The 288,358-nt window shown below is 41.0% G+C and overlaps 2 protein-coding genes and 1 non-coding gene across 3 annotated transcripts; all 3 read left to right on the forward strand.

Annotated features, from left to right (window-relative positions):
* The first annotated feature begins 25,877 nt into the window (after nt 1-25,877).
* Nucleotides 25,878-25,970, forward strand: trnai-uau (transfer RNA isoleucine (anticodon UAU)). The gene is given in 2 exon segments: nt 25,878-25,915; nt 25,935-25,970. It is a non-coding gene; the product is annotated as a tRNA-Ile (tRNA).
* A 13,824-nt stretch (nt 25,971-39,794) lies between these two features.
* Nucleotides 39,795-228,171, forward strand: lingo2 (leucine rich repeat and Ig domain containing 2). Its single transcript, XM_062393069.1, has 5 exons — nt 39,795-40,283; nt 72,775-72,847; nt 97,394-97,501; nt 146,875-146,961; nt 223,732-228,171. Exon 5 carries the CDS (start codon nt 223,744-223,746, stop codon nt 225,583-225,585), a length of 1,842 nt encoding a protein of 613 aa, XP_062249053.1. The 5' UTR covers nt 39,795-40,283; nt 72,775-72,847; nt 97,394-97,501; nt 146,875-146,961; nt 223,732-223,743; the 3' UTR covers nt 225,586-228,171.
* On the forward strand, nt 172,619-174,167 carry LOC133959151 (zinc finger BED domain-containing protein 5-like). The gene is made up of 2 exons (XM_062394247.1): nt 172,619-173,901; nt 174,152-174,167. The coding sequence occupies exons 1-2, from the start codon at nt 172,619-172,621 to the stop codon at nt 174,165-174,167; spliced, it is 1,299 nt and encodes a 432-aa protein (XP_062250231.1).
* Nucleotides 228,172-288,358: the final 60,187 nt, after the last annotated feature.

Here is a 288,358-nt window from a genome sequence, read left to right on the forward strand (position 1 = left end):
GTAACAGAGTCCGAAAACACATTTGTAGTATTTTAATGTCAAAATCTCTCTAAATAGTTATAACATGACACGTTGAGTCATCTGGAGTCAATATGTGGAGCTTTTGAGAAAGTTTCTGTTCCACTTTATGAACTTCACCTGTGTCCTTTAGCTGTCGTACTCAAAAGGGGAAGTACGCAACAACTTTGTCTTAATAATCTCCTTATTGTATTACATTTGTATGTTTTCTCACTAGCTTCAAGTTGTAAACTAATTTCAGACATGCACTGAACTCCTATGTGAGAAATCAAATGTCCAAGTCATTTTAAAGGATACGGAGGAGTCATGGAGGATGACAAGGAAAATTTATGCTACCTTTTTTTATGTCTGAAAATTTAGATTGTGTAGAATACTAACATATGTCGTTTCTTGAATTTGCCTCTCAGGATATCTGAACAGTGTGTGATGCTGGGGGTTTTCTTTGTGGGAAAGAATTGAATCCTTGAGAGGATGAGAAATCAACCAGTTGGACGCTCTGCACAAACGTCCGGGTCCTCTCTGAGCCTAATCGCATCATTTAAAACATCTTCAGAGAAGAGTGGCAATAAACTTCCCCGACTCACTTCGGAAAGCCCTGTTGGCCTCGTTTTGTGCTGAGTCTAGTGTCTCTGAAGCTCCACCGGGTGAAACAGACGAGAACACTGTCAAGGGCGCCAGAAAAGACTTTGTTGTCATCAGAAAAGAAAACAGGGAGCACAGACGACAGTGTACAACCTTTTTCAATCAGTGTGTGATCATAACACACCTACTCAGGCACTGAGATGGGCATTTTCTGATGGACTCAGAGAAGTATGCAGGTTATCTCTGACTCCAGAGCTGCAGGATCTGACACCACTCATCTATAATGTATTATAGGGTCAGGGCGACAATCAACTGGTGCTGGGATAACAACCAGTTAAATATAACGTTTGAACAACTGTTCCCGGTCTCGCTCTTCTCTCCCTCCTTTCCACTCTTCCCCCATTTCTCTCCTCTCACCCCAACAGGTCAAGTCAGATGGGAGCTCCTGTCCTGCTCGAGGTTTCTCCCCAAAGAAAAGAGAGGTTTACTTTCTCCAGTCGTTGCTTTGCTCGTTGTGGGAACTGTTGTGTTTCTCTATGGGTCTGGACCTTACTATATATAGTGCTTTGAAGTAATGCATGTTGTGATTTGGCACTATACACATGAAACTGATTTGGACGTGGACAGCAGTGATCTTAAACTGCTCAGAGTGCCCCGGGGTCACGGAGCAGCTTTAAGAAAGAAGTGATTCAGCTTTAAGAAAAACACTTTGGTGCAGAAGCACGGAATCGTTGATGGGGAAACGGCCCCATGTGATGCAGCATGGATGCAGCTGGCTTTGCATTTGTTTTCCCTCTGGGAGAAGCTCTCACATCCTCAGACAGGATAAGATCCACTCAGCAGTGAACAGACCGAGCCGAGTGTTGAGTGATCTTATCCAAACCCTGTATGAAGGAGTGGACTGGGAAGCCGTCCAGCCAAAATGGAAAGAGAAAGAGAAACTAATTCCACCTTGGATCCTACTTGATGTTTCTCAAATATTTGGATATATATCGCTTTTGAAAAAGTGCTGCATTACTAATCCTTATGCAAAACACGGAAGAGGGCGAATTCAAAATGAATGGTTTGAATAATAAATGCCCACAGCTGGAGAATGAAAAAAATTAAGGAAGAGGACGGCATCAGCATATCTGGGACAAACAAGTAGGACAGGGGGGGGGGGGGGGGGGGGGGGGGGGGCGGCGCGAGGTTGGCACGGGCTGCAAATTTTGACTAGTCACCCTGTTTCCCTACAGCTATATGAGCAACTGGAAAACAAAGAACTCAGCACTTGACTTGTACCGCTTAAGACCCCCCACCGACCCAAAACTCATTTGCACACTGCTTACTGCATCATAATAATGTGCTCCCGCCCCCTCCCTCTAATTTCTCTTCCTGTGTCTTTGCATCCGTCTCCATCTCAGTCCCTCAGAGGCAGCTCCGGGTCTGCTTGCACCAGCCCCGTCCCGGTTGTCACGGATGAACCTGATTGCGCCTCATAAATCTCTGCCTGCTTGTCGCCTTTTGTTCACAAGCAGAGGAGCAGACGTGTCGTTGTTTGCCATTGCCTCCGACGCTGCTTCCCCCCCCCCCCGCACAATGCAAGAGGATGTGTGAAACATCTGCAAATCCAAAAAGCTTCACTCTGCTCAGATCAGCTTTGTTTTTTAGGGGGATTTATCGTTAAACAAGAGGAATTAGGAGAGAAAGAAAAAGAATCATCACGTCGAGCCGTGTTTGTTATTTTTAGAAACACTGTGTGACGACTGCAAAGTGAGGCACCAGTGGGGGTCTCATGGTGTTCAATGGTAAAATGTCAATAGGCTTGAAGGTTTATCGGTGCCTGTTTAACTGGTCCGGCCAAAGCTTATCACTCCTGTTTCCTGTTACTTCCCACAAGTCAACAAATTAACAATAAACCACTGTATCGGATGGAATAAGATCTGAACAGAAAGATGGCACCAAATGAAAGATTCACAAAAATGATTACAACGGATCCTTGGAGGCAATCATCAGTGGGGACATGGTCCTTCCCATATCAAGCTGTTTCCAAAATGTTTAATCAAAAGACATTTTCATCTTAAATCTACGTCACTGAAGAGATCTATCCAAGTTTGCTAGGATTGTGCTTTTATAGCAAATTGTTGGTTGTAATAACGTAGATTAAAAAACACTGGGGTGAGAGGGGGGGGGGGGATCTGTAATCTGTCAACCTGCGAATTTAAAACTTTCAGAAAACTCTTGAAATGTGTTTCCTCAATAAACAAACCAGAGAGAAGAGCACACTGTCACCCTTGAAGCCACATCACTTGCGTGGTTAAAAAAAAAAAAAACAGATAACAATTATACAGAACAGTGTGTTTGTGTAACGTGTGAAGTGACAGCTTCAACAATCAGTGACTGAGCGAGTGCAACTTTCCCTCGACTACTCCAAAACACCATGCAGCCTGAACTGACACGTTTGTCACAGATTACAATCAGTTTGAGAGTTTGAGGCAATTTGAGCACTTTTCTACCAAATGACGCCAAGCAGACGTTGAGAGTGACAGGCCACTTGCATTTAGTGAAAACACTCAGCCGAAACTTATGTCATACGTAAAGGCAAATGCACTCTTTCCTGATGAGTGGCCCCGCAAAGCCTCTTCGATTCTGTTGAAAGGCAAAGTGCTTATCCTGCTGACCGTTGTTTTCAAAGTGGATTCGGGCCTTTAAAGTTCTTCAAAAGTCCTTAGTGTCCCGGCTCTCTGTTGAGTCCTAAGCTCCCCAATATCTGGCTGCACCAGCGCTCAATCATATGCTTTAAACAAATGTGCAGATAATTGTCTCATGAATGGTTCAATTTGACGATTTTCATTAAAATCATCATTTTGTCCCTCTTCTCTGGGCCACACTTAGCTAATAGTCATTTGATGGGCGTCATTAATTATGTCTTTCCTGCCCGACTGAAAACCATTTGCAGCTGCTGGGTTTCATGCCAGTGCTTCACAGAGCTTCCTCCGGTCGGAATGAAACTGTTAGAATAATGGAAACGACTGTGATGGTCCAAAGTCCAATTCTTGTCGACAGCAATCCCTTCTTTATCTTCTAATCACTCTGGTACTTCCCGTTGTCCATCTGCATAGGCCAGAGGATATTTGCGGATTAAATACAAGGCCACCGAGCCACCGGATGAGTATAATAAAGAAATCATAACCACGGTCCTTCAGGGATTGTAAAAACCTCACACAACTCGTTTGAATCAGTCTCGAGTTCCTTCTCCGGCGATTTCCATGATGACGGCAAGTGGCCCTAGTGTATGTCGTGAGTCACACACAGCCGGTCTATGCAGTCAATGTTGGTGAGTTACTGTAATATAATTGTGTGTACATAACATCATCTTGAGCAAACAGCTGTTAAGCACAGCAAAAATCTCTCTTCCAATGAAATATATCAAATCGAAATATGTGTAAAGACACAGTGGAGACGTCTCTCTGATGGATGAGTACAGAGCTTCTATCATCAATGCATTGACCTTGTGGCTGAAGGTCAGAAGAGAAATTCACCAGTGAAATTAAAAGTGAATGTTAAAACAAGATGATCGGTGATTGGCTGCCTCGCCAGCTGCCACCTGTGTGTCTGCACCACCTTTACACTGAACTGTCTCTGCAGGGTTCTCTCATCATTCACAACTGAATCGAAAAATGTCTGGTGGGAAACTGAGCAAGGGCATGAGAGAGAGAGAGAGAGAGAGAGAGAGAGAGAGTTGTTTGCTTTGTTTTTACAGTGTACTGTCTTCTCTGATTTATTTTGGAATTTCAGTGGACTCACTGCTGTCCCCAGTGGCTTGGCTGCAGAACGAATTGTAATTTGTGTTGTTTGTTTGTCTGTGTGTTTCACGAGCCACCGGGAGCAGCAGTGCACCCGTTACACAGTCGAAAGACAAACTTAGATATTGTCCCCCGTTTGAAATGTTCAAGTGTCTTTTAGTTGAGTCTAATAGAAACAGAAGTATGTTTTAAACTATTTGGATTAGAACGGTTGAGAAAGGCAGAGGTTACATTTCCCTACCTGCATGAGTGTGCCTGTGCATGTCTGTGCATGTGTTTGGGACAAATAAATGCATCTTAATCTTAATCTTCTCGATTCCTTGATACGTGGTGACATTCTCTTCCTTTTCATCATTTTGTTTGTGGTACTTATTTGCTGATTTTCACATTTCTCTAAAAGGGCTGAGGACAGGATGTATTTTACTGCTTTTATGACAGATCTTCCCATCTGAATTTTCCTCAAACCGTTTAAGGGTTTGTCCTAAAGTGTGTGTTTGTCTTCATTAATATCAAAGTGCCTTTGTTCCTCTTCGCTGACACACAAGGTAGATTGGATTCTGAGTATCTTTTTCACAGCAGTTGTCGATCCTGCTCCGCGAAATCTGCATTTTATTCAGTTCTGGTAAATTTTAAATGGCAACTCACCACTTAACTTTAAAAACCGAGCGTGTTTCTCTCCACAAGCTGATTAGCAGTGAGAGAAGACTCTCAGCTCCACAGAATAATGGATGAAATGTTTTTTTTAGCTGACTTTACAGTGACTCTTGACTTTACCCAGTGGCCTTGTGATGTTTGATCCTTCACTCGCTCATGAGAAAGCGATGAGAGCACAAATAAAAAAGAGAATGATCGAGACTGAACTTGTAGAGCAGCAGACTCTACAAATGCTAGGTTTTTGATTTTAACCGGTCACCGGTTCAAATCCCAAGATTTGATATTAAAACCTGGCAGGGTTCCCCGAACATGGCAGTGAAATCAAAGCTGCTGGGTGGTTCAACAGCACAGTGAATGACAGCAGTTCCCTGCACTCAGGTTAATGTTTCATGTGAGAAAATGTTCTCAAGTAGAAGTAAAATGTTAAAAAATGACTAATATACTAATATTACAATACAAAGCTTAAGGTGCAAAATTGTTTATGTTGATAGTAATGGTAATACGATAGATCCAACGAATTAAAAAACAGTTTAGGGTCCTAGGAGATGGAAAAATGTCTATACATTGGGATTTCAGTGCATTTACATGATTTGTATAGCCCATATTTACAAAACACAATTTGTCTCATAGGACTCAACAATTCTCTGCTCATAACCCACAGCGAGAGTGATGACACACATTATCAAACATTGGTGAGAAAACACAGCATCTAACATGGAGAGGTGTATCATGTTTAAAGTATTTATACAAAAGTAAACGTCCAACTGAGGTGAAGGAGTAAAGACAATTGTTAAGATGGAGGCATTGCCAATAATAGAAGTTTACGAGAGTAGGCATATTGTTTATTTAGGATTATTGAATTGTAATCATAATCTTTGATCAGATGCTATCACAATCCACCATTATGATTCACAATCTAAGATCAACCATCATGATCCACCATCCCCGTCTATAATCAAGTTATGGACCAAATCATTCCAGTCCCATTTCCATTGTGTAACGTTGCTTGTATGAAAAGTGCTGAACAAATAAAGTCTGATGAATTTGTGGATACAACTGATAACTGAATAAAACATCCTGACACTTCTTGTAGAATTAACAGCGGAATAAAGCAGCAGAAAATCCTCATATCCCCTCACAGCGGCTGGAGAGGACAAACGACAACAAAGTGCTTCTGCTGAGGAACGCACACACGGTCGATACGCTCCTCTTTACACTAACTTACTACGATCAGTCATGTGTTGCACAAAAATGACTGAACGCACAAAAGAGTCGTCCACAATCTGCTCTGGATCCATCCAAAGGATTCAGGATCAATATTTTAGCATTCAGCTTTCGGCCGGAAGCAGTAATAACCCTGGTTGTGTAACCTGGCAGGTGTGTTTAGTTTTGGGAAGTGGTCACCGGGGCTGGCGGTGCATTAAACCGGCGGCCCCCTCCCTTCTGCAGCTGCTGATTTGGCTCTTTGCATCTGTAGCTCAGGAGGTTATTCAAGACGTCATCTTTGTTTCACTCCATAACAATTTAAGACCTGGGTTGAGGAATATTTAAATAAGAGTGAAAGTGTTTTGTTTTCTAAATCACCTTTATTCTGTTTGTTTGAAACTTTTTAAACTGAGACTGAACTTCGAAAGCGGTGCATGTTTTTCTAAATGTATTACTGTCATTACACGAGCAGCAGCGCGCTACGATAAGGCTTGATTGAGTGACCGAGAAACGCTGATAAAGGGAGAATGAGGTGGATTCATTCTCTCTCTCTCACCATGCAAATCAATGATACCCAGCTGCGAGACGCAGGAACCCCACAACAAAGAGAAGCTGCAAAATAAAAGCGGTTCCCTGTGTAATATTTCACCGGGAGCACAGCAAACAACACAACACTCGAATGTCGCTTTGCATTGCAGATGAAATTGAATCTTTAAAACTAAAACGTAATGATTCAATCAGAAATGATACCGCTGTGCATATTGTTGGGGGTTTGAGGATAAGTGGATTACAATTAGGAAGACATTTGAGGAGAGAGGCACAATGAAAAACACCCGATGAGTGATAACGTGCGCAAATGTTTCGATAAATATGAATCATATGAAAACAGGCTGACCTCACGTTCTAAAGCTGATGCGAGCAGGGGAAACGTGACATCTTTTCATTTGATCCAAAAGGGTCCAGACGATTTGAAAGCAGAAGATTAATCTGACAATGTTATATTTGGTCGCTTTGATGTGTCGGCTGCAATTTATGAAAGTGTTTCCAAGCCAATTGCTGAAAGGTGTTAAATTTGAGAAGTGAAGAAGATTTTATTTTTAGCTTTGTTTTTCCATCACCTTGAATCTAACTCTGAAGTTCTATTTATTTCATCGACCGAATCTCCCGAGTCGTTGTCACTTTATTACGCTGTCGTGAAGTGACGACTCTTGATGTGATGACATTTTAATATTTAACTAAACCAATAATGCTTCTCTAATTCAAAATGAAACTTTTAATAACCTGAATGCAGCAACAGGAGGGATCAAAGATACAAACTCTGAACCCCTGTTGTCAACTTTCAGTTTGAAACCCAAATTAACCGAGCCTGACCGAACCAGATGTGAACCACACATGAGCCCAGTGACCTCTCTGAGTACAGTGTGCACACTGGTGACTTTTAAAAAGCCCACCAACCATTTTGTGAGAGAACATATTTGACGTTGCTGACAAACTACAACGCAAAATCATCAATCATAGCCCAGCCGACATGACCGTACCCGACCAGGACCAACATATCATTTCAAATTTTTAACAATCCAACCTGATCTTCAACTTGTGAGTGTTAGGTGGGAAGCAAATAATATTCTATGCTTTTACTTTCACACATTTTGGAGAGTTTATTAACAGTCAAGTCATATTTATTTAAAAAGCACATTAAAAACGACCATTGAGACAAAGCGCTTTACCTTCACTGCAAAAGAAAAGCAGCGAAGGCATGAAAATAAAGATAAACACAACGATAGAAACTAAATGTGAAGAAAAATACAGTAAACAAAGCAAATAAAGATAAATGTAGGATATTTAATGACGATAAACCTATTTGACAAACCATCATGTGCAATATAGACAAAGCGTTTAAAAGAATTGAAAAAAACACATATAATATAATAGACCTTAAAATCAAAACTAGCCAACACAAAACCCCGAAATCGTTCAGAAGCACGGACACTGTAGTTGTTGTTCTTTCTTCTCCCTTCACCGGTACATGTCACTTCCTGGATCTTGTTTGTCTTCACCGTCTCTCTCCAGAACATAATTGACTGTCACTTCACAGCTTGCTCAGTTCGACTGGAAGGCTCCTCCTGCAGCTCGACCTGTTCAGAGCCTCCTGTGCCAGGTCGAGCGGGGCTGGTGGCGTGTTAGTCGGGGTCTCCGCTGCAGAGACGGTCAACTGATGTGTGGAAACTGACATTTTGCAAAGACCCATTTAAATCCTATCCGTTCCCACTTGTTGGGGCGGTCACCTGCTGGTAGCCGTGATTTGATGACTTGTCAGCGGCGGCTCCGTTCATTATGGCAGACTGATTTACTGCAGAGGAGGTGATGCATGGAAATCCAGCTGCTGTTGAACCAGAGCATTAATGAAAATGATAAACTGAGGTAACAGGTCTCTTAAATCTGGCCAAGTTTGAAATACAGTGTGCGAGAGGCTCAATAAACAGCAATCAGCCCTGAATGAGATGAATATTTCTCATAGCATGTCTGTTCTATAGAAATTAAGCTTTGATTTGTGGTTTTTCACTATACTCGTTCTTTTAATGTGGTTTACAAAGCTTATTATAGTGCTGACAAAATGCCTAATTTTCCTCCTCAGTGATTAATGATGTTTGCATCTAATGAATATAATGAATCTGTGTAACAAATTGGCCTTTTTTCCTCCCTTTCTTCTTCACACAAGAATTATTCTGGGAGCGAAAGAAATAGAAGGTATTTCAAGTTAAAGTTAAATCAATCAGAGGAGGAGCCCTCACAGAATTGGTAGTTATAGCATATTTAAAAATAGCAAATGCCCTTGGAAACACAGCAGTTAAGCGCAGAGGGGAACTCAGACTACATCCAGTGTTAAGGTCTGCCAGTGTTTGTTTGTGCAAGCTGCAGGTACACTGACAACACCAGTCAGGTGGAAATAGGGAAAGTAAGAAAATAAAACGTAGGTAAGTAGGCACACAGACAGAACTGTGTGTCACACATTTTTCTATAAGAGTTTAAAGTACTTGGCAGAGCACCCAGTCAGGTTACAGTACAATGAGCCAAGCCTGCTTTAGCCCTCAGTCTTCACAACGCTTACTGCTCAGTTAGCTCTTTGTATGTTTGTGTGAGTGTGTGTGTATGGGGGGGTGGCACACTCTGGAATGGGCAGAGGTAACATTGTGCATTTTCCCAGGCATTTGGTGAGACACATGAAGAGCAAACAACAGGAGCTGAACAGATTTGCGATTCTATTGGATGTTGACGCTCCTGATAACCTACAACGCATAATCATTGAGCTGCAAAGTAACAACTGGCTCAAAGCTGTGTTGGTACAACCTAGATCTCCACAGCATGTACTACAGCTTGAGGATTGTTCCATTCTGAGGAGACATGGACTGAAGTTAGCGTCATGAGTTTGGCTAAAAGTACTTCAACCAGCTTGGCATCAGCATCACTCCTATCTGACTTCAGAGGCTTTCACCAAAGGATCCACTTCAACCCATCATACAAGAGGGGTTTGAGTTACATGAAGCCAAGAAAGAGTTGAATCAGGAAGTCTTGCACAAGTCACATGCAAAGTTCCATTATCTCTGATCCACCAGCTCTTTTTATCCAATCACAACCCTTCACCTTGAGCCAATCACGTGTAAAATTTTCTCTCTCCCTTCTGTCACTCAGCTGTCGGTTCAGCACATCACTGAGTGACCCACCTCCACCCCTGCACCACCTTAACCCCCGGTCCTCTCCCTTCAAATCGTCCAACCAGACGCCTTCGTCGTATCCAGGGCACCTGATTCATACGACTGCTTCTGTGGAGTTTTACTTCCAGCTGGCGTCTAAGCACCAGTCTATCACTGTTCTTCATTTAATCTCACTCTAATCTACTCATGCTCATTCATTTCTCTCACGATTGATATATGACTTCAGTAATTAGGTACGGACTTTGAAGGGTGTGATAAAGACTGGATCGGCCCTTCACAGGAAAATGGGTTCAGCTCCACCAGTCTACAGGCTCGGAGCTGAAAGCGAGTTTGCCCACATTCAAATTCTCACAATGGAAAAAAAACATGCTGATAATTCCAAAAGTCGTGGAGAGATTTCACTTAAACCACTTTAAGGTCATTAGCCCGCATCAGCTTGGAACCGTGAATATCAAATCATGTGCCAGAGAAAAACAGAAAGAAGTTTGAAATGTCAATCCTTGAGAAGCAGGTGTGGGTGGGATTGATCTGCCGGGAGGTAGATATTACTTACTCTATGTATCAGGAGTGATATTTCATCTCATCGCTTGCAGAAAGAAACTATTACATGCACAACTCCGAAATGATCTGATCTGTCAGCTCTTAATGTGTCATTACGAAAAACCTCCATTTGCAGACCGCCTCAGCTGCAGGGCATGTAAAGTATGGGTTTTCATGAAGACTGGTTATTTCAAGGGACTTTTAAAAACACATATACTGTAGTAGCTCTCCACGGGGGGATATGCAAATGAGATTACATGAGTTTTAACTAAATCAACTGGATATTTACTCGCTTTCCCTGAAGGTGTTTGCAAGTGTTGGAGCTAACATGTGTAATCAGGCCTGATCACTGGACTGCTAAATATGCATCTTAGAAACTGTTACATGCTCCTTCTATGTCTGAGATGGACGGTATTTTAAAATCCAAAATTACAATCAAACATACATTTAACATCATGGAATGTCAATGAAAATGGCTTTTTAGATATATGTGGTGTTCCTTTTCATAATGTCCATTTCTTACCAGGATCTGAAACTGGAAACACAATCTCTTATGAGGTTAGAGACGTTGTTGCTGGAGCCAAACAGGGGCCGAACTAATCCAATGACTTAGCTCGGAGGACAACGATGCCTCTCTGCTTCAGACATCTTGGTGCCACAAAACTCCCTAATTTAAAAGTCAGCGTTCTGCTCGTCAAATCCCTCCATGGTTTGAATATGCAGCTCCAAACATGCTAGATATACGTCTGCACTTTTCAAATCCGAATAGCATTCCTGGTTCTGGGAAATGCATCGACTCATTTCAAAAGCTTCTGTAATTCACGCTCAGAGACGTTCTTCAGGTTGCTTTCAAAAACAAAAACAAAGCAACAGCCACTGAAGTAGAACAAACAGAAGCAGCAGTTTCTTATTAAATAAATTGTCTCATTCTACAAAGGAAACAAGCTCCTCTTTATCTTTATCTACCAAAGAAATGCGTGATTACCACAAACTCACATTCATCCACACAAAAACACAAAATGGGCTTGAATACTAAATCGGTCCCCGTGTTGGTGGATGAGACATGGGCCAAAGTGCACGTACAATATTTTCAGTTTCTGTCATTTTGCGTAGTTCTTATGAGACTTATGTTAGTTCCAGTGTTCCTTCTTTCCTGGTAAGCTTGGGTTAAATAGTTATTTTATGCTATAAAGATGGGATCAAAGGTCATGATTGAAAAGCATCACTGCACAGACTCAGGCTCCTAATGTGCAGTATGTCCACTTTCATGTCCAGGATATTTTAGCTTCCTTTCTGGATAGCGAGAGGAAGTTGAGGAGCGTCATCCAACTTTATTGACAGTCTCTGGTTTACAAACAAAAAGCAAATGCCTGGTTCTTTAGCTCTTTAGATGTTTGACAGAAGCAAAACAATTCTACTGAAAGATGCTGGGGAGGTGTGCAAGGTTGAGTCTCCTTCCGTGTTTCATCACTATAAGTGAGACGTGACCCTTTTATAATGTATTTGCTCGATTGGTAAGATGAAAATATGAATTAAAGCAGCTTTAATATACATGTCAAACTGCAATCAGTGGATTGAAATGTATTTTTTCATGGTAGTTCTTGTTTTCTTACTTAATCTGTTTTCAATCCTTTGACCTTTCAGCAGTGCACCACAGTGTCACTTGAGTTTCAGACTGACAGCTCACTGAAGCTTCTTTTTTTTTCTCATTTTCATTAAGATGGCAGGAAGCTTCACAGAGCTCAACAGAGTAAACAAGGCCCAGGACATTGTGAGGTAAAAAAGTAAATACAAAGCCAGCAGCACCGGCAGAATGATAATTTGGAGCTGGCCTGATAAAGCTGACGTTTATTTGCCCTCTCACAATTACCTCCGCTGTGTACCCCGCTCTGCCTGTCAGTAATTTAAAAAGCACTAACAACTAAACACACCAGGTAGAAAAGCTGAAAGTTCATCTGCCAGTGGGACTAGAAGGCTTTAATTAAATCTGTGTGTTTCAGACGTCTAAGAGATATTTTACATATAACAATTAGCTGAGTATTTTATTATACCACACAAATACTTGATGGTGGTTTTGACTTTGAACATGAAGACATGTCTCGCTCATGAATGCGTTGGGAACATCTATTTATCCGATAATAAGAGGCTTTCAATGAACCTTTATATCAAAACCAGTCAAGGAACAACATTCTATCCTGACACATGTTAGGCCAAAAAAACGCAACCAATAAATTTGAGAAGAAGAGGAAAAGGCATTTTGTGTGTACTTCTTTTAATTCACGATTTCTGGTACTCAAGGAACATCCAATTCGAAACCCCCACTGAGAATTTCATCCATTGTGCACAGCAGCAAATCTCTGCCCCACTTGTCTGGAAGTGATTCAGCTTGCAAAGATTTTTCAGAGCGGTAGGTTTTTCCTGTGGGTAGTGCTCCTTACATGTAGATAGAGCTGAATAGGAGCCTGGGAAACATAGCCAAAGATTCTTACATTTTTTTTGTCTTCGAGCCCATTTACAGTGTCTGTGTGGTGGCCGGAACACATTGCAAATATATTATAATTTAAAAAAAGATTTTCAGAGACATTTAAGCCAACGATTATTGTGGATTATTCCTGGAGGAAGCTCTTTTTTCAATACCTTCCAACACGGTCCTCAGAGGGATATATATATAACGGCAATGAAAGCAGAATTTTCACTCCAAGGAAAATATATTGTTCGTTTTTCAAAAGGAGCAATTATACTTCCCATCAGCTCGAGACATGGGAAACGAAATACACACATGTAACAGCTAACACATCATGTAACCGTCGTGCAAAACGGCAAGAACAAGAGTCTCAGAGACATATGCATTGACTCAGATGCAGACTTGTCGATGTCCTTGATCCACGTCACCTCTTTCCAAAACCGTGGGGGGGAATACTTTCTCCCAGCATGAAGCGCTGATGGCAGACTCAGTGATCAGCCAAAGCCACATTCTTCCGTGTATTATGATCAGACAATAGTTTGAGAAAAGCTATTTCATGTGGGGAGACTTCAGCCTTGGATCAAAGCTGCGAAAGAAAAAAAAAGGCATTATTATTTTATATATGTCATGAGAAAAAGAAGAGAAATTCAGATGTCTTTGACTTTCTTGGATGTGCACATAAGAAGCTTTCATCTTTTGCCTGTCTATCTATTTATCTATCTTTATATCTATCTATCTATATATCTATCATCCATCCATCCATCTTTCTAATCATCTATACCTCCTACCTCTCCATATATCCTTCCTTCGCTATGCTTCCTATTTCCGCCACCATATAAAAATTGGGTACGTGTTCCCCTTTGTATCAGGTTTTTATATCTAACTAATTGACCACCCACCCCCTTTCCCCCATATCTAATGTCAGTTTGAAAACGGAAGTATTAGATTAATCATCATTTTTAATGATAACGCAAAATACCCTGCAGGGAATTCTTTTCTTTTTTCTGAGATGACCATCAACCGGAGCTGAATTAATGAGGAGAGGTTGCAGGAGAACTTGGCACAGCAGCTGTCAGCAGCAGCGTGCAGCACTGCTACGTTTATCCCCGTCAGAGCAGGTCACTGTTTTCAAGACATGCATGTGAAGAAAATTGTCAAAATATCTGCAGCAGGGATGTTTAGGGCCTTATTCGTATTCATGAAATATTTGGTGTGACTTGCCTTCAAACACAGAGAGCAGAATATACAGTACGAGGTGTTTTAATGGCAGGTTACACTAAAAGTAAGAGTCAATTTAAATAGAAGGTTCAGTTAAAATCAGAACTATGGACAATAACATAGTGTTGTATAGATGCAATGGGTGAGACCTTTATATCCATCAGTCTTGGCTCATCCTCATTCCCAGCACAAGTTGCTTTGTGTAAGGAGTGGGTGTTTCCTCCTGGATACGACTTAATCTGAGGCTTATAGGAGAATCTCTGCCAGACAAGTAGTTCACCTCCTCGAACATCTGAAGCTTCTGAGGGCATGTTTGGTGAAAGGCAAGAAATAGAAACAGCATAAAAACACTGGTGCACTAATCCAAAATATCTGATCCGGTTAATAAATAATGACTTCAGTAAAATGAAATGGTGCCATGTGATCAATTGTTCATTATTTTGAGTGCTCCCAGAAAAAGAAAAGAAATACAAAACTGATTGCCTCTGTTGAGTCTGATTATATAGTTAAAGGGCCAAAGTGACACAAACTGTGGCCAAACAGTGGTGGAATAATAATGATATACTTACTTATTGAATACTTCTTGAGATTTAATTATTACAATCTAAAACTACTTTTATGTTATAACTGTAAATTACGGGTACGATTGAAATGTACGACTTTCCGACACTCTATGAACGTAACAGTATGATATTCGGTTTCACTGTGACTGGGCAGATTTTTCTACACTGCAATCAATAAGTTAGTGAACCCCTTGTAATTATAATCCATCAGAACAAACATGTTGTTAAAGGTTAAAATAAAGATCTGAGCTAATGAAGCTGAAGGTTTGTCCCTTAAGAAGAACACTAACCATTATACACGGGAACGTTGAAGCATCATAAGGTAACGCAGGTTGGAAGGAGATTTTCTGCCTCTGGGTCTGAACAGCTTGTATCGTCCTGAGGAAAAATAATATCCATCTTTATCAAGGCTTATGATGCCAAGGTGGCTGTCGGCCAGGGATGCAGCAGGGCAGTGACCCCAAAAAGTCAGAGTAAATGTATTGAGTATAAAACGGAGAAGAATGGGCCAAAGGTCCCCAGGGAAGGTCGTCTGACTCACAGCCACAGGTTTATTACAAGGTTATTAAATCATTCATCTGAGAGTTTGTGTTTTTTAAGTGGTTTGCAAGCCTAAAATCTAGTCTTGAATAAATGTAATCTTTGCTCTTTGGCTCGGTACCCGACCATCTTTTCAATATTCCAATGCAAACGACAGCTGCCAGTCTCTGCTCAGTAGAGCTCCCTGCACAGCGTGACGTCATCATGTTTTATCTGTGGATCCGACCTTGTTAGGCGGCAGAAAATAGAAAAACATGACGAGAATATCTGCAGCGTAAATGTCAAGTTGGTGAATTTTTTTCAAGAACATCTCGCTTTGAATCTGCTTAAATAAATATTGACTTCGTCTCGACTGCGACGGATTGAAAAAGCCACGGCGGAGACACGTCCAAACTTAAAAGTTCGCTCACCATTAGTCAACTATACGTGAGATGCCTTTTTCCATTCTGTCAAGGAGCGGGTGACCTTTTCGGCGGGCAGACACTGAAAGACAGCTTACAAATGAAGATGCCCCGCACAAAGGTCATGTGCTTCTTTAAAAAAGGACATCAGAGGAAAACATCTGAGTGCAGCCACGGACAGAGTGGTCGGGGGGTTTAGTTGTCGGGGGACTGAGTTGTGAGAAAACAGGGTCTTTCTTCGGGGAACCACTTGCACGAGCACGATAAATATGATTTCGAGATGAAAGCCACAGAAATACTGAGAGAGAAATTGTGAAGCCCGCGTCTGTTTTTATTATTTTTTTTAAGGTTTTTGTCATAGAGGGGGACTCAGCATGTGCGTCTTGCGTGTGCAGTCCTGATGTTATTTACTCTGACAACTGACAGTGATGCTTTACTACAGTGCTCGAATACTAAAACTCCAAGCGGTTTTGTGGGAAATTGCAAAAGACAAACATGTTTAGCACCAGTTTGTCGATCATGTGATCGTGCCATCTGGCTGCTGAAATCCCGACACACAGTAGTTTGGGAAGCAGCCGACTGTCTTCAAGTCAAAAAGCTGCTGTTATCTAAAGTGATGAGAGTGCATCCAGCCTGGAGGGACGGCCGGGGGGGGGGCTCTCATGAGGAGCCATCTTGTTGATCTGTTGAATTGGAGCGACGCTGAGTGACAGGGGTGTGCCTTCTTAGTGCAGGCAGAACGCGGAGGTCTTCACACCCAACTTAGCTGGAGACCAAAGGGGGGCCACGGAGAGCAGCGACATGTCATGTTTGATTTAAATTCGCTCGGCGCAGGTACTGTTTGTCTTTGACGCACTGCACATAGAGAGAGAGAGAGAGAGAGAGAGAGAGAGAGAGAGAGGAAGCCTTCGTACAGGGATGTAAAGCAATCCCTCTGCAACCACAAATCCTGATTCTAGACAAATCTATTACCGAGAAGCTTGTTGATCCATAAGAATAGAGGGCAAGGAATTCAAGTGAAGACGGGGGGAAATATTTCCCTGTCTTTGCATTCAGCTCTTCAGCTCGTCTTGTTCTCTGCGCAGCTCAATCAGAACGTCATCACGTGAACTCGACGTAAACCTGGCTCGTCATTAGGGAAGATTTTCATGCAGAGAGATTGACAAGCAAAGTCAAGACTGCACCCTTAAATTAGTCTTCTACAACTGCTGTTTAAGAGCTGCTATGTCCAATTTCATCAGTAAGTGTGGGAATATGGCCAAATCAAATTTACAACAAGCTGCGATAAGTGATTATGTAAATGCGATTTCTGAATGTCGGACAAAATGCTATCCTCTTACTAATTAGAGTTTATGTCGTGTGTATTGTGGATGAGCAACAATATTTTTTCTGCTAATATTTCATAGAAAATAAATGGTTTTATAAACCAAGGCTTTAGTTTGATATTTACAGAGAGTTACAGCAAAGTGGAAAATAACAACGAATACAAATACTGGTTGGGAAACATATATAACCCACAAATTCTAAAAAACAAATAATGTTTTCAGGAAAGCTTCCACCTTGGCTCCATTTCAGCTGAGAGAGCCCAATTTCACCGTGAGCTCTTGCCAAGAGTCCTCCTGTACAGGTCTGCCTTTCACCACATTTCACACAAGTGCGGCGCTCAGCAGCCACACTCGCCTCCGAGGCTCCGCTAACCTTGGCCTGGATTTGCATGAAATCCGTGATCCCTATTTGCACCTCGCACAACATCAGACTGACCTCCTCCAGACTGTCAGTCCAACGAGGCCTCATTAAAATAGGCCGTGCACAGAGATGAGATGTAAAGCCCCCCCGCCTCTCCTCCGTGTTATCTGAACATCAAATCATTTCATCTCGTTGTGCATGAGACAGCTCATGGATGTGATGTGATGCATGTGATTTTATCCACGATCTTCTGTAAACACTGGAGATTTAACGTCTGGAAGCGTCAAGCTCTGTTGTGCGTCTAAGTTTGATGTGTGCGGCTCTTTGGATGAAAACGCCCAAAGCAATTACATGATATCTATAGTGGAACCGTATGTGTTTGTATTATTCATTACTTATCTATCCAGACAGTAACACTATATTTGTACGAGCACATAAACTTGACCTCAGTCTTTATTGTACAATGTGAACAATAAGTAACTTTGGCAGCTTGGGATCAAGGGAGTTGTTGTGCAAACTAGAATCTATCTGTTTTATTCACGTTAAGCAGCAAACAGCAATGAAAAAAATCATCATGCATTTCAAGTGACTGATACAAACAGTAGAAGGAAAAAACAGCTGACTGGAAACTGAGTGTTTTTTCTTCACCATACATTGTCTGCCCCGAAGTTACGGCAGTGATGGAAAAAGCCATGAGTAAAGTGAATATGAAGCAATTTAAAAGCGACCAAAATAAAATTTATCGATATTTTTAATAAAAATGTCTCTGGGTTTAGATACTGTTGGACACATTTTGGATAATGTAAGAACACAAGTGAACAAAATGTATAAAATATGTCTGGTCAATTAATGTAGAATGGATACATATTATATAATTAATACAAAATTGCATTAACATTAGTCTTCACACTTCACTGCAGGTAAACACAACCAGGCTTCATAGGCCACGTATGTTTATGAACCAACAAATCCATTAATTCTAATGAAGATCTAATTATTCAAACAATGATGCTATTTAATTTGAACCCTCTAATCTAGTGATATTATTTAGCATCAAGGCAAATTAAGTTATTTCACACCACGTTTCCCCGTTCATCACTAAGCCCTTTATCGGAGGAGCGAGCTCGGCCAGTAAATCATGAGCGAGCAAAGCAGCGACAACTGAACCGATGAGGGCGATTACATGAAGTTCAATCCAAAGCTTTTTTGCAATAAATTCAAATGATATGAAGTTTTGTTGTATAAGTCTGATACCTAAGACACCAGGAAAGAAGTTATTCTATAAGAACACATTTTACTCTTAACTAAATTATATTTTCAAGCCTAAGAACAAGTTTAAATGTCCCAAATCACTATAGGCACAGTTTACAGTATCTGCAGGGATTTGATGAAGTTGTCAAAATATCAGTTCTCAACTTCCTCTGCTCGATGTCTGGGATTTCTGACTTTCAAAGGGCTTGTTTTAAGTGCATAGGATTAGAGTCAGTGTTCCTACATACACTGTGGAGGGAGCGCCATCTGAACACGTCCTCTGAACACCATGTCTTCCAGGCTGCTATTGTGAACGCAGAGATGTGTTTGGATTTCATATACGTGGCAGCACTTACCCAAACTTGGTATCGGTATCAAAACTTTTTTGCGATATCAAAGGTGTGCGGTGTAATCCGTGCTTTTATGTTCCACTCCACCAGCCCGTTCCAATCCATTTCCCCAACTTTATAAATAAGCCCCTCTCATTGGAGTAGGAGCGCCAGTGATTGGCTGCGTGCTGTGTTTGTTTGTTGTTTGCTTTGACCGGAGAGACACTTTTTGAGTACCTTTGATGTGAGGCCTGTCTATGATTTGAAATGGGAGCGTAAGCGCTGGTGAATGTCCCAGCAGACTGATGCCTGCTACAGTGTTATTGGAGGCTCATCCTATCAAACAGTAGGAAACAAAATCATAATTAAGGACGTTTGTAGTGGGGATTCAACTTTCATTATAGCAGAAGCCGGCATAAAGCCCCCAAGCCTTGTACATGCCTGGCCAACAATGTCATAAAGGACAATATGGCCGCTGTAAGGGCCGCAGTGACAGGCCCAAATGACTCTCCAGCCAGAGATAATCAGCTTTGTATGTCATGTTGACATGAACGGAGCGTTAAGGCATATTCCACTTTGATGCTGGCAACACTGGCGCAAAGCTGATTTCGAAAAATGCAATTGGAGAGCACAATAGGGGACATTCCCGCAGTGACTAACTGGCATCTGCATTAAACAACAATCAGGCAGCATAAACTGGTTAGCAACGGCTCGGTGCATTAGGACTTAAGTGAGTGAGGGCACTTTATGTCCGTCCTGCAAAGCCCCGGGCTAATGCCGAATCAATTGGAGGAGCTCTGCCTTCTGGCTCGTCTCCCTCCCAGAAAGGTAGACAGTTGGGCTGGCACGATAACCAAGGAACGAGCGGCACTGATGCACTCCTCCACAGCAGTCACCAAGTGAACTGCAGCCAATGCTGAGAACAGCCAGTGCTCAGGCACAAGTTGTCCAATCTTAGACGTGTTTAACAGGCAGTATTCAGGGCATTTCTGCTCCATGACGAGTGAGTGGAAATACTCAGGCGATGGCTCACAGCGAGGAATGGAAGTCACATTTAGTAAAGGTGTTTATCCACCTCGTCGTGAGCACATCATGTCCTGTGCACGCAGGTCTGATGAGCTGCAGGAACCCGAGCAGCCTTTGAGATATGTTGTGGTGGCGATGATAATGAGACAGAAAAGTGAACATCTACAGCAGTTTTTTTTATGTTTTAAGGAAAAATGACAAAGCCACCTCACATAGCCCTAGTGGCTAATATATTCCACCCACAGACTGGTGAGGAATGTGTTATACAACCTCTACTTAATGCTCTGGGTTCAAAGCAGTGTTTCAAAAAAAATTGCCTGAACCCACCTTGACTGTCTTCTCTAGTCTAGAACTGCATGGGAAACCAAGACAACACATGTGTTTTTCATATATCACATTCATATATATATCATAACTGTTATCTCCAAACACCTGAAAGGGTCAATTGGTCATTAAATAACAAAATGGGATTTCCTGTGGGAGGACTTGGAAATTCTGATAACCATCCTTTGTTTGTCTCATACTTACATTTCCCTCGGCAGAAGATGAATCAACTTCACAGCTGGGGACAGAGAAATGAAAAATGCTCTTTTATTCAACATGTGGTGGAAGTATTTTCTTTACGAGGCTGGAAAGTCTCATCGCCCAAATGTAACCAAACCTGGGCATCGTTTTTTAAAATCTAGCATAAGTCTCTCTTTGTATTAGAATGAGCTCATACCCTTTATGAAATCCATAATTTAAAACAAACTCTTAATAAAAGTTCCACCTCCACTCCCCCACCTCAGGAGGCACAAACCAAAGGGTGCAGTAATTCCTGATAGGTGGCGTTTAATCCAAATGCATTATTAACAGTCGGCATGTATATGATCCTGCAGCACAGCAGCCCACACTTTGTATTCAAAAGTGTTTTCTGGTCCCATGCAGTTGTATTACTTTCAGTTACAGCTCATGAATAACATCAAACAGACCATGAAGTGCATAGAAATAGAAAATGTGATAACTACGAGGGTGTATCCAGCCTCTGTTTGAAGTACCTTCGAGCCTCCAGGATCTCCAAAATGTGGGTTCATGGAAATGCACATTGCTGTAGTCCCGTGTAATAAAAATCACTGGGTAAATTGGTTGATTAGGAGATTATGGACGTAGTGTGAGAGGAGAAATAGCCGAGGGCGTCATAATAATAAAATCAGAGGGTGCAGCTTTCTAATGTTGGCTTTAAACCAATATTTATTGGATCAGCTTTCCCTATTGGGAAAGAATATTTGACATTCAATATATTTCATTATCTATCCGACACTTACACGGGGTGCACATGCTTAAAAGTGTGATTTGGACTTGGTTTATTTTTCGCAGATTATCATTTGTGCACTCGCCACGGAAGCGTGCTAAACAGTTGTTGAAACTTAAACGGGTGTTTCCTAAAAAAAACATATTCTGCGTTTGCAGCTAAGAAGCCATCGAGCGGTGGGCGTGCTCATCAATTTCTTTGAGCTCCGTGAGGTTAAATTCATCACATATTCAAGGATAACAAGGCACTTAGCAATAAGGGCTTTGCTAACTATTCCCTGGCAAACACGGATTGGGAAGGCTTAATGGAAGGAGGGAAACAGGACGGCCGCATAAAGCTCCGCGTTCACAGTGACAGATGTAATTCTATTAAGTAAAACACTATTTCGACCCCCTGAGTGACAGCACCTGGGGGGGGAGACGTGCACTCAGAGGGGACACACTTAATTCACAAATCAACCCCTTGGTATTTGAAACGGTGCACACGCTTATTACAGAACCACTTGTGGTAATTCAGGAGTTAATCCACCCACTTTAGCCCTCGGGGGCGACCTCCACTACCTACACATGAGCCAATTAGGAAGCTCCGGCAGATTACGGCAAGGCAGAAGAAAACAGATGTGGGCTCGTCCTGCTGTTTCCTGTATTTCATATCTTTTGTTTTTTTTTGGTGATGCAGTTTCAGTTTCAGATTGCAGCAGCAATGTAATTTCATAATTATTTATGGTTTGAAAAAACAACTTTTTAATCCTTTGAAATAAGTTTTAACAGGATTAGAGGGAGAAGCCGTGCATGTAACCCGAATGTTTTCAGTGCTGCTCAAATTAACATTTTCGCATGAGCAATGAATCATTGTGTTTGTGTGTGAAAAACACTCAGGTAATTAGTTCAGGTCCCCACAGACGGGCTCTTTCAGCTCATTGTCTCAGTGGTTCAACGTGTACAGAGCCCTCCTGAAATTATCTGGAAGGAATGTTTCTGACAGCGCAAATGTCCACATCAGCTGCTCCAGGTTTTCAGCCATAGTATTTCCTGCCAGCCCCCTCCAGACACAAACTAAAATCATGCAAATATCCTAGAATGAAACGGAGGTGCAACACAGGAAGAAGATGTCGAGAGCTTTGGGTGATAAGGGCCGAAGTGGGTGCTGTAAAAACACATCATTCCAACAGTAGGATTTAAACGTTATGTCCTGCTTCCTGCTCATCTGACTTGGACAACTTCATGTCTGGAAACAGATGATGTTATCGCCCAAGCTTTATCTTTAGCCTCGTTGTTTGTAGTTGAAAACTGGACGGTACTTTTCCAGCATCACATGACAGAGGTCCGGGCTTGTTGAAGCATGAGACATCTAACAGTGAAAGTAAATAAAGGGCTTTGCATTCATCAGGTGCGATGATCCAAGACGTGATTCAGTCGATACCTGATCTATAACTTAAAGTGGTCACTGGTCACGTCATACTGGTCACGTGAGGGGAAAGTCCATGAAGCCTGTAGTAAGCCTGTAGAAAGATCCCAGAAGCCGACAGGGGACATATGAACCAAGACACGGGACATATGAGCCAGTTCTGTCTGCTGCAATAGGCTGAGTAGCTAATGGACAAAGCACAGGGATGAGCTGTATTCATACATAAACCGTTATTGATCATATTAACATTACTGCAGTGTATCCAGTATTAAATAATTCAGTTTGTTTGTCTGTGTATTGTTTTGGTCCCCGTTTCTAAGTGTGTGACAAGCAAGGTTAAAGTCCGTGTCCAGTCTGTTTTTGAATCCTCGGTGCTGCAGATCAGTTACTCAGGTCCCATCATTCATCCCTACAGGCTCGTAAAGGAATATATTTTTTTCTCTAATACAGAAGTGTGATATTATATTTGTTCTTCCCTTTCCATGTTTAACACCCGCTATCCGAAAGCAGTTCAAGAGTACACACTGTGAGGGGGCATGAAAGTGTTATTCCAACACTTCAGCAAATATTTAAGCGACTAAAAACAACAGCAGAGCAGAACTTGCAGGCTATACTTCTTCAAATTGTTTATTTATTAAAATGCAGCTTTTATGTTTATCTCTCCTGAGCGAAGACGGAACTCCTATCAGCCTTGCAGGTCTTCACTCTGTCAGCTCTGATCCAAACAAAAGCATTCTTTGACTAATCACTACATTCCAGCGCGAGTACAGATCAAATAAGGGCTGAAGGTGAACCTGATTCAGATGCATCTCTCTCTCTCTCTCTCTCTCTCGCTCTCTCCCTCCGCTTCACAGAGGGGCGACGCACACGCTCTGTATTCAACAAACACCGACACATTTAATATGAAACGCTTTCGCTGCCACTTTTTCTTATCGACCACTTTCCGACTTGGCAGGTTGGCAGTTATTAGCACATAATAAATAATGGCAGGGGTCTCCCGTAGGCCGTCCTGAGTGCCACCGGTGATGAGAATGCAGTGCAAAGAGAGAGAGAGAGCTTGTGGGAAATAATTCAACATTACACGCAAAGAAACCCCATCATATAGTCTTATTTCTTTTTATGTCCCTGGCACATACTGTATGATAATGCTCTTGTGACGGATAAAGCCAAACACGAAGGTAAAGGGCCGACCACAAGGCCTCAGATCTGCAGATACATGTCATTTTTCATTGTATAAGCTCACTTTGACAAACGAGCCTGGATGATAGCTGGGACTTTGTGCGCAGCAATTGATCATCCCACCGAGCCGTGCTGAACCTGCATGAAAACCTGGATCTATTAGCTCAAGTGGTGTGGGGAGGGCGGTTAATGTTTGAGGCCCTAATTGATGATCTAAATCTTCATTATTCAGTTGTTTAGCAGACTACAGTGCATGGCGCCATTTGATCTTGTTTGGCACCAACGCCAAAAGCAAAATGGCTGCTAATTCATTTAGCTGCTCAGACTAAATAAAAAGAAATGAGCAGCGGCTGCACCTTTGCAAACACGGACCACTTTACCTTCCGTAACTGTGGTTATGTCTTGTTTCAGGCGTTTCAGGAACCTATACCACAGTTGTACGACACGTTTACTCTTGTATTCACATGCAGATGCTAGCTGAGCTCCAAGGTGCTGCATGTATAATATATATTGTATTTATATGCATTGTTGCCAGTGCCCTGTACCTTGCTCTGTCATCTTGTGCTGTACATAATGTTGGCTGTAATGTCCCTGCTCTATATGAGAGTTCTGTGTTGCAGAGTAATATGTGGACCTGTCTCCTCGTGTACTGTAAATATCAAATGACATTTTCCTGCAGCCGTGACTCTTATTCAGATTACATTCTCTAATGGAATGAAGACCAGGATGTAAACAGCACCTTAAAGTAGCAAGTTACCACTGTCCTGCTCCACAGTTTGAGTAATTTAATACACTTTTTCCTTTCTGTGTGGCTTAGTTTCACTACATGATGCGGGGGGGGGGGGGGGGGGACACATGTTGACCTTGTAAATCTCTCTGTAACGAGTTGTTCTGCATTAACAGCTTCGTTTGCTTGTGCGGATCCAAATGAGCAACGTGCACAATCTGCAGCGACACCCATGTGAGCGACATAAAGATTCCTCCACAGTGTTTTTGTTGTGCGACCCTGTTGCAGTTTGGGTTATCACAGCGAGCCGTGGATTGCTGTTGTTATTCCGGTTGATGTTGTTGATTTCCTCAGGATCCAGGGATGATTAATATCTGCGTCAGCTCCAGCAGCAAGTGGCGAACAAAACAACAACAGGTAAGCAGTGGGAGGTGTGAGCTCCTGGAAAACAGACACTCGCCTTTTCTACTCTCTCGTGACGACGTGGTATTCGGGAAGCTACCGGGCATCTCTCTGTCCCTGTGGAGACACGGAGCTACTGGGAATGCTTCATGTTTCCATTGAGATTCTTTATGAGCATATTAGTCCGGTAGAAGGGGACCAACCTGCCACTTCACTATCACCTGGATAATGTTGTATCTCATTAGCCGCATTCCAACAACCAATGTAGTGTTTTTTCAGGGACAGTTACACAGTTATACCTCACAACATTGACCTTTTGTCGAGTCACACAGACAAATACAGACAACAATAACACTTTATGATAAGGTCACAAATTACTGTGGAATTATAAATCTAATTAAAACTGTCTGGATGTGATAACAGAGAGCTCTTGCCAAGATCAACCATCTTTGTCATAAAGTTTCAACTGCCTATTTAAAAGGAGCAGAATGAAAATGAATCTGGATATTTTATACCCCCCATGCTTTTTCTTTTTTTTTTACCTGCTGCAATATGCTGATCACCAGAATTTATAGTGAACGAGATACTTCTGCTGTGTTGACAGCTCAGGAAATGCATCTGGTAATAGAAAGTGAGGAGGAAAAACGAGTAAATGAGCAAATGAGCCCAACACAGTCTAAAGGAAAAGGTTCACATTAAAGAAGTGGAGAAAGTAAAATGGGATGTGATCCAATGGTACAACTGAGGTTAAACTGGTACGAGGCTGACCAGGGTAGTTAACAGGGATTCCTGATTACAGCACAGAGACTGTACATGAACATGGAGGAGGCTTTTCCACTCTCTCCAGCTGTCCGGATATGAAGCCAAAATATATTGGATTTGCAGAGGTTACCGTGCTCCAGTGGCGCAATCGGTTAGCGCGCGGTACTTATAGACAGTGATCTGCGCAGTAATGCCGAGTTTGTGAGTTCGATCCTCACCTGGAGCATAAGGTTTACTTTAAGCTACTAACAAATATTGTAAAAGTTTAAAGATCGTCCAAGGTGGTTTGATTCCCGTCTTCCTCCATTCAGTGTATTGAGATGTTTGCATACAGTATGTGTGTGATAGAGAACACTGAAACCAGCCACCAGGGGGCAATTTTACAGATTTAATGAAACAAGCGAAAGATGAATAGAAATGCAATGATAGCGAGAACATATGTTAAACCTGTGACAATGATATTAATTTACATACAAAATTGGACTATAATTATAATCTTGTATTTTCCACTCCTCACTCATTACAATAACAATAATGCATCTGTGTTATATATTTAATCTTCCATGAAAAAAATTCGAAGGGAGTGACAGAAGAAGAGTCTTAGGCTGCTTTCAGAAAAGCACTGAACTACTGAGTGGGAAATGTCCGAGTGAGACCATCCAGACCTTCTCTGGACTCTCACCGGGAAAAAAAGTCTGCAAAAACTCAGGAGGAGCTGATGTGGGCATGAGATCCTCCGCAGGATCCTCCACGAGTGAGTGGGCACGGTGATGATGTTTCTAACACGTGACGAACGACAAAATGAAAAAGAAAATGGAAAAGAAAGAAAATATAGGATGAAAAGGTGGAGCCACACACACATACAAGACGCTGACGAAGATGTCAAGAGAGCTCTGGGTGATAAGAGCCGACCGTGGTGTCAATGCGCTGAAAACAAAAACATGTTGTTAAGTTACGGTCCGCCCCCGCCTGCTGCTGCACCTCTCAACTGAACTGTGTCTCTGTGCTTCTGTGCCAAGAATCTCCTCTTGGCTTGTGCTGAAAGTCCGGACTTAATTGTGAACTGAAATCGGCTTTTGTCTTTTGCTCCCACTCGCAACTGACGTCTGGTTGTTGCATCGCATGCCTTAAAGAAAAATTCACCTTCCTACCATTTAATACAAAGCGTTTGTAAATGAAGATTCTATCTGCACAAAGAGACGCTATACTGTCAGCGTGAGTGTGAATGTATTAGATGAATTGAAAAGTTGAGATGACCTTGTTCCCATTTACAACCAAAGGTCATGTTGTATTGACTCCAGACTTAGAATCTCATTCATTCACGACTATTTAGCTGTGATGTTGAATGGCTGAGCTCAGTGTCAGTGTGGTACGAAGGTTTTTCTTTCAACCAGAGCTGTGAAAAGACAGCAGTCAAGTCAAAGCAATGAATAGGTATATGCTGCTTTACCTTCAGCATTTGTCCTCACGTCTGTAATGAATGTTGATGGTTGATATTTTTCATGCTCGAACATGAGTGTGTCTATCCAAAACAATTTCGTTAGAGTCCTGTATAACTTCCACACCTGCATATTAAACGATATCCAGATGCAGACCTGTGGGAAGGCCAAACCACATCTAAATTCAGTAGATCCATTTTATGTGGATATTCTCGTAATTGCACTCTCATGAATATAAATCCTATAAATATGCTGGATTTTTTTCATCAAAATCCATGAATTATTCTCTGAGAAATCAAAGATTGGATCTACCCCCTTATTCAGATCCACGCCAAAATTATACGTGTTCTTCCCTCAACCAGACTGCATCATTAAACCAAGTTCAATGGTAATATGTCCAGAAGATTTTTGCATAATCCTGCTTACAAATAAAACAAACAACACACAATAGAAGGGGTTGCAAACCTGACCTACTGGGTGGAGGTTATGAATAATTTGCAAATCAGAGTTCAACAATCTCCAATTTCTTCTTATAAACTGAATATAAGGCTAAGAAAATGGATAAAACGTGATGAATTATGATTATTAAATTATTATAATTAATCCAGAAGAATTAACCCTGCTTTTAATTTAATCTTGTGCCTCTGTGCTTCCTAAATCCAATCAGGAAAAAGGTTCTGTTGGGTTGAGGAGGGACAACATCCACGGAATTGGTGATGTTCACTTTAAACTATCATCCTAATAACTCCGGTATGACCACAAGCAACTGCCCCCGAAGAGATACTTAAATTAGGTGAAGGATGGATTAGCACATTTTTTGTCTCAGCCCCAATTTTCTTTAAAAACTGTGCGTTATCACTAATAAACCCAATCCAGAATTTGAAAGAAGGTTAAAGTCCTAATTCTATCCGTAAAGGGACTTTGCTATCACAATTTTGAGGTGAATTTACGCATACTGCTAATACACTCTACGTATTAAATGGCAAAAAGTCAGAGGATTATTGCAGTATTAATGTGTGCCTGAGAGCGGACAGCAGGGAGTTACGAAGGACAGGACAGTCTTCAGGGCTTACTTGTCCATTCACTTGTAATTTTAAATGTTTAATCCTTAATGACCACGACACTATTTTCTTTTTATTATCTATGAAGCTATTATCTCCTCAGATAAGTCTTGATTAAAGAAACATACTTACGACATCAAAGCACCCAGAGCCTCAGTACACGTTTATTCAGCGATTGTTGACGGTCTAACACAGCACTTCAGGCAGAATCTCACACACGGGAGAGTTGGACAACCTCTTTCTAGGTTCGAGAGATAATTATACATTATTATACAGTAAGTCAGGGAGCTGGGTGGGACCCAGCCAGAGCCAGGTGGTTAATACGAGGGCCACAGGGGGGTCATGTTGACTGAGGGCCAAGGCAACGCGAGCAGGATGACTTTTAAATACTACACTCTTTGAATATTCATTACACGGCGTAACTGATGGCTAAGGGGTTTGGATGCACTTTAGCCATAGAGCACAGGAACAAGTGATGTCTTGAAACGGTTGTTCTACAGTGTTGGAATGCTAATTTGGGTAAGTACAGTAACACACATCATGGACAGGTCGTGTCAGGAGACAGCTTAATAACAAAACAAAAAACATTTGCTAGTGCAGTGTGTTTTTGCTATTTATGGAAAATAGTTCAGTTCCCAAGAGAGTATACAGCACCAGCTTCTCCGGGAATTAAGGTATCAAGCATCTGCTGAAAAGATTATTTTTAAGCGTCCCTGTTTTGTTTAAGTATGATCCTATAAAGAGGCATTGGTAATAAATGTTACGTGTTGAAAAAGATGAGTTGACAATATGTTTATTATCCCAGCTTTTGTGTAATAAGCACATTATCTCTCGTAACCCTGTCTAACTTAGCTTTAGTAAAAAAAAAAAAAAAAAAGACTTCCTCAAATTGAATGTGAAATCCCCTTGTGAGTAGCTGGGCTATTTAAAAAAATGCTCTTGATGAGTGGTAATCCCAGACGACATTCTCGTGTGAGGACAGAGCCTCGTCTGACTCACTGCTGCACACCTTGAAGTCGTCTTTTGCTGCCTACGCACTTCCCTCTCTGACCTTTGCCTAGAGGAATGTAGAGATATGACTAGGAATGGAAATCTTGTTTTTGAGGGGCCAACGTAAGTTGCTGTCACCTGGGCAGCACACACATGCATGCACGTGGGCCCACTCAAATATTTATACCTTGCCAAAGGTGAAGCGTCCTAACTGAGTGTGGACCCCAATTTCCATTTGTCCTGAAAAAACTTATAATAAAGAAAAACTGATTTTATTTTGATACTAGGTACCAAAATAAGATTAAGATTAAGATGCACTTATTGTCCCAAACACATGCAAAGGCACACTCATGCAGGTAGGGAAATTTAACCTCTGCTTTTGACCCATCTGGTGCAGGACACACAGAGCAGTGAGCAGCCATGTACGGCGCCCGGGGAGCAGATGTTGGGGGAGTCAGGTGCCTTGCTCAGGGGCACTAGACAGGGTAGGGAGACTCTTGCATTTTTGGACAGATCAATCCAGGTTTGTCTTTTTGTTGTTTCTCCGTGGAGTCAAACCAGACACCTTTTCTGCCCATAGCCCAAGTTTCTGCCACTAGTCCAACTCCTCTCCCTCTATGACGGAGTTCTAACCAGACTCTGCCCCCCCACAGGCCACTCACAGTTTCCAGATCCACAAAAGCTCCAAGTATTTCCCTTGACCCACTGCACCACTTCATACTAACTACAACCCGCAGAATTCAGAGAGGATTGAGCCCTCATCCTCCAAGCTTCAAAGCTGCCTCCAACACATTTGACCCGACACTTCAATGTTGTATGTCTGAGAGAATCCGAGTGTGACTGAGTTGAACCCAAACCTTAACAACACTCCTCAAACACACAGAGCCAGTCATAAAAAAAGACACTTGACTGATATTTGTTCGCACTTTTGATTATTTACCTCAGGTGTTTGCTCTTCAGAAATCCGATACAGTGCCTGGAAATTTAACCTAAGACATAAAAATATGTGAGTGAGTCTCTTCAAACCTGAGCTTTGGAGAATGGACTTCAAATTCACCTGAAGAAGCTGCCTGAAGATTGGTCTCTAGTTGTTTAGTTAAAGTGTGTTTCTTCCCTTTTTTCTGGCTCTTTCTTTTGGGTTCTGTCCAAAGGAAAAGTTGTTGCCATCGGCACGTTATGGTGAGCGAGTCAATAGACCCCTGAGTAACCAGGCCCCGCAGAAAGCTTTGAGGTTGTAGGTTTGATCCTCTGGCAAGCCCGGTGAGGCGGCACAGGGGATTAAGGGGACGGCTGGGTAGGTTTGGGTTTCTGGGTTTGATCCGTAGGAGCTGCATTAAGTTCAAAGGAGATCAAGAGATAAATGTGTTCAAATGTCAGGGAGTTTGAAATCTGCTTAGTAGGTTTGAGGTTTTTGGCTTCAAGCCTCATCAACTCCAGTGTATACTGAGTTTTCACCCCTAAGTAAACATTCAGATGCCCATTTCTGACCTAATGGCTCATGGTGTAAGAGTTTGATCTATGACAATCTGTACATTTGGAGCTTAAACACCCAAAATAAACTCTTACAGTGAGTAGGAAATAAGACTGTACTGTCCCACCAAATCGCTCATGGTGTTAGAAGACAGGTTGGATCCCTCAGGAGTAATCAAATGCTATAATTATTATCCAAATTCTCTGTGCAGCCGAGTGTTTCACAGATGTGCAGAAAGGTTGTTGTTATTAACGCTCAGACACTGCAGGCGGGAAACTCCACTCGAGAGCTAAAGTTAAAATCCACATGATTGCATAACCTAAGGTCAGAGCTTATGCTCACTCTGATTGAGATGATACTTGAATTACATCAGAGTCCAAATCTGTTGAGGACTGGACACTTGACAGCACAGTCCCTCTTATCTAATCTCTCATTATTATAGATACAGAGGAGCAATATTCAGCTTCGTTTAATATCTCCCAGTGCAACCCGGACGTCACATATATTACAGGCCTGGACTAGTGAGGCTCTTCACGTCAGCTTAACCAATTATGATTTACGACATCTACTATTATATTATAGCCTATCAGCTGAGATAAACACACACCACAGCATGTTCTCAGGTACATTACAGAGCATGTATGTGTCCCTGAAAATAGACAAATAACTAGGATATGGATCCTTTGTCTCTTTTGATCACACGCATACATCTTTCTGGTATACAGAGGAAGTGCTTCTCCTGCAATTGACTCGTTAATCATTCTGTGCAAGAAAGGTGTTAAAATCTCATGAAACGCTTGGTAGAACTCAGCTCCAAACCAGGGCATTTAATTGTGGGGAATGCCTTAATTGCCTCTGCAGCCCTGATTTCACTCGTTTAACTGCGGCAGTGTTGAGGACCCAGAGAACTCTGAGCCACCTCTTCTGATGTGGAAGTGGAGGTTAAGAGATCAGCGTTAAATTCTTCAAAATGATTGTTGGTATCTTGATCTCTTAAGATTGTGTTGATCCGTTTTGTCTGGGTTTGAACTGTATTGAAGAGCAGTGTTTGCCTGCTTGTCTCACTAAAGTTGTCGTATTTAGTCAAAAGCTTCTAATTCTCCTTTGTATCTTTTAACTATATGAAGAATGCTTGTGAAAGGGAAATCAAAGGTGTGTTACATGATACCATATGGAGGATTGTACTTCACCATATGCATGCACGTGTTTAATCCAGTTTAAAGAGATTCACTGTAATTGTAATTATTTGGATCTATTGGAACTCATTTCTAAATTACAGCAGTTCTCTTGATGGACATGGGACTGGATCCATATGGATTGGAAGACACTAACTTCACTGCTCTTCAGAAACCACTTGCATGACCTGATTTGATTATGCATAGGGAGCAACATTTGGCTAATATTTAAAGATGGCAACATTAAATCTTTTGGTCAGCATTTGAGTGCTTTTGTTTGTAAACACTTATTGGGTCCAAGTTTGGTTCAACCCCGCCCCCTAACAGAGGATTCCCCCCTGGAGGCAGGGTAAGGTTAGGTCATATTATCTACCTCAGAATCTATTACACTGGGGATTTATTATCATATTATGGGGCAGATTAAACGTCTGGATCACAAGAATGTGCTTGGTGTCTTTCCGATCTTTATTCTAATGAGGCTTAAGGAGAACTGCCCCACACACCACACACACACGAATAGACACACACACATTCCTCCAATCCCACACCCAATTAGTTCTCCCTTAACATGTCAGAGTTTCAATTCCACTGTTGATCAATGGGGTGGAGACCAGCCATTTCATTTACCTCAAGGCAAAAGGTGTCAGGCAACATTGTTTAGGAATCCCAAACTTTGATGATTCCAAATGCCAGGGCTGGCTCTGCAGCAGGAGCCTCTCTAGAGTCATACGCTAAATGATTAACAAAGAGCTGGAGAACTAAGAACAGATAAACCAGGAGGGATGACTAGTGCCACTGACACATGAACCAGAGGAGTCAGTCAGTGTCATGGTCAACCCCATACAAGCCTTTTTACAAATAGAGATGTGTGGCTAAGGGTATGAGTGAGAGCAGATGATAGGAAATGTCATCTGCACCAAGATCTCCTGATCACAGCGTGAGAGCTGGACAGATCTCTTTCATCTGACATGTTATACTGCAGCAGATGAAGCAGTCCCAGGGGCGTCATGGACCAGCACATTGACATCGGCGGGGCTACCAGGAACAGACTGGGAGAGGCTGGATCATCTGAGGACCGCAAACACAAATGATGATGACAAGGGATCTGCAGACTTGACTTCAGCACAGTTTTGAAGAGAATGTCTGTCCGTCCGTCCGTCCATCTATCTATAAGTGGAGACTGAATAAGAGTACTTCATGAACTCTGATAGAGTAGAGTAAACAATGTTCAAGTCAATGTTCTGTCAGGTCCTGGGACAGGGACTCACGGTTCAAACTGTATCCTTCTCTAATGAGTACAATGATCATCATCAAAACATTTTTTTTTATTATCACAATAATCATTAACTTTATTTGCATGGCACCTTTCAATACATAAAATATGGATACAAATTCAAATGTATTAAATTTCATAAATATATATATATATGTGTAAATATTCAAAACATTTCTCTGGCTCTGGATGAGCTGTTGAAGCTATTATATGAATTGAAAAGGAAACAGGAGATGTAGGAACAGCTAAAATATTATTCCTTTAACCCAGGGGTGTCCAAACTTTTTGCAAAGAGGGCCAGATTTGATGTGAAGATGCCCGGGGCCCAATAGTTCCTTCTGATATGTTTTAACCACCAAAGTTGCATGCAAATATTCACTGCTATGATAAATAAATAAATAAATACAAATTAATTGTCACAATTATCTTTATTTTTCAAATGGTAATGTTATTCTGTATGCTATACAGACTCACTCTGCTGTACCTTGTGTTCCTTTAATGACAGAAAGGACACGACATGACAGGTACTGCAGACAATGGCTGCAGCTCGCTTTATTGCCCACAACATTTATAACTGGAGAGTCAGATAACATTGAACTATATACATTGCATTTCCATGAGTTAGATCAAAATCTTTGCCTCATGGTCATTTTAAACAAAGTTCAAAACACTCAATTTCAGATTGATCAAGAAACCTATAACTTGCTGACACTAATGTGAAGGGTGATGTTGAGATGTGAATTTCACTTATGAGGGCAGTACTGGTTTGAGGGCAGTGGTTGAGATGCGCAAAATGTCACATAAGTGGGAGTCACTCAGTCTTGACCTCAATCAGTTCTTGTTTAAGTATATGACAGAGAATGTCTGCTCACACAAATATGTTGAACCGAATAAGCTCAGCGTTTTCTTAGCAAATGTTCGCAGGATCGGACAATTCTTCCATCAGCTTCCCCTTTTCTACCAAAGAAATTCAAATTTCCTCTCTGACAGAGAAAACCTCTGCAGTGCGGACCCCAAACTTAGCCACCATCACATGTCAAGCAAGGACTGCTGAAATTGTCGTTTGGCACAGACAGGTAAATTATACAGTGGAGTTCTGTAACGTTACCAACTTCTTTGCTGACTTGATTGCGGATCAGTGTGGACAATCCACGTTGCTCACCAGCCATGGCAGGCGCACCACAGGAATTTTTTCTGTGAAAAAGTACTGTAATTTCCATCTCTCTTGAGAGCGGCGGCCCTCTGTGTCAACTTTCCTCTTTTTCTGTGCGATCGCCATGGTAGAAATGAGCGGAGAAGGGGGCGCGGCTAGGAAGAATAGCCTCAGCCTGATCGCAGAGCCTGCAATAATGTGATGCTGCCCCAATGTGGTGAAAAGAGGAATTGTACTTAAAAAATGTATGATTTATGTATCATACAGCGAGCCACATTCCATTATATTTTTTAAATATGCTGCGTGCCAATACAAAATGGTTCCCGGGCCACATTTGGCCCTCGGGGCCGGACTTTGGACACCCCTGCTTTAATCTATAGAGGTAAATAGCTATTTGTATTTAAATGTGTTTCTACCTGTTTCTCCTGAAGGGGTCTTGGCTGTGGGCGTGTCCTGCTCCTCCCGCCATTTTCTCCATGCACTTGTTTTCTGTTCAGCAATCAGCGATCTGGACCAATCAGCTGACCACCTGATGCTCTTACCAGTCAGCGCCTCCCTGCCAGAAAGTTCTGTTTCTATATAGACTCCTTCCCCACAGCAACATGTCTCAGTGTCTCCTGGACACACAGACTCTGGACCACCTTACCAGACTCTGGACCACCTTACCAGACTCTGGACCAGCTTACCAGACTCTGGACCATCTCACCAGACTCTGGACCATCTCACCAGACTCTGGACCATCTCACCAGACTCTGGACCATCTCACCCAGACCCTGGACGATCTTACCCAGACTCTGGAGAGACATGAAGATGAACTTTCACAAAAGCTGTTGAGGCAAAACCTGAAGTCTTGAGGGTTGTGGCTGTCACTGAAACATCAGGAAGTCTGAGATGTTTTCTGTCTCTACTGTCTGGTGAGTTAATTTATTTATTTTAAGTCATCAAGCTAATGTCTATGAAATGTTGACTCGTGGCACATTTGTAAATATTGATTAATGTGGTTGTGTGTTGTAGAGAATTATCCCTAAGTAACCCATTATTGAGATTCTCTGCATGTTTACACAATGATATGCTAATTCATGTAGACAAGCTGTATATGTCCTGAAGACACTTACTTAATGGGCATACACAATTTGGATCTGTATTTATAGCGGCTACACAGGATGTGTTTCATCTGCATTTTTCAGTCGTCCAACTCACGCGTGCTTGTCGGAACAAATACACTTCTACCTTAGTCACTCTTACGCCGGGTTCACACCGGACGCGGAAGCGACGCAGAAGCGAGGCGGTAGCTCTAATCCCTGAAGCGCCGGCGCTTGGCGGTTCACACCCGGTAAAAAATCGTGGGTCGGGGGTAAAGTACGTAGTCTGCACTCAAGCCTATGTGGAGAATACGTAGCCCCCCCCCCCCCCTCTCTCTCTTTTTATCTGTATCACTGCTTGTGTGGCTGTAGTGCATCGGCAGAGGGGGACATTTAATAATGTGGTCGGTAAAAGTGGTAAAATCAAAAGTCCAGTACAACAGAGGGTGAATACAAAGTATGGGATGCATATTTGATCTTTTATATCATATAAAATATGTCGTCAATATCGTTTAAAATCATTTTTCAGTGTGTTTCCTGTCGCGATACGCTCGCGTCAAGCAGAAAAATAGACTCGACGCCGAAACGATCGCTTCACGGCGCTAGGCCGCCGCGGCACAACGCTACGCTTCAGCCTCCGGTGTGTTCAGCGCTGCGGCTTAACATGGGAGTGGATGGGAGCCAGAGGATTGGCGCTGCGCTTTCCGCCTCGCTTTGGAGTCGCTTCCGTGTCGCTTCCGCGTCCGGTGTGAACCCGGTGTTACTGTGCACACGCAGGCTGCATACTGGGTTGTTTGTCACTTGTGCTTTAATGCATGAACGCAATCTGACGTGTAATTATTCTTTTATTCCTTTTGTGTCTCACTTTACACGAGCAACGGTGGTGATTGCGTGCTGGACTGTTGTGTGCTGCTAAATTGCAGGTGATCTATAATCAATGGTGTCCCTGAACGCATCCTAGACAGAGAATTCAGGTTGGGGTTTTAATGTCATGTGCAGGAAGTATAATTCGTTTTTTAGTAAATTACGCCATAGTTTATTTTTCTTCATCCACTATTCTTACCAACCACATCTAGTTAACAGTAAGAATAGATGGTCCCAGATGGCTTTTCTAAACTTATTGTAAATCAATTAGAATAAACGTTCCAGCCAATTACTTCAGTGACACTGAAAGAAGCAAAGTATTTCACATGTTCGTGGCGGGGGGGCTGCACATCTCTAATTTTTTATTTCAGTAATATGAAGGCCGTTACATGAGTAAGTGATTCTGCCAAAGCCCTGGATTTAATTCAGTGATGCTGATTTGAATTGCGATTTACAATATTTTATTGAAAATGTTTGGCAGCTAGTCTGAGACACACTATGGTTAAGAATATTTTATGGTTATTGATATAAAAAAAATCAGTTAGTCAGTTTTTGGTTTGTCAAAGATCATCTTACTACTTTATCCATATTTGTTTAAATTTGCACTCAGGGCAAAAAAGGGGAAACTGATGGTCACGTTAGTCAGATACGTTTAGCAGCCCCTTAAAGAAGTTGCAGTGACCATGGGAGAACATGTGTTGTAGCCAGTGATGCCGGTAACGCGTTACTGGGGGCCTCCAGCGGTTTCTAATAAAGCGAGTGTTGGCTTAACCGGTTGTCATTTTTATGTTGAGGCAGCGGGGTGTTGTCGGCAGCTGCTGAATGTAACTAATAAAGTAACTTTTAATCTAACTTAGTTACTTTTAAAATCAAGTAACTTGTAATCTAACTTAGTTACTTTTAAAATCAAGTAAATTGTAAAGTAACTAAGTTACTTTTTCAAAGTAACTATGGCAACACTGGTTGTAGCTACTGGCTGTTTAGAACGTGGGCCCATGAACTGTGGACAGTTGGTAGTTGGTTGGAAACTGTGATACCCTCGGTAATGGGATTCAGGACTGGCTGTGCTGGTGCCTCAGCCAGAGGGCTTACCCGGGCTTATCTGCAAGCTATACCACAGAGAGAGAAAGATCCTAGTAAAGACACTTATTTTATACAGTAAACACATACTCAAAGGTCTCAACAGTTATACAACATTCATGACATTTTTAGATTGAGCATTTTTTTGTCAAATTCAGCAACACAGTGCGGGACTGCACAGCATGAAGTCAATATTTAAGCATGAAACTCCGACCATCAACTTTAAACGTCTCATGATCATGTTCCTCTTTGTTCCTTATTCCATTATGTAATAGGAATGTGCATCCATTTCCCTCTGTGTTTCAATATCACCATTTCCCCACTGGTCTACGTGTGGACATAACAGTAGTTAATTGTCTTTAACATAGGCACAATTATTATTATTTTTACTATTATTATTATTATTAGTTATGGTTGGAGTGACTGGATATCTGTGCTTTGAGCTCTGCCCTCAGCATTCAAATCACTTGTTAGGTCATTCGAGAAATATTAATACTTTGAATGAAAATTAGCTATGAAGTAAAACTCTTCTGTGGTTGGAACATGAACAACTTAACAACACAGACTTTAAATACATTTCAACTTTAAAAATCACCTTTAAACTAACTTACATTTTAACATAGTTTGATTAGTGTATGATAAAGATGCAGAGTAAACTTTGGCATAACAATATTGTCCTGGCGAAGATTGGCAGTGATTCAAAGGCAAAAAACTGGCAACATTTTCAAAGATGGAACCAATGCCAGACCACAAAGAGATGATGATAGACCTCAGAATTAAATGATAGTGCTTATTAATGCCAGAGTAGCCTTGGTCATACACACAGCATGTGCATATTTTACAGGTAAAGCTTAGTGCAGCTGCCATCTTGTAACTTAAGCGGCTCGTTACCTCTGGAACAGCCATCCGCTGCCTAAGTCACAAAGAAGAGATATCAATCGATGCCTGTTCAGCAGAAGTATTTATGATAACGTAGCTGAGATGTGTCATTCTAGCTGTGAAAGTGATACAAAATGCTGCCTTCCTGGAGAGCTGACATGTTGACGTTGGGACAATGGCTTCATCTGACTTGATGACAACAGATGATGAAGATGATGATGCAGATCTTGTGCTGTTGGTGTGAACTGAGTTTCTTTAGGCAGCAGTTTTGTAGAAGAGGGTGTTAGAAGGTTTCAAAACTCTCCATTTGCCTGGTGAAAAGTAGGATGACGTTGTGGACCTGACTCCCCAGGGTAGATGTGCCTGACGGATGGATTACAGTAGGCAAGTGACCCTGCCAAAGACACTTTAACATTTGCCCCAGAGCTTCTGTGACAAGGTGCTGATGAGATGTGACCTTGCCCTGATGATATCAAGGTCAGAATCTGCTCAAGTGATAAGAGAACTATTATTTTTTTTCTCTACATACTGCGTGTGAAGTGCTTGTTATGCACGACTGCCAGGCTGAATTATCATGCTAAAAAATACTAGGGGGATGGGGGGGGGGGGGGGGGGGGGGGGGGGGGGGGGGGGAATCAACCTTTCTTGGACTGTGAAGCCCAGGCTATAGGAATGTTATTTATTCACAGTCGGTGTGTTTTCAAACAACATGTATTATCGTCACGCAGCTCTGACATGAATATGCCATGAATGGTCTCGAAGCAAATGCATGTGGGGAGGTGAGATGCTGTGTGTGTGGGAGGCTTGAAACAGAAGCGTTTCAGAATCATTTTTTTGTTTCTAATTGTTCTTTTCATTGTTTGTTATTGAGCGTTACCTCTGGGCAAGTAATCACCCGGTATGTACACACAATGATAAAAGAGTTTTTGGCAATTTGTGGAGGTGGGTAATGATGTTATTATACGACTGCTACTGCACATGTTTTTGTCCTTGTTTCTATGCAGTGTGCTGTTCTCTTGCTTGCTATTATCGTCTTCCTCTTCAGTCACACTTGACAGCTGGTCAGCATAAACTACTGAATCGACTCCCCTGAACACACAAATATGACACAGGAGCGACGCAACACAATGTTAAATCTAGACATATTAAGTAATCATGCAGCGAGGACACAGGGAAGGAGATTAGAGTGCCCCTTGGCTCTGTGCTTGTTGACATGCTGCTGCTTCTGCTCCTTTTATTCATATCTATTTAATGTTCCATATTTATCAAGCATTATTTGTTTCGCTGAGGAATATGGGCGGTGAACCTTTCTGTCTGACATGGCTGGAAATGGCACAGCGGTAATTGTCAAAAGCCAGAGCTACAGAAGTGCATATCTGTGTGTGTGTGTGTTTGTATGAGAGGGAAGGACAGGAGGAGAGAGAAAACGAAAGGGTGGGGAGGTGCAGTGAGAAGCAGGGGAGGGAGCATGTACGAGTGAGGGTGAGCGGTAGAGGGAGAGAGAGAGAGAGAGAGAGAGACGCGGAGCGGGAGAACAAGCGGTTCGCCTCATTCCGCTGCTTTCTCAGCATCCATTCTGTGGGTCCCTGTTTTGGAGAGGAAAGAGCTACCTAACAGGCAAATTGGAGACGGAAAAGGGGGGAAATCCATTGAGGAGGAAGGATATCGAGGAAAGTAACACATCATCAGGGCTTACTGGCATCCATCATCACCCAATATAGCTTTCGCAGAGGTGCCGGAAAGTTTCCACCTAGGGGGGGACACCCTCCCCTTGTTGTGGGGGATGAACAGCGTATGCTGAATTTCATTCCTGAAGGCAGGAGGAGAGCTGTGAAGACCGGCTGGATTCACTCGCACTGGAGCTGGTAGTGCGCACCAGAAGAGATCCTACAGTGCCTCTTTCTCTCTCTAGCTCAGCCTCTCTCACACGCATTTTCCAGCAGAACGCACATTAGTTCACTGTGCCAAGGTGGAATATCTGGGGAAACGACCCAAAACTATTTCTCCTGAAGCAAGGAAGTAAAGGGGGACCTGATTATGCACAGAATCAATGGACATCCTCATCACATAAAGTAAGTTCCTACAGGAAAAGGCTTTGAATTGAGTTCTGATTCTGTGAGATTTGGAGGATTCCCCCCCTCCCTTTTCTGTCGTTGGGGAGCAGCACTGAGGTTTAGACGGCTTATCTTCTTGACGATAGGGTTCTGGGTGGTATTTTAAGGCAAGGACGCATCCATGGGTTCTTGTACGATAATAGGACACTCCAGGTTTTGGAGAAAATGGCAGATTCGGGAGCAGAAAAGCTCTGCATATAGATGCGGTGAGGGGGGAAAGACGGAAGGGAAATGGATTCTGTAAGTGCCAGAGACTGCATTTATCCATTTTTACAGAGGGAGCAAAGTTGTGATTAATGTCAAAAAAATATAATAACACGTCCTAATTCCTGCGGGGAACATGCCTTTGAATGTATCAAGGTCTATCTGCATACTTGTGCGTGTGTGTTTGCTGAGAGGGGAGATGCCTGTCTGCAAAGCAATTCATCTCTTTGCATCCCTGCTATATAACGGTTATCACCAGGGGAGGCTGCTCGTGGAAGTAGCATAATTGCAGCGGCTGTTTGTCCTTGTCTTTTGCAAGAGCTTGTATCTGTGAATTACTTCTGTACAGTATCCACAATGGGTTTCTAATGGTGAGTGGCTCTGTGCAGTTAAAAAGGCTGCACTTTCCCTTTCGTCTTTGCTCACAGGGAACTGATGGTGTCCACTATTGCACTATCCCAGATTCCCTGTTATACCTTCACACCATGCACATGTTAGTTTGTCAGTACGATTCTGGCCGAGCGATGCATCTGTCTCCATGTCTCCTTTATCCCTGTTTTTCCTAGTGATGAATACCTGTCTCTCGCTGGTCAAGTTCCTTTCTCAGATGGAATTTAAGTCTGTTTAATGATACTGACTAATAGACGGAAAGATTGTTCCCTTTTTGGGAGGAGTGGATCTGCCCTCTTGATCAATACCAGTGCAAGGCTCCCTCCTTTTTGTAAGGCGATGGTTGAAATATTCATGATTGCATGAGCATCCTGTCGGTCCCCTGAAATATTTACAATAATTGAATAATAAACATCCTGTCGGGAACCACCTTGTCTGCACAAATGATGAGAATACCACCTCCTCACGTCACATGTAGAACAGTGACCATTAAATGTCTTTGCCTCTGGATATAAAAATTGTCAAACAAAGTGTCTCCTCTTGCAGAACATCCACTGGGGGGAAGTGGAGCCTGATGGGAAGTTGATGACAGCTCCTGCGTGTCGGCTGTGTGGCTATAGGTGGCTCAAATTGCCAATTGTTCCACTGCATATATAGCTTGATTGCGAGACGATGCCGTGCACCAATGTGCTATTGAAATCATGTTTAGCATTCGGGGGACGTAGCGTGTGTGTGGGTTTGCTACCTCTGAGAGACAAACCTCTCATCTACTCTACCTGCTCCATTCATTTAATCTAATGAGCTGCATCCACAGTATGTGGGTGCAAAAACAGTGTTTCCTTCTTTTTTTTTTTTTTGCACAAACATACATGTGCTAAGCGAGCGTATGAGAGTGAAAGGGAGTTTGTATCTGGTGTCTGCGTGGGTGTGTATTTGTCCAGAGCTCTGAGCTTCATCCCTTTTGATGTTTTATTTGAGTGTTAACCATGGTAGGACTGACGCATTGCCTCTGATATGGGGTAGCATGGGTAAAGGAAAGCACTAAGACTGACTTTGCTCTTCCTTGTATTTCTTTCAACTCTGAATTAGCAATGCTGTGTCGGCCCCTTTCAGCCCTTTGGATTTGGTTAATGATTTGGTTCAGGCGCTGTTCGTATGTGCGCTGCTAGGAGGCTGTGTGTGTGGCTGTGTGTGTGTCTGTGTGTGTGTGTGCTCATACAGGTATCATCTCTGGTTGTCATCCCATTCTCGCTGTATGAAGGATTTACAATATCTAGTCAGGTTTTGTCAAATTTCCTATGTTTGCAAAGAAGTCAAAGACAAGGCCCCTTCGTTTGCAGACATGTTATGCATCCACTGAGTCACAGTATGGACGGAGCAGAGGGAAGGAGCCCTCATGATTATTCAGGGCTGTTGACAGCATGTTCACATGGGGCAGAAATCAGAGGGAACGACTCAAAAGGCAAAAATGCTGTTTTTGATTTATTACTCCCAGAAACAGTTTGAATCCGTATGCACACAAGCCAGTGGGCAGCTGAAACCTGACACACCTGCTTTCAGGTATCATAAATCATTTGCAATCATGTGTGTCATTTGGGTTTGGTATCAGCAAAATATCAAGTCAATTATAGAAGTTTCACATCAGACGTGCCATTTTAATTTCCGGTTTATGTATTGCCAGTTGTCCAATGAGACTTCATTGTTATAGTATCTCATCGTGTGGTCAGCTTCAAGGAAGTGGCTGCTACAAAATGGAGAGTGTAGCCATGATATCTGCTGAGTGAGATCCAGTGCAATCTTTGGTGTAAAGCTCAATGTAAACAAATGAAAATATCTCTTAGAGGGATATTGAATTGTGACTGAAACAAATGTGATAGACCAGATCATTTAATTTAAATTTTAAGAAAAACAAGATGTTTGCGAGAGCTCCCCTGTTGTTGAAGTAAAGGTTTATCTAGATTAGATATCAGCTTTTCTTTTCATTTAACAAAAAATACGCAACATATCTGCTCACAAAATGGCAAAAATCGATATACATTATATTCTTCTATAATCATTTCAAACTGTGAAAAATCCAGCTGAGATTGGAAATGAATTGAATTTGTTCCAGTGTTTCAACGATCAGTTCCAGCAGAGTGGCATCTTTGCTTCTTTCAGGTTCAGTTTATAAAATGCTTTGTAATATATAGTACAATATTTCGCTTAAATATTTTGACAACAACCGCATGTCATATAAATACTTTTCATTCAGTATTGCAGTCCTTTTAAAAATACATGCATATGTTCGCTGTTGTTAGGAGACGGATGTAAAAAGAGCCCTGTCAAAAACAAGACCTGTACCCAGATGTAGAACAGTATATTTTTAGCCTTTAGTCCATTAAGGACATGGAAGAAAAATCAATGATCACAGACTGAAACACTGGGTTTCAAATTTAAGTTTCTTTTTCCATCTATGACCTTTGGATGCTGTTGGGAATATGTACTTTGCAAATATCAGATTCAAACGTGGTCAATAAAAGGGACTTGCAGATATAAATGTAACTTAGCTTTTGCTTTGTGTGTTAATGTAATGTATGTAGTTAATGTATTAGGTTATGTGTACATTGCAGGGTTTCTGTTCTGTCTCTGGGTAATATCAAGAGTGGGAGTACTTTCGTCACATTTACATCATACAGTAATGTGTATATGGCTTCAACAAATACTTTCAGATGATTTTTGCTGCCACTAAACACGGGTAGCTATCATGAGACTCACATCTGTAGCGTGCATACACCACCAGCTGGCCGAGACACAAAAGACCTCTTTCAAATGGAGGTCTGGTCAGCTGGAGACCAAACCGGTGAACGGATGTGACTGATCTGTCGTCAGGCCCTTTGAATTCCTGATGAGGCGAAACACAATATGCCCAAACAGCTGGGTCATTTATGGAATATGCTTACTCATCATGGCTGAATGCTGCTAAAAGGAAACAGAAATAACTCTGGTTTAATAAGGTTATGCTTCATCTACTTAAAATGTTATTGAATTAATCTCACTATTAAGTTTACAGACAATGGGAGGGATGTGGGGGAGAAATGCAGGACAACTACTGCAATTATCAAAATCTGATTAAACTCACATAACGAAAGCAAGTGAATTGAATTATTGACAATAACAGGATGTGGTTTCTCTTTGGCCTTTTGCTTTTTTTTTCTCCACATTAGAGGAAGTTGATTAACGGCGTCCCTAAAAGGCTGAAATGAACCCAAAGAACAGCTTCAGTTTATTTCCTTCACTTAAGACAGATTCTTACTTAAAGAGATAAGGAACAAGGACACAAAGGATTTCTGTCTGGCGACTGTTGGAGATGTGTTGTGCTAAGTGGCTGCTGGTGGCAGTGGAAGCCCTTTGGGATACAGTAATCAGGAAGGGTCTGTCTGGGGCATGGGGACCGAGCCACGCACAGCCTCCGTTGACAGTGACCTTGCTGTCGGTGTCACTCTGAAGTGTGACCTTCTTGAGCGAGCTGCCGGGGGCAATGAGTGTTGTATCACCTTTGGAAAAGTCACTTTTCATGTGTGTCGACAAGTGGCATTAGTGAGGGTCAGGGCTGACGTAGCCGGGTAAGAATAACCGGCAGAAGATGTCACACCACGTGGCAGCTGAGGCCTAAAAAAAAAAAAAAAAAAAAGATCAAACGTCCTTGGGCAGCGCCCCCTGTGTATATGAAGAGACCTTGTACTGTAACTTTGATCCGACCCATGTAAACCCTTGATACATCTATGTACACAAGTCAACTGCACAGTGCAGAGTATACAACTTGCAACATGGACAATTTCACTCATTTCTTGGAGACAGAACGTGTTTTATTCTGTGTAATCAGAATAAAATCTCATTTTAGATATGGAACCTGTTGGATTTACCGATTTTAAAATTGCCTCTCTCTCTGCACTGGCCAATAAACCATCAAAAAAAATAAAAATTGAATGAGTGCAAAAGGACATATGAAGTATGAATGAATTATTTATTTCAAACTTCTTAAATCCAGTATCAAGCAAGAAGAAGTTAACAGTCACCAAGTGTTACATTAAAAGTAATTTGAAGGCACAATTTTGTTGTATTCCAACATCATACATGAGAACTTTAACTAGAACATTATGTAAATGTTTTCAAACACACAATATATCATAGAAAATTCCTTGTGCTGTGGATGGTTCCATACTTCATAATCTGGCCTTTGTTTACTACCCAGTATTTGAGCCCCAAGCTTGCACACACAGCAGCCAAACCACTTACGTGCCATTACTGACCAGTTCTGTATTTTTTTAAAGGTAATTAGGGCTCATTAAATATTCAGGCAGTAGAATAACCTGCCTATATCCTAACGACAACAAAAGATTGATAATGGTTCCTTTGTTAACGAGGCCAATGTTGGAACAATCCATTTTGTGTTTTGCCTCCATCAGCCACTGTAGGATGTCCTTACATCATCCTTCCCCCCCGCACCTTTAGCTTTCTGCTGTGGAGCCGGGTATTCAGAGTATTCAGCGCTTTGCCATTTAGATGGTAACAGAAACGCTGTGTCTCTCGTATCAAGGTGAGGAGCTGCTTACATATTCATCTCTTTGTCCCGTGCATTGTTTTGCTAAGCTTGATCTATAGTCTCATTAAACGATGGGTATTAGCAGAGCAGATCAAGGGCTGAATATCAAGGTAAGTGCAAGACCACAAACCAAAGTCTGGTTCAGTGGCTATTTTCTCTTGTTTATGGCTGTGTCACGCAAACCTTCAGGAGTAAAGTGCTCCAGCTATTTCAACACTGATCACCGGTTGAGTTATGAACAATCACGTGTCCCACATCTATCAATCCATATACAGTCGAGGTTGGGCTGCACTTCACTATAAAAACTTGCAGAGTTTAAAAAAACTTGCTAGCTGTGATCTCCACCCTCCTCTAGAGCCCGCCAGTACTTGCCGGGCCTGTAGTCCCCCCGGCTGGTTCACTCCACCGGCTCCTACCTTGAAAGATATCAAACTTGTTTTCTTCAGGCCTTTGAGGATTTGCCAGGCAGGATGCCCTTTCCTCTTCACCACTCTGTGCTCACCTATGACTAAATGTACTATTCACTCGTTTCTCGCCCCACAGCAAAAAGATCTTATAAAATATCATTAGACGGTAGTTTAGAAAAAAGTATCCTTCAACTGTGAGGTGCCAGATTGGTTGCCAGAGAGGTTGGGTCATTACAAGCACTACAGATTTCTCACTAATGCTTCACAGGTAGATCTGGAGTCTTTTCAATGCAACAATAGCTGAAATGGCAGTAAATGGATACTTCTTTTACCTCTCAGGGGACTTTAGACTCTCCAACATTCCTAGTGTTTTTTACACTGGACAACCTCCCATCACTCGGCTTCTGCCAGAATATGAAAGGCTCCCAGCAGGACACTGGGACTGCACTTGTTAGTGCAGGTCACTGATCCTCGCCTCCTTTGGGCTTACAGCTGATATAGACCAAAGTGCAGCTCTGGTGTTGGTTAGTTGCTTATACTTTAAGGAATCTGTGGGGAGGAGTCCAACGCCTACACACCTTCCAATCCCCCAAAGACTAGAAGACATGTTTTAGGGAGATTGGAATGGCTCGTCTCCCCAGATGTTCAGACAGAAATACAGGAACTTCTCCAGTCGGATCATAGATCAATTTTCAACTTTCTAAATATTAGAGCTTCAAAGAAATATTTGGAGTACTTTAATATATAGAAATAAGTTGCGGTTTAAAGATTACGATGGGAGGAAACACCTTTACATTACATGTCATTTAGCTGATGCTTTTATCCAAAGCGACTTACATTTTTAGAACACATCATTTTATTAGGGGCCATCTAGGGGTTCAGTATCTTGCCAAGGACACTTAGGCATGCAGATGGGATAGAGTGGGATTTGAACTGGCGACCTTCTTTTTGCAGAGCACGCACTCTATCCCCTAGGCCTCGCTCTCCCCAACCTTCTTGTTGATGTCAAACCGTTTATAGTTTTGAGTGGAATTGATGAGGACTGCAGACGAGAGACCGTTGGTGACATTAAAACAAGCATATGGAAGGAATGGATGTTTTTATGGGGAGATAATGGTCGTAGCACAATATTTAAATAGCACATTTCACTTAAACATTTGGAGAACTCGGTTCTTCTTCTTCTCGGTTGGATGGTGGGTCCTGATGGGCTGTTGTGGGGGTCAGTGTTATTCCTATTTAAGGCACATACTCTGACTTTGGGCCGTGTCCATGCTCTGTGGATCGAGTGTTTTTGTTATTATTTCTTACAGTATTTATATCGTATTTATATTAACACCGAGACCTGATTTACAATTGAATAAGACTTTTACCTTCAACAATACAGGACCTTTAATATAGTAAAGGTTGGCTGCTATCCAGTGAGCACAACTCACCCAATTTCATAACAGCCGTGTTGTCCTGAGCGCCCATATACTGAGGTCACCCTCTGCTCTATTTCGGGCTGCTGCATAAAATGCCAATAAATTTAGATGAAGGGCGATGATTCACTGTTGCCCTTTTTAATTTATTGCGTGCCACTTTATTCTCAGATAGCTGTCAGTTTGGCGAGAGACTCATTAGAACCTTTGTCATGCCTTTGCTTCTGGGCTCTGGGAACAGAGTGAATAGATAAGAGCTCCTTCTCTTACTCTCTCGTTATCTCTCCGGCGCTCTCTTCTCCTCTTACAGACCTGCTCAGTGCGTCAGCAGAGGTTTGACCGTCAAGTGCAGGCTCTAGATATATATATTTTTTTTTTTCCGGGAAGCGATGGAGGTTCTGAAGGCAGCACACAATCATCTGCCTGCTGCGGTCTCGCTCTTTTGGTTACAAAGGGATGCTGTGTGATGATTCAACTGCTTGTCTGGAGTGAATGTGGGCTATTGTGTGGGCGTATGAGACCATGCGTTTGGCTGGTTTATGCAGAACATGCTGGGGGAAGCTAGAGAGAAATAGGTTTGTGCCTAATAGCAGTGTAAAACTAATTAATTGCAGGTATTCTTAGGATGTTATGTTTTCTTTAATCAGTTGTGAATCATTAATTCATGTAATTCATCGTTACATTATTTCTTGTAATTGTATGGCTTGTGTTAAGGTGATACAGACTGATAGTGAAGATTTTTACAGCTGCATTACTGAATGTATTTGCAAAGTTTAAGTACTTTATTACATTATCAAGAGGTTTTACTTTCCATTTTTCTTATTAACATTTAAAGTTTATCATATTATTAAAAAGATTTTAATATAGTCTTAGTCGCTACAGATTTGCTGCATGCATTTTTGTTTGTAAAGAATTGGGTTTCAACAAGCACCAATGGGTTAAAGCTAAAGAGTGTTTATTCTCACTTTCATTTTGTCACTACATCGGTCACTACATGACCATCTTTTTGCAAAGTACCTGACTATTATTGGCGTTATTTAGATTCACCCAATGTGTATATAAATACTCTCATTTAATGTACAAGGGAAATATGGTAAATTACATCACATGCCTTTTAGAATAAAACTGGGGTGACTGCATTCTAAACTTCTAAATTCAAACACTGACCTTTACTTCCCTGTATATACGGAAGACACTGCTATCATCAACATGCGTGAGGCGCTCAATGCCGTCGGTCCCTGAGTGAATTATAAATCAACGAGTATGTATTAGTGCTAAATCCTCAAGCACTTGGGGCTGGTAATGTATGAATGAGTAGTGAGGGGAAACAGGGGCACCTCAGGGGATGTCAGGCTGTCCAGCTCTGGCTCTGCTGGTCCCAGCATGGAGCTCATCAGATACAGAGACCGAGGGCTTCTATTGCAGTGATTCAGAAAAAAGTGCAGGTCTTTGAGTCTGTCTGTGTGAGTGTGCTTTGATTGGCTTCAGGGAGTTTCAGAAACGGTTGCAGCCTACATATTACACAAACTGAGAGGTATTGCTCCATGATACATTCTGCTGAACTTAAACACCACACAGATTGATATATGTTTATGTAACGTTCACTTTCTCTGCTGAAAACTATTAAACCACTAATATGTTTGTTTGGCAGCAGCTACTATGGTTCGGAGTCAATTAGGGAGAGGGAAAGCTAGTGCAGCAGTGAACCATAGACCTAAGACTTGATCTGAGAAGGGATTTATGTGATGTGCAATGCAGACACAATGCAGAAATGGGTGCTTAGCAACAAAGATTCTGCCCCCGCCAAGAAAATGGAACAAGTTCTGTCTCTGATGGACCAGTTAATCAGAGAGCATGAGGAAAGCTCTTTGGTGTACAAATGACCCTCACATGTTGTATCCAGGCAGTTCATGGTCCTCAACGGTTCATGGTCCTTGAGCCGCCTGTTATGTTTGAAACATGTTTGTCTTCAGTACAACAGAGAGGAGGATGAAGGATTTGCAGTAAGTAAGAGGCGATGAATGGCAACCTTAAGATTTACCTCTGACGTATGAAGAGGAAAACATGAAACAGTGGCAGTGTTTCATGTTCAAAGTAAACATTTGGAAAGGAAAGTATTTAGAAATATTACAAAAAAAATTGTTTAAGCCCATATTGTATAATACTGTAATGGTATGTAGCACACTGTATCATGGTAAATGATGTGTTCCTCTTATTTAAGGCATATGTGGCCCCTAAAGGCACGCACGCATGCACACGCGTATGAATAATTTGAATAATTTAGATGCTATGAACATGTTAAGATGCATTATGCTTTTAGATATAATGTATCTTAAGATGCATTATATCTAAAAGCACTCAACAGAAAAGCATGGGATTATTGTACGTTGTTGCATCAGGCAGCCTGCTTTTATTACTTAAGAGAGGGATAATGTTTAGCTTATTTCAGCTAATTGGCAACTTAATGACCTGCAACACTGAAAACGCTTGCACAAGATCACCCAGTTAGTGTTTTATCAGTTTAGATGGATGCGCAGTAAAAACACGACAACATAAATGTTCATGAGGTGAAATCGGAGGCAGACTGAACAGTTGATCAGCTATTTGCCCTGTAGGAAGAAAAAGATATGGCTCTAATAGGAAAGGGTTTCCTGTAGGATCTACTCATGGAGGTTTGTAAGGTTGCTGAAAGAACTTTCCGTGCCCATACCCAGAGGAATGGCTGTGCATCTTGTGTACAGTCAGATTGACGAGTGCATTATCTTGACAATTTCTGTTCTATTAAGAGATAAAAGCCTTCTACTCCAATATTTTGAGGCCACTGTCTTTGGTCCTTAGGGTTGCCCATCTACTCCGCGGCACTGGTTCATATCTTCCGGTGCGACACCCATCTAATCCCATTACTGCTTGTGAGTCACTACTTTCAACTGTGGGGTGAGAGAAAAAAATAATGTATTCCTCGGGTGTTTCCACCCCCGGATCAATGGAGATACAAGACCATCTACAAAGACGGTTGGCTCAAGGCCATATTTGATCACTTTCACTGCGCACGATCACTGCTCCTTCTTTTTGTCAGCATGCTGAGACTCAATTATTTCCAAGTGTTTGTAAGGTACCGCTGAAAGAACTCGAAGTGAATATTTAAACTTGGTGAGGGGAAGAAAATCTTTGATGAGACATGAAAACGGCAGACGGATGGTAATGCTGAACTGTTAAAGAGAGAGGATGACAATGAGCGAGGATGAAGCAAAACGATGTGATGCAGCATCCATTCCTCAATCGGGATCCTGGGAAAGTAGCTGTGTGACCGACAGCGAACCGGGAAAAGACAGATAACGAATCACCTGATCATTTGAAAGGAGCTGATAAAGCAGATCATGGCATCTAATGGATCAGAAGGAGCGAGAATAAAACCAGACTGTCCTGCCTAGCAAGGTCCAATACAGTTTAACTTGAGCTAATCTGCTGGAGGATGTGTTGTATTTTGCCCCTAAGGGGAAAGGAAAGCTAAAACTTTGTCAAAGTTTTTAGGAATGAAGTCATACACATCTAAACAATCTCCAAGGTGTCCAGGCTCAGTAATGAATACACTGCAGACGTTGATGTGTAGCTTTGTGTTCCAAAAAATGACAGCAGAACCACAGAAGTGCAGATTTATTTCTCCTGTCATACCCCTCACTGGGCTTGTTCCTCCCTTACCCAGATGGCTGGGCTCTAAGCCCAAGAGTTTCTCTGTGGAAAAATCAATTTTTCAGATTTTTTTTTCTTTCATATCCGACGGTGCAAAGTCGCTCCTTCAGCTAGAATTGATGGTTCATCCGATTGGCGCCGTACCACCTCTCTCACTGCGCCACAGATAATGAGTATTTGTGTGAAGGGCAAAGCACACACTAAAATAAGATCAAAAGGTCTGCTCGCTGTAGGCATCAAACGGTTAGCAAAAGTCCTGCTCCAGTATGGGTAGTGCCATGCCTATTCAATAACTGAGGGAAACATCTTTGATGTGCGGTTCCTGAGCGAGCGTATCTCGGTTTCATCAGCCTGATTTACATTCCAGATTATATTTGAGAGATTAAAATTGTAGCTAATCAGCAAACTGTTGCAGTGTGACTCTGCAATCATTGATCAGTGTTCTTTTGTGCAGCGGAACAGAACAACAACTCCAACTGCTACACAAATCGTTTTCATGCTCAGGTTTTTTTTAAGTTTACAGGATTTCCACCTGCTACATGCTGACAGAGCTGTATCTGCTTTTATATCTCACAGGGTTTCATTTAAAAAATATCCATGGGAATATTATTGTTGGTTATATCATGCTTTCATATCTTCCTTCATAGTTTTCGTCTGGTCCTCTAGTGAGAACTGGGCTCTCTCTGAAAACTTAGTCGGCCTCTGTGATGATTGGCTCTTTGCATTAACTGGTGACTTTTACCAAGCTACGGCTTACCTGTAGTTGGCCTGGTTTTTTGTCACTCAGGAAACAATCAGCCAATCAGAAGAGAGGCTCCAGACCCATCTCAGCCGAACAGACAGTCCAATTTTAGGTAAATTAGTCTGTTTCCTGTGCAAACCCTTGAATTACCTCACGGCTTTGTGGTGGTCGCCCTTGGTGTCACTATGTTCAGGTACAACACATGAGTGGTGGAGCCTGCTGCACCTGCCTCCAGCTCACTTTCGAAGGACCACTCTCCTCAGTTTCTAGACACCTCCAGGCGGAGAGTTACAGTGCCAATTTGTGCTGAGGCCAGCCAGGAGAGTGTGTGGCCACAAAATCCGCAACCATGTGGGACATCCTGGAGGTGGGTGATCAGGCAGCAGGGACAGCAAGAGTGGAAGCCTGCATAAACAAAATATGCTCTTCCTGGGCAGCAGCCACAGAGACGAAGCCGTGAAGCAGCTTATCCTTTTTTTCTTGGAGCTCTGACTCCAGGCTGTGGATTTCATCCCTCAACTGTTAGTAAGTAAGTTTCCAGTCCACACACACACACACAAACACAACCAACCGTAATAATAGCTGGTGGAACTCATAAAACACCGTGATTGATAATAAAGGAAACTCAAACAAGCAACATACGTAATTTCAACAATTTCCAAAGACAGAACAAAACATAGAGATGAAAAAGCTAAATTACGAACAAATACAATTTCAAGTGGTGGTTCATGGGGGGGGGGGGGTGGCACAGCTTCTGAATTTGTATTGGTTTGGTCCACGGTTCGGCATTTTGATACTTTCAGAATATTTTATAGATCTGATTTATAATCTAGAAAGACTTAAACTCAAAACTAGATTTGTCCCATATTGTCCACTTAATGTTGAGCTGTTAAGAGTTTTAAAGCAATATGTTTTTCATTTAGGTCAGACCTTTTCTCAAGCAGCATGGCCTGAATTACATAAATACATGTTCCCAAAAGGATTCGTGAATAATTACGCATCAATATGGTTTGGTTTATTGGATCATTCACACTTTAAGGTTAAGGACATATCAGATTTCAGCTTTGGTTTCCAGTTTAATCGAAGCACCTGTCATCTGACTGTGATCTATGACAAAGTGAGTGGGAGAAAATCCTTTTTTTTCTTCTGGAGTTGGACAAGGGACGACTTTATGGTATATATCGAATTAGTTTTTCTCACCCTCTCAACATGCACCTCGCTGTCACCCGCTGACAAAACAATCTGTACAATCATTGACGATGTGGCAGAGATCGTCAGATGATAAGCAGCAGTTTGGCTTTCTATCATTGGGGATTTAATTAGAAAAGTTGGATGTTGACAGGAGCATCTCCTCCTGTCACTGCTGCCTGATTAAGTTGAGTAAACACCTAAGCAGTGGAGTTAACCTTTCAGTTTGTTGAATAGGCCGTTTGTCATGTGATACACACTCCCCTCCTACTGTATACCAGCGGATCATTGTCTGTTAATCCCTCTAGAATGGAAAACGAGCATTGAGTGTTATTAAGAGGTGATGAATTGATTTACCATCTGCTCATACTCGTCAAATAAAGTACATTTTCCCGCCAACGTCGTACATTGGGGAAAACTGATAAGTGCACCAAACGGTTCACTTTGTTTTCATCTTGTATTTTCTTGACGAGCCTCGATGGAAAGCCACTAATCTGATTGTTCCAGTAAACTTCACTGCAAATCCGGTGTGTCACAAGTTAACTTATCTGTTTTGGAGGAAGTTCAAAATTACTTCTGTTCTCACTGAACTCAGGTAACCTTGTGATTGGGGGGGGGGGCACTTTCATTAGATTTTAAGTAGGTCACTGCACAGTGACAAGATACAGTACATTATATGGAGGAAGTGCACCTGAGAGACAGCCCTTGTTCCTGGATGTGGAACACGAGCTTAATGTTCTGTCACATCAGTCTTAGGTCAGTGTTATTATCTTAACTTGATTAAGTAGAGACATTATGTTAGCTGTTATGGGACTTTGCTGTTCGTTGCCATATGAGTAAGATACAATCTTCAGAACAATTAACATTTCAGGTTTGCTTACATGGCTTAACTTGGGGTGGCTGTGGCTGAGGGGTAGAGTGGTCCACCTCCAACCTGAAGGTCGGCAGTTCGACTCCCAGTATGACCCATCTGCATGCCGAAGTATCCATGGGCAAGATGCTGAACCCTGTGCTGGGAACAAAGTGCTGGAAAATGGTGCACTGTATGAATGTGTGTGTGAATGGGTGAATGTAAAGCTGTACTGTAAAGAACTTTGAGTGGCCATCAAGACTAGAAAAGCTCTATATAAATACAAAACCATTTACCAAACCAATTACCATTTAACTATTTCTATGTGCAGCTAAGACAGTTTTTGGTTAAAAAAATTCAGGCAGAATTTTTTCTCCTATAGAATTATATTGTGCAGTACTCGTTCTAAAGCTGGTTGTTTGGAATGGGCAGTTTGCTTAGTCTGTGGTGGAGCTGGCTGCAGCTCTCCTCATGAAACTGTCAAGTGACCTGCAGTAATTAAGGAGCGGCTGCTGGACTCAGTCTTCAGAACCCTGAGGCCGCCACGCTGCTGCTGCTGCTGCTCACCTCTTTATCCCAAGTTCAGTGGAGATCGACTCAGTATGCAGAACCAGTTGTCAGTTCAGTGAACGCACTGATGTTGTGATCTACAATGTCACTTGTGTTGATGAGTCCCAGCTGCCACTGCAACAGATTCCTCCATGCCTGTATATTCTAATTTTACTACGATTTAACAAAGTGTTGCACCAAATAAGACAGTACACTTCCTTGGGCCTTGAACAGTACACATGTCAAGTGTGAAGCGGATGAGACGCTCAGTTCTCGAGACATGCAGACGAGAGGTTTCTGGAATAATTAGATTAATGGGAGCCGTTGATGTATGTTTTGAAACTGAGTAAATACTCTATTTTCTTTGTTGAGATTTGTATGGCCCTGTTTGTGTATATATGGTTCATAAAACATTGCAGTGTCTGCAATATGCACATTTAGTTTTGAGTGCTCATGTTTCATCTTCTGTTCTGCTGTCATCTGCAGTATACTGCATCTTATTCCACTCAACTTCATGACTTAGTCTTATCTTTTCTCTCTGCAATACTACGTTGACTATAAGATTTTGCATTTACTGCATTATTGAGGCAAAACAAATCCATCCCAAATATCATTATCCTTATGAATTTGCATGTCTGATCCTATAAACCCAGACTTCTGACGTCTGCATTCAGTTTTACGTTATCACTGATGTTGACTTTTATGATGCAGATCTGTGTTTTGAAGTCAGATTTGTATTGTTTACGAATGGTAGCAAAATAATTAGAAATTTGTGTCTACCCGCTGTTATTTATTTATAAAACAAAAATATATATAAACAATGTGGAAGAGCACATACTACTTTCACTGCTGCAGATTTAGCACATTATTTTAAAAACACAATTTGTAGATTCTAGCAACATCAAATTCACTCGACAATTTCTCCCTGAAAAGAAGTTTGAAATGTCAGTAAAATAAACAATATACCTGAGTTAAGTTTTGAGAGACCAAAAAAAACAGACATGAGTCAGTCGCAGTCCTTTGTCCTACTCCCTCTGCTGCCGGTGTGATTCACCGCCTGCAGGTAGTACCGGTGGAGAAAAGAAGGGTTTGTAACAGACAGAGGCCAAGTTTGCCAATTTTTGTGATTTCCTGGCAAAGGTAATCAGTGCGACTGCAGACAGCTTCTGTTTTAGATACTTTTCCTTATTTTCACTTTTTTATTGCACTGACAGTAACGAGGGTAGTTGTCACCTCAAGTTATTCTCACTTCACCTGGTTCCCTGTGTCTACCACACACTCAGCCCTATGCTCGCTCCATGTGTGCAGGCGCGCGGGTGGGTGTGTGGATTATGCACCGCAGCCCCGCCTCAGGCAGAGAGCAGAGGGCAAAGGAGGCTGCGTTCTAAAATATGACCAATTATATTTAACAAACGAAGAGAATTAGAAGTAAAGGCAGTTCTGTCCGTGAACTTCTGCAGCTGAGGTAAATAAAGGCCTTGGCCACTATTTAGAGATTATAAATTAATAAGGAAGTCGGAGCAGTCGGTCATTTGGCCCACAGTTTCCACTTAGGGAGAGCTCTGCATTAGACTGTGGGAGGATATTGGAGCATCAAGGTTCCAACTACAGATGTGGATAAGTGAAAATTTCCCCCCTTATACTCGGAGCTTGTGACACCCATCTTTACTGATGACACTGGACATTTAAAAGAAAGGCATAGACCCAAAATCCTTCTGTTACTTTGAACGCTGGGTTTCACTGTGAACAGCCTCACTCTCGTGCTGCGTTTGAAGGTTTGTGTGTATTGGAACTGTTACCTCCACCTTCTACACTCAAAGATTGCAGTTTGCCTCATTAATATTTTCTGGTTCCCTCTTGGCATCGCTTTTCCAAATGTTGTCATTAGGTTAATTTGCCTTGACGCCAAATCCTCCCGTCTTCTCACTCTTCTCTCGTGTGACACAGGCAACCAAGGCAAACCCACTCCAGCATGGGGGGAGAACATGCAAGCAGAAAGACCCAAAATGGAGCACAGGGCGTTCTTGCTCTCAGTTCGAGTACGTGGGCTTCGAAGCAGAGACCCTGATTGGATACCCTTGGGTTTCAGGGGCTCACTCCAAGAGATCCTTTGTGGGTTGTATCGGTCTGTCTGTCTGACCCTTTAAAGCTGGAACTTTGATCTCTGGGCCGCTTTGGGAGGCGGTGACATTAAGCGAGCTTTGACCTTTTGATGCAGGATTCTTTTTTTCCCCCGGGAATATGGTAACTTCCACTGTAACTTTAAGGTAGTATTAATTGCATAAAATGTGAATAATCCTTTAAAATAAGTATACAGTAATATGGTGGATGCTTTTATGTATTTGTTGGCAGGGAATTTATACAGTGAATAATGTAGACTGCTGTCTTACAGGATAGGAAATATATATTTTTTAATTTTGAAATTAGAAGTTCAACAACAATAATGAAATAAAGCATCAAATTTACTAAACATACACATTCATGGCTGAAATAATAGATATTGGTTATTGCGATCAGAGTTAATTATCTAGACTGTGGCGGCCGGCCGTATTCTAATTTGTCCCGCCACAGTTTCATTATCCACCAATCCATTTTTACACTTCTCATAATTGCACAAGTGATCTCTAACTCGGCGTGTGTGGCGGTATTTGCTAAACGTTCACTCGTGCTGCCGCCCTACCGCCTGCCACCATATGCTCCGGCTATGGTCCATAACGTTTTTACTGTCCACGCAGGCTGTCAGACCTCATAGATCCAGCTGCAGCTGTGACATAGGGTGTACTTCTCTCTCTCTCATGCGAAAAAGTTGTTTTCACTTTTTTAGTCTGCGTACCTGAATCTGTTGAGTGTCCTTTGTGGGTTGTATGGTCACCGCCATACATCAAGTTTATTCTGCGGGGAACAATGGACAGCAATGACGTTCAGTGTTGTCACTCATCTTTGACTTGGCTCAGTCATTGCATATTTTTTCCTCTACCATTGTGCATTATAGACCAAATGCAATTGGCAAAAGGAGGTAGTAAGCATACTATATCAATGCAGCTGGTAATTTCCTTTCATACAGTCAGAGATAGTCTTTGTACTGTCAAACCTGCAGTATTCCTCACATCCAATTAGCCAAAGTATTTCTTACATTGTTTACAGAAATCATCAGGAAGTAGATAATTAGATTTTTCTTGATTAAAGGGCAGTATGTAAAATGGAGTTGGTGGAGAGTGCCTGTCTTGTCTTCCTATGACTGGTCATCTGATCCGAGTTCTTGCGGCCATTTTTTCCAGAAGTGGATTAGCTAATGTAACCATTTCCTTTTCCTGTACAAATGACTTGACATTAAGGAACTGCTGAGTGCCTGTGGAGGCTATCATGATCGGAGAGATATCATTGATAGTACACGTATTACATGAAAGAATCCAAGGCAGTGTATGTGTCACTAGTAGAAACATTTAAACAATTCATTTCAAGTAAAATCTTCTCCCAACATTTGGAAACAGAAGTAAAATAAGGCTCCCTTTACCACATCTGCACATAAATAAATCTGTATTGCACGAGGAAACATGCAAAAGAACACAGTGTTTCCAGGCAAACAGAACAGCACGCAAATAGGCTGCTGTCTAAATAATAGCCAGCAGTTTTAATGAAGATGTTCCCGATGAGGTTGAGCTCTAATGAGAGAGGTGAACCGAGGAACGTTCTGTGAAAACCCCTCCTGATTGGGCTGGTGTGCTGTTCTGTTGAGCTGCTGCTGCTGCTGGTGTTTTTTTTAAATGCAGCATATAACTTCAGTATTTGGTTCATGGCAGGGATGAAAAATAGGCTGTCCATATTTTGTGCAAACCTCGGTCCCTCACTGACACTTGAGTTGTATTCAAAGCACAAAACACTACACTGGACCAAAAAAGGTGCGGTGGGGAATGATTAGGCTTTACAAGGAAGCCCCCCAACTAACTTTTATCATATTCTTTGGCTTGAGCCACCGCCGCAGTTAGTGACGCACCAGTGAGAGCTTCCTTCTGCAGCGAGTGCTGAGGTCTACATACCTGCCAAGCACGAGAAATGATAACAGGGAATTACTGCTCAGTCCAGGTGAAAGTAGTTTAGCCAGCACACAGGCAGCGATGGAGAGCGGGTCTATTCGTTGACTTATGGATTTTGGACATTTGCCCTCGCTATGTCTTCTTTTTTTTCTCTTCCTAGAATTTCAGCTATAGACTCTTATTCCTAGACTACAATCCTAACCTGCTTTTTTCTCTCTGTGGAGATTGAAGTGGCCTTAAGAACTTCAAATAGTGTTTAATCACTTTCTCTGGTGATTGGATTTCCAAATACTCCCACTCGGTGCCTACTTCCTGGAGGCGCAATTCCATCTGAGCCGTATCTGAAGCTCGCTAATTTTATTGGACTTTTGAAAGAAACACACAGGAACATTTAAAAAGAGACACTCAGTGGAAATAACATTTACATTTCCTTCACTCAGTGAATGCAGCTCAGCAATTCAGGCTAATTCCCTGGCACTCTTATGGTTGTTTCTAATCAATTACTTGAAGGTGAACAAATAATGTACCTGCATTGCTCCACAGCTCAGAGACTCGGGTTTAAAAATCCCTGCCTTTCACGTTTCAATTCCCTTGAAATGCTACTCAAAGGCTTCATGTGAAGCTAATGTCTTTGTTTAAGCAATAATGCAGCAGTAACATACATATTACAGTCTTTCCCTTCGGATTTATTTTCGCAACTGCAGTGTTGTGCGATTCCACAATCGCTGCAGCTCTGGACTGTTGCCGTAGAGAGGATCGCTATAGATGAGACTTTTCACGTGTGTTTATTTACCAGGAAGTCTTCCCATTTGGAGAACTAATGAAACGCTTCAACACACAAAATGACTTCCACAATTTAAAATTAACAAATAATAACGGATACGTACGAGTCTCTCAGACTGGGATTATTTCCAGCCAGCAAAATAAGAATTTGTTCACACATTGTTGTTGTAAAAAATGTTATGGAATAGCCTGCACAGTGCAGGTGAGTGAATAAATGATAGAAAGACTATAAATATAAGATTACTGTATAGATGTGTGAATGTGACTGTGATGGGTGGTTACGGCTGACGAACCACAGTAAACATGCAGCCACTTTACAATTTAGTGTTGGCATTTAGAAAAGGTCCCTGTTTGATTCGATTCTGAAGCTTATATATGTTTATCTATTGCCTTGTGATTTGGCTGCGGCTGCATGGTGACTTATCTGTGCAGGCTTGTGTATGTTTGTGGGTCTGTGAGAGGGTCCTTGTCATTTCATACTTGCCCCAGCCAGCTGCAGGCGGTATAGTACGTGGTCGGAGTCTGCCTTAAATAACCATGACACCATGTGGATATTCTGCAGCAGCACGATGCAGTAAGGGGAAACACTGCATTTTTGGATTTCAAATGTCGACACAGAAACGGATTTCATCATGACACTGCGTGGGTCAGTTAAGCTCAGTGTAATTGTGGGTTTTGGCTTCTTTCTACTGTGGATCACACAGCATTCTAATGGTATATTTTGAACATATCATTTATATATGCTTTGGGACTGAAGATTACAATTAACTGTGGAATAGTTTCAGCCAAATACAATATGTGGAAGAAATATAATTCACTGCAAAACCAAATTTAACCAGATATAAGATGATATAGAGGTATAGCAGTATTCTACTTTTTTTATATAGACATGAATCATATCTTGACTTGTATAACTGCCATAGCCACATGCTCAATGTATTCATTAGAGAGGCGGGGAGGCCACAGTAATTTGCAGCCAGGTAAATGCTGCCCCTCCACATGCCCACTTGGACACACTGGCCTGTTCGGAGGTAACTAATTAAAGATCTGTGAGTAGGCGCTGGTTTGCCAGCAGAGCCACATTGACGGAGTCAAATTATAATTACATACAGAGCATTTTTTTGTCTTGCTCATCTCATTTCATGATTTATTGCTGTACCACAGCTGTCAGAACTCAGGCATCAATGATTGGGTCATGAATGGGAATGTTATTGAAATGCAAGTGGAACGGCACTGAGCAGCCTGAATGGTTGAACCAAGGCTCCCAGTGGTAAGCTGTAACCAGTGTTGAGACGGGCAGCTGTTTCTCATGGAAAAACATGGTGTTAATGAGCGGGATAGATTGCAGATGAGAATCACTGCACTGTGACATGCTATCTCTTCACCTGAGACTGCCGTGCATCATCTCCAGATTTGATTGCTCAATTTAAATCTGTTCTCGTAGAGTAAGCCAGGAATGCAATGTTACGCAATGCCTAAAGGGACTTGTCCTCTTGGATCAACATATGATCATTGATGGATATTGCTCACGGCTGCACAGTCTCAGTGTCACGCACAGGGGTGCCTCTTGTTTTACTTGAGTAAATCAGGAGGCTTCTCTAAAGCTGAGTACAAATTTAGGTTTCACACGGCCGTGCATACAACGAGTATACATCCCACTAGCCTGCTCTTCTCCTCAGAGCGAACCAGCCTGTTCCATTTTTGTGTTGTACAAAGATAACTGCTCACTGGTGTAACATAACAGTATTTTACACTCCTCATTGTATAACACAATAATTTATCAACCCATTCGAAGTTACTAAACAAAAGCAGGAGGTTTATGCCAAGTCAGACACCCGGATGTTTAACTGATCTGTTTTCCAGTTTAATGGCAGAAAAAACTGTTGAATTTCCAGACCCATGGTTTCAATGGGTTTAAACAATTATTAATATGAACTAAGCCGCATTTATTAGTTCTACAAATGATTCATCATTATCCTTTTTTTCGAAAATTAACTTGCATCACAAAGGTTTATTATCAACAGAGTCATATTATTAGTTTGAGTTTAGTGATATGTTCAGTGACATATTAATTAACATTTCCATGGTTTCCTCTCCAGATATATGCGGCTTGTTTGTCTCTGTGAGGGAGACGGTGAGTTTTATTTGAGACTGACAGCCTTTGCAGGTCACAGTGGCCCTTGAGCACAGTGAGGCTTCTTTCAAGGAAGAAGAAAACAACTGATGCATGAGGAATACCTAATATCTATGTGTCAAGATGGATCTTTCAAATGTTGTTTATTTCACAAATACTTATTCCTTGTGTCTTCCTGTTGAATGGAATATTTTGCCGTCATGTTGGTCTGCGTTACTCATTTGAAGGTGGACTGTTTTCCCTGTGGTGAACTTTATTCCCGAATATGTGACCAACATTGGCATGATTAATTGCCAAATAATGGCAAAAAAAAGAGCAGCTCTCTCTTTTCCTCTTGTTGAAAAAAAAAAAAAAAAAAAAAAAAAAAAAAAAATATATATATATATATATCAGCAGCAGCAGAGTAACACTGCTGTTGGGTGCATGTAGAGGTAACACTGCACAGAATAAGGATGATTAAGCAGTGAAGCAACTGCATAACACATCAAAGGTGACTCACAATTTTACATTGATCTAAAAAGAACTCGGTGACACTGCAAGTTCAAAAAGCACCAAATCTCTGGCTAATGGCTGAATCCTGCTGGAGATCGTTAAAAGCTCTCACACATTTTTCATCGTATATACTCTTCAATCACAAAGCACAACACTGTCGACGAGGTGCGATAACAAACATGGCAGGACGAGACCTCTCCAACCACACTCTTCTTGAATGTGTGTGCATACAAGAGGGCAAGAATAAGATGTAAATCTGCATCTTAAGTGTATTGTTGTGATTCAGACATTGAAAATAGCCCTTAATCGCTGCATTTAATGGTTTATGATGTGTAGCCAACAATTCCTTCGAGATGAAAATAAAGATGAGTAAGAAAGTTCAATAATGTCGGAACTTTGCAAGTTGATGAGAAACTATAGGGCGTACACCCTCGACTCTGTGCTGCCCTCTTGTGGACGTATTGCTTGACAACCATTACAATGAAAAGTATTATGAAATGACGGTTACGCAGTTTGAAACTTGCATATATTATTTATTTAATATAAGCAGCAAAAATGAGCCCTAAGCAACATTAACTGAAATTGTCAGTGCTGCAGTATTGCAAGCAGGTTCTGTTATCTATATTCAGCCTGCACATTAGCATCTTAGGGGTCGTTTCTCAGTTCCTTGGTTTTACACTAATGCCTGAAAGCAGTGACCATTTAAAACGGTGCCTGGCGTCCATTCAGTCATACAAACAAGCTAATACATGTCAAGAGTACAGAAAACACAGAGCTTGTCTAATTAGCTTTGGAACAGAGCAGCAGCTCAATAAATGCCTCTGTTAAACTGGACAGCCGTTACAGCCAGAAACCTAATGGTTCGCTGAGAATAAGCGATTATTGGACCTGGAGTCTTTGGCTGTTGGGACTTGTTGAGGCTTCTCAGAAACGCACAGAAAATGGCAAAGCACGTGAGTTACGATTAGTGACCACATTGAAGATCCACTCCAGCCTCCAAAGGTTTAATTTAGCAAGATAACAGTACCTTGATCTATGTATGGAACGAGTTAAAACATTCATTATAGTCTAACACAATCTCTTAGTTCACTCGTAGCTATCTGGGCATTTTAAAAAGCTTTGGAAAGTAAAAGGAACATTGCATTTTGGATAAAATCTTATCTTTTCCCTTATTTTGTTAATGGTGGCTCTTGAGATGTTGCTCCTGAAAGCGCCCTCTCTCATATCTTCATCTCTTGCTAAATCTTAATAAGACTAAAAGACACTGAACACATATTAGGGAGATTCAGTGGTTTTCAAAAGGCTCTTTAGTCATCCGGCTCCAGTGGCCTCTGCTTTGTATGCAGGGGCATGTGTTCCCAGCCTGTATTTGGAACCCATGAGGTGGTAATTTTTATGGTAATTGGTTTTATGGTTAACCAAGCCTTGCAGTAGAGTTGGAAGGGGTTTTCTGGTTCCTCGGGTTTACACCAGGCATGGGGGGGTGTGACATCCTGGTTTTTATCTCTGCTCCTAACCTTGGTGGAAGGGCTACTCTCTCCTTAAATTTTACAACAAAGTCATACAGCACCTGGAGTATAACAATAGTGGGGAGTGAGCACTGCCTGTGGGGTGTCATTGTACCCTTGTTGCAATAGATTGGGACTGGGCTGGTTGACAGCTAGACAGCTACTTTAGCACTGGAGTCAACTTTGGATTTATTTTTCAACCAATCCTTGAAATAATGTTGTCTATTGTAAAATGTAATTTAATAACATAAGTGTCATGGAACTCTAGTAAATGTTAGCATTTTAATTGGTGATTCTGTAAATACAGACGTTCACATGGATTAAAATGTTTCTCACTAACTAATGTGCCTTCGTACGGCTTGTGCATGACGGAACTTCTAACTTTCTCCAGGATGAGATGCACATGTTGGTGTATGAGCCAAAGTCTTTCATAGCATGGAAAAGTGTTAATTATCCTGGGTGAGTGGGCAGGATATTGTTCAGGACCGTAGGTGGCGTGGCAGAGGTGACAGAAGGCTTCCTGTTTCTGACAAGGTCTTTCCATAATCTCTTGGCAGTTATTGGGTTGGTATAGAACAGCTCCAGGCTACTTCTCTGTACCCCTGCAGTTCTGCGTTCCATAAATAACAAGGGGCCAGACGGAGCCACAGACAATGAGCATGCGAGGACAATGTGGCAAGGAGGCTGAGAGCCTGAAGAAGAAACAGACAGTAGGTTGTCCCGAAGACAAAAAAGAGCCAAACGGTGATTTGTTGTTGAAAACAGAGGCAGATGGGGATGAATAGTAGCATGACAATGGGAGAACAAAAAGGGAAAACACTGCAGTTGAGAGATAAGGCTGGCTGTGTGAAGGTATGGGGAAAAATGACAAGATGCTCTTTTTCACTCTGAAAAAGGGTTTAAGCAAATGTACTTGCATCATTCTTGCCTATGTATGTGGTAACTGTGCAGGGAAAGGTAGCAACATCCCCAAGCAGTAAACAGAGCACCTTTATAAAATTATATAAAGCACCCGTGAGGAAATTCAAGAATGAAAACATGGTCCAGAATAGTCGAAGGTACAAATCAACCATCTTAATAAATTTCTCTATTAACGGCTTTATTGGGGACTCCTGTTAGAGTTATCATATATGGGGCAATGTCCCACCAGGGTAGATTATCTTTAATGAAGTTGCACTCAGTCCTGTAGAGAGTTGAGGTGTGCTAATGTTTAGCATCTTATGTATTCTCTTCACATTTAAATTATAAATGACCTGTGGAGTTAAATAAAGCCAAGAACCAACTTGATTGTAGCAGCTGGGTTAAAGTAACATAGATTTGAATAAACGAGCATTAAAAGCACTAAGTATAGTTCATACTAAGTATGTGCCTTATAAGTGACTTTGGTCCCTGCAACTTAGGTGTTTTTTCTGCGTTGAGTGTTTTAGCTTAAATTTTTTATTATACTTTAATTTGTGTACATTGTTCATGTCCATTGAGATCTCATCAGCTTCTTTACATAATAGTTTCTTCACATCTACTTCTTCTTCTTTATACCAAGCAGTAATACTACAGTATTTTCATTAACAAGAGAGTGGTCACTTTGAGCTATAAGAGGAAATGGCACCATAGGGATTTAATGGGGGGAAAGGGAAGTTGCAGAGTTTGCACGGTGGAATGGGTCCTTTTGGCTATAATGTTATATTCATTCAAATATGTACATAGGGAGCATTAAGAGCATGCATGCGTGCATAGCTCTGCTACCTCTGTACAGCACCACAAGGACATTGCTAGTTTTCTTTGGGTCAGTGAGCAAACTTGTTGGGCATGATAGCTCCAGCAGGTACATTGTGCACACATAGCTGTGCTTGTAAAAAGACATTCAACCACGGTACCAGACCAAGAAAGCACAGAACAATAATCCATTATTTCTATTTTTAGGAAACCTAACTTCTCCTTCATGATATGGAGTTGTGTAGTTGGCACTTCTCCTTAATAGATAGGGTTTTATAGCAAATTGTATGAACTGATAATGTTGTACAAATGTCATACCAGATCTTCTTCCATGTATTCTATGTTTCAGCAGTTTTGTTTTAGATCGGTTCTTGGAGGAAGTGACATTTAAACAGTCTTCTGTAATGTTGTGAAAGAATGTCACTGCAGACAAGGTACAGAATGATAATGTTTTTTTGTTTAACACTAGTTCCAGTGCTGCAGAGAATGAAAACAAAAATAAAAACATGGAACAAGGTAGAAACAACAAATACATAAAACTATTATTTTATTAAGTGATGACACTAACTTCAACTTGTTTCTGTTCCAAACTGTTGAACAATATCAGTGATAAGCTTCAGGATAACTGTTTAGATACAATATTAATGGTAAATGCTAACCCTTACCCTATTACGAAAGATAAATACAATATAATGTTTGATTCTAAAAGGTTGTCTTTCAGTCTTAAATTAAATTAAGCATTACAGACTCAAAGAAACAGATACAAAAAATGTAATTTTCTTTAACCCACAAGGTTGTTTTCCCTTATTAAGACATTGAGGAGCGTCCTTTCAGGCAGCAGCAGTCGTATTAGTTAAATATAGTTTTCATTTGTGCATAGTAAAGACTTGTGGAAATAAATTATAATTCTAGTTATAGTTTATTGTATTTGTGTATTTTTAAACTGTATTGTTACTGGCTGTCACTAACACAGGAAATATGCCATTTCTTCCAGTTCTGTTGTTTCCGTTCAGTGTTACATCCTGTGCTGTCACACGGAAATACTCGTATAGTTTAACACTGGCACCAGCCGAAGTGGCGGAATACACATGAGAATCAAATTGTGTTTGCAACCTTGAAGCGTAAAATAATAAAAGGGTGTTCTCATAGTCAGGGATAGTTAGCACAAAGCCCAGTTTATATAGAAACTCCAAAAACATGGTCACTTGCATCAAATTAAATAAAAAAGATGCTGTGATTTTATCGAACTCATCCAAATGAATGTAATAAGAAGGTCTGGCCAAATCATGGAGGTGTCTATTGTTTGTGTCTCCCCTCGCGTCCCCTCCTTTGTTTCTACAATGATGCGACACAAAGGTGTAATTTTGGTGTGAAACGTGTTGATCATTGTTTATTTTTAGATAAATACAGAGAGCAAATTCCCTGCCCAATCTAAAAGCCATCTCTCACAGAACAGGGCAAAATGAGAAACCTCCAGGAGAAATGCCGGGAACAGAACCAGGGCTTCTCACTGCTGTTCACTGTAAGGCACCTTCTCAAACAAGAGGAAAGTAAGTTTATAATTGGGGCAAATAACTCATCCTTCCTTTTCAAAGAGGTGCACAATTATCAGCATAGACTTTCTATTCATTTGGCTCCGCACTTAATGGAGAGGGAAACAGCTTGCACGGTATGAAAAGAGATTTTTATAAGCGTAAAAAGCATATGTAATGATGGTTAATGACCAGAATCTATGTTTACTTTTCTTATTTAGCTTCATTCTCTTCCCTAGTTTGTATGGAGCTTCTCGCTCAGTAGGCCTCTCTTGTTCAGTAAGATTCGTCACAAAAGGCAAGGTCTCAATGAGGCTACCAAGGTCCACTACTTATCTCCGGTGAGGGATAGGGCCTTTTTATCATCAGCAGAAGCCATAGCAACCTAGGTTGGCCTAGGGATCTGTTTAGATAACAACTGAAGGAACTTCCAAACATTCTTAGAAATATGCACGATGACGCTGTGGGAGACAAACAGGGAGAGCGAGGAGTCAAGGGATGTCATAGCGTGGATTGGGTTAGACAGGAGACAGGATAACTCTCCTATAGAATAGTTCCACGTACTAATACAACATATAGAACCACCTTATGTAAGTTAGTCACGTAGGACTTTATGGGTATATATACTACTTTCCTTCAAGGACTCTCTCAGGTTTTTTTCCTCTATAAATCATCCTTTTAGGGTATCGTTCATTCCTTGAACACCTTGTTCTTCCTGCTCACAAAATGTACACCAGAGTGGAAATAGTATTTGGTACAGGACAGAATATTTGTATAAGGAAATCCTGACATTTCTTCCTGTGCAGCATTACTGTATTCTGCATTAGATGAGAGACTTTTTGGATACTTGAATTTTAGTAAATTTCAGTAAGGTTAGTTCTTTAGGAGACAGTTTTGTGGTAGGAAATGAATCTATAAATTGATGCACAAGGTAATATAACTCCTGGTCATTGTCAGAGTTACCAAGATATAGAGAAACGGTCTCTACACTTGTAAAAGACTTTTAACACCTAACTTATAATAAAAGTTAGGTGTCATGTATACGTTTGATACATAACTGTCTGAATCAATTAAAACTCAAGTGCTGTTTATGGCTTATGTCTTAGACTTCCACTATATTAGAGGGGTTGACACTTTCCCACTGTTATTTCCATAAGCGACAGATGTGGTCGATGCGTCCAATGCACATCTGGGACTTTGCAGTTTTCATTTGAGATACAGTCCAGAAAATCTCATTACAACTAATTGATGTTCACTACAGAAAATGGGAAATCTATGTGGTGCTTTTCGTCACACCGCGTGATGATTCCGATTAGACTTTTTGCTCTGACAGTTATGCAGATTTGTGCTAACGCAATGATGGTATTTGCCATTTCTATACAGCCTCTTCGCAGACATTACTTGGCTAATGTGTTGGCTGAATGATCATCCTCCACGATACATCCAATTCATGGACTGTAAGAAGTCCATTTCAAATGCAAACATTACAGTATTCCCCAGATCTCGTCTTAGTCGGTAGAGCATCAGAGTGTTAAAACAAATCATGTATATAACCACTGAAGTAGAAGCCAACAGCCATTCTACGGCCGATGGTTGTAAATTGAAGCAGCACTATTTCTCCCATATTTCCTTGTGATAAAGGGAAACAGAATTAACCCTTTTAAATATTTTAAATTTGTACTTCTTCCATTACTGCCAAAATAACTGGAAGCCATTATCGGCCCATATGTTACGAGTTTTTTTTATAATGAAACCTTACTGTTGTACCATTTAAGGTGAATCACTGGAGAATTGGTGTGGTCTAAAACTTTTGGCCGACAGTGTACTTTACTAGATACAACAATGATCCATCCGCTGTGTGAGAATCTCTCCCCGCACTGTGTGTGATGTGGCATTTAAAAAGCTTCACTGTGTTTTTAAAGCTGCTGTACTGTGGCCTACATTCTGATTCTTGAGATGTAAAGCTTCCAAAATTAAAGCTGCCGTGGTCCCACTGGGAAATGTGACACTGTTTACAAGGCTGCTCCAGATATTTTATTGTCAGTCAACTATCGCCTCAATCATGCCTCTTCCCATTCACATAAAGGGACTATATATATTTTTTTATCAGAGTAAGATCCTTTGGAATAGATGTGGTCAACTTCAATTTGTATGATTTTTGGCAGTTAAGTACAATTTTCTGAACATTTTGAACTAATACACCTCTTTATAATGCAGTTGTTAGCATGTTGCATTTAACGGAAATACCTAAATCTCATTGTAAAATGAGAATGTATTCACAAATCTGACATGTTTTGGAGTGGATGTCCTTAAATCACATTCTAGTTCCCCTGTTCCTTTTCAAAAGAGTTGTTCCTTTTTGCAAGCAATTCAATTATTTAGGAAGAATAATACAAAACATGGCTTCCATTTAGGAGAGTTTTGTGACTTGAGGTGAAAACTTAACTGTTCTATTTTCACAGTTTCATAATTGAAGTCTCAGTAGTTCTTTTTGAAATTAGTCTCAACTTTACATCCGTTTCTTCATTGTCTCAGTAAAGTGAGGCAGAGAGAAAAAACTGGACCTTTGATGTCTCTGCCCAGGAGGCTCCGGCGATGTAATGAAACTGCATTGCATTGTCTCGGCACCGAATGTTTGGCATGACGGAAAACAATACTAATTCTAACCGAGGCCCGCCTGCTTCCGCCGGTTTCAGAGCTGCCGGTGCTTTTTGCGTCCCGAGAGAGTTGCAGGCACTCCCTAACAGAGCCAAACTGCATTCATGCCCATAAATTATTTAGTGCCTGTTGCCTTCAGGGAACTTAGAGAAATTATGATGATGAATGCATGGGAGAGCCAAGAAAATAAGTATTTATAAATCTTTATTTTTCATACTAGTTTTGGTGATTTCTCTATCAGGAGTTGAAGGCAAAAGGTTGATTGAAATGAGGTGATGAAATATGAATGTTTTGCAGAACTCCCTATCCATATCCACACCCCCCCCCCCCCCCCCCAAAAAAAATGCACTATCACAAAAAGCACTTTGGTAGTTAAGGGAAGCCTTTGAAGGGATTACAAAAGGCACTCTGTTTATCGTGGGTAAATGCCCATGTGGTGTTGAAATGTTTCCCCTATTCTCCCCCGTCTGCTCTCCGTCTCTGATGATGAATAAACATGAATGTTTTAAGACTGATAACTAGTTCAACAAATAGCCAAACAAGAACATTGGTTTAGTCTCATTTAACATCGTACAAGGATGTGTATTCAATGGATTTAAAGGTTATTTAGTGTTTTGAACATAATCCATATAGAGTACTGTTAAGTATCCTCCTGGTGGGTTATGACGGCTACGTGCATTATGTGAGTCTAGCGACGGTTTACGACCTAATAAAGTAAACTAGATCTGAAACAGCATCTCTGAACAGCAACATGAGGGTTGTGAGTGTGCATCATATCACACCGCTTGTTTTCCTGCTGAAGGGTGTGTTCCGACTTCAGAGCCGTCCTTCCCAACACGTTGTTTTACTGCTGTCAAAATCTGTCATGGAGTGAGAATTAATGTAATTGTGTGATTGAGCAAGATGCACAGTTTCGGTGAACATATACTTAATGATGCACGTTTTGGCAATGAATGTTTAATATTGTGTGTGTCCCCTGGATGCATTGGATCCTAACTACTCAGTTTTGTCCTTGAGGAATGCAAGAATCTACAATATTACAAAAACATGGACACATTTATGTATTTATGCATTTAGTGATACGCATTACTTGACACAGAAGCCTAGATTATTTTTTTAAACTCACTTGATAAAATGGCTCAGTACAAAACCAGTGCAATGTAATATTGCAGATATAATAATAATAGACAACCAATGAGGTATTTTCTGACTGAAGTGGTCATTGCTATGTTGCATTACATTGTAAATTACAATTACAAATATTTTTGTGCTTGGCATTTTAACCGATTGATGGCTAGAAATTGTTGTTGCACTGTTCCAACTGTCATTTAACTATTTTTCCAAAATGCCTACTAAATTCAGCAAGTACAACAAACATAAGATGCCAGATGCGAGTGGGAGGGATAGAATGAGATTTCCTCTGACATACAGTAAACAGTTTGATTTGAGTTAAATGATGCCAACATATTCGGTTGGCAAAAGAAATGGGAAGATGTCAGTGTGATGAAACGTGGAGTTGAGCATTAATAGCCGCATATTAACACCTTAAGTCTAGAATATTTTACTCAAATGAGTGAACACATCGTAGTCTGCATCATATGAATATCCTGGTACTTGCAGAGAAGACTGACAGAAAAAAAAAAGGTGAAGATCTCGAAATGACTAGAGACTGAAGCGATGACACTAACGAGAAAACGTGTTTGTGTGCGTGGGCGTACAGGCGGATAGCAGAGTGTGAGCCCAGTGGTTATTTAGCCGTTCTCAGCAGGTTGTCTTGAGGGAAGAGCTCATACAGGCAGTGTGTTGCTACGTGTAAGTGTGTGTGTGTAAGTCGATTGAGAGTGTGTGTGTGCGTGTGTACCTTTTTCAGTGTGTAGGTGTCTGTGTTTGGCAGCGTTTCATTTCATAGAGTTCCTCTGACCTTGGCATACTCAAGATTTGATCCCAGTGGTGTCTCGTCCCTATCTTCTCTTTTCCTCGTCCTCTCACCCAACTGCTCCCAAACCCTCTCCCAGGACACTGCTATTCTTCTCCCTTTTGTGAGGAAAAAAAACACACAATGATACCGTAGATCCAGAAAAAAAGCTGCAGACATCTGTATCCTTCACCTGACTAATTCCACACAAGGCTGTGATTAAATCAGAAAGAATAGCAGTTAGCCCTGTAGAGTGGGACCACTACAGCCCAGATCTAATCGTTAGGATGGCTCCATGTTCAAATGTAGTCAGAATGGAGGAGAAGTGGTGACTGGCAGGTAGAGTTTTTTTTTTTTTATGCATTTTTCCCTTCACTTCAAACAGACTCATCAAATACAAAATGCACGTTAAAGTGAAAATTTAATTTGTATGTAAAGTGTTGAGCGACGAGCACACAAACCAGGTGCTGCATCGTTGTTAGATTTACAAAACGTTTCTTCCCTATCAACACTTTTATTCATTCCTCCGTGTACATGAATTGTTTTGTCATTGAAAATGACAGAGGCAGGTTTTTTCAATGCTGCTACACGGAGGCATATTTCCTGTGTATGAAGTGCTTCAGGTTGACAGCAGCAGGAGCCACCAAGTGCTGCTGCAAGTCTACCAAGTGGGAACAACTGGCAAAGCAATTCAACCTTAAATGACAACAAGTGTTGTGTGTTGTTTGTGGAACGCCTTGCAGTCTTTTGACACGTGTAGACGCAACGTGTACAAAATATGACTTAGACTCACTTCTTTCATGGAGGGGATTGATGATGTAATTCATGTCAAAGGTGGGACGTATGGATTTAGCATTTTAATCAAGGTATATGTCATTTTATGACAATTTCTCTCTTCAGTGAATAGAATGAATTAAAATACTCGACAAATCAAGATATTTTATCACATTGGTAATAATTTGCATGGAATAGCAGACTTCCTCATTAATTTCCGACATTGTCTCCAGTGTTCTAATTCAACCAGAGATATCAAAATTATTACAAATTTTTAATAACCTGAGCCTAAGGCTGAAATCATAACCAATTCTTTATTGTCTTGTGGAATAAATCATCATATCACCTCACCCTGGCTTCAGTGGGAGGCCATTATCATTTAATAATATCATATACTGTATAAAAGCAGCACCGATCACAAATCATTAGGGTGATCAGGCTGATGGGGTCACAAATGATTTTAAAGCCAGGGGGGGGGGTGTATTGTGCTACTCGGTATCAACAGTAGATCTACAGTGTCTTTGAAATCTTTAACCCAGCATGTATTGAATGATACGTTCATGTTTTTGTACCGCTCTTTACTGAACCTTGAGGGATAATTCAGGAATTGACAGGAAATTGAGGAGTAAAAGATTGTTATACAGTCATAATGTTTTCTACTTCTTAATATACAAGGAGGAATGGATGGGAGCCATTGAAAGGGTCCAGGATTTACATTCATCCAGCTGATGATCCTATTCAATGTGACACAGAATAGATGAGTGGATGATGCAAGCGTCCTGCATGCTGACATCCCTAATGTGTCTGATGCATCTCTCTTGTGGAATATCACAAGTCATGCCTATTGTGTGTCCTTACTGGAGTCTCTCTTTATTTCACTTTCCAGGCTGAATCTGTGTAGGCACCTATCCGCTCTCCTGGCAGAAAGCAGACATGCTCTTCGCCTCTGTTCCAGTATGGTAAGTTAATCCTTTGTGTCTCTATTAGCATGAATAAATGTGTTCCTCAGGGAACAAACAGCCGGCCTTCATGCATGACTTGTTATAGATTTTGTTTACCACGTGTTAGCTTTGAATATTCTTGGAGCTATGAATAGACACGGGTCAAGGAGTACCGAACACAACCTGCGTGAAAGAGAGGCTATTGTGAAAATAAGAATTTCTTTCATTTAGAGGACTGGATATGGGAACTAAGCCGATAGCAGGACTCCTTCCTTATTGGCTTCATCTAGTTATATTTTGACAGGAAGAAAGCAAGCGTGGACACTGCTCACTTTGTGGCGTGAATAGTACAAGCCTCCGGAACCCGTGTGCTGTGTGAGTTTCCCTCTCGGAGATGGTAGTTTATATACAAAGGCACCCGCAGGTACATTTAAAGCGGGTAAATCCATGGGGGGGCTCTTCTAAATAGGCCAGCAGAACACACTGTTCTTTTCACATACAGCTTTTGGGGATCCGCTGACAGTAGGAACAGATTGCTTGTGACATCGCTTTGTCAACTCAGCATTATAGGGAGATGTGATAAAGATTTAATGAATGTAACCATTAAGTCTCTGATGTGCGACTGTACAACCCCTTGTGAAGGTTTTGAATCTGTAGTATTTAGGGCAGACCTGCTTGATGTATTCATTCAGTAGCAGTGGAAATATGGTGGTAGAAGTAATTCTGTACTTTCTTAACATTGTACGATTGTAATTGCATAATTAAACATGTCAGTATACTTGCCAGATAGGGGTAGTTTCCGTCTCATTTCTGTAGCATTGGACATTTCAGTGATGCAAACACTGATGAGAGAACTCTGTATCTGCTGTTGAAAAGCAGCCTCAAAATGGAGGCACCAACACTTCCCTCAGGGCTAAACATGGCTACACGAGGGTCGGTTGGTCAGGATGATTGCAGCCCAGGGGCAAAACTACAGAATCATTAAAGCAGCTCTCTTGCAGCAGCTCCTGACATTGTGCTTTTCATGATAAGAGCAGGTCTCAGTTCCATGCCAACAACTGTGCCCATTCAGCGGTCCCCGATTGCACTGGCAGGTTAGAGAAGAGGACATGGCACAGTGGAATGGGAGGCAATGAAGCATGATGTAGCCAATTATTGCAGAATCCTTTGGTAATTATAGTTTCCCCCCCCCCCCTTTTTATTTTAAACTGTGTAAGTGGTAACTGCATTGATACAGTTTTTACTAACATCATGAGCAGGTTGTTTTATTTTAATTGGCAATACAACTAATCAAAGACGGGGGCAGAAATGTTGCTCGGGTTTATGGGGAACCAGTAAAAGCCTGATAGCTCTGGGGAGAGTGACGGAATGGAAGCAGACGTTGCTGTTACTAGCCTGCAGTTACAGTAAAAATGATCTATACCAACTGTAGCTTTTCAGACAGCTTGTGAGTCTTCAAAGACATGAAATGCTGAGTGTAGAACACTGAGCGGAGGTGCAGACTGCAATTTATCTTCCACTTTTTCAAAGGAAATGAAATATGAAATCCCATCTGTGCTGTTGCCACTATGTTGGGTGTGGCCAGGTCAGAATAGTTCTCCACTGAAAGAAGGGGAGAGCGTTCACGCTAAAATGGTTTTGATGTATTGCACAGAGGGATTCTCATACATATTGATACGAATAGACCAGTTCAAGTCACTTTGCATCTTGTTACAGACTCATGAGGGATATTCTGGGAATGGGATATTTATTAAATTAGAGATCTAACCAATTTAAAATAAAGGTAAGTTTGCTGAAAAAGATTCTTCTCACAGTAGCTCAATTATGTGACCTGATAATATAATAAGAATGAAGCTTTGTTACTTTTTGTAGAAGAATATCAAATTTGCCTGATTTCCAATATTTAGATGCAAAAGGGATGTGAATACAGATTAATTATATTTCTTGCATAAACTCAATATGTAAAAAACTGTTTTATTTGATAAGCAATCATTCAGTATTTGACGTTTCCTAAAGCCAGAACAACTTCTCTGGTGCCAAGATGCCAATGCTGAGTATAGATGAAAAAAGACACACATTTAATTTTTACACTGCACCTCAAGTCAAGAAAGGTTTTTAATTGAGAAGTAAATGTTATCCCCCCTTAAATAACCCCTACTCCACCAGAGAAGAGGCAAAACATGAGATTTTCAACATGCTTTGTTTACTTTGGTTGTGCAGTGGGTACCAGACATTTAATCCCTGAATTGTATCTGTTTTTAGAAGATGTAATGAGTCATATTCAAGATGGCTTGTCACAGCTTATAGAAACTGGAACATGACTCATCAAATTGGTGCATCGATAGATCAGCGTGTGCAGATCCTAGACTGGATTCACCAACCCCAAAAGTCCCTTTGTGTGCAACATGCTGAATGAGATCTGATTTCTAAGCAGCCATTAAGATTTTGATAGTTTGGTTCCAGACCCTTTGGATCACAGCATACATCATCATTCTATTTGTTCAGGGCTTTTAAAAAGGAGCTTTGTAGGTGGGAATGCGAATGGAGATGTCATCTACCTACATTGCTTGGTATCTACATCCATTACAAAAATAACAACTGAAAGGGCAACCATGGATGAGATCAGCAGCGGCTGATGTTCATCGCTCCATCCTGTGACGAGTGATGAGACGGTTAAACAAATGGGTCATGGGTCAACATATATAAACATTGGTTGAATATCACCTCTCCCACTGCAGTTATCATGGCAGCTTGTTTTCAGGAGCTAAAACACAAGATCCTTTTGGACTTCCTGTTGGTCAGCTCACCATAAAAAGCCATGTAGACCAACTTCTCTGCTCCCAGACCAAATCATACAAAAACCTTCTGAAAGATACTACTTGACGACAGTCTCAATGAGACTTTCATGCTCTCACAGGCCATTAAACTAATTCTCTTCCACCTGCTATCAACTATCAGCCATCCATCTGCTTTCATCCATATGTCCACACCTCTTCTCGCCTCACCTTGCTTCTTGCCTGACAGTTTTCCCAGAATAGAGACCACCACCCAGTGACACCTCACTCCCAGTTCCCCCAGTCAAACTTTAACATCGTCAGACACTTTTTTTCTTCAATTAATTTCATGGTTAATTTGTTTCAATCATAGCAGGAAGCATATCACTCTCTGTAATAGAACATTTTGTGCCGTCATTTCACTTTGGGGGGGATTGCTGTGGTGCACATCCACATCTGAGGCCCTTTATTAATGGTGTAGAAAGGATAACAGATGACTATAACCCCTTTGATGCCATCATTAAAATGCAGATTCCTTACAACTGAGTTGAGATTGAGCAAAAATGTGAAAGTAAAGAGAAGAGATGAATATTCCCGTATCCTCTCAAAGTGAATTATGTCTGACAGAAGGTGTTGTGTTTTCAATGCACTATATAAGTTGTTTCTTTCTCATTAAGATTAGGTTAAACAAATTCAGGTCGGCTGATTAGGTTCAAGTAGTGTTTTCAAGAGGAGGTGAGGAAATCAATAGTGACGGGTTCTTAATGGTTTTTGATTCACATTGCAAAATGATCAAAGACCTCACACAGTGCGTGGCCTGTCCCTGTCTGAGAAGCACTTGTTTTACATTTCCCACAGCTTTTCACTTAAGTGTCCCCATTGTTCTGTGATGCATGATGCAATTTGTTTTTCTCTCTCTGGATTGGTTACACCGACTTTGCGTGCTCAATGAAGATCTTACATTTTCCTTTGAGGTAGGTTTAATGATGCCCTTGGCAGTGAGACACAGACAGGCCGGGCTGGTGTTATAATCATGTATCGATGTGAATTCACCAAATCTGCACTGCGGTGAAGACGAAACAAGAAGAGACTTCATGGCAACTTTCATCGTTCAGTTTTTGTCGAAAGATCACAGTAAGCAAAAGGTAATACTAAGTTTAGCAATATGCACATTCCCACAGGAACAACTAGGAATAAAGGAATATAAATATTTGATGTTACCTTTAACATTTAATACATGTTAATCCTGGAGCCCACCTGGAACCCAGCAGTGACATTAAATCTGTTTGATGCCACCTCCTGCATATACCTGCTCATGCAAAACTGTGTTGCATTAGTGTCTCTCTCTCTCTCTCTCTCTCTCTCTCTCTCTCTCTCTCTCTCTCTCTCTCTCTCGATCTCTCTCTGTCTCTCTCTCTCTCTCTCTCTCTCGATCTCTCTCTCTCTCTCTCTCTCTCTCTCTCTCTCTCTCTCTCTCTCTCTCTCTCTCTCTCTCTCTCTCTCTCTCTCTCTCTCTCTACACATCATCATCACTTTCCAACCTCGGTCCCACCAGGGGCCCAGCAGCAGCTGCAGGGAATAAGTTGCCACATCAGAGGCTCTTCCCATGAGCTGACAGTCGGCACCATCATGCCATGGGGTGAGGAGGTGGCAGAGCATAAAGAGGATGCATTAGATGTAGGGATGACAATTTATAAGACTTTATGATTCTAGGGCTGTGAAACGTGTTGAAAATTAAGCTGCCTAAATTTATTGCATATACCAACATTTTAGAGAAGCAAGTAAAATTGTGAAACGTACAATGTATGAAATGTAGAGTTACTTGCTGCTGCAATTCCGTTAGTCTGTATTGGATCCTGTGAAGTTTATGCCTCATGCTGCTCTGGGCCTTAGAACTATTTCATGTTTAATGTTTTCAGTCAAGTCAGCAATCTCCGCTGCAAATGTTGTGCCACACAGAGATAAGTACATAGGCTACAACACACAGTGTTATTTTCTATGCAACAGCTCCACATATAGCCACATTAACTGCTTGCATCATTCCTGCCACCAACTTTAGGTCTTTGCCTTTTTTATTCCATCTCCAAGTCACTGTTTATTTTTGATTATTTATATATACCCAATAGTTTATAATCTATATATAATATTTCTATAATAGGCTATAGATGGTAATATCCAGAATGAATCGCGAAAGAATATATTCAAGAACAAAAATGTTTACACTTTTCTTTCAATAATTATTTTCTGTCCCTGTGCAACAAGCGGGATGGCTGGAGCCTGAGAGGTAGCTGCAGCCAAAGTCTGTCTGTTATCATCTAAAATGAATGTAATGTCATATTTTATTTTTATTTTCATTAAGGGTTCCTTAGTCAACGGCGAAATCTGCTAAGCTTGTCTAATGCTATTATAACATAGGGTTTTTACCCTTGGTATCAGACGTGCTGCTCGGTTGGGAAGCAGCGATACTCCAGCATAGTGTCAAGTAAAAGGCATTCTTAGAATTAAAGTCCATGATGGTTCAGCATATTGCTGGTGTTTCCAGCCTCATGTGAAATTATAATTTTACAGAGATTGGAACTAGCACATTTGAAGAAATAGAGCAGCTTTAAGTTGCTTGGCTGCCTGAATCATTCTGACATTGAAAAAGGGCTTGATGAGCGGGGGGATATGGTTCAGATGGCCCAGACAATGCAGAACTGTTTCTCACCTGTAACTGCTTATCAGTTCCCATCCCTAATTAGATGGTACGCAGACCAAAAGGAAAGATGGACACGGTTAAACTATTCCTCGCCACCTGGCCCTAAGTAGCACATCAGACCATTTTGGAACGAAATAAAGAGAGGGAGAGGAGCCACTGGGCAGAAAATGAGGATGTCAAAATAGCTTAAACTCAGAAATATCATAGTTAATGTCCTCACCTTTAGAAAGTGGTTTACTTGTAGTGGTGAAAGTGCCTATATAATCTTTTTCTGATCAGTTTGGTGCCTCATATGCCATGTGTAACAGTGTTTGCTAGAATGGATTTTACAAATGAAAGTGTGAGATGATTGTTCAGAGCAAGGAGGAGCCATTGACAGATGTTATCAGCTGTAACTTGAGAGTGAACATGCAAAGGGAAGTGATAATCAACCTCATTGATGTGACGCAGAAAGAAAAATGTATCGCTGAAACTTTGCAGATTTTATTATTTCCTCAGATGTTAGAGCTCCACATACCTGCTGCTTCAGCAGGGATTAGCTTTGCCAATGGCAGAGTGTGGCAGTCGGGCTGGAAGTGAGTTTGTAGATAACAAATAACATATAAATTTGAGCTCAAGTGATAACTGAGCGGAACCGCAACAAACAACACAACCAATCGTGGCAAACCGGTGCAGCGGAGACAGGTGATGCTTTTTTTTTTGTTGGAACTTTTTAAATCACATTTCAGCTTTATGTCTGTTAACACTATCACTTATCTGTGGAAAATATAACATCTACTCATCAGATTGTCTTAACCTTCACATACTGGCTATTTCATGCTGCATCAAGTTTTGTCAGGGTTGGAAATGTATATCTGTTGTGTATTTGTCTGGAGTAATCTGTGATACTTTTATTGCTGACTCGTTCAGATGTCTTTTTTCCAACTCAATAAAGTTGAGCTTGACAGCAAAGACTCAATGGCTGGCATTTGATTGGCAGCAACAGTATTCTAGAAGAGAGGTAGGGAAACGATGTAAACATTCAAAAGGAGGATTAATCTTTTTCCTTGTGCGCTCTGAAGTCCTTCAAGCTGCGGGTGAGGGAAGGAAGAGGTGTTTAAACGATTATGTTGGAGGTTTAAGTGATTGAAACACATTGTGTTCTCACAATTGTCTGAACCCGAAGCGACCTCTTTTTCTTTCTTTTTTCTGACACTGTCGTCGATGTTAATGTGAAACACTCAAATATCTTTAAAGTTCCAGTTACTTTTCACATAGTTGTTGACTGTAATCTCAAATGTACCGTTCACTTCATTATGCCAGAGCAGCTCACCTGCCGGCCTCATGCCCAGTCGCTGCCTTCTGGCTGTACATCCTGTGCAGTTTGATGTTTTAACAAGAAAGGAGGCAGTTCACTCGATGAACACTATTGCGTTGAACTGCAACATCTTAAATAAGATGTAAGGGTACCTCAATCAGCCGTCTACTTTCTCAGCCTCTGAAGCCATTGCTCTGTGTCTCATTTCCAGAGTATTGATGTCTTTAAGTGAGCTTCCCAAGTGCTTGAAGGGAGTGGATGCTTTATAGATTGCTTTCAGGGTGTTGAGACACAGCCGACTGGCGTAGCTCGAAGGTGAATGCTTGGTCGTTCTTTCAAAGAGAACGTAAGACTTTCAGAGGACATGATATTGATATTTTTGTCAGAATTGTGTTCATCAAGTTCCACTGAAATTACAGATTGTTTATAATTTACTCTCACTGAAATCTTTATGAGAAACACCTGAACTCCTAAGACTTTGGCACATTGGATAATTGCATAATCAGCAATGCATAACATCTGAAAAGGCACAGGCCATGAGCTTCAGTTGATGTTAGAATCAGTTATCTCAATGAGTTTCACTGTGGCATGACTGCTGCTTCCAGGCTGGTTGAGTATTTCTGAAACTCATGATCTTCTGGGATTTTCATGCTCAACAGGCTCTAGAGTTTACTCAGAATTTAATAAGAGAAAATCTTCAGTGAACAACAGTTTAGTAGATAGAAAAAATGCCTCATAGATGATAGAGATGAGAGGAGAATAACCATACTGGACAGTTGCAGACTGTAAAATGTGGCTTTATCTGATTAATCTCCATTTGTGTGATGTCGCCCAGATGGTCGGGTCAGAATTTGGCATCAAGAGTATGAATCCATGGACCCAGTCTGCCTTGTGTCAACAATCTCGGTTGGTGGTGGTGGTGGTGGTGGTGTAATGGTGTGAGGAATGTTTGCTTTGCCGAACTTGGTCCCCTCCATACTAATCACTCATTGTTTATTTGCTGCAGCCTATTTGAGTATTGTTGCTGACGATGTGCATCCCTTTATGCTCATAATTTAGCCATCTGCTAATGGATACATCCAGCTTGATGGTGCAGTGATACACAGCTAAAGGCATCTTAGATTGGTTTCACGAACACATCAACGCATTCACTGTGTTTCAATGGCCTTCCCCGTCACCAGATCTATAGATATCTACGGATAATTATATAGAACATCTAGTGGGATGTGTTAGAGAAAGAGACTTGCAGCATCAATGCCCTGCTGAGAAATCTGCAGAGAATGATGTGATGCAGTCATAGAGACTGACAGTGATTAGAGAGGAGAGTAGAAAAAGAAGTGCTCGGATAGATAAGCAGGGAGAGTGCTCTGAAGAGTGTAGGCAGCTGGACTGCAGTAATTAGCCAGAGACGCCATTCATGGTTAAGGGGAGGCTGACCCCTGGCCTCGCTTGTTTAGAAGAATGGCTGAGGTTCTTCCCTCTCTTAAATATGACTGTGATTAACATCAGCAATTACCTGCAGAAATTGCATCCCACCTTTTTACTGTTAGACAGAGAGTGTGGAATGGCCTGTGAGGTCTGGAGCCTCAACCGCAATGTGCTTTCTCTGATTTACAGTTCACTCTGGCCACAGTCCAAACAATCATTATGGACACTCATTACTAACTCCTGGATAACACATTTAAAATATATGCACAAGTGAGTTAGCAGGAAAAGATGGGCTTTACAATAAATCCTGGGGTTATTTCGATTTGTTAAACCCATAACAGTGACACGACTGTTGCTTATTTCTCCTAAGCTTTTCTAAAACTATATTGAACAGAGGGAAACCCATTAAGATATTAAAATACAATGCAGTTTTATGTAGGGCAGCCCTTGTCTTCCACTAATCCAATTTCAGGATAACAGGCTAAAAGTGTCAGAAAATGTTCTGAAAAATCGTTAAGAACTTTTAATGTTTAAAAATAAGAACCATGCATGAAGCAATACCTCATTACTTAAAGAAATATTCTCTCTAAAGAAAAAAGTGTATCTATATTCAACCCTAGCAATTGTGAAAAAAATTGCTTAAAAAACGAGCGCTCTGATCTTAGTATCTATGTCTTCTGTCATTTATGGTTGAGCTAATGAGCTAACCCCTTGACACCCTGCGCATTTGTTGATGTTTTACCTCCTCAGAAGTTGTAGAGGTGAGCGAGCCGGGTGAACTATGCACATTAATGATGTTACTTGGACAGCAGCTAATTACACTGACGCATTTGGGTCCTCATTTGGCGACAGTGTCAGCCGCCTCCCAGCCATTTGAGTGCCCATGCTAGACTGAATTACCGTAGAGGTCCCCCTGAAAGTCCCTCTGGTCTGTCAGTGTCAGTGTCAGTGAACAGAGGCAGGAAAGCTTTACATTTGTTTTTCCTTTAACTTTATACCGGGGAGATTTACACGAGTATCTTCCCTTTTGAGGTGAGATAGAAATGCTTTTATCAGCTCCTGTGTGGGCTCACCCGAGATTCTTAAGATCAAGCTGGTGTGCTTGGAGAGCTGGGAGAAATGTCATCGTTACCCAGGGTTTTGTTGTTCCGTCAGTGGTCTACCGGGGAATATGCTTGCTGATTACAAGGACCCCTGTGGCTTCATTCAGAGCAAAAAGTACAAAACTGGAATGAAGCAGCGATATCACAACTGCTCATATTCAAGTACAGCAGGGTTGTTTTTTTAGTTTCTTTAAGGTGAACAAAAAATCTTCTTCTCACCTCCACTGTGTTCAAATTTCGATGTTATGCGGAAATCCATCGGTAAACAACGTCTGATTCAAATAGTACTTTGCAAATGTAAGTGAGGAATAAAAGCTGTAATTCCTTTCACATTTATGCAGCATAAAACCCAATTATTAGTACAACAGTAGTTATTTTATCATTGTCAATTTTCTACATATTTCCTGTACGGGGATTTTATTAACCTTACTGCCTAACTTTGAGCAAGTGGTGGAGACATGATTTGTATTTGCACCTTTGGGAATAAGGGGTTGGCAGAGATTGAGAGACAAGTGTCGTCTACTGAGGGCAGTGAATCTGAAAAAAGAGACAGAATGTGAAAGGAGCTGCAGTGGCAATTATTATTATGTTAAAAAAAAGAAAGAAAAAGGAAAGATATATATCACAAACGTATCGGGGGGGGGGGGGGGGGGGGGCACATAGACGCCTGCAGCTTTTCGTCTATGATTCACACCCAACGTTCTCTGAATCAATTCAACTACACCATGAACATCAGGGTTGGTTTGGAAAACTGGAAACGAGCCAATCAGGCCATTTATCTAAAAAGAGGCGAGTTTGATGTGAGGACAGACAGAGGAGAGCACAACTGTTGCTGAATCATTTTGATTAACCACCAAAATAGCTGCCACTGATGTGAAGCGTTCTGATGCATCCTCTATTGATGCTATAATAGATTGACTGTATGTGAATCTATATATAGTATATATATCACACATGGCTGTGACTGGTTTTCAGGATTTTTCCTGTATGAAAATTGGGAGTGGTTGGTACTGGGGGACTGCAGTAGTTTGTATATTCAACAAACTACTTGTGTCACTTCATGTTGTACACATTAAAACACAAATAACTTAATTTTGAACATATTGCAGTTTTTCTAATACAAGGAAAACTGCTCACATTGGTCACGGCCAAATTAATCACTACAAGCGGTTGATTACTATAACTGAATATAGCATCTACTGCATGATAGTCCCCTTTAGGGAAAGGTAATGGTAGTTTTAAGATTAGAACAATGAATCAACACACCGCTTTACCAGGATGCCTGAGATATTTTTTTTTTGTACAGGTCATCCAAACTCTTAAGTTAATTATTAAAATGAGAAAAGTTCAGTTAGTTTTTTAGAGCAACATATCCTCAAAGCAGCTGTAACATTAGTCATGTTCTCCAACCGAGCAGGGTCGGAAATGATTATACTTCGTGGCTGGATAATGAGTTGAAAGGAATGAATGGCAGCGCCAGCTAGCATGCTGAGATGCAAATACCTAGATAGATGATGCTAAGTGCTGGATCCCTTCCAAAATGTACATGTAGAAATGAAAAGCTCTTTTAGTGTTTTGTTGGTTTTGGTCTTTGATCAGCATACTTACCAATGCATACAATGCATTGTCTTAGCGATAAACCATAATATCTTTAAAAGTAGTTAAGTCGATATGCGAAAACCAAACATTGTGTAAAGAGGAAGAATGGTTTCCTCGATATTATGAGGAGAACTGGAGCAGAGCCCCATTGGCTTTCAGTCATGCTTACTATTGATTGTTAGGACCATAATTTACTTTTGTCCCAAAGCTAGCTTTTCACCCCATTACACTCAGCTCATGGATCTTTGGCCAGAGTCGTTCTCGGTCTCCATCATCATTAACACCTGTCTGGTCATTAAAGCGAGCAGCCAGATAAAAGGTGCAGAGATTATAGATTCCTTCGTTGCTCTTCTCGTGGACTTGGCTAATGATTTGTGTAAAGGTCTAATGCCTCACATGGCAAAAGGCCAATCGGTACCCAAACAGTCACAAGCTAGGACACTGGAACAAGTGTCAATGTGTCTGATTGTTCTCTACTTTCACCTCTGCCATTAATTACAAAGCAGGGTCCTTACTGGTCAGTGAGGCCTGACGTTGAGGAGGCAGCTAATTCTTTAAATGATGTTGCTGTGATGCAGGATGTGTTTACTCACCCGAAGTACATCAGGATTTCCTAAATGACACAACACATTTGATGGCCCTTGATGGTACCGCTGGGCCTTCAGCCACCATCTCTGCTTTCGATGAGTTTCTCTGGAAACAAAATCTATTAGATGCAAATTTTTGGTGACTTCCCTTCATGCATTCAGTTCTTCTAAATACAAATAATGCATTAGACTTAATATAATTTCCAAGCGATCTGAAATAATGTTATGTGATTGTAATACAATGCCCTGCAACCATTGCTTTCTTTCTCCAGGAAGGGACTCATGGATTGAAAGGTAGTTAACGCTTAAAGTTATCCACGGTCTCAATCAATACCTTCCATTTGCAAAGCAGTTCGGCCAAAATGGTAACCGATAGCCTTAAGAGTATAGAGCACTGACGCATCAGAAAATAAATCAGCGTCCTCATCTAGACGGACTTAGCCCCATGTATCATTCAGCAGTTTGATTGCACACGTAGTAGCTTGAGAATACAGGGAAAAAAGGTCAAGTTTAAGGGATTACCATTTCTCTCAGCCAAATCCCCTGCTAAACAAATGGAACCCTGTGTCAGCATGAATCAAGTGGAGAGAAAATATTTCTGTTTTCAAGAAGATTAAGGAACAGACGCAACATGATTCCGACAAACAAAATAATACAATAACAGAAAAAGGGGCTAGGGAATATGGGAGTTATTTATGGCAGTGGTGTTGTTAAACTGCATAGATTCAGTAAAATGTCTCACCACCATATGAATCAAGCGTTTGTACATTAAGTGAAGAATTTTCCTGAATGCACCTCCTTATCATTAAAGAAAAAAAGGGTCTAGAGAAGAACTCAAAGTAAAATGAAAGGATCTGTTTTCAGTCAGCAGTTGCCAGTCATCGAATTAAAAGGAACCTTGAGTTTTGGTGCAGTGAAGATTCAATCCCCTATTGATCCTGAAAGTGTCGGGTTCTTGTTAAGGAGGCCTACACCACTTCCTGCTGCAGTGTCTTAGCAGAGCCTCAGCAAAACGCAGAGAGAGACAAGGGAGGAAGTGAGAGGAAGACTGAAGCTACTGTATGAACATGTGTGGGCATGAGTAAAGCAAGAGGGAAGCAGTGGCACTAATACACCAGAAAAGAAGAGCATTGATTGTGAGGAGATCTTAGAGGCCATTCATGCATATGGACACAAATTCCAGGGTTTGCTCTTGTAATTCAACCTTTGGAATCCTGCACAAATAAATCAGTATTAGAAATTCAAGTTTGAGCATTATATCAGTGCTTTTCAAAAAGATGATTAAAACAATAACTTAATTTTAACATCTGTGTACCGAAACAAAGCAGAAGAAGTTCCCCCATTGTTACAATGTACAGTACAAATGTTTAACTTGTTTTTTAAAACCTGAATCTGACGGGGCATTCACACCCAGAGCTTCCAAAGATTACCTTCTCATTTGTATTTACATGTGTGAAGAAAAACATAGAGGATATTTTGGACTAAGTCCTTAATCTTAAGTAAGTAGTTTTAGTTGTGTTCTTTACCCTAGGCTTATAATGGAAGTGAGGGATCAGGTTTTGCTCCTGCGTTGTCTTTGGTACATGTTGCTTTGAAAAGGGTCTACTCTCTCCATCAAGAAAACAACTTTAAGGGAGGAGAGTAAAAAAGTATACTTATCCCCGGCTGCTGACGTTTTCTTCCAAATCAAAACCCATCATCTAAATAAAACCGATGCTTTAAAGTCCCTCATCCTTCCTGATGCACCCAGTCACCGCCACAATATTTACACCCACACTTAAATTCTCCTTTTTCACTTTCCTCTTCGACGACATTGAGTTTTATGCCACTTCAGCTGTTTAGCTTGGGAGCTGTGCTCTTCCACTTTCAGGCTCGTGGTCAGACCACTTTTTCCATTTTTTGCATCAGCACAAAATACTTTACAGCCAAGGTCTCCAGCATTTGCTCTTTCCATCCTCTACATAATATGGGGAATATTCCCACATTTGGAGTTTTTTCTTTCTCTTGCAGCTCAAGAATTTTTTAATAAATTGACATTATACTTTATTTTTGCCATTTTGCTGCCATTACTCCTCATAAAACGTAATTTACTTTTAACATAGACCACTTTGAATATACACAAGCTAGTGTTATTGGCAAGTGGCCTGTTGATGCTGCGTTATCTGATGTTCTGTAAATGTGAACTGCCAGCTGCAATATCCACTGGTGTCAACTTTACCAGTGCAAACTGCAAGTAACATATGTTGGGGTTGTTGATGTCCCCCCAACTGGCATCACAAATTACCTGGGTGTGTTCACAAAAGCGGTAAACACGACATGTGAAACGTTTCCATAGCTTTTTGGCTTCACTAGCTGGGAGGCACCATTGACTTTTTGCGTGACAATACAACAGCAGCACTTTCTATGATCAGGTTTTTAAATGATATCATTTAATTTTTTAAACAATGACATCAATCGTTGAGATAGGTTCCTGTAACCCCCCAAATAGAAACACTTTTTAAAACTTTATTCCCTCAACCACACTTCCTGTCACAGCATTCCTCTGCTGCATTATAATTCTGTGGAGTATGTTTTTTGTTTTATAAAATAGGTCGAGGAACCAGACTGAATTAATGATCTGATAATTCATGTATATGTATGGTTTTAATTATTAATATCTATGTACATACTTTACACTAATTAACTGAAGGTTTTACAATCAGCACACTCATTCAAATATGCAATAATTATGATCAGATTGATTAGTGACGTTGGAGGCAATTAAATATGGTTCTTTGCCACCGATATGTTTCTCCTGGAGCCCGAGGCTGGCCACTTATGGAAAGCTCTGTGTGACATGGTTTTCTTTTTGTGCTGCGCTGTCTGATTGAATACTTTGTATTTTAGTCTGTGTCATTGTATGGTATTGTCTGTTGGTGTTATTCTATTTATTTCACCCCAGTTTCCTTTAGCACAAAAGCTTTTCAAATTGTATTCTCTGGGAACTTTTGTGTAAAATGGCAATGTGCACACAACAAAAAAATTGACAAGCAGAATAAATATAATAATATACCACATATCAACGGGGCAATTTAAAGGCTCAGTCAGCCATCTAACCAACAAATTACAAAATAAGCAACAGAAAGAAATGTCCACCCACTAAGCATATTAGCAGCTAAATTAATCAAATTGGCAGGTGAATCCCTTTGGCTCTGTGGCTCGTTTCACAAATTGCAGTGGAACCGTGGAGAGGGTGCAGTATAACTACAGTAACAGTCACAGGAACCAAAACACTTATGAACACCTTCCTTTTTTTATATCTGCTCAGTTCTTAAACTTCTCCAAAATAACACCATCAAACTCTGTAAATCCTTTTAACGTCACTTATACGGTCAGAAACGAGACCAGTTGACACAAATGGTCCATTTCATCCAACGCCATTCAAAATCATGCGTTTCTGATGAGACTGGGACAGAGAGGACACAGATACCTGCTGATGAATACGCAGTTGTGCAATTGTAATGTATAGTATTTAGTTATGAGAGAATTATACCACAATGTGAATTAAAGTAGAAATTAGATGTTGTTTTGGCGGAAAAAACATAAAAAGTTCTACAACCAACTTCCACCACATCCTTTGTTTGATTTTCTATCATTGATGAAAACTAAAACATACAACATGTCATATCAATACAGTCAAATACAAAATTCAACTTCACTAATGTATCTAACACAAAATTCACTTGTGATTCTACTAATTTCTAAAATAGAAATGCGGTCAAATATTAGTTTATCGATTGTTAATTCCACTTTCTTAATTTAATCAAACATAAACTGATAACCCACAAGAAATGAGACAGTTGCAAATCATTATTTTGTAAAAATGCCATTTTAAATGTTTTACTGATAAAACCACTGTCTATGTGTAATGCTTGATTCCATCCATTAACTCAAGAACTTTCCTTAATGGGTTTTAAGTTTTTAGTTTTGAAATCTAGCATCGTTATTCCTCCACGTTGTTTAGCTCCATTAAACACATCAGGTCTGTTTTTATCCATTATTCGACCATATGAACAGAGAGCACTCTCTTGTTCGATATGAAAGGAATAACAGAAGGCAAAAAAAAAGCTGCGAGTCACAATTCCACAGTCGAGCATTTCTCTTATCACATCAGCCGACAGCAATCCATATTGCTCTTGGAGATAAACCAATTGATTTCCATCCAGGACGGGGAAAATTTAATAGCTCCAAACTTGTGTGTTTAACAAAAGTAATGTCCCCAGTTTAAAAGTGACATTACTGTAAGTGTATTTACCAGACATGAACCAATGGACTGTATCCTGTTGACAAATGCACAACCTCGAGTCCCATAGGCAGCAGCCGGCGATGGCACCAAGCAGAGTGGACCGAGAGTTCAGCAGAGAAATACCTGCATGAGGGGGGGGAATGAGAGGATGCAGATAATGTCTGAAATATCTGCTGAAGCTAAAGTGATTTTTATCTAAGAGATGAGTGCTTCAGCTGCAGAGCTTTAATTGGGCTGTCCTCTTTGACAGCTGTGGCTGCTGAGTGCAGGTTATACTGAGTTGTTATAAAAAAACACATGTTCCCCTTAATATTCCATTTTTCTCCATCAAATTTAATTCCACATTCATGCAATATTTTGTTTGTTCATATAGTAACACAACATATCTGGTAATAACCATTAACACACATTGATGCAATCAGCTAACTGGCAACCCACCGTGAATTCACCCATCGGTCCTGTGAAGTGACATTTTGAAGCCTCGAGCTGGGATTCTTGTCCAGCACCATTTTGGTTTGGCATTCTCACTTTCACCTGAGATCTGAGCACATCTGGACTATAATTAACGAAAGCGAACATCATGCTGCAGAGAAGTCTTGAGAGATTGAGATCATAAACTCTTAGGAACATGTGCAATGATGTTATTAATCAAGTAAAAGGTTCAGGCACTTCTGCAATGGCTTTACTTTTCAGACCCAGAGTCCGAACATATATATAGTCTATGGTATTAACAAATAGGCAAAGTAGTGATTTTGTAGCTTTGACATTTAAATATATGTTTTGTATGTATTTAAAAAAATTCTATATTCATTGCTAAAATAAAATCAATTAATTGCATTTCCTTTGCACGAGTCAAGCTGTTCCACTCGATTTCTGTTGAGGTAAAAGTACAAATATTCAAATCGCAGACTTGAGACTTCATTTTGTCAAATGAAAGAAACATTCATCAGCTTGAATATAATAAAATAACTGTGTAGTCCTGAGGGGGCCGTGCTGCACAAATGCTCGGGATTTGCATGAATGTGATGAAATATGATAATGGTAGATATGTTTAATTGTTCATGGGTCACACAGATGGGCATAAGTGAAGCAGACACTCAGATCGAGAATAACTCTCTGCAGTTCCATGCTCATGCTGAAAAGAGGCTGTTATTTGGGCAAACCCAACTTTAAGTCATAAAGAAGCATTTGCTCGAAGTGAAACACTATTATAAAGTGCTCGGGGACAAATTGGTGTGTCACTTAGAGACAAATTTATTTGAGAAATAATCCAATCCTAATTGTCCGGAAACCAGTATCCCATCTGCATCATTGTCAGCCATGAAATTAAATTTTCACAAGACTAGTTCTGAGTTGATAGTAAATGCTTCAGGTACAAAATAAAAGGGGGGGGGGGGGGGGGGTGGGGGAATAAATTATTTTCACAATGGTCAGCCATAACGTGTTGGGACATTGCAGTGCTCAAGTGATATTATACTTTTAATGTGTATTTAAGTGCCGTGGTTATCAATTTCAACCTGCGTTGTCTGCGAAGGTGGTTGTCTTGGTGTGGATCACATTGCCTTTATACCCCAGCCTCAATGTGAATATAGGGGCAATGGAGCGCTGGGTGAAGCTAATGTACTGTGTGGGTTGTGCTATGCAAATTTAGAGATAACAAAAATTGAGCCGTTTAGATGCAGACTGTCTAGTAAACATGCTTTCTCCCTTTTTTATTTCCAGCACAAACACAATAGTGATTGCATTGCATCAGCCGCCTGGAAGCAGTCCAGTGTTGTGCCCTCACTTCTTGAAATGCTGATATTACACTGACTGTCAGTTCTGTACATGTAATTCTGCAAATATTGACATTCAGTGGATCAATGTCAAAGTCACTGTGTGATTCAATCCATACGTAACGACAAGGTTTTGAACCGTGCATTCGAAGCTCATCATGCAACAGACTGGGTTGTGGGTTTTTCTCTCTATACTGGAGAGGACAGCTAGTTCTACTGGGCAGTTGACAAACTCAGTCCAGCTCAAAACCCTTTTAAGCAGTACTTTCTTTACAATAAATGGCTTTTATATTGATTAATCTGCAGACTATTTGATATCCTCACCCACATTAACCACAATTCCTACATACTTTCTAAGAAGTAGGCCTCCAAATGAGCATATCATCTTTTATTAACGTTTCTTTGTCCTTACACAACAGTTTCAGTCATGAACAGTTTTCCCAGTGAATCTGTTTGTGTTGTTTCTGAAGTTTGCAGATGTGAGAGCTAGAGCTAGTGGTACAACAGAAACTGACAAGCAGCAGTTTCGCTGCATCTCCTGCACTGCGAGGCAGGTGTTGGGTAAAGAAATCCCAGGCTCCTACGGGGCTTTCCACAAAAGTATGGAGCTGCAGCCAGTGGGAAAAAGAAACCAGGCTCGTTCACTGGTTTCGGGTCACGGCCAATGGAGAGAAAATGTGGTCCTGAAAGTCAAATTCTAATACTACTACTCCATCATATACACTGATCCTAATTCTTCCATATTTCAGTGAGTTTAAACCTGGTTGTGAAAATGTGTTGCATAATCTGGCCTCTTCCCAAATGTACATGCATGACAATTCACTTAATCAATATAATTTTATAAGAATAAATAGTAAAGTAAACTTTGGACTTTATTGTCACCTTGGGGAACTTTATATTCACAGCCAGTTCCGTGCATTACAAAAATAAATAGACACATATCATCAGAGGCAACCCAGGTAGGACAGTACAAACTAAACATAAACCATAAACCCTTCTGTACATACATGTCTCCTTCACTGTTGCAGTTTACTTAGTGCTGCATTGGCAGAGGGAACTAAGCTTTGTAGTCAGATTTAATTGGGCAGTCGGCTGTTTAGCCAGTGGCCAGCACTCATGGAAAAGTCTGTCTAGCCAAGAAATCATATTTAAGTTTGTGAACAAAAACATATCCCAGTATGTGGCTTTCTGCTTTGAGCTTTTTAATACATTATTTAATCTTACCGGGCCAAATATTACAGCAGCTATTCAAGTGTAACACAAAAGAAATTTGCAGTTCGAATGAAATGTAATTGCACTAGACTAGACAAACAGAGTCAAATATCATTGGACTTGTAGAAAAGGACAAAAAGCTGATGGCAAAATATGGAGGAAAAGTGCAGCAGAAATAAAAACAAAATGATTGTATTAAAATTTAAAAAACTCAGGTAACCAGGTCGACTTTTATGAGAGGTTCGATTTTTGAGATAATGTTCATCCTTGTGTTTGGGGTGAAGCACTGAATTCAAGTAAATAAAATCAAACATGACAATAGAGACCCTATATAAAATGTGTCAGCATAACAATTACACCCGCCCACCGGAGTTCAGCTACACCATCAGTCAACAGTTCACATGTTCACATTGTTTACTTCAGCAGGACTGAAGTGTTTCTGGTGAGCTGGGTAGCTTTCTAAACCCTCTCATCTTCCTGCCGTTAAACAACCTCATGTGGACGGGGCTCACGGAAATTGAGACACCCAGCACAATGCAGCGCTATATTTCCATAAGTCTCTCTTTCTTTCAATCTGCTTCCATGAAATCCTTTCTGATCGTGTGCAATCCCTCCTCAGTACCTGGCTGCTGACCATGTTCTTCTCACAAACGTCCATTTGGCACGAAGAATGCCGCAGACATGATTCTGCTTAACATTTCCAAGCTGGACAAATTGGGCTAAGATACCAGCTGCTAAGCACTGGAAGGCTAATCAGTTTAGTAGAATGCTGAGGATTATGCAGTCAAAGAAGAGTTGTTGCTCCGAACACAATAAACTGCAGAGGACAGCACATCTGCTGTTGTTTTTTGTTTTTTTTAACCGAGCTATTTCCTCCTGTTCATTTCGGGAGCTCGTCTAAGCCTTGTTATTCGCCTGCTGCTGTTTACCACGGGCCCTGTTGTGAAGTAGGTGTCCAATTAACTGTGGGTTTGGTGGCATGTGCTATCACATCAGGTTTCCCAGAGACTCACATCATCTGTGAGCTGGTTTGGCAGGGTGCGAGGGCTTTAGGTCAGCAGTTTGAAATCCCTGCACTGAACGTACTGCATAAAACATTGCATGTCTGCATTTGATAAATGGAGGGAGACAGTTTTTTTGAGGAAGCGTTTCCATGACTTTTTAGATAGTGGACGCACTACCGCTTTTGTCCAGAGGTGCACCAACAGTCAACGCAAATTTTAAGTTCACCAGATTCTTTATAAAATGGCTGTATCATCAGATAAAATAATAATTCAGGTTTTTATGTGGTTCAAATTCATGATGTCAATATCTCAAGTTCAGCTTTTGACTCTGTACTTCGACCTTGTGGTGCGATGATGAGGAGGGGCTGCTTTGGTCGTCTTTCTGCAAATGGTTCAAGAGTGCTGTCATAAAACAAGCTCCCAAGGTTGAGACGCTGTTGGAGTGGGACTCGGGCTCCGTGTGCTAAAAGCAAAGATGCAATAAACCTTTGTTTAGAGGGAGTACTCAAGCAGCATTACATTGTGGTCGTCACAGAGCTCTCAGCAGGGGGCCGGAGGCACAAGTATTTACCTGTCCCCATCCTTTTAAATTATTTTCCAAAAGAGATTTTTCCTCTTTGTAAACTGTCCTTGTCTATTACGCAGGTAAATGTATAGACCCTGTTCCTTTTATCTCTAAATGTTTATTTGCTTATTTGGGTTTCTGCTGTTAATGCAGTCTGGCAGGTGGATGTACCTTCATCTCTTCATCGCCGTCACTTTGCGTTTTAGGCACTGACACCTTCCTGATGCCGCCTCCTTTCATGTTTCATGAGAGTGGAGTGCGCGCACTGTAGATCTGCCTGAACTAACTCTGACCCAAAAGCTGCTGCAATGTCTTGTGACATTTTATTGAACTTTTGAACCAATAATCTCCACGTTTCTGTGTTCGTTTTTTTCATATTCACTTTTCCTTTGTGTGTAAAAAAAAAGGAATAAGAAGAAGAATAGAAAATAAAAAGGATGTAAGACGGCTTAATTTGCTTTTTGTCTATTCTGTTTTATTCTCTTTGAAGAGAGACGTATGAAAAGGAGAAAATGAAGGGAGGGGGGGTGTAGCTTTCATAAGCAACTCCAGGCAATATGGATTGGAGGCTGGCAGCGTCTCTATATGCACCTGAGCTACTCCGTTGAATCCAGCTCCACAATTTGTATTATATCCCATATCCCCTCTAACAGTCATTTGAGAATAGCCTCTTCTTCCATTTGTTATTTTAATTTGTTTCACTGAAACGCATAATGATCATACTCTAAAGTAATTTACCATAAAATGATCTGCAACACTGGGAGTTTGAATGGAGGAATACTGAATATTAAAGGCCTTAAATTTACGGATGATACCTTCTCCATCCAGACGCATAAAAAAACTGAACTGAAGCTCTTAGTTCTGACCATAGTAGTCAGGTTATGGCTCCACATTTCAGACACTGTGGAGAACATCTCATTATATCCAACAAATCAATATCCCACTCTGTAATTTTCAATTGATCACTCTGTGGCTCACTAATGCAGTCCAAAAGTTGACATTTTGAGGGAGAGCTGCCTATATTTGACAATAAATCATTGGCACAGTTGTGAGCGAGCAGAATTAGCTTGAAATCTGATATAATAATCTATAGTTAAACCAGCAGGATTAAGTTTTACGACTACTAAAAATGCAAAAAAAAAAAAAAAGACAATCTGACCAAAGCTAATGCGAGACTCGTCGGAACGTATTGGAGGCAAGAAATTATTGTAACTTGTGCTCATTATCGTGCATGTAATTTAATTGAGCTTTGGATCAATGCAGCCGGGCCCTAATAGCCTCCTTTGGCATGTTTGTGTCATCAGTTGAATCAAAGGCTGCAACTTCAACTTTTCCCTCTGTGCCGTTCTACATAATAAAAGCGCTGCCTCGGGTGAGGGCTGACTAATGCTGTTGTAGATGACTCCAGCCGTGTCTTCAGTCTGGCTCAGAGATCAGACCGCAAAACCCAGAGAATTGAAATGGGGGAAATAATTCATGATAGAGGATGTAAAGTCGGGTCATAAATACAACGGGGGTTGTGGTGGATGCATTGCGCAGCCTGGAGGAAAGCTGGAAATTTAAAGAGGTTTCGCTGCATATGAAAAACTGTGAGACTACTAACGAGACATGCATGCAGAACAGGAAAAAATGAGCTGCTTCGAAGTTTGCCAATGCTATCTTTTCAACCTAATTCAAAAGTAGGATATTTGTGCTTCCTGTCATTTACGTAACAAGGACAAAAAGACAGTGAATAAGCAGTAAAGTGAGTTGAGCCTTGTTGACAGAGTGGCCTTTCGCTCCTGCCGAGGACAGTTCCTAGATTGAATTGATCTGACTTTAGAGCCTTACCATTTATCTTGGTCAGTCATATCTGATCTTTGGCTGTCAAGTGAAGATGAAGGTAGAGGGGCCCTCGGAGAGATAAAGTGCTCGGGACCCAGTGAAGGGTCCACTTTACCCTGCTCTGCCCTGGCAGCAGGGCTTCAATCACTCTGTATGTTTCTCCACAGGAGCTGTGGTTTGTCTGTTAATAAATATTGAATTGATGACTATTTTAATAAACAGTATTTTGTCATTCCCCCCCCCCGAAAATGGTAAAACAATCAGTTTTCATGTCATATTTTATTATACATTTAATAATATCAGGTGTTTTATGATTGGTCAAACAATCCAAGTAATTTGATGAAATGACTTTACACTTTTAACATTTTCTGACGCACAATAGACCAAACAATACATATTTTTTTTAAAGACAATAGATAGCTGTTTTATTGCTAATGAATCTATTGAAAAGTAGCACTGATTTGTCACTTTATCTCAATCAAACATCATAATGAAGAAAAGTTATTACCTGACATAATATAACATTATATAACTTTTTAATTATAACATATTTGTTTGAAAATGTAGTCATAAAGTTTAAGTTGAACCAGGTTAAATTCAGCAGAACTGAAGTCTACACGATAAACCGTCTGGAAAAAACTGCTTTGTCACTTTCCTGTGGCCGACACAGACTGCGGTTGGTCCTGCAGTCGTATTTTTCCACGGAGATTTCCGCTTTAGTTCACCTCTCTCCAAGGACCCTCTGCAAAAGAGAAATAAATAATAAATAATCTAAAGAAAAATGTAAAGGTTTTATAGGCAGTCGCGGCTCAGCACTGTCAGTCCAATTTGGGAGGCTGTGAACTGATCCTTTTGACCGCGTCTCCCGTTACCTGGGCCATTCCTAAGCCACAGATGATAATCCTCACGGGGCCCTCATTAAGTCTTTGCTCCAATTAAGCCACGCTCATTTTGCTGCAGCACAATTGCTCTGCACCGCAGTGCACAAATCCTCCAGCAGTGGATTAGGCTGATCAGTGGGTGGGATGGAAATAGCAGCAAGAGGTGAGCATCTTTTTTAGGTGTCAGCAGCCACCACTCGCACGTCTTAGTGGTGTGCATCAAGCCGAGTGAGTTCAAGGAAAACTGTATCAGATGTGAAATTATATAAATTGTGATGCTGCAGTAGATGTGGCCTATTTGAATGAGTCAACTGTGGCTTAGAAAGTGGAATCAGTGAGCAAGTTGATACCACTGAACTTTAGTGAATAACTTCCATCTGGTAATAAGACTTTACCGTTTCATAACCTTAAGAATCCTGTTACTTCACCTTTTAGCAAAATTATTTCTTCGATGAGGGAAAAAACAGGTGCGACACATATATATACAAAATTTTTGCAGGGTTTACTAGTGTTATTTCAACCCAGTACTACAGCATCTCTCTTCATTGTGGCTTCAGAAATACTCTAGTCCAGACTCCTACCAGTCGAAAGGGATTGTTTATATTGGTAATCTTTGAAAATCCAGTGAGCCCATGAGCAATTCCAGCTTCCTGATGAGGTGATGACCAGTGGGTCTGACGCCCAACGCTTCTGCTGACAGCTGAGTCCACGCTCATTGAAACCTCACTGATTACGATGTGTTGAAAGCATTCTCGATCCGCCCACTATCTTGCAACCTGTAATTTGGCACAATCACTGCCTCCAATAGATTATTGTCCTCTAAAGGCACGGCTGTGGATCATCCTCTTACCAAAAGGTCAACGGTTCGATCCCAGTCTACATCATTCCACATGACAAAGTGTCCTTGGGCAAGATGCTGAACCCCAAAATTCTCATAGACAATATAAATAGACATCTTATATTTAAGTATACACCTTTATGATTTTGCTATATGATGCAATGGATTTGATTGAACACTAAATGTCAGCCTTCTTCTAATGAGCAGAAAATGGTCCTGCACACAGAAATAGCCTGTCACTTTAAGGTATTGCATTGACGTGGTTATACTCACACTGGGTTAACACAGAGAACCAGAGCCGCAGTTGGCACCAGCTGCCCATGTGCATTTTAACAATGTGTCAGTCAGTCGGGCGGACACCAAGCTGCATTCATTGCCCGTCTGCAAATGCTGCTCACCTGTCTCCCCAACCTGATATGGGGGGTGTAATGAGCCGTCCTCTGGCAGCTGTTTAAGCAGAGAACTGATCAGGTTGACCAGACGGGGAGGAAGCGACTGTGCATATGTCATGTGCATCTTTCTCTTGGCTGCTGCAGCCCTGGTGTGGTTTACCTAATGTTCCTTCTTGGACTTACATTTCTTCAAGGATGTTTACCCCGGATCGCCGGGCATTTGTGGTGGCTGAGTCAGTTAAAGTTGTGAGCTCACTCTCCGTGTCGGTTCTTATTTGTGTTTCTTTTTGTTTTTCTCTCAGACCCTGGAGTAAGTGACCTGTGAAGGGAGTCACACAGGGATTTTTCTAAAGGACTTCTCTGCTTCTGTACGAGTGTGTGTGGCCGTCTGACATCGGGAAGCCCAGCAGGTATGTCAACATGAATCCATTCCTTCCTGTAATCGTGGGTGCTGTTGTATTTTTATTTCAGTTCTTGGGTCTGTTTTGGAAGTAAGATTTGGATTAAAAGGTCAGTTTTGAATATAAAAAAGACTAAGCTAAATACATGTGTCCAATTGTATTTAGGTTTAAATCCTAAACACCGACATACACACTGATCTGAGCACCAATTGTAGAGATTCTTTCAAAAAAGAACTCATCTCACATTATTTAAAAGCTCAAACAAACATAGAACATATTTTAAATTATATTATTTATGTTTAAATTGCAGAAATACAAACAAAACAGTGGATGAGTCATGTAAGAATTAATTTTGAGCAAGTAAACCAGATTTCACTGCCAACTGCTCCTACAGCGTCAGCCTAATTACACCGAGTGTATAACGAATCACAGATCCAGCATTGCTCCGCCTGGAATTGATCACATGAGCACATTTATGGTGAATAGCTAAATTGAGATATTAGACGCCATGAGCACTGTGGACAAATGGATGTAACATGTCAAGTTTCTCCTTAACGATCGAACACTGCACCAACATGTTTCTGGAGAAATCACTGCAGCAAGTCGGAGGATTTTCTTTTTTTGGTGGTGCTGCTTTCAGAAATTATATATGGAGGATGGTGTCATGATGACAATTGATTTTAATATTAAGCAATTATAAGTGGAATCAAACCAATTATTTTGACTTAATGTTCTTTTGGGGATTCGCCCTTTATTAAACATTACATTTTTATAGATTTTCTCTCAAGCTTTCTTTTAGCAAGTGGCTTGCTAAAAGAAGTTTGTGTTTGTTACTGCGATCAAAACATGACATTAGGATCCCTGCCTTTTTTGACAGGTGTGTCTTATTTGAATCTGACATCAGTAATAATATTTTGTCAAGAGAAAAGGGGACAGAAATAGTAGAAAATAGTTAATATATTCTCCGTGGCTCACCGATGCTTCCTCCCCAAAGGGCAGCGATGACACAGGATGACTTAGAGGATGTCACACACATCCAGACCACATGCTCAAATGCCTGCACTCAAATGCCAGTGCTGCATGTTTCTGGTCATATTTAATGGGTCTGGTTAAGTTTTCCAGCATTAGCCCTTCATGTCACTTTGTATGCCAGCGACAGCCGTGTTGTGAGGTTGTCTGTCCCTCCTCGTGTGCTCAGGAGCACCTAATGGTATTTCTTCAGATTGAGAACGTTCACTTGGACACAAAGACGGACTGATTCGATTTTTGGAACGAGGTCACAGTTGCATCGACCTCACAGAACGCCCACAGGTAATGTCATTACATTTGGCACAAACATTCCCTTGGACTCAAGGATGAATTAACTCGATGTGGAGGTTAAAGGGCAAAAGTCACATGTCGAGATCCTAAAAAAACAAACAGTTTTTGACCTTGTGAACACAAAATATCCTGTAGTGCTTCGACTCAATGATAAACTGATTTAAATGTTGTGTTTAAAGGTTCGAAATCAAAGGTCTACATCCTCAAAAAACTGTTTTCTGACCTTGACACCACAATATCTAAGTTCCTTGGGGGAATTTCTCAACATTTCGCAAAAACTTTCATTAGGACTTAAAAATGAACTGATTAAAAGTTGATGGTGATACATGTCAATGTAATGATTGGTTCCATTCCATCAAAAAAAGACAGTTGATGTCTTTTCCGCACCACGTATATTAAAGTCTGGACGAACATGGATTGCAATTGAAGCAGGTGGGGGGGGGGACACCTGCAAGGCAGTTTGTCTTGTTCAATAAATGCACCGGGGGAGTGCGTGGCAAGGAAGACTGGGACCCGGTTGGAAATTAATGTGATCACGTCGAGGAAGGGACTGTGCTGAACGACGTGTGGAAAGAAAATGTGTCTCCCAGAACCCCCTTGCTGCCGTGAGGCATAACACAATTAGACTTTAGATTGTTTTTTTCCTCTCCCTCTGCCCATCTGATTTCTGCTCTTGCCAGGCTATTCCCTTTCATCTGCTTTATTCCTCTGTATTGTCATAATGTAGCAGACCCTGAGTGCTCTCACAGATCACTGGTACAGCTTATCAGTGAAGTGGTGCCGCTGCAAATTGGGTCCCTTAATTTAGACTCCCTACATTCATTCTCAGGATTACACTTTCAGGGGAAAAGGGTGTAGTGGCAGAGAGGAAAGATAAACATACTCTAGGTAGGACAATCTAGAGCGGCACATGGAAATCTCATGCAGGGTTTAAGAAGTGTGAAATTTGTTATTCTCCATTAAGGTACATTTTCCACACTATCTGCTCTTAACACAACCCAAAAAGATAATTTACAAATATAATAGAACTTTAAATAACTTCCCTTCGTTATATTTATACAACCTCTATATATATATTTATATATGTTGTGATTTACATGAAACATTTTTTTATCACTCATTAATGTCTATTAAAGAGCTTGTCTTAACTTAAATATTTTATATAACAACAGATCCTATGTTTACATATATGATGCAACTGTAACACCTAGTCAACCTCCAAATCTTTACAAAGGCTCCAAACGAATCGACATGTGCACTGGAGCACATGTCGAGAATAAAACACAAGAATATTCATGAGACTCATAGTAATATTGGTGATTTATTATACGTAGTCATTAAAAAGTAGTTCATTATACCGTCCTTGAAAGAGAAATGGCAACACATTGTGCATTCTCATTAAAATGCCTCGTATCCAATATGATAAACATATTGTTAGATGATACAGTTAATTAAATACCCACTTGCAGGTTTTTGTATAACAACCAAGGAATGAGTGACAGTAAAATCCATCGGTGAACGGCTCTGCAACCTTGGTGATGCTGCTGTATAATATGATAATACAGCATATGGGCAGTGGGGATTTGAAGGACAAGTTAGGTCAGTGTGAGGTCTTAAGAAAAGAAAAATAGATCAGATTATGATTAATCAGACACAAAAAATTAGAAAATATCTGCTCTAGGTGTTTCTGTTGCTTTAATATTGTGAGTTCTCAAAAACTGAAAATGCTCTGTAGGCATCTATAGAGGATTGTCAGTCTGTAAGCCGCTTTACACAGTCTGCGCTAATTTCAGTCAATATATTGAAAAGGCTCTTCTCTGTTACACATTTTATTCAGTCGGACTTATAGGAGTATTACCTTTACTACATTGAATCATAATAAAAGACAAGTACTTCAGGTGCGGCAACACACTGAATATTTCAACGAAGTAGAATCACACACAGTGGTTGCAGCTGTGCAGTGACTCCAGCAGAGGGATGAACCAGTGTGTCTGGTCAGTTTGCAGGATTTAATGAGTGTTTACCTACTGACCGGCTGCTACATCACAGGATACACTCCATTTTTTGACTTGTCAGCATCTGATGTTTAATGTGCCGGTTAAAACTTTAATCTCAAAGCAGCGGCCTCCGAATATACATTTCTAAAATGTTTGCAGGCATTACTCATGGATGTGAGAGTTGAAACAATATTCATCTGTGGCCACACTTTAAAGGAACAAAGGGGATCATGATTAAGTCATTAAGGCCACATCTGCCAGCCTAATTCCTTTTTAATTTGCAGAGAACTCTGCTGTATATTGGCTGTAGTGGATGTGACATTTTAATTAAGCAAGGGCTGTAAAAAATGATTACTGTGAGGTTGCAGAGGGCTACCCCTCATATCACTGTGGAGAATAGCAACCACTGGTTACCGCTGCCGAACCAGCACATCCCAGCAATCACACCGACCTCCCCTGCTATCATCAGGGATCTGCTTCGTGCATTAGACACAGAGAAAGATGGAGCCAAGTGAAATCTGTTTACCTCTGAAGACAAATGTACAGTGGTGCTTTCCTATCAGAAACTAGAATTATTTAATTTACTACTTTTCTGCTGAGCTTATTACATCAGTATATTTAAATCTATTTAAAGTCTTTTTTCCACGGTAAGTCCCTCTTGATATTTTCTTTTTTTGTAATTCTGCCGTTGGCATAAACACTAGGAATGGAAATAGAACTCTCAGATTAATTTGACACAGAGGATGCCAACTTGAAATGCTAAAGCAAAGACAGAAGCCATGAATGCTGACGGTCTATAAAGTATATATATATAGAATATAGCTAAACATATATATATATATATATATATATATATATATATATATATATATATATATATATATATATATGTTTAGCTAAATGATTCTTGCTTAGCATGGATAATATCTTATTTATTGCATGAGCAAAGCGTGTCTGCTCGTGGAGGCGTCACAGACGTGAAGATGTTATAAGATGTGGACAAACCACTTAAAAGCCAAAGATGGAAGTTCCCCCCCCTCCCAATTAAGACAATAGTTGTCTTTACAACAGACAAACAGGGCAACGTGTAACTTGCATGTGTGTAGGAGAAAATTAACATTTATAGAAAACAAAAAAATCAACCTCATCTTAAGGCTTTTAAAAACCTTTGGATTTGACTGTTGATTATGTTCATGCAATTTTCATTTCCTGGTGGACATTGAACATGTCTCCCTATCTATTAATTTGGAATCACTCAATATTGAATAAAATTGTCTTAAACAACAGTATGCATTTTTTACAGCAGCTTAAAAATGTGCTTGAAGGTGCCCTGACTTGGAATAGGGAGAACTGTGCTTCTTTCATTCCAGCCCCTCAAACTAAATGCCTGTCCTAGCTCTATGTAACTCTGGTGAGTGGGAACGATTTCCTGCGAGAATTGTGGAAGTGACTGAAAGTTGTACCTTAAATTGTCAGATGAAATAAAGATCGGTGTATTTGTCACATCGGCTGCTCTTCTGCTTCAGGAAGCCGGGGATAATGGGTAATACCCACCTTTCAGATCAGTTTCACTTCAGAGATTTAAAGGCTTTCTTCTTATATGAGAAACCACTGGATCTTGGTTAAAGTGGCATCGTGTCACTTTAATATCTCTAAGGTTAAAATCCCAAAGACCAGATCATGTTGAGTATGAATACTTTTATGTTTTAAGACTTATAGCTCGATAAACACAGGAATATCTTGACCATATCATATCTGTTATCATAGACAACGTCTTTTAAAAATCAAATGATTGTCAAAACTCATTTAATATGGCCAGAAAATGAGGGCCCTCCTCACAGAGTTGCGAGTTTGAATTTCCAGGTTCGCTGGTAGGCAATGCACGAGCTGCTGAGGTGAATGATTTCCACTCTCCCCTCAGCATCTTGTGTCTGCAGTGAGGCTGTTGAATAATACAGGGAGGAGGAGTGGGACTGTGCCGAGCTACTCCCCACCACATCTACCACTGTACTGTAATCGTGTGACAGAAGTACTTTGAATCATTGCAACACATTTTAATAAATAAATCCTTGTCCTGATGTAATGTTTACAGTCAGCGTTTGTATCTACACAAAACCCTGAAGCCTCAGAACTTTCAAGATCTTCAGAAAAACTAGGATATTTGTAATTTACTCGCGGAAGTTAAGTGAACGCGATTGTTCATGACAGCAGGCTTCATGAATATGTATGTGCAGCTGAGGAACTGCTGCGTTTATCCTTGTGCTCCGCAGCTTTCCACGCACACACCCCCCCCCCCCCCCCCCCCGTCCTAAGCACATGACTTGACATCATAATGACACATTATGTCATTGTAATGATAGAAATTTTCTCGTGATATTAAACAAAAAGTCTCGGGAATGCATGCAATTATAACTGACTGGGGGGATTTTAGGATTTTTTCAAAACATGCCGCGCACATCCGTGTCAAAGCAGTGTTACACTGCTGATGTGAGTGGGATGTGGCAGACAAACACAAGAGGGTGAGGACTGTCTGAAAGTGGGCGATGTGTTAGCGGGGGTTGTCTGTTCGGACTAATGTTGCAGAGCCGAAGTGGCGAGGATCAGTCAGCACCTTGGACAGCGCCGCTCCCCATTACGTTCTCCTCTGGACTGTGGGCAGCTCCCCCGAGGATCTGTCCACAGCCGCAGACGGTTCATCTGCAGTGTGTCTGCGCGTTTCCTCTCCTCCTTTGTTTATTTCCCTTCACTTCACACATTTTCACAGAGCATCAGCATTTGCGGTTTCGACCAGAAATCGGTGTAAATCCGCAGGCCCGGCTTACAAGCCCGGATTAATGGGTCAGTGAGCTAACTTTGTGCTTAACTGGTTTAGCTGGCTTTTTTGGACTGGTGAACTCCCTTTCATGTGTGGTAACCATGGTAACCTATTACTGGGCTGGCTGCTGGCCAATCGCTGGTCTGTCCAGTTCCCCTCTGGAACATATGTTCTGAGTTTAAAATGGCTGCCCCCAGGCTACACTGAACCATTAACATTGGACAGAAGCCTTTTTTTACTTTTCATTCACACAAACACACAATTCCAGATATTAGTGAATTAGGAAATGCATGTAAAGATACACCAGTTACATTTAACACCTGTCAAAAAACATATCAGGGTTATTATTATCGTGATTTTGAGTCAAATGTAAGTGGTGCTCAAAGAGACGTCGCTCCCCGTGTCAGAGCTGACACGACTGCAATAACACGACACTTTATTATTATTATTATTATGGATTTTTCAAGCCCCTGCCTAGACGGGGTCTCTAACAAAAGGAGACCAGTTGATGGATGTAATTTACAGCTGCAGTTTAACTGCACCCAGGAAAATAGAAATCAGGTATGCCAACAGTGACTGGTTCAATGTAAACCAATGCTTTCATATTTCATTACTGCAGCCCTGATGAGCAGCGGGTCGACATCATGAATAGAAAACCTTTTTATAGCCTCCTGTGTGACAGCACAATATTTCATCCCATGCTGAAGTGCCTCAGCTGGAGCTGTCCATGTTGCATGTGACTGCCTATTTATTACAAATTACATCCCTGCTATGTGAACACAATCAAAGCTTTATTGGAACATTCATGGAGTTGAAGGAGCACGTAACAGCCAGCGGGAGACTGGTGATCCGGGATAACCTGCGCTAGGTTTAATTAAGCTTTGTGTGACAGTTTTCTCCATTAATTTCGATCCTTGTTGAATTTCCTTTTCAAACTTAATACACACAATGAAAAAAAATGTCACCTTTCTTATTTCAGTATTGTAGCTATTGTGGAATCGTATAATTTAAGTAATGGCATAAGTACTCAGGTGCACTGTAATTTTAGTTTCACAAAGAGGTTTTGCACGTTTTTTCTTCCAGTCTGCAAGTCAACTTGATTTACTTTGCAGTTAGAACCCGACCTCAGAGTCCTGCTGGGTCCAGTGCAGAAGGATTTTGTAGAATCTCCTTGCATTACATGGACATTTTCTCACCACAGTGCTATGGGACAAAAGTTCAAAAAGGAAGATCTGTATTTCCTGTTTTTTTCAAAGCTGGAAAATACACACCCCGGGGGAAGAGGTTATGAGGTTTGAAAAGTAAATGCATTTCAGATTCTCTCCAGTATTTGCAAAGATTTTTTTTAAAGGGAATGTAGCTTGAATGTTCTGCTTTTATTTGAGAGTAAAAATAGAATTCGCTATCTTAATGCAATGCAGTGTTTCTCTGCCCCTGCGCTGGAGACGGCCGTGACTCTTCACTTTGACACCTTTAAAACATGTTCTGGCCATATCTCAAGAATTCATACTACGAGTACCTTGACTGGTTGGTAGAGGTGTTCAAGAACAGAGCAGTTATTAGATTTTTTTTTTTCTTTTAATTAGATGTTATGGCGAAATAATGGTTATATCATTGCTCATAAATGATGACACAATTTCACTGGTGTATTTTTTACCTTCAGATGATGTAGTTTCGGGGAAAAAAACAGTTTTCACCAAATGATTTTGAAGTCAGTGAATAGATCCTAAATATCAGGATTATTTACCAGTTGATTTCAAACTTATTTTCCCGTATTTTCATCTGCAATGTTTTTCATTTCACTGTGAAACAATAAAGAATCTGAAAAATGGCATTTATTCTGTTACAATCAATATAAACACAAAATTATCATTTATACAATATTCTGTACATTCTTTTGTCAATTCTGTAGTATGAATAGATCTGCCAGCTGTTGTGAAAAAGTACAAATTTAGGTTTATTTTAGGATAAAGCTGAATCCGTTAACCTAAACAAAATTTAAATTATATTCTTTCTGGAATTATATACTTATAAAGATGTTCTCACTTTTTCAGGATTGTAGATATCTTTGTCTGACATGTATTTTTTTGTTGTATTGTCACCTCGATGATAAAGTGACACTAATGTATTTTGCCCAATAGTCCCACGACAACCTGTTAGCAAAAACAATATTCCCGTTCTGACATAGATGCCAAACTAAGCTATGACAAGTTTGCTAATGCTTTTGCAGGAATGGTTGACAGTACTTAACTTTTTCATCTGCATGACTCATCCATTCAGAAGAGCTCAGCTTTACCAAGTGAGTCCAGCTGTTTTTACTTTTTATTCAAGGTGTATATGAGTACATATAGCGTACAGGGCTTAAGAAACACATTCATTATGAGTAAACTTGATTAAACATTCAGATTACGGAAACCTCCAAAGCGCTGAGCGAGTGCCTTCCTGTCTAATGATGTTAAAGCAAACTGTGGATGTGGGAGTGAAGAGTCATGTCAAGCTGAGATATGCGCCGCTGTGATATCCTCTCTTCACATTCATGTTTATGGATGCTGAAGATGGTGGATGTGCGTCTCCATCACGTTTTGACTGCAGCACTCGAAGCAATAGAGCGACTAGTAGAGCCAGCATCACCCTGTGCTCTTCATCTTCACTGCAGAAGGACATTTTCACACCTGCCAGGCCTTTTTTCTTCTCTCTTGGCTAAATGTGATGCCGCACACATTTTTGCCTTCGCTCTCCATTGTTGGATCGCTCTGTGAATTTCAGATGCGCTCTCAACCTGCCTTTTCAGTGGGAAGTAAGTGCATTCAGGCCTCTATCACTTTGTGCCGGTGTGTGACTGGAGTACCTCAGAGACCTTTAGCAGCCCGGCTCTTGATTAGAAGTATGTTTTTAAATCTCCTGTAATTGTTATGTCAGTTGATAGCTCCACATGGTCTACAGTGGTTTCCTAATTGAAGAGGACATTTCCACTGGAGATTGATCTTAAAAGCAATGATTAAATCTGCCTGGCACACTTTTGTTCAGAGAGTATAGTACACTGGTAAAGTGAGGTTGTATTATTTGCTGTGCTGGTGTTCGTGCATACTGTGGATACATTAAATAAACAGTAACGCTAATGATGAACTAATCATGAGTTGCAGTTGGAGCGTTGTGCAGTAGTGATTGACACTTCGTCAGACACCCCTCCTGGCTCGGATTGGTAGTTAAGCAAGTGTTGGATTATTCCAAATTGCCTTATCTGCTGAAGGTGTATTATAGGAAGCAGACTTGCATCTGCTTCATGTGCTTCTGTCAGAGCAAAGTGACACAACTTGTTTTGATTATTATTTTCTAAAGGTTCCCGACTGAACCTTCTAACCAGCATTTTGTGTGCATGTCATTGTGTGCATGTTCTGGGAGTGAGCTCACTCTAGTATCTTGCCTCACCAACCCACTCTAATTTGACAAAGAAGTTCCTTGATGGAATATAAAACACTTTCCTAAATATTATTTTTGTAGATTTCTGACTTGAACCCTTTTCAACAGTGTGTGATGATTCCTGAGATTGGCCCCTTGGACTTACCTGCAGCATGTGGGTGTTGCTGATGTCTGCTTATAAATCACACATGCGTTAATAATGATTATCTAACAAGCTCTGCTAATTAGCATGCAGCAAAACATGACTCACCTTTAGAGCAGTGTTTGTAATCGTGATTAAGGTCATCAAATTCCCTATAAAGGTGTTTACATTATCTACTGGGCCTCTTGCGCACATGCAATAGTTCACTGTAGCTAATGGAGGTGTGCGCCGCTTCATTACAGTGGGATTTAGCTCGCAAAGTACAGGCAGCAGGCCTCCATCCCCTGCTGTGGCCTTTTCACCGCGGGGTTAATCAGGGCATGGCCGTGGACAAATGGTGAAGATGAGACGGCCTCCTCTGTTAGGAAAAACCATTCAATCTCTTCTTATGGGGACTCTTTTGAGGGCCGCTTTAGCGAGAGCTTATATCTTAAACTGTCTGCTCGATAACTCAATTCTGCTCTTATCTCGGGCACAAGGCGGAGATTTAGAGTGAGGTGGGAGAGAGCTCTCTCTAATTTGCTGTAGGAAGTATCCCACAGGGCACACTGTAAAGAAATACAGAGGACCCCCATCAGTGATGTCTTTGAGGGATTACCATGAAGACGGGCATTAATAACGTGGCACTGCATGTTTCAATGGGTGGTTTATTGATAGGCGTTCCCAGCACAAGGTGGTGGTGACAAATTGTCCACAGATGGACGGCATGGTGAGCTTTTAAATGGAAAAGATGAGTCTGTTTGTTACATTGATTTCCTCTATACTTTTTGCTATAAATACAAGTCTGCTCTGGTTTCGACAATTACTGGAATAGAGGAAAGCAGGGACATGAGTATAGATTACCGCTATGGCTGGACTATTTTTTTTATTTGTACATTGTTAAATCTTGTGGACATGTTAGTAATATGTATGGATTGCCAATCATTTAGAAATAACTGGAGATATTTTCGGGGGGGCCAAAGTCATGTAGGATAATTTCTCAGGATCGGATCTCAGTGACAGCCCGACACCCCTGGTACTTATTTTGAATTGAAATGTGTTGAAAGCCATCTGTGCAGTGACTGTGGTGAGGTAGATGGTGTGACTTTACATCAAGCACAGCTCCTGGCTCCAGGGAGGAGGAGTGGGAACTGTCCTATAGGTGCTTCATGTAAGAGTTTGCCAGGGTTGATGGTTAAATATATGCAATGCTGCGAGATGTTCATCGCATAGTGTCTTTGCTTGTTTTTTGCCTTGTGCACAAGCATGTAGACTCTGCAGAACGTAATACTATACATTCCCCAAGCAGCGACTTTTACAAGCACAGTGAATCCCGTGAGATTATCTGGATACTTGGTCTCTATTAACTATGCCGGTGCAACCTTTATATCTTGTGACACCTTAAAAATGAAGGAAATGTATATTCATCACTTATTGCTGACGGCAGTGCGCAGCCCCCCCCCCACACACACCCCCAGTTTCAGATTTGTTTAATGAGACAAACCTGATGAGACCAGTGGAAGTAAAACAATACTCGAGAAAATGCTGTAGTATATTTTTGTGTTTCCTTATCCTCTAAACTAGTATTCTCTTCACCCCTTCACTTCCTATGTTCCCACGGAGCCCAAGGTTTAAGGCTGTCACAATGTCTTCCCTCTACGTCTGTTGTTGTAAGATTGTGTTATGTTATGTGATATAAAACAGTTAAAGAACAATTCTGCAATAAGCTAATCTTCACTTGTCATTCTGACATCATTAAAGAGGGAGCTTTTGCATATTGATCCACCCTCTTAGCTCAAAAGACGTTTATTTTTCTTGTGAAACAAACAGAGCATCACTTCAGCTACAGAACACGTAGATGTGATTTGTCATTCTTGGATAAATAAAAAAACCTGACATGTTTATACTTATCCATTCCGTCACCAGGAATTTGTGCTCCCATTTTGCCTCCGTTCATCCTTCATTTGAAGTTTTTCCCTGCCTCTCGCTCTTCACAATTTATTTCCCCTATTTATTTATCTACCTCTTATTTATATGCCTGGAATTTATATGAGCCACATTATTTGCATTAGGGAGGCTGTGCATAATACAATCTGAATTTTTCATTTCCTGGCTGGTCTGGGTCACCCTTGTTTGTCCCCTGCCCTTTATTTCTGTGGCTCCCTATTTGACATTATTTGGCCAACTTGTTTGTTGTCATACCCAGTTTGTTCCACTCTGTGTTTGTCTGCTTTTATGTTTGTCTTAATGTTTACACAGAGTAAAGATGTGTTTGTTCTCTGCTCTTTGCTTCTGCTGTAGCAGTGGGGAGGTGTTTGCTGGTGCGGTTGTCAACAGTAAACCAGAGTGAGGCGCTGAGCAACATGTCCTCCTCCTTATTTCATCTTACTCCTTGTGTTTTCGTAACCCATGTCTGTTTGTGGGTTTGTTTGCTTACTCGTCGGCAGGATAACATAAAAACAACTGAACCGATTTGCACGAAGTTTTGTGAGGGGAAGTGATGCGGGCCAGGGAAGAGCCCATTAAATATTTGTTTGGATCTGGTGAAAGGAGCAGATCCAGGATATTCTTTTATATCACTCTTCTTAACAATAAGAAATGCACATTGCTCTGCAGTTTCTCTGGAAATCATGCATTTTTGACATTTCTATACATGAAATGATGACGTGCATGAGTTTGTACAATTTGGTGAAGATTATTTTCCTGTCATTCTTCTATTGTAGCAGCTAGACAGACATGGGTTGTTTGCCCTTGTTGGAAGTTTGTGCTATGGTGCTATTGGAACTCTGTATAAAAGCTATAAGGGTAATTACGATGCTTTTAGTAGATGCTGGTAGCTGCCGCAAATATTAAGTCCAACACAAGAGTTCTGAATAATTACTGTTGAGAGTTTTCTGTATGTGTTGAACTGCAGTATACAGACGTAGCCCTGTAGGAAACGTTAAACTTTTAGTAATGTCTCATAAATTTATTGCAAGGCATTGCTTGCTGTTGTTTTGCTTTTATTTATATCGTCCATTTTAAACCTGTTTATGTTTTAACCTTTCAACATTTCAGAATACGGTGAATAAATATCCATCACAATTTATCTGAACCAAAAGGTGACATTTTCATATTGTTTTTCTTAATTCAACAAACAGCCAAGACCCCCGAAGACTTAGTATTCAGTTTGCAGTGATACAAAACACAGGAAGCAGAAAATCTAATTATTCCATCAGTAGCTGTCTTTTTAGGCATCTTTATTTTTTATTAAAACTGTCATGAAATACAGTAGAAAGGTTTCCAAATAGAATAGGATACTTTTGTACATTTTGGCTATTTTGTTGTTTTTACTGCTCTGACTCGAAATTAATAAAGTATTGCAGCTCTTAAATTATGCATTCTGTATTTACAGATATATTAAATGAACATGTCAGCACATGTGCACTGTCCAAAAATATATGTTTATATCGCACACTTTAATAACTGAATGCAGTTATCCAATCTCAAACTGTATTAAAGCCGTGTGCTTGCTCAGTGAGTCGGTCTCCGTGTCCCGGCCCCCTGTGGAGCCACAAAGGTTGAATGCATACTAAGCAAAATGTTGGTGTGCAAGCAATAAAACCAGCGAGGGCTTATCCTCTGCTGAACCAACGAAGAGGTCATGTTTGTATGGCGGCGGTGAGGACGGTGGGGGCGGGGGCGGGGGCGTCTCATCGCCGTCACATAGAGACAGAAATGCCAGGCCTCTATGGTAATAAGAGAGAGCTCCGAGGTGGCAATGACCAGTCTGACATCCAGCCCGCTTCCTCAACCTTTGACTTTATGCAGACTTTCTATCGCGGAAATACAAATCGGTTAAAAATACAAATGTCAAGTGTGTCCGCTTGACAATAGCTGTGATTTGGACCCTGGGGACAAACATTGCAGCTCTGTCTGTCCCGCAGCATTCCCTCACTTCCCCTCTTTGATCTCTCGTTCTCTTTGTCTTTCTCGTGACATTCTCTTCCCCTCCGTCTCTCTCTCTCTCTCCCTCCCGCCCATGTGTCTGCACCGTGGCACACACACGACCTGTCCACTTGTTTGCAGAGAGTGTTGTGGTAATGTTGTGTGGCAGTTGCTGAGGACAATGGCCGCTGGGTGTTTTGTGATGTAATGATCCCTGCCATCGCCTCTCAGCCCCCCCTCCATTCACTTAAGGGGAGAAAGGGATGCAAGGTAGCAGCCCGAGTGGAAACATGCAGGAGGAGTGGTGCTGGGGAGCAGTATGCTACCGGAGCCAAGTTCGTGACTGGACAGACTCAGAAGTTTATTGTAAAGGAGAATTATCTGGTCGAGTGCACCGGCTCTCTCCCTCTCCCAACTGCCAATGCTAAGGTGCACTTGTGCAAAGAGCTCGGCCCCCAGATGCTCCAGTGAAGCTGCTCAGTGCTGAGCTGTAAAAGATGGAGGCTGCCGCGTGAAGCTCTCATGTGTGAATGTGTTTAACCATAAGACTGTGAAGCAAGGCTGCACGGGAAAAGGGCACCCACACTCCCCAAACGTTTTCTTGTTAATTAAATGTCACATTGGCTTTTAAATGTTAAACAGCGTGTCAGAAAGAATGAAGTTAATGGAACAATATATTTGCTTTGCTTTTGCCTGTAGAGTCTTTTAAAGTTTCCCCAAAGCAAACTGGCACAACACTGCTCGACTAATTGAGATCCCAACAGTCTGATAGCACGCATGGATGCTCACTCTTGATCTTTGAAACAGAACAACTACTGTAACCAAATTAATTTATAACTCTGTTATCAGACTTTAAACAAAATATTTTGCACCTGCTTTGACAGTTTGGTCAAAGCAATTTTTTTTTTAAGCCTGGGAGTGAAGCAAGAAACTTGATCCATGTGAATCCCAGATTGCAGAGAAACAATAAGTTGATTATTTGAGAAGAATAACAACTTTGTTTATTGACACTCGTCCTTTATCAACCTTTTATTTAAAAACAATCCTTGATTTACATACTTTAAAGACAAAATGTTTATTATTTGATAGAACTTAATGATAAGATAATAGTGAAAATAATAATTTATTGTGAAATTTAGACCCCAGTTGTAATGCAAGCCTAACTTCATTCCAAACTTCATGTATACAACAACTTTTTCTCCCCTCAGTCGTGCTCATCTACACAAGCCTGTCAATCCGATTTCATGCAGAGGACATTGTGGTGAACACACACATTTTGAAGAGAAAATCACTCCACTAACATACCATGACCTGGCACAGCAGTGACCAGCGTGCGAGCAGACCAGTGGGGTCAGAGGGTTGCAGTTGACCTCAGGATCGGACACAAACAAACAAACCCAGTGTGAAAACAGTCCGAGAAGCTGTGGCTGGGTTGTTTATTGCGGTCAAGGATTCTGCCGAGTCTCCCTAACCTGCCGTCGCCTGGTAGCATTTTGCTTTATTGTGTCTGTAATGCAGCATGTCGGCCATCAGCGGCTGCACATTTAGCAGATGGTGAAGGTGGAAGAGGGCTCTGGTTTCTGACCAGTACAGAGTGCATTCTAAGTACAGCAACAGGTTATTTTCAAGTGACAACTCAAATAAACCTATGCAAATACACGACTGGGATAACAAAAGCCAAACAAGGACATATTTAAAACTGATATTTGAAAGCTGTTATACCAATGCAGTGATTGTCATTCATATCTAACATATTCTCCGAAATCTGGACTTAAATGTCACTCCAACAACTATTTATATAATAAATGGTATAAAGAGCACAGCATAATTCTGCTGCATGCAGTGACTGTCAATCAGGTTCCTGTGTTCAACTGGGTGTTCTGAACATTAGAGCATGTGACATTTTTAAACTGTAAACCAGATTAGAACTAAGAACCTGCATGTGAGCATACATGTCTCCTTCAAAGTGTAATATGTCGTTTTTGATTCTCCTTATGATCAATTACTACTTCTTCAAAACAGATTGGATGCTACAATTTCTCGCTTTCATTGATGAGACCGGCAAGAAGGAACTTGTTAGCATGCTAACTTTAGTAGAAGCAACAGTTTATAGAAAGAGTTAACATTGGCGTCGCTCAACCAATACTTTTGGCAAGTAAAGGATCTTAGGCTGAACTTGCAACATTTCTAAGTGTACAGCTGTTAATCCTAAATTTGTCTATACAGTAACAGCAAACATTTACATATTGGCCATTTTAAGACAGTGGAAAGTGGTAATAACTAAAATACAGAGCTTTATACAAATTCCCTTGGTTTAAAGGTTCCCATGTTTTTAAAACCAGGATATTATACAGAACAATTATTTAAGCTTTTTGTAAGGAAGACAGTTAATGCAACAGTTGACCTACAGTATATTTACAGTTGAGTGTATTGAGTGACTGTTCTGAAAAACCTCTGAACTGAAAGAGCACAAATTCATTGTTCGATTAACTGACTGAGAACACTAATAGGGGGGGGGAAATCGTCAGTAATTAAAATGTACATTAGAACTTCTTGACGAAAATACACCACAGGCTGCTTTTCCATCTGTTCATTACTCTGAGTGGCTTGTTAAGTGAGTTCCTTGGTGTAATATGCTCATTTCAAATGCATTCGGCTGATGAACATGACGTCAATGACCGGGGTTAAAATTCATATTCATAATTGTTTGGACAAATTTCATACATTTCAATGTTTAATACAATAGAATAATATATGGTAGATGTGCTTGTTTGTTTTCTTTGTTCTGTAGTGATGTTAATTACTTTTTTATACAGAAATTATGAATTATTTAAAAAAAAAATCTGTTACATTATCTTATATTTCAAAAAAAGCTCTACTAGAAATAATCTTCAGTCTGCTTTGTTTAATAAGGGATAAGAAGATTCCTCACATCACTACTAAATGTGGCCTCAGCACAATTCCTTTTTTTTTGTAATTGAATGTGTCCGGATAAAATAATATATTATTGTTTTCATTACAAACATCTTCCTGAGTTTGGATTGATGATTCAGTGTTTTCTATAATAATTATCTGATCTTTGCAACTATTATCTTCATGCTCTGTCTTCACGTTCACTAAGGCAGATTTCTTCATCCATCATTCTGTCAGCATCTTGCTGAGTCACAGCTTCCAGTACAACGTGTCACTGTCCCTGTTGTGTTCACAGTCCTGTGTCGGGAAAATATAATTTCAAACTATCAAAATCAAAACTTTTTAATTCAAAGCCTTCAGCCAATGGCCACAAAAGCTGGTTCTTAATTTACATTATTTAAAAATCTGTAAAATAATGTTACAACAAAATAGTTTTTAACTGTGGAAATAGTAACTTTCATCCTTCAACGTCTGGATCTTATTTTTTTTATATTGTTGCAGGATAACGCTAACAAATATAAAGGGTTTTTTTTATAACTGGAAGTATATTGCTTTTACATCACAATAACATGCATGGGCTCCTAAGATATTTTCCACCTATATTTAATAATTACATTTTTCTTCAATGCTGAGTCAATTACTCATTAAATAACGTAAACTGTTTCAACACTTAACAACTTCTTCAGGTATTTTTGGTTTGATCAACAAAGTTTGTGATGAAACAAATCTCCGAAAGAGTAGAAGACGACAACATGAAAAGCTCATAAAAACTTAGCTAACACTAACTTCATTATAACATTCAGCCCTATGACGTTGAAGCAGAAGCTAATGGTGTGTTTTCCCTCGGTGACGCCATCACCGTGAATTCTAATAGCGGTGATTCACGCTCAAAATTACAGTTTTTTTTAATCGCTCCTTTTGAAGAGGGACATGCTTCCAGCTACATACGCATGTTTGCACACTTTCAAGTGGGATCGCCCACACATTCCCCTCGTCGCTGAAAAAAACGATTTGATCACCGCAGCCGAGCGGAGTCAAATGTAATGCAAGGAGTGGGAGAGATCTGTGAGTCTTTCTTGTGATGTCTTTATCAGGCTTATACAAATAGAGGATTTCTACGTTCCAGCAATGAGTAAAATACATTGTGGTAGCGTTACGATGCAATACAAGGACCTTGAATAAAAGTGTTTTGTTCCTGTAGCTTCCGAGCATTAGTCACCACTGTTTTGATGTAGTTTGCCATCAGGAGACCAGGATGTCCGCACACCAGTTAATGCTCCAGTACACCTATTTATTCAACCCACCAGGTGGTTTTGGGACTTTTCTTCAGACAGGGCCTGAGCACCAAATGTTACCAGGGAGGGTAAACAAACAAGTAGATCCTCTTCTTCTGATTTCAGTCACGCAGGTGTTTATCTACCTTGGATGTGCGTTAGGGATGTGCACATTGTAACTCATGGTTCATCTGCAGGTCGGATGGGTATTGGTCGTACAATTGAATTTTTGGGGTTTGGGTCGGTGAACTGAGCCAATTTGAGACGTCCGAGTACAATTCGTTTTTTTCCTTTTGTGAGAAACAGGGCTGCTCATTCCCACGGCTGCAGCACCTTGCATAGAGGATCTTGTGCTTTCCTGCAACGAGTGCTGTGAGTAATCGTTCATTCAGCTTAGCCGTCATTGAGGATGAGGCGGAGTCGCGTGAATCCTGGCACTGTGGATGCTATTTTGTTTATTTTACTGTTCATGCTGGTCTCTAGATTAAAGAAAATAATTCCATCGATGGGTGATGTGTGGATGAATCAAGCATACGTGTGGATTAGGATTCACGTCAGAGATGTAGTGCGCATTTCTAATGTGCATCCTTTTGTGTAGTCTCTGAATGTTACAGATTATAGCTACTGAATACTATGTACTGTACTACATCTGACGGAGCGTTAGAAAATACGATTTCTTTACTCTGGGGCTTTCACCATACAACATTTACTGTACATTAACCCTGAAAGTTGGCTGGGGGATGTTTTTTCAGGTTTTAGGCCATACAATTAATGTTACTGTGACAATTGTGATTCTAATGATTAAAGGTCTTGGAAGAATAGAAAAGGTAAAAACACTAAAGGGCTCTGGCAGCATGAGAGAGGCGAAACATAAATATAATTTCTTTTCTTTTCTGTCCAGATTCAGTTTGAGGTCAGTCGAGTTCACCCCCCCCTCTCCTGATACCTTCCTCAAGACTCAGAGCTGTTGAGAATAGCACTTTTCTGTGAAAGGTTTCTTCTTTATTTTGGTGTATTTAAATAATTAAAGGAGGTAGGAGATAGAAAGAAAATAATGCATTGTGAAAATCTAACTTTCTTAACACCTTAGCTCTAGCTTTTCACACAACTCCAGCAATCCTTTCAACAGAGGCAGGGATAACGATTTTGTACAAAATCTTGAAAAAAGCATTGTGGCACCTATACCTTTTAAATTTTGTTTTTTTTTTACCCTTCCTATCTTACAGTCTTGTGTCTGTTCCACTGTCGGAGACCCCATGAGGCACTGACTCATACACCACCCAGACCTCACCTTCCCAGGAACCTGCTTCATTAATAATGTGCCTCCCCCCCGGGAGGCACATTATAAAGTGGACTCTAGTAGAGAGACCCCCAAACACTATTACACACCTATGCTTCCACATTTACACAATCCACCGCTTGCAGGGAGGAGGTGCTTTGCATGTCAGTATAAAAACATTACTGGACCACAGTTTTACATCAAGTCCTGCAGAATCAACATGCAGAACACTAAACCTGGTCTGTCTGTGTAATTTGAGATCTGTCATTTGTGTACTACACAAGAAAAAAAACAAATGATTCTCAAAGGCCTCATGTGTGAGCTCTCAGTAACTCAACATGCTGCATTTGTATTGAGGGTGTTACAAAATTACATAAAATCAATGTGTGTTTATAAAGTGACCTCTTCTCCCCCGTGTTGACTCTTTAACTTGTATCGTATATTCCTCCTGTTTGATTTGGACGTCGGCCAAAACTTTGTATTTCTGCAGAAAATTGCAAATTTAAAAATGCAGCTATAAAGAAATGAGTGTGTTGTTGAAGTCTGCTGTTCAGTAATTATTGACACGATCCACATAGTTCCTGAGGTTGCTAGGTTCAAACTTCCTCAAGCTGTTGCTCTTTAAACCAAAGTCAGCACTACTTGACTCCGCTGAAGCTACTACTGAAGGACACCATTGACATGTACCATAAAACACATAAGCATCGCAGGGACCCATGGGGTTGCTGTCATGAGTTATACGTGTGAGAGACATGAAATATCTCCTCCGTCACGCGCAGAGGTCCCTCAGGGGAACCAGGGAAATCAACCTACATGCTCAAATCTGCTATGAACCGGCCTATCAATGCCTATTTATTTGATCTATATACTGTATCTACTACATCTATAATGACTCCTTATCTCCTTTCTTTCTCTCTTTTCCTAGTACTTATCTCCCACATGCACACATTGGCATGTAACATGAAACATGCAGTGCGGTGATAATGAGCCGGGGCTTCCTGGTGCATTTGGGGCAGAACGTACAGAGCACTTGTTAACAGACAGTTTTAATCTGTTGCCTTCTGGAGATTAATGGGATCCAGTGCAGTTAACCAGATGTAATTGTCATTTAGTTGATTACTGCTGGAATCAGCAACAATGGGTGTGAACACAGCCGACGCCACCCTTCAACTGTACGAGTTTGCGGCCTTGTAATGTACGACACCGTGCATTGGCAGTGTAGTGAATTAAAGCTCTGCAGCATAGTGGGATGTAAAGCCACATCAAGGTTGATAATGTACTATTAGTACTTTAAGATATAATCTATTCTGCTGCTGTGAGAGAAAAGTTAGTAAATTGAGCCGGGAAACTTTCACTGTATCGTGTTTTAACTTATAATAGAGCATTCCCTCTCTTTTCAGTGTAAATCCAGGGCATCCATCCTCTAGTTCATCACATTGTACGTTCATGATGTCATTATGTCTCATAACATGTGGTGAAAAACGTTTTGGTAACTCACAGTGACACGAGAGGGGAGCTGAGACACATCTCTATAAGAAATGTAGAGTTTAAAATGTTAAAACAGTGGGACGGCTTTACAATGTTCAATTCTTTACGGTTTGCTTATACCAGACAGTAATCCCATCATATAAACATTTATTTAATTGTATCTCGAAGGGTATTGATTCCCAAATATAATAAGTAAATTATGATTAAGCAGCTTTGTGACTAATGCCAGTTGTTTACAGTATATTGTATTACTTAATTTAAGAGATAATACTCATAAAGCTTTGTAGATGTTGAGGCATCAAAACTGCCGCAGCTTCGATGAAATGTATTTAGTCATTTACGTTAGTCATTATAATATTCTAATTGTTAATCAGGGATTTATTTTGCCGTACTTTAGTCGTTGCTTTTAACATCACTTCACAAAGAGACCGAGGGAAAGACTCTGACGATGTTCATTCACATGACATTGTTGTACATCAGAGACCTGTTCCCCTCCACTGTCAAATTCAACCACCTACATTCCCCCTTTGACAAGAATGACTAATAGTCATACACAGCTGCAGCTTGTCCGCCCGAGATGTTAAATAACTGGATAATTAGGGATTTGAGATTTGATAACCTCGGTGTACGAGCTACAATTACAGTTGTAAAAGGAAACATGGTTGTTTTTAATAGGGTTTTAAGTTTGGGGCTTCTGAGGGGGGCCATGAGGTTGCATGCTGTTCGTCTGATGTGATTTCCTAATTACCCTCATTGAATTCATTATTTATTTGCCCTGCTGAACCTGCTTAACCTTGCTGCCCTTCAGCAAAAAACTGTTTCAGGAGGCAGTGGGGAGTCCGACAGCAGAGACCTGCACCTGAGGGAGGATGTCCAAGTTCACGTCACCTCTCTGGAAAGTCATCCAGCTGAATTAATCAAACTTCTCATATATGAACCAAGATATAAATTATATTGTCAACGTTATGTAAATGCATTGGCAGGTGGCTCATCCCTCAGATTAATCATTAACACATTTGCTGGAGGTAATATTTATTTAATCAGAGATTTTAACGTAATTTTACCGGGTTAAATATTCAATATTCTTCGGTCTGATATGAATCATAACAAGTCACGATCCCTGACAGGCGTGTTATCGTTTCCTCGTTGAGATCCTGTCTTGACATTGCTGTCACACACTATGCCGGTGCATGTCAAAACAACTTATCACACAATTCCTACACGGAAGACACATGGTTTCAGCAAACTCCCATTAAAAATTTGATGGATCTTATAAAGGTGATGACATATATGATGAAATATATTATGTAGTCATCAGTTCAAGGTCTGCAATAACTCAGTACAGTAAAGACTATATTGTTTTTGACCTCACCTGTAATAATCATCTTAATTAAAATCATGATTCATCCATTTTGCTGTGAGCTGAACACATGATCCTTCACGGAGGCTGTCGGAGGTTTGAAACTACATTTTTACTAAAATATGAAGATAACAAGAGAAGTGAAAAACTTGTTATCTACTATCAACGTCATAACCGGATTATTCATTTTTTACGTAACGGTGCTTTCATACAAGTTATCTATTCACCTTCAGGTGTTTTGTTTTGCGTCATTTTTTCTGTGTCGCCATTTCTGTTGGATTCAACACAACTGCTATTGTTTCGTTTCCACACGCCACAGGACATCTGTATAAAGTAACTTTTCTCTTCCACTTTGCGCAGCTTGTTTCCACTTTGCATCTTTCTGCCTCTGATGCCACTTTCTCCTGGTGAAACAGGTTTTCATCACAAATAACTGATACCCCACTGCTTCTTGTCTCTGGCTGCATCTCTGTACGCACCCTAATGTTTGCCAGAAAATTGCTAGTCTCCTTTGCAAAGGGTCTTTTTTAAAAGATAGAACTACTTAACGACAAAGTCAGCGGGTTCATTTCGACGAGGCTCTCGGGTTGAATTGAATGCAAATCTGTGTCAGTCGGTGGGTAAACCAGACATTCACTAATTGTATGCAGTCTTGACTCTGTAAAAATGTCCTCCATCAGTCTTGCAGGCTCCTAATATCAAAGAAAGTTCTTTCTTAATTATGTCTGATGGGAGTTTTTGCTCAGAGAACTCTCCAGACTCATTTTACACAAAGTGGGGACTGTGGAAGGGCATTGAACATGGAAAACCTATCAGCTCAACTCCATCGGACAAATGTGTCTGTTTACTCCAAGTCCTGAAAGGGCTGTATCTCCAAGTTGGCCAGATCCTGGAACAATTCTCATGGTCACATTTGCCTTCCCTTGCCATGGCACTGCAGGCAGAGAACTTGCTCGATAAGTGATGATCACTTCGGCACACCTCTTGCATCCAGCTCACTCTCGGCGAAATGCATTGAGACAGAGCGAGAGAACCAGCATGCAGCAATTTGTCTGTCTGTCTGTCTGTCTCAAGGGGTGGAGGCGCCCTGCAGTTTCATGATTCCGTAGAAAAACAAGAAGAGGAGAAAAAACAAAACACAATTTGATCCCCTTATACCCGCCGGCCTGGCATAGTGAGATTATTTATTTATTGTGTTGATTCTGCTTCTTCATAGATACTTTGTGAATGATTCATGAGTTAATTCATACAGTAAATAACAAAAGGTGAAACAGTTTGTGCATACGTCAGGAGCTTATCCAAATATTCCACGGCCACTGCTTCAAACCTCCGCCTCGTATATTGCTCATCAATTTTAATGAAGCCTTTGAAAATACGTTCATCACGCTTCGAATGCTGAAAAGTTTTTGTTTTTTTAAGTCATCATCTAATTTTGAAGGTACATCCGAGGAATTGACCTGCAGAAAAACATCCCACTAAAACCAGGCTTTATGTTTGGTGGTGGGTTCAGTCTACCACTTCTCATAAATCCTGATTAGTTCTGTCTCCAAAAAATCTGACAAGTCTTAAGATCAAACTGAAATAGAGTTGTGATGGATCCTTTTGTGTTTCTTTTGTTTTAGCAGCTGTGTCTATAAAACTATATGAGTCTGATTTGAAATACAAATTCAGCGAAAGCAGTGTAGCACAAAACATCAGGGTCATTTGTGGAAAAGAAACACAACACACAGTTTTTCTAATGAATGGGGCTATTGTCTCAATAAAGATGAAGCTTTTTCACGTTTACTGGAAGGAGACGTTGTGCAGGTGTCTAGCTCGTCAGATGATCACAATCTGCTGGAGAATCTTAAAATCTGGAGTTTATACCACAAAATATTCTTCTCTCTGTGTTTGACAGTGTTGGGAGGTGACAGGTGGTGTTTCAATGTGCTGTATACACAGACTGCATTCAGGTTAGCATCTGCAAGTATTTAAATTACTAAATAATTTGCCACGAATTAATAACTACAACACTTGAAGGCGAGCATTGGAGTTAAAGAATTAGCATTAACGTTATCCACACGCACAAGCGGGCGATATTGACAGTTAGGCCAGCTGTCGTCTCTGTGAGGAAAAGCTAACAGTGATCAGAGCGTGCACAGCGAAGTGAGGCACTGCAGTCTGTTGCCAACGTGTGTGAATGAAAAAGACACAAAAAGAGAGAGACACAGCAACACAATGTCATTATATCTGACCCATTTCAAGTCGTAAGGAAAGAAGATAGAAAATCAACATGGTGGTCAACAATGATGTAGTGACAGGGCCACCACAGATAAATCAATGAATGGAAAACACTGCTAAGTCAATTACCTACTGACAATAAACACATTACTATACCAGCTATGGAAATAGATATCTAGAAAAGGTCACAGTTCGAATGTGCCATTCTGCATGAGCGTGTTCTTCCTCATATATTCCCTGTGGCAACATGATTCAGTGTCTTATGATCATGCGCTTTTTCAAAAATCTATTTCTTTTAACCAGATATTAAATGAGAAATGCATTAAATTGCTCATTAAATACATCACATTTTATTGAAAATGCACGGCCACATTGAAAACACTGTTATTACACAGCACGAGGTGTGTGTGTGTGTGTGGGGGGGGGGGGGGGTAGATTTTGCACATATGTAACATCACACTGTTGAAAAGGAAATAAAGAGCGAATTGTTTGTCCGTCAGTGTCAAAGTAACTGAGATAATTGTAGATGCGGACGACTGTAATTGAGCTGAAACCCTCAGTGGCTGGGTGTATAGTTAGAGGATGGGCAGTTCCATCACCTGGTTATTTTCTCCTGCGAGCACTCTGTGCGAGGGACGTCATGCGGTGCCAAGCGGGAGGTCTGGAACAATCAGGGCCTTGTGACCTCACCACAAAGAAAAACAAGCAGCACATCCATAACAACTCGTTCAGCATCCCAGTGTGTAAAAAACGACAACATTACCCAACCTCCAGTCATCGGCCTGCCGGGTGCCCGTACCTCGATGTAAACCCCTTTTATAAAAGGAAAAGAAGAGGTTATAATGGCTCCCACTTATAGATCCAATTACCTGGGAGGCGACGTGTCACTATTCATTTGCAATCATTACGTGCATTTACATGAGTAATGAGACGGAGATACAACAGGTGAGTCACTCCCTCACTGTTGCGGATGATAAAGTTGCAGCTCGGCATCTTTGATTACAAACCATTAGATGGCAATGGAGGCGGTTCGCAGTCTGTTGCATCCATCATTACAAAGGAGCAGGCTGAAGCCATGGGAGAGCGGGAGAGACCCTGGCTCTTCAATCAAGATTAGAACACATTACACGAAACAAGCATTATTAAACACTCGTCACCATATCATCTTATATTTGTTTTAATTAAAATATAAACAGGCAGAGGTTAAATAGCTGATTAAATCCAGATCTTTATTTTCCCTGTTGATGCTGCCTCAAGATTTATTCTACTGTTATTCTGGACTCTCTGTGACGCAGCGGTGGAGGAATTTAACAAGCAGAAGCCAATTTGAAATCAGGACAAAGCCTCGAGACATAAAGACGAGGCCAGAACCGGGAAGAGGAGATGAAATCAGCTGCAGTTTTCTTCTTCTTCTGTGAAAATGCTTATGAATTTTGAATATTGCACGACAATGGAAAAATGAGGAGATGTAGGGTTCCATCTGAACCATTATGAGTTCACAACAAACATATATCACATCAACATATTACTTGTATATTTGTAATAGTCAAGAATCTGATCAAAATGAATAAGATCCTTATGATAGTTGGGACTCTATCAGCCGGTTGATGGATTAGTCTTTGATATATATTTGGTTCTTAGCCTTTTAAATGACCAATTTTTATCCCCCAAAAAATTATTTTAAATGTCATTAGTCATATTTGATGATACTTGTGGAACAGGGTTACAAAATTACCTTAATAAAAATATGTATGATCTCATTATGCCATCATTGTAATAAACATGTTTGAGTGGCAGTTTTACCTTGAATACAAAAAAATTTTGAGGACATTAGCCGCATCAAAATCCATTCTTAAAGTGTCGGACTAAAAAGTGTTCATGTTTTTGCAAAGTGCTCAAACAAAAGTCTTCATTGAAATAAATGGAGAGGTTCTGCTACCCAGTGATGCCATGAATTGGGAAACAAATTGTACCTCAATAGGTGTGAATTAAGGGCTGTCGTGCTGCAGAGGTCAACCATGTACCAAAGATTTGCACGTGAGGGGCTGAAGGGTTCTTTAAACTGAAGCATCCATCAAACACCATATGCTTCTTTTTGGGGGGGGGGGTTAATGCCGGTCCACGAGCGCAGAAGCCGTTTGCTCATCCGACGTGCAGAGCGCAGTCGCCACCTCACGCTTTTACGACCACTAAACGGATCACTTTATGATAATTCACGTGAAAACATTTAGCGTTTGTTGCCCGATTTCAGCAGAATCGTGTCCAGATGTTGGAGCCCAGATGCACTGGTGTACGCTTCAGCAGCAGACGTCCCATTTAAAGGCATTTCCATGCATTTCTACTAAGAGATGTTCTTAACAGTACAATGGCAAATGTAATGGCAAAACCAATGCTGTGCTTCCTTAGTATGTGTTGCGTTATCCCAGATACTATGCAGCCATTAAATATTCATTCAAATCTCTGCTTAGAAGAGCCAGCTGCTGTGCTGCCCTATTTAGCTGCACTTCTGGCTGCCTCTGAATCCTTGAAGCAAGAACTTTTCTGCCCTCAGGGTCTTACCAAAATGTCCTTCTGCCCACTGGCATAAGGGATAATTGAATAACCTGTACGTGTCAAATAGTTTTTGATTAATCACACGGGGGCAGCGGGTATGTATAGCGGGGTGCTTAGCCGAACCATCTCCTGATTGGACTGTCACTGATTTGATCCAAAGTATGGCCGCCTTGTGTGAAACGCCCTTGAGCAAAAATAATAAAACGAATGATGACCGATGCCCGGCTTTCAGCACATTCTAACTCATACTGAAAAAATGCACGGATTCATGTCTTGAAAAGTAAAAGGACATTTTAATTACACTGTTTTGTTGTGTGATTGAAGTGTGCTATTATACTTATAAAAAACAATCATAGCTTTTCTATTCATGAAATGTTGGAGCTGTACACGTCAACATAGCGGCAAAAAAATAATTGATTTATTCCCTGTAGGACGTTCTGTGAATATGCTTTGGGCTCACGGCACAAAGTGTAACTCCTGTAAAATCAGGGCCACTGACAAAAAAAACAATATTCGCATTCAACCGTTTATGTGAAATGTCAATTTGAAGTGACAGCTGAAAAGGAGAATCATTTTTTGAAATGGGCAACCGGAGCGGGAATTATTACAAGGTCGAATGCTGTTGTCATGGTATGAATAGTCAATGTGTCGTATCCATTCAAAGCAATGTGTATGGATGTGTCATGAATGTCAAAATGACATTTCACATGTGTGTGTCCCAATCTCATTTCCGTGCTCTTCTTGTTGAGGTCAGAGGTCAAACAGTGAATCTCCTGCTCGTCACATGTAAAAGGACATTTGACAACACCGTGTTCCAGCTGACGTGTTCGGTGATTGCTTTCTCTGTGCGCTCACATTTAAATATCATCAGGGTCTTTATGGTCAGAATAGCGTACCTGCAGTTTGCTGTGAACCTCAGACTACATATGTGTGTGTTTTAAAAACAATATCTGCCTGGCACATATGAAGCTATGGTCAAATTAGTTATTAATTCTAGTTTTTATTAAAAGCTGCGTTCACACATCTACTGCAACCTTGAACTTTTCTGGAGTGATGAGGTCTCTGTTCTGCCTCCTGCGGGCTCGACCTGGGCATTTTCCGGTAGGTGAGAATTAATCTTTCACAGAATCTCCAGGTGTGTGCTGCATGGGTGAGAGGCCAATTTCCTGAGTTAGTACGTGCACAAAGCTGGAGCTGCTGTCTCTCTTCCTCTGACATACACCAAGGACTGAAAATCAACAGCTTGATCAGAATAAAAAAGGGACAAACTCTTAAATGTGGAGAGAAGTGAAGGAAGAGCGACACAGCATCGTCCAAAACCTCAGTCTCCTTGCTTGTTTGGATTGGTTGCCAAAAGAGGAGCTGGCATCATTTCCAAGGTGCGTCATTCTCTTACCTGAAGTTATGGCTCTTTAATGAAATAACGACAACACTTTCACAACTTCAGCATTTTAAATACCTCCCCATCAGAGACAAATTAGGTGATGCTTTGACAATTAACACTGAGATGAGCCTGATGGAATGATGAGCATGACCCCCCCCCCCCCCCCCCCCCCCTCCCCGTGAAGTGTAAAGCCTCCAACCTGCCATCTGGTGGGAAATCGAAATGAGAGCTTAAAGGCGTGTGACCATTTATTTGTGGAAAGACAGAAAAAAAGAGGAGAGACGACAAATGAGCCCTGTGAGAGGAGGAGGCCAGATAGAAAGATGGAGAAAATATAATTCAGTCAAGAAGACGTAACCTGTGAACAAGATGGAAATCACACATTGAAAACATAAACGGGGATGAGGATTTGTATCTCGGAAAAGAAGTTTAAACTCTAAAGCCGTTTTCAGACATGTCCGCTGGAGGAGCTCTGGAGAATCGGGTCCTGGACCATATCTAGAGGTTTTCCTTCTAACACAAGAACAGTGCAGCCTCTGGTGGTGGGGGCTGGGGGGTGGGTGGGGGAGGAGCAGAGGCAGAGGCAGGATGTAACGTAACAATCCTGCGGCGGAGATCACGTGTTTTTGTTTACAGCACAATGACACCGACGGTGGCTCATATTTACAAAAGCTCTCTTGACATCTGTGTCGTTGTGTCTCCTATGTATGGCACCGCTTTCTTATCTGGAGATATCTGTTTTCCTTCTTTTTTGCTCTTGGTGAATCTGACGCTCCCCTGCTGTGTAGTCACATCAGCTGCTCTGGACTTTGTACCAGGGGGCCAGGCGCAGAGAGAAAGTCAGCAGTAACTCCGGAGGCTCTCACTGAGACATATGTGCTGGCACATGCAGCCCCTGAAGAGAGAGTCTGGAGGATCTCCAGAGTCCAGTGCATGTCTGAAAGCAGCTTCAGTTCACATGTTTGACTTATTTCAAACCCGCATTGTTTTTTCGTTGTTGTTGTTTTTCCACTGAGGAGTGGCAAGGGAATCTCTTCTCATCTAGCCTCGTCTCTATTAGTGTTCTTCTTCCCCACATTGTCAGAGGCTGCACAAGCTATGACCCCCTGGAGCTACATCCGGGGGGTCAGATACAAGGAGCTGGGAGGGAGGAGGGGGGGGGGGGGGGGGGGGTGCTAATCTTAGCCATGCAGGCTTCGATTACACAGAGAGAGAAGAGGGTTTATTTTCAAACCGGTAAAGAGACAAAGAAGGCTTGACATAAAGAAAATCCGCTGACAGATTCTGTTCTGTTTATTCCATCTCAGGTTGTGAAGCAGAAATGACAAATCACTAAGGCCTGCAAGAGGATGAGGTTTGTGTTTCTGAAAGTCTCATGGTCGAGTCGTGATTTCTGATACTGCTGCTAACACATACAGGAAATTTATAATACACTTCTTACTATGCCATTGTAAGTGACTGGTAGAAGTTTCACTTTTTACACTGACGCAGGAACATATATCATATTTGTGATTTATTTTTCATCTTCAAATGTGTTTACTGTGCATTCAAAGTTTAGAGTCTGTGATTCAACCTTCTATAATAACATATTTATCAGTTAATCATACATATTCTGCAAAGTATGGATAAAACAGTGCTTCTGTGCTCAAGGCAGCGAGTACACCAATGTTAACAGTTTAAATAAGATATTTTTGAAACGTAACCAAATAGATGTGTAAAGTCAACTTGACTAGATGAGGTGATTATGGAAACAATTTTCAATAAGAAATATAAATTAGAATTAAATGACTATTTATTCATTGCCTTTAGTCATCACCTCTGCAGGAGAAGCATAGAAGGACACAAAATAGTACACATTTCAAAAGGTAACCTCAGTTGATTTTTAATAACCTGAGATTTCTTTATCATTAGTATCACAAAGAAGTCAAAACGATGATACCTTTAATGTGTAAAGAAGCACTAAAGCTCTAGAAGAATAATGATCTACAACAGCTTACAAATGTGATAAGGAAAAGAGGAAAGAGGATTTTCGGAGTGATCAGTAGCAGAAGTGGAAATCAGGGGCGAGGGTGCGAATCAGGAGCAACTAGGAGGTTGAGAACATCAAGTGTCTCTTTCCCTCTGAAAAGGAGAGATGAGTTTCAGACGAGACATTTTCTATTCATGTGTATCTAAGCTGAGTGAGCTGAAACCGATCTGACATTATCGCCCTGCTAAATTATTGGCAATTTGATGTTCTCCAATATTTTCCTGAGCCATTAACTTTTAGTCCCTCTCATTAATTTATGGTGAAAGTCCTATTTATTTGAAGTCTTTTAAGGCTCCTCTTCTCTCTGAGAATTTTACATGTCAAATTTTTAAGCCTAACTTTATAATGTGTTGATTTCTAATTTAGGAAATACTCTAAAGTAAAATCACAGTCATTGCATTTTTCCACCAATAATTTACAGAATATCTGTGATGACTCTGTTGCACTCAACCTAAATTCTTTATAATGTAGAATGGCCATAACAACAAGGTATTTTCCCAGAATCACCAGGTTCACGTTTGCCTTTTCATACTCTTGCTTTTCTTTTCCCGGGGTCAAGTACGGGCTTTTATGCTCTTGAACCCACACCATTTAATTTTATCTGCCTGCTCACCGATTTTACAGAGGGACTGTATCTGCCGGGAGCAGTGGATGGTTTCCTGTTGCGCTCCAGTCACTCGAGTGTTTGTGCATTATGATTCACCAAAGCACATGGATGAAAGCCTGTTCGCTGGGTGTGAGTGCATGTGAGCCTCAGTAGATGTGAGTGATGGCTAATAGCTGCATGATAATGAGGTGGAGAGGCGATATGGACATGGCATTCCTGTGAGTGAATCTCAGCCATTAGGAGATGCATCTCTACCTGAGCACTAGTCCACTGCTTAATTAGTTCATTTTATCAAATTGCCCTAATTGGGGGATGCACTGACAAAAGGATGCATCCGTTGATCTAAAAAAATTAAGTAAAGGTGCTATGGGAGGAGTCAAAAGTGAAGCCAAACAATCGTTATCGCCCTCTTGCGGCTGGTTGTAATAAAGGTCATAAACCCTGCCTCCTCCATGTTAGCAGATGGGACACTGACCAAACTAAAAAGTGAAATTACAATGGGATGTGAAGAGCACAAGATGGAGACACTTGTATCCAGGATAATTTAGCTGAAGTGGAGACTCATCTCACACCTTTATGTGCAGTCTTTGCTTTCAATACTTCAGAAAGCGTCTGTCTTTGTAAAACTACTAGAGCCTTAGAATACAAACCCCTTTTTGGCGTAAATGCAGGATGTGGGTTGTGAGCGTTCAGTGAGACAGATGCAGAGCAGGAGCCCACACACGTTATAGTGATGGGAGCGAACCAGCTAATGGAAATTCTCAGTTGCATATTAGAACCCTAAGTGTATCGAGTGTGCCAAGTAGTTCTCTTTATCAGCATCTCCAAGGAAAGTGATGAGTTGCAAATGTATTCTCGGCATCAAAGTATCACCTTTGTTCAATTGTGAAGCGGCGCTGCTTTTAGAAACCCTATAACCAGAATGAATGTTCCAGTTGCTACTACTGGGAATCTCACATGATAGATATCACTGTGTGTTGTCATTTAAGGTCAGTAGGAATACAGGTACTTCTATCCCACAGGACATCCAGGCAATGGAGCTATTGTTACACTCTTTAATTGTTGAAGCTCATTTTGATTTGACAATGAATATTAAGAACGTATTCTCTAGTCAGTTGAAGTGGGGATATACCACATACTGTTTATTAATTGAGTTCTATTTAAATAAGTGAGGCCATTATCAGGGGGAAAAGGTTGAGAATTAGTGTTAAACCTTTTTCACACGTCACCTGTGTCTCCCTCAGTGACACTGGCCGATCTATTTTTAATCTGTTCACACTTAACCCTGCAGCCAGATGCAAAATTTAAATGACAGAAACAAGTTAAGGCTGGAATTTGAATGGTTAGTCACAAAAATCTACCCATTTGCTTTTACAAGGGTTCAGCAGGACAGATTTGTAATAAAATTGTTTTGCGTGCACAGTTCTGTGGAGTCAGTGTGAACAAATACAAATATGATGGTAATCACAATCTGACCCCAATCATGAGTTAATTCTATTAAATCACAATTATTTGTGTTCAAAGGAAGATAAATTGACAAAAAGTAATGTGAGTGCTGTGCATCTTGCAGTCAGTTCTTGTTATTCTCTGCTTGGTAATGTTGTTCCTTGGGGCTTGTTATACTTTGTTGTTGACAAAAGTACACAACGCAGAACAAGAGGGACCTCGTAACCTTGCACACAACTCAGCAGTGTATCACGTTGGGTCTGTAGGTATCTCAGCCCATCTGTTTATTGTCTTGATGTAGAATATGACTTGCCTGAGGCTCCTGGAACATCAAATCTGCCTTTTCTTTGAATATGACGACAAGCTGCGTTTTGTGAGACAATACCCAGTGCAGGAATTTAGACTCACTGTCATACAGTCTGTGAGGGACTATGTGGAAATTAGTGGCCACAAGAATAACCATTCCTGTGAAAAACAAAAGTACCATTTAAAAATAACGGATTTCTCATATTATAAAAAGTAATATTTCCATATCTTACCTCACATGAGTACTGAAGCCAAACAGAGAAATGCAGCCAAAGTCTGTATTCAAAAACTGTACCTTCAGGACGTGTGTAACTATGTGATGTCACAACTTTACAACAATGAAGTTGTGTAAAATCAAAGCTAAAAGCTACTAAAACCCAACATTGAGCTAAAAGAGCTCCAGAGCCGGGAGATAATCATTTGTGGTTTTGTTTTTTACGGGTGACAGCTTTCACATTTCTCTAAATCGACTGTATATATAGAGCTTTTCCATTATTACCAACCACTCAAAGCCCTTTGCGAGACAAGTCACATTCACCCATTCACACACAGCACTTCAATACGCTGCACTTTTTCTATTACACACCATTCATACAGCGTCTGCACAGCTGTCAGGGGTTCAGTATTTTTTCCCCCAAGGACACTTGGAAGAAGCTGGGGATCGAGCCGCCAACCTTCTGGTTAGTGGCCAACCCTCCCCAGTGAGATATTACAATTATTGAACTATATATTGAAGTAAACTCTGAAAACATTTATACGCAATGAAAAACAATGTTAGTTGTGTAATAGGTTTGTGTCTTTGAAGATGGCATTAACACTTTGCAGTGTGAGATTTCATTTCACGATACAGAGGGAATCAAACAGACACCTGCTCTGCTCAGTTTGTCAGAAAGGGAAAGAGACGCCCAGGTGCTCAAAGTCTCTCTTCCTCTGTCTCCTCCTTCTGTTTCTGCATCAACCCGTGTGTTTGCACGAGTGTCTGTCTGTCTGTGAGTGTTCATGCGTAGGCAACAGCATGTGAGCGTGTGTGTGCGTGTGTGTGTGTGTGTTTGTGCATTTCTTTGTGCTCTCGCTATCCCAGTAGCGCCTTGCACCGGTTTTTGCCTACGAGCTCGAACCTATTTTTCTTCTGCGCTGAATGAAACAGACATCCGAAACAAAGAGAGAGGCAGAGGCAGACGAGGAAGGGCGGGGGTGCAGATCAGTTCCTCTGCTTTTATTCAGGCCTATGGATTAATTACCCTGTACCTAAACCCGATCCAGTGCTGTGAGCGAGACACTTGGGCAGTACCCTGATCAATAATGCATTTTTCTGTCTCTCCATTTAATTTGCACGCAGGCCCCACACACTGGCATCGCTGTCTGCCCAGAAAAGTGCAGGAGACACCTGATACCCAGAGTGCAACACTCTACCGTCATGTCACGCTCCGTGACCCCCCCCCCCCCCCCTCTCTCTGCTGCTCGCCGACAAATCGATTCTCTCTAAATGTCCTGTATGGAAAAATATATATAAATATCTCCCACTTACTCTGGAGCAGCGTTTTTAAGATACATGGCAACTTGGATATTACCTCATGGGTTTGTATGAATTTGTTCCTGTTTCAGTTTCAATTGTGATGCTCTCCATTTCTAGGGACGTTTATTAAGCCATTTAGAGCCAGATGGTGTAAAGTGGTGGCTACAGGTCCCGAGTGGGAGCATTTAGTTAGCGCGGTGCCACTTTGAAGACGTCAAACAAAAGTAGCCGAGGTCGATCCAGCGGGGGGGAGACAGGTAGGTCATCTGATCTTGTGTGGTTCCTCTGCTGTGTGCTTTGGACCTGCGTTGAAAGGAGAGCCGCATGTCAAGACCTTAGACTCCTGCTTCGTAAAGCTTGTGGTTTTGCCGTGCAGCTAATTGAGGCGCCACTCTCTAATGCTGACCGGTCGTCTCCAGATGTCGTGACCTGGATGGAGCAGATCTGCACTTTCATTGTGTGTCCGGCGTTTTTACCTGCGGCAGCCTGAGGGCACATTAGTTGTTATAGAGGGAATTGGTGCTTGGCAGAATGTAGCATATATACAGGTGAATTAAAACAGGTAGTTATCATGTGATATGTGGCACTGTTTTATTAGTTTATGTCCCACTGGGCTTATACCTGTTCACCAAATATATACTTGTTGATTACACGTTATCAACAAGTATATGTTGATAACGTGTAATCTGGAATTGGTGTCTGATGGTTTCTTGTAAAACATAGTAAGTCACCTTCCGCGTTGTTGTCTTGTTTGTAACCTTGAACTCGAACAGTTTTGAACACATTCTCTCACTTACAATATATTTGCAAAATCTATAATAGAAGTAAAGTCAGTTCCTGATTTATTTATGTCCATGTTTGCTCACTCGCAAAGTGCATTGTCATGTTCTTTTGTACATTACTGCAACAAGTGTTAATCATTTACTTATAGAGTTTAAGGCAACCTAATGCAATTATTTTTTGCAATTATAATGTAAAAGGTTTTAGTTATATTGCGCCTTAGCAGCCATATTTATATTGTTATATCGAAACCCTTCCCAGAGTATATCAGTCCGCGGTGGAGATAATGATACAAGCTGTCATTTGAACAACCCTCTTCAGACATAATGAGGATGAACAATGAAGTAAATACACTGATAAAATAAAAAGAAGAAATTAATTAAATAATTAAATTGCATTTTTAGCAAGTAAGCATCACGATTGGATTTCCTTTCCAATGCATTTTAAGCTTTCATATTTTTCCTGATCCTAAAATGGTCTGGTACTTTATGTCAAAGAGTCAGACTGGAATAAATCTCCCTGCATGCAGAGCTCTAATGGATTCGGTGTTGGTCCCTCTCTGCATCGACAGGTGTTGGAATAGAGATGTTGTGGGTCAAGTGCAGGACTTGCCTGAAATGTAGAATCTCTTGACTAAGTGGTGCCGGCTGGGAGATCTGTCTCCGGCGGGCGATATTAGAACGATGCTGTCCATTACAGATGGGACTTTTCTGCCACTGCACCGTCTTGTGAAAAGTGTAAACAGCCAAACAATGGATTTCCAACGGCAGCACCACAAACCTCCCGTTCCTACAGCTCCACTCGACGAGAGTTGACATGTTTACAAGGCGGCGTGTGCTGTGCTTTGATTTTATACGTAGCATGAGGTCCGTCCATGTTGGTTCAGTGCGTGTTGTGTAAGTTGTGACATGGCCGCCCCGCCGCCACACAGACAAACTGCTGAGCGGCACAATTATCGCACCTGTTAAGTGACTCTTATTTGTCGGTGAACCCATGTACCTTTGGAGAGATCCAGACTGACATCATTACTGCTCTTAGCACTTTGGAGAACGCTGAGCCAATTAACCAGCTGCCTGACTCCTGGCAACGCGGTGAACAAATGGACTCGTCTCTCCGCTGCCTTGCCTCCACGCACTTCGGCATCTCATCTCCGTTAAGTGCGACGGAATATGATTTTAACAGTTTGTGTATTGCTCTTGAATTCGCAGACAGGAGGTTACGATTGATAGCAAATTAAATCCACATTAACCTCCCGACACAGTTTGATGCCAAATAATACCTCTGTGGCAGAAGTGGGAATTTACAGAGCAGCATTTTCATTTCCCGCTGACTTCCACCTCCATGTTTTCTTTATCACCGAGAGGAGGTGGGTGTAAAGACAACATTGGAGGCATATCTGTGTATTTACCCTTTGACTAATTGTACAACACAGTGACTGCGTCCAATGAAAAAAACATTAGTTCCACACTGTTTTGTCTGATTATCAGAAAATATTTAGATTTCCACTTGACAGACTTGTATTTAACATGTATGTGTCCTGAGGCGGTAACAATGATCTCTCATGGCTCCTTTTGTTGTGTTGTGGGCTCGTTATATGTTTCATAGTGTTGTGATCATCACTGGGACTTCTTGCTGTCACATCTGATAAACATTATTGTGAACTTTTTCACATTATTTCTGCATTTAGCGAGATTCTTGTTGGCAATTCCAGAACATCTGTGTTACATACATGCTGCAATCTTCTGCAGTAGGTGGTAATAATGATATAAAAGATGGCATACACTGGGCCATACATTTTAAATTAACGCAATGTGATATATAATTCACACTAATGAGCTGATCAGCTGGATTCACCTCTTGTACCTTCATCTTTCTGCTGTTTGCTATGAACTAATTCCCTCATTGGTGAATACAGCAGATGGTGACAGGAGGTTTCAGTGTATTGCAGCAATCCAAGAAAAAGCTAATGAAGGTAATGTCATTCAGGTCATAGGCCAGAAAGAAAAAAATACAATAATGAAAAAAAAGGTTCAGAGAGAGATTTAACATCCTGTTCATAAAAATTAATGTAGCATTTTTAATCAGCATTTCCACACACCAGTGTTTTCATAGTCACACGAGTCTCGTTATTATCTGTTAGCTTGCAAAATAATAAGAGGTAATGGCGTATAGATGCGGGAACTGAGGTATTTAAATAGACCCCTCTGTCATGTGAACCGGGTGTTAGAGAGCACTGGGGGGAATCGGCTGATCACCAGTTGATGTCTGCGGCCAAATGACTTTCTTTTAAGTTGAAAATCACACGTGGGGAAGATAGAATGTTGTTCTTTCCAATTGTTGTTTCGATGAGGAGCTCGTAACTTTAACTTGTAACCCGCACACGTACTGACCAAAACACCTCTCTAGATAAAAAGCCATCAAGTACTTAAAGTTCCCAGCTAACCAGTGCTGCTACTGAGTCTCCATTAGTGGGCTGACAGCAGAGAAGCCATTTAAGTGTCTTATTTAATGCAGGCTAATAAAAACACAGAGGTTCAATCACAGTACAGCTGTGAGATGGCTGTGTACTGCGGACATGAATGTTTCCGGTTCACACCTGACTCGTTGTACTTGTCTCCAGTGCAGAACTAGAGCCATAACATCCAGATTTAGTTTTAAACTCACCATATTCCTATAAATAAATCCTATTCATGTGTGTGGTTGAGAGTTGGGTTCTCTGAGACAAAGCCGGATTGTCCTTGCTGCTTGGCTGGAACATAACAGAAGAAGCCATTTTCAGCCAGATGTGCGACCAGGGTAGCTCTGGGACACGGTAATGAAAACGTGTAACTCAACCTCTTAGCAGAGCGCAGAGCAGAGAAATGTAGCTTCTTTGACTCTCACTGTTCTCTCATCCCCCCGTTGTGACCTTTTTCAGTTCTCTCCTGCTTAGGGACTGCACTGATCCTGCCGCAGTCATCTGAGCACGAGGAGAACAGTGAAGAGATAGCGGTGTCATGTTTTGCTTTCATTTACGGTCATACCATAGCGGCAGAAGATCTCATACACACGTTATACTACACTAAAGTAGGCAAACTGATACACTGCAGCGGTTGCAACATTAGTTAAATGACGGTTTATGACTTTTATTTTCCCTCTCCAAGCAAGATAATTGCCTTTAAACGACTTAAAGCGGCAGCAGACCAATCGGCTTTCTTAAAGGTCACTCCTCGTCACCAAGTGGTTAGTCTTGCCAAAGCATTTTATCTTGTTGTGTTGTAGCTGCTTCTGTGAACAAGAGCCAATTCAATCCTCTGGCCTTGATTACGAGGCCTGGTTATGCAGATTTGGACACAACTGAGCAATGTGAACCTTTCAGAGACGGAGCCTTCTGTGCCGCATCCCCCCCCCCCCCCCGGAGCTCTCTCCCCTAAAAAAAAACCCTCCTCAGACACCACCTGTTCACAAAGGACTTTGGCCTCAGTTAATGTTCCACTCTAACATTTAGTGCTGTTTATTTATTTCTGTCCGGCTTTATGTGGAGTTTATTTTTTCTCTTGGTCCCTAGTAAAATGAATAAAGCACCGTTTGGTCTTATGAAAGGTGCTATATATATATTCAAGTTATTATTATTTTTTTTGCTTCAAATGCTGGAACAAATAATTTGAAGGATCAACACGTGATGTAACACCGAGGCTCGTAAATACTGCAGTCCCACTAAAATCACTTAAGGGCCCAGAACACAAATACCTCCAGCTTTGATGCATTGCGCATACGGAATGAAGGACTTCTGTTTCCAGTCGTCTGAGCTGCAATGGCACCACTCAAAAAGCGCCAAGTGCTACAATAGCTTCCTTTCCCTGAGGGATAATTGTTCCAGACGTATTCTTTGAGCTACCCCATTTCTTAACCAGCATAACAGTGGAGAGCGATCTCTTCAGAGATCATAAGTGGATGGTTTGGTTATATTCCACACACTCTGATGCTTGAATAATCTCCATATAAACACATGCTGTATGCACAACGCACAGAGATTTCCAAAATTACCATGGAGCTTCCTTTTTTTTCGAAAGCAGCCATTTTGAGATGAAATAGTAGGTGTTGACATAATGGAAGGTTCTGTTCTAGGTACAGAGCCTCAACTATATGTAACAATAAATGATGATGTAGTCCATATAACAAAGGTTATTTACTGTGCTGGACTAATTTATTGACTTTGAATGCTGATTAAATATTTAATTTCAAATGTTTGTTAGTGTACTGGGAAATTAAAAACCCTAACCCATCAAATATTCAAATCAAATCAAATCAAAGTTATAAATAGTTTCTATGTAGTTGCCTGATGCAGCTATAAAATATATGATAGTGTTGCTATCTGTGATCTTCAGGTTCGCTGCTTGAATATGTCCTTAGAGGAGATGTGTGATATTCAGCCATTAAATTATTAATATTCTCTAGATTTTGTGTTTTCAAAAATGTCTTGTTAATGTTAAAATGTACTTATCTTAAGAGTCGGTTAGAAAACGGTTTATATTGTTTGTTTGTACCTCATTATGTTGTGTTAGGGTCTGTTATTCTTCGAGCAACAGATGCAGCAAACTGATTTTAACAAGGGAGGATTGTGGTGGGAGAACTGAAGTGTGACTGTGGCAGTGAAACATGGTTAACATGGCACTGGGGTCAGGTAAGAAGGCCCCTCCGTTGAGTTTTGTCCTGTCCCCCAGAGACATCAGGCCCAGGGACAATCTCCACTCAGGGCTAGTGTGTTCAATGGAACACCAGCAGCCCATTCAGTTAAAGATACCAAGCAAAATCAGGCATGTTTCTGTATCTTACTTTTTATTATACATCTGTCGATAGAATCACTTCCTTCCCATATTTTTTTTAGCCTTTATGTCATAACATATTTCAGCGATGCCTGATCGACACTTTGATGGAATGATGAGTGACAGAGTGCCAGGTGTTGTTATGAGATTGGACGCAGCACAACTTTCTCTGACTCTGATAAGAACCTTTGTCATTTGTTAAAATGAGCCAATGGTGGAAAAAACGATTTAACGTTCCTCTTTTGACTTGACTAACGCACCACAATTAAACTTTTTTGTGAATTTGAAACACGACATCTATACACGTTTATTGTTTATTTGTTCTCAGTATAAATTGTTGAAATATGCAAATCAATACGCGTTTCATACTTTGTGTTAATCGTTTGGAACCAGCCTGTAGAGACGATAAGTGTCTCTGGATGGAAAATGTGCTAAAACAATAGGTAGAGAGAAAAAAACAATTTCTTTCTGCTGTGGTGTCTTCATTGGTACACATAAACCAAATGAAGCATTCATATTGATTGTCACTTCCCTGGGTTCCCCATTTTGGGAATGAGGAGGGGGGGGCGGGGGGTCTCCCTCTATCAGCTGACACGGCTCATTGTTCACCATGGAATAATAAAGAGCTTTACTGGTGCCATTATGAATCCTGTGTTTCCACTGACAGAGTGATGACAAGCCTTAAAGATGGAAGCCATTTTACATTTAAACAATAACAGATGGGCGGCCGCAGCCACTGAATTGCCTCAGCAGACATAAACCTGCATGTAATATCATTCCTAATAGCGTGGATTCCATTATGTATGTTTTGGCTCATTTATATTTCTAACAGGCTTGACATCAGTATATTTCTTTCTTGGTTCAGTGCATGCACATTAAGAAAGGAGAATATTGTTTCAGTTTCGGTCCTATGTTCGCTCGTAGAATTGATTTTATCCTAATATTTGCACATCGGAGGTTAAACTGGTATTTCGGATGATGCATCTTTATCGAATGTATTTGACATCCTGTATATAGAGGTAAGAGGTTGTGGGTATATACGGGGCAACCCATTGAACCCGACTTCTTCCTCCTGAAGTGCTTTCTCTGTTGACCCCTTTCAAATCTATAACCATAACATAGAAAATAGCTGTTTTTGATGAGGGGGAAGTCAGTTGCCGTTTGTCGAGTCAAGCACTTAAGATCAACGGATGAGCACAACAGCTTCCACCACCCTTCAAGTGAATCACCCCAACGCGGTGTTTGTGGATTAAAGGGAGCCCCGGTGGTCCTCAGCCGAAAAGCCGCAGGTGTAATCTCATGTCGGCGTCCTTGTGGGAGACGGAGCTCCACTTGCCCGGCTGCTGACAGATCCGCCTGTAATGAGAATTCTTAGCTTCCTCTGACCCACTTCACAGAGAGCAGACACCAACTCTGCAGATCAAACCTTGACCTTCTCTGTTTCTTCCCTCTGTAGATAATTAGCCAATTGCTGCCTCTTAATCATAAACTCTTGTGAGCATGAAGAAAAGGAATATTGAGTGCGCCAGTCGCCATAGGACCGAGGATTTCATGCTCCTGTCTACGCGGTCGCACCATCGACGTGTTCTCATTGTCACATGGAATAGAAAATAATTGGTTTGGATTGGTGGATATTTGTGTGACAGTATGAAGAGGAACTTGTTAATTGATGTTATTCCAGTGAGTAAAAATGGAGAAATGTGATTAAACCGTACACACTGTATAACTTGCCCAGCAACACTACAAGCACTTCAGCTGAGCTTGTATTCACCGATTTCTCTTCATACTGAGGCTGCCAATGGTAACAAAGCCTCTTTAAACTAATGATCACAGACGGATGCTCTGATTATTTCACTAAATAATGAAGGGTTTCTCTGGTGTTGGCTGAGAAATTGCTGTTTGAACTGGGTTCATGAATAGAAAACGTTTATTCGATTTGTAATAAACAAATACCGACAGTGCAGTAAAATATATATTTTTCTGTGAAGTTACTCGCAGAAGGAAGAGAGACAGAGTGGCAGGCCGATTCACTGAAAGAGCCTTTTGCCACTGTGTACAATTTCTGAACACTTAAGTGATTCTCAATCCCAGCATGCCTTAGCCTGCCACTGCCATGACAGATGCTCCAAAATGGAATATAGATTTCAGTGAGCAAGGCAGGCGAGCCTGATGAATCTCAATTTGCTGCTGTCCATATTTCATAGTCACCACTATGGATAGCTCGAGGGGAGGCAGTGAGCGCATTATGGCTGCACCTGCCAAACTGTCAGTTGGCTAGTGTGGAATGATGATGTGTACTTCATATAAGCCCATATTTACCCCACACTAATTCATATCCCACATCCTTTTTTCACTGGAATGTACACCTCTGAGAAAAGTAGAAAGAGAGACATTAGAATTACATGGGGGGCGGGGGGGCAAATGTATAGACTTTCCCCAAGGGGGGTGGAAGTACCTGCTACTCTATTTATGGCTTATAGATGTACTTATAAAATGACACTGGATGCTGTTGTTTGGCAACTCAGTGCTCTTGTGGAGAGTTTCTGCGACAGTGATGATGTTGGAACAGTTCAAACAAGTTGTGCATAATTACTGCAGTTGACAAGTGCAATGTATATAGAGCTTTTCGCACTAGACACAGAATGTATTTTCATACCTTAATTCAATTCAATTGTGAAAATCATATAAGCTCTACTATGACAGCTTTATTATCATAACTTTTTTGTGTTTTCTATTCAATCACATTTTTTCAGCTCATCTTTTGAAGCCACGCTTAACTTCTCTGCCTGTATTTACATTTATAAGACCAGTTGGACCTTTCCTGCCGCTCTCTCTCATCTCGTCTATCTGTCGGAAAGCAATGCATGATGGTACATATTGCTTGGTTAGTGACCATCGGTTGTAGAATTTTTATCATAAGGCAGAATGGGAAACAATGAGTGCACTAAATAGGTGATGACAACTTAATTAACATTCGGACACCACAACAAAATGGTGAAATCACTTCGTAGCGATTAGCGAGTGATTACGGACACACACATGATTAAACAAGAGACCAGGTTAAAACTTAAACAACAACCTGTTTATGTGCCCTTTAAACCAGCAAAAGGGTTTTGTACGTGTCCTGAATGCACTTACATCATGAACTTCAGACCAAGCACTTAAATTGTTGACATAGAGTATGTATTTATGTTTGCAATTTGAAGAGCTGGTGAACCAGACCGTTGTCTAGCCACAGGAAAACAACCACCTCACTTGTCACCAGGTTGAAGCAACAAAGGCAACAAAGTGCTGAAAAAATATAAAAGCAAGTCAAGTGTTAATCTCTGTTCAGTAGTTAGTGTTTTGTGAAATACATGAATAAAATAAAATATTAAAAACATTTAAGATTCACAAATTATTTGAACAAAATTGATATGTTTGTAATTTATTCACAACACTCACAGAATAATAAAATAAAACATTTAATTACTGCTCTAATTACATTTCAATAATTGTTTTATTAACAATTTAATTGTGCTATTACGTGTAAATGTGTTAAATTACTGTGCTAATTATTTTTATGCACCTTTAATTAAATCAAGAGTTAAACCCTGAATCAATCTGTAAAGATCACAGTGGATTGATGGAAGCTCCATACAGCAAAAGCTTACCTATCTCAGCAGCTGCATCTGGAATGTTTATACATACATGACGTAAAGTGAAGGCAAACTTTAACTCATCTACTGCACCAACATTTGCAATGTTCTTTTGATAAATTAGAGGTGACAACGGGTAACAAAACTAACAATTAACTATCATTCAAGAAGAGAAATGCATTATGCTACATGTAAAATACTATATAACTACATAAGGCAAACACAGAGATTTTTTTTCCATTTAATGTCTGAGCTATATACTGTAGATTTAATACATTACCCCTCATGATTCCTCGCCTTCTTGTAAAATCAAATAATGCAAAGTGTCGCACAAGGTTTGTTGATTGAAATATTAAGATAGAACCACAATCTATACAAAACATCAATACCTAAGCAGTATCTCTGTGGTGCTGTTAGCTTACTTTCTGCTACGACTGCCATCACTGGTGCCAGACTCCAAACAACCTTGCGGAGTCAATTGCATGATGCCACCAGGGGGTGCAGGAGATGGCTGAGCCTTCTTGTTTAATTAGAGTAGACGGGCTACATGTGTCTGTGTGTGTTGCCACATTTCATTAAGGCGAGGTACGGGCCACTGAGTCGGCTAAGAGGAACGGATAGGCAGCATGCGGTGGTGCAGTTCCCTTTTCCACAAACCCAGCCACTCGGCTCGCTCTCTTCCTCTCCGGAGTCATGCTGAGGCCCCCGAGCCGAGGCCAGTCAAAATGGTTCCACTTGATGCGAAGGGCCTCAAGGAGCTGCCTGTCAAACTTAAGTTACACTGGAAACAAGATACAGTCTGTGTGTAAATGTACATAGTGTATCACATAGGACAAATACACACATGTGGACGATGGACAAATACACAAGCAGCATTGTCTAACAATAAACTGTGGAAAAATATGAAACAGGCCGATTTGTCCGATGAAAAATGAGAATGTACATGAGCACACATGAATGTACGCAAACAGATAGTTCAGTGATGTACTGATGACAAATATCTTAACAACTGCAGCGAGGAGTTTTTCTTTATTTTTGCTATTATCACTGGCTTTTGTTACTTTACTTCACTGATGCTTCTCTCTAGGATCACTGCATGGTGATGAAAACCTTGCTTAGATGAGAAAGATTTGGTTGCTTCAGCCTTGAGGTGTCTCCACTTTATATTTTATGATTCCCAAAGCTTCAAAGTCAAAATTGTTTTCTAAAAGAGCCGCAGCAGCTCTTTCTCGCTTCTGAAGCAGAGCTGGTTGTGTTAGTGCTAAGGCTCCTTTAGGTTTGGTTCACCTGGAGTCGCTGCTGCTGTCGACACATCTCTGCAATTTCTGATACCAGGTGGATAAGTGACCTGTGAAGATCCAAAATCCTTTAAACCACCCATCAAAGATTGATGTGAAGAGGTTTCTTTTTTCAATGCTAACAAAATGCTAACCTTGTTAGCTCAATCCCCAACAACTGTAAAGAATATTTCTTCTCACCCTCCGACATGACCCATAGGCACAGCTCCTGAAATAGGGCCATGACGGCCTCAGGGGTATCAAACCTGCGTCATCATGCTAACAACAACAAGTTGAAGGGTTTCGTCACAAGGGATACTTCGGATTAAGGTCAAGACTGGTTCAAATCTGTGCTTCTTTAAGGTTTATTATTGTTACAATGATAAATATATGGTTATGGACAACCAATTAAATGACAATGGGATAAACAAATATGTATGTAATAAGTGAATACACAATCACCAACACAAAAATTTAAATGATTCCGGAAAGGAAGGTGGGAAACTCTGAGAAGTTGTGGTATTGCCAACTTTTGCACAATCCTCTCGTCAATTGTACTTTTGGTTTTTAAATTAAAAAGTTTATTAATAAATTACTATATGTATAATCCAACTACTATCAGCAATCAGCGAAGGTAACCCATGTCAACACTTTTAGAGGCAACAGCAATGCCAGTCCTCCTTCCATCACTGGGACATGACTCGTTTTAGACATTGCTGATTGGTTATTGATTGAGCAAAACAACACTAAGAATACCAGATCTTGTATGCAAAGATCCCCACAGTGCATTGACTGTGTTGACGCTCCATTGATTTTATGTTCGGTGAGATACTTAGCACCTTGTTAGCTTACAGCAAGACTCGAAAGTCCATCTTTCTCCGTACGTCCTTAAGGCAAAGAGGGTGGATGCGGAAAGTTGGTAGTTTCTTAACTCCAGAGAAAAGTTGTGCTGGTTAGCTTACATCCAAATCATGGTCCAAAAGAAAAGCCGTGAACATCTTCCACTTCCACGCTGCCCATGACTACACTTGTTTTTGAATCCAGGATACTTTCTCTCAGTTTAAATCATTAGCAATTCATATTTTTCACCTTTGGGCTCGGAGAATACATCACGTTATTCCAAATTAACCTGACTGACCTCCAAGGGAAGTCATGGGTTAGTGTTGGGGTTATGACAAGGTTTCAAAGTTTTAGTCAAGGTTGATCAAATCTCAATGATTCTGTTGTGTTAGTGGAGACTGTCCATCTAGAAATCAATTCACCAGAGTTGTTGTATTTTCTCTATTTTCCCACTGAACTTGTGCTATTTTAAATCATCTGATGTAATGTAGGCTGGAACACACTGTACACTTTTCTTTACTGAGCACTTATTGTTGGAGCTTGGGCTAAATAAACGTATATAATATATACAGCACCCGCTGTTATTATTAGCACGTTTGATGGTGATAAGTGTCAGAGCTCTTACTCATTAAATGCAAATCATCCACACGCACAAAAAAGAAAGGTTATGTAACAAGAGTCCAGTGGATTTAAATCGTCTTACTGTACAGCTCTAAAGTGCTTACATGTGATTGTCTGTGTGGAGGAGTGGGAGTGATGGATGTAATTGAATGGCTCACATTAACTTCCTGGAGGGAAACTCTCTCACATCTTCAATTCCCTCGCTTTTTCTTTTTTTTTTTTCTAGCCTCACTGGAGCAGACCAACTTCTTAATTGGCATTCTAATGTGATTAATTGCTTTCTTGTCATTGGGCCCACTGCGTTTTACACTGTAAAGAAGTATAAATCAGGCGTGTATTTACAAGCAATCAAATGCTCAAGATCGAAAGGAACATATAAAAGATGCCCAGCTGCGCAAAGTAATTGGTTCTGCTTTATGAGCGGTGTGTTTGTGACATTGAAGGGGAAGACTTTGGATCAGAGGAATGAGCTAATCTGGCATATATAGCTTCAGATTTATCATTTAAGGCTAGACACTAAAATTAATCACAGTTCATTTTTTGCAAAGCACCAAATCACAGCATACATCCTCAAGAGGTCTTTCACAGAGTGAGGTCGAGACATTACAACATGTAGAGTGAAACCCAACAATTCCCTCAATGAACAAGCAGTTGGCGACAATGGAAGATTAAACAGGAAGAAACCTCCAAGAGAGCCAAAGTCAAGGTGGGCGACCATCTGCCACCGCCTCAGGTTGTGAGGGAATGAAAGAGGGGGAGAGAGGGAAACAGAGAGAGGAGAAGCAGTTGTACTACTGTCAAGCAGGTTGTTGTATTGACAATAATAACAGCAATACCCATAGTTGTAAAGGTGTTATCAATAATAAAAGCGGCAATGTAATCAGCATCATTTAATAACAATAATAAGAATAATAATGGTTGAGTGATATCGACAGATCCTGACCCTGCAGCTCTGGAATAATGGATACCTGCAGGATGAGGGCAGAGAGTGGAAGCAGAGAGAGAACCCAGTTATTGACTTGCAGTGCAGGAATATAAATGCACAGAGTTAGAGAGAGAAGTGCTCAATGCATCATAGGAGCTCCTCCAGCAGTGGAGGCCTAAAGTAGCACAACTGAGTTCACCTATGCAAGATCTAATCATAAGCTTTAACAAGAGGAAAGATTTAAGCCCGACCTTAGTTTGAGAGGTTTTCTACCCCAATTTCAAATATAAGATGAAAAACAAAAGTGGATTAAAAGTTTAAAGATAAATCAAATTGAATCATTGAATATTGGACCATACTAAAAGTGACTCCTTGTAATTACGATTTTTACTCATTTTGATGTGGACTTTCCTCTCGATTGTTGTGATCAAGGTTCACAAGCATTTTATTTTAAATATAAGGGGAACAAAACTTGATTGCATCATAATTATGAAAGTAGACCATGGCTTGTGTTTATGCATTATCAACAATTTTACATAACGAATTCTTCTGTTCATAATAATTGTAACTTTTTTCTCACTTACTTCTCATCAGTGAGGGGGGGGGGGGGGGGGGGGTTGAAATGACTCCAATTTCTGTCCCTCCCTTCACACCATACCACAAAATAAAGTACCAATTATCCGGGTGCGGGCTGTGGTAGTTAAGAACAAATGCTAATGAAGCTCTGATGCCTGTAACAACATCCAGGTGCTCTTGCATATTAAGACACTTAATGGTCCCATAATTAGGGAGAAACACTAAGAGAGAAGCTATTGTCTTGATTGGTGTTCATCGTGATTCCAGTTGGCAAATGCCTCCTTATGAATCAAGGCCAAGCTCCCGGCAGACAGGGGAACAGTTAGAATTTGTCAGAGACCAACTTTTTTTTACAGAGTGTCAATGACAGATCTGAAGGTACAATCTGAATCAGGGTCTGTTAAGATACAGACATTCTTCATGTACACTCGCAAAGTGTTGAAACTGTGAATTATTTTCTATACACTTGTGCCTAGGGACCTCACAGCTAGCACATTGAACGTGAATTTACACTTCAGAATAGAATGTAGGAAGACTGGGAGACTTATTAACTTTGGGGGGCTTTATTCACAGAAACCATGGTTCTTTAACCTTGGGCTATTTTAATGCATTTGATTTTGCTTTAAATACTACATAAACAAATTATTTCTATGCCATTGTTTGGCCTTTCCAACATCAAATGTGTTTTCTTTTGCTCTGAAAACCACAAACCTGCTCAACAAAGTATTTTGGAAATGTGAATGCAGCCTGGAAATGTTAAGATATAATAAGCTGTAAGGATATAATCAAAACATCAAGCATATTCAAATGCTAATGCTGCTAACGCTAACCAGATTTCATCATAATGTTAACGTTGCAAATTAACTCTGCTCTCAAATTTACACCTGGAGCTGTTGGAGTTTCAAAGTTGCATTAAAAGAGTTTCCAGATGAGTTTTGTCGCATTTTATTTTTGGGAATCATTTACTCTGCCTTTATGTATGAAAATAGATGCGTCGAATTTAAATAGAGGACAAACAGAAAGCTCTATTCACAGCTAGCATGGCTAACACCGATGTCAAGATGAGTTTTCCTTTTAGTATGTATCACTGGTGCCTGATATTGTCATGATAATATTACTAGGAAGCCTGAGTCAACACTTCAATAGTCAATCTGGAAAGCCAAAGACCTTTGGCTCTGTTGTAATATCAAGGACACATACAAATGGTGTTATTATGAATTCAGCAAAATCACCCTTTCACAGCCCATCAGTATTCTGTGGCCATTGTGAGGAACTGGGTTAGGGCTTAACGAGAGGATCCAGCGGATAAATGATCAAAAACAGGACGGCGATTGTCCTTGAACTCTTAATGGCGTACTAATAGCGCCGGGTGTCAAGAGTGATTTTAACAAGAGTGTCCTGAGTCAAACTTTTTTTCCCCTAACCTCTCTGCCTTTGGACTAGAGGAGATAACGGTCTTTTCTCTCTCTCTCTCATCACCAACTCAGGCACGCCCTTTTGCACAATCACTATCCTCTGTGTTTCCTCCTGCAGTCTGGATAAGCGCACTCATTACAGTACAGAAAGTCATGGCGGGGGCCAGTGTGCATTGTGTAGGTCACACGTAGTGCTCAGAGAAACATCAGAAAGTTCCTGCAGAAAAGTCTTTCAACTAAAAATGTAGCCATGGACTCAGTGAGGCATGCTGAGGTTGAAATGAAGAAGAGTAAGCACACCGTACACCGTGGGATGTATTCAACGTGGATTGAAAGCCTAGCACACAGTGGAGCTTCAAGGTGCCATCACTTCTTGTACTATTTATCTCGGCTGGGTCCAACATGTGTAATTTCTAAGCACTGGGGTTTCAAGATGTTTGCAATTGTGATCTTTGTGTATGGATTCTCATTGTGGCTTATACACTTAGCTGTAATTTCTCCTTCCGTTTCTGCCTCTTCCCTACTTCTAGATAAAAGACAGAAAATTGGGAGGACCACATCAACAGAGGGAGTAGAAGAATAGGCCATGGCTGAGGGGATGATTACTTCTCAAAGTGGTAAGCAGCAGACATTTATAGTGTCTTAGCTGTTTTGTTCCAGAGATTTGTGTTTTTCATTTTGGAAGATTTCATTCTTTTTTACGTCCATCCTGTTGCTAAAGAGAAATTTACAAATAAGAGCCACTCTAGTCTCTGTTAGGTCAAGATGACAGGGCATGTCACTCACTACCTGTTACTGTCTTTAACTTCAATGTCTTTGTTTGTGGAGACTGGAGAAAGTGAGAAAGGTCTCGATGCAACTTTGACCTCGACTCAAAGAATCCTTCGAGCACATAAGCGTTCCATTACCTCGTAAATCCGAAGGAACTCACAAGATTGTAAAGCACCTGGTTGGATGCCAATTTCATTCAGTTTATTCACGACTTGAACTCGACCCCTTCAGGTCATCCAGCTTCTTTAGCTTCATGTGCTGCGTGTCACCTCATTGTTGAGGCGATGTCCTCTGATGCAGCGTCAACACACTTATCATTCCTGAATAATGTGTTGATCCCTCATAAATGCAGCCAGGACAGGCTGCGTGGCCCTTACAGGAAAAACAGTTCGCACTTTGTCACCTTGGATTTTCAATTTCATCGAGAGCACTCTTGATTTAGGAAGACGTACATGAACTCTTCACAGCTTCTCAACAAAACACAACAAGCTCATTGACTGCAAAGTACAGTAAATATGGTGTGAGACAGTCAAGATTGTTTCCATCCATCAAGAAGGACCCACAACCGTAACCATGTTGATTAAGGGCATTTATTAATTAAGCTTCAGGAAGTATTTATTCTACTCCTATGGGTCACATCGGCGGGTAGGTGCAAATATCAAGGGATGAGGTGTGGTGGTTGAATGCACCAGCAGATTACAGCCTCCTAACATAAGGACAAGAATGTGCAATATTCTAAAAGTGCTCATAGGAATGAATGGATGTACAATTAGTAGTGTGAGTGTGTGTGTTTGTGTGTTGACTTGGCTTCCTCCTTCACTCAGCACACGCTTAATACAACACAGATGAATGAGGCAGACTAGAATAATGTGGTGCGAGACCGTAATTCAGTTTGAAAGTATATACTGACAGAGGATATATACGTAGACGCTGGTAATATACGCTTGAAGGGCAGCGGTTGCCATTCTCATGTCACACTTCATCTAATTAAAACTGCTGTGATGACATCAGCACCTTGCATTACACTCTTAAACAGAGTAGAGCAGAGCATTCCCTTCAGGCGTGTTTGTTTTGCCCGGCACGTTGAATGCAGATCCATCTTTTCTGAAGCCAGCTCTTGTGTTCACGCAACAAAAAGATCAACTTGACAGGCGTTAATTTACAAGTCAAACTGTCGTCATCTGCCAGTAGCCAAAGTTTTGTCAGATTTAAGATTGCATGTTTGAGTCTCTAAATATGCAAAGCCTGTATGCTTTTGCAGGCATCTGTGGGGAGCATGCACATACTTGTGTGTGCGTGTGTTTGTGTGTTTTTGCAAGCTTGAGCGTATGCATGATGGAAAAGTCTATGCATCTGTGTTTGGGGGAAGGAAAACGACAAAAATGAAACAGAGGTGATGTTGTGTGAAGAGATGGGAGGCTGCAGACAGATAGTGTCATTCCCTCGGTATCACCATTACATCTTAATCTCCTGGCTCCTCATGGGAGGCGCCAGCCGAGCATGGGATTGTGTTTTGCATCTAAATCAAGATGTCGTGTTTCTTCAGAGGGAGCCTTATTGAGACAAAGTTTGATGTGTCTCTTCTCCTCTTCACATACATCTGGATGCACTGGCTGATCAACCAGCTGCTGTTGTTTGTACTGAAGTCATTTTAGATTCAATTAGCTTGTGAACTGTAAAATTGCTATATAATTAAAGTAAAGAAAGATAACAAAACTCCCAGGGGAGCGCGGTGAAGTTATCAACCACTGAGCAGATGTTTCAACAGGTTGCATCATGGGGGACAGAGCTTCCATGGCAGTCAATACCAAAAGTAAGACCAGTCTCTAAATATACATGCAAATGCATCTCTGGTTAGCAAATATTGATTATTAGATAAATATTCTCTTAGCATATACACACAACTACACAAGTAGTTGTGTTCATCAATTGATAATAGATTCAAAAGAGATAATAATAGACTGCTATTAAAATATCCAAGAGGTTTTTAACAAGATTTAACTTACATACTAATCACAGTGCATCAATTAAAAAGACACATGTACTCACACCAAAACAGCAAAGAAATAAGTAAATAATTAATTATTTATTGTTGTATGTTACATGAGCCAAATGCTAACTACAAATATAACATATTCTACAATTGCTCCAAAAGACACCAGAGTAACCACATTAACTCTAAGCCTGAATATAAAGTAAGTTACAGAGGAGAAATTACTGAGCTTCATCACAAAGGGATATAGTTGTAAATCTCACAGCTTGTTGACAGTGAATTGTTTTAATCTCACAAGAATTAAAAGAGAAACGCAACTGGAATTATAAATGCAGTTTACCGAATTTGCTAAATAAATAAATGCCAAAGATTGAGATACCAAAGGAGGCTGGTACACAGATTCATATAGAAAAACACATGCATATCAAACAATGTTGATGAATCTAGCAACAGAATAAGTAGAGAATCCACCAAAAAGACATGTTTACTTTGTGAAGTTAGTAATTCACTGGGGACCAGTTTGACAATATTTGGATTTTCTGAAATGTTGAAAAAAAATGCATGTAATTGGGAAACTGGAAAAACAAAGTCCTTGATCAAAATTAAGTGTAATATCTAAAAAGCACTTAACATCTTGAAATAGTAATTCATCTGAGGGGTACTCTGTCCTCGGGACCAGGAGAACCAACATCAACGTCCTGTGGAGAATGCTGGTTGTTAGGTTTCATGTATTCTGCACCAGTCTCGTGCTATAATGTCCGGGTGAGGGTGCTTCCTGCTAAGGAACGGGCCGGCGCCTATGTAGGATCGAATATGTTTGTACTTTTACAATCCATTCATCCAGACTGTGAGTTATTCACTCCACATACTACAGTCCAGGCACGTTGCATCACACCGGCTTTATTTTTTCTATTTTATCCAAACATATAGAATGTGCCACCTTTTTTTAATCAGTCCCTTTCTGTGGTGATGCTTTCTAGGAAATGGTTTATTATATATAGCAGGGATCAGAAGTAAACACACCACCAGGGCCTGTAGGTCAATGAGGTGTGTTTCTCCCACAATCCTCTCCCAGCAGGAAATGGACTGTTTTTCTGCACCACCTTCTCATTTTCCCAGTCGGCAGAGAGCGGTAGTCAGTGAACATTGTTTTTCAAAATGCCTCGAGGGGCTTCCCCACAAAACTCTCACCTGTCAAACTCCATTCCAGGTTCCTGAGTGAAAACTGTGACAGCGCTTTTAATTATGGCTCAGGCAAAAGAAATATGCGTGTTTATCCAGAGGGATTACAGATTCTGTTGCTGACATTTGCAGATGGTGGACATGACTTGATTTTGTATTTTATTTATATCATTTATTTTTGTCGTCGTTGTTTTTTTGTCCAATTTTCCAGCCCAACATCAATTGAATATGGTATTATTGGATCTGGCTGCACCTTTTTACATATAAAAAGGGAAAAATAATCTCACAGCAAGAGGTTGCCTCTGACAGCACACAGAGTTGTAATGGAAAGCCTGGTGTGCACAGCCCGACCACAGCACCACCAAGCCCGGGGCTGACAGCTAGGGAGCCATGCTCAGCTCCACCAAGGCCATTACACTGATCATTTGGGGTCTTTTCAAACATGTTAGGACCTTAAATAAGTTATGTTTTACAGTTATTACTGGAATTTACTGCTCCTCTCTGTGTCTCTATCATTCCTGATGAACACTGCGGCAACCGAATCGAGTCAAACCGAGTGCGCCACCATCTTCCCCGGATCTCTATACAGTGACTTAGTTTATAAATGAATTTGTTACCTTTCCCTCAAGCTCTGGGAATATCATACAGATGTGTTGCAATTATTTCAAAGTAATCAACAGCTGAGGGATCAATTTGGCCTGGGCCAAACCTGATCACTGTAAGTTCTTGTCACTGTATAAGAGTTTTGTCGGGAGGCAGCATGGAATTAGTCGGCAGCAACCGCACAATTCTCTATACAGGACAAAACTCTGACACTGTAAGAGGACTGGATCGGAGACTGGACTGTTCACTGCAGAAAGAAAGCAGCGATAATCCAGCAAAGATAGTTTATAAATAATCTATAATGGATACTGATTTCAAATCCTTAAACTGGAATGTTCTATAGGAGAACTGTAATAAAACAGGAAATACATGTGTGCTGTGTTGGAATATGCATGTATTTTATTTCATGATGATAACAGGGAAATGTCAGAAATTCTACTTCGAATCTCAAAGTGGATGTTAAACTTGTTTCCCTTCATAATGAGGTGGACAGTTCCAGTAAGACACTTTCACAAGAATGATAAACACTCAGTATTTATCTTGTCCATTACATTTCCTGTTCAGCCCACACAAGCCATTATTCTTCATAATAGACTCACATCGCCACCAAGTATATTGATTCATCATTATTCTCTCAAGCCTTTGGCAGTGGCATTGCAAATAATGCCAAATGATGTTATTCTTTTGTTGTTGTGTGGAATTATAAGTAGAAGCACACAGGGTATGCTTTGTGCATTAATTAAACCACAATAAAGGTAGAAAACAAAGTAACTGTCTGTTGATGCGGCTACAACTTTCTTTGAACATCATCATCAAGCTTCCTCTTGACAATAAAGCCTGCAACTTTGAAGTTACTCTTTTAGTTGGATATGACGCTGGCTCTAAAGTAATTTGTCAGTTGTCCTCAGGTAATTGCATGCACCGCACGACCCCTCGAAGTCAATTAAGGCTGTGTCTGCAGGATCTTTAGAACACACGTGTCACATCCTTCAGAGGGCTGATTTGATATCTTTGAAAGAAACTCTCCATCTCTCATTGTTTAGTATGGCTGACCTGCCATTATCTACTGACACTGTCCTCAGAACGCTATTATGGACTGATTAGGGACATGCCACCACTGATCAGAATTTTTGGCCTTGATTAGAGAATATTCAGCCCTTTTGTTACTGTCAAGAATGATCAAGAGGAGACAAGGTCTGCTAAGTGAGCGGATGTGACTGAGAGCGCCATCATCATCGTCTCTCTAACACAGCGGCCCCCTCATCTCTGAGAGAACATATTAACATGCTGTCATCCCCAATGCCCCACTTGGACCAGATGGGCCTCATTCAGGTCTTTCACAAAAACACAGCCGTGAGGACATCTTAAATGTCAGTCTCTATATCAGCAGATCCATAATTAAGAATGGGCTCGGAGAAGGACATGTGCTTTGGTGCCCTTCCTTTGATAGATGGTGTCTTAACAGACAATCGCAGATTTAATTAACAAAACCTAATGTGCCCAGCTTGAAAAAGGCAAAGACGATGATCAGATTAATTGTGGTACGAGTACTTTGATAAGCATCATACTAACAAGGAACATTTAAATAAAAGCAGCATGATGTTGGATTGCAAAGAGCATAAATAATGCATATTACTGTAAGTCAAACCAATTAGCTTTCCTTGTCTGGACAACCATGCTGTAACACGTACAGTATGTCAACTTTTCTTATAACAAACAAAAGAAAAAAAGCATGTGTCGTTTATGCATATGTACACAACATGTTATCACTACTCCGGAAAGTGTTTGTCTTGTTTTCAACGGGCTGAACTTTCATTTGACAAGAACACAGCTACACATGCAGATCTTCAACACAGCAGATCTACTTCATTTACCAATGTTAAACTAGGCTAGTGGTTAAAACAGTTTTTGTAATGATTTTCAGATTGTGTAAACGACAATACCTCAACATACAGGCCTATAGATAAATCTATAGATAAAAATCTGCACCAAAATTCAAAGGGGTCATCTTTTGGTCATGCCCCACCCTTCCACAACATTTCAAGAAAATCAGTTTTGCTGTTTTTTGTGTAATTCTACTAAATAACAAACAAACAAACATAACTTCCTGCTGTTAAATAAGGTTTTATATATGTCCCTGAAGATTCCTAAATTGACATTATTGATCAAATGTTGATGTTAATCTCTATTTAATTTGTGGTTTCCTGTGTGTTAGGACTCTCCACTTTCCCTCCACGTTGTCACTGCCTTCGGTTAGCGGGGCCAGTCGTGCTGCCTCTGCTCATCCTCTATTTAAATTCAAACCAATATGCATGAAAGAACGTCCGGCTTGCAAGGAGATGGTAGAGAGGGCTAACCTTTGAAGATAACGCAGGTGAATAAAAGAGAACAGGAGCTAGGTGTTGATTAGATGTTCCCATCCAATGCTTTGTCCTCTCATACAGACTGCAATTATTGCAAACTGTAATAACAGAGTGCATTGTGGGAAATCAAAGGCTAAGCTCCCTGTGGCATTCTCTCCCCCCTGTGCTTGTTTGTTTGTTTTCCCTTTTGTTTTCCATGCAGGAAACGCAATGCTTCTAATTAAGTCTTGGAGGGGGAGAAGGAGGCGTCTTAGTCGGCCAACAGTGAGCGGCTATCGCAAACTCAACTTCAATGTTTAATTTATGTGTGCTCTATTATTTATGAATGACGTGATCTGTGTGTATTCAGGGCTTTATGCAACCTTTAGGTCTGTTCAATGTTCGCGAGTTTGGGACAAAGACAGAAAGAAGAGATACGAAATTTGATGCAGAGTAATGAGTGAAGAGCCATCCGAGTTATTTCAGGGTCAAAGTCAATGTGTGTGTCTGACGGTTATCTGTCTCTTTTTCCATCCTCGCCCACTGAATTATACATTCACTCTACATTATGTATTCACCTCAAATGTACATGTGGTGTGCAGTACACAAAACCATGCACACACACACTTAACCTGCAGCATAAGGGGATTTGTTGTTGTGTAAAGTCTCAAGAGGCTTTTCCTTGATTTCAGCCTAACCTCCGTGTACCTAGCCCACTTTAAGACAGAAACAATATTATGTTGTTTTGAAAGCAACTAGTGATTTCTAATTGAGGAAACCCATTTAGAAAATTCAGTGTGCTTTCAAAAGCATCTCCCCCTCTCTCTGGCACACATTCACACAGCCAGGACTCACTCTCTCATCAGCAGCAGCGGGTGATGATGATCAGGACGATGGGGTACTAACGCCCATGTCTTTCTTCGACCCTCCACTTCTGCCTTTAATGTGCAGTAATGCACCAGGCACAGCCGGCTGATGACTACATCCACGCCTGGACAAAATGGCTGGTAACAGCAGGTGTGAGTGGTGGGGATGGTTCAGATTCTAACAAGTAGGGAAATGCAAGGAAAATAAATATTTCATGAAGTATTTTCTCACAGCACAGTTAAAAAGGAGCAGGGATACAGATCAATAGTAAGGAGGGATCTGGCTATAGTTACTGTGAGCGGGTAATGCAACCAGTAACAATGGTGAAGGCTACATATTCAAGGTTAGTTTAAAATTAGCATTTGAAATGCAGGCGGGTTTTGTGATAAGAGAATCTAGAATGCAGTCCTGACAACAAATGGATTGGTTTGATTTAAGCGAGTCTTTAAGAGGAGACATGATGTGGCCTTTGGTTTGTTCCAGGTCCAGTGCAGGTGAAAACACTATGGTTAGCATAAAGGGTCGATGGTTAAATGGCCAGTGGAACAACCGTAATAAAACAAATAGGCATGTGTCATGCAGGATATTAGACTGAGAGGAGCAATGCTGCAGCTGACGAGCATACACCACTTTGAATAAGGTGATTGAGAGGGAGGCAGTTTCCTGGGCAGGAGCAGTGGACCATCATCTTTCAGTCTCACATATCCTATGGCCCCTGTCCAAGAATCGCTCACGCACACACGCACATGCACACGCACAAGCACACGCACGCACACACACAGCTCAGTATCCAACAGGCAAAAACTGTAGCTGTATTGAAAAAACAGTTTGAGAAAAGTAGCAGCATTAGCGAAAATAAAAATCATTATTTTATTGACATTTCTTCTCATATCCACACACAATTATAATCCACAATCTAAAAAAATCTATTACTTCAAAACCAGCACTGAACAACTGCTACTACTATCATGTAGAGTTGTCACAAGAACAGATACTTTGGTATCAAGTCCATGCCAAATTCCCCAAAATGTCTTTTCTTTTTTACATGGTGTAATACAAGGACAATGAAAGGAAGAGAAGAAAATCGTTGTGTTTGATAAACCTGTGTTGTACGTTTGCCTGAGTGGATGTCAAATAATTATGAATGTTTTAGCTGCTAAGTTGACTAATTGATTAATCAAGTAATCATAAACTACACTTTAGATATTTTCCTTTGATTAGGCTACGGATATATACGTGTTTCCGTACTCTCCTTAAACCCAGTTTATATTGAAGGAGACAGGTCAACCAATAATCTGAGTATCGCTGGTCCGGGCCCTGGAGCTGACAGAAAGGTGTTTTTCTGAGCTTGGTTCTTACATCCACCATCCACCACCGAGTGCCCTTGAGCAAGTGGCTGAATTCCTACACCTGCTCCAGGGGCACTGCACTCTTCCTGACCCTGCAGTCTAATCCCTCTGATGAAATGCATATCCATTTGTATGTATAAGCTGGGAGGGCTATGCAAAGAGATTGATCCTTGAACTATAACAAAGACAGAATTGATGAATATATTGTGGTGAAAAGAGCAAACTCACTCATTCAATCTCCACGAGGAGCGAGGTGCCCGACTGCCTGCAACTTTGCATTTTTAAACAGATGAAGGAATCGCTTCCACCGAAACCTATTTCACATCAAGAATCCTCTTTCTTTTAAAATGGACTTAGTCTTCAGCCATTTACAGGGAAATATATGATGCAGCCAGCTCATAACAGCGCATTTTATGTGTTCAATCGGGAGTCGGAATGGTCTTGAGTGATGGGCTCAGTGAGGGAGTGGACTTCATTTTAACGCCTGACTGAAGGTGAACCTGACCCCTCGTGCGTGCGTTAAGGACGGTAAAACTCCAGGCCCTGCTGTAGCATCAGCATACACAGAAAGTTCAGTGGCTCTGAGGGGTCATACCCCAAGGAGATGGGCTAGGAACACTGCCAAGGGAGAGGCCATTATCAGTTTGTTGGTACAGGTGATTATGGTTTACTCAACCATAAAAATCATAGGCATTCAGCCTAACCTATATTTAGTTCCAGAACATGTTGCCCGCCATATATATAGATTTTATATTTATGTTTATTAGTTACTTTTCCATTTATATCCATAGGGACCGTTCACACAAATGACAAAAAACATCCGTCTCCTCTCGCTCCGAAAGAATATTAATACGCCAGACAAGTTTTGTTTGTTTTTAATAGACACATTTATTTTTGAAGCAAATATTTGACTTTGAGGTCAGCAGCTTTAATGAGAAAGTCAAAAACAAAAAAAGGAAACAAAAGAAGCCGCTTAGGGAATAAACAGGAACAAATGTGGCATTTAGAAAGTAGGCAGTAAATAAGAAAAGGCAAAGCATGCTGGGAAGCAGAGGGGTGTGAAGGAATTGGCCATTTGTCAGCTAGTATAAGGTCACTGTAACTCGCGACGGCAAAGTAATTGACTGCAGTCGCGACGTTGAGAGTGAAACGCCGTGGAACTTATAATGATGGTACATGCTTATTATCTCATTTCCAAACAAATTAATATCAGGACCATCATCATAATTAAGACATCAGCGGCAGAAGAGGCGTCAAAGGGCAAATAAACTCCTCCAGACGCCGCTGTGAGGACTTCTCTGTGAACACACGTGCCGTTCAATTTTCGGACCGGAAGGACATTAGAAGCTAATCACTGTGTCTGGACACAAAGTGAACATGAGAGGGTCGTACGATTTCATTATTTATGGAACAATAAGTGCCCAGTTTGTGGTCGAAGCCGGAGCTGAAAGGTTAAATTTGTGGCATCTGTCTTGCATGTGGCACATAGCCCCAGCTGAGGGTAGCTTTCTTAATTAAGTTTGCTGTGCTCGGATGAATGCGTTGGAGATAGAACCCTAATTGCTTTTATACAGACGTTTTTCATTCTTATTGAGGGGAACATGGTGAGCGCTTGACTGCAGTAAAAACACTCATTGTAAATAAAAATCCTTATGCACCTGACATTACGATTATAGGCATTTCAGAATGGGTCCGCATGGGTTATTTATATTCATCCGCACTGTTTTAGGAATCCACAATATAGAAAAGAGCTCCTTTCACTATTACTTCCACAAACGTGTACTGTTATTGTAATGTAACGTGTGGGAGAGCAGGGTTTTTTGTTTTACGGGGCAGCAGATATCCGTGCAGCTGCAAAAGGAAGATTACTAATTATTATTACATATTGTGGAGGAATTATTACCTGCTGTGCTTTCCCCTCCTGGCGAGTAATACATGAAAGCCACATTCACTGCTTGGAACTGTCTGAGAGACTTATGGAATAAAACGAACAAGAAGTTTTTTGTCTGTAGAATTTGTGTTGCCCGCTATCGTACATTGTGAGCTCTGTGTTTGAAGCACAGTGTGTCATTCTGTAGGAAGGTATCTAAATTATCTTCTTTTCCACAGCAGGCCATTTCTATATATATATTGAATTGTCTTGATTGGGGAAAATGGACTTGTCATGTCATCCAGAAAAAAATGAAGTGAACATGAAAGTCAAAGCAGGAGATTGAAGAATGTATCAGTTTACTTTGATGTGTCACTTCAAGCGTGCCTCACACCTCTTCTGATTATTAAGGTCTGTCTCTAATGCGTCCTTTCAACCATTGTTAGCGGACAGTTACCCGCAATCAGGCCTTAACGCCACATGTGAGTAAGATGCAGCCGACGCTTTCTGAAAGCACACCAGTCATTACTCTGCTCTACATTCCCATTAGTCCATGAACTGGGATTTATTCTCCGTGGCTATGGACTCTAGTTTCCAAGATGGACGACACGTCTCCACTTCCTCTTATTGCACGGAAGTGGACGAGGAGGATTGAGCTAAAATATTCTGCTCAAAAAACAACGTAAATGTGTATCTTTGACTTTATAATTGTATCCATTTCTTATTGACTAACATGAAGGAAGCAGGGTTTACATTCTTTTGGGCGATCAAGGCTTCACTTAGCTGTCAAATCATCCATCTTTATAAACTGTCTGAGATCTATAGCAATCGAGTTCAACATCTATATATTGCAGCAGATTTGGTTTGGCATCATAAGGGTAAGACAGAAAAGAGAACATCATATTTATACATCCTGTTTAAAAACCTTTTTTAATAACCAGCCAAATGAAAAACCTCACATAACAAACTTAAAAAAACTTGTTATGGACTCATCCGGCATTAGAAACTCAAACAAAAGGATTGCCTGAGCCGTGAAATACTGATATCAGCAGTTTTTTCTAGATCATGAAGTTAAAAGTTCACTCTGCTGTCCTCATCTGCCCCACTTCATTTGCCGCTACTAAATATTCAAATTGATGCAGGAAAGCAGTTAATAATGCATCGCAAACAACAAACCCCAATTAGGACCATGTTACCTCTCATTGTTCTAGACTAATTTCAAGCCAGGAAAAAAAAAGTGGGTTTTCACAATGAAGTGTGGTTAATATTTGTTTCATTTCATCCAGTGGTTGTGATTTTCCCCAGTTGTTATATTTCAAACTTTGTCCAGGAACTACTTAAGAAAACTGGCGCCTTCCACATTGTGTGGGCACTTTTGGTTGTTGAGTTTCTACTGACCGCTTCGACTGCATTAGGACAAAGGATACAAAAAATTTTAACCAAAATTGTCCCATGCTTGATTTTTGTGTTTTTGATTTTGATGCCAATCTCAACTAGACTGCAGCTGTCAAACCAAGCTGCCATTTCAAACTGTCACTTGGTGGAGCATTCCTCTGCGCACCCCCTCCCTCGTCACCCTCAAGGACTCAATAACTGGCTGTAGTCGTGACGGAGAAGGATGAATCGCGGCGGTGCCAGGCAGCCGACTCTCTATGGCACCCTTATCTTTCAAGTTGTCTTTCCCGGTCTCGCTTTAATTAGATTAAAAGTTCCCTGCACCTCTGGGGAGGAGCTGCAGGCCTGGGCCGGTGCCTGAGCCATTGTGTGAGGAACTTTTATTTTTCTCACACTCAAATGCTGCCAAGCTTTTTCAGTTTCCCTGCTGGGGTGCTTAGGTTGCTCAAACTGTGCACGAGTCAAATATCATGCAAACATGTGATTGGCAACGTTTGTATGGTGACTCAGTGTTGAAAACTGTGTTTATGAAGCAGCTTGTTTGACTTAGTTCACCAAAACTATTTAAATATATATATATATTTTATAAGGCTTTATAAAATATATATATATACAAGCTTAGCCCTGAACCTCTCAGATTCCTAATCACTCATAATATCCCTCGTCTCGCCCACTTACTTGATCTGTGAAGCAATTGCTAAATGTTGTGATTAACCGTGAAGATTCCATGTAATGATCAAGCATGGGTAGGTTTTAAGTCCAAGTAAACATGCATGACATGTCACCGTGGCTGTCATGAAAGATTTCTTCCAGCTCAGTTGTAATTTGTATTCAGTTCAACTCTTTAGAGTATTAAAGCTCCAATATAAATGAATTGTACATATATTGAACTCTATACCATCTCAGTCTACAAACCACAAAACCTGTGGCTTGTTTTAAAATCTGTAAACCTGCAAATGGCTCCTCCCTGTGTTAATGGTTAGAGAATAAACTTCAACACAGTGAAACTTCTTCTGTCCAGTCATCAGGATGATGAACTCAGTCTCTGACCTCTGTATGTCCTTGGCTTTGTCTGGCACATTGTTGTCTGGGAATCGCTAACAACACCCTGAATATTTACATATTTATACAGTGGAAAATTGTATTGTGTGGTTTGAATTGCAGCCGTGACGTGAATATCTTATATTATTACACTGTGAAGAAATGCACAGCCCACCTATTCTCCAGCATTTAAATTACGCGTATCAAATATAGAAAGCTAATTATCTTTAAATTTTGTATCTTTTATTAATTCCATTTTCTAATTAATCTACTTATTACTCCTTATTGCACTCTGCAGATATACTTAAAGAGAACAAGGACGACCAGAGAGTGAATAACTCCACCGAGGCCAAACAGTCCCCACATGAAACCACACTTAAATTCACTACATCCAGATTTGTGTGTTACTCTGCATGAGACTGGACACACTCATCAAGTTCCATGTATTATTTGTAGATGAATCCACATCTCGCAATGTTGAAGAAAATAGGGGGAAAAATCCTGGATCTGCTTTTGGATCAGGATCTGCAACAAATTCTAATGGATTCTTTCCAAACCACCACAACATCTTACCACAAAGTTCCGTGGTAATACGTCCAGTGAAATCTTTCTAACAAAAAGATAAACAAACAAGACATTTAAAATAAACAAAGCTTAAATTTGTAAAGATAGGACGATGTTGCTTTACTCCGTGTCACAATACGTCTAAATCTTTGGGTTTATTGTGTGGAAACATTTACTTAGCACTGATAAATACTAACAACCCTTTTTTTAGGATTTAGATCTGAGCACATTGACTTTTCGATGTGGGAGGAATGTGGAACACCAGAATAAAATCCCCATCAACACTGGTAGAACATTCAATTTTAACAACTAATGTCATACGACACAACTCAGGTTTAAATCCAGGCCCCCGCTAGGGTATGACAACTGTTCTGACACAGAGACACAATGCCACATGATGTCTTGCCACTGGGAGAGGTTGTCAGGTGTGGTGGTGGGCGGCGTACCAATCAGATGTGTGGCAGTCCAAATGACTGTTCTTTGTGTAGATTCTAAACTTACATGTTTTGTTTTTTCAATGTGATTTAATGTGACAGTGATTCATTGTGATGCAAAGCAAACCGAATCTGATTCAAAGAAACAGCAAAGCCCTGAACGGCTCTCTGGCTATAGAGCCCCGAAGGAAATCATGCTGAGTTAGCTGGCATCCACTCAGGAAAAGCTCTTTTACCTTCAATCTGTATTTCCTTATTTACAGAGGCTTACCAAGCAAATGTATGTTATTAAGGTTCATGAGAATTGGCCCCTGGTGGACATATATGGGCCTCTCTCCCTTATACATTGGTCAAAATGTGTCAACACCTATGTGGCTTTCATTTCTCACCCAACTTACCAAACGTGCAACATTTTACAAGTTTTTCGAGAATGACAATATCTCAATTGTTTTTCAATTACAACCATTTATTGCAGCTTTTTATTTCCAACAGACTGAAACCAGAAATCCTGTTTTATTATGTGTGAAGCTTGTTAAGAAAAGATGTGATCCGACATGAAATCTGAGACTGTGGCTCCTTATTTTCACATGTAAGCACTTAATGAAACGGTCTCGCTGATGAAGTGTGTTTATATGGGACTTGGACTTAATAAAGAGGGATAATGTCGAGGATATGGAAATGTGCTTATGCTGGGATTGCACTTAATTGAATCCGGGATGGGGTTGGAGGCAATTACACTGCAATAAGAAAACAAATAGAAATGGGATTTTTTTTAAGATAAGCAGAGAGGTACCCGAGGACTTCTAACAGGCTGAATGGAGATTGAGGGTCTCCAGCGTGCTCCCCCGTCCAACCCGATGATTAATAACTTGATAATGTGGCCCACCTGCTCTCCCCCGCTCAGATATTGTGCTGACAGCAGGAAGACGTGTGTGCCAGTTAAAGTAGTCTGAAACGAAGCCGGTGACAAAGCAATATTTTATTTTATTTATCTTACCTCTCCCGCTATTCATTGCCACTATTCATTATCCCGGTGACAGCCGGAGCCAGAGCACACACTGATATGTGGGGAAACGAGTTGTAAAGTGCAAGGGAATGTTCTGAGCCAGACATTTCCATTCATTGTGAAATCCCATCACATCTGAAGTTGGGGAAAGGACGGAATAAAACGAAAAACATGTTTAATGCCCTGCTGTATTGATTAGATTAGGAATATTTATTTGTTCCCCAAACGGGTTTTCATTGTCTGAGTCAGCCACCAGCCTGACACCAAACATTTCAAGTGTATTAAAGGAAAGATTCAGCAAAGTCTGCAGTGATGCACGTGAAGTGGATGAGCTGAGTGTCACCGGCAGGAAACCTTTCACGGAAGTGAAGGAGCAGTTTCTGAGCCAATCCCGATACATAGATGAATAGGTGGATAGGATAGATAGATGGATAGAAGGATAGATGGCACTGTCAATAACAATTGGAATGAAATTGCAACCACCAAATGAGTCTTTTTTTAAGAAGCAGAAACCAATCACATTGAGATAAATGAACGTGCTCGGCTGTTTGGAAGGAAACATCAATTTACCTCGGCTGCTGTTTGTTCCTGCAGTTGATTAAAGTCTGAACCTCATCACTTTGTTATTTAACAGTGATTCATATGAAAGTAATCAATGTTCACAGGTTACTCATCAAACTCTCCCTCTCAGTCACATGGACCATTGGCGTAAATGTGTTTTATGAAGTGTTTGTTCCCCTTTGTGTGGCCGACCTGGAACCTGACCTCAAGTCTCAGATTAAACAATGCTCACAATTGTGTTTTTTTTGCTCCTTGGCACAAAGAAGAAAAGATAATGAGTCCTGGGGAGAGATATCTTTATTTTCTTTTGGCACTGTCGTGTGAAATCCCAGAAAACGAAGGCATTTGGCAGCAGATCTCAGTGTCTCAAGCCGTATGTAAGGGAAAAGGGGAAAAAATGTGAAAATGAGCAGAGCAGCGCGACTTGACCTCGAGCTGTGTCATTGCGACCGCTTGGTGTTTATCTTTGTGTATTCGGCAGGATTGAGCTCATTGTTTGCAGGATTATCAGGCGTCCATGCGGACTAGCTGTAAATACAAACTGTGATCATGTTTCTGTCCAGACAAAATGAAAGTGTAAGACCCCTCACAGATTACCAGTGACTGTGGCTGAGCAGGGCTGCTGGTGATACCACAGCGAAAAGCCACTTTGTGCCAAACTCACGACAAAGCAAATAAAGCTCACTCACTCTTAAAGGAGTAAATTGAAACCCTTTATTTGTATGAAAAATTACAGTGTTAAGATTTAGTGACATAACATAAAAAATTCATCAAAATATGTCCGACATATTTTTCATTGTCTTCTCTTCCTTGGTGGTTTGTTTACAATGGTCACAGCTTTAGACAGTAGAGTTTCCGAAAGGGGGAAAATGCAAAATGCCACATACATTAAGGAAACTGTGAAAGAGAAGCAGGAAACAAGACTTGTGTAAAGCACTGTTGTATTTGTGTGTTCTTCATATGATTGGTTTAATCATGTGAGTGAGCACAGTTGAGGAACAACAACCAAAGAGGCGGCGGTGAACACCGTGAACGCTGCTTTGCTTTGGACGAAGACGCGGCCCTTTTGCAGACGGCTTGTTAAAGCTGCAGAGGATGAGTCAGAGAGCAGTCCCCTAACATGAGCCCTTGTTGTTCGGAGTCCAGTCTGGTTTCATCTTGTCAGCCTTGCTCAGGGCAAGTGAAAAAAAAAAGCCCTGCTGCACAGGAAGTCTCCTCTATGTTCTCATATTGACATTTTCCTCCCCATTAAATCTCCTTGAGGATCCACAATGATCTGTTTCACCGAGATAAAGAGAAACCATTTGTGTTACCAGAGCTTTTTATTCAGATGGAGTCATTTGCTATATTTGAGAGAATATAGTGATACGTATGATGTACTGATAAACAGTTGCACTCCAGCTGACATTGAGGTAAACGTCTAAAATGGCAGAATGAGTTAAAAGACCCAAATTAAAGAGAATTTTGATTTACATCCATTGTGAAAGTAGCGCGGTGATCAGATGACAACAACAACAACTTCATCATCTCTTTAGCCCAGAGCCTTGGTTGTTACTGAAGCATGAGCTGGGCGAGCGAAACCCAGAAGCACCACTTCATTATCCAAGAGTTACAACAATATAAAACTGCTGTGTGGAACCGGGGCAAGATGCTTTTTGTCCCGTGTGTTACAATTTCAATATCCTGAGGTGGCATTTGTGTTCCTCTTTAAGTAACAAAAATAGACTGGTTTTAGTTTGTTGTTCGAGTAAGTTCAGTTTGACTCATAGTGTAATAGATATACGAGTGAATGTCCTTTTTCCCACATGTTGATAAAGTTTGATAAAGGTTCGGCCATAATCGACTTGGCTGTTGTATGTCGCCATAAAAAAAAGATGAGTGAAAGTTGGTCACAAACACAGAGCGTCATCACTCTTCTCTTTGGTTATGAAACAAAACCTCTGTTCAGCAGAAACACAGTGTTTTGGCCAAAGGGGAAAGCTGATGTGTGACCAATCTTTATTTCTTTATTTCCGTGCAGCACACAAAGAAATTCGCGTCTCGGCAAACTACAGCACCATGTTTTTTTTTTCGTATACTTACGGAGTCTTTTGTTTATGTAAATGTGTAAAGGAAAAATGGAAAGCCTGTCCTCAGTGATAAATAATTCAATACAAAGTATACAGGAATATCCTTTATATTTATGAATATTTATGTGTGTATATACTTGTTTAAAACCACACAATAACAGATGTATGTATATGAATTATATGCATTTGACAGTGTATGTTTAATATTTGAATCGTACCATCGTAGTTATCGAAGGAATGGCCTCATGTTTGCATTATCCAGCACATGTGGATCAATGTGAAGCTCCACCAAGGCCTCTCAGTGTGTGTGTGTGTTTGTGTGTGTTTGTGGCTGTGTGTGTGGGTGTCACAGATTGCAGCCAGTTAATATTTCAGTGCAGTGGAGCTGCATTTGGCGACAGCCCTGGAGTTGGGTCGGGTTAACAGGACTGTTGCGTGCCAGTGCCCAAGAGAGTCTTCAATATTTGATTGCCTTTTCTTCTTAGCCTCCTCTTCCTTTAATTCACTTTAGATTGAATCCCCATTTTTATGGTTTAAAAATAAGCCTATACGGAGACCCTGGGCTGAACTAACACGATGCTTTTCAAAGTACATATATAATGTTTGTGTGTCTGTCTTTTTGTATTCTGTGTTATCGCAGAAGTGCAGCAATCTCTGACGGATGTTGTAATGTTACAAAATGCAGGAGCTGGTGTATATTTTGACATTTATTAAGCCATTGTGTGGATGTTTTAAAATTATACTCTTCAGCTTCGCACATCGCCTGTTCCCATAAACTGGTTGTAACAAGTTCATGATTCAGCAGACAGCTAATCACAGTAAACTTACAACAACCTCCTCTTTACAGTTTGATGCTTCAAAACCAAATTCTACTGAAGAGACAAGACACTCTGAAGATGGTATGGGGGTCATTTTAGCCTCGTCTTGGAAGAAGTAGGTAGATTGGATTATATATAAATGTTGAATGTGAATGAAGATGGGCCCAGTGGCAGATTTAGATTTGTAAGAAATGCAGACCTGGGGGGGGGGGGAGACACATCATTGGTGCAGCCTATATTGTCATCTGAGCTAATAAAAAACCTGGATTATAGAATGAAATCGTGCTTAATGTAAATTTGATTGCTCCTTCAAATCGGCAGAGATTTCAAAAAACATTAACAGAAATGTTGAACCCTTTATGCTCATTATATTATATTATTTCAGAAAGATTTAGGGATTCCTCAAAAAATTGAAACCAATGACTCTTACAATCACTCTTCTTTGACTTTTTCAGGAAATAATTGTCTGTTCTTTTTTTTTAAAATCTAATCTAAAAAAGCTAAATGTGAATCAGGGCAGTGTTTCCTCATAGAATCTGCACACACACTCACATTAGCTGCCGATCATGTGAAGTGGTAGAAACCCAAAGTGACAGCTCGGATCATTTGGCTGACCTTTACGGCTGTTCAGACACGGCAGCTTCGACTGTGGAGACCAGTTGTGTCCTTTTTTCAAAAGGAATAGTACCTTTCAATTACCTCTCGATAGGAGGGCAAGACAGGGGGGCGACAATTTCATAAACTCTGCTGGCGGCAGGGTCGCCAGATCAGAGACCAAGGAGCTGAACAAGTCTTTGCTTCTCCAGTTTGAAAACCAGAAATCCAAAAATCACCCTTACAGAGCAATTAACAGGGTTATTTAGCCTAACAAGCATCATAAGAGCCATGAAAACTGTTGTGAGGATGTCACACAATCAAATGAAATATTACATATGTCAAACATGTCAGCCTTAATCAAAACAGACTAAGTACTTCAATAAGTAGTCTTTATGATGAACCTGTAATTTGGAAAAAAGCTTTTGTGATGCCACGTGAAGCTGAACAGTCTATGATATCCAGTCCTATGATGACAGGGTGGGAGTCTGTACAAATCCTCCCTGGAGTGTAGATTGTGGTGATGGCAGAGAACCGGCAGGTGAATGATGGAACCTCATTCGCAGCTTATTGTTGCAGGTAACTCTGAGGATAATGGTGGTGGTGATGGATTAGGAGGTGGCCTGTGCAATTTGTGCTCCGTAACAGAGGATGGCAGGCTCAACAGTAATATTTAAAATATCAGCATCCCCGAAGCCTATACCACAGGAGGAGTGTTGGCTTGGTTAAACATGGGGTTTCGACATGGTGACATTTGAAATGCATGAATGGAACTTTTCTTTTTACTTGACTTCCACAACAACTTAATAACATCCTGGAGATCCATGTATTTCGATTCCAAAACGGGCCACACTGTGTGAGCTGATGATCGATATTACATTTTCTTTTGGTTAGTTTTTACTGCTACTGTCATAATTGGATAACTTTGCAAAGCTCCTTCTCTAGCTTTGTCCGTGCATGTCATATAGCTTTGGTAAAAGAGAAATGCACAGGTATGAATGTTCCCATCCATCCCTCCGAGCTCTGTGTCTCTTCTCCTTCGAGGGTCGCGGTGGAGGCTTGATCTAATCCCAGCTGACATTGGCTGAGAGGCGGAGTACTTCATGGACAGCTAGCCAGCATTCTGAAGGATTTTAGAGCAGTTCTTGGAGAAAAACACACTTACGTGGGCGAACATACAAACTCCACACAGAAAGACCTCAACCAAACTGGGACATGAACAGGGAACCTTCTTGTTGTGAGGCAGTGGTTAGCGCCACTTTGTCGTCCCATGAACTCTCACATTAATTTATATTATCACATCCTCACTGTGCTGTTAGAAAGAAGAACAGTGTCATTTAAATGGCACATTTTAAAAACAATACACAAGAAAACATGGCTTCATTTTAGACTTGGTGTTTACCCGTGGCTCCATCGGTTCCCACCAAAACAGCAATTGGTGCTGGGGCCTATTTGTTGTACTTTCAAAGTAATGACACACAGCAAATTGTGCACTAGAATGCACTGCGGGTTAAACGAGATGATAAAGAGGAAGAAGAAGGAGGAGGAGGAGGAGGAGGAAGTGACATGAGTGTTGCCTTTTAAATTGCTATTGATTTAGTTGTTTGAACCTGTTTCTTCAGGAGGTTTCGGTTCAAAGAGGAGCTGAGGTTCAAATGAAGGAGCTGTCATACGGTCAAAGTGACGTGTGTCACACCCTGTCATCCCCGTCCACTTAGAGACAACTGGAACAAACATTGTGGACATTTGCTCTTAATTGTCAAGATATTACCAACATATCAATCACTCTTTCCGGGGTTATGGAGGAAAATCTTGTTTACTGCTTTATAATGTTACCCTTTTTTATTGTTTTTTTTTATATTTTCTAGAACATGATTCACTTATTAACAATAATGCTGAGTTGAGAATGGCCTCAGTAATTTAAGTTATCTAGTTCAGGATAAAGATGTAAAGGCATAGATTTATAAACATCAACGTATTATCTATTTCCACAAATATTGATACGTGTACATCTTGTCGCTCACTACCTGATATAAAAGTTATTGACTGAAGTAACAAGTGAGTCTCTGCTCTCCTTGGAGAAAGTGGACAATGGCAAATAGCCTTTGATCGATTGTGGCGTCTGATCGATAGAGATGCCTGATAGTTTCTAGAAGATCCCTTGAACTATGTGGTGCTTTGATTTATATTACATTGAGCACTGAGCAGCAGTTTGGATGGTTCCAGTAGAGAACACATATCCATTTAAAGCTCCAAATAAAGCGAGTCAGCTTGTTTTGATTGACCCAAATACATTTTCTAACAGGGTTTCCACGGCTCATTCAAAAATCAATGAACTTAAGGTCTTGAATTGTCTTAGATTGACCATACATTTGCTGCAAAGTATTACATTTAATAATAGTAACAAAGACTGCGAGGATAATTGTAAGTGAACAGGCTTTTAGCAAGAAAAAGAACATACGTGTGGGTGTTTGTAAAAGGTGTGTGTGTGTTAGTAAAACATTGACCTCATATTTTGAACACTCTGTCAGGAAGTGTTACCCTCATGCAATGTTATTATTCTGAAATTTCACCAAGCATATAAAACCCTTTAAATAAATTCTCTTCACTTTCAAAGAAATTGTTTTGACATTTTTAAGTTCATAAATTATGTTTTATTGAAGTCTTTAAAAGTCTTCAATTTGACACACACAATTTGTTTTTATTGTATTTAAAGAAGAAAAGGTTTATCATGTTGATTTTGTTGCCCAAATATAAATTCATTCTTTTGTTCAACCATGGCATCCCCGTGTTGTCTCAGTAATACTTTCATTTTCTCCCTTTTAAGGAGCTACAGTATATTTACGAGCACTCGCAGCTCCACTCCCAGTTAGTGGCCTTTAAAAGCCTGCCAGTGCACAGAGAGGGTTATTTTTTAATTTAGCTTGACTGGGCATTTTGTTAAAAAAAAAAAAAGAAAACAACACATGCTTCTGTAATATGTCACATTGGTGCACTGCATGAATGGGACATTTGCCGACAAAATGGCTTCTCTAAGCTCATTTAAAAGTGTACACATGGCGCTACACAACATCCCTCATCCCTTGTTTAATACCAGTAGGAGAGAAAGTCAGTAACAGCTGGTGTTATATTCTACAAGGCAAACTTTAGACTCATTTACTCTTTCATGAATGCCGCCTCCCTCCTTTCTGCCTCTTTCTCTCTCCCTCCCTGCATCCGTCTCTCAGTCTATTACTTTCCTGTCATCAATAACGTGAAAAATGGCAAATATTTTCTAGCGACGCGCGTGGAATGATTCCATCAGCTTTGCATTTCTTAAACTAGGAAAGTGCAATGCATTATGCAACAGTGGCAAAGCATTCTGCATAAATCCAGCAGCTGAGAACATATTTGGGAATCTAAAAATGTTATGGATTCCCTAAACTCGGCCTCCAGACAGAAGTAACAGACTGTTCCTCCATTGATTTTAAATCAAATCTGAAAATTAGTGAAGCAAATTCCTCCATACAACTATTTTAATAGTAGCAATTGTCTGTAAAGGTACATGTATGTAGCTGATATGGTCTTAGTATAGCCCCGGTTGTACCAGCTTTTAATGATGATAAGTATCAACATTAACATCCTTGCAAGAAAATGACAGATATTTTGCTTATTATCTGAAAAAACAACTCATTGAACTAAATGGGTTTTGTCCAATTTATATTCACTGAGCTGCTATCTCCCAAAAAAACATGGAGCAAAAACCAAAGTCAAAGCCCCTCAATATATCACAGTCTGAAAAATCCACATCAATTGCCACATAATAAAACAAATTCTTAATAACATTACAAAGTGATTCAAAGTAGGATTAAGCAGATAATTCACATTAACTCTGTCAGATCACCCATGAAACTGATTTAAGGGAAAACTGTGTTAATGACAAAATACCTGACATGGCTAAATTACATGAATCTTCATCAGTCTTCCTCACTCCTGACTCAGAAGGGCCCAGTCATTAAAAAGTATTGATGCTTGTTTTATCTCCAATCCTGGAGCCAGTGATGTGCCCTGGAGGATGCCTCTCCAAATCCCCTGACAGGGGAACTTTGAGCCGGTTTCCACTGAGCCTCCACTCGTCCCCAACAGCAAAGTCAAGTCAATTACTGGCATGAGCAGCTCCTCTCACAGTCTTTCACTTCCTGTCCAACTCTTCCTCCTTAACTTTCTCTCATCGGGCTGCCAGCAACCTACCAGACAAAATTCCATTCATCTGTTGTTCAGTCCAACTGTTTCCTCATTGAACATCACAGGCTTTCTATAAGTTTATTTAATTATAATAGTTTCATCCTCATTGTTTCACGACATGAAAGCCGTACTGAAACATCACGGTTGGCATTTCGAAGCATTTCCTTGTGTCCCCAGTTTGTCCCTTACCGAACACATCGTTACCTACTTTGAGCTGCGGCCCTTTCTGCAGTGCAGCCGCCTACATAGGTAGCTTGATGGTTTCTTCACTGGTGTATGAATTCTAGAGTTTCCCATTGGACCCTTTGTTAGCAGAGTTTGATGAAGCCTGAGACAAAGGACATTCTATTTACGCTACTGTGACGCAAATGGTCTTCAAACGCCACTTCTGAAGGAGGCAGCCCCTGAATTTGGACACAGCTTATGTGTTTGAATGTAGTGCTCCAAAAAGGGTTGTTTCGGTAACAATGACACAGAAGACCCCAGAAAAGTACAAAATAAAAGATCAACTCACAATGAAAAACAAGTGAAAACAGGGGAAACGGGTCAAAGTTGGGTCAGACTGAGTTTGTTTGTGTGTTTGAACGACATATAACCTATTTTTCCCTGTCCTATATGGATCCATGGTGTCAAAAGAGAAATAGCAGCAATAACACACACAGCTTCAAGCAGCACTCTGCAACATGAGCTGCACATAGTTTAAAATAAACTATCTATTTGTTAACACAGCCTATAGGTGTATCAGACGTCATATTGAGCCTGATAACATGTTGTATTTAATATTGTACTGTTAATTACTCTTGCAATTAAATGTGCAGTGTGCATAACTCATACCTGTTCTCACATACATCTTCCCTCTACATAACATTTTCACCTTAACCACCTGCATTTCACCTTAAGACTTGCTGTATCTGCTCATGAAATTGATTATCGCCTTTATATTTATTGTCAATCTTTAATGGGGACGTTCCTCTGGGTGCCAGAGGGGTTTCAATTAAAGTAAAGGAGCCATATCCCTAAAAGGTTTAATATCAGTACTGTATATAAATAACGATTCCAATGGAATAATCCAGCTTGATAATTAAGATAGCACAGTATGCATATCAGCAGTGTGATGGCCGCTCTGATTTATTATTTATATTTTGGGAGATTAAAGACAGGAGAGGGGGGAAAAAAGTTTGATAACTATTTTTAATTATTCATACTCACTGGAGTTATTCCTCTCATAATGTTGTCCCTCTCTGGAGAAGTGTCGCTCGGATTTAAAAGTGGTGCCAGAGAGATATAATCATTTGGCTTAATTCAGGGTCTGCAACCATTAGGATCTGGTTCTGTTATGTCTCTTTTTTATATTGTGTATCAATCTGTATTTTTTGTGTTTATTCTATTTTGATATATTTAATGGCATCTCACTGTCTCAACATCATGAATATTACATTATTTCACAACTAAGAATTCAGCCAATTAGTGTTTTAGAAAGTCGAGTGCTTGCTGTCCCTCTGCTTCACTGACACTTCTCCACAATCCTCGATACAACCGTCAATTACCTCTGAATCTCGGTATAATTCAGTGATTCTCAAACTGTGGGGCCCGCCCCACCGGTGGGGCGTGGAGGCATATCAGGTGGGGCGCGGGACCGGGAGGGGGAAATGTGATGCCGGGTTCCAACCATATACGGAAGCGCGCGACGCTCAGCGTGGCCCTCAGCGCGGCCCTCAGCGCGGCCCTCAGCGCGGAGCACCGCGCTTCCGAGTATGGTTGGAACACGGCATCACATTTCTCCTCCCGGTCCCGCGCCCCACCCCGCTCTGCGCGGCACTTTGCGAGACGCTCAGCGCACAGCCGTCTGGCTGTTCACTACGGACAAGCATTACTTCACGCCGGTAGACTTAACGCCGAAACCATCGGTGCAGGTCGCGAGGCGCAGCCGATGTGAACGGCACAATTGAGTAACAGAAAGGAGGCACCCGGCTGTTTTTGGCGCTCGCGCGGCGAGGCGCTTCCGCGTCCGGTGTGAACCTGCCGTGATGCGGAACTAATGTAGCAGAACTAATGTTTTGACGTCGGAATCTCTTTAACAGCGGAACAGTTAACAAATCATTCTTTCACTGTAGCTATAGTGTTCTGTCAACAACGTGGATGAAATGGATAGGTATTTGACAGTGACGAAAAGGAAAGCCAGCGATGATTCTGAGACAAACAAGACACAGGTTTCAAAATCCAAGTTGAGGAGAAAGTATGATGAAGCCTATCTTGCTCTGGGGTTCACAGTGAATGCGGTAGGAGATGAGGAGAGACCTGTATGTATTTTGTGTCTGAAAACTCTGGCGGCAGACAGTATGAGACCAAACAAATTAAGAAGACACTTAGAAACGTTACACCCAAATCACATCAATAAGCCCCTTGAGTTTTTTCAGAGAAAACATGAGGAATATCGTCAGCAGGAACAAAGCTTTGTCAAAGCTACATCGGTGAACTGCAAAGCAACCATGGCATCATTCAAAGTCGCATATAGAATTGCCCTGTGCAAAAAGCCACACACGATAGCAGAGGATCTCATACTCCCTGCAGCTTTAGATATGGTGTCAACGATGCTTGATGAGACCAGCGCCTCAAAACTGAAGGTTATTCCCCTGTCTAATGACACAGTTGCAAGACGTATATGCGACATTTCAAATGACCTCGAAGAACAACTCACCGAAAAAATGAAAGACAAACGTTTCGCCCTACAAGTGGACGAGGCTACTGATAGCAATAAAGACTGCTTATTAATTGCTTATGTTCGCTTTGTCACATCAGAATCACTCTGTGAAGATTTGCTGTTTTGCAAGTACATTCAAAGTAGGGCCACAGCTGAAGAGCTCTTTAAGCTTCTTGACTGTTACATGACAGAACATGGACTGAAGTGGGGAAACTGTGAAGGTGTTTGCACGGATGGAGCACAGACCATGGCAGGGAAAAGGAGGGGATTGCAGGCACTGATCAAGCAGGTCTCGCCAAATGCGCAATGGACCCACTGTGTTATCCACAGAGAAGCTCTTGCGTCAAAGCAGCTGAGTCCTGAACTAAACAATGTTTTGGCCGATGTCGTTAACGTGGTCAACTTCATAAAAACAAGACCACTGAAAGCACGGCTGTTCTCTGCACTTTGTGAGGAGATGGGTGCTCAACATTCAGCAGTGCTGTTTCACAGCGAAGCGCGGTGGCTCTCGAGAGGTAAAGTGTTGTCGCGAGTCTTTGAGCTCAGAGAGGAAATTCGTGTGTTTTTGATGGAGGAGAGGATGCATGAACTTGCAAGCAAGTTCAGTGATGGACTATTTCTGATGAAACTGGCCTACCTCAGCGATGTATTTGGAAAGCTCAATGAATTAAATCTTCAACTTCAAGGCAGAGACAAGCACCTTCCACACCTGGCTGACAAGATCAGTGCATTCACCCGAAAGCTTGAGATGTGGGGCAGGCGACTTGATCAGGGAAATACTGATTCCTTTGAGAATCTAAGTGAGTTTGCTGACACCAGTGGTACTGGAGCCACCACAGTGATTCCATGTCTGAGGGAGCACATCTCTTCCCTGAGAGGATTCTTTCAAAAGTACTTCCCAAACAACAGTGCTCAGTACGACTGGGTGAGAGATCCGTTCAATGCATCACCACCTGCTGATTTCAGCTCTACTGAAGAGGACCAGTTCATTGAGATGACATCTGACTCCAGCCTGAGGCTGAGGTTTACAGCAAAGACACTGAGTGAATTCTGGATTGGCGTGGAGAAGGAGCATCCACTCATAGGGCAGAGGGCTGTGAAGATTCTGCTTCCCTTTGCCACATCCTATCTCTGTGAGATGGGCTTTTCTGCTGTGGCCTCACTTAAATCAAAGTACAGATCTAGGCTCAATATTGAAAATGATTTAAGAGTGGCATTATCAAGTTTAAAACCCCGTTTTGACAAGTTGTGCAGTGTAAAACAGTCTCATTGCAGCCACTGATACAGTTGACAAGATTTGAGTTCTTAGAAATTAACTTGCCCATATTTCTTGCCAAGTTTCTGCATGTGTTATTTTTGGTTGAACTTTATCATCTTGGAAACAAAGTGATTATAATTTAATAATTTTTTTTCTCTATTTTAGAAATAGCACGGACTGATGGAGGAATTTAGTGATTGTTCATGTACATGTTATTTAAGTACATAAGTTAAACGTGAAAAAGGTATTGCACTATTTTTTGTAAAAAGCACACAGATTGATGTGGCAAAGCAGTGAAAAATATCCCAAAAAAAAGTTTTAAATGGTTATCAGAAATTCCTGAAAGTGATGTGAAGTTATTGTTCATGTACATTTTATTTAAGTACACAAGTTAAACTTGGCAAAGGTATTGCACTATTTTTTGTAAGAAGCACACAGATTGATGTGGCAAAGCAGTGAAAAATGTCACAAAAAAAAGTTTTAAATGGTTATCAGAAATTCCTGGAAGTGATGTGAAGTTATTGTTCATGTACATTTTATTTAAGTACATAAGTTAAACTTGGCAAAGGTATTGCACTATTTGTTGTAAGAAGCACACAGACATGTAGCAAAGTGGTGACACATTTCACAAAAAGTTGTTTTAATTGCTTGTCAGAAAAATTCCTGAAAGTGATGTGAAGTTATTGTGTTTGTTATTTAAAATACTCAAGTTAAACTTGGCCTATTTTGTCATAATTTTGTTGGGGCAGGGGAGCTGGTGGGGCATGACAAATATTCTCGCTCATAAGTGGGGCATGACAGAAAAAGTTTGAGAACCACTGGTATAATTTAAACTAGATGGATATCGCTACCTGTGAGGATTTGCTTTGCTATCAGCTGATTGAGATCTGCTGCAGCTGTAAGGAAATTCGCAGCTCGACTCTCCGATCTGCCCGAAGTGAGGCTGGGTGCATTTTTTAATTTTTGAGCACATATCGTGCAGTTTTATGCAAAGTCTTTTCCATCTTTAATACTTTGGCAACTATTACCGTGCTGCTCTTCCTTGAGTCTTATCTGATCTTCTGAGCTCTTTCTCCAACAGATGGCTCTCACTGGTCTGGTTCGGTTTAAAAGGCAGACAGCCCTCTCCCCCCCGTTATCTCTCTTCCTTTAAGGACAAAAGGGACCCCCCCCCCCCCCCCCCAAACCTCCCCAGGGTTACATCGTGTTCCCCTGCCAATCAAGAAACAGTGATTGAATTAGTGCCAGGTTCGCTAGTTGGTGCTTCCGCTGCACGACAGACAGATCCAGAGTAGAGATTAGGCGAGTGTGAAGTTCACCCTCTGTCAGAACTCCTCACATGCGTCTCTTTCTCCCGAGCTCTCAAAGGCACCTCAGAGGAAGAGAGCTCTTGCCTGACAGGCCCTGAATAGTACGGCCTGTGCAGAATGCAAATCAGGCGGATGCCCATCTCTTCCTTCCCAACTCTCTAGGAAAGAGGAAAGGAAAAAACTGCATAGACGCTGCATTTTAGGATGCAGGAGCAGTTCTCCTTCAATTTCCAAAGTTGAAATGAGTTTGTAATATAAGACTGCACAAATATTGTGCTGCATTCCCTAGTAAAATCTGACAGATAACAACGTGCACCTCTTTCTTAATTTCATTCAAATAGTACCAGAATTTGGTCTCTGATTTTCTAGATCAAACCTCTGAATAATTTGGAGCTAAGTTTACATATTTTTTTATGTCAAACAGTTTTGTGTGTGTTACTGTTCAGATTGAGTTTTGACCGTCTCTAGCTGTGCTCCAGCCTGCAGGAGATTTCTTTGCAGATGTGTGAATCCTGCATGTCGAATGTCATGCAGCCAAGTGTGGCGCCGTAGACATCACGCTTGGAGAGCACAAGAGGAATGTTTCAGAGGAGCAAACCAACAAAACACCCTCTGGCTTGACAAACAATTTAGGCAGCATCACTTCAACACGCCACCATGCTTCCCCAGTACGTTGCCATTCCTCAAAACAAAAACAGAGGCTTGTCTTGGCTGTCCACTGGCGCAGTGATGATTTAAGAAGAGAAAACAAGCTGAATAAAGATGGCGTGTCACTGAACTAAAAAGCTCTGTGTGAGCTTTTCAGGGAATGATAGGTTTTACTTTTTTCTGGAGATGTGTACAGCTCCCGTTCTGGTCTGGGTCCTGCAATGGACATGTGCCATATTTACAATTTATAAATCAAATTGCATTTTTATAATTGCTTTCTTAGTTTTAGCTAATTTAATAGAAAACTGTAATTTAACATATATTTGCAGTTTATTCCACACTCAAATTAACACCAAGATTTCTTGACACTTTTCAGATACGACGTAGTGATTTACTGTATGTATGACTATATATATATATTTTAGCGGCTTAGATAATTATTAAAACAAACATTAACTACAAATACAAAGGAGCAACTTAATTTTCTGCCATCTTTTCTCTCTGTTTTCATCTAATTGGTTTGGGGATGCCACACAGTAAGAAGATGTGATATAAAATAGAAATTGCCAAACAACAACATATGTAATTCTTCTTCCCATTTGTTTATTGTTATTTATTTGGAGCATAAAATACAACCAAAGGCATCAAAACGTTCATTTGTAATTCTTAGTAGTTCACCTGTGTTCATGGTGTTTCCTGATAATTAAAAACTCTCCATTTGTTACCAGTAAGTCAGTCTAATAAAGACCTAATTAAAGACACTAAACTACTTGTTTGCTGGATGATATTTGGATGATCCTCAGTCAAAAACATGAGCAAATACCAAACGAGCAATAATGTGTTGAGCTATTTGGAAGGTGTATTTTCTATCGTGCACAAATGATCCAGTATGAATTATTATCCTCAAATACGACTGTGAGCCACACAAAGCAAATGTGCCCAATTTTTTTTTCGGGAGCTTCAACATTACAGAGGGATGAGAACAGGATCCAAAAGATGCTTAACGCTCGACTTTACTAATGATAACAGAGACAGCTGTACTGGCACTGTTTAAATTTACCATTCAAAAAAAAAAGAAAAGTGGCAAACGATAATCACATTTTACGCCATCATCTGTGGTAATGTGATACTGGCCAGAATCCCATTATCATCATAGTTATTATCGACCGCTGCTGTGTGAGCAGTGCAAACACAGTCTTAGTGACGGCGTCAAAGTTGTACTCTGAGTCAGAGCCAGAGGAAGAAGAAGAAGATTTACTGGGCTCTCTTCAGAAATCCCCTTTCAGTCTTTTTTAAATCAGGAGATATTTACAAAAGAAAGAGAGATTTTAGTCGACTTCTAAAAGTAGCATGCAGACACAAATCGAGATACAATCACGTGGAGACACTGAGCCGGACATTTCATTTTGATGGGGAGAAGAAACACGAGCAAGAGCTAGCAAACACCAAGCTGCCAGGCAGACAACTGGAAGGGAAAAGGTCTTTCACGATATGCTACATCTTACTGAAGAACATATTCCTTTCAGAGCAGTGACGCAGCATAAAACAAACCCTCAGGCTTTAGTTCTTTTGTGTTTCTGATAGAAAACCATAAGAATATTGTGACATACTGGCTTTGATGGTGACATTTAGCGATTGTCTGAGCTTGTACTGGTTCTGGATTTGCCATTTGCAAATTTATGATCGGACGAGTAATAATTGAAAGATGTTAATTAACACTAAACCTCCAGCGACCTTCAATCATCTCATCCCAGTGTGATGCATTGACTGGTTTCTATGAGATCAGGGGAAATGAAACCAGCAGTGGAGCCTGCAGTGACTATAGGAGACAAATAATGTGCTGAACTAATCCATTTCTACACCTGATATGAGCCAGCGTTTGCAATATGAGCAGATACTGTGACAGCTGTCCGACAGACTCGAGTATAAACACATACAAATCAATACCTTCATATTTGAATCCGTCGAAATAAACAAGATTTTGTGTACTCTGCAAAAAAACAAATTGCAATTCAGTTGAATTCAATAATAGTTTCTTGAAATTTTGATTTTATCTAAAAAAGCATTTAGCCCTCACTTTGAAACCTGTTCTTTTAACAACATTTTGTTGAATTCATCGAAACATCTCACAATCTGTTCCATCTATATCAAGCTCATATAAACTGTGTTCGTACTGTTGCTACGACTGAAACATCTACAAGAAACACATTTTCAGACGGAGCTGCAAAGACGGCAAACTGTTTTACTCTGGGCGAGATGTGTACTTTTATTCCAGCCCTATCCTCCAACAATCAATTTCTTGGAGTGCTGGATGCACTTGAGTGATGGGAGCGCAGAAGTAGTGACACTCAGCCATCACGGAATGAGAGCATCAAATGATTGCCTCAGAGAAATTGCTGTATCTTCAAATGTCTTTGAGAATATCTCCCGTCCCTGTATGCTTTTCCTCTGCTTGCTGCTCGCCAACACTTGGAAGACTTTCCTTTTGACTTATGTTATCAGTTTGTGGTTCAGTGCGGTGCACAGTCTTGTGAAATGGCTGTTTCGTCCTGCAGGATGCCCAAAGTGGAAATTTCATTACCTCTCCTGAAGATCCTAACCTCAGATTTACAGTTACCAGACAGCTCTGAGGATGTAGCAACACTAACTCAACTCTCGTATTTGCTTTAGTTGTTAAGAAAGTGCTTGTTGTCGCTTGGTTCATCTTTTCCAACTAAACACTGCAGCTGAACAGCGTAGCTAAATTAGATGAGGAGCAATCAAGATCCTTCTTGAGAACCCAAACTAGGTTGTCCTTGAATGACAGAAGGGAGGAGGCGAATGACGGGCAGACAATGAACTCGTTCTCTCTTCAGGGGCTTAAGCTTCTCTCCCCCTGTCCCTCAATTCTGACATCCATTACACGGGCCTGTGTGTCCTCCATCAAAGGACAACACTCAGAGGATTCATTCCCCAGAAATAATGGTTTCCAAACTGCCTTCTGTCATGTCAGCGACGGTAATTAGCAATAACAGGGATCAGCTACGGAAGGAACCGAAGACCTTGAGATCACTTTAGAGGGTGACAAAGCCGACGGACTCAAATTGGAACCTTATTAGTATTTCATTAACACGCCTTTTACCTTGTTCTCCGGTGTTGCTTGGGTAATTAAAGCTCTGTCGCGTTCGCTCTCCGACCACAGGAGGCTTCTTGTGGAAGGCGATTTCTCAGCTGCAGCTAATGCCGCACGACTGGAAATCCCTTCAGCCTCCTCTTCCTCTCCCATCGAGTCGTCAGAACCAGCTAAATAATTCAACTATCAACAACTTAACATGGACTTTAGATTTCTGTAATACAACTGGGAAAAGGAATCACCTGCCATCCCTTTTATAGTTTTTGTTTTGCTCATAGTGGAATAATGAATTGTGTATTGCTCCCTCGAGTAGCACTCTGGGTGTTAGTGCCTTTCTCAAATGGAGAGGACCTGTCAGGTGGGATAGATTTGATGTTGAAAAGAAATAAGAATGTATATATTCCGAAAGAAAATATGTTTGTAGTAATAATTGTAGACTGAACTCTTTGAGATTTGAGGTGGATTCAATAACTGACTGTGTAACATTGCACAGCATTGTGAGGTGAGTAGCTATAAAGATTTATTGATAAAACCATCTGTGAAATATGGCTTCAAGTGCAGTTTATTTTTCACCAAAATATTTCTATTATTTATTTGTTATGGGCATTAATTCAATTAGCACAAGCAAAATTCTGGTTCACAATTTAGAATTGCTGCCACATTATACATATAGAAAAATAACCCTGCTGATTAATTCTTGCTTTTGTTTTTATGTTGTTATTATTGCCAGTGATTGGTTTGATTGAATGCAAGGTGTTTATCACCTATAAACCTACCAAAATAATTACTGTGCTATCTTTATGACCTTTTGAAGGTAATGTTCTGTGCCGCGCCGCCTGACTCAGAGTCCCTGGAAAAACTGGCCGAGAAAATTCAATACTGCCCGTGATGAATATTAATCAGGTTTCATCCTGGAGAGGGTTGAATATCAGCACAGAGGCACATCCAAGGTGGTAGTTCTTCACAGGAGGCACAGTGCAGAACCACAGCACTCCACCGACCCACATATACACACACACAGACACACACACACACACACTGCCTTCACCCAATGTCTCCATTCCGTCTTTTCACACTCCATCAAAAAACTGCCCTCTGAATGATGTATGGGTGAGAACAGGTATGCGGATGTCATTTCTCACCACATCCACTCACTTTCCACTCTCCTCGCCTGGTTGCTGGATGCCCGGCTAGGCTGCCTGCGCCAGGGATCCTATCACGCTGCAAAATCTGATCCCCAGCATCTATATTTTTAATGGTTGGGAGTAAATCCACATGATGTATACACTTCTCTCCGGCCAGAGCCTTTCATTGAAGAGCACTGTCACACAGGAGAGATTCTCTAAATCATTACATTACTTGCCTGATTGCTTTGACACTGTTTGGCTGCAGTCTCTGTCTCGGAGTATCCCATAAATGATTCCTTATAGTTTCAAATGGATTGTGGTATTTCAGCTGCCCACAAGCAATAAGGAATCATCTCCCATAAGAAACAATTAATAGTTTCCCAGAACTTTGTCTAACAATTTTACTGAAAGTTGCACCATTGACAAAACCGTAATTTTGTTCTATTCCATAAGGTTTTAACCCACAAAGTGATAATGGAACTGTGTTCATTTAGTGAAGAAACAATGTATTTTCCCTGTGGTACATTGGCATAAATTAACAAGTAAGAATAGTGCCGAGTTTGTTGACTAAAAGGCTCAATAACACACAGTGTGTATTTTGTGTCTTTAATATTTTCCCAGAGGCCTTATCATTATTCTTTCTCTCTCCTTTTTTCTCTCTCCTCCGCTCCCCTTGATGTAGGTAAGTGTTTTGTTTACTACTACCATTGATGTTGCCGTGTGTACCTGTGTGTTCATCCACTCCATTTTACTCAATTTGCTCTCAGCCTAGACAAAGGCGGAAATATGGGAAACTTTTGACAGAAGAAAAAACTTTCAGACATGAATTATTATTCTTGTCCTAGTTCAGACCAACAGCACAAAGCATATATTCCTCAAATGGCATTTATGATTGAGGACAAATTATAGAGAGATGTTGATGTATTTCAGCCATGAGGGTTTGCTGATGTGTTTAAAAAAGAAAATTGTATCCCAGGGTGATTGATGTCTTTGTCCAAAACCCCAAAATTGCACTAACTTTCAAATATTAAACAGAAAACTATTAAATTAAATCAAAATAATACTTTCATTACTTGTAATATCTTCTGATCAATTAATAGACTCATTCTTCTCCGTATTCCTTTGTATTTTATGGACATAGCTTCCCCAGAGGCGAGTGCAGCAAGTTCTACTCACTACTTCAATACAATGGCCAATGTGTTTCTATTCACAGCATAATAACGTTACTACCCTGCAGTTGTTTTAATATGGCCCTGGACTCTATGTCAGATGTCAATTGTATCCGAGGTTAAACCTCAATGAAAGATCTTAATTCTCCGTGCTCCTCCTCGGCTCCGCTGATATTCGACAGGCGTGAAGCAACAAGTCGGGTCCTCTGTTGCCATGGAGACTTGTATTTGCTCAACATGTAGTCCCAGTCAGTCCCAGTCAGTATTCAAATCCCATACAAGTCCGATGCACTGTTACTTGGGTGAATTAATAACTAAATAAAAGACAGGACGGCCTCTGTGTGAGAATGGTGAGATCTGTTTTGATTGATTCATGCACTAATTAAGGATGCACCAATCCGACGGTGATATTACTACATGTTATTTGGCTGACACTTTTGTCCAAAGCGACTTACAATTAGTACACTCAACATTCATGAGGGGCCATTTAGGGGTTCAGTATCTTGCCAAGGACACTTTGGTATACAGATGGGAGAGAGTGGGGTTTGAACCGGCAACCTTCTTGTTGAAGAACCACCACTCTAACCACTAGGCCACACTGCTCCACTTATAGTGTGCATCAGTTAGATACTGACTCGAATAGCTGGAACGGGAATCGGTGGCAATAGAGCAGATACACTAATGATTAATCCAATTATGTTGGATGTGATATGTCAAATCTGTCCTCGGCCAATGGAAAGACCAGGTATAAATTTCAGTACTGACAAAAGTTGGTTGATTCCTAGTAGTAATAATAGGGATTTTTTTTTCTATTTTGACACATTTTAACCCATAGAAGACAAATTACAGAGTTTATGGAGTTTTAAAATAAGACACTGTGTTCTTACGGACCAGGCCATTGATTGGCTGACTGACTCACTTCTTACTCGTCCAGCACTGTGGTGCAGCTTCAGTGGGTTTCAGACCAGTTAGCTCAGAGAGGTCATTAGGATTCCACACAGTTTTGATCTGGGAGGCTGCAGCTTGTACCAGAGTGTTCCCAGAGTGTGAGGTGGATGTTGGAGTTGTTCTAATGTCGCTCTGTAAGCCGGGGGTTGAGACCGGGCTTTTTCATAGACAGACAATATCAATGTGCTTTTTTTTTTCTCTGCCACAATTTGTTTGAGTACGTTATGTTTTGATCATTCATCTCTCAACCATCCACGGAAACACACGAGCATGTTCTATATTTATGAATCACTCATTTAATATAGTATGTGGATGTTCTTTGGAAATGTTCTGCACATCCTGTCCTTACGCAGGTGAAGAAAAGCAGCGGATGAAACGCCTGCGTCCGACATGCAATTAATTTATTTTCAGAAAGAGGAAATAAGCTTAAGATAGAAATGAGGGAAGGAGATCAAGTTTAAATTGTCAGCATCAGTGCTTACACCCACACTGAGCGTAATACGTGCAGGAAGCATCTGTTATCCTGTAATGAATTCAGACCCTTGCCCCATAGCTGTCTATCTAGGCCAAGAAACTGTAGAAGGACTTATTTGCTATACCTGAATTTCTTTGGTTTTATCTGAAGCTGTGTCTCCTAAAGCAGGCCTAATCTGGGAGGCTGACCCATTCTGCCCCGGGCTAGATCAAACTCAGGGCTGAAGCCAAGGCTCTCCCACAGTCCCAGCTATGCCCCCCTTTGATAGTCGAAGGCCCAAATCCTTTAAATGTCGGGCAGACTTTGAGAGACACTGCAGCTCAGGAAAAAAAGAAGGCACTTGCTGGGAGCTTAGATTCTCTAGGGAAAAGCAATGTCCCACTTTTAGAGCGGTGTGTGTGTGTGGGAGGGTACCTTCACATCACTTCAGGCATCACTTGGAGGTTGTGGCAGCAGGTATCAGGACATTCCTAGTCCCAAATGGTTCTGTGGAAGTGGACTCCATCTTACTTCCTCCCTTCTCTGGGAACACACCTGTGAAGTGAGGAGTAAAATCTGACAGGAGTTTTCCCACAATGCAAAGTGTGCGTTGTGTAACTGATTTAGCAGACGTGCACAGCAGGAGTCCACACTTATGAAGCATTTTGTGTTAAATACAGTTTGCATACAGGGGAGTTTTACATTTGACAGTAGCTCAGTCGCACAAATTGTTTAAACTCCTCATGTAAAGATCAGATTTCATGTATAGATGATGTTTGAGAACTGAACTAGCGTTTTGGATTCATATAATTCAGTATATCTAATGTTTGGATAAATTACCAAGAAAACGTTTAGGTCACCAAAAAACAACAATAGATATGAGATATAAACATCACCACATTCTTTCATGGTGTATTAGGACATTATTGTATGGCAGGAAGTAGTAAACGGTTAGAAAAAGACGTTTAACAAAAAAAGACAACTGGGGGTTTGACCTACAGCCGGATAATGACCCATTAGAAAGAGGAAAAACAAGCTGTGGCCTCACATGATGAACGAGCAGCACAGTCTTCAGACTTAAATCCTGAGGAGCTGATCTAAGATGAACAGGACAAAAGGTGAAATCTAATAAACCAAAGTTTTGTTTTCATCGTTGAAAGAATACTACACTTGCTGAAGGAATCGGAAATTTAGATAAGATAATGGTCCATCAAATTAATTTCCTGATTTGTTGTTTTTTAAATCTCAACTGTATATGTCTCATGCTTTATTTAAAAAAACTCTAAGATATTGAGTTGTGTAAATTTGAATATCATCTGGTTCTAGTTCACACCTAGGAGAGAGCATACCTCCACAGTCTCCTTTAAATTCAATCGAGCAGCATTAAATTATACACTCATAGATATCAGTTCTCCACATATGCCTGATTTTCATGCATTATTACCTGGGAAATTGGTGAGAATTTCAATGTTCCGGTATCGGAACCCGTTGTGCCGATCCATCCAGAAGGTAATGGGTTTGTTCTTGGAACCATGTCCCATTCACCCTATTAGAAATCTGAACAGTAGATTTTGTGAAATGATGGTGTCCTTAGGTTATTCTTTAACACTCATGTCTCCTGAAAGCAGCAGAAAACTATTTTAACACTTTTACACAATTTAAATCTGCAGATCTTGACATGAGGGTAATAGCACACACCTCTTGGAGTTTAGTCTTCACTGGTGTAACACACTGAAATTAGCTTTGGATTATATCTTTGTTTTTAACTTTACCCCCATTCTTATGCTACTTGTTGTCATTTAGTAGGCACACAGCGCAGGGAGCTTGTGCAGAAGCCTTTGAAGGACAATTTCTGAGGACCTTGGGGTGGGGGGTGTGTCTCAGAAGTGGATAAATGTTTCATCGCCATTGGGCAACGGGGAAAGAGATTTTTCTGTGTGTTGAATTGGGAGAGAAGGCGTGTGGCGGGTGAAAGAGGATATGATGCACTGCAAACAGTCAGAGAAAAATGGATATGGAGAGAGAATGATGCAAAGATAGTGTCGGGGGGCGGGGTGCAAAAGTGAGAACTGTGAAATATGAGTACAAAAAAGACGGGAGGGCAGGGATTACAGCGACAGTGACAAACATATTGAGGAGGGGTGAGATGAATGAAAATGAAGATGATTAATGTGAACACTAACGCGGGTTATAAAGACACCGAGTGGAAACGTTCCCTCATGCTCAGGCCCTTCAGGAGGTTTTCTGTGTCTATGGGGGATATTTCTTCTGTGGTATTATGTGATGACACAACAATGCAACTGCAGACGGCAGCAGAGGTAGACCGCACATGTCAACAAGCTCAATTACAACAACAGCACCTTTGTTTAATTGATTTGTCGATGTGCAAAGTGAGGGTGGCCTCCTTAATCTCTAAGTGCAATAAGATTGACATGTAGACCAGGTATTACTTTTTAATGGCAATACAGATCTTGCAGGTAGATAAATTGGTGTTATTATGCAAGATGCTCCAGTGTCATGTGTCAGCAGGGAAAAGAGGTTATTTTTATCCTATATGATAATTGTCCAGGTACTTACCGACTCTTTTGTCTAATTTAGATTTAGCTGAGAGTGACTTAAAATACAGGAGACACAGAGGAGGAAGCTGTCTCAGTAGGCAGTCGTTAGTCAACACGGGCACATGTAGTTCACGAGGCAGGGATCTTAACCAGGACATCATCTCTTTGAATGCATTCTCACACCTCGGGGGGAAACCGGAAGCGGGACTGAACTAAGAGCCCGGCAGTTCCTCATCTCTGCACTCCCCCTCTCTCATGTTCTCTCTTGTCTTAGAGAGAGTCTGAAGTAGGTTAGCACTCGCCGCTTGCACAGGGGAGGAAATTGAAATGCTGAAATACGGAGTAGCTTGGGAGAAGATGGAAGAGCTATAGCCGGGACAAAATTGCCCCCACCATGATGAGAAGGAGAGACATATCTGCTCTGACACAGGTGGGTTCCTCCACCGGCCAATCACTGAGGTGTGTTGTCATCCTTTATTCTTTATTCCAATCTTGGCTTAGTGTCAACACCGGCCTTATGAATACTTCTTTTATTCTTCTTTTTCACTTGTATCCACTACCCCTCCAAAATTGCATTTCCACGCAGGGGCATACTGGTCCGAGAGTGTAGGGGATTTAATACACTTGAGATAAAATGGCATCCTCCTGCCTCTCCCTGCTCTGTTCTTATGAGAGATTACTCCAGGGACTTTGATCGAGCAACAAGAATTCAAGCTGCCTCTCCGTTGGCTCTGGCCCTGTAAGCAGCACACAACACGGGCAAGTGCACACACTGGGCTCACCCATGCAAGCACCTAGCACAGTCTCACACACGGCCGTCATAAGCTGCTTTCGGACATGCACTGAACTACTGTATGTATTTGCTCAGGAGGGGGGGCTGCATGCGTGAACGTAAATGTCCACGTCACTTCCTGTCTCCACATGCTGCTCCAGCTCTCGCCCGAATAATGTGGAGGATTTGATGCTGTGGTGAACACATCTGTGCAGAGAACCTCCCGCTGTGCTGTGCATGTGTTAGAGGCAAAGTGCGGATTAGCTCTATAGCCTATTCTGGATTTTACCAGCAGGTCATGTCTGAAAACGGCTTCACCTAAGTATGCCAAGCTAAACCATATTCTCCCCCTCTCTCCGCAGCAGTTGTTTTATTATAGTGCTCCATTGTGGCATTTCTTCTGCATTTGTTTTGTCACAATATATCACTTTCAGCCGACTCTCCTTCAAACACTATACAGCACAATTTTTGATTCCTTTTCCTTTTTTTTTTCTCCCGGTGACATTGAAAATTCCAATTTTATGCTGAGGTGTATTGCACCAACCGCCTTGAATTGGATAACAGAAAACAATGTGCACTTCCTGGGGGGATCCACATCTCAAAGCCCATTTGATCAGTGTTTGAAAGACGCATGCTGAGATCTGTTGACAATGATGTTTACACTCTGGCTGCGTAGCAAATGGCTTGCTGTTTCATGAGAAAGCGAAAGAGATGTGGGAGAGTGACACGGACGGTCCCCAATTCAATAACCCGCAACGTGTGGCAGGTCTGACTCTTATCAGTTTTTAAGGGTTGTCTTTGAACTGAATATTTGATACAGATCTAGGCCCGTTTCCTGTTAAATGCTCTCTCCTGCTGTGTTGCGCACAGTGACAGTTTCCATTTGTCTCGTCCTTCCTGCGGCAATCCATTTGTCATACTTCCTTTCTACTGTTTGGACATATGAGTATATCAAGGTTGCATCAGCTTTATTCAATGTAGTATTGTTTTTTGGGGTAATAATTGGCTCTGGACTTTTTTTTTTACATGTTTTTTACATTGTTGATTGGTTTGATTGAAATTAAGGGAAGTATTGGTCCTTCTCAGTGTTATTCTACTTGCTATCAAGATCATAGTCAAACAATTTGTGACATGTGTCACCTGATAAACTTTACAGAGCAAGGTTGAGGCTTTTCAAAATATAAAGCAAAAATAAGCACTTCCCACTATGAGCAAACTTTTTATTGGGAAAAAACATCCAACTAAAGCAGGCTTAGGGTCGGCGGCTATCAGCCCCGACCATAGTGTTGTCTAAGGATAAACATCAACCCCTCAGGGAAACTACACAAGGACCTGAGTGATTTATCCTGTGTGGACTTCGGCATTTAGGAGAGAAAAAACAGCAAAACTCTTATTCTCAAAATCCGTTCTCCATAATCCATAGTTTATAAGAAAATAGCTCAATGAACCCCTCTGATAGTAATTTGCCTACATGAAAACCACAGAACTATTCTTTTGGCTTTAGAAAAGAAAGAGTGCATCAAAATATTATGCACCTTCAGAGCGAGGCCGATAAACCCAGTCATATTTGATGTTGCGTGGCTTCATGTGCTTCTGAACACTATTACTATACATCTTGACCACTATTTTTATTCTAACCCTTCCACATTTCTTGTACACACAGCTACACGTGGCTTTGTCAGAGTCAGACCTTTGACTCTATTGGATTTTGCCCCTTTTGCCCTGGTCTGACCACCACTCGGTCTCAAAGCGTTTCCCCTATGGAGCCTCTTGTGGAAGAGGAGAGTGGTGGTAGCTTGTCCAAAACCTGCCCCCTTGACCCCTTTATCTCACTGACCACTGAACCCAGAATAGCTGGAGCGTGGTGATGATAATTGGAGATGTCATCTCCTGTATCTCTGCCACAGAGTTGGCCTCTGACTCCTCCTTCCCTGGTTGTCAGTGAGATAGACTTTGCAGTGCTGGGGATCAGCAGGTCAAGAGAACTTTGCTGTCCTCTACTAAGAAACAACTGTCTTCTGACTTGGTTAATTACAACAAAGCTTCTGTCAACATAGGTCGTTGAATACAGAGCTTCCTGATGCTCCACTCATTTCTGAAGGCTTGATTACTGTGGAATAGTATCAACATAGCCTTTGACAACTCTATACGTTGGTATCAAGCAGTGCTATGTCCATTTCGTTACAGAACATAACCATTATTTTTGTTTGAGATAACAAGTCACCTAAGACATGGGCAGTTAGAAAATTATGCAAAAGTTGACTAAGTCTCTCGGTCCCCATTATTTCTAGAACAATACATGCTCAGTAAGTTATGTTTCTGGTTTGTCTGTTTCATTACTCTGACACATTGTTAGAACCCTGGCCTGTTAGAAAATGAAGAAACCATTTTAATGGACTCACTGTCCTTCCAACACATAAAAGAACTCCTCTTCCCTAGGGGCCATTTTCCTGTTGAACAACATGTATTGTAAAGGCCAGTGACCAGTCCTTGCACTCTTGGACCTTCAGTAATGTTGTTTACCACAGCAGTTCCAACATACGTGCCAGATGTTGTGTACATCTGGACCCTATTCAACCCTGTCTGCTGTTAAGTAATGACGTACAAAATGTGCCCACAGGGCATACTGAGAGATTCTACTTCTGTTTGGTTGCCCACATATAGAGATGCATGTTAACGGTTAGTCAAGCCACACAAGCAGAATCACACGCAACGACACAACTAAAGGCCTCATATGTGGGTGCATGACGTTTTTTTTGTTTGATTTTTACCCTGTTAATGTTTTTATCTTTTTGTTTTTCCTTACTGTCTTTGAGGGTTAAGAACATGTGATGTCACCCCCTGTTAAAGCCATATGAGACATATCGGGATTTGTGAATATTGCTATACAAATACAATTTGATTAATTGATTTATTGAAGAAAGAGCTGTAATAAAATATATTCTGTGTATTGCTATCTATACATCTAGTAGATTTTTGTGCAGAGAAAATATATGTCATTGTCATTCAGCAACAATGATACCTAGTCTGACCTGGAAACAGCACGTGAGCTGCATGACAGTGTCTACACAACTATGCATACATGAATGCTCACAGCCCCATACACAATGTTCTTAATGTATTTATGCATGTGAGATAAAATTGTGTGTACTTGAAATCTGATTTGGATTAGAGTTGCATGCATAACTTTGACTTAGTATTAGTTATGTGGCTAGTGAGGGTAGGTGTGGGAATCTATAGGCACCTCACGATTTGATTCCTGTTCAGTGGGCTACAAATTCAATTATAAATGTATTGAAGAATTACATTTATACATGATTGATTTTGTTATCTCTGTTTGACTTCACTAACCTAGCGATTTGTGCTATATAAAAAGTGTTTGTAGTGTTACTGTTAAATTTGCTTTTTGATTCAAAATGGGACTCAACAGTCGATGACAGTGGTCAGTGCTCTCCACATCAGCTTAGACTTGAGTGCTGCGTCTTGAACCTTTACTGTTACAGGCTGGCTCCGTCTGGCCCATTAGTCTGCTGATCAACAATAGATTCACTTCCCCTGCTCTTTTCTAATCACTCACAGTTAGAGCTGATCTCTACAAAAACCTGCCCGTCTCTGTCGCTCTCAAAAACTGACAACCGCATGTATTTAGATATTAATCGATGTTAGATCACGTATCCAGATCGTTCCCGCCACTTTAACTCTGATGTCCTGACTGTGCGCATCTCGTGTTGCGTAGCAGATGAACATACGTGCCTCGGAAAGTCTAAAGCTAATCAACACAACGCTTAGTAAATGTCAGTACTGTTCAGGTCCTAATAACTTTGTGTTGGTGTAAAGTGAGCTCAGGTCGTCAGGAGAGGGGACGGGAGGACACTGACATGGTAAAAGACGACCGGTCCCTTAATGTGCGTCTGTCCTGATTCTGAAGCAGCGGTGGTTATAATTAAGCAGCGGCGGGACATCACTGAAAAAAATTAACATAGTGGAAAACATGAATCGATTATTTTCTGTCTCTGCACCGATGCAGAGTCGTCCACGGCTGCATCCAAATGCATCGGGGGAAAAAAACGAATAATTTCCCCAGCAGACAGCAGCATTGATGATGCATTAGTTCCATCAAATGGACGGTAGGCCGAGGAGAGAAAAGTGTGGCAGAGAATTGCTATACGTAGACAGGGTGTTGAGGTATTGGTTCATATCCTTCCAAGCTTAAAGGCATTAATAATTACTGTGCAACCCATTGGTGTTTCTTTCAATGTGTGCACTAAAGCCCAAAAGCACCAGTTCTTAGTAACACTGAAAAAGATTGAGTATGGGTCTGAGATCAAGGCCATAGCTGGTGGGGTTGTGTCTCCACTGGGAGAATGTTGCAGAGTGTTGGGACTGACCGCAGGGAATGGCTTTGCTGATACAACAACAATAATGTTAAGATGGGGCTTAAATTGTGTTCACCTTTCCCCAGAGTCTGCCGTTAGTGGACTTCAGGATGTGGCCGAGCTCTGGATTTAAAAATCCCTTCTCGGCATTTACCACGATCAGTCATGCATCCTGGCATGATCTGATGGAGAAATTCCCATTGACAAGACAAGTGTGACCACAGCTGCAGTATTGTTGCATAAAAGCTGGTTACATCCCGGCACACGAGGCGCTGCTGGCTCCAGGGGATCATGGGAAGACTGTCAACCATGATGCACTGCTGTATTTGCAATTCAATTTAAATGCGTACTCTTTCACGAAACATATATATATATATATATAAACTTATAATTATATGGAATAGAGGGAGAAAACAAATGAATGCACCATCATTATGTACTCAGTCTCTCACATGAGCCATGTATATGGATAAACTTAACATATACCAATGCAAACATATTTACTAATGATCTCCCTTTGGTATTTGATTAGCCAGGGTGCTTATGTTTGCCGATGACTCAACTCTGTATAGTGCTGCACAAACATATCAAGAACTAACAGATACACATTGCATTGTGTTCAGAACCGTGGCGGATTTCTCTTAGAACTCAAATTTTCTTTCATTAATAATAAGAATACCTAAGCTGCTTTCAGGAAAACAATTAAAAGTACAGAAAACTGTACAGAAAAAAAAAAAAAATATATATATATATATACATCTTGCAGCTCTGTTTTTTCTTGTTAATAGTTGTAAAAGCAATTCCCACTAAGGAATAGATGACATCAGAGCATTAGTTAACTGCTAAGCTAATAAACACACTTATTGCCCATGATTATGCAGCGTGAGACCTTTTATAACACGTAGGACAGACTGAGTGATGCCAGGCTCCAAGTATTCACCCTCCTCTCTCCGGCAATCTGTTCTTACCTAATTATTTGGTGGGGGTGGGCTCGAGACCTGCCTTAATTTGCCACTGTGCGGCGTGCAATTAATCAAGGCCCTCGCTAACTGACAGCCTTAATGGACGCGCTCAGCTCCTCTGTGATTGTCTGCTGGCTGCCTGTTCCTCCAGTGCGTGGCCTCAAAGCTCAGACAAGCATATCCTTCAAGAGCGGCTACACATACGAGGACACTTCCCCTGGATTGAATGGTGGGGTGGAGTGTTGAATGAGTACATTCATCTTTGCTTACCCACACCCACCTCTCGGTTGCACCATGGCTATTACTGTGTTAGAAATATGAGCCTTTGGTTCTTTATGATACCGAAAGGCTAAAACTCAACTGAAGCCTTCGTGGAGGCAATTCTGGTTGAGTTAAAAAAACAATTCCTTGCTTTTTTTCTGTGAGCTTTATTTTTTTATTTGTGTATTGGAATAGATTTAAAAGGGAGAAGGCAAGTGACACGGAGACAAAGCTAAGGCGCTTTAAGGCTTTTCAAACAGTCCTGTGGCAGCTAAAGTTCCTGCTGCACTCAGTCAGAGAGAGAGAGAGATGATGCAGCCTGAAGTGTAATGCAATGACAGAGATATGGCTACATTTACAACTGGAAGAAGGAAAAAAAAAACTTTGAAGAGAGAGTTTGCATTCTCCAGAGGTCTGACCTCTATGAGGACGTGATGGAGTGTTCTATAAAGCATTGGTTCTGAACTTAAGGGCACAATTCAAGTGCATTCCACTTCCAGAGAGGCAGTTTTATCTTTTATTTCAGGGTCAGGCGTTGGGAATGTAGGGCTCATCATGGCACTTTAGAATCAAAACCATTAACTGTACAGTCACTAGGAGCTATAGATGCACTGCGTGTCTTTTTTACACACAACTGGTTTGTTTCATTTAATTTTATATAATACACACGTGTCCTTTTGAATGGAGGACCTATCATCTGCCCTTTAATTTCCTCTGCCACTCTCAGTATATTCGTCTTGAATGAGGCGGCTAGAATAGTACACGTTGCTTCAGGTAAAATGATTGACTCTTAAATCCAAGGCCTCTTTTTTACCATCCGGGCTCCAAAGCTCCAGCCTGGTTTTGTCTGACTTACCGACTCGCCCCATTCCAAACTCAGCATCATCCGTTTTCTGAGTTCTATTGCGGGAATATAAAGAGTTGAGTGTCCTTCAACTTCAAAAGAACATTATACAAGAAAATAAATGTTGAACACATTGCTTATGTCCACTCAATAGGAATGAAGTTAAATCTATTCCCATATGGTTCATGCACTCATTTTGAAGAACAGCTTCGGTCAGAATTGCTTTAAGGGAAGAAACATAACCCTTCATGTGCCTGAATACACAAGGCTGTGAACCAAGATAGCATCTCAAACATAATTATCGTTTTCTATATCCGTCTATATCCATCATTGCTTCTGCTTTATGGCTCCATAGGCAACAAGGAAAGCAAATTACTGAGTACATGAAGATGAGTTGCTGCAGTGAAAGTACAAACAATGCCAAGGAGGGAAAATGGGCGGAGACAGAACTGCCAATGTGATGATGCACCACACAGCAAAACAGTGTGCACATCATCTCTGCTTAGAAAGTTGTTTACATGTAACAACACAGTTCGTGTTCAACTCAGTCCTCTAGGCATCAAGCCAGTCCCTCGTTCTCTTTCTCAACCTCTCTTTCTCAACCTCTCAATCGGGCGTTTTACAGAGATACAAATCTGGACCCGTTTCCAGCGATTGGCTGAAAATAAAAGTCTGACCTACTGTCAGTTAAATGACGTGAACAATGTTACACCACCCACTTTACAAACTTAACAAGCAGTGGAAGATAAAGGTGCGGTACATGTGTAGACCTGGACTATACAAAATGGATTTGTGCCACTGAAAATCCAGTCTTTATGAAAAAGAAAAACTCAACATTAATTTCCCCCTTATATTTTGCCAAGAGTAATTATTTGCTCCTCTGCTGAATAGACATCCATGGATAGTAATTATGTGAAATCATGTGAATTATTCCTCAGGCTATTTAAATACCCAGCTACTGTGTCATTCTGTTATTGTTTTCCTGTTTATGAATAGGAAGTTTCCTGGTAAAGAATACCCAATGAGAGTTTAGCCTCAGAGTTATTGTGTACCACAGTGCTTGACCCACAGAAGAAATGTGATTGCATGCCCACGAAATATCTGCCGTAGCTGAAGGCCATTGGTGTTTACTGTAATGACTCACGCACATGCTGCTGGAGCCATTTTCTAAAACATACAAACCATTATTCTTATTTATTCATACTTATTTATCTAAAGTGTGTTCCAGACTTCTGCTTGTTTGTATCCTTTAAAGCAGTTATTGTGAGAATATATTGACGGCTTTAAATTAGTCCTTTTCTGCATGTGTATCCTGAATCCTGTGCATCTAAATTGGATTTTTACCATTGTGCATCTTATTACACAGAGAATATCTGCTGCGAAAGGCCCATTGACTTTTCTTATCTTCATGCTATAAAGTCCTGCCAAAATTGAATTACACTTTTACATAAAAAAAAAATTAAAAAAATGAAAACATGTAACAGATGCCGTCTGCTAAACCAACTGTGACAGTATTGCTTGAGATGCCAGTGACCAGAAAATTACCGAAAGCGCCACTCCCAACAATGTGTGCCTCGACCTTTGTGGTCTCTCACCCAGATGGAGCGTGTACAATGGTGGAGAAGCCCCAGGGTTATGGTGATATGAATGGTCAAGTACTGACCTTTGACTCCTCTGCGCTTTACCACCGACTGTGAATAAATGACTCTAAAGGGCCCCGTCCCGGAGGATTAATGTGCTCAGCAAGGCTTCAAGCTGCTCACAGAGAGCCGGCCGACTGAGAAATGTGCCATTGACTCTGTACAGTGCCGTGATACAGTGGCAGTGAATGTTGGAACAGCTTTTTTTTAGGGGAATCCAGTTGCTTTGTCATTCAGGCGTTAGCTGAGGGGAAGAGTGGTTCTACACTTGATGCCAAGGTGAGATTAAACATAATGTGCAGAACTGTGAAGTAATGACATGTATTAATCAAGCTGGATAATTGCTATCTGAACATATTACTCAAAATCAGGTGAAGTTAAACGTGATCGAGTTGTAGCAGCAGGTCAGAGGAGGACACAATTATGAATTTGTGCATGTACTCAAAATGTATCACTTTGACCTTTCTTCAACACAGTATTAGCCGAAACGTTAAAAGGCAGCTATCTCAAAGCCTGGTGGAGTACCTGTCAGCGCTTAAAGGAGCAGTTTGACATTTTTGCTGACTTGCTTTCTGTCAACAGTTAGGTGAGAAGATTGAGGCGAACGTGTAGTGTAGCTTAGCACTGAGGCTTAAAAAATGGGGGAGCAGCTAACCTGGCGCTGTCCAAAATGTGCCGGCCAGCACCAGACGACCTCCAGACAACCTCTGTGCAAAGCCAACAGCTGCTGGTTCCCCACCTTTATGTTTACTATACTTACAATGAGGGGAAAATCATCAATCCTCAAATCCAACCCTCAGCAACTCCGTGCAATATTTCCCTAAATTTGAACTGTTCTTAGAAGGATAACTAAGTGACCTTGTTAGCACCCCGGAGACACAATACATCATAATCACTCCATGATACCAGGCAATGCGGTACAAGCTGTGGCTCAGTCGGTGGAGAGGGTCATCCACGAAGCAAAAGGTCTGTGGTTTCATCCCTGGCTTCTCCACCCCAGTGCCCTTGGGCAAAAAGTGGTGGATAAGACAAGAAAACTGCTATGTTCTTAAACGCAGTCCATTTTTCCATACTTTTGTTTTTAATTCAAACTTATCACACTTTTTCAGCAACAACTTTAACTGAGGGCCAATATTTTTTAGCATATTTGGATAAAAAATCTCCATCTTCTTTATTGTCATGACATGGTAACAGTGCACTTTATACTTTCTATCATTTCTTTTAATTTCTTTTAGACTTATTTAGACCTTGTCAGAGTCATAATGATCAGGGACAGTAGGGACATCTCCCACTAACTACTGAATAAGCAGGACAACAGGTCAGGGCAAGGTCAAGTCAACCTTTGAACATTTCATGATGGATAAACTGGAAACTGATCTACAGATGTCCTCATATACAATGTTGGACTATTGTCTGTATGTTTCCGTGGTGCAATTCATAATTGTGAAGTCTAATAAAAGCTGATTCAAAGGGCTGAATATTTGATGCTGTGTTTGCGTCACTGTTATCATCTCTGACCACTGTGGTTTCAAGGCACGTCAAAATCCACAATTGCTTCTTCGCAGCCAACATGTGAGTAGCTGGAAGGAAACCAGCAAGATATTAAACATCAAATAATCTCAGTGAGACATTGCCATTTTCAGTTTTCTACGGCATTTCGCCATCGATCATCTGCCCAATGCCTGGCCGTTATTGTCAGATTTGATTCCAGACAAAATGGATGCGCTTGATATGCTTTCATATTCTGATACGTTTTCCAGCAGGAAGATAAATAGTCCAGATATGTTTGTGCTTGTACAAGCGTTTTGCAGGGCTCGCACATTTGTCAAGCGCTGCTGACTCTGTTGCGGAGGAGTCCTCATGGATCACTTGGTATCGAGGAAGAACACGGGCCAGAGAGGATTTAAATGGAGATGCCATCCTCACATGCCTTTTTTTAATAGAGCATCTGACCACCTGCTCTGTCGAAGCACATAGAAAATATTATATGTTTTATCAACCCCAATGTGTGTGTGTGTTTGTGAGATTGTTTCCTCCCACAAGTGGAGCCAGGGATGAATTATGGCTTGTCAGCAGAGTTTTTTTTTCTTGCACTTTTATGTGAGTTGAATATGAATCCCCCCCCCACACACACACCTCCAGCCGCTCTCTGTTAATGCTGGTAAAGTAAGACCCTTAGAAGCTGAGAGCATTGTTTAACTGTAGGGGCCAATTAAGCACAGGAGTGAAAAATCTGTGAGCGAGCTGGGAGCAGGAGTTGGGGGGGGGGGGGGGGTACCAGTAGAATAAAGGGTTGGGTGTGGAAGGGGAAAGCGTTGGCCCATAGCGCAGAACATAATCCGTCTGTTGCCTTCCATGCATTTCGCAAAGTTGCAGCATCAAAACCAGCCGCCTGCGATTTAGTTTTTCCCTCAGCTCGAAGCCCTCGTTTGTATTCCTAGTCCACTCGCTGATCAGAAACCCCCCCACGGGTGGTCCTGCGCGGCCATCGCCCTGATGCAGTAAGGCCGGTTGAAGTTAATTAAATCTGAGGCAAGTGAAGCGGCAGAGCTGGGGTGGTAATGGTCACCCATCTCCAGCTAGGACTGTGCGGTGTCCTGGCCAATGAGAAAGCAGAAGTGATGCACTGCCTCAGAACAGCACAGGCAAACAGTTAAAGAGGACAGAGCCAACATGGCGTTAAATTGAATGGGAAAGATCTTTAAGGCAGGGCGCGGCGCTCAGGCAGCGGCCGGGGCTGATAATTTCAACGTCTACTAATCACATGACTGCCACTGAGTGCTAACAGCACCTGAAAATGATGTTTTCCTTATCTTACTTTTGCTCTCCTCCACGATCAATCATAAAACACTTAATCAAACAAATTGCTGATATGATGACAAAGCAGAATTTTCACTCATGGGAAAAGGTGGATTAGTCTCTGATTGATCTACATCGTGTTTGCAGTAAACATGTTGTCATTCGCGGATAGTATGACATATTCTGCATCAGATCCAACATTTGATTCACGTCATAACGTCAACCGTGGACGTTAACTACCTATTTGGTGTCTTTTCTGTTTATTAAACTAGCTTTTTGTCGTCTTGGAAAAAACTTCCTGTTGACCCTCCAGTGCAACAGCGCATCTTATGAAACTCTGCAATTACAAATATTTTTCATATCTTTACTGCATTATGGCTACAGGGAATTAAGCAGAAAATAATGCAGCTATTTCCACCCTAGCTGCAGTGGGAGTGAATGTGCAATACAAAAAAATCCCTGACAGTTGCATCTACTGCAGCTCAGCCTCAGTCTTCTTCTATGGTCCTAATGTATACATCAAGCTGTTAATGCATAGGTGAGCAAAAAACTGACGTCTCAACCAAGTGAATGTTAGTGGTGCTTTAAAGATTTGATTATGCACACTTATATAATTAAACACTGCCAGCCATTATCTGAAATCCAGCCCACTCGCATTATCCAGGGTGTTTTTCCACTCGTTGTGATCAAGCAGGGCTGATGAGTTAACATTTCATGCAGCCTTTGGATTTATAGGATTTAGCTCATACCTTTATCTCCTGACTGTGGGTAATACCAGGGGCATTGCTACAGGGCAGGCAAAGCAGGCATTTGCCTGGAGCCCCGAGAACGGTGGATTGGTCCTAAGCAACAATTCAGTGAGAGGCCACTAAATTAAATTCTGTGATAAGGCCCCCGTGCCCCATTACTGCCAAAAGCTTTTAGAGGTTTGATTGAAGAGCAGATCATTTAAATGTATGATGTTTCTGGGATGGTGGTCGGCTTTGGCACATTAAACTTTACTATTTTACTCTTATTTAATTGAGTATTTGTATTTTTAAGAATCGTTTTATGATTGAAATTATCTGGGGGGTTTTAAGTTGGGGGTTGTTTGGTTCCTTGTAGGGCCGTGCAGGTGACTTTGGGGCCTTTGTTAGTAATATTTATCTAACATATCCAAACTCTGTCAGTCCGTGTGAAGTTAAACACAAAAAAGAAACTGCTATTGTCAATTCATGTAGAAGCTCAAGATGTCCTGTACACCTTATCAACGGGAATCATCACGTCTGGTTTCTTCGTTATGAGAAATCAGGTCCTGACGTTGCCCACCTCAATGTGAAAAAACTCCTGACTCTAAAATGTTCTGAGAACTAGACAGTAATGAGAAAGCTTTTTGGTGACAAGCTTTCACGACAAAACCTCTTAACGTTTTAGAGGTTTTATGAATTTCCTCCGTGTCGCAGTGACATATTTTGGTGGGTCGAGCGAGGACGAGTACATCTCTCACTTCTGACCTAATCTCATCTCTTGGAGTGAATATGGCACAATGTTCTCTGCCACCACTGATGGAATCACATTCAGCAGGACCACTAAGAGGGGCAAATTGAGGCTCATTTTATATGGGTTTATATTACAATGTGTTACGATCCCAAAGCTGCCAGGCGGATAAGAGAGCTGACATCCACGGCTCAAAGTTTAGAGTGCCGAAAGGTTTCCTGAAGCACAAGCTCAGGGTTACACCATTGAGAAGGTGAGGAGCGTGGTTGTGTCTGTGCTCGTAGAGAAATTCACTTAACATCACAGCTTTATGGTACAAATATAGATTCATAGATTTGCTGATTTCGTTTGACACATTTCTGTGTATTGTGTTTTTTTTGTAGTTCTGTACGAAAGACGAGACAGCAGGGCTTTGTGTGAAAATAATCTTGATCCAACTGCACCGACACAGACCTGATCAAGCTGAGTGGTTGAATTGTTCTTCAAATGTTACCTGAGGGTTTTTCTCTTTTTCCCAAACTGCATCTTGAGTGTCGCTTCTTCAGTCCTGCCTGATTAAAGGTCAAAGATCTTTTATCCAAATGCGACCAGAGGGTTTTACTCTCTCACCAGTGTAAATGTGTTTGATTTGGTTAGTAGGTGGACAGTGGCTAGTTGGTTGCTTTGTGTTGAAGGTAAGAGTATCATCCTGTAGGAGACCTGAAAAGACACAAGGAGAATGTCAGTTACTTTCACTTTAAGCTTGTTGAAAATATCCACCTCTAGGTTTGTCAGAGAGTAGTTCCTCAGACTCCATTATTTAAGCCATTTTGAATCCACTGTACAAAACCTCATCTTCATTACATATTTAGATTAATATTAAAGAACATTTTTTCTGCATTGCGAAGGCTTTTATCGGTTTTCTCCAGTTTTTTTTCTCCAGCAAACATTTTTTACGATATGAGACGGACCGGTGATGGTGCTCTTGGTAATTTCTTTGTTTGGCCTTTTGTTACAATGAGCTTCTCACACGTTAAAAATATCTTTGGATGAAATCAGAAATTGACGGTGGTGCCACACAGACATGATTATTATTATACTTTATTTTATGAGCACAGAGTTCATATTTTGTCCGAGAGGATTTCAACATAAACACAAAACCCAGCCTAACATCGAGGCAAAAGAAAACCTTCTCCCCCAACGTCACTTTGTGGTTACATGAAATCTAGAGGGCAGATTTATCAGTTGGTGATCTCATCAGGGACCCAAACAGCGGCCTGAACTTTGGATAGTTCTGCTGTTATTATCTATTCTTTTATCTAGATGTGAGGTAGGCGGGTAATTTCTTGGGCAGAGCTTGACAGAAAAAAAAAAAAAGACACGGCTGCAGTTGCCCTCAAATAAGAGATGAGTAATCTAATATCTGATATGATTCACAGTGAGAACTATTACATTTAAAACATGGGATGGTCTGATAAACAGTCAGATAACAAGTAGATTTGTATTGTAGATAACATTCTCATGTTGTATAAACCTAGTGTCACACCGCAGATACATGGGTGGTCTTCATTGTCCAATGAGGGAGGTTTCTTCCATGTTCAGGACTCACAATAAACAAATCAGGAGTGTATTTCAAATGTGTAGAGCATACATTTAATTCCAAAAGAATTTTTTCGGTGCCCGGTATTGAATGTCGCATTTAGGACTCATGGAAAGAACCAGTCTTTTAGTCAAATGCCCAAAACCTTTTGGTCTGTATGTTTATGTTCAGTTGAGATCTAAAGAACAACATTGTTCATACAAACGGCTACATTAGTAATCTCCATCTCAGCAGTACGGATAGCGCCAGTGGGTCGGACATCCGAGGGGAGCTTCCCTCCTCCTTCATGTCGAAAGGAGCCAGTTGAAATGGATCGGGCATGTTATTTCAGGATGCCTTTTAGGCACTTTACTGGGCATGCTCAACTGGGAGGAGACCCAGGGGTAGACCCACAACTTGCTGGAGGGACTACATATCCCATCTGGGGAACGCCTCAGGGGGTCCGCAGGAGGAGCTGAAAAAGTGTAGCCGGAAGGATGGATGTCTGGAACATCCTGCTGAGCTTCCTCCACGACCTGATCTCATTCTTGTGACAAAGCCCTCCAGCATCACAGGGAATCAGGACTGTAGCCAAACTCACTGTAGCTTTACATTTTGTTTAACTCTCTACAGTTCAATGCAAAATGCAATGTGACCAGTGCACACTATTACATAATGTAGAACCTTCTCTACATGTGTTGTCTGGAGATACAAAAGTTCCACAGTTTCCTTATACAATTCTGCAACCCCTGTTCCAACATCACCTCCTGAAGGACATGAAGAACCTGGCCACCTCGTGCTCAACATCCAAGCTTCATCATTAATCATTCAGGATCCACATATCAGAAAATGTGCTTTTAATTATTTATTTTCTGGCTGTGTCCTTAGTAAGTTCAAGACCTCGTGGTGATTCACAAGACGGCCCTTGATGGATGATAAATGTTCCTCTCTGGTGATTTGATTGGAACCTGTAGTGGCATCCTCCGCCTGCATGTTCTTTTTTAGTTTATCACCAGTTACTACTTCTGGGGAAAGATAAGTCTCTCTCACAGTGTTTGAATTTGTATCTGGAAAGATTTCAAAGTCCTGGGTGAAATGGGGTCCAATATTAGTTATTTATTATCGATCTTAAAGACACTTAACAGATCTGTAATGTCATAGGAATTTATGTTTCTATTCTTGTAATTCCAAATTTTTTTGTTCAAGCTGGGGCCACAACATCAGTGTTCTCCGTCTCTTGACATCCCCGACTCGTCCTTGTCATCATCATTAGACATCTTTGTTTATAGAAAGTAATTTGTTGTTATGATGTTTGTCATTTTATCAGAATTATACAAATATAATTCCTTTCATTTGGCCTATAGGCAGAACTATAGACTACATATTAATTAAAAGAAATTAAGATAAGTTTTCTAAAAAGGACAATATGAGAAAACAAAGTTCAACACATTATAAGAAAATGGTTTAAAATGGTCAGATTACCGGATAATGAAAATTAAAATTCTGGATATTTTTTGTTCTGTCTTCCATACACCAGGACAGGCGGTGGATTTAAACATGGATAAAAAACTATTGCTTTCTGTCTCAGAAGCCCAATTTGAATCAGATATCAAATCACAGGAGCACGTTGCCATTGAGTCACACATCATCCGGGGTTTTGTTTCAGGGGTCTGACCTCTTTCCTGCATGATCAGATTTCCTCTTAACAGGTGCAGCACAAATATGAATCTGTAGTAAATACATTATCGGGAATAAATGCATTTCCTGCTCATTAAGAGATTTTGAAATGCTATTAATCAGGTTTAAATTGGCTCCTTAATAGCAACTGAATTAAAGAGAAGAAAAACTGCAATCTCATCACTTGAAAAGAAAATGTCTGTTTGGAAATCACACTCACTTCTCTAATGTTAGAGTGGAATGGCAGACCAGTTGCAGCAGATTGCTCATGGCCACATTCTGCTGCTGATTGACAAAACAATAGATCAATTAAATGGCTCCGGTTGCATTTTGCTCCCTCACTTCACTGTGAGAATCCATAGCACACAAAGTGAAGAAGATAAGTAAGGACAGAGCATAATTCATGACATTAAATTGGGATTTTTCTTCCCATTACTTGGCCAAACAGCCTCCGAGGAGAGCAGCAGCAATAAAATAACCCGGGGAAGTGGAGATTAAAGGCCAAGGGCGTGAGTTCACTAAGTTTTCTGTCTTTTCTCTCCATTCCTGTCCTCGTCATTCCGTGCAGAGGCCCCATCATGTGTGCACTGCGGTTTGATTAAGAGCTCCCCGGGGCTCAGCAGAAGGGAGAGAATGTGTTTACTACAACACTTTTATGCTATATACAATGTTCAGTTTGTGGTCTTGATTGAGCCCAGTAGGCCTGTCGAGATCGCAGCCTATGCTCTCTCACAACCTCTGGGGGTTAATTAAACCGACTAGGTAACTAGCTAGCAGCCTCCTATTGCATTAGCAGACAAACAGACCCATTGACTCTTCATTGTCTGTCCTCTGCTCCTCTCGGATAGTGTTCACGAAGTTTGCACAGACTCAGCCTTCAAGACGCGATAAAGCTAAAAAACCAACAGAGTTTAATTTTCCCTCTGTGTATGGGGAATGTGCCGCCGCTCCCTGCAGCTGTGATGCCCTGGAGAGACGTTTTGTGTGAGATAGGAGCAAACACACACACAGGGTGAAAATGAGGAGCCTGCTTTGTAACGGATTTTTTTCTGGATTGATTTGTTTTTTCGGTGCAATACCTGTATCGGTGGCCAACTCTCTGAAAGACTGGTAAGAGACTTTCACTTAAAATATGATTGGAAGTGTTCTGATTGAATACGTGCCTCTAATCTTTCTGGAGGATGTGGATTATATGAAACACTGTCTTTTCATTAGACACACACATATATCCACACCTGCATAGAATGGATTAAAGGGGGGAGCAGGAAGCAGAGGGGAGCCATATCTACAGTCTATTTATTTTGGTGTTATCCTATTAAATATATCAGAAATAATAAATGTGTATTGTTCACGTGACGGGTGTGTACGTCTGGATTCAGTCAGGTGGAAACACCTCAATTCGCTGCCTGGAGCTATATCCATTCTGTTTTCTGACTCTGATATCATCTCTAAGTTGGGGTATTGGATTTCTCTCGCTCTTGCTGTCTGGAATCGGTCACATGTGCCACACGAAGAGCGACTGCCTTCAGACACCTCACACAGATGGGAGTAAATCCACGTCTTTAAAGTCGGTGCCAGTGGAAAACTTTGCGCAGCCATCGTGATGCCAGCTGCCCTTTGTGGAAAGTCAGAACAGCTTGCCTACTCCAGCGATGCCTCGATCCACCCTACAACAGAACTTTTGTGTATGCTACCCAGCCTCTCATCCTCTTACTCATCTGCTCTCCTGTAGAGCAGAAGAGTAAGAGGATGCTGCAGCAGAAGAGAATTGTACACTGAGCTGTGAATGCATAATTTCTACATAAATATCCAATTAAACCATGAACGTACACCGTGTAAACCTGCACTCCTTGTGTTAGTATCGTGTGTAGAATTCACACTTACCGTCCTACATTCATGCACAGAAAGAGAAACATAAACGTCACATATCCGGAGATTCAGATTGGAGCTACAAGAGAAAAAAGCAAACCTAGACTTACGTCACTGTGAAACAAAGAACTGTGCAGGGGCATCTCACACATGCTGCCTCTGCCGCAGACGTACTTCAGGCGTAATCTTCTGCTGCTAAAAAGCTGTGGAAATCGGAAACATTATTGTCTTCAGCAGTGGTGTCGGTGTAATGAGCATACAATGCTAGTCTGAGAGGTTTCACCAAAGTGCTGAGGCTTGAGGAAAAAGAGGGGGCATGATTCATCTTGTTTGGAAGGCGAGCTTTTATTAGGGGCAGAGTAACAGAAGGGCCTTGACGATAGCTCTTCCGCCCAGAGGCTCCGTAATTGCTTTCAGCTGCACCTTGAGAATTTGATGAGTCAAGTCGAGAATTTTGTTTGAGTGACTGGGCAAAAAGGAACGAGCTCTCTGAATTATCAAAGCATGGGGTATCTCCGGAAATAGAAAAGTGAAACCTTAATGCATGAGACTCCTGTTTTGTTAACATAATTTCCTTCATATGCATTCATGAGAAAGAAAAGATCAGACCCTGCGGTTGATTTACAGCTTTTGAGTCTCTAAGAGCGATACACGCCCAGCTCACGTTTACCATCAACAGCCCTTTCAAAGTATTACATTGCATATAAGTATTTTTCTCTTTTTTCCAGCTTCATTTATTATTTATGTCGCATGCAATTTTAATGAGGATCATCTTCCCATGGAGGGGTAACCTGATATCCTCACTGCGGATATGTGTTGTCTTAGCACAGCTCACTGATGAGATTTTGTTTGTAGCCCTATTGACAAGGTCAGAGTAATTAAAACTGTCATATATACTTTAAATTCAAATTGCTGCAGCGACTTGTTTAGTACACAATCTTGTTGACATGACACCTGAGCCTCCATGTGATGTCTCTTTCGAATGGAGCACATTCAACTCATCCCTCTGGAAGTAGATTTTGATGAAATGAAATTAGTTCTCTTATGATGTCCACAAATGTCCATTTTCCCCACAGCAACATCACACAGTACTAAATAGTCCTCCGTACCTCATTAGCATAACTGGAACATGCCCCTTGCACAAAGCGAACCACATCAAAGCCTGTGACGCACATCGGCCAACTGTAAAATCCCTTCATGTTCAGCATCGTTGCATCAACATACGCTCGTCCTATATCCCACACTTGTGACTCTATGGTCACACATTGTGCCTCGTTGTGCTGTTTTGACTCAGTCCTCTTTAATTACAACTTATTTCCTGAAAGCCTCCTCCCCCTCTCTTCCCTCTCCTCCATTGTACCTCAGACCTCTTTTAAAAATGATTCTCCAAACTTAAGGATACTACCAACTAGTAAGGAAATTGGTCTGTGGGAAGTCGCATGCAGCTCTCCTCTGTTATTATAGAGTGGGCTGTATCTGTCGAAAGAAGACGGTTTTGAAGTATTTTCTCTAGACCCTTTGGATATCCAGGATCCTATAATGGGCCCCATGGGCTTTGTCATACATGATATATATCAAATTAATTGTCACTTGGAAAAGATGGTGGCCGGTGGCAAAGACGAACCCACACATCATCTTCATATTGCTGGGAGTTTGTCCAACTCTGTGAAGTGAAAGGTAAAACTTCCTGCCATTTGACCAGTCAGAGAATCTTTTGGGAAAAGCATTGTGCTATTTTTTGTCCTCTCTTGTGTTTGCAGGGGGCGCCAGAATTTCATGGTATAACCCTCCTTCTAAATGTTTGAAAGCAATGTAATTGTCTTGGCTGGAACACACAAATCCCCGTAAACAGTGGAGCACAATCTGTTAGCCACCTTGAATCCGGTGCTGTGGCCATGATCAAGGGAGGAGGAAATTATTTTTGAGGTTTCGTATCATCACACAAACATCTGTGATAGTGTTGAGTTGAAAGGTGCCATGGTCGCTATAAACAAGGTAATAATGAATCATGGAATTTCCCTGGAGAGGATTTGTTCAGCAAAATCAAGAGAGGCAGCGACTGTGAAGCTGCATTTTATGATGTAAACATCAAGGCACACTTGGCTTATATGAACAATAATCTCTTTAAAATCTTCTCTCTCAATTATTCCACGTAATAAGAACTGAGGATGTGTTTGCTTAGCCTTTGCTGTCCATGTGTAGCATCCAGTAATTAATTGTTGGAAGTCCTACCTATTCAGACCATCTGGACGATAATTAGGCCACTGTAGTTCCCTCTAGCTCAGAGTCATCATGTATCCTTTTTTCTCCCCCGCACCAGATTGGAAGCTATAACCTTTTCGCCTGAACTTTTCTGCTGCCATGACACAGCGTCCTCTGAAGGAACCATGAGGGACACCTTGAAACCAGTAGAGCGTTGCAGGGCTGTTTTTGGCTGTAGTCTCGCACTGAGACTTGAATGAAAATGGTTGGGAGGAGGCACAGTTAAAAAAACAGCCACCATTCAGGACAATTATGTGTCACTAGAAGTTTACAGCATGGATGTACTGTGTTACATCCATGCACAAAATGTGATGTATGTAAAGCATCAAGTTCCATTCAAAAAACAATTTAAAAACAGCTTCAAATTAAGCTTAATTCACAGGTTTTCCCACAGCTTCCCAATTGTGGCTGATTTCAACAGGTGGCATTTCATTGTAGTAAAAATGATAACAATGATGTTGGATGCATATTGTATAAATTCAAATTAATAGCAAAGGCTGACCAAGCTTTGTCTCATATGATACTAAAAATATTACGAAAAGAAACTGCAGATAAATGTTAGAGAAGAGAACTTTTGCCCACAGCGCTTGGTCCTTAAATCACAGAGTCAATTCATCTGTGTTGGGTCAGTGACATATTTCTGAGCTGTTTCTGAAGCCTGCAAAATTTCTTCATAGGTCAGTGTTTGAATAAGCTGGGAAAGAATATCATGAGTGTAACTGTGTGTCTGTGTTAATTCCAAATGTTTTCGACTGCAGGACGTTGAGTTGTTCAGCAGTTGCTGGCAGAGAGGCTGTGAGATGCAGTAAGTGTCAGTCAGTCAGAAGCATAAAGGTGGGGTTGCCTTATAAAACATCTGCCGTGAAAGATAAGCTGCAAGTCGAGATCTATTTCAATCCTAAATTTATACCTGGAATAGTGTTTGGGATTGTTGGATCTATATGTTCTTGGTTTGAATCCCAGTTCAGAGAGGGCCTTTGTGAGTTTTCTTCCCGTGTCTGTGTCCTGTATTTTCTCTAGGTACTTCCTCCCACAGTCCAAGGACATGCAGATTGGAGTTAGGTTAATTGGAGACTCTAAATCGACCATAGATGTGAATGGTTGTTAGCTGCTTAGAAAGAAAGAAAACAAGATTGAAAAGCTTTTCTGTGCTGATGTGCTGTATACAGCACAAACACAAACATGTGTTCTCTTCAGCTGAATTTATATTTTACGTCCTGCCTCCAGAACACTACACCACCAACTGCCTTTACACTCCTGAGCATGACCGACTGGAGAATCTCCTGCTGCGATCTTCATGTGTGGAATGCAAACTCCAGAGAAAGTTCAGACCCCATTGACCGAAGATTCCCCAGAGTTCATGTCTGAATATATCTCGCTCCTACGCTGAAGACCGGTCCAGGCGCCTATAACCAAATGTCAGTTGGGATTGTCTCCAGCCCCCTGTGACCCTTAAGGGATAAGCGGTATAGATAATTGATGGATGGACATTATTGCCCTTAACTATATAAATATATAAAAGGCAGTGTTTTAGAGGTAGCACTGTGAACAGCAGGTTGAGAAAGTAGCTTGGTAATATTTCAGTGTTGCGGGAGGAGTATGATAAGATAATCGAGGGTCAGTCCATAAAGCAAATAATTAATCCAAAAATTAATTTAATCTGTTTTCCATAATAAAACAAAATGAGCTGCTCCCGCCTCCAAGCGTCGCCTCTCAGCCCTCTTAAACGATTATTCACTTCCCAATCACTTACCTGGAAGCAGCAGTCAGGAAAGTCAATAAGTAGACACTGTCAGTGCTCAGGACGCCGAGGACGATGGGAGGAATTGGTGAAGTGCCACGAGAAGCGGCCATGTTAATGATTCCTCTGCGAAAATGGTGCTGTGTGCTTCGGAGTTGGTTTGGGAGCTTATCTTCGGCGAACAGACCCTGGATGGAATCCGCCCCAGGTCTCCAGGTGGCAACAAACTTTTAATGTGGGGGAAGTGTTTTGGAGAAAAAAATAAATAACACATTGAGTGTGTGAATGCAGGATTGTTGAGGTGTGTGTGTCTTCAAATGTGTCACTTTTCAAATTAGCTGACAAATTAACTCCACTCCACGGCTCTTAGATAAAAGTAGAGCGCTTCTCTCTTTTTCTGCGGATTGTCATGGTTTTTATAGAAACTGTAAAGTACCGCTGGATCGATTCTTGAGTCTGATTTAAAATTTCTGTGACAAACATGCACAAAGTGAGACATCTTACAGCTGAAAGAATTAACGTCATTTCTATTTTCATTGCAAACCATCTAATAGAGGATTACCTCACACTTCCTGTACAGCACTTATTATACAAAAACCTTTACGCAGTAAATCAGTACACGTATATCTACAATTAGCTGTTGAGTTTTCAGTTTTTATGCGTTTCTTGGACTTGAGAAATATCTCAAGACACATGATGTAAATTACATCCATATCAGTTTTACAAGGCAAGGACATTTAAAGAGACTTTCATGGCTCTAGGCAAAAGGGACTTGGGGGAAACCTAAATCAAACTAAAACAAACCCCTCATTCTAGTCCCCCACCAAACCTCTAAACTCACAAAGCTTTTGGCAGAATGCTTATGGCATGGAGTCTCGTTTAGATTATATAGATTTGAGCTGTGCTGACCAGGCTGATCCAGACCAGTGTGGTACTGAGAGCAAAATACAAACATCTGTTTACAGAGGTGCTGACATCTGATGCCATTTTTAGAATTGATTGTTGCAGCCCTTGTAAAAACACTTCAGGTGGCATCTTCCCAGTTTCTGCTTGATTTACGAACAGTGGAGCTGTACAGGGCTAAAGACCTATTTTTGTATCGAGCCTCTTCAAGCACCTTCGAACTGCTCTGACGCAGTTTAACATGAATAGCTTTTATATTTTAACAATGAAATTAATAAAATTAAAAAGCCAATAACACGCATTTCCAATTTTCCTTTTCCCTATACAACATACTCGCTCCATCACTAGAAGAGATGTTGCTTTATAACTCTTAACCCAAGTAGAAATAAAAAAAAAAGCTGCAACTAAAAGCTCTATTGTGGTCGTTTTCAATACAGTTATACAAGCTGTGTTTTGAAACTGAATATTGGTTGTGTTGACCTTGATTCAAATGACGTTAACTATTGATTCTCGCTGTGTCTTCGAGTTCAAGTTATTTGCGTGTCCCTGAATTTTAACCAAAGCACAGACTAACGTGTAAATCCTTTACAGAAATAGCTTGTTTGATGGATATTTCACTTACTGCATGTCTGTGGGAGGCTGATTGGATCTGCGCTGATTCACAATTTGACGATTGGAGGCAGGAGAACACATCAAATCCTCCATTCACGGTTGCCACAAAGACACGTTGCCTTGGCAGACCCACTATTAAATATTAGCTTCCCACACCACCACGTTCCTCATGTTTAAACTAATTACCCAGGGCTATTGTTCACTAAACCGTTGCTGTAGCGAGTCCCTAGGTGGATCCAAAAGCTTTCCTCTCCGCTCCTCCTTTATGAAGCGAGCGTCTTCAAGGAGACATTAAAAAGGATAAAAGGAAAGTAGAGAGTGCAAGTAAGTGGAAGCCCTTTTGGACTGGTTGATATACTTTACGTGGTTCTTGCTATAACATTAACTCTGAGTGTTTCAGCTTCTTAAGGGAAATTACACAACACATTGTTGTTATCCAGCACCAGCTGAAAACTAAATATCTATTACATAGTATTAATCTAACCTGAACCAAAAACATCACAGATTTCAACTTTTATTTTAGGGAAAAGTGCTGAAATTGTATTTTGCCTGCTATCATCACAGAAAACCCTCATGTGCGATCCTGCAGGGATGAGTGCAGCTCAGTGATAAGTTCTGAGGTTGTTCCCCTTCCTCAGTCCTCTAAACCCTCAAGGGAACCAACGGAGCAGGAAATGTGTTTCACTTTGCCATAACAGTAACATCCACCTGAGGAAAACCCTGTGCATCAAGCTTGAGTCTAGATATTTTGAAACAGAAGTGACTTAACACATCTGAGTCGTTTGTTTGCTGTACAGTACTGCACTTGTACCAACTTCTCCACTTTTGAATATTAACCGAGTTTGCTCGAATCGTGTTCCAGAGTTTGCACTGGAGGCAATCTGTAACAGAGAATGCAATTTAATGAATCTTGAACATGTTTATTTTTGATTGGATTCGAGCTACATTGTTGTGTGTTGTTATTGCACGTCAACATTGTTTAAGCGGTGATATTACCTGAGCGCCCGGCGGCAATGCAAATACTATCCCGCTCACGCACATTTGACTGAACGCTGCCTGTGGCTATTGACTTTGACAAGTACTTCTGACAGATCAGTATTCAAATTCAAATGATTCTGTTTCCCACCACTCACCTCCTTTATATATGCATGGGAGCTGCATAGGAAACCACCCAGGACTGTGCTAATGAAATATTTAAACGTATGAAACGAATAAGCATTATGGTGGTGTTAATCACACAACTAAATATAGATGAAGTGTGTTTTGTTGCTCAGGTTTGACTTGACGGCAATACATGAAACTTACATCCCAGCTGCGGGGAAATAAACAGTGGCACTCATGTCTGTACTGTGGAGAGCAGCGTTATGTGACATACATACCACAGACTTTGTGTCACAGCTTGAGGAGACAGATTAACATATGAATCAAGAGGAAATCAGGTCATGGAAGCTTCTCATGAATAATAATAGAGATATAGATTTGTCTGTCATCCAAGTTGTTTCGGGTTTGTGTTGAAGAAGGATTTCTTTAGTTGCATCTCGTGTCAATGATCCGAGGCGCCAATGGAATCTCGTGGGGGGGGTCAAACACCAGTCAAACCGATAGACCAGTGGGAAAGATGGTTAGTTTGAATTAAGTGATAAATCAAATAAGTAGATATTACAATATAGTTAATTTCTCTAAATATGTAGATCCGTTATTATTGCTATGATATAAGGAAAAACAATTGCATTTAGAAGGAATATAAAGAAACTGTTTATTTGTTTGACTACGTACCTTATGACATATGTATATATTTGATTGATCTTTTAATTTTTACTGAATTTTACTTATGTGTCAAATTAAGTTTTTAATATATATAGACATAGCCTAATCAGATTGTTATAGTGTTATTATTTTAACCAATAACACTATATTGTTCAATATAAATGTTTTTCTATAAATCAAGTCTATCCCTTAATCCTCCTTTTTTAATTATTGCCAAGATGCAAACTGAAGGGATTTTTGAATTGAAAATAATTTCCTGGTAGATAAACTGTGAGATTACAATATCGACCGGGCAGATTTATTGGTCAGTTCTCATCACACCGTGTCAGTGGAAGTGACATTTATTTATCATTTCTGTTCTATCCTCTAATCTACACTGAGGACATATGATAAATGTCAGCTGCAACCTTACAAAATGAGTTAAGAGATGGTAAAAATACAACACTGTACGTATCTCTGATCCTCATACCTGCTCTTAATCACTATAAAGTCAAATACACTTATATATATAATCTACTACATTGTGAATCCTGTGATTATTTATTATTAACAGCCAATTGTCTTCTCCAGCTGCTGAGGAGCGGTTGCAGGAAATGATGTGTCTGCGGGGGGTTGTTATGATGACAAATAATTTCTCTGTTATTACAAACATGATGGAAGCTTTGGAAAATCCCACAGTGTTTGAAGTGAAAGGGAAACAACACGAAGCGCCATAAAAGTGCTATTGACCAAGACATTAGACACAAGAATTGTCAGAGCGGTCATTTCGAACATTATCTTTTGCCCCCTGCTGTAGCTTTTATTTTATTTTGCTGCCATTCCCCCCCCCCCCAACAACTGAGTCATGTGATCAATATCCAATAAGGATATTTGTGATCCTTGCACGGCCCATAATCCCACAGGAGGGCCATATTGGATGGCTGATAACAGCAAGCTATAAAAACAGCCAAATCACTCAAATGCCTGCTTTGATTCGTCCCCTGAGAGTTCATCAACCCTTTGAAAAGCCTCAGTCTGCAGATACAAGTACAAGAAGATTAGCCCTGTTGGATGAATCCCCTGGGGACTGATCACACTCTCCAGGCTACGCTCTCTGTGCTGATGTGTGGGCAGTGTTTTTACTTGAATTAGCAGCGATGTGAAATGTGCACAATATTTCATCCCTGCTGCTAACATTTGTCTAGATAGCAGAGGCTTGTGCAATGGAGTTGAACGAGCAGCACGAACATTAGCATTAATAACATTAACGCTGCTATAGCTCGTCCTGCACCTTTCATAGCACATTTGCAACCGCCCTCGATATTTCACCTGAGGCGAAGCCACGCACGGGACTAATATCATCAGCTCAGCTTCAGGGCGGTCGAGTGGAATCACCTTTGTGACCGTTTGTGTTCGGGCTGCAAATAATTATTTTCATTATCAGTTCATCTACTAAACATTTTTTCAATGAGTCATTCAACTGATTCACTTAATGCATCTTAGAAAATAGTAGAAATAAGAACCCCCGCCAAAAGAAAAATTTCAAATTTGTGCATTAAAAGTGAAGAATCAATCATCATATTTGAGAAGCTGATAGAATTATTCAATTATTTAGTTAGTTTAAGACATTTTACTTTCTGTTAATCAACCCTACATTCATCCAATATCAACTTTTTCTACTATTTATTTAACAATTATGGTGTTATCTAACTGTAGTAAATGAAAGTGGAAGATAAACACAAATATATGGTACCACAGTTGTTAAAATAATCCTTTAAACTAAAACGAAATTACTTTCTATTTCATTAAAGATTATGATATTTTTTGGGGGGTGGAAATGGCTGTGTTGTACTTGTCTGAATATAAGACTGTTTTCAAGAACTTTATTCAGAGGTTAATTAATTTGTTTTTTCGCTCATGGTTGCTTCGCCAGACAATCTGTAAAACCTTTAGTTGCACATAGCTCTTATTCTTGTATCCTTGGTTCGGTCAGCGAGAGAAACATTGCTCTTCAAGGACGGACAGAATAATAAATGTATATACACACGACGGACAGAAATAACCGTTATACAATCATGGAGAAACTGAATGCCGGTAAACAAACTGCAGTCATATAAGAAACTGTGATGAAATCCATCGATTGTTTATGAACACAGAATAATCCTCGGGACCTTTGCTGATCATGGTCTTTTGTTTGTTTAAGAATTTGATTTGGATGCGGAGCGCTGGTCACACAGCAGATCCAATCGGAGTCAATCAATATGCCATTACCTTTCCACACACTGCGTGAAATACCACCGTAAAGCTTCACATGTATCCGGCTACACTCAATATATATTTTTTCCCGTGTCGTCAAACACCTCACACCAGCAGATGAGTCAGACCATAGGAGAGAGAAAAGCGTTCGAGCGGTTATCAAGGGCTGATATTAAAGGATGCATAAGGCTGCATTGTCTTTACGCTACAAGCTGCACAGTGGAAGGGAGTGTAATGGCATTGAGCTGCGAGGTCAGAGGCCAGATCTCTTGATTAAGTGAGGGGAGAGAACCAACGAGGAGGCAGAGAGGGGAAGACAAAGGGAGCGACCATCCTACGCACAAAAAACACATAGCACACAAGAATGAGATTCAAAACAGGAAGTTGTTGATCCATTTTGGCTCAGAGGAAGGGATGGAGACATGTCCCGCGGATATTTGTGCAAGATTTCCTGCCAAGTACATGGGAGCGCTGCTGGGGCACCACGGAGAGCCATGGGTATGTCAGAGCTGCATGTGTTCCTTTAAGCGAATGTCATGAATAATATGTGCTTTTACAAATACAATGTCTCATTTGTGCGTTTGTGCATCTGTTCTTTTGGAAATAGAACACATCCTAACCTGTGATCTCTCACTGCAGAGCTGGAGACAGTGTGTGTGCACAAAATGCACTGACACGAGAACAATTTCTTAAAGCTCATGCAAATTGTCACAACATGTTTGATACGGACGTGTTGTCATATTCATTAGCATGTGCTCGCAGTGACTCATTGCTGAAAATCATCCTCTTAGCAAAGTACTTGGTCTAAGCTGATGCACTTATAGCAATGGGAAGAATGATGTTTCCATTATGCTGCCTTAATACTGTTTGTTGTTTGAAGTTTTGCTGCAGGCATTCATGGAGAATAACTCTCCCCTCCTTGTTACATTTCTTCCCTTTATTAATATTCTTATTGTTATTATATATTTGCGCTGTTGTTTGCTGTCGTTCAGTTTCAGGCTGTGTGGTATATTTAGTTTCCTGAAAGTGTTTTGATGATAAAGGCCAGGGTGAGGTGTGTGGGTGGAGGGGTAAAGGGGTTTGCCAACCACCTTTCACATTCCCTGTGGTTGAGTCAGAGTACCGATGAAACACCCCCAGACTCAGACCTGATGTAGGCTGTCCAGACGTGGAGGGGGTGGGGGTGGGGGGGCTGGGGGTGGCGAGTGCAAGGAGCGAATCCACGAGGGCTCTCACGGGCCCACACAATGTGTTAACGGCTGCTGCTGGTGCATTTTAATCAGTGCGCGCAATTTTTATCTTGCCAGGCTTATTTTGGTTCAAAGTCAAAGACGGAAGAGATTCACTCGAGGTTCTGCCGACCCTTTTAAAATATGATCTGCGGACGCGAGGATGAAAAGGTGCTGTGGCTCGGTAAGTGGAGGGAGAAGAGATCGGTGACGTGAGAGAATACAGCGCAGTCCTGCTGGTTATGCAAGTTTCTGATGAAGTCATTAAAGGGAAGAGAAGATTAAGGAAAAGGGATTAAAGGAGCTTCTTTCTTCACTTCCTGTCCTCGACTCCTTATCCTTTATATACCTGTTACTGGCAGCAGTCAGGCGTGATTGAGGGAGCAGTGCTCAAACACCTGCTGCTCTCGGGTCCAAGGCTTTGTTGGCGAGCGTGTGTACAAGCTGCCGGCTGTGCCCACGAGCAAGAGCCTGCATCCTTCGCAGCTTCAGAGTTGCTGTTGTGGGCTAATCTCTCTGTGGGGGCACGAGGCAGAAAAAATAAAATCCCTGTCGGCATCACTGACAGTAGCATTTGCTTGACAGTGCAATGAAATGTCAAACCTGGATCGGGCTTTGTGTCGTGTTGTGTGTTGTCGTCTTCAGTACCACGGGACGGGGGGGGGGGGGCTTGTTATTACCTAATCAATAATATACCTGCACACCTACATGCATATAAGGAACCTGAATGCTTCCAGGACATTGATTCTGGTCCCTGTTGCAGACATCGATGTTCAGTTTGAGTCTAGCCGGTGTAGTTTGGTGAACTGCATGTTACATTTATTGTCGGTGTAGTAGAGGATGTGTGACACAGTGCATCATGCTGGGTGTGTGTTGTACATCATCAGTCTAAGTGGTGATCAGGGTGCAGATGGTGAAAGACGTGTTTTTCATTATCTAAAAATGTTGCTAGTTACCATGAGTAATGAGTGCGGGGTTGTCCTGTTCCTGCTGAAGTGGAATATTAATACATTCTGGGTATTTAAAACAACAGCGATGTTTATCAGCTCCATGTCATGTTACAGATAATGGAGTGGAGGAATCCAAGAGGGTTGCAGGTGACAGTCGATGATTTATATCAGTTATTGTAAATTATACACTGAATATCATTGACACGAGACATTTCTAATGCTTTGTAGACTTTGTTGAGGCCGATACTTGAGAGGCGGGTAAACCAATATAAAATGGGGACTTTTCTGAGAAGGATTCTTTATCTCTGGTTGTTAAAGTTACAGTGAAACAGTAGTAAGAGCACTTTTATTTTCCTTTTATGTGATGTATGATGTGCAGAGTAAATTTGAATTATACAGCCTACCCCCCCCTCCCCCCCCCCCTCCGGTGCTGTAGATTGCTCTGCTAACACTGAACCTCCAGCTAATGGTCTATAGTGCAGGTTTATATGATGGACTGAGTTAACTCATCAACCAAAATGACATGTGATTGGATAAATCGACGTCTACGACCCTGGTTCAGGAGAAGTCATTACAGTTTACATGAGGACTAAATTATGAGCAATGAGATTTGGAAAATATCTTTTTGTCGATTTCACCATTTCTATAAACACTTTACTTCACAGTTTAAAGGAGACATTGTTTCTCCTGCTACACAAAACATATTTTTTGTGCGATTTATTGTCGCTCTTTGACCACAAGCATAGTTTATTATTATTATTGCAATATTGATTATATCCAGTCAGACTTTTGGTTTAGAAAAGTGTTTTCTAAACCAAATATTCAACAAATCAAATCGAAAATCAACAGTTTTTTGTGATGTTTCTTCTTCTATCTGGTCGAATCTTTCTGTAGATTGTGTTTAAAAGAAGCAGTTCAATGTTCAACATCTTTTAAAAAACACATCTTTAAAATATCCTTTGGGCAATTTGCACCTATTTCCACTATTCACCCTTGTTAATGTCCTGAATGTCGTGGACACAGCGAGAGGACACAGACTCTTCTCTGGAGATCGCTCTGACCTGCTTAAGTGTGGCTATAAGCACAATAACATCACCTCCACATCGATATAAAGGGGCATTAATGTTTATGTTGAATGAGTCTAGTGGGAGCGGAGAGTGGGTGTCATTTTAATTCAGAAAAATACGCTGCGATAAAACTGTTAACACGAGGCAGCCTGCTCTGTAATGCAGGGACAAATTGGTGGATTTTTCTTTTTTCCCGTGTGACGTAACGGACGATGCTCGGCTCCCCCTGTTTTAAGCCCACGCATGTTGTTGCCATTGTGTTTTTATCCTTGCACATTTAATTACCAAGTTTTGTTGCCTTTTCACAAGCTCCTTTCCTGTCTCCAAAGTTGAGGATGTTTAATAGCTATTAAACATCGGATTAACTCTCTTCTTTGAAGAGGCTTTTTCCTGCGGGATAATCACGATCCGGCGGTTTGATGCGGCCGTTTTGACTCTTTCCCAAACCAAGGGTTATCACACAGAGGGAAAAGAGCAGCTGACTCAATCTACCAAGTTTATCTCTAATTAGCACGGATTAATTGAGCTTTGACTTCGCTCTGCAAGCCAAGCAGAAGGGCAATTTGTGCAAGGAAGCCTATTATTGCCCCGAGGCTCATGATCCTCTCTGTTAAGTGCTCTCGGTCCCAAAACCATTGATCATGTGGTTATGATCATGTTGCTTTTACACTGTGTGTGTTAATGAATTATACAGTTTGCCACATTCATTCCAGGTGATGAAAACTTGTGAAAATAGAACAAATATCTACAAGGGTTTTTTTGTTGATTTTATTTCCGTGTGTGCGTTAAATACCATCAAGGTTCCTGCCACTGTTTTTCTTTTGTTATTCTGCCTTTGGAAATATGACTCTCGTCTCCTCTTAATTATTTGCATTTGGAAAAATGGATGTGGGCTGACTTGTTTATTCGTATCCAGGTCACATCCTGAGGAAGCGTTGTGTTGCATGAGAAGTCAGATTGACAGTGGGTTATTAAAGGAGTACAGTGTCATCTTGCATGTTGGCAGGCTCACCTTAAAGCCCCGCTGCCCTTTTCAAAGATCCACTCAATAATGGATAAGGCAAAGCGCGTCGCGGTCTCTTCTCCCTCATTAGGAGCCCATTTGATTACACAACAATGCTATGTTAAAAAAAAGTGGGTTAATTGCAAAGTCTGCCTACAAGCTAACCTGCAAGTTAATAACATATTTCCTGCAGGGTAGCATCATTATAAGATATAAGCCTCATCAAAATAAAATGATGATTTAATAACTTTCCCTTACAGTGACCCTTGTGAGGACGCACTATCGTCTGTTTGTTGTTGTCTGGGAAATTAAGGCCTCGAACTCTGTGCATGTCCGCAGAAAGCAAAACTCTTTACTAAAGAAACTTTAATTACCCAGTGACAAAAGCAGTGTTCCTGTAAAGTGCATACATTAATGCTGCAGTTTACAGAAACAGCACTTTGAATATGAATCTGACAAAGTAGTGACATGGTTTTGTGTCTTTCTTAAATGGATTGGAGGAAAGCAGTGAGTGTGCAGGGAACCGTTGACGTGAGGCCAGCCATGTCAGATGCTAATGTACAAAAGAGCCTGCTGCACCCAGTGTGTAACACTTTCTCCCACTGCGTGATTACAGCTAATGCTGCTTTTATCGTTGCTTCTTTCGCTCTCACAGCCCTGCTCCTTCCGTGGCTCGGCTCCAGCTACAAGTTAATTCCCCTCTATCTCCGAGCCTTTCACGGTGGTTCTTCCTCCAGAGCCGTCTTCCAAGTCAAAATATCAAAAATTTGACGCTTTGATTATGCTTGAGGGGTGTTGATAATTGCCAAGTAAAGTAAGCAACTGTCTCCCAACCAAATCCACCATAAAAGCAGCGGGGGCATTTTTTGTCTTTCTGTTTGAAGAGGAATCACATTATGTTCGATGATCAAACTCTGAAAACCTTTTCAGAGGAGATAGAGGTGGGCGAATTTCACGAGTGGATTTTCATTGGTTGATTGCACAGAGGCAAATTTGTTATCTAAATCCTCAAACTACTTGGGCAAAATAAGAAGTGCCTTCTGAGCATTCAGGGTGCGCAAACTTCCCCATGAGATTATAGCCAAAATGTTTACAACCAATAGAGTGCCAGGATTATGGCTTAAGAGACGTAGAGAACACAGGATGTGGTGGTTACATAGTCAAACGGTGACTTTACGCTACAGTGTCACAGCTACTGCTCCAAACTCCTATCATGCCAACTTTGATTTTCCTGTTGTCACTTGAACCGATGGCTCATATAATCCTCTAATGGATGAAAAGGCTTCACGCTCTTGTAGCCGGCATTCAATATCAAACTTAAAAAAAAAGGATTTTCTTAAAGTATTTGAAGAGTAGTAATACTGTGTGTACAACTACACTGAGTCAGATCCAAAATCCTGCATTGCCAAGATTGTGTTGCAGTCTAAGAGGCTGACCTCTATATAGGGAGGTCTACGATTGAGTGATATAATTAAGCATTTTGCATAATTATATTCCCCTTCAAATGGGAGCTGTGGGGATAATTAGTCTGTAAATAATTTGAAATCAAACATGAGTAGTAGGTGTCCACTCTCCCCAGCAGGGGGAGAGATGCTGATGAGCAAACTGACCCATGATTTGACTGATTCAATTTGCACCGATTAGAACAAATAAGAGTTTCTGGTTGCTGTAAATCAGAGGAACTTACAGGAGAACATATGCTCAGGTCTGTATGTGCTGCTTCTGAACTCGTTTGGCCAAATTCATAGGTATTGTTTTTATTTTGCATGGATGAATGCACAACTGCACTTAAAATGTTGAAGAAGAACACGGCATAACATCAACTAAATTTGAGATCCTCACTGTGGATTTTACCCCAAAAGAGAACTAAGAAATAAATACATATATTTATTAAAATTCTAAATCACCTCTCTGAATTAGTTTAAATGTCCAGATGGCAGGAGTTTTTACAGTTAATGCTTTCATGAAAAAACAGAATCTGAAGATATTAAAGACTTTTTTTATTACTCTTGAACAATGACTAGTGCAGTGGTCGCTCTAAACCTGTCTTTTTGCTTTAGCCTGTGGTAATGTTAATTAGTCTTCTCTCTGAAACTGTAAAAGTGACCTGCAGCAGTTACGACACGGCGAGTGAAGACCTGCTGCAGGACTCGATCCACAGAACCCTAAAGCTGCACAAGGATCTGTTCACAAGGAGCTGCTCAAGTCAGTGTGTGTTGATGAGTCCACACTCATCAACATACACTGAATCTGTTACCTGTTCATAAAAGTTTAATAATATTGCTTTACTACAAGATATGCGAGTCACAGATTTCTGGAATTATTAGATACAGAAGGACGGATGGTTTTACTGCATCGTTTCCTCTCTGCCCTTCAGACCTCACTTGGTCTGTGTGGAAACTCCAACAAACCAGATAATTAATGAGCGGGAGTCTACACAGCAGTGCGACACAAAAGAGTAGCACAGAACATAGTTATAAATAGGCTGGTGATAGAATACAACATATGGAGAGGGTACACAGGCTGTAGGTTAAAAAAAAGAAGGTGTGAACAAAATGAAAGAATCAAAGTGAGAGAAAGACGCAGACAGCAATTCAGCGATGACCGAGGGAAGATATCACTCGACTGCAGCCCGAGGTGTGATTGCAATCTTCCATATACAGTTCCTCCACTCTCACCTCTAGATCTGTGCCAGATAAAACCTCTTCATTCACCTGGACACTGTGTCAAGAGCAAAGCGGTCAAAGCTACATCAGTTACTTTCCATTCACACAAAACACAGAGGACGAGTTGAGGAAGACCTGAATCCTGATGAACGGCACATGCAGGATTTTGTTTGGCCAAAACTTCCCTACTCGCCCGTCTGCTATTTGGCCCGAGGCTGTAAAAGGTCGGCGTCATGGGATGGAAGAGCCCTGTGTTTTCAGTGATTTAAAACGAGTTCATGATGGAAATAGAGAATCGTCTCCCTGTTTGAAAAATGGGGCTACGCTAAATACGTCCTCATATACTGTATGTGTCATAGAGAACATCATTTCAGGAAATGTATATCACGTAAGTCTGAGCTTCGTATCGGGGGCCACTTGTGTACGTACGCTCACGGTGATGGCGTCGCGCGGGTGACCTCAGCGCCCCCTGCGAAATGGCTGCTCGCTGATTTATGCTGAGTCAGATGCCATTAGCTGTTATCATCCCCCTCTCAGGATCCAGCCCCGCACTAATGTGGGTCAAGGGGCCACATTATAGAAACACCTTCACTCTGCCGACTTATTTCACTCTGCATTGCAGGATTTCCACCGCCACCGGACTGTTAATGAATGTCACTGCCAATGTACGGAATATTGAGATAAAATGGAAATGCTGAGGAAAAATGTGAGGGAAACAAAGTAGAGGCTATTTGTGACCCAGACGTCCCAACATTTGACTAAGTAGATGATTATTCGCTGAAGTAAAAGTACCGATACAACAGGTCTAAAGATCCCACTGAAGTAAAGGAACAGTACCTGAGCACTATGTAGTATTATGTACCTGAAGTATTATCATATGTTAGATGACTGGGTTGTTACTGATGCATCATTTAAGTGTTTAAACAACATTTAAATAATTAATGGTGGAGAAAACTTGATAATATATTGATCTGATATTTTTGACTTTTCGACACTTTCTGCTTTTAATGTTAAATATTGAACAATTCTACCTTTTTAAGAATCAATTCATTAAGCAATGCTTGGAAAAAATGTTAAAATGCAAACTCCTTTGCAGTGGAGTTGTTGACCAGGGTTTGGGAACACTTGTTTTAGTTTTAAAAGATTTATCTCATTTTAAAACCTGTAACAGGAAATGGAAACAGAGGCAAAACATTGTACTGGGGGATGAACTTGAGTAAAAGTACTTAGTTACCTTCCTATCTTGTACCAGGATGTCTTTTGGGGGAGATGTTGGTTGTTTTTGCCTCAACTACGTGTTTGGTGTGATCACACTGGATAAATTGTGCGTCTCAAAAAAAAAAGCCAGTGCCCTTTGATGCTGAAGAACAACTGATAACAAGCCCACCACTATATCAGATTTTATCAGACAGTGCTCTTACCTTGGTGTCATTTTGTCAACATAGTACCGGTTGTCCATATTAATCAGAGATGTTTTCAGAAGCGCAGGCTGCAACGCTAAAGCCATTTGCTGGGGGACAAGTTTTTCTTTCAAGGCCAGAAAAACCAAGGTGAAATTTCAATGTGTTTCTCTTTCCATGTGTAACTGTTGAATAATACATTTCACAAAAATGTACCATCCTGTATTTGGACTTCAGTCAGCACACGTTCAGGAGTGAGGTCCACATACACACAGAGAAAATCCGTCTTACATGAGCAGGTCGCTGGGATTTGTGTTTGTAGATGTGGCCCCAGGTCATCAGCCTCATTCTGTGCAGTGTTTGCTGCTGAACAACACACTTCACCGTCTGCTGCTGATTAGGTTCTTTATTATGATCCTACCCAGGTCAGATCACAGGCTCACCCTTACTCTGATTACACAATGTTCATTATACTGATTACACACCCCTTTGTTAACCCTTGCTTCATATGGTGCTGCAATACATGAAGACAGTGTATGCGTGTGTGTTTGTGTCGTTGTTATGTATGAAGAACCTGCAGAAACACGCACAGACACAATAAAGATCTGGACACGGATATTTGTGTGCATGCTGTGACAATCACATTAGCCACATTTTATTTAACATTCCTATTGCATTAAAGAAGGTAATTTGTTTACTCAGTATATTGACTGTTGTACAAATAGTGTTAGTATTTTACCACTAAAGTTGCCAATTTCCGTCCACGTCAGAGGCAATGTTTCTATAACCTGGTAATTCTAAATATAAACACAAAACCACGTAATAAACTACACAAATTGAAAAGAAAATATCCAATTTAGGAATAGATCAGTGTCGTGATACTGACAAAGCATTCTGCGTCAATTGATAATGAGAATCCGACCCTAATAAAAAGAATCATCTCAAAGAAATACAACCAAAATATGACTAATTTCTCCCATAATGTTTCACAACGTACTCTAATAGCAATGTGTGATGGATGCAGCAGTTCCGGTGTGTTAAATTGTTGAGCAGCAGGGGAAAGGTTGGGTCTTTTAAAGCAGATAGTGAGGATTTAACTTTAGCTTTTTTTTAAATAAAATGAATTAGAAAGCTGTGGAGCACTTAAACAAGCCTGTGGCAATGTCTTACAAATCTGCAGCAAAGGAAATCCAACCATATGGTGCCCATTAACTGAGGCAATACAGCTTTAGAGTAAACTGGTGAAAAGGGAAATTCTAAACACAGAGGGAAACAGACCTTAATCAGTAACCGGGGGATTATTACCAATATTTACATCATTTGTTTTTTAAGTCAACGACACAAAATACTGGAGAAAATCATCTGAAATGTGGATATAAATAAATGTAAATATTCACTGACTTGTTCGAAGCCCTGCTGCTTGTTTAGATCAAGATGGTGGCAGTATAGAGCAAATGTATGCAAAACAAACGCTTTCAATATTTTAGAATAATATAGCTGTGATTCATTTTTAGTTTTTTGTTCGCATTTCAATAGACTTCTTAGGGTTATATAATCTTTCTCTGTTAATGGGTCTGCTCTCAAATTATCTTTGCTCTTTTCACCATAATCTGTGAGCATATTAAGAGCCTGGAGAGAAATTTTGATTATTCCTCTCACCGTTTAAATATAGCACAGCCCATGACACATCAAATGAGGCAAGGATGGTCTGCAATCTTTGCAACCTGTCACCCAGTCTGTTTGTGGCAAACAGTGCACTCAGTTAGTATATCTGCTCATCTCCATGTGCTTATGTGATATATATATGAGTAAGCCTACGGATGAAAGACAAACACTCATATATAGATGTAAGACCGACCAGGTTGAAGAGGCTCCATGAAAGTATATGCATGAGTCATATGTTCAAAATGCCAGATATCTCTCTTGTCTAGTTTATGCTCAAATGTTGGCTGAGAAAACAAAAAGGAACTTTTCACATGTCTAGTTTGTTTTCTTTTCTCTGAATAGGTAAATACGTTTGGAAACATGGAGCTTTTTCTGGCTGGTTACTGAGAACTATTCACATTTAACTGGTGCTACTTCAGAGAAAGGAGTTATTTAATTCAAAAACTGGGAGATGGTCTTTGGAGTCCAGGCTGTTTATACTTTAAAAGGGAGCTTGATGTTTGGCAAGAATGAGACATTTGTTTGGAGAGATGTCCATCTGATATTTTGTCGTGCACTTGTAAAGTCAAATTTTTCTCCCTAGCAGATCGAGCCCTGCTCTGTCATTCACAACACTAACTTACATCCATCCCGACTGTTTCACTTACACCTGTCTTATTTCTCTTTTTCTGTCTTTCTCCTGCAGAACCGTGACAAAATGGTCGACTGTATGAGCAAAGTCATGCTGCACACGGTCGTCTCATGCTGGCAACCTTTCCTGGGGCTGGCCCTCGTGGCTGTCTTTGTGGGCTCTACCCAGGGATGTCCCTCACGCTGCGATTGTTCTGCGCAGACCAAGGCAGTTGTCTGTCACCGCAAGCGCATGCCCACCATCCCGGACGGCGTCCCGACAGAGACCAGAATCCTGGACCTGAGCAAGAACAAGCTGACAATGATCAATCCTGATGACTTTGTGGCCTTTCCTGGGCTCGAGGAACTTGATCTCAGTGGAAATATCATCAGTTACGTTGAGCCTGGAGCTTTCAACGCCCTGTTTACCATGCACTCGCTCAGTCTTAAGAGCAATCGCATTAAGCTCATTCCCCTGGGAGTCTTTTCAGGTCTAACTAATCTTACCCGGCTGGATATAAGTGACAACAAGATTGTCATCCTCCTGGATTATATGTTTCAGGACTTGCACAATCTAAAGTATTTGGAAGTGGGCGACAACGATCTGGTTTACATTTCTCACCGTGCATTCAGTGGACTTTTGAGCCTAGAGATTCTAACCCTAGAAAGATGCAACCTCACAGTTGTTCCCACTGAGGCCCTCTCCCACCTGCACAATCTTGTCGGCCTCCATCTACGTTACCTTGGCATCCACACTTTGCATCCTTACTCATTCAAAAAGCTGTTCAGGCTGCGGCATTTAGAAATTGATAATTGGCCTTCGCTAGACCATGTGCCAGCCAATACCCTGCATGGCCTGAACCTGACAAAGCTGTTTATAACCAATACCAACTTGTCCTCCTTTCCCTATCAAGCCCTGAAGCATTTGCCCTTCCTGACACACCTCAACCTGTCCTACAACCGCATCAGGCACATTGAAGGAGGGATGCTCATGGAGCTTGTTCGCCTGCGAGAGCTTCACCTGGTTAGTGCTCAGTTGACCGCCATCGAGCCATATGCCTTCCAGGGTTTGCGGGGGCTAAAAGTCCTCAATGTCTCTCACAACCGACTGGATACACTGGAGAAAGGCGTTTTCCAGTCCCCTGAGGCTCTGGAGGTTCTTCTGATTGACAACAACCCATTGGTATGCGACTGTCGTCTCATGTGGATACTACAGAAAAGGCACTCCATCTTCTTTGGGGATTCACAACCGGAGTGTAGTACACCTGAAGGTATCCGAGGAAGGCCTTTTAAGGAGTTTAAGGAGACCCTTCTGTCTTATTACGTGACATGCACCAAGCCAAAAATTCGTGAGAATAAAACACAAACCATCACTGTGGATGAGGGCCAGCGGGCGATGCTACACTGCAGTGCTGAGGGGACACCCCGACCCACTGTGTCCTGGCTGTCCCCTCGGCGACGTGTTCTGACGAGTAGGAGCCATGGCCGAGTGACCGTCCACAACAACGGTACACTGGAGATCAAGTCTGCAGAAGTACAAGATGGCGGAGTCTACCTTTGCCTTGCATCAAACACTGCCGGAAATGACACCCTGATGACTTCATTGGCAGTGAAAAGCCTGGGATCACTCTACGCTAACAGGACCCAGTACTACACAGATCCCAGCAACACCACTGCCAATGTGACGACCGGTGTGACCCTCGGTTTGGACCTAAAGACTATTCTAGTGTCAACGGCGATGGGTTGTTTTACGTTTCTGGGAGTGGTCTTGTTTTGTTTCCTGCTCCTTTTTGTTTGGAGCAGAGGAAAAGGAAAACATAAAAACAACATAGATGTTGAATATGTGCCTCGGTCAAAGTCTAACGGCACCAATGTTGACTCGGCAGAAGGACAAGCCGGTCCTCGTCGTTTTAATATGAAAATGATGTGACTTCTTTTGTACATTCGAGATTCTGGATTGTGGAAATGCCCAAAGTACAGTGTATTTTTTTGCGAATAGGACTGCTGGACTTTCCAATAATGCAGGAAGAGTGAGAAGGTCTGGGGCATCATCAAGAAGAATAGTATCTTAAATCGGTGGATCATGACAAAAATGCTTGGATACTATGTTTCATGAACTGAAATGTGTAGGTGGACTTCCTCTTAAACAACTGACAGCGGACAACTTCTTCAACACGGACGAGGAGTAAAAACTGTTGGCGCCAAGAGGACATTGAGGCAGTAGGTGTCATTTATCAGCTTTTTGAAATTTATACACCCAAAAAGAAACCTTTGGGTTGGATCAACAGACTGCTGAACCATGTACAGTACAAATTTGTATCTGAGCTATTAACCTACTTTGTTTAGTCTTGCTCCATGCTTACTCACTGGACAAATCAATGAAACTGACCATTTCCTCTGTTCAATACTTTGCATATGTGTAATTGATGCTTCATTTTGTACATGTATGTACAAATTCATTCAAAAGAACTATTCATAGCAATATTCATGGGCTGCAGTAGCCAAAATTGATATAACCCCACGTGAACATTCTTCAGACTTTTGAAGTTTCCATGGATTCAGGAAGGGCTTTCATGGGTGAATATCTGTCCCTGCTAACCCAACCCACTCCTAGATATTAATACATATATATTATTTATCAATGACAATAGGAGAAAAAAAATATTTATGAGAAATGTTGAGTATTTTTCAAAAATCCGTCCTCAGACACCGTCCAGGATCGAGCATAACAGCAGGATCAGCATAAAGTTGACCCAGTATTGGTCAAAGTACCGACACAAACCACCTTTCCTTCTATTTTTGTCTCTTTTTATTCCTTTGACTGTACCTTTACTGGTTGGCAAACTACATGTGTCAATTTTACTACAGTGACATTTGCATCATTTTCCCCAGTAAGAAATTTGGACTTTGTTGTGGTAGTTTCTCATTTTGTTGTTGAATCATTTAGATTGTGAAAACTTCAAAAGTAAAAAGTAAAAAAATGTATGTGAAATAAATGAAGATGTATTTGTACCAATGAGTCGGGCATTAATGTTGTTACATAATGAAATCTGTTATTCTCCGGCCTCATCGACATATTCTTAAGAGAAGGACGTCTCTGATGTTTCATTTCATTTCAGTTGCCATGAATAGACGAGGCCTAGGTGTCATAGGCCTATTCAAATGTTATCGTGATTACACATTATTCAAATATATTGGTTATTACAGACCAATCGATATTTATTGAGTATTTATGTCTTCAGTTGACCACGTTTCATTGTTTGACTACAGACCTAATCCTTTGTCTATTTCTTGGCTGAGTAGAAAGCTCCTGTTATCAGACTCATCACTTGGCCTCTTTCTTTTTGGCTAACCGCTGCAGGGCAGAGCTTATCAGCTGTTCTCTTCACAGAGATGTATTGAATGTGTAGATTCTGTTAAGTTGCTGTTGGGCTGAGAGTCTAAATATCTGTTTTACCTTGTGCTGAAAACTTTGAAGCAGACACACTTATAGATTGTTTGCTCCGGGCAAAAAGATAAATGTTTTTAATTGTTCTCATTTTGATGGATACAGACTCCAGGTAAACGTCCAGCAGACCACTGCACCATTATCTCTGGTTTACAAACACACAGCCGGGTCTCAATGACTTCAGAGGACATAACATTGACCCACATTGATTTCCTAGACACGTACTCTAACCTTGCTTAACCCTCACACTAACCTGACCCTAGCCTTAAGACATGTCGTCTTCTGTTAAGATTTAATGATCTACTTATCGGGGAATTGCCTTTTGTCCCCAAAAGGAAAACAAGTCCTCAGAGTGTGACTGATTAAGGTCCCTTCAAGCTGGAGATTATCATTCATCTTCTAAAATTGACCAGGTTCAGCGGGATCTGTAAAGATTAGATCTGGATCAAACTGTTTTTTGGGAATATATTCTGAGAGATTTTAATGAGGTGCAGCAACTAACATTCTGAAATGTGTTCATCAGACTAACGAGAGGTAGTGGTGGCAGATGGACTTTACGATTTTTTGTAGTAACAGATTAGTAATGATAATATAGCTACATCATTACCCTGCTGTGATCCAAAGATAGTGTTATACATAAAGAATTACTTCCTAAGGGCCGGCAGTGAGACTACACTTCTGCTGACATTAACCACTGGATGTACTTATTCAGAAATTATTGGTTTCTATTTTTTCCACAGCATCTTTCTCCGGTGCTGTCCCTCATTTGCTTCGTCTCATTAGCAGCCACAGTGGATGTTTGGTTTCTGAGCCTGCACTCCCCTGGGCTGCCTCGGAAATCAGAGCACCAAGTGGTAAAGCTCCTCCAAAAATACAAAAGAAACAAGGTTAACTTTGTAGGCCAGTGCTGCCCACGACCACAGTGTTAATTTAGTCAAATCACAGGAAAGATGTAGGACCTGCGAGCAGGATTTTACATTCCTGTACAAATGAAGCCTCCAAAGTTGAAGCTGCTGTCTCTCTTCTTGTTTAATGAGGTGTGCCTGTGTGTATTCATATACATGGGGTTCATATATTGTATGTCCTAAATAACAAAGAACTATTCTGCCCAATGTGTTTGTTTCCTTCTTTAGAGACACAAATGTCAGCCTTTTCATTTTGTTTGGATAGAAAAGAATCACAAGATTGTCGTCCACCTACACAAACTGTGTTTATATCCACACTTACCTATAATTTCCAGGAAATTACTTTGTCACTAAGATGCTTCCACAGTCACCCAGATGTGTGTTGTGGAACCGAACAGCTGGAGTTGACCTTGATATCCAGGTATGTGAAAAACTTGAAATCTGAGGTGCAGAATAATTATTTCATCACATGCAGATCTCTTTATAACATTACATTGCATTTTGATTGGACCACTGCAGTTGAATTGCATCTGAAAAGCTGTTGGCTCTCTGTAGCTGTTTGTCGCCCTCAGTTATTTACTGATCTGACAACTTTTATTTTTCAGGATAATTAGCGAGGATCCTTTCAGAAAGCAGATGGGAGTCGCTCTTCTCTCATCTTTTCTATTAACGCAGATGAGTTCTTGGCTCCCACTGTGACAGGACACATTTCAAACTACAAACACACAAACACACTCACACACACGACCATAACATAAAAGACAGTTACAGGATTCATTAGTGTTTTTAATGTAGATCTGGAGAAGACTAAAAACAATCTGCCACACTGAAGGTTCCAGGAGTCGAGCAGCCCCCACAATGTAGAACAAGTGAGACTTTACAGCTGGCAGCGCTGCAATGGGCCCAGGATGAGCTTCACTGGTTCTGTGTGCTGATGAGAGAAACTTCACTTAGTCTCGTTCATGTGATGTCAGAATAAATATGTATAGAGATCAACAGCCATGTATTTAATGAGGTAATTACCTCAGACAAGGAGGTTCCGTTTTCACCTTTGTCTGTTTCTTTGTTTCTTTGTAAGCAACATTCAACACAAACAACGGAAGGGATTTTCACACAACATGGTGGAAGGATGAGTTATGGGTCAGGGAGGAACCCATTCAATCTCCGTCTTGGTTTCTTTAACATTGAAAAATGGCATATTTCAATATTTTCACCATTCTCCCGGGGAATTCATGAATCTAAAATCTATAAATTATCCATCATGGCAGCACAAATCATGACATTAACAGAGATTTTGGATTCATTCTCTGGAATAGTCAAGGACCTGCTAAATCAGAAGTTTCATGCCAATTCATCCTGTAATTGTGTGTCAAACCAGCACAGTACATATACACAGCTAGGATAAAAACAACAGAAGCAGTAGGAGTGTTGTGAATACTTCAGAGAAGCACCATCTACTGCAGTGCATCATGTGAGTGCACTCCTACACACTCGCACACACACACCTACACATGCAGCAACTTTTCCACTACCAAGTCACATAAATATGATAGATTGGATAAAAATGAATAACTAAGCTCCCACAAAATAACCCGTCAGCAAAAGATAAAGAGACTCTGTTTATCTCTAAATAGACATAACTGCAAAATAACTCCCAGGAATAGGAATAGAATCCGTGTTTGTTCACAGAGATCCCTGTGGTTTTGAAATTACGCACCACGTTTTTGATAGATTTCCAAGCCCCAGAGGCCGCGGAGCAACACATCAAAGATCAGACAGACCTGCAACTCAAGTGAGGAATAAAGAGAGGCTGGAGAACGGGAGGCTGGAGCTGGCTGGAGCTGAAGTGCGGGGCAGATGTTAGCCGGCAGGTTTTGGCTGCGTGCGCTTTCATTAGGTTTAGCTTTCATACTCTCCCCGGTGACGTGCCAGGCGGCCAAATGAGCTCCCATGTGAGCCGACTCCAGTTCCATGCCGACGTCCAAAATCTGTGGCTGGCTGCAGAGGAGGAAGAGACGCCCGTGTGCTGCTATGCATCTTCTACACACGTTTCACCAGTCACTAATATGAAAAGAACACATGCTTCTGAGGAGAAAGGACACGCAATGCTTAGATTCTATAGCATGTTTTAACGTGCATGCACATACGCAGTGTCCTGTGCTTCCCGTCACTGATCTGTGGTCACAAGGCAGAGGTTGGATTTATGGGACTGGAAAAAGACATATTCCTTTGATTAGAAGTATAAACCTCTCCCACGTTGCATGACGGCAGTGAAACACGTCTGCAGGATAATGGAGGGGAAAACGTTATAAGCAACAAAAAGCCCTTCACCATTCACCGTGGATGTTGGACTGTATAAGCCAACAGTGGATATTTCTTTGTTATCGTGTTGCTGCATTCTGTAATTATGTTTTTGCCCTTTCTGGGAAGCACGGTCGTGAGGGAAGAAATGAGAGGAGGGAAATTGAATTCTTTGCCTATGTAATTGTTTAATGATGAATGGACCATGGCAGCAAAGAGAGGGAAAGTTTTACATTCCTCCCCTGCAGAAGTTAAAGCAATATTTCCACTCCCTGAAATCAAATAATTTTTTATTCTGCTTATTCTGGTGAAGTGGCAACATTGTCCCTGATTTAGAATTTTATACATTGCATTTTATTACCAGGAGTACATTTTGATGATTTATTAAACACTCTGAACAATACTTTAAAGTCTCAGCTGAAACTTGGAGGAGAGCAGATGAGATCTTCTATGTGACGTGTGGGCAACTGTGATTTGAACTGCACCCCGAAGAAACAGTCTCACAGATTTGTTTCATAAATGCTTAAATGTTGCATGAGCGTTTATCTATGGAGGATTTGAGAAGAAGTTAAGATATCGATAATTGGTCTGGGTTTAGTTCTCGTGAAGCAGCCGGTCCACCTGAGAGACATATCACGCTTTGAATACCTGCGCTATGATTTAATTAGAACATGGATTCTGCCAGACGCTCTCCGAGGAGCCGAGGTAATTAAAAAGTGGCCTTAAAAATTCCATGTTCTCGTTTCATCATATCACATGAGCTGACATTCTGAAGTCTCAGTAACACCAGAGCAAGGCAACTGAAACGAGGGGAAAGATACCGAAAGAAAACTTATATCAAGGAGATTTGTTGTGGTATAAAAACACGGAGAATATCAATTTACAGCCCAGTAACGAGCTCCTATACAGTGAATTAAAATGATTCGCTGACCTTACATGTCGGAGGAATCCAATGAAAAACCCACAGACGTATTTAAAACTAATTATCATATTCGCCGAGTCAAAAAGGTATTGCCAATGCGGAAGTGCCTGACACCTGTATTCTCTCCAATGACCAGCAGGGGGAGACTCCACTGGTTGTGATAAATTATTCTACTTCTCACTTGATAAATAATGTCAGTAAACATTTTCACAAGGAGTTTATATTCACGCTGTGATTGACAGCTAGAACCATCCAAATGGGGGTAGGCTGCAGGTGTAGGTGGGTGTGCAGTGTCCTCAATCTCTGTCAGGCTCCACCCCCTGCTGCTCTAAATATAGTTAGGTTATAGGTTTGCACTGGACAAAAAAAACTCTCTGCGGATCCAAAACCAACGGGTGACGTCCCGGTGGGTCGGCACCAAGCTGCTCACACCGGGCGTCAGATGCTTAAAAACACTTTAACACGAGAACTGATGCAGGGCGCAGACTTAGCTTTGTGTTTAATATGACACACTTCAGTCTGCGCCTCATTTTCCAAGCGCGTTCAGACCCAAACATGAGCTCCATCCTCACAGTTCCCCGTCTCTTTCCCCAACCACACATCCCTCTGCCTCTGTCAACCCATTCCACTTATTCCCTGTCACAGACTGCACGCTGTCAAGCTCCGACCTCCCGCTGCGCCACTTCCCTCAATGGATGTTGTCACACTGTGCGGCTGCTTTGTCCTCGCTGAGCAGATGCTAGACCATTAGCCGCCCTCCAACCTTGAAGAATCCACCAACAATCTGCAGCAAAGCGGTTAAACCAAACAGAGATTCTCCGAGCCATCATCCAACACAGCGTTAGATAGAGCGACTCTGCCCATGGCAAATAAGTCATCACCACCTCGTCTTTGTACTCGATCCCCTTCCCACACACGCTCTGGCCTCCACGACCCGGTGGAGTCAGCGGTTAGTCTTTTCCCTTCCACCTTTCTCATCCCTGTCTTCCAATAGATGTCGTGAAATCGCTGCTAACCGCTCTGACTTGGCTGCCACAATGGATTCTGGTAATGTGATATGATCAGTGGACCCTCATCGGTGCCCGAGCAGCTTGGCACTTCGACCTCATTGTATTATGACCAAAAGCTCCTGGCTCTAATCGTCACTATGAAATGGAATAGTTAACTTGTGGAGAATTTAAACCTCTCGTCGTTAGGAGTCCTGATTTCACCTATAACCGTTTATCATCATCAAATAATGACGCATGTTTAGATGATCCTTTTGTCCATACAAGGACAGCAAGCCACAATTTGAATTACATTTTTTTCTTTAAGGAAATAAGATACTAGCATCGTGTGCAGGAGCAGGACCCATGGAGTAACAGCCTCCAGCGGTGGAGGGGCAGTGGCTCGGCTGCTCTGACCTCAGCTGGGAGTTCATTCAACCACTGTGGGGCCAGAAGAAGAGAGGAGCCTTGACTGAGACGAGTGACCACAGGGTCTGTGAGTGACGGGGAGGCAATCATCCAGAGGACCAGTGGTTCGGCTGGAGAGGAGACTGAAGCTCACAGGAGGAGGAGGAAGCACTTCCCAGCAGAGTCTTCAAATGGAAACTGCAACAAAGAGCCAATTTAATGGTGTCTGGAAACATTGGAATTGCCACTGAAATCTGCAGAGGTCTCATGAATGTTTTGGCTTTAATAGGGAGCTGCAGCGATGTGTTATAGGGGGGAGATGACAAGCGCCTCTTACCATGAGAGGAAGAGCCCAATTCTCCAGGGGTCATGAAAACATATCCACCATTCCTCACACATGAACTGGTAATTACAGCGGAATCTACAGGGGGAGGACTAACGCTGCTGTGTTTAGCATCTTGTAAGAGTTCAGTGTGTTAACTAAATGACAAACCTTCAATCTGTGGCACAACTCACTCCAGACACACACACACAAACACAAACCTGTGACCAGAACAAACCCATAAGGAAAATAGCTAACAAACTGTGAAGGGAAAAGGTTGGAGAGGTGACAGACTGTTTGCTCGTGGATAGTCAACACTGTTTGAATAATCACCTTCATTAACCCCCAGGTCAATTTCATGCCCAAACCCAATAAACAACGGCAGCGGTGAATGAGAAAACACTTGCTTGGGACGTTCTTGCCGTTACAAACATTGTCAAATGTAATTTTAGAGAATTTGTGGGCTGTTCCCTCCTCTGCAGGCACCTTTATTAACTCTGACTCAGGCTCATGATGGTTTGTGTATACGATACAAATTCCCCGGCGTTGCTGCTGCCCACTGTCGTGTCCTCATGATCCTGTCGGTGACTTTTAAAATCCCAACCTGCACTTTCACGTGTCAGGTTCAGTTTTTTCATCCGGTGACTTCTACCACGTTAAAGCCTCCGAGTTCTGACGTCATCTGGAGCCAGAGTCTGCAGAGGAGTGATCGTGGTCTGGATCTGTGATCGGTCTCAGCTGTCAATCATACCAACTACCTGAAATGGGACAAACTTATTTCACATGTACTTTTTGGTTGAGTCCATGTCCCACCTGCTAACATGAGGGAGGCAGGGATTTTCACCTATAATGCTGACAGCCACCAGGGGGCAATCTAAACAGTTTACATGTCGTCCATCTTTATAGCTTCTAGTTCAAATTATAAATTGGTGATTTTTGCCCAAAAAAATTGCACCAATAACAGATTGTTTCTGTTTGTGAAACTGAGCAGCTCAACATCACAGAGTGTTTTTCTCTCTCACAGATTTTGCTTCTTGATGCAACCGGGAGTCTATAGTAGCTGTGGAGTGTAGATGATAACCTAGGGCTATTAATTGTGCACAAACACACACGGCCACACAGGTAGCATCAGCTGGGGAACCAATGTTTTTCTCTCTGTGTCTCTCGTATCTGTGTTCACGTGTTGGAGAGAGAGACTAAGAGAGAGAGAGAGAGAGAGAGTGTGAGAGAGAGAGAGAGATTGCAGAAGGAGGAGGCTCCGAGGAATCTTAAGCAAACAAGTGAATCAAACCAACAACACGAACAAAAACAACATTTACTGTCAGGTGTGTTCGGTGTAAAGATGAGGTGTGTACACGCTGTTGAATAACCGACGAGTAAAACACGTCAGTCCTGTTATTGATGAGTGATGGATTTTGATTTTAATATTCAATAAAGAAGGTTTATCATGAAGAAGGTGATAAGAGTGAGTTTTGATATTGAGGACAAGTGGTGCATAATTAGAAAAAAATACCAAAACGTGTTGCTATACCTCTGACATAAAGCCTAGCCCTATAAACACCCCCTCATCCGTATTAGGACCCCACTAAAACCGAAGGGGTGGACAGGACCTGACTCACTGTGTATTCATCGATAGATCAGTCTGTCCCGTCTGTCCCGTCTGTCCTGCAGTTGTGAGATGTGTCACTATCAAAAAGTTGTTTGACACTTGTCTCTGTATTAACGTTGGTTTGCAGCTGATGACATAGCGAGTGGTTCCTAGAGGAAGGTTTTCTATCCCTCTGCTCTGTGGCTCCGGTTGGAGGAGGACACTCCCAGAGAAGGGACACTTCTCTTCATAGGGGCCAGGGGAGAGGAACTGGGACTCGGCCTAAGTGTGATTTTAGTGTGAAACCTGCTGTCATGTCAATGCACATCAGACTCATTGACTGAAGTGAGCTCTGCCGTGAGGAGGTGGTCGAGTGACGGGACTCACCTCCGACCTGCTGACAAATAAATGAGACTGAATGTTCCAACTGTGCAACCTGAACCAGAATCTCCTCTGACATTTTGAATTGATTGCTCTGAAAACGAGCTGACCCCACGAGTGCTGTGGAGAGATAAGAGATTAAATAAAGCACAGAGGTCTCAGTCAGCAGCACGTGGCTCTCTTTTTGTAAAAATGAATTTCAACATCAGGGAAGAAAAACACACTTTTATCCGGTCGTTTCATCTCCTTCCTTCGACAGATTGCGGCGGGACTTCAAGAGCTCCTTATTTAGTCGGTGAGATGAAGTTATTTTCCCGCGCCATTGTGCGAGAGGCCACCCGAGTCCGGATGTGCGGGAACGGGGGAATGTCACAATCCTCGGCGAGAGGAGATCAAAGCCTCACCGCTGGGTTTTGTTACATATTGAGTTAACTACCCATGATGCATCTCTCTCCCTCAGCTCTCAGCCCTTTTGGGGAAAAGAGCGAATTAAACTCGACTTGTGTCATCACACGCAATCCGTCTTCATTTGCCATCGCGTCGGGACCAGTTGCTGCTGCATCATGAGCTGAAACCAGGAGATGCAGCCCTGTGGTGCCACGAGGCCGCCCCCCCGGCTCTCAAGGTCTCCGACAGCGTCACCTCTACGCAGTGATTGGTCACGCTGGTGGAGGAGGAGAGAGCAGGAATGAAGATGTGTGCCGGTGGTACGTGACGAATGTTGAGCCCAGTTTATCACGACTCCAAGGTCAACTGGTTCCACGTTTGATTGGTTAAGATCGTCTGAAAGGAAGGAGGAGACAAGCGTCACAGGATTTACACAAAGATGAAAGATAATCTGCAGAAAAATATCATTCTTTCTGTTGTTTTAATTGTCTTTAATTTCCATTTTTTACCTTCTGTTAAACACTAACTTTGTCATGAAAAGGAGATTTGAGTGTCCACCTGTTAAATGATCAATATATGTTTCATAACAACAGCTGCTGTTGAACGTCTTCATGATGTCAGAGTAACTGTGTCACATCTGTTCCGCCGCTCAGCTGGGATTTCTTCACCCAGCGGGGGGATTATGTTTTTTTTTTAATTGTTGCTTTAAGATTGTTTACACTGTTACCAGCAGTAAACAAACAATCAGTGAGCTCATGAGGACAAACTCTGCAGTAGGTTGCACTGATGATACAATATACTGATCTACGTTGATCAAGAGGAAAAAGGAGTCGAGTAATATGTGTGTGATTAAAAGGGAAATGAATCCAATTAATTCCTCTGTGCATTTAATTTAATATAATGAGAGAATGACATAAAGATGATTCATGACCGGGGGGGGGGGGGGGCGAAGGTGACTGAAAGGTGATATGCAGATAGATTTGACAGGGGGACAGTTATTGGACTCAAACGATAAATACAAACGAAGAACCATTTGATTTATTGGAATTCAGACATTACATTTACATTAAACATATTTGAAACATCAGGATCATATATAATTAGGTCAGTTAGCAACCATTGTTTTCAATAATAAGGTAAAAACTCTAAAAAATTATAATAATTATGATCATCTTTGCTTTACATTGAGTGCCTGGGTCATAATCAGCTGCTTTTTTATGATTCAGGGCTGTGATCAGTTCTCATGCTGCTGGAAACAACAAGTAGATGGGAGATGGTGGAAAAGACAGTTAAACTCCTGCCACTCAAACGTACTCCTCCTGAAATGGGTTTATTTTTGAAGCTTTATTTAAAATAATTATCTATTTAACATATTAAAAAGAAACAGATACAACTTTAGAAACTACTTCCATCTCAAAGCTTGAGGAGGTGAAGGTGCCTTTCGCTGCCTGTAGTCTCTTTAAACTCTTTCTGCTTGGTCAGTGTTGCAGCTCCTGGTTTCACAGAGAAGGAAACTATAAAAAACTACAATTTGCTGCTAAGCACTTTCTCAACTTGGTCCAGTTGTTTGGCTTGAGGCCAAATAACTGACTTTGAAACCAAAATATTGAATTGTCTCCTGTGAGGAAACGAAGGCCGATCATATCCTGAGAGATTTGGACTGAAATGACACATGGTTCGTACTTTGTGTCTATGCTGCAGCTAACTCCAGTTTCCTGGTCCTATCTTCCAGGTAACAGTCCACAGAGGGTCGTACGATGGGCTGAAGCCAGTTTAACTACTTTCTATACCGTGTGCTGCTTTTGTTAATTGCTTCTGAACCTATAGAGAAAGGCTCCCTCCACACACTGCAGGTCGTGAGATGATTAAAAACGTAATTCTCCAACACTCGTCTGTTTTCATCCGTTGAACTTTTTTCTAATCTCTGCCTTTGTTGTGAACTTTGTGTGATTGGACTCCATGAGCCTCATTTACTTGATAAAAATCTATCTGAGAGCTTTACACAGGAAACTTCTCCTCACTGAAACAACTAAGAAAGAAGAACCACCTTAGTACTTGAGTAAAAGTACTCAGTTACTGTCCACCTCGAAGATCCCACACTTTGACACCAGGCAGTGAGAGTTCAGATCCATCAGTCACACATAGGGTGAGAGTCCCAGTGGACCAGAGCCGATGTGTCACCGGTCTATCAGCGGGGTAACGCACAGCGACAGATGAACACATTCACACCTACAGGCAATTTGTGTGTCTCCATTTCACTTAACCCGCGTGTCAATGGACCGGGGGAGGGAACCCACGCAGAGAACATGACTCGTTGTGGCGCTGAGGTGACGGAACTAACCAACGAGCGCCCGCCCGCCCGCCTGCCGACATTTCACCTGATCCGTGGCGCTAAAAAGCAAATGCATCTTTCCACACACCCCTTGCACCGCCACACTCCGCTTTCCCCCTGCGCCATGTCGGTGTCAAACTGCCTCCTGTGTATAATCCTATTTGTGGCGGAGCAACACTTCTCTCATTTCTCACACAAAGTGTTGATTTGCATTTTTAAAACATCCAAGTTGAAATTATCACGAGAATAAAGCCTGCATGGCGCCGCAGTTTAAGGCCATGAGTGTTTTCCAAACACTAAGTATTTTCCAAATCCAAAATAAGTGTCTCATTCATCTGAATTTCCTATTTATTTGGGCCAGCATTCATAGATTCATGGAGTTTCACCAAGTTATGAAAAACTGTTTTCTGTCAGCAGGTGATGCCAGGCTGAGACGATCATACGCTGAGAGCTGCCGACTCTCACACGTGTGCTGTGGAAGCTGCTTCAGATCAATATCCCCAACAGACTCCATGAGCACATGATAACACCGTGGAAATTCATTATAATTTCAATTTAAACCAGACTCTATATGAAACTTTTTAACGGCACTTTCCTGTGAAAGTCAACTTCCGACACTGTTGTTGCTTGTCACAGTCACAGGGAAGAATATTTAGAATCAATGCAAAGTCGCAAATAGGTGCAAATTACGTGAATTGCACAAATGACAAATTGGCCACACTGCCCCCCCTTGATCGCTGGTGGTACTGCTCCGTTTTGTGAATTTCAGCCTCGTACAGACGAAATAAACACAGAGTTCGGACGGATTCATACTCATAGTTAAAATTTAGCACCAAGGTTCATTAATGTTCAATAAAGAAGTAATTAACGCTTTATAATAACATCAAGGTTAATCTTCCCATTATGTTCAGTGTTGTTTCTAAAGGGGGAAATTCTTATATTTAGATTTTAAAAGTCCTCAGGAATTTGTTTAAAGATGTAAATGAATGAGTGAACAGCGACAGTTTCGTCCTGAGCTGTTTTCTTGAATTCGTATGAATGTCACAGAGGAGTGAACATTTTTGTTTTGCACGATTAAAAAACAAACTGCGCCACGGATAATTAGTTTCCCCGAGGAAAGTAACAACCTAAACGTTCCCCTGAATCTTAAACTGCAGGATTCATTCTGGGTGATCTTTTAAAGGTCCATGTCTGAACACAGGTTTGATCTCTGAAGCACATACAAATATTATTAATGATCTGACGGCACAGTAATATTTATCGATAATGGAAGATAAATGATGGCCTCAGCTTTACTGGCTTGTTACTCAGGTGAGGGTCACCTGTGTTTAATGAGCTGCCACCTGCTCACTAAATCTATTTTTACACACCATTGTTCCCTCTTGGAAGAAGTTTAATATTCATAAATCATTTTGTTTTCTACAGGAACTTTTAGCCTGTTTATCATCTTCCTTTCCATATTTACTGTAGAACATCATTTGTATTCTCTTGACAACTCAGAGCAACAACTCTTCTCTTAAATAATTGGGGGAATTCACGAGAGACGTAAACACGGCAGCCAGCCCGTTCTGTAATGAATTCAACCGCCAGCATGTTTCCATCAAATTAAATATGAAATGTCATATTCGGCCTCACAGAAAGGCGTTTTGTGATGCGACAGCAAGATGACGTCCTTCTTTAGTGTCGTTACACATTCACTGTTGTTTTCGTTAAAACAATAGTGTTTAATGTCACAATATCTCTTTCCATTCAAATCACCAACAGTGTTTTTAAAACAAATTTAAACGGATCATGTTTAATTAGCTCATGTTAAGGACCAGGAGCTTTCAATGGTCGACTACCATTATTCATATCCACACTATTTTCAGTGTATTGATTTAAATCTGTTCATATTACTTCTGGTTAGATGTGAAACTTAACATATCTACCTTGAGCCACTAGGGGTCTCTCAATCGAAACACTAACAGAAGAATGATAGTTTGAAGACCTCATGAAGAAGCGTGGAATCATGGGCGCTGTTGTCTGCCAAAGAAAATCATGTTAACAAAGTTTTTTTATAAAAGTTTGTATAAGTGAACAAAACAAGCAGTGGAATAAAATGATTTTGGCTAACAGTGTGTGTTTCCTTTGTCGTATGTCTTTTTCCCCAGAAGGTACAGCAGTGACGGGCAAAGACGACCAAAATAAACATGATAATTAATTGTCAGAGCACAAGTCAACAGAATACATAACATAGCTCCAGTCGTTATGAGACATTTTAATGAAGAATTGTTATATATTATATCTTTAATTAGCGTTTTGCTTCCTTCTGAACTTTGTGAAGTGACAATAAAGTTGAATCTAATCAAATCTATTTTAGTATTATCTGATCACAGCCGCAGAAATGAACTGAAATTTGATATTCCAGTCCTCCAGCTCAGTAATAAATATATGTACAGCAGCTTTCCACAAATCCCTGAACATTAATGCCTGCGCACGCTGAGCTTTTCCTCTTCAAAATTGCTGCAGTGGTTAATTTATATCGTATGTTAAATATTTAGACGAGCGTCCTCTCGACTAAATGCGGAGGCCTTGATGTTTAATAGCACAATAGTGCATGCTTACAACCCGTGAGGGCGCTAAGCATCGAGGCAGAGCACTCCATTGTAATATTCAACAACACTGGCGCTCAGTGGAGTGATTCATGAGGAGCAGTTAAATTCATCCATGTCAAGTTACCCACCCTGCGCCGTAAAAACCCAGCGATGTTATCCGTGGGTTTTTATCAGGCCAGGGCAGCTCCTTCAATAAAGGGGGATAAATAACAACATCAGACACCTTTTAAAATGAGTCCCCCCCACCCACCCACCCACCCCCATATTTCATTGAAGTGGTTTGACCCAAGGATTTCTGGGAACATGTGCTATTTTAAGGGTGCAGCTCTGTTGAGGCAGAGCCAGGATGTTTTCAGGTTTCGACTGGCTCCTATAATCTGCACCTGCATCCGGCCCGCTGAGCTCCAGAAGACGTTTGTTTAACGCTGCAGATCTGTGTTTGTGTGTCTGCAGCCATGTTGGGAAAGGCATCAGCGCCAAGTTAGAACAATGAAACGACCGGAGGAGAATAAACATGGTTCTCTACCAAAGTATGAACGGACCCGATATGAGGATTTTACATAAATGTTGGCTACATCGCAACTGGAAGAAGCAATACTCATTCTTTTTCTTTCCATTTATTTAACTTTAAACAAAAGTCTTTCTACATGTCTTTCTGTGTTTTGAAGTCGTGACTATGTGACACCGTGCCTGAGGAAATACAGCAGCCTGAGTCAGAAGCTTCCTTTAAATCAAAGCTTCAAACTAACTTCTATCTGCTGACTATCTGTCAGCATCCCCTGGTTTGACCTCATTCTATTTGTTATTATTATATTGGATGGTCAGATTCAGTTGCATGTTAAGTGGGTTTATTCTTCTAATTATCCTTTAATGACAAATATAAGTTTTAATTACTTATGAACAACTAACGACTACATGATGCCTCAGATGAAGTTTCACACCCTGACAGTCACTTACAGCAGGTAGTGATGGATTTTCTGTTTTTATTTGTAATGATGTTTTTTCATCAATGCCAATTTCATTTTCCAGGAATATCAGTGTGTTGTGATTTAATGAATAGCTTCCCATGCCCCCCTGAATTGATTGGTGCAGTATTAAAGAGTCTAAACAGTGCCAAGAAAACATTTCCCACACCGTAACACAACCAGCAGCCTCCACTGTTGACGCCAGGCAGACTGGGTCCATGGTTTTTATGCTGTCGACAACAAATCCTGACCCCGACCATTTGCCTGCTTCAGCAGAAATCAAGATTCACAAGACCCGGTTTTTCCCCAGCTTGTTTCCCTTCTGCAGCGTTGGAGAGTCTGAGTCCACCGCGGCCTCAGATTCCTGTTGTCAGCTGACAGGAGAGGACCCATCGTGGTCGTCTCTGATGTCGTAGATCCTCCACCTCGAGGTTCCACGTGCTGTGCATTCTGAGACTCTTCTGCTCAGTGAAGAGCGCTGTTGTGTGTGAGGGTACCAGGAGATCAGTGGTTTCAAATAGACTGTTTATAAAGAAGGGTGACAGGTGTCTTGATCGCCCCCTGGTGGCTGATTATAGTGTGGGTCATTCACCCGGCCTCACACACATGTATGGATGGGTCATGGATCAAACTATAAACTCTAATTAAACGTCAATTAATAGTTTCTGTCGTTAGTCGTTAGTTCTTGTTAAATCAATGTTTGTGGTCATTTTCAATCTAAATTAGAAAAATAGTTTATTGATGACCAGAGATTTCACGATAAGTCTCGAGAAGGCAGCTCATGTTCAATGTCTGTAGAAAATACTACACATCACTATTATTATTTCTTGATGGTACTTTTATATGTCACACAATAAAGCCTGTTTATCATATCTCTCGGTAACTTTGTTTATAATTGACTTCAAATGCAACACGTTGGTTTGCAGAACTCACAGAGATGATGAGCACCATCTTACAGTATCACCTTATTAAGTAGGAGGGTATAATATATGTTATCTGCTAGAAGTAGAGCTGTGGGTGATCTGTCAGGAAAGAGTTCACTCATTAGAGGTGTGAGGTAGAAGCAGAAGACTTGACGGGTCTGTGAGAAAAGTATTTTCTTAAGAAGCTCTGTGAAAAGAAGGTTTTAATGACTTCCACCCTCCTGCTCTAGTTAGGATTAGTAATGCAACAGTTGTTTCTATCAAAAAGGTTTTCAAACAAACACCTGAAACAAATTCAATTACTGGAGACATCTCCATGATGAGCAACAGACCGAGGTTCATATGATTTAAAATACTAACGTAACACCTGCTTTAACGCTCACACATCCAAAACATGCCTGCAGAGAAGTTGGAATACACTTTTCACCCCAACTGTGATGAGACCGTGACACAGATCCCTGAACTGTATACTTGTCATACTCGTAGTATGACAAGTATACAGTTCTTAACACATCTAAGCATTTTCGACCCAGGGGTTAAGCAATTAAAGAAAAAGTAATCCCAGATCAAGAAAGAACTTTGAATGGTCTGGAAAAACTCCCTATATACACAGTCCAGTTCCCAGTATCTGTTTCCCCCTGTTAGGTGGCACATGCACGATTCTGTTTCTGTACCAAACAGCATCTGAACCTCCTCACAGTGAGTTTCCCCTCAGACAATCGGCGGCACTGTGTCACGTCACGTGAGCAGAGACCCGAGGACCCGGCTGCAGAGAGAAACGTCCTCCTGTGTGGATCAGAGCTCCACACTCGGGCGTCCTGCCAGGACAGCTGCACCCGTTTGGACGACTTGCAGCCGGAGTCGTGAGGCGACTCAGAGGAGCGTTTGATGCGCGGACATCACTGGTGAACCTGAGGGAAGGAGCAGGAAGAGGCACAGATGGGTGCAAAGAGAGGAGGCCGTTAGGAGACGAGCGCGGTCGACAAGGAGAGGGAACAAACCCTGCTCTGTCACACACGGCTGCTGGGATTACCTCAAACAACTCTCCAGTACTCTCCTACTGCATGGTTTGAAATGTTTATCTGGATAAAACTCTGGGGCGACTTTAAAATGAGGAATGTTTAACTTTCGAGTTAATGAAAATATCCTTCAAATCACCCTGTGATCTCTGCTGTCACTAAATAAATACTGACTAAAGTTATCACATTGCAATGAACCCAATGTTTCATAGGTCTAACAGTGATGTGGTTGCTACAAAGCATGGTGGTCAAACACGCAATCATATTAATAATATTGTTTTTATTTTGAATATTATTATTTTAGCTTTATAATATATATATTTCTATACATATAAAGTTTAACATTATGAGGCTATTGAATAAGCCCATTTAAACCAGTTCGAGTAATTTGCTATGCATTTTTAAACTGTGCAAATTAAATGTCTTAACAAATCTATATCAATAGAGAATTTACATACACATTGCATCATTGTTTTCATTAACTCTTACTACTTCCGTCGAGCAGGTTTAACTGAGGTGAATGAGACTTGGAGTAATAGTATGTGTTTAGAATACAAAGTAAGTTATCGATGCTAACTTTGTTAAACCTGCACCATGTGGTGTTCTGGGATGTCCCTTTGTTTTTAAACGAGCGGGCGTTCAGGGTCTCGACCTGTGACAGAAGTTAGAATCATATCATCATCTCGGGGTTTGCTTCTGATCCAGAGCCATTTGCTTTTCTCTCTATGTTTCCTGCTTTATTTTGAAATTTCCATTCTTCTGAGTCTCTTCTGATTTTATTTCATGTCTTCATGTTTTTGATTAGTTCTCTGTGTATTTACCTGCATGTTTCCCCCTTTGCCCCGGTTGCCAGAACATAGTGTTGGTGCCTGTGAGCTCCTGGTCTGTGTTTGCCGTGTTTCTCCTGCTTCACCTGTGTTTGTACTTCTGGCGTTTTTTCCCCTGGATTTTGGATTTCTGCTCGCTCCCCTCGGGGTTTGTTTGCGTGGTTGGACCGCTCTCCCAGGTTTTTCACTCCCGCCTGCATCAACACTCCATAATCCCGGTCCCGCTTTGTTTTTATTAAATCACTGAACTGAATAAGCTGTGTGCCTGTGTGGCGCTCCCCTGTGTTTGTTTGCACCAGTTGTGACACGATACCGGGGCCTGCTTCCACTGTGCGGTTGAATGTGGACAACAAATGCTCTCCGGTTGTGGCCGATTGTGGTTTTAAGTATTAATCGTGGTGTTAGTTAAATTATTAAGTGAACACACAATGACTTTAGCTCCACATCTCTGTGGGCTTTTCCTGTATTTAACTAAGAACACTATATTTACTCAACCGTAACCAAGTGCTCTGAATAACTGTTAAAATGTGTAATCATGCTGCAGTGGCAGATATTAAAATGAGCGAATGGCTGTTATAGTAACACAAATAAGATAAAGAGCCGATAAACATTTAGCTGATTATGTAAATTGTGGACATAATGGAAAATACAGAGCATTCCTTAACAGTATCTTCTAATTATGTTGACAACAATGGGAAATGGAGAGCACTAAGTTACTTTAAACATGTATTATACTATTGTAAATCATAAATATGTGTAATGTTAAGGGACAGGGGGACAAGAAATAAACATTTTAGATCCGTAAAATACAAAATAAAATGTTTCTATGAATACTTTTAAACAGTGCAAAGGTAAACCAGTAAACTGCCCAAGGTGAAATAAATGAAGTTTAAATCACCAAAAGCAGAGATCAAGAAATTGGTTGAATTCAGTTTTCCTGCTGCAGGAGAAGCAAGTGAAGCCTTGAACGTCAAAGTGTTTCTCCAACCTCTGATGCACAATTGGGATGAGACTGTGCTGCAGGAAGTACATCACTATCAGAATGGTGAGAAAGAGGTGAAGTAACAAAGGAGGACAGGCTGGTTTGTCAGATTCATCCTATAGCACGATAATGACCCCAAGCCTTTGGAGAGGAGCAGCAGACGGAGCCTTCACATGAAGAAACAGACTGAAACCCCCTGCAGCTGCTCTGGGGTGAACCGGACAGGAGGTGAAAACAAAGCAAACTACAAGTTCAACACATTTGTGGGAACTTCTGCAGCAGAGTTTGGAACCAGGTCTCTGAACGAGAGAGTCAAAGCACGAAGATTCCATTGAGGATTTAAGATACCATGATTCATGTACTGTATATTTGTTCTCATTCCACTCCACTGAGACTCTGACTCCAGTAACGGCCTGAAAAACGTCGGGGTTCGAATCCCTCTGACCTGTGGTTCTAAATACGATGTAGCTTTGAAACTGCTCAGAAGAGGCAGCTCATTCAAATTAGACTAAATCCACATGTTCCATTTGTATCTCTGCGTTGCCCTTAAATGTCTTAGATTAGACAAAAAATAACCCTCGCGTAAAATGACTTATTCATGAAGAGAGGAACTGCACTTGGCACCTAGTATTCAAATGAAAGGAGCATCACATAGATGAATACTAAACGGGGACGTCAGCGGCAGCATCGCCACAAATTTAGACTGGGAGCAGGAGTAAGTGAAGCAGTGTAATGGTTTATAAACAACCCAGAATGTTTTACATCTTACTTCACTTAATGTTGTTAGTGAGCAAATGTAGTGTGTAGTAAACTATTTAACCTTATGATCCTTACAGGTTCAATTAGCCAAATCATATTTAGATTCATTGTCGTCATTAATTATTTTCAGGATTCATCTCTAATTTACCTTCAAAGCGAGAGAAAGAAAAAAGGCCTGAAATAGCTCACTGGATAATTATCAAGAGAAATAATGATCTATGATAAATGTTAGAAGTCCTTTTTGTGTTCATACTCTTGAGCATTCATCCTGTTATATGATTAAAATAATCATAGTAAATAATACTTAAACAGAATGATACAAAATAACGAGAGGAAGTGATTTAAACGTTGACAAGTCTTTGTTCTGTTTCCCTCTCTCTCATTCGCTGCTGAACATAAACAGGACGTGAATCAAATCAAGTTATAAATGGTTGTTAAAGGTCAAGGAATAAAATCCTGTCAATTTCAGCCCATGACACAATGAAACAAAACTGTATTAAATTTTTTTTTTAAACACCCAAGCACCCACAAATGATTACGTACATCAGGACAGATGAACGAGTAAAGCTGCTTTAAACATTGACCTCTAGGGGGCAGATTAACATCAAAACTAGATTCAAGGTGTTTATTGTCACATTAATATAATCACGGGAAAAACTTTTGCTGGAAAGCTCCATAGTAGCAAGAAATTAAAGTAGATAAGTAATAAAAGACGGAGAAATAATGTCACAATGGTGAAAGACTGTCAGGCGTGTTGGTTTATCCTAAATAAGAGAAGAGCCGGACTGGTCCAATTTAAATATTTATTGAGATGCAATGAAAGTTGAACAACATAGCTATGGACAATTATCACAGCCTAGGCTAATTAAGTTAGCAATAGGTAGTTAATAATGGCCCCGAACAAAAGGGGTTTGATATAGTTATAACAGTAGATTTAATATGATTGGTTATGAAAGATTGAAGGGGAGTCACCGCAAATCAATTTGGTTCTCCCTTGTTGGTGCACAGGCATGTCCACGCCTCTTGGCACAGAAATCCAGGAAGTGACAAGAAGCCGCTCTCTGTGACTATTCTACTACTCTGATAGTTGCTAAGCAAAATGTTCTCTTCATGAAAGGCCTTGACACAGCTGATGCCATGTGGGCCATTGGAGAAAGGAATATGACGTTACTGCTATATTCAAACAATGTCCTGTTGATGTAAACATTAGGATCCTCGAAACCAAAACAACGAGACAAAACAATGTCAACAAAGACACTCTGTCCGACCTCCAGAACTTTATCAGACTGCTGCTTGAAATATATTTGAATAATGTGAATGAGTCTAAGGGAATAATGGTTTAATACCAAAAGTCAGAATTCAGAACAATTATAAGATTCATTATTAACAATATGCAGCAAGGGTTATTTATAAATAATTTGTATAAAGGCCTTACATCTAGCTCAAACTGATCATGCTTCCCCCCCCTTTTAGTTGCAAATAGTTTCAGTCAGACCATCTAGAATATAAATTCCTAACCATGTGTGTGTTGAAGGTTGATCACACAATAGCTAACAGCAGCCACCATATCACCGTCATACAGGTTTTTAATCCTGAAGATTTTGCCAACTGTTTCCGACTCACACTTCCAAACAAACAGGACGATTCATTGATGGAAGTTGTCGGGGTTTTTTGTCATCATAAATCCAACATTCACTTTCTTTCGGCTTCTCTCTTCTCCGCCTCCTTCTTGGAGAATTATCTGTCAATTTATCTTGTTGGAAATAAACTATTCTGAGCTTCTGGATTGTGACTTTGTGGGCTCGCAGTTTGTTTGGTGCCGGGCGGCCGGCAGAGCACAGTGGCTCCACGAGTTATTTAGCTGGAAACAGCTGAGGGATTGGCTCCGACTCCTCCACAGTAAAACCGACTGAGAAGAGATTAAAAAGCTCCATAAAGCTGCCGGGTCGGAGGATAATTCTCCATGACTTTTTGCACTCTGTGTCAAAATAAAGAACTTTGATTAATTTGTGATTCAAAAGGGCACAAAAACTAATTGGTAAAGGTTGCAGGGGGGGGGGGGGGGGGGGGGGGGTCAAATTGATCGTCCGTTCGGAGATGAGAGACAAGCCCACGGTCTCCAGTGTCTGAGTCGAGGGTTTTTATGCAACCGACCATCCACCTCAGACATGATACAGCTGCTTTCACCTTCTCCACGCCGACAGTCATTATCAACACAATTTCAAAAGAGGTGTGATGGGAAATTCTGTATTTAGGTGCCTTGGAAAAAACAGACAAGTATGTATGATGTATTTCTGTGGTTAAGACTTCTAACTGAACAGAGTGTTTCGCACAGGACTCAGATTTGTATTTTGCTTCTAGACTCCTGGGTGTTGCTAACTGTGACTGACCAGAGATGGGGGTCTCTGAGAAAGATGTTTTTCAGACCAAGAGTCTCTCCTTGAGCACAATCCATGTGTCCTTGTCTTGTAGACTTCAGAGAAGACCCATGGACATAGATGGAGACAGTATGTCTGATCAGTGTGGTCACGACACCCAGAGAGCTGATTGGATAACGTCCTTCTCCTGTGTGAGGAGGAGTTTTGTCTAGCCTAAATTAAGTTGCTTTCCAAGTCCCGGGCCATAGAGAGGCGGTGGACTAGCGGCAGAAACTTGGACCATGGGCAGAAAAGGTCTCTCGTTCGTCTCTGGTTTGACTCCACGGAGAGACAACAAAAGACGAACCTGGATGAACTGCCCAAAAATCCAAGAGTCTCCCTACCCTGTCTAGTGTCTCTGAGCAAGGCACCTTGCACCAGATGGGTCAAAAGCAGAGGTTAAATGTCCCTACCTGCATGAGTTTGCATGTGTTTGGGATAAATAAATGTTTCTTAATCTTAATCTATCTCTGTGACTTAACCGTTGAGCCCTGTCTGCAGACGGTTGAATTAAAACAGAAAGATATTTGTAATGCCGTGTCTTGTTATTGAAATTTCTATTCCAGAGGTCACTTGTGAGGAAACACAGTTCACAGTTCTCCTTTTGAACGATTCTGTTTTCACAGTGACGACAGTGTTGAAAATTGAGAAAGGAACACACCTGTAATGATTCACGAGAGGTGAAGCCACCGGGAACATTGGGCCGAGCCCGAGCAGCTGGCGGCTTTTGTCACTGTGTCGTTAGTTTCTCTTCGGGACTCGGTAATAAGCCTAAAAAATGCCAGTTTCCCAGTGTTGGCAGCACACAGGAAGAAAGTTGTGCCGCGGAACGAGGCCAAGTTTCACCCTTTGCTTTATTTTAATGAAAGGTTTTGCAGACAGATGTTTTTGGGATTGTAAAAGCTGTGATGATGAGTGCGGGGCGCTGTTCGCTGCTCGTGTTCACGGTGTTGTCTTCTCATGCTCAGCTGGACGAGTTTACAGCTCGACTGATGCGAGCTCTTTTCACAGATATCGTCGGAAAAAAAACTTTTTTATGGTCAATGAGTTGTTCCACCCGAAAAAATTACAGTACAGAGCTGATATTGCTTCGACACTAAGCTATTGCTCTGAGCAAAGTAATAACGATGAAGCTCCTTAATGTGCAGGTGACAATAACCCTCTGTGTGTCGATACGTCTGTGTTACACGGAGGACCAGTGCCCAGGAGGCTTGATATATAGATCAAATTATCAAGGAGGAGATTAAATAAATCTGTTCTGCTTTTATGGGCTCCTCTTTTTGTCAGCGAGACGATGGAGCGCAGTAATCCTCCATCAGAGACAAAGCATCAGGGTTTATTCTGGGTTTATTCCTCATAGGACGAGTGATCTGCATGGATCTATCGATTTTTACCTCACTCTGTCAAGGTCGCTGAAACGACTGCGTGATTGAAGTTTGTAAATGGACCCAATGAAATATTATTGTCCAGTCGAGAGGGACCACAGGGACCAGCTTGAAGAGACAACCCCCCCCTGTCGTACTGTCGAGGGAGGAGCAGATGAGATATCGGATGGAAGGTGATTAAACATTTACATTAATACAATGTGACAAAATGCTGCTTCTCACACAGGGAACTGTTGGATTTCATTATTATTCTCTGCTTGCTTAGTCCTTGGCAAGGTCACTATAGATCTTCAGCTCAGACAAGCAAAGAGTCTCCTTGTGTGGCTCAGTGGAGAATCATATTTAATGATAAACTATTGATGTCTACCGAAAAAAAAAAAAAATTACATTGCGTCATCCCTTCATTTCAAATCCACTGATCCATTCATGTATTTCCAAATGATTGATCTCATTACGGTCAGGGGGAAATGACTGCAGATTTCACTTCTATTTAAAGACTGAAGTTCCAGCAGCAGAGGAATAAATCATGTCCTCTAATAAATTAAAAGTAACAATGCGAAAACATGTAAGTACTACAAATTGCCAGCAAAAGCCCCGCATTCGAAACCCTACTTATATTAAAATTAAAAAGTAGGGTGCGTATTTGATGGGAGAAGTTCAGAGGTGTGTGCGTTTGGTTTGATCAACAACTCAAAATCATTAGAGACATGATATGGAGCTACAACTAAACACAAAGGACCCATGGAAGCTGCGTGTTTAACCTTCACAAATCATTTATTTTACTTTATGTTTGTTTATGCAATAATAACCTATATATTAAATGCAAGATCTTACTGTGAATACCATGGAGTCCATACATTACATCTCTATTGTCCCCCAAAATAAAGCCAAATAGTTGTTTGGCCAAAGGATTATGGCGATTTTATCTCTTTCCTTTAACAAATCTCCTTCCTTCTCCTTTGCTGCCTAAATGTTCTAATCTCCTCATAATCTTAATCTACCTGGCTGTATTCTGAATGATCCACGTGTCTGTGGCTGTGCACGCGAGCACGACCCGATCCGTCTCTTTAATTGTGGTCTTATTCCCATCATGTCCACTTTGATTCAGCGTTTGGATGCTGTAGACGATCTCTTCATTCATTGCTGGTGCAATATGTCCCACTTCTGTTCCATGTTCAATTTATAACCTCCCTCTCCTCCTCCCTTTCTTCATCGGCCCTCGCCGACACATCTAACTTGTCTTTTTATCGCTATTCTTTGCACAGGCATTGTGTCCTCTGGCAGTCTAAGTAGCTCATTGTTGTTGGGAGAATGTTCCCTGGTGGGAGACACAGCCAGTGAAGAGTGGATTGTCTCATTGAGATGCATTTTAACTTTGTCTGTCAGTTGTGATGAGGGATTAGAAACACTGTGTTCCTTTTGAGACGCCACGAATCAAAGACGGGGAGTTGTGAAATGCCTCGTACAAACCATTTCTTTACATATAGTTGTTAAGGGGGGAGAGTTATGGAAAGATAAAGTTATATCAATTCCCGAGATGATATAAGACCTTGCGGAATGTAAACCCGTCCATCCAGAGTAATATACGCTCCCTGCTGTTTGTCATAGTCACCGAACACTAAATGTGAAATATGGCCGTCCCTCCGACATGTGTATTGGGATTTGAGTTGTTGACATGATGCAGCACTAATGTCACAAAGAAAAATTAGTGTTCTTTAATCGACCTCGGCAGAAAGCAGCAATCTGTGAGTGACCTTGAAGAGCTTCACGTATCAATTTACAGTGCGCTGCTTTTCTTTTGTACATGCACCAGTGGAGGCGGAGCAGCCGACATATGAAGTACAGAGGTTGTTCACTTCATGGTCACATCATCGGGATGGATGGTGAAGACGGGGGGGGGGGGGGGTTGTTCTTCAACGTTAATGATTCATTCTTTAGTACAATGTTAGAAAACTGTGGGAAAGGCACATCCTACAGTTTTCTCACTAATCTCCCATTCATCCAGTCAATAATCAATCAGACTCATATCAGCTAAATAATAGTTTTCATGCACTGAATAATTTTCTATCTATAGACCGATTGGTTGATTATTTCAACACTAATGAAATGTATTTATCCATTAAATTGAGGTTTACAAACCTATAACAACTTTTTAATTGTTTGTCAAATGTTGGTTTGATTTGTCATAATCACAAGTTGGATGTCGAAAGTAAACAGTATTAACAAAAGGAAGTCAGATATTATGTGAATGTGACTTTAGTGTAGAACTGGGGATAAGAGGCATTTTCATGTTTCTACATTGTTACATTTTCCGGCATTAACATTTGCAGCATTTTCTCATATTTGGGTTTGGATCAACTTCCTCCTTTTGTACAAAAATGAAGGCAGTATATTTCAAACTCAGGTGCTGCCATCTTGCAAATTCAACGCAATTGGAATCGGCACAGTCGTGGTCGTGGAGCTGAGGTGCCGTGGTCATTAACAGAAGCAGCTCTCACTTCCTCTGTGCTGCCTTGTAGGAGGTGAGCAAATTACATCTCAGCAGACACAGTACGAGTTAAAATGGAAACACATATAGACTAAATTATGATCCTTCAAAATGCACCATTACTTCAGTCCGTTTTTCTCATTTGATCTGTTTTAGGTTCCAGCTGTGAAATTACTAATGGAAGCGCTCTGGAACAAAAGTCACACGGATTTATTGGATATTTGTTTACCTGTTACTTTTATTATCCTGACGTCCTATGGAGAGAGTCAGCACAAGTCTCATTAAAGGGATAGTTCACCCAAAAATGGAAATGTCCTCATTATATACTCACCACTATGCCGATGGAGGGGTGGGTGAATTTTCATTTTTTTAAACTAACTATCCCTGTAAACTAACTATCCCTGTAAACTTCCTGCAAAAAAAAACCTCCAACAGAGTTTGTTGTTGTTTATCTGCTCCTCTGGAAGCTACACACAGTTCACAGTCCCTTGTTTGTTCCAATGCTGCAGTTTTTCAAAGGAGCTTTCAAGGGGCCGCTCGCAGTTAAAGGAATCCGGAAGAAAAGGGGTCACCGAGTAGCTGAGCTCGCTCGCTGCAGAGCCACGAGAGCCCACCAGCAACTCCCACTCTGTCTGTGATCTCTCCCCAATCGCTGTACCCCACAGCAATCCCCCCCCCCCAGCAGCCGGCAAGGGCTGTGTGACCCCCGAGGGCTGCTCAGCCTCATGAGGTGGAGACTCCGACACAAAGGGGCCTTAATGATGGTCACGGCGAGAGGAGAAGACGGAGAAGAGGAGCAGCTCTGTGTGGAACGAGGGACCACTCACCACACTCACCGTCTCCTCGAGACAGACTTTCCACCGCGGAGCTGAAATACCATCTTCGGGGAGAAGAAATCAATGAAATAGACTCAGGCTGAGATCTGTGTATGTGACCTGCTTTGAGCCACTGCTGTGTTCTGAAATAGTGGAACAGTTTATCTCGACGTGCTTTTCTAACTTTCGTGTTGTCTCGGGAATTTGTGTGAGTACATTTCTCTGAAGAACAAAGCAGACGGTTTATTGACGGGTCCAAAGTCTGCTGCCAAGTATAAAACAGCAGATGACAAAGCAGACGTACACTATCAAACTGTCACTCTCACAAGGCGTTCGGTGCATTTTTGAAGTGAGCACAAAGGATTTTTATTTTACCTGTGAAAATCCTTTGAAGCCACGTCTTGTTGGAATATTTCTGTCCGTCCCTAACATTTTTGGTAATGAAGTTAAATGCATGTGGTAAAAAAAAACTCCCATCTTTCACACACTTGAAAATAACAAGGTTCTGCTTCCCTGAGATTTTTCAAGGAAGTCCTGCTCACATCCCTGCACCCTGCGATCCCACCAGGACACGTTCTCCACAGAAATGGGATGAATTAGCAATAAACAATAAAAGAGCATCACCTCCAGCTCACTAATGATTACCCATGATCCTCCTCGCCTTCCTCCACATCGTCCACCGGGGAGAGGGAGAGTGATGTGGGGAGTGCCTGAAGTTTTCTGTTTACCCTTATTGCTTTTCCTGCCGAAGACAATATTATTATCTCCAGCTGCAGGCCTCAGAGCACACAACTTGTAAATAATAAACCAAGCTGGACAGAAGCTGTGAGGCCACTGCTAATCCTGGTATTATTCCACTTTTATTGTTGCTATTTGCTCATTATTTCTCATCTCCTCTGGCTGAAGGCAGCCAGTTAAATTATTTTCACCCTTTTGTTTTCTTCTACCACAAAGGCCAAATTAGCATTGCGGACAGGAAACATTTAGAAATGCCTTTATTCCTGTTAAGCCCTCCTTTCCTCACTCTTGACCCCTTTAGCGCCCGCGGGGCATCGCAATCTGTCACTGTGGGTGTTAGTCAACGCTGTAACTAATGCTGTGTCTAAACATAATTATGAATAATGTTTTTTATTGAGTTTTAATTCGCAACATCCTACCATTTAGGGGAGAATCAGGAAACCGTAGGTAGCAATCTCCTGATTCGAGCTGCAGCCCTGTCGGATTCCCTCGTGGAAGTTTGTCGAATGAGACCGAGCTAAACCAGATTGATGTTTCACTCAAAATCCAATTTGAGTAGTTATAATCAGACGTCTCATGGTGGCGTTCGAGCCCCCAGAGAGAGCCGGCGTTCTGCTTTTGCTGAGAATGGCAGCGTTTCACCCGGGTTTGACTCTGTAACATTCTTCTTATGGGAGGAATGACTCTGACAAAGCCTCGGAGCTAAACTAGTTGTTCGCTTCAATGTGCTCATTGTTGCTCTGAAGACACCTAAGGATATGCAGAAAATGAAATGGCTGTGAAGGCTCCAACTTTATGGAACATTACTTTCAGAGCGGTATGAATAATTATTTTCACTCATACCACACCTGATGAAGCACACAAGAAAAATGAAACTCTAATTCTGCTAAACCAACTCAAAAGAAAACTGTTTAAGCTTTGCAGCTACTTTCAAAGGAAACTCCAGCGAATGCACTTATTAATGCATTCGTCAAAAAAAGTTGTGCAAGGCCTTTTTTGTGGCTGCAGAGGGAGCTGCACGAAATCTGATAAATGTCCCTAAGCGATGCCACTTGAGTCCGTATCAGTTTGAATTAAGGTACAACTAGTATAAAAATATAATACATCTAGGCTTGTGGAGTGAGAAAAGGGTTCTGAGGTGTCTGTGGCTCTTGCCTCCTCTCGGCTTGGGGCGCCTTAAAGCTCAGATTATGCTCCTGAAATTATCCAGAGTATGTGAGAAGACAAATATCCGAGTAGTAGAATTTCCCAAGCTTTTCCTGCCGGCCCCTGGTAAAATCTTCACAGAATCTCAAAGTGGGACGTTTCCAACAAGCGTTGAATACAAATACCTCAGGATGGAAATGAGGTGTCATACACGAAGTTATCGTCTTGGAAAGGCTAAAGAGATTTGCCAGCTTTTGGCGATAAGGGCTGATGCCTGTGTGGATTTGTTGAAAACAAAAAGATGGAATTCCCACAATGGAATTCATATTATAGATACCCTGAATGCTCTAAGCGGACGCTGTCCCTCGCCTGAACGCTGCAGAGATTCCAACAGAGCTGTTGTGAACGCATCTTATCGAAGAATCTCCCGCTGTGATGATCATATGTGCAAGGTAAAGTCTGGATTATAGATTTCATGGACAATCTTCAGATGTCATGTGTGGAAACATCTCAAGGTCACATGCATGATACACCCACGTCTCCAGCTGGACTGCCACGAGTTGATGGCGTGTTTTTCCTGAAGGAGGCAAAAATATAAAAATATTCAGCGCCGTCGATTCTGATTTAGATTCCGTGCCTACTTCGACTGAACGTTAATCACAAGATGCATTTGTCTCTGTCGGTGTTTGACTCATTTTAAAATGAGCTAAACCGAGGGAGAGAGTGAGAAACTGATGTCGTGATGGGTGAAAAGCTGTAATGACGGCCGTCATTAGTCAGCACTTCATTCAATTAGGAGGGGAAAAACTAAAGAGCAGAAAATCTCAGTTTTAATGGTGATGTGTTTTCCCTCAGGACAAACAGGGGGGAGAGAGTTTTTTCCAGAAAACGGCGTGCACTCTTTTAATGGCTGAAAATTAGCAGGTAGGTTTATACCCTTTTCAGCCTCTAATACCACTTCTCAGTGGGGGGCCCAGTATTTTATAAACCAGTATAGTGTGAGGCCGTCCTGGGTTAAGATGACCTCGTTCAGCGGCTAAATAACTGGAGCTAAACACAGAGATGGAAGCAGAAATCGAACTCTGCACAGATCAGGAGTGAACATTGATTTCAAAGTGCTCACATATCATCATGTAGCCATCCTACACCAGTGATGTCACAGTCTGAGCATGAGTGATCACAGGGATGGAGCCACGGGGTCGAGGTCCTGTCAAAAACACACATGGCCGACCAATCACAAGACAATCTCAGCTGCCAATCATGATGCTTCATCCTGTTTCCAATATCAAATAACTAGTGAAACCAAACTAACTGCCATAAATGACAGAAAGCATCTGTGATGTGTACTTTGACTTTTTTAGTTTGGTCCATGTCCCATTCGCTTACAAGGAGGATGCTAGGTTTATGAACTATACGGCAGTCAGCCACCAGGGGGCGATCAAGACATTAAGGGTTTACTTTTAGGGGGCTCTCATGTCATTCATGTAAGATTTTACATTTAATATATACATTCTTTTACATTTGTTATAAATACATATTCCTTATATTGTTTATAAACATTGTTGGACCAGTGGTCTCCGTGTTTCCCTCCTGATGTTCTGTGACTCTTTGTTTGGATTTGGATTTCTTGTTTCACTGAAGTTTCTCACCTTGTGTGTCTCTTTGTTCTTTTACTTCTTGTCTCTGTTTATTCTCCCACTCCTGTGATTGTCTAACCCCCCCCCGCCCTGATGTCCAATTATCTCTGCCTCCCTTGTGTATCTATTCTCAGTGCTCCCAGTCCCTCTGTGTCAGTTTCCTCGTGTTTTCAGAACCGGGCCTTTATTCCTCTGGGTTTCTAAGTCGTTCTTTTTGCAGATGCCTGTTTGTCTGACCCGTCACTGCTTTCATGTAATCCAGTTTATCTTTATTAAAGTATCGTCTCTGCATCATGCGTGTATATAGGTCTGCATCTTGCAGCCTGCAGCAGCTTGTATGTAAAAACAGGAAATATGGTTGAATAATCGTCACATTTTCACAATGAGCTCTGCTGTCAGATATCTGATTTAAATAAAGTAGCTTGGCTGTTTGGCTCCTGAATAGGTATCGCCGCTGGTTTTTATTTTTCACATTCATTAAAAATTAAAAAGTTGCATTCATGCCAGACATCAGGGAGGAGAGGCCTCATTGTAACGGCATTTCTTATTCACTCCTTTCTCCTCTTAGAGGAGGGTAAGGAACAGTAGGGAATATTGTGAAAATCTAGAATTAACTCAAACTGTCAAATTCACTCAAGATTGAATCTCGTTTGACGCTGCTAATTGAGAGACAGCATGTCACTTCACACCCGGTTAACATAGAATTTCAAGCACAATTTCACATCCGCTCCGTAAATGACGTTGGAGACTTGTTGTCAGCTGCAGAATAAAATGCAAATGAAAAATGAAGGAAAACTTGCATAAACAAAGTCTGGACCATTTATTATTTAAATCTGGTGCCGTCAGAGAGATTCCAGCATCTTAGAGACGGCAGGTCATTTCAAAGGTGCGAGGTGCAGCACAAGCACGTTCTTAAAAAGAGTTGTTTCCCAGATACCACCACCTGAGGCAAAACAAAACAAGAGCAGGTTGTTTTCATCATTTTGATCACATGTTCCCTTTATGAAATGGGTTGTAGCAACAAAAAATGTTTAACAAATCAAAATACAGCAAAATTAATTTTTCATATTACCCGTAAATTTGGTCTGAATTATCCATTTAATGATATAACAACCGCAGTGATTAGTCATGATTGACTGTCATGGGCACAAGATGTCAGGGCTCGTATCTTGGACACTTTGGCTTCATCTATGGATTGTGGGGGTGAGTCGAGACCCCTCGTCCATCGTTCTGTACAGTCTATGACTAAAAACAATATCCTTCGATCTCTGCTAATAATGATTTAGGTTTTTATTTGCACGTAGAGAAGAGAAATGAGATCCGATCACAGGAAACCCATTCAGGATGCTTTCTAATGCTTTCACTGCACCATATCACCAGCAATCACAGGCATCTGCCACATCCTGTCATACATTACACAGCATTCCTCTCTGGGGTTTGACAGCCCGTTGATACTTTATCGCCACCTAGATATTGTGGACATGGAATCAGGGTCCTACCTTGTATGAGACCTGCAGACTCGTACTGATTGTGCCCTGAAGAGGAAACAATTTCCTGGGACAAATTAGACCTCAACACCAACTGAGCATCATTGGAGCCACACTGGAGTAAACTAATAAATTATGTTATCAATGTAAGTGTCAGGTAAATTGATTTTTAAAGAAGCCCCGCAGTGCCAGCAGGCTGACCTTGACACAATGAACTACAGCATCTTTGTGAGAAGGTGTGTGAGACTATATATATTGTTTTTTTTTTTTACCATGGCCAGAGATAAATAAAACCTGGGTTTATCTACAACATGTCACTGGGTTCTAATATAGTAAACACCTCCAGACTTCCACATCGACAGCAAGAAATACAGTAACATACTGCCATATAACTGTGGTGTAGCAGATTTACTGCACATATTACAGCCATTGTGCCTCGTGTTTAAAAGAGGAGCCCTGGCTTTTTATTGATGGCTTCCTGTCACAGCCGTACCTTTTGAAGAAAGACAGACTTCTGGGGAAGTGGCTGCTCCTGTCACCCTGTTCAAAGGGTCTCCGTGCATCTTGTCACACCTTTCCCATCTCCCATTGTGGAGGGAGCCCTGGCTGGCAGGTCTCCATTGATCCGCTCCAAAGTTGTGATAATTGGGCCATTAAGATCTCAAAAGACACCCGGCGTGTGGCAGGGAAGGAGCCGAACAGTCTGCCGGGAGAAAGGACTCCCAACTTCTCTGCTGCTCTTGAGATGATTCCTCTGCTGTGCCACAATACAAGAGTAATAACAAGATGCTGTTTGCGTGTTGAGATATAAAAGGTGGGGGACTGGATGGACGAGATAAGCAGTAAATACACTGCAGTAGAAAAAACATGTGCTGTTGACTAATCCATAATGATTTTATATTGATCTGCAATTGGCAAAATAACACAAAGAAACACAAAACATATACAAAGAGATGGAAAACAACCAAAAAGGAACAACTACAGCCACAAAATGGCCTCCGAGAGATGTGAAATGACCCCAGAATGGCTGCAAATAACGCATTTCTCTTTCGGTCTCTGTCTTTTTCTTTCAAATGTTCCTACTCACTGGCCCGTTCCCGTCCACGGGCAAGTCCAAAACTCATTACTGCAAAACTGGAAGTTAACGTTCGGCTGTGCTCAAGCAAACACACCAATCTGGCTGGCCTGGCAGGGACAGCACGACGCACCAATGAAAGGACAGGGAAATAATTTGGAAGAAAAATCAATGGCAACAGCCAACACTAGTGTGGCTCGGAGCCGTGATAAGGACGCTTTCTGCCCCATTAAGTATCTGCACTCTGGTGTTTTTCCCCCTCACAGCCTCAAATACTCATCACCCAGCTGTGTTAAGCAGCTGTATTATAAATCCATATCCCGCACACGCAGAACTCAGTTGGAGAAACAAGACATAGAACAGAATAAAATCAGTGGATTGCATCTATGTCAAGGCTGCACACACAGAGCATTCATGGTGATAATGCATTCTTCCACAGATTCCAATATTCTCCTGACATAAGAAACGTGTTTTTGGTTGCATGCATAGAACTGTCTACTGATCCTGTACTCGTAAAGTCAAAAGGGAATTCTGGTTTATCATGTACGATCAGTTATGATCACAGTCCTATCTCCAAAGTTATATTAGTAATCTGGGAGTATTGGGAGAAGTGTGACTGGGAACATGAGGTCAGGTGATCAGGGAGGAAGGCGAACAAGCCAAGATGATCTAAACCTCTTTAGACGAAGGAAGAAGTTCAAATCTGAAAGTTTCTTTTCTTTTCCAAATGAGTTAATTTCTGTGGTTTGTTGTATCTTCCACTTGGAATAGTAAAAACGCGGTTGTCATAAAATTAGCTTGTAAAAATATGCCGTGCTTGTTGTGATATTCAAACATATTTCAATATTTGCATGCATTATTCATTGTTCTGGCTCAGTAGGAGACTCTGCAGCCGGCGTGTTAACAGAAGTTCTATACGTCTGTCGAGGGACATCTTTGTTCCCCTTTCTGCTGAAACAAGGAAAATAAGAGTTTTATAACCTCCTTTGTTTTATTAACTTCTCTTGAGTCAAATAGCAGGAATTGAGCCATTTCATTAAATGCTGATTGAATCACTGTTCTGAGTTCTTTTCGCTTTTGAAATATTAGATTGTTAAGGTGATTTTGAAAATGTTAACAGTTAAAATGGAGAGAGGGAGTTGGAATTAACGGCTTGATGGATGACTGGCACCTCAGGTAGGATATGTGTCACTGCAGTTCTGTGTGGTCATATTTAGCTTTGTGATACATTTGATGTGTACGTACAAAAGATGTTATAAGACAGTAATTTAACATGTCAAAATAAAAGAGTACAATTCAAACCGATACATGTAATACCCGAGTACTATTTTCTTGTGTGGGTTCGGTTTGTGTCCAGGGCCCATGGTCATAATTTCATACATCTGCTGCGCTATTCAGACCCCAGATCAGATCATCCAGTAGTGCTAGAAAACGTTGTGGTCACACTTACCTTGTCTGCGATTTTTTTTGCCAGTCCGGCTGCTCGTAGCCGTTTTACACTTTGCCTGAGCTCCAGGTTCATCACCCACCTGTACCCGATACCAACCGTGTCCAGCCTGGCCGTTTGTCCGCCTGTCCACGCCGGGGTCTCTGCCAGCTTTACCATCTGTCGGCTTTTGGAACAACTGTTTGCACCGTTTGTCTGCTTGTCCTGCTCCATGCATCAGAGCCCAGTGTGCAGGCCACAGGGTTCCGTTTAGCACACCGAGCGACAGAGACAGAAAAGGTCCTTTTATATTTAAACGCTTTACATTTACATCAGGAGTGGATCCTCTCTACGGAGGCTGCCATGCTTTTTACTGTCGTCCAAACTAAAGTTGACATTGAGTTGACATAGAGGAACAATTTGTTTTTTTCCAGTAATAAAGAAAAAACAGAAACGATATGATACAAGATTTACAGCTGATTTAGTCTATGTAGCACATATCTGTATGAAATAATGATAAAATATTTTGCATTTTAAATTAATATGATGAAAGGTTTCAAAACAGGTCAGAAGGATTCTATGGTCGCACTTGAGGACCTTTCCTCTCCATCTTTGATGTTTCATTTCAGGCAGCTGCACATGCTACCAAAATGAGTTAAGAAAACACAAGACAGATAATAGACAGGTTATGTATCATGTGTTCAAACTGTATCTCGTGCCATTCTTTAATCTTTGTGAAAAATGACCTTAATCAATTGTTAATAAATCATCTTGACATTACCCCTAACCAGAAAGATCTCATTTTATATATTGCAATAAAGTAATTGTAATAGTATTTTCTACTTGCTCACTATGAAGCTGATGGATTTATCTTAACAATATTCTGAGGTCATGACTTCAGTGCATAGACTTGGGTGTTCATAGACGTATCTGCGTTAAGCTCCATCAATCAAATGTCATTTCATATAGAAGCAACTGTAGAATGAAGCAGCAGCTAATGTAAAGTCGTATAAACACAACTCCACAGCGGGTGCAGGGGACACACAACACATTCTACCCATAATTTACTAAACTGCTCATTCTTGCATAGTCCCTCCTTTAAATGTTTTATTCCATAATGGTTCAAATTCAAAAACCTGGTCCCTGCTCCGGCCCATGCGGTGGACATGTGTACGTTTTACTTCATTGTGGATGTAATTCAGGGGATGTGCTTTCATTGGAGGGTTCCTATCACTGCAGTGAAGAGACCTGGCAGGTGCGCGGGGAGACCGGCGCTGCCAAGCAGTTTGCCGTGCCAGCCGGTTCTCATCATCGTGAATCCCATCATTGTCGCGCCTCCGGCAAACATGGATGGTAAAATATCATCCACAAAAAAGAATAAGCTAATGCAGAGCTCCTTGTGACCAGGGACTCCGTGGCCATCTTGCTTCTTGTGAGAATATGTCTGTCCATCTGCATCTGTCAAAAATCATATCTCCATTTTAAATTAGTCACCCCCCCACCCCCCCCCACTCCACCACCACCTCTTATTTAATTACACGCTCATCTGTTAATCAGAATCCCTGAACACATGTTGCGTATAGTCTTCTTCTATCACTTCTCTTCTTATCATCTTTTCCCTGCAGATTTCCAAACTCATTATTCACATGCATGGTTCTTTGATGTATCAAGATCTGGGGTCTTCCTTTCAATAAATATTGATTTCACAGCAAGTCAATAGCTCACAGCATCATCAGCACTGGAGACATTTATTCAGAAAGTTATAAACAAAACATTTTAAGAGTTTCAGTGGTAAACTATCATCTGCATGACCTTTATGTGAGTCATCTTCAACATGCACAAACCCCTTCCAGAGTCTTAGTCATGTCCCTGTTTCAGCTACAACAAGATTCAGAGACCAGTTGAATTATTTTGTCTGTTTATAAGTAGAGGAATACATAGTAGTGTAATTTGTTTTAAACAAGTGAATGTTCTCTGTTTAGACAGGCGTGGGAAAATGTGTAAAGCAAAGGAAATGTATTAGTTAGAGCAGCCATACTTTTTTAAATCTTGATATCTACTCATTTAAATTTCTAGTTAAGAATATTCAGTTGTGCTCAGGAGAAGAACAGTATCTCCATTGTTATTTTTATCAGACGGCACAAACATAATTTTGTGCATACTGTGACAATCACGCATATACAGTAAGAGCAGATATGGATATTCATATGAGGATTTGATAATATAACGTCTGAAATGAATCTGTTTGCATCAGCCACTCTGAGATACTGAAATGACTTAACGTCAGGAAAATGTTCACCCCTCAGAAAAGAGAAATCCAAGGTGAACCGTCTTCACATCATCGGAGCCGACAGTGCGCGTGGCGTTCCAACACAGCTCTTGATTAAGTGAGTCAATTGCCCCAGGGAGGACGCTTTCCTTCTATTGACCCTACTGAAGTGTCGTCAGCAATAATCTCAGCGAGTGTTTGATAGGAAGTGCTGCTTTCATCGGGCAAAGGCATCTCTGCTGCCTGACTCTCTCGTCTCCAATGCTTCAAGAGAATTGCCAGATGACTTTAAATGAGGGCCAGCTGACACCCTTCAGCGAGGGTGGATGAACCAAACGGCGAGATGTCATCCGAGCAAAGCTCTCAGCAGCAAAACATGAAGGGACGGGAAACGACTTGTGGTTGAAAGCTCAGTTTGTACAGTTGGTGCAGATGCTTCTATCAAACTAAGTGAGAATCTCATTTCAGACTTCACTTTGTGGATCATCGAGCTCATGAAGCTGCGTGCCGTGTGCTTCAGCCTCTTGGACTCTTCTGAAACAGGATCTCATTTCATATATCAAGATTATTTTAATAAATTACATTAATTAATATTAATATATTCACATTTCAGTGCTGCCATCTCCTGTGCTGCCATCTTGGACTTTTCCCAAAATGGACAAATTTGCTCAATTGACTCACCTGGTTCAATAAAGATTGTATTTGAAAAAACGAGTAAAATAAAAATTGTATTAATAGGTCATAAACATTAATAAAAGAACAAAAACAGAAGATAGTGAAATACAATCTGTATTAAATCGTGCTAGTGGCACAAATTGGGACTTTAAATAAGCTTAGTATGACGACAGCTTACAATGTGGACAGAAATTTGCAAAAGTATAAATTGTCATTTTTATTCTTTCAGACATTTTGGGAAAATCGTCCTCCTTCAAGCACAATGGTGACTTTGTGAGAGACATGAACTCCTGAGATTTCTGCTGGTATTTTAAAACATTAATATCTGCAATCAATAGACTTAACCGCGATACAGAAAATAAATACAGCCTCAGAACAGTTATTCTATAAAAAGATTTTTTATTTCATCAAATGTTCCTGTTCGTTTGTGTTAATGGCACAAACGACAAAAGCTGACAACACCGAACCAGTCACAGGCTTTTTACACATTTTGATTCAGTGCCACTTCTTCAAAGCCTCTTAATTTTATTATACTTTGTGCATTAAAAAAAAAAAGTCTAAATGAATCACCTGGAGTACCATCACTTGAAGCAGTGTTTTCCTGTGTGTCGGGGGGATCTCTGTTGAACCCAGCAGTCGTTCTCTTGCCAGGATCTCACCTCTTATTGTTGAAAATATCAACACCAGGAGATGAGAGGATCTTTCCTGATGATACAGCAAACAACACTCTGTATGATTGATTTTCATTAATTTCCAAATCTACCAGTGAGATTTGCAAAGCACGGCGAGAAGATAGATTGTCTGTCCAGACATGTTTTTCCAGCGTTGAACTTTTCACACCGGCTGGCTGTCACATTTCTTTTTCTTCCTCGCTCATGACCCGATGTGTCTTTGTCTCATGATCCACAGTTGTGTCATACAGCTTTTCATTTGACGGGCTACAGAGGTTAAAGAAAAACCATGATGCAAGACGTCTTCCCCTGAGGTAACAGGAACAGAAAGCTAAGATTAAAGCGCAGAGGAGGCGAGAGCCATTATCATTACAAGCAGTGGATTTCAGAAGCCAGACAAAGTAATATTAAGACTTAAATTAAGTGTTGAACAATTCTGTAAATCCCAGGATTAGGTCAACTGCATATATTCGTTTCACATTTTCACTTTAGACAATGTGCATTGGTACCTATGGTTTGGTTTGGGTTGGGAAAGATGGGACCAATTTATGGAAGAGCAGATGTATAAATATAGCAACACACTATATTTTCAAAAATGAACAGAGTTTAATAAAAACATCTGTGCAGTGTTACCGTTGTACCTTTGTTCCCGTACTGACGTATTTGTACTTCATCCAACATCTAAATAAAATCTTTAATTTAAAAAATAACCCCGAAATGGATAAAGATCTTTCTTTCTTTCTCTCACTTTTATCTTATGACCATTTGAGAGACATCACTGAACTACTGTTGTAGATGAAGTACAACAGTAAAATGCTGTTACCTGTTGGTGAATCAGTATTAATAATCTAATGGATAGATGTATATAGATAGATAGATAGATAGATAGATAGATAGATAGATAGATAGATAGATAGGTAGATAGATAGATAGATAGATAGATAGATAGATAGATAGATAGATGTGTTTAGGTGGATAAAAAGATTGGATTTCTCTAAAAACACTTGAGCTATAGGTAAAGTTTAATTTGCCTTTATCTGAGTACTTTTACAGTTTTGTACTGTATACTCTATATGTTGTTACATTCACTGCATTAATAGTCTGTGTCCAACAGCTGTTTGTTGTTATATTGTGCCATTACATTTCTGCTCTGAATATACAACACAGTGCAGCATGGTCACCCACTTAATTTCTACATTATTTATTTTTGTTTTAATTAGGCAGCTCTTGCCAGCTATGTTGCTGAAGTGAAGTGAATGTTTTTATTTATTTATTTATCTTTATTTCCCCAAATTTAATTCCCTCTCATGCATATTAAGTAGCTCACTAACAAGCGGCCCTAATGATGATCTCACTGGTCAAGTGAGTGCGATTCTTGGATGTCATCGCAGGGAGACTCTGGCTCCTAATCCCTGCTCTGGGTGCGTGGGTGCTGTCATGTTGACAAACAGGGCTCCTATACCATTTAGCATATCTGTTCATTCAGCTGACATTTACTGTTGGGGAAGCAGATGGCCTGAGTCTCGGTTACAAATTTCTGACACCCAGAGGATTCGCTGCTTCGATTACACCAGTATGTTCAGCAGAGCTTGTAAAGTGTGCGGCTTTTCCATCACTGACACATGAACACTATTAAAGCGGAGGTATTACAGGCTAAATCAGGCTTTAACGAGGGTATTTGCATGTATGGATCCTGCCATTCAATTCCCCAGCATTTATTTAACGTGCACAAAGTCCCAGATGGTCACGGTGTCCACAGGATTCATATGTCGTTCAGTCCTGTTTGCCAAGTTAACTTTCAAAACTTTGCAGAGTCTCCGAACTTCCTGTTTTGATACGATGATAAATGGACAAAAGTCAAGCTCAACTGAGCTTCTTCTCTTTCCTTGTAACTGTAAGTTTGTTCAATAAAATTGTTTTCACTCTCTATGGGGCCATTTTGGAAAAATCCAAAACAAACTTAGGTGTTTCAAACGTTTCATTACGGCAGAAAATGTTTGGGTATGAGCCGAAATGATAAATAAACAGCATGTTTAATCTAATAAATTGGCTTCCTGCAGGTTTGTTCCCTTCACATCCTGCTCAGCGACCCCGAGACCTTTCCTCCTTCCACGTGGTTGCTTCTGCTGATTTGACTGAGTTGTGGGAAAGATGCTTGAATTAAAAAAATAAAATAACAGCCTCTCATATCAAGATTGTAAAACACAGATTACAAATATTCCAATCATTTAAATATAATCAAAAAAGGCAATATGACGCTGAATAAAGAATTATGCAAAAACTGTCGTTGCCCTAATCTCGTTGAACATGCAGGGGGTTGTGGGGGGGGGGGGGGGGGGGGGGGTGCTGTGACCAGTGGTAATAAGCATGTGATGAATCCAGACCAACACTGGGCTTCTCTGGGACCCAGTGGTTCACTCAAGATGGAGAAAATTAAAGAGTTGTAATTATATTTTCCTGTGGGGAGCCGCGGTGACAGCCAGATATTCATCAAGAGCACTGCAGCAGGTGCGACCTGCTCATGCTTCCACAGATTTATCATCTGGGGCCGGCTCTTCTCCTCACCTCTCCGCCGCTGAGCTCCCTTCCATAATCAAGCAGCACGACTCTCATGACGCATCGATCATCCTCTCCTTCCAAACATGCACAGACATATTGAGCTTTCCCAGCGAGCAGGTTTCTACAAAATCAGATTCAGGAGTCTTGCCAGTATGGAAAACACTATTGTCTCTGCCCCAGTTTCCTTATACTGCTATAAAATCATTGATGAGGAAAAGCCAACTCATGCTGGCTGTAGCCAGAAGCAGCTAATGCTGCAGGCTGCAGCCCATGCCTGACCCTTCTAATGCATCACACTCTGATGTGAGGGCTTTCATTGCAAATGTAAAAAGCCAATTTTAGCGCAGAGCCTGGAATTCAGGTTCCTGGGATGTACATCTTTATATAGACACATGTGTGATGTGTGTATGATGAATATAAACATGTATTTGTTGCTTTTATTTGACCTGGATATTTCCTTCCTGTTTCAGCTCTGTGTTATTATTCTGTGGTGACTAATATAACATGAAAACATGGGCCAGAATATATTTTTGATCTTTACATGAGCAGTATTCATATTAAAGATGTTTCAGGCTTGAACACTTGAGGATGTCCACAGAATTGGGTCCAGACTTTCTCCTGAGGTTTCCTTTTACACACAAACAACTCAGCAGGGGAGGGTTCTCTCCGCTGGGACTCGTTCACAGCTCCACAGAAACCCCCAGAGCGTTCAGGTGAGCACGGGGGGGCTGATGCAGACGTAACATGAAGTCTGCTGAGGAAACCACGTTATATTGTTTTCAGCACATCGACACCAGCATTCACACATACAGCCCCTCCAGAGAACATCTGGAGGATCTCAGTGCAGGAAAGCAGCTCGTGTTTTGAGGCTGAAAATGCATAATTGTTTAAAGTCGTGTTATTTTTGTCCGCTTTGAGATGTAAGGTCAATTTTGGTGTTTTATTTTAGTCGTTAAAAACTGAAATTGATGAAATGCTTTATTTAAACATCATAGTTTAGTCGTCAAAACACTTGATCCGTTCGTCCTTGTTCGAGCCATCAGAAGATTTGTTTTTGAGAACATTTTATTCCAGTTTTAGCTCAAGAATGAGATGGAGCATTTCGGTCAAACCTCAGCTAACTGCTCTCAAATGAGATTTCATCCGACTCGTTTTGGGCTAAAATAAAATAAAAATGCAAATAAGCCACAAGGGTGTTTGGTCTGATGATATTAATTTAAGCACATCCAGACATGAAAGAGAATAAAACAACGAAGTCAGAAAAAATAAAAATGCAACAACATTAGCAAATCCAATGCAATGTAAGTCTTGCGTTACGAGTCGATCATTGAACTTTCTCTTTGATAACACAAACTCTGAGAATCCAGATAAAAGGAAACTCTACACAGTCACTCAGAAGAACAGCCCTGCAGAAGATTCACTGGGTGTTTCACGACTGTGATGGAAAAGTGTTCATTTTATCCTGTTATCTTATTTCCTTTATTTTAATGAATATGTAAAGTAAATATTTCGACGGTAGTCTCATTATGTTAATGCTCATTTTAACCTTCATGAAAGAGATTGTTTTAATTTGTTGTGCGTTTTTTTGGCAACACAACGCAAAAACTACTGAACCGTTTTTCTTGAAACGTGGTGGAAGATGAGATAAAGGCCAAAGAAGAACCTCTTTACTTTTGGGGCAGAATTCATTAGAAAGATTGTTTTTTTATTTCACTTTCTTTAACAGTGCATGATAGGATGTTTGACTCACTTGAGATATGTGCTCCCAATGTGTTACTCTTTTTAAAACTACATTTGAATCATTTTTCGACATTTTTGTAATTTCAGGCTTTGACATCATCAGCAGCAGCGAATGAAAGCAGAGAAAATACTCTGATATGATTAATCAACAGGTTTTGATGTCATTTTCTAGGAAACAAGACAAAACAGAGAGAAAGGCAGAAATCACTCAAACGCTAGTGGAACATTGACCTTTGCATGGTGAAAATAATTGAAGGATGAATAGGATTCAAAGAGACAACACAGTTTCTTTCTATCGACAGTTGCTGGTTTTAAAACGAAATCTCCGGCAACTGTTAAGAAAGACCTCCAGACGGATATTTGTGCGTATACTCCTGAGCTGAGCCGAACTAACAATCCATTATGTTGCACATATTACACAACCAGCAGTCCCCGCCTGTAAACATGGAAACGCTTCCCACAGAAGGAAGGAACATAATCATTTTTCACCCATCAGGAACTTATTGTACCAGGTGTAATCGCAGCTACATGAACAGCGATTAGGTTCCGTTGTTTCGCAGTCACTCTACACGTTGTGTCTCTCTCTAACACACACACACACACACACACACACAGACATGTGATGAGTAAGTGATGAGAAGTTAATAGTTGAGTTTTCATGTATTAAGCCAAATTGTCCTCATTTAGACGAGGACCTAGCTTAGATCTGGACAGTGACAAAACCTCCTCAGTGAGACTTGGAGCTGCAGCACACATTTTTCGAAGGCGAGTGTTTTTCCTCTGTTCAGGGAAAAGGAAACGATTTACAGCAACGTGCAGCCTCTCAGAAACACTGGGGCTCTCATGCAGGTCTCCTGAGCACCAGGGAAATTTGTGGATTCTACAAAAAAATATTCTTTAGCCTAGAAGTGTTCACGTTAGAGGAGAATACAGTCAAAGCCATATCCATCATGTCCCTCTTTTTAATCCTTCGCTTGCAAAGGCATTAGCCAACTGCTCAAATGATACTGATCACTCTGCAGCTGAACAGTGGATGAAGACACATTAAGACAATGGGGTTTTTTGGCAAGAAAAGCAGGTCTCAATAAGAAGCATGTGTGTTTGAGGTGTATTCTGCGATGAGATGTCAGAATTATCTGAATAAACTGATTCAAATCATCACTGTTTATTTTACACTCTTGATTTGGTACCGAGGAGGTTTGACCAAGAAGTTATCAAAAAATAGATCATCAGAGATGTTCACAAGTCAAAAGGTTTGACATTATTTCCATTTTTATTTCACCGAAATCAGTGTTTCTCATCTGACTGTGTTTGAGCTTCAGGGAACTTGACAATAGAGATAATGGTGCATGATAAACCATTTTCCTGTCTGCAGCCACCGTGGCTTCATCTGGGATACGTTTTATATCTTCATGATCGACAGCATGACTGACGACGCCTCATGATGAGGGACGGTTTATTCTCAGCACAGACTCCAAATGGAGCCTGATTTTGGCAAAACAAAAATTTGGCAAACAAGGATACTTTAAATGCCTTTTTCTCTTTCTCTCTCTCCTCAGGAGAGGAGATGGACGAGAGATGAAAAGATAATTTTCATCCTGTTAATCAAAAATCTATATATAGGTTTAAGATAATTATTCAAAGATATACAGGATGTATTTGTTTTTCTATTGTGACATAAAATGTCGATATAGGTGCAGCAGCATTAAATAATCAATATTGTGTTTACAGATATGTGTGAAAATATATATGTACATAATGTGCATTCAAGCCTTTGTAAACCAAAAATATAAGGTATTTAGAAAGTAATAGTAGTAAATATATAGAATATAGAAAAGACTATATGAATTGCTGTGGATAGCATCTTTTCTATTTTTTATAGTGACGTGAAATCCTTTCAGTCAAAATTTAACCGAATCAAACAACCAAAAGATGACTGGATTAATAAATGTTTATGGCTTTTGTGGTGTATTATAAATAAAATGATTTAATGAATAATCTAAACCATACTTAACTACAACCGTCAAATTCACTTTTGCAAACATTATTAAATGAATTTTTTTAGATCAGCAATAAAGAACATATCAGCAAAACTTTTTCCTCTTTTCCATAATTCATATTAAAGAAGTTGAGTGTATCTCTCTGACCTGACCATCAAACTCTGCTGTGAGCTCAGGTACTTTCACAGGCTGCATATTATTTATCTGTCACCAATGCTAACCTTAAGTCATGACGTGATGATAATTCAAGACTCAGCAATGAGACATCATATTTTACATTTGAATGCAATTCCCTATTATACTTTGAGGGATTACATAGAGCATTTATTGAATTTGAACCTCCCTTTACATGCAGTAGAATTAGAACCGAACACTTTACAAAGGTATTTTATTATAATTTAATTATGCTGTGGAGTGCTAGTATTGGAGAAATGTCCTCAGATTACAAACGCGGCGTGGTTCCCCACTTGAAGCAGGAGGCTAGTCCAAAGTGGCCGGCCCACGTCCTCGTGCTGAGTGTGATTATGTTTTGGGGGCAAATGTTTTGATATAAACAAGAAAAAAAGTCATTTTTGCCTGCTTGCCCTGCATGAAGATTAAATACTGTATTACACCTGCTGTCATTTGTTGTACTACCAACCTGTTAAGTGTTGAAGTAAAGACATGCAGCGATTGGCTCACAGCAAGAGTGTTGGTGGTTTGAACTGGTTCGGCCAGCAGGGCCTTTCTGCACGGACAGTTCATGTTCTTTCTTTGAGTGCTGCGGTTTCCTCCTCTAAACACACGCAGGGCCGATTTACTGGTGACGGAAAATTGGCCGTTGGTGTGAATGTGTTTGTCTCTATTTGTCAGGCCTGTGGTCGGCCGGCAGCCTCTCCAGGGTGTAACCCCCCTCTCGCTCAGTGTCAGCTACGAGTGGCTCCGGCTCTCCATTTTGGTGCAGCCCACCTACTGGTCTGTTCATTATTTTTCCCAATTACTATTCACCTTTTCATCTGCTCAGAGCGACTGAATAGAAGACACATTATGGACATCATGGACAAATTGCCGAGCACAGTTGGATTTCAATAACAATAATAGCTTTGGCACAAAGCAAATCATCATACCTGTTACTATCTGCTGGGCGACATTGGTTGGAAGTTGGCACAAACAAATAGAACATTATCATGGCTTTGGCTGATTGCTTACATATGTTGTATAAATAGAAATACAATATACAATCAAACTGGTGGAGTTGTACTTTACATTCATGCAGTTTTCTAATTCCACACCACTGTATCTCAATAGAAGTCAATTATGTAGTTTTTACGCCCCAGTTACTTCTCAGGTGATAGTGTAAACCATGAATCTCCAGATGTGTTGATGTTAAATGTTAGTGATGAACTGACGGATGAAGGTTTCCTCTAACTGTTCGGAAAATTCTAAAGTAAAAAGCTTCTGGATCAGCTGGAAAATGCATCGTTACAAAGCTGAAAACAGGCTGTTGAAAAGTGGATATTTTTGATGCAGACCAAGATACATGTTTTTATATGTCGTATATTCGCTAGAGTATGATCTCTGACCTGCTAATGGATGGGTGTAGAAGGAGTGTTCTTTAACAATGTGTCTTCATCTTCAGGTACAGAACATGCCCTTATTTAGTCAGCAAGCCCATGTGGGACGTCATTTACCTGAAGTCATGGGTGGAACCAACCTCTCTATATAAATGTGTGTACGACCCCGGCAAGTCAGATTTTCCCTATTTGTCTTGTGAAGTCTCTGAGTTTCTAGAACTCGTCCTGACCTGTAACTTCTTGTAATAAACTTTGTTATACTGCAAGTACTGGGTCCGCGGATTCCTTCCTTCAAAAATAATCTGCTGCTTTTATTTAACAACACCAACAACCTGATGATCTAATGATTCATTGCTGCAGATTAAACTATCCACCACTACCTAAATAGTTCTAATGAGCTGAACCTCAAACAGCTACACAAACCTTAACAGCAGTAAAATCTAACATTCACATTAATGCAGCAGTAATATTAATACTCAAGTCTAACCTCCATTACTTTTACTTTCATACTTAAATTACGTTTTTCTGACTATACTTGCACTTATTGTAAGTCGCTTTGGATAAAAGCGTCAGATAAATGAAATGTAATGTAATGTTATACTGAAAGGTAAGTTTTATAGGACTTTTACTTGTGGAATTAATATACTTTTACTCAACTAAAGTTACTTAGTTGCTACACAACTATTTCAGTGTTCATATAAACACAATCCTTACATGATCTATGACTCATCATCTGCGTGCTGTGTTCGGACCAGCCTTGCATGAGTACGCTGGAAGACGGGGAACAATCTGACCAGAGAGATTACACCAAAGAACGAAGTAGAAGGCTGGTTATCTGACTGTGAGCAAAAAGGATATTTTTTCCCTTCCATTGCTCATAACAAATTAACACGTTAAAAAAAACTCGCTACAAACATTCACTGAGGTGCCCTCAAGCAAGGCACTCAAATCCCAAATGCTGATGTTCAGTTGCCAAGAGAGGAGACTGTGCCGTTACCTCCTGGATGTGAATGTGTAAATGTGTCTAAGTGTGGAGCTCTACTGCTTGAAAAAATAAGAAATGTCAACAGTCGGGACTTACTTCTGCAGGCGTTATCTCACCCCCCCCCCCACCCCCTCTTTCAAATCAAACACTTCCCTGAGTATTTATTTTATGTTGATCCCACCTGTCTTATTTCACCCTGCAGTACATTATAGGTGAGAAGGAGGCCCCTGGACCTGAAAGGCCGGGGAGCGGTGTAACTGACTCCCAGGGGTGCAGTGCCCATAACCCAGGTCCTCTCTGATGTGCTGTGATTATAATCAGAGGTTTTACCTTTTGAACAAACACGGGTGAAGCTGAATTCTTTGGCATTCACAAAATAACAGCGGTCACTGAAGGCCAAGTCAAATTCCTGACATTTAACAAGATGCCTTAGGCGGGATTTGACTCAGCCTCACAAGCCTAATTGCATATTTAGTCAGATGAAGAACTGAAAAGCAGCATCAACAACACTCTCAATCAAAACACGTCATGAACAGATATAGATTTATAAATAAACCCACTCCTTCAAGCGTTTGGCTAAAAGTGAACGAAAACTTCACATTGTCTGTTCTGTGTTTTTGTGGCGAGCAGGAGAAAGTGAGGGTTCTAATGCACGTCCCGCCCCCCCCTCCCCCCCCCGACGTCAAACCAATGAAACATGAATCATAAGTGTTCAATCTCATGCGAGTCTGCATGTGAGTCTACAGCAAATTGCTCCTGCGACTTTCCACACAGACCCGTCACTGTAATAAGACTTCAAATTGGATTAAAGGTCCATTCTTTATCCTTTGACAGAATTTCATTTCCATATCTTTTCTAAAGTGTCAAATTGAACCTCCGACCATACATCTTCAGAGGAGATAACAGAAAATTGGGACAAACATCAGAGGTCCACAACAGTAATGGATGGATGATGGGGCCTTATAGGTCGCTACCTGAGACAACTGTGAATGCAGGTTTTGGGTATTGTTACGCAACACAGCTCTAGCATCTGCAGTGAGTGTGGTGGGGTGGGGGTGGGATGGGGGGGGATGCTCCAGCAATAATTATGCCCTCCCAGCAGTCAGTCAGTGTTAATTCTTCTACCAGTCGATACCTGTCGCGGTCGGTGTGACTCGCTCACACACGATGTGCAAACATTACAGGAGCAGGAAATTAAGCAGAGATATTTTCTAACATGCAAGAATGTGGGCTTTTCATTTTCCACCCAGGTCATCAGCAGCCATTAGAACTACACCACAGAAATTAAACCGATGCTTTCTCTGCTGAAAAAGAAAAGAGGAGTCGGTGTATTATTCCTTCTTCTACCTTAATGGATGTTGAGCATAAGCCATCTGCGAGAGTGCCGGTAATAATTGGACATGGGGTAAAAGTCCTCACTTGTACATTGTTGGTTATTACAACGATTCTGATGTAAGCAGTTTTGTTCAGGACGATCGTCAGTTTATATTTAAATCCTTAACACATCCTCCCATGACAGGTGAGACAATGGAAAAACAAAGTCCAGATCCGAATGACTGGAGACTGGGTCCTCGCAGGAATGTGTTCAATTACCGTGCCCGCAGTGCATGGCTAATTGACTCCGTGCTGGCACAGACAAAAAGTAAAGGTGCCTCCACAGGAAGGGAAAGGAAAATAACTTTTGAATCTGGTATTGATGATGCATTTGCAAACCTTTGTCATTATATTAATGGTGGGGGTTCGCACTGCCCCGTCACACAGGAAGGTTCCCCGTTCGAATCCCTGGGGTCTTCCTGTGTTGAGTTCAAAACCACGGGTAATTACTGTATATGAAGAAGTGAAAAGTGATTTGGCTCTGCATGTCGGCCCTGCTGTGTGCTGGCAACTTGTTCAGATTGTTTCCTACCTCTCGTCTGACGTCAGCCGAGATTGGCTCCAGCTTCTCTCAACCCTCAAAGGATCAGCGCTGTAGATTATGAATGATGTATGAATGGATGGATGGATAATTGCATGATTGTTGTTATGACTTTCAAGTCTGTACAAAGCCCTCTTTTCATATGGGAAGGTTCATATACATCATGTGGGTTTTTAGCCGTTAACCCCCCCCCCCCCCCCCATGCATATTAAAAGCTGACGCTACCATCAGGATAACACCAACACGGATTTTCACAAACACTTGTGTACCCCCGCTGCTGTCGAGGCTTTTCCCTTTCAGTTCATATTGAACAGAAATCCTGCACGTGAGCATGAGAAATGGATTAAGTCCCCGATCTGTGGTCAAACCCCATTCAGAGGGGATTGTGGTTGCGGGCAAAGCACTGACTTACACATGTGCAAGGAAGGGAGACAGTGTGGGATGCGAGCAAGAGAGAGAGAGAGTGATAGAGAGAGAGAGACTCTATGATTGAGAGAGCGAGAGGGAAACTTTTTTTTATTTTTTTTCACTTTAGTCCTCAATTGGTTCTGCTGCTTGTTGCCTGGTAACCACGATCCCCTTTGAAAGACAGTCTTCCTTGCTCAAAATATCACTAAAGATATATTCACACTCCGTCTACTAGACACTCTTATCAACAATAGGGCAATTGTCTCCATTTTGGAGAGACAATACATAATTCCCCCCCCCCCCCCAAGATGGTCTTGTTTTGCTGGGGCTTCCAGCTCAGCTCCCTGAGTAGCCTCTGTGCCTAATGGAAGATAATGACTGCTTTCTGGCTGGAGAATGGTGCTTTTGCTGGTATGTTGGATGTAATTGCCACAGCAGCAGGTGACACATTGTTGGCTGGAGGTGAGCTGAACATTTTTGATAACTCACTTTAGGTGGTATGGTATATAGTGAGTGCTGTATGCTAATCAGCTGATTACTGTCAAATCAGACATTCCACGCAGTCGGCTTCAGCGGCAGGTCGCTTTTAAAATAGGGAACTCATTTGCTCTCGAAGCCATTTGAGAGAATAGAGAAGCAAGAGATGGAAATCAATTCAGGAGTATGGCATACGGAGGAGTATACAATATTTCGATTTATAGCACATCAACACACAGGCTCCTTACGAACTGCAGCAGAGGTCATCAGGTTTGCAGCACGTCTTTAATTTCAATACATTTATTCAATGAAACACTGATCAATCTTTAATGGAAACAGCAAGAGAATGTGCTTTATGTCATTAATGTGATATAGTGGATTTCATTAGATTTTACTGAGAATCTCGGCTGGTTTCTCCTTTTCATAATTGCCGGAATAAAACGTTCATACACAGTCGTTAGTTAGTCCTGGTGAAATGTGAGATTTATTACCTTGCTAATTATGGAGTGGATGAAGAATGAGAGACACCAACTTTGCAGTGTGAAAAACAGTGTGTAGACAACTCTGTACTTGTGTTGTGAGGAGATCAGGGTGAGTTCAGGTGGTTAGTGACTGTGTGGGGTGATCCGAGCATTCACTTTCTTGCACGCCCAGCTCTTGAATATGATTATATACTATTGCAGCAACAAAGACATTTCCCCACTAGGGGATTAATTAAGCACCTATCGACCCACCAGCACCCTGCTGCTGCACGGCTGCAGCCAAACTGGTTATTATGATCGACAGCAGTAAAATGTATCAGCAGGGCTCACTGACACACCCCTCCCTTTAGTTCTGTAAAACAGCTGGGGAGATCCTAACAATGGAGCACTGAAAAATCACATTTGCTCAATTTGTTCAAAATTATTATAATGGGAATTGAATAATACCCATTTTAATATTTCGGTTTGAAACTCACCAGGATTCTACTCTTGATTTGTCTGAATGCACCAAGCACAATGATGAATCTCTCTTCAATCTGAGGATACTATAAGCACTGCAAAGGTTGTAATTCAATGTAATTCAATTGATTCCTCCTCTGATGCTAAGTCCCCTGTCATGACTGTTTTTAGTTGATGTGCAGACCATGTGAAATAAGATGTAGCTAAGCTTAACTTGTATTTATTTAAAAGGGTGAATGTACATTAATTGATATGAAAACAACATAACAACAATTCATATAAATTTACTCTTTCTCTCTTGCAATAATTGTATGTGCAGTTCCCGGCAGGTTGATGCTAAACAGAGAACAAGCAACACACAAACTAACATATATAACAACAAAATGAGTTCAAAGTTGTGATGCTCCTTAGTTCTATGGGCAGTTACATCTCTGCTAGTTTCCTGAAGTGACACGAGGAGACCATCAGGATTCTTTGAGGGCCGTCTGGTTGTAGCAGCCAAAATGAGAAGCAGCTCCGTTTGATAATTATTCAATGCTTTATGAAATGATCTTGCTCAATGTTGATTATTCAGATGATTTGTTTGATTGTCAAAATTTTTGCTAACACACAGTTAAGTGATGTTGCACCCAGACAAAGATAATATCAGAGGTGCTATGGAACAAGCCCCAAGGAAATGGAGTTCTTTGGACTTGTGTACAGATAATTGTTTTTTCCTAATGTGAAAAAATTTGGCGATTCCTCATTTAAACACGATATCCCTGAAGAGGCAGTAAAACTGCTCTGTGCTGCCGACTATGTGACAATTTGCTCCCAAAAAGCTGGAACTAAAGTTTGGTTATTGATGGAACCGCTCCTTTCTGCCCGTAACCACTTGAATACTGTTGTGCAGATTCAATCCACTAACCTGTCAGGAGGTATATATTGCCAGAGGAAATGGCGTGAGTGTCAACAGAGGGTTGGAGTGTGAGCGGATCAGACGTGGTTGTGATTGGGAACTTGATCAAAAGCAACAGTGGTCCAGTGTAGAGAGGAAGCACTGTTCATTCCCATTGCTTGGGGCTGAATGGGAGACAAGTTGATTTCCTTCTTAGTTTGCCCCGTGAGTTTGAGGGATTCAAAGCCTGATTCACATCCGTGTTGGTAAAAGCCTTCTGCTTAGAATGTCTCCGCAAAACATACGTGTGAGCTTAACTGAATCAAGATTATTCATATTTTGCTTAATAAATCTATACACACCATAGAGAGCGTTATTTTTGTTCAGCAACTCATTAAAAACATGCTTGAGGCTATGTGATTGTATCACATGTTTTCGAGGGGAGTATAAGTGTTGCACGCTCAAAAATAGGGCATCGGATCCGGCAGTAAAGTTATTCTATAGCACGAGGGCTGAATTATAGAATACAAACTGTTCCCCCACGTCTGAGAGAAGAAATTGTTGAATTTTCAAACAATTATAATGGAAATTGTAAAAGTGATACCCTCTTAGTGATAATCATTTTGTAGTTACTGCCCCACTAATGGGACAACAACATAATCTCTACTGTTTGCAAGAAGCTGGTTTATGAAACACTGTAACTGTTTGAAAAGCTGAAGAGATTAAAGTTTATTTCAAGCATACTATTGTTAAAGCATTCAGATAGTGTGATGATGCCAGGTTATTACCTTGTTTTTGCACCAAAATCTAGCATTACAGATATTAACTTCTGTTACTTTACAGATTTCCCCTTTTATTTTCAGCACAAATTCAAGTGAAGCCTACTTTAATAAAAGCAGACAGTTGAAGTTGTTCAATGCTTGGAACTTGGAATCTGCAATCAAATACACACAAAAAAATACAATTATTTCTATAGTATGTAGTAAACACATGAGTCAGATAATTCAGATCAAAATCACTGTTTCCATTGGCAGTGAAACTACCTCTCCTGTTGATTCTAATGGGACATCTCAGCCATAAAATTAAGTTTCCAGTTGCCATAAATGTCCTGATGCAAATGTGTTGGCCAACCCATGCAAATAGTTAGTAAACACTCATCAGCCATCTGGGTGCAGACAGCAAATCTGTCTGTGTGGCTATAAGCATCAGATTCTCTGCATGTAAGTGAAGCCGTTGTTGTCACATGCAAATGAGAATTTTAAATACACTGTAAAATAAGATGTCCCTCGGTTGCAGTTCTAACTTTGGCCAAACGAACATTCAAATCATTTTAGAATTTAATCATTTGTGTCGAGTTTGTCGGTTTCTTTGGTGTTTATATTTTTTCAATCATTTATTTATTGACATAGTAATTGCCTATAATGAAAATGTACAAAATGATTTAAGCCTAGGAGGTTATGTTTGATTTCTTTCTGTTGGTTTCTTTGTGTGTTACTTTGTTTTCCAGCAGTATTATGAAAAAGTACTGACTTGCATCCAAAACACTTTGGTGCAGTTCTGGTTAAAGAGGAGTAATTCATTTCCTTAAAATGTACATTAGTTATGTAAATGTGTTGCTTTCCCAAGAAATAATATGCTCATTTAAAAAATCTGACACACATATTTTTGTGTTTAAATTTATGCTTGTACAATTTGTGAGTAGATTATGAAACTTTTTTTATTTTCCTTTTAGAGCTTGACAGGCGCAGAGGATTGTTTGGCCTTGGCTCTGTTGTGCATCCTTCTAGCCACTTCTTATGATACTGAGCACACACACACTCCTATACACAGGATTTCAGTGACAATTTCACAGTCCCCCTTCATGTTTTGAAACGAGCAAACATGGACTTGAGGTTGCAACGAGCCAACACTAAGCGCTGGATCCCAGCCGATACATGTACCTTGAAGTCAACATCATTATCCTCTGACACACCAGATGTAAGCTGCGGGTGTAAGTGCCATTGGCCGCATGTCTAATGCAGCATTCTGCAACCCTTCAAACCTGCGACCGCTTTCAAAAGCTCTTTTGCTACAACAACAAACTTTGAGCTACAATCTTTGCTGCAAACCAAAATTTGGATTGTGCATTCACAGAGTCTGCATACATCTCTGCGGGCGATTTGAAATTTTCATGGTAGTGAACGCAAATCAAATTTGCACCAGCACTGTTTTGTTTTGTCCAGGACAGTTGTGATTGATTTTCGAAAACACAAACAAGCTGGAGTGTGTTTTTCCCCAATGACAAAATGATAATAGTTGTAACCAGCACTGTGGAGACATAGGTATGCCAATGCATGACAAGAATCTATGGCTGTCCTTAAAGTGTTGACTGTTTTATAATGACTCCAACTTTATTTTGAAATACTTGCATTGTAGACAGAATTCTGCATATTCTCTCATGTTATTTTTATTAGCATTCATCTACCCCACAGTTGTCTGAGTGAGTGGGCACTTGATAGAGCCGACTTGAAAGCTGACTCTATGTGTGTGTGTGTGTGAGTAACAAGGAGGAGGTGCCCTTATGGCCCGAGTGGGATATAAGGGCACATGCTCTATAATATACCTGTTATTAACCGAGCATGTTATTCCACCACTGTAATTTAAGAGTCCACCAACCTGTGACACTGAAGTTATCCACGAGTGATCAGAGCACCACAGATTCACGTTGTAGCATCTTCCATTGGCAGTGACTGAGCACGAACCAGGTAGAAAATGCTGAGTTTGGCTTCATAGCAAACCGGGGGGGGGGGGGGTTATGACAGTCCGAGGTTCATCACATCTTGACAAATGGAGTTGTTTACATCCCACAAGAGGTGCAGAGGACATGGCACCATTAAGACGGATGGCCTTCATTTTTCCACACGCTCCCTCTCATCTCCCTAATAGAACCAGTGCAGGCTGTCAGGGGGGAGGGGGGGTGTTAGGGAGGCTTTCATTAACATTCCTGGATAAGGATCAATAACGTCTCTATTTAAAAAATCAATCATCCCTTGTCAGCATGGATGGGATGTGTGATTCTTTGAGGTGTGTCACAATGGATAGTTGTTTTTTTTAAGTAAGTGCAAATATGATAAGATTGTGTTTTGACACTTTAACATTTTATATATTATATATTACAAAAAAGTACTTTAGGCAAAATATAAAAAGGAAGAGCTCCATACAGATAGAGTTTGAAATATTGGAACCGTTTTCACCTCTTTGCACTGAGTTGACAGAGGAACTGGCACTTTGTCCACTGCAGATTTAAAATGATGGTCTCTGAGACAAACTGGTCACCAGAGAATGTCAGAGACCCCTCAGCCCATCTGTCAGGAGCTAACAGTCCTACAATCCACACTGGGAATTATAGAGCACTGACATCTTTTCATGCCATTGTAGTGCGAGCTACCTGTCGAAGCAACAGAAATCTATTCGCCTCACAGAAGCTTGAGGAAGGAGGTTGACCTGAGGCGGGTGGGGCTGTGTGGTTAGTGCTCCGTGGGCAAGAAGAGTAGGTGGATGCTCCATGAGCTGGACTGAGGTCACCATCAATCTCTCACCCAAAGGGAGAGATGCTCAGGACTCCTCTGGCTGAGGATGATGAATGGTGGCAACCATAGGAGAGGAAACTGCTCCAATATTTGCCATTGTCTGTGGTGCTACTACACGTTGGACACAAGTATGTTAAGAAGCCAGCAGGCACAGCCATGAAATCCTCAGTCATCCTACTTACGCAGTGGGGCTTTGAAAGATCAGCAAGAAAAGAAATGTACGTCAGAAACTAAGTCTGCGTTCATATTGTGGCTCATACAAGAACATTGGTTTGATGCTATTAATGTTAATTTTTACAGAATGAGTTAGCCATATTAAAACACAGCATAAATACTAATCTACTAATATAAAATATGAAGGCTTTAAAGCAAATGGACAGAATTTAATTGAAAGAATATTGACATGATTTAAAGAAGTGACAAGATTGGAAGTCCAAAATTCTGGCTTGAGACGATGCAATGGCTGATCACTTTCACATATTTTGGAATTGTCCATGACCCTGTTGTCAAAAACAGAAATAAAATCAATACTAGGTTTAAAGATGACTTATGGTTGTCAAAGTGTCTATTTGAGTTGTCAGTTGGCCAAGGTGGGAAAAACTTTTGGACAGTCCACCAGGCCACTGTTGTGCTGGGATTTCTCCCGGTCCGCCCGATGGCCATGACAGATGGGTCCAATCGACACACTGTGAGTGGCTCAATGAAGAATCAACACATTTTGTTATTGTGGGAAGAATATAAAAGGTTTTTTCTATTCATTATGAAACTGTGAAGGGACAAATTATACCGTTGCACACCACCATATTTATTTGGATACATTACCAACCCTGAACACAAAGCTTACTTCCATCAGTGCGTACAGCTCCTATCTATTCACGCTTCATTCAAATTAAAAACCTAAAGACAGGAAGAACATGGGACAGGCTCAATATTGTCTGTCACTCAACGAGGAGTCGTCTGTTACAAGCTTGTGGGAGGGAGGAGGCCATCCCTCGGCTTTTCAGAGGGAGATGTCTTGAGGGATGCCACGGAGAGATGGAGAAAAATGACCCTTCATCTTTGATGGCAATGAGCGAGAGGGAGAGCTGACAGTTATCCAAACAGCTCTCCCTGCAGATCTGTGGCTCAGAATCTGTCACGCAGGCAGTGAGTGTGGTGAACTGGGAGGACAGTGACCCCCATGCCAACAAGGCCCCCAGAAAAGAGGCTGTCAAAAATAGAGACACTTTGCACGTAAGTGATGTCTGACTGCCTCTGGGAGTAAAGGGCTCCACACATGCAAGCATGCGACTCCATTTTTATCTAATAACTGAAAATACTGGCCCGTATTGATTTTTTGGTTTTACTGTGGCAGCATTAGATGGAACAAAGGCACCGGTCGTGCTTTGATTTGAGAACTGTTAAAAGATAAAACGTCTGAGTCTTTTTCTAGAAGTGTATTTACATTTGGTGTGGTTAGAGCTCCACACTTCCTTCAGCAGTACATAACAAATGGTATGTGTGACTTGTCGGTGTAGAGTGTTGCGTGACAAAGAGCTATTGAAGCACTGAGTTGTCAGAAACAATAAAGCATCACAGAGTCGCACGTCTCTCTACACATCTAGTGTGTGACAGCTCTGCTTCCTATGCAAATTGTCTCAGTCAAAGCAACGGATGACACTTCAGCAAGGTGATGACACTGAGACAAGCGGCTCAAATTAGTCATTATTTGTGCATATTTACAAACAATACAAATTAAAGTTGAAAGTTGTAAATCCACCTTCAAAAGCCTGTTTTTACATATGTGGAAAAGATTTGAAATTGAAAAATAAATTAGACACATCTGACTCCGACTGTACGATGATGATGCAATCACAGAGCCGAACACAGGGCAGATGCATCACAGCCTTTAACTCCACTCTGTCCTGAAAGGTGAACGTTTTGAAGATGGATGACACCACAAAGCTCCTCGGTGACACGGCTGGGTTTGTGTTCACAAGCAGCCCCTCAACTGGTTACCAACAGTTTCCTCCGGCATCATGAAATAAAATTAAGCCCTCCTGGTTCACAGAACAGCCCACAAACGTCATCCATCTTCAAAGTCCATTATGTCAGGCAACAGAACCATCAGGCCTATAAATGGAAAGTTTCACTCTGCTTTGTGTTCCAATTGTCATTATCCAATCAGTTTAAAAGTGGAAAAATTCACACAAACTAAATAATTTCTTCTTTCACTCTATTTTTTAAGTTTTTTAGGTAAATTACATGCACTTTTATTTTGGAGATTTACAACTAATTATTTCCTCTCTTCACTTTAAGAGCTGAAAATCTTATTTACAATAACTTAATCCCACAATGATGTTGGAGGCACTGATATCTGCAGAGTAGTCATATTAACAGCTGCTTATTTCAAGTGTCATTTACAGTAACAATCATAGAATCACTTCAAAATTGTGATTGTGTGCTATCGAGTTTTTTCAAAGGGCCTTCTGTCTCTTTCAGGTTTATTTCAACAGGTTGTTTTTTGTTATCTGATTACAGGCGAGCACTTACTGATGACTAATCCGAGAATTAGAAGCTTCTATTCTCTTGTGTGTTAAGTCGCAGCTGTTCAGTAAAAAGTTACAGTCTCAGTGGAACCTGATCGATAAGACTGAGTGAAAGAAACTCACCAAATGTGAAGTAAAAGGTTTGATTCCCTTAAGGATTAACTGTACCACACAAACTACACAGAATATAATTCAGTTACATCGTCGACCCAGAAAGGGCCCTGCAGCTTGTTTTCGTGTAAATGCCATTTCATGACCAATTAAGTCATTGGGCGTCACATGAAATTGTATATTAAAGCAAGGGTACTTTACAGAACACAAAATAAATAAAAATACAATTACAAACATAATTCTTTGTGTAATTTGTACCTTTTTATTGCAAATACACATACATCTCTGTTGATTGTGTGTGTCAATATTTTAATATTTTGTACCCTTGACCTTACCTTTCTTGAAAAATTATATGTATTGATGTTATTTAAAATAAGAACTAAATGTTAGAGTAGGGTAGATTGATGAGTTGACTCCATGAAATAGGACTGGAGCCTATGAACTGTACAAAACTCAACCAATGCCAGTTTTATTCTCACTTCTGAATACTGTTAAGAGGATCCAATGCAGAAAGTGCCCCTAAAGGTCAAGCCCGTAATTAAACTTCTTTACATAAGTGGAGAGTAATGCAATCGTCGCCTGCATGAGGGAAACCCAATCTCCCAGTGAAAACAACTTGGTCTCAGAACTATGCCCTTGCATTATTGCACTTACATTATCCACAGTGAGGCTCAAAAAGCCTTTAGTGACCAGTGTCTCTAATTGATCCCTCTCTCTTGAGCGTGCTTAGCTGCACAATTTATAGGAGAGGTCACATAATGATGTATGGCTTTGTAAATGTATTCCTCCCTCCATCATGACCCATTTTACTGTATATTATCACAGAGTTAAGCTTTTTCTTTTCTTCCTGGTCAAATTCTGAACAAGAAACTACTCTGTCTTGATTTTTGGTTTATTTTCCGACTGCAAATCAGGGGTTCCACACATTTTTCAGAAAATGTGTGGATTAGATGCTTTTTGAAACAGTGTGAATGCCCCCCCCCCCCTCCCCCCGATACGGGGGAAAGAATCTGAAGCCAGAGATTTTTCTTTGTAGCTATTGATTTTCTTCGGCAGGATGCTATGGTGGTCAAATGATTGGCTGGCATGTGGGATTGGCAGCAAAGTGTTTTCTCAATGTTCAGTCCTCGGGGGAATGCCTCTCTCGGTCAACAAGTCAAAAACCTCCCAACCTTTCGAAACAATAATCATCCCACGGGACCTAGCAGCGTCTTTGTAAAAGCAGTATGTTTGTGTACGGCTCTTTTTATGGTTCATGGCGAAGTTGAGCTCGAAAACATATTTTTTTCCAACCGAACACGAGGTTGGAATGGATTTTTAGGCACACAGTCACACAATGGTGGCACAGAAATGACACTTAGAGAAATGGAATGTACTGTAAGTCGAACAGCACAAGCTCTGCCTGCACTTTGCAGGAACAGACAATAACATAGCAGCAGCTCATATTGATTCAGAATGATCAGAATGTTCAGCTGTTGCTAAGAGAAATACGTGGGACAAATGTCAGAATACTGAGGTGGACAGCTTTTGTTTAGTTCTTTTATTTGAATGCACAGAAAATAAGGATTGCTCTATGAGGACCTCACTGGCCTAAATAAAGTTAAAAGGATAGTTGGAAAAACATAGTAGTAAAGGCTGAAGTCATAGTCAATTGTAGGTTGACTGAAGAGTACAAATCTGTTAAAGGGCATGAATTTGAAAAACCTCCCTTTTAAAGCAGTAGAAAATAGATACATATAAATGCACAAGAGTCTTTGTGAGAGGCTGTGTGAATGAAGTAATTTCATTTTTCTTACAACTGCAGCATGGAAACTGCTCAGCAGAGCTGTGAGAGCCTCGGCTCCGTTCTAGTGACAAAATCAGACAAACACCCTTCTCATGAAAATCTGTGTGGTGACTGTGCCAGGATGGCAGCATGAGTGTGAACCTCAGGGTCCTTGGTAAAGACACCCTGAATCGCTGTTAAATAAAGTTTGCCCTTGTTAATTGAGTGTGGTAAAGAACCAAAGCCATAATGAAGGATTACTGAGTGCCTACACTTGGGTATTGGTTCAAAATGCCATGCAGACTAGTTTGCTGTGTAGTGCCAAAAACTAAATTAGAGGCTGTTCTTCATTTTAGGTCTTGATTAACTTGTGGTGTTGCAGTTTTTTTGCCGCCTGTTAATTCATGTAAAATAACCAAGACTATTGAATTTATGAATAACATCATTACAAAGGGAGAAATCTTGTGCTTACCAGCCTACGGCTGATTTTCAATCATACAAGAGAACATAGTGTTTTGAATATGACAATTACTCAACTTGCGTTCTTACTTAGTTTATATAAGCTTATTAAATATTGTATGTCTAAACTGGAATGTTTCCTGTTGTTACCTTTAGATGTTTTTCATGCAACAAAATGAAATCTGTGCTAATGTTGTGCAATAGATTCATGACTCGTTCATGAAGCTTTTTGCTGCTCCTGAAGTCATTGTTGTCGGTTTAATGTCTTCTTAAGATAGTGTGTCATGTTGATACCTAGAGCAGTGTTTCTCACAGAATTAGATTTAATCTGTGGTAGCATGTGTGAGGAAGGGAGGGGGGGGGGGGATTTCAGGCACATTCACGCAGCACTCTCACGTGTGTGCATCCCAAATGACAGGTACAGAGAGGAGAACAGTGTTATGCCAAATTCCCTCAGCCTGCAGAGAACAGCTGATCATTGTGGAAACATGTTCAGCTACTAAAGCGGACCCTGCCGGTGTCACGCTGAGTTCTACCTGCCTGCTTAGGTTTGTCAAAAGTTTTATGGATTCTTTGACGGTCAAACAGACCAGTGATGTGGTGGGATTTCTCCCAGTGCTCCAGCTGGCCATGCTATTATGACAGATAGATCCACTGACAATAGGTTATAAAGACAGAGACAGTTGGGGGAAAGTGGAGCTTTGATGGAATAGATGCGAATAGAATAGGTGTAAAGACTATAAATGTTTTCTATTCATAATAACACTGGTGAGACATATAACACTATGTCAGGATGCCACAATGTAGGTAATAAATAGCAAACACTACCTAGTGGGAAAAATTTGGACAAAACTAAAGTGACTCACCCAATTCCGGGACGAAAGTTGTCCCTTTCTATTTGGATCATGGCCTCTTTGCTGAGGTGAGGCCATTCAGAATATCAAGCTAACAAGAAGCCAGCTTGTGTATATGTCGTGGTCAAGGGGTTCATGCTGAGCGGCACAGCATACTTTTTTTGTGAGACTTCCCAGAGGCTAGTCTCCCAGATTAGCACAATGGGGATTATCCCGCCCAGCCTGGGTTGATCCCTTCACTGGCTGAGGGAAGCGATGCAACTGCACCCAGTTCAAGGAGGCATGTGAGGAGAGACAGCTGAGCAGCTTCTCTGTGGCCTTACACCGAGGACAGAAAGTAGACAAATCTGAAATGGCAGCGACAGACAAAATACAGAACTTGCTTGCAGATATTTTGAGGATCTCTGCAGGCAAAATAAATTGGAGCGGTTTATCTGCTCTACAAACAATAAAATCCTTCCATCCACCTTTCCATTTTCTATATTTCTTATCCTTTTAAGGGTTGTGTGGGGGTTGGAACCAATCCCAGTACATTGAGCTAGAGCTAGCTGTACAGCCTGAACAGGTTGCCAGGGTATCACTGGGCTGATATAGAGACAAACAATGGTTCACACTCACACCTATGGTCAATTTAGAGTCTCCAGACTGTGGGAGGAAGGCAGAGTACCTGGAGAAAAACCATGCAGACACAGGGAAAACACGCAAACTCCACACGGAAAGGCCAAACCAGACCAGGATTCAAATAAGAGCAGATTGCTGGGAGGGGAAACTGCCCCACTATGCTGCTCTGACTATAAAATGAAACTCTAGGTTAAGAAAATTTGAAGGGGCAGTTTGATAGGGTATACTACTGCAGAGGCTAACGGACCTTTCTCCCCATGTTGAGGAAAGAGGACAAAATATGTGGATCCGCCCATTTGTCTGCTCCAAAATTGTATGTGGGTCATACCCCATCCCACCACAGAATTTCATATTGGCTGTGCAGGTCTAAAATAATCCTCGACAGACAAACAAACAGCGATGATAACATCCTTGTCGGACGTAAAACATCTAAAACCTGAGGATAGGAAATAGGTTGAGAGGGCGTTTGAAGCTCACAGGATGGTTTCAACATTGATCATACACTTACACAGCTGCATGATTCCCAACCGTTCACTACTAGAGGAGAAGAGAACGAGCACACTGTGCGACCTGCTGACCTCCACCCAGGCACCGATGTTTATGGTGTTACAGCCGTGAGACATGTGCTGCTACAACACTGCACCTAGTTTACATTCACGGGTGGTACCGAGGTCTGTGTAGGACACCACCAGTGATGTGCATACAGTTCAAAGTAAATTCCACAGCCAGGGTCAATCACTGTGTATTTTTTTTCAACAGTGGAGTGACAGCCTGTGCATTACAATGGCCTAAAAAGAATGCTTTCAATTTTGGTAGTCTTACCGCAGGTTTTTGAGGGTGATGTGTGTGGCCTATATTTCTTTAGTTTCAGCGTTTTTGCTCAGTGTGCAAGGTTTCTTTGCTCTTGCATTAGCACTGTTGAGTAAGTGTTTGTGTGTCTGTGCTGTGCAACACAATATGCACCGGAATCCAAACTGCCAGATGTCGGTATATCAGAAATATCACTGAGACATTTCATAAACATGGCATTTACAGGGATTCTGATGCTGGTGTATGGTGCATG

The sequence above is a fragment of the Platichthys flesus genome, chromosome 8 (genome assembly GCF_949316205.1).
Source record: "Platichthys flesus chromosome 8, fPlaFle2.1, whole genome shotgun sequence".
Classification (NCBI taxonomy): Eukaryota; Metazoa; Chordata; class Actinopteri; order Pleuronectiformes; family Pleuronectidae; genus Platichthys; species Platichthys flesus.

Bases quoted from the DNA above. Each gene is read 5' to 3' on its own strand.
- LOC133959151 (XM_062394247.1), top strand. From the start codon at position 172,619: ATGCTTGATGAGACCAGCGCCTCAAAACTGAAGGTTATTCCCCTGTCT.
- lingo2 (XM_062393069.1), top strand. From the start codon at position 223,744: ATGGTCGACTGTATGAGCAAAGTCATGCTGCACACGGTCGTCTCATGC.